The sequence below is a fragment of the Poecile atricapillus genome, chromosome 4 (genome assembly GCF_030490865.1).
Source record: "Poecile atricapillus isolate bPoeAtr1 chromosome 4, bPoeAtr1.hap1, whole genome shotgun sequence".
Classification (NCBI taxonomy): domain Eukaryota; kingdom Metazoa; phylum Chordata; class Aves; order Passeriformes; family Paridae; genus Poecile; species Poecile atricapillus.
Window position 1 is genome coordinate 28577606 of NC_081252.1, and position 284227 is coordinate 28861832.

The following is a 284227-nucleotide window of genomic DNA, read 5'->3' on the forward strand; positions in this document are numbered from 1 at the left end:
ACAAATCCATGTTCTCCAAAAAGGAGTGCACAAGCTCTCAGCTTGCCTGCACACTCACTATCCCCAGTCTCAGAAGCATCAGCTCAGCAAGGAGAAAACTCTAGAGAGTTCTACTGCTGCCTAATCCACATGGCAGATTGTAAATTCTCTGTGTAATTTCCTCAGCTTTTCATTCTCCACAGCTTCACAGCTGTACATCTCTTCTGCTGCCTTCTTGTCTCAAAAACAGCCAGAATGCCTCTGAAGGCAGACATATTTCACATGGGATGCCAAAGGTCCATCTTCTGCAGAAATCACTTGTGGCTGGATCATACTATGATGCTAAGTCCTTGTCAGCCCTCTCCATGAACATCTGAAATGGGCCCAACTAGAATTAACAACTTTGGAAGGGGAAAAGGGAGGGAGGAAAAATAAAGAAGAAAAATGGCACAGTATTTGCCAACAAACCATAAAAGTTCCGTTGAACTTCTCCTTTCTGCCTTCCTCAGATGGTTCTCTTTTTCAAATGGAAAGGGGAACTGTAAAAAGAAAGACTTTTCTGATCCTCTTTCCAAAGTGGCTTAATGATCATCCAGGGTTTGAAGCTGTTGTTAGGAGTTGGGTTTTGTTTTTTTTTTAAAGGCTGAATACTTATTCAAATTCTGCACTTCACGGTCACATCATCCCACCACTAGCTGTGACCCCACTAAGTAATGTCCTATTCCTTACTGTTTAAAACAAAGTATAGAGATTTTATTCCTGCATTGCAGTTTCAGTTCTGACATAATCTATGAACAGACCATTTCCTCTGGCTGCAACAGAGATGTCCATCACTAAGTGTTCATGCCATGCTTTGCTCAGTTACCAGTTCCTCAAATCTGCTGACTTTAGTCTGGTTATCCCTCTGACAGATATTTCTATCAAAATGCCCTTGCTTCAGTTATACGATCTAAGCTATAAAACTTTGAAAGCCTGATCTGAGAGGTGGAAAGCTCATGAGGCATTTGCTACAGTTAGATATTGTGCATCAGCAGCCTTTTGGGGACAGTCTACTCAACTGCCTCAATCTTATCCCTAAAATCTCTCTTCCAGAACTACTGCTTAATTTAACATAGCTAAATTGTGCATTATCAAAAGAAAGACATGTAACATTTTCTAGCCTCCTAACAAGGAGGAGGGAGGATGTAATGAAATTCTGGATATAGTCACCTTCCTATCCCTCCCTCTCAGGAGCTTCAGGTTCAAGCAGAATACCTCTTGGCATTCCCCCCTCTACACTGCTGCACAAGGAATTAAAGTAGTGATTAGAGAACAACGTCTAACAAGGATAGATCTGCCCCAGCCCATTAGAAAAATTAGAGAAGAAAAAAAGCAAGATGTGCTTAACTGATTGTCACAGCTGTTTTTTGATAGTAATATTGTAATTCAGTTAATAAAGTTGCAACTGAGTTTAACTTGGCTCCATGTTCTTTAATGTAAACAATCTGCTGCTGGCATTAAACATGTTAACATTTGAGCATATGGTGGAAACACCACAATTCTACTGAAATAAACATCATCAGCTTGAATAAAAAGCCAAATACACAGACTCCTGCACCAGAACATCTTACTAATGGAAAACTACTAACAAATATACTTACTTATTGGGACTGTATGCATAGTTCTGTTTGGATGGCTACAGTCTCATCATACAAGTATTTTCAGCCATTCTGCCAAAGGAATTGCCTCCACTTTAACATACAAGATTGGAAGTAAGAAGAAAGAAAGGACTACAGGAGGTCTGTACTGCATGTAGAAGTTGCTTCATGTATTAGAAGATTTTAACTTCCCACCCCTGCCACCATGTGTGATGTGAGAGTTCTCTGTCAGTGCTGTAGAAATATTTTACAGTAACACAGGTTAGGTAGGTCAGTAATCTCCACACCAACTCAAAGGGTTTGCAAAAACAATTTAAATTATGCTAGCTTAATCCCTGTAAAGCAGTGACTATTCACACATGAACTCTTCAGTCTGGTTGCATGTTAGAGAAATACATGTTGGCAGGTGTCTTTCCTGAAAGCTCCAGGATTCAGCTGACAAAAGGACACAAGAGATGGGGTTTAGCTCCGGAGAAAAGAACTTCCTAAAGGTGAGTCACAATTTTACCTCCTCTGTAAGCACAAGGCTCCTTTTCTGGACCTCTGCAACATGTGGTATGTAGGTCAGCAAGACATTAAGATACAACAGCATGCATTTAAGGTCCCAATATCCTACATTTTTACTATTTAGGGTAAGCTAAATTTATGCTGCTTGTGTGCTGTTTTGTGTTACAAGCAGGCAGTCTCCTCCACATAATACCTACCTGTCAAACAATAGCACCATGACATTGCAGTGTGGAAGCTGAGGGGTCAGAGTCTGTATAGAGCTCACCTCTTTCACACACCAGCCACTGCCCCTGGGTGACCAACGGGTGCTCACTGCTCCTCAAGTTCTCCATGGCACAACAGCAATAGCATTTAATTCTTCTACCTTATCTTACCTTTTTTTTATGCTTATGACTGTTAGCTCTTTGAGGTGCTACGCATATTTTGATGTACCTACTATAATGCCCTCTGATCATGATTACAAGTTCTAATAAATGCAGAAAGTTGTTATGGCTTCAAAATTAGGTTCCTCCATTATTCATATTCTGGAAAACAGTGTCTTTAAAATCAGAAAAAGCAGCTTCCTAGATGTTATACTGAATGAGAATTTAATTTTTATGGATACTCTGTATTATTTGTAGGGTCAGAATACTTCAGAGCAACATGAAAAATTAAAATCAGTAATTTAAAAATAGGCATTTTTAAATAGGAAAATTTATGATTTAAAAGTCCAGAAAGCAAAACCCAAAGAGAACTGGGAATGAGTCAGCTACATACCGTATTCACTATGCAACTAATCATCATAAAGAAACCATTTCTGCAAAACTTATTTTAATAAACTTATATTTAGAAACAGATTAGGCTTTTAAGTTAAAAGGAAAAAATCCTAAAGTTTTAGGAGTTGCTGTGCAGATATTCAGTAATTGCAACAGCTTGTTTGGTCCCTTCTTGGAAAAGGACATATACCCCATCCCACCCCTCATCCCTATTTCTCCCCCTTCTCTGAAAAAAATTCTTTTACATGAGATCACCAGATCATACATTTAGTGACAAATATCACGTGCTGTGCAACTTGCATACACCACACTTTCGGGCAGACCATAAGGATATTGGTATGATTCAGATTAGCTATACTATGCATGCAACAAAGAACCCGTACGTCACAGAAATATCATTATGATATTTTCAAGAACTGTGTCACTTCTTCCAAGAAGTGTAAATTGAATAGAGACATCTAAGACTAATTTACATTTCAGTTGGAGATATCTTGAACCATTCCAGCTCAAGATAAAGTGCTAAGTGAATCTGAGAGCAGACTTTACAAAGCAGATTAGTAATTGGGAAAGAACACCTTTACAGGGTTTGTAAAGAAGGGACAAAAATGTTCCAGTGACACTTAGGTCCACAGAAACACATCGCCAATCTCTTCTTTTATTGGGACAGGAGATGCCATTTCCTTTCCCACATCTGAGTCCCCTTGTTCTCTCCTCTCATTCTTCCAGTTGCATGACTAGCTACAACTTTCTTTTTATACGCACTTCACAATAGCACTTATCCTGACTATTTTCTCTTGAAGGATTTCCCTTCTGTGTACACACAGCAATAGAGACTTTGACAGGATCCCAAAACTCTGAACACTTAGAAGCTTTGAGTTGCCAATCTACAGGGTCAGAGAGACATCTGTTAGTAATCAGACTTCTTTGATCTTTAAGGTTTTTAAGCCATAATGCCCACAACACTACTGTAGCATAAACAGGTATTATTCCTATTTATAGACACAAAAAATGAGGGAGAGGTTTGTGTGGTTTGTCAGCCAAAAAGCTCTTGATTCCTTGTATGTTATGAGTTGGGAATCTAGTTAAAGCAATGCAATATGAGGCAAAAGTGAATTTCAGTGAACAGCTGTCAGGGGAATTTTGTCCTCACCTGACTGTACCTTGTTTCCTCCCAGCTCTCCAAGGAAAGCAGGTTTCCACTCAGTTAGACGTGATTTTTTTACTACACTGTATATTTTTAAGTACCAGGATATTTTTACTTTGACTCTTAAACCAGCTTTGTTCCCAGGTATCCTATGATTTAAAGTTAACATGCTCAAAACTCCCAGGTGGTCAGGAGTTATACTTTGAATTTGCCATTTCTGCACTCCAAAATAAACCATGATTAGGCGACTTAAAGGCCTGCTTAAAAATTAATTCTAGTCTTCTGAAGAACTCAGAAGGACAAGATGCTCATTTACACCTTGAACTTTCATCACCACTGATGCTCTTCTCACTCTTAAGATACTTATACCATCAGACAACCCTTGGACAGATCAGTCTCACTGGCAAAGCCTGCATCTTCAGTCAAATCCTGCAGAAAGCCTGTCAGTATAGCCCACTCCTCACTGTAAACAAAGCTGAAAGAATCCTACGTTTTTCGAGACACTGGAAGGAGTTCCCCTCTCAATGCTGGGGCAAGTCTCTATTAAAAATCAGACTGCTCATGAAAGAAATTTTTCTACCCATTTTACAGGTAGAATAAAGATGACTTGGCCTGCCCAAGCCCACAAGGTATGCCCATGCCCACTACGGAAAAGCAGAATTTAAAGTTAATTCTTTGTACTCCAACATAAAGCTTTTGACTACAGGTAGATGTTTATTCTTCAGCAAATTAAAAATGTGAAACACAAAATGCTTAAGAGAATCCCCAAACTTGTAGTTGGTGTAACAGCAGCAGGCAGATTACATAGCAAACCAATCAGTGGCATAACACTCCAATATCCTTATCCTCATACACACATCAATAAATGAGCACAAGACTAATAATAGCTACAAAATACAATAATTTCAGTGACTACACTTACTCTCTTCATCCCAAAAGAGAAGACTACAGGACCATCCAGTGTTCTATTAGAACTGGACACTGCACACAAAACAGTTTTTCAGGTCTGAAAAAGCCCCCCTTAGTTTCCAGTTAATATTACTACATACACAGAAGCAAACCACTAGGTGCTCAACTCAACACACAAATTTTCATATGTTCTGTAACATCTGAGTAATGAAAGTATTTTTCTTCTGAAGATAATGAATGAGAAAGTTAGTATTAAACTTGGTGACATCTGTAAAGAATCTACAAAGTTTATGCGGATGTTCTAAGGGAAAAAGCTAAAGGGCAGCAGTGCTCTGGCACATAAGAAATACTCTTCATGCACAGAATATCGAAATTATTTTTGGCTTCTGCATTTTCCCTTACAAAGAGAAATCCTTTTTTGACCCTTGCAAGTAGAGAAAATCATCAACAAAAATCTTACATACAGGCTTAGCCTTTTTAATCACTGTCAAGACTGACTCAGTTATAACTTAGCAGATCTGGAATGAAAATTTAATAAAAAACATACAGCACTACTTGAATTCTGCCTACAGCACCAGAACATTTTAAAACTTCTGCTACAAGTAGTGAAGAATTAATTAGCCAAAGCTGACAAATAATTGCAAAGTGATAATCTACTGCAGTGAACTTGGCTTTCTTTGGTCTACTCTCTAGACCCCATCCGTAGCTTCAGGAAGAAAACACAGCAATAGAAGGGAGCTGTGAGAAATCAAAGGCTGTTTGGGTGACTCAGTGAACACTTCTGAACACCCAGGTCATATCTGCGTAACCCAAGAGACTCCCAGGAAGTTAACAATATATACAGTTGCAGCTTTCCATTATCTTTCCCCACTGGGATGGCCAAAGATTAAAGCACTATTTCTGAGCACTCAGGGGATGCAACTACAACTTTTGTGTGGTAGGTGAATATTCTTCTTCCTTGGCAAGTACATCCTATTGACCTCTCCATTCACATGAAGTCAGCATTGTTATGTGTATCGCCCTTATTTTCAGGTGTGTTTTTAAGCATTTCAGTCACTCCTATTTAGAATTCTATTATTTTATGTGCTTGAACCTCTTAGATTCTTTCTGTTCTCTGCAAGCAAGCTTTTTCCCTATTTGTTCTCTACATCCCAGAACTCTTTTCCATTGGGAGTGGAACCCAGGTTGTCAAACCTGATAGGAAATCACCTTACACTTTACAGCAGGGGCAGAAAAAACCAACCCTTTGCACCCTACTGATGTAACACTGGGTCTGCCTTTTCACCAGAGAAACTGAACTACAAGGCATCAAAAAGATTCAGTCCCAGCAAAAGCAAAGGGAAGCACGGAATAGTTCAATCAGCTTAATACTGCTTTATGCTGTAGCTCACAAGTGTTAAACACAGAAAAGTTATGGCAAAGTGTAGTATCTTCTTGCATAACATCTATGAACAGTTCTCCCAAACATACCTCAGAATGATTTCCTATTCTTTCAGAGGTTTTCCAAGTATATCCATTATTACTAACAGCATGAAAATAAAATCCTAACAGGGACAATACCATCCTATTTTCATAGTCCTTTTATTTTCACACTTTAAAGAATAACGAACATTATTTCCACGTAAGTACAACTCAAACCCTACTTTCGACTGGGGGGATTGATGTGTGAACTCCATGCCAGTGAAAGGTACTACTCTGAGCAGCAGCTAATGATTTATGTAAGTAAAAAGAGCCCTCACTGTCATAAGAGCAAGGGGCATAAAAAGGTAACCTCTCCTTTCTCTCCAAGAAGAGGAAATCATGATGAAAGTTTATCTTGAAAGAAGTATATACACGTAAGTATTATATTTCCAACACAGAACAAAATACAGGTAAGATGGATTTATTTCCTGGAGAAAAAAAATGTGTTTCTTTTCATGTCCTCATTTCCAGGAGGTATTAGTATCAGATATAAAAAAGTTCCTTTCATAAAACAATTGAAAAGTGGACACTGCTACACTTACCTTCCTGCTAAAATGAAAATAATTTTAAATAGAATAATATACGCAAATAAATACAAACAGAAGACCTAGCCTGTGAAAAAAGCAAAAATAAAAAAATGCTTATTTCAGACTTCTTTTCCTGCAATCTGAAAAATATATTCTAGTTTCTCTGTCCCATCTCTCTACATCTCCTTCATTATGCTTAATTTCTGAAACACACATCAGTGGCATTCAGTGCATTCCCCCAGCAGGGCTATGTGTAACAGCACACCTTTATATCCCACCTGGGAAAAATCTTCAGAGAATCAGACAGTGACCATGAACACTTTCCTTCAAACTACTTTCACCATGACAATCATCTGTTTATATATTCAATGTGAAAGAAATACTTAAAGATTTTCAGATTTATGGTAGTATTAGGCATCTCTGATTATTTCAGTTTTCCCAAGTACTATTTGTTATTACCCTGCACAAAGCCTTAACTGATTTAGAAATTTATTTTTGCTTCTGAGATTCATAACCACATTCCATAAATACACTTAGAAATTAAAGAATACCGCCAAAATTTACTTGACATAAAAATGGAGTAACTTATGGTCTACCCTTGACAGTTCAGCACAGGTACATTTGTAATCAATATTTGGTCGTCACATGGGTACAACTTTTCACTCAATGTCTGAAAACAAAAGGTAAGAAAAAAGGACAGCAGTGACTATGTAGAAAGAAAATAATTTAATTTTACACAGTGCCCTTCATTGTTCAGCTGTCCTTAAGTACTTCACAAAACACTCCTAGGTGTACTACCATATGGACAAATACAGCAGCTGTTCTGTGAGCTACAAGAGCCCACGTCTAACCAGAGGAATCTCATCCTGAGAGGCTGCATGCAAACACAAGGCACTTGAGAAACATTTCCCCTGTTTAAGAAAACCTGGGGGTATAATGCTGCATGTACTTAGAATTCTAAAGTATAAAATAAAGCATGGGAAACCAGTGCTGTAAGTGTATGTTGGATGCAACATGTCTCTTGACTAGAAAAAATAAAAGTAGCCCCTAGTATCTGAAGTTTATGCTGCATTTCCCCAATCACACCTAAACCCTGTGTATGAAACAAAGCAAAACTCTAAGCAGATGGAAGAACCCCATCTCCTCCTAAGTGCTGAGGCCCAGCCTGAGATCTCCAAAGTGGCTGGTGCTTGTACACTAAACAATACACTAGAAGAGTCTAAAGAAGGGAAATTGTATCCTAAAATCAAGGAGACATTCCCAAGGTGAAATCTTTCTTAGCAAAAACTTAACTCTTTGTAAGGAAAAGGTAATCCTCTCTGGCAAGCCACAGCCCAACTTTTGCACTTCTTTGTCTTCCATTTCCACCCATACTAACCTTCTGTTTCCGTCCTTGGACCAAGCAGACAATGCTCACCTTTGGTCTCAGTAACAAGCTGGATAAAGCTGTCTGTCTATATTATAATTTCCTCTCTTTCTACTTAATAGCTGCCTTTTTTGTCTTTAATGAATGCTGTGGTACATATAGGCCAGACATAATCCTGCAGTAGGAAAAAATGGCAAATATTTGTATTATGAAAGCACAAAGCTTAGTTCTGTACATTTTATTAAACTTGGCTCATTGAACAAATAATTATCAAAAGCATACACAGTTCTAAAAATGGAAGCTTTCCATAAGGAAAATCCTTCCTGTGTAATGAAACACACAAGTTATCAAAACAGGATGTAGAACAGAGAGCACACGTGCATCCTTACTTCAATTGTTATGGCATTAGTCCTTGCTAGTTGAATTAATCTTTGGAGGAATGTTGTATTTTTTTTAAAGCAAGCATGCTCTGTTCCTAACTCTATGAACCCTGCAGAGACAACTGGGCACAAAAGTGAATGGAACTCGGGAAACAGTCACCTATATCAAAGAACATGGTAAACTCCTAAGCCTCTTACATAACGATTATTGTCGACTTCAAAAGGATTACAGTCAGGGTGGCCAGAAAAGCCCTGAGACAGAAATTGACACCCAATGGCTCAATTATTCCAAAATCTGGCAAACAGGGCTGAAGACAACTTATCTCTCATCTCATTTGGTACACTTCATGAGTGGATAAGAGCAGTTCTGCAGTTCTGAGATTCAGAAACAAACAAGCAAGCAAGCCCCTCATTTTCCCTCTGCTCCACCCTACACAGACATAGAAAGGAAACATTCATTTTATCATGGCAGTGTTTATTTACATTTTAGAGAAGGTTTACACAAGCTGAATAGTTGTTTCAACATGAATTCAGCAGTCAGTGCTTTTGCTCATCTTCAAAGAAAGGGATGATTTTTAAGATTTGATGATGCACCTTCAGAAGACCTTGATCACTTGGGAAAAAAGTACCAGGAATCAACTAAAACAAACAAAACAAAATACAAGAGTGACATTAGTTCTATACAACCAGTCATATACAAGCACTTGAAAAAACAACATGCTGCCCTTTCAGCTACCTTCCCTCCCATGACAATACTGCTGTGTTAGCTCTATTCCCCACCCTGTAGGAAGCATGGCCTCAAAATAATACCTGCTCATTTTAACAGTTTGGCTGTACCAATCCTGCAACAAGTTACAACACTGCTGTGATCATCCCTGGAAATCATCACAGATCAGATAGATTATGTATAGTTGTCTGTCAGAGGTCTGAGATCTAATACTTTGCTAAATAAATGCTATTTATTGGCATGCCACATAAAGGCAAATGGAATGCAACTTGCTTTCCCATGACATGGGCTACACAGATGTTGCTTCTCAAACTATCTGGCACTCGGCTCATGACTAAGTTTAACTTAGTATTTCTGTAACCCCCTCCACCTCAAAAAGCACATATGTCTTCTCTATAGTTCCTGCCAGTAGAAAAACTTTTCTTAAAGTAATTAAAACTGAAAATGTGGGACACATTCTTATTTTTTAAAGAAAAACACATGTTCTGTTAACATGAAAAATAGTCATAACAGTGAAAGGATAAAATTTTGTCTTTAAAACTTAGGAAAGTAGGTATGGTTTTATCAATTTTAGGAAAAGGAGTTGTTTATTTGGTTAGCTACTGTGAGGAATGACAGCAATGCAACCTATCTCTTTTAAAAGGATAAATGGTATGCATTTGCCTTGCATGATCAGTAAAGAGAAAAATTTTGTCTTCCTATCTTTTTATGTGGACTACACTTTCACTCAAAAGTAATCTTCTCCCACAAAGCATTCATGAATTTCTATTTAACATATTCTATTTAACAAGAGACAGGCAATACCATATGACAGGATATAACTATTATAATTTTCATATACACAAAACTGCCTTTTTGCAACAAAACAGTTTTCATGTCAATTTTTAAAGCCAGCAATTAAGAGAAGTCATATGATATCTGAGAAAAAAGGTACCTTCTGGGGAAACAGAATCTCCATTCATAAATGCAGGTGCCTAAAAAACAGAAAAAAAAAGATAGGGAAAAATATCCCAAACCAACATCTCAGTATTTACTCAAGGTTTCACAGATAGCACCCAAATTCAAAGGTATTTTAATGCTGAAGTCAAGAGGTATTAACAAAACCAGAACTTTCTGTTGCCCCCACAAGACAATATTCTACCTTACAGATTTCCCACCCCCATTGTACAAATTTATTTGTTGTTCATAAATGACAAAACAAACTCAAGAGCAATGTGTGATAGATTAACACCTTACCTAATGCAAAGGGGATTTTTGATGACTGTATCACCTTTGAAAATAACAGGATTTGTTGTTTACATCTAAAGAATAAAAATGCCTTTCTAGTTACTATACATGTTTCACTGTCAGGTATGCATGTGAATACATACACACACATACAATTTACATTAAATACATGCAAACAATTGAAAATAAATGTGTGATGATACTCTTTTACAATTCCATTTTGACATAACATTTCAGTTCTGTGGAAACTGACTATCTGTTTCCAAATTCAGGTCTGGCATTTCAAAGCTGGATATATCACTATTCAATCACAGGAGTGCACAGCCTGTCTCGTCCTTTAACTTAAAGGACAAAATTAAAGACACTTTTAACACATCTGGAATCACTGTGCCTCATGATGAGGACATAACAATTTTCCATTGACCTTCCTTAGCACAGCAGCACTGAGGCTGAGCTGCACTGGTGTGACACAGCCTTCCTGCACCTGAGCAGGCACAGGGCTCTAAACACTGAAGAGCAGAACAAAGCCCGTGAGGAGAGAAGGAAGAAGCAGGATTCTTCTTCCCACATTACCCAGGATAATTACCTGCATAGGGCTTATGTGACTGGTCTGAAAGGAGGTACCAGAATGACAAACATAACCCAGGTTATATCACCAGAATATCCCCTCTCTTTCCAGCAAAACCCAAGCTTTATCTCGTAAGGCAGGGAGAACCAGAGGTCACCATTTATAAGCAGGTGCCTGCCACTTCTGAGGTAACTGCTCAAAAAGCTTGAGATAAGGCCTCAATATTTTCCCACCACAACCAGATCAAAATCTCATCCCACTGAACCAGGAATCTCTTCACTACACAACACTTTCATCTGGAACACCATTTAAAAGCCATATAAATAAATTAATTAATAAAAACAAACCCCAGACTAACAACACCACCAACCTTTTGTTTTCCAGCTGGCCACTACACAGAAAATTCTACCTTTACTAAATCCCAAATGGAAATGTTCTCACAGAAAGCATGTGGGAGAAAGGCAGTCAACAAACTTTCCTGCTTAGATCTGAATTATTCAAAACACATCAATAAATATAGACTCAAATTTGGTTGGAGATTTTTTTAAATTATCAGGAAAATCAAAATATTTTTCCCTGTAAAGCACTGTTCTGCATTTTATCAAAAGAGACATAATCTAGCAAAGCTTTCCTAGTTCACTTTCCAGTATTATAAGGAAAGAATTATGTGATAAGTCTGAGAAACACTTCTCTACTACTATATATAGATGGTCTTGGAGATTTTCCAACTTGAAAAGTCCTCAGCAGCTTCTTCACAGAGCAAGCAATTCTTAGGATTAATATTAAACAAAGGCTCAGTGGTTCTGGTCAGTTTTACAGATGGCAACACTTAAAAGCCTGAAATAAACAGTGTATCTTAGCACTAACACATTCATCTACAAAGCTCTATTCCTCCTGGGTTTAGTGTGCAACATATACTGACACTGTAGCTGAGACACAGATGAAACAACTTACAGAGGCTAGAGAACACTAGAAATTTTCACTATGTACTGTTAAAATTCATCTAGATTTGTAGTTGCAAGGCTGGTTAAAACATTCAGTATGTGCTCTTATATGCACGGATTATCTTCCATCTCTTTGGAAATGACTGGTCATGGCAATTCACCTGCTATGGAAGCATTCTTAGCCTGCCCCCAGTACAGATGACAGTACACGTGCCAACCATCTAGAAACTCACTCAGTGGAGCGGAAATTCCCCAACCCAGACAAGCCACTCTATTTCCTCATCTGTAAACTAACAAAAGGTCAAATAATTCTGAAAACGACTGGACTACCTTGGGAACCACCCAAAAAAAATCTATAGGAAATTCTGATTAGTGCACACTTGGTAAGAACTTGAATGTTTTCCATTTGGTTCTGTTACAGTTCTCTTGCTCACCATGAAAACTGTTCCACAGCAATAGTGAGTGTTGTCTTTTGGTGTCTTCTTTGGGGTATTTTTGTTTTGTTCTGGAGTTTTTTTGAGAAATCAATAGATCTGATTTAAGGCAATAATCACTTGCTTAAAAATGCTGCAACCGAAATCTGATGATGGAAAAAGAACTGTAGGGAACCAGCTCTCACTGCAGAAAAAGCTCCAAGATTTTGCAGTAGCTGAAATATGTCTCTCACTGTACTTGCACACAAGATCTCTGCTTCAGCTTTCATTACTTTGTTTTTATCCAGGAGCTAATAGATGGATGAAAATTAGAAGAAAATGTATCTGTTTTTAGTTTAAATTAAAAAAAAAAATCAAAACCCTCTGCAAACACAGGCAGCTTTCATTTGAAATCACCACAGCCATTAAAATTCTGCAGCCAACTCTCACGTACTTTCACTTCAGCATGAGATGAATGTCTGACAACCAAAGCATGCAGTGTAGTGTACTAGACAAAAACATACCTGCTTAAAATGTGCAAAGTCAGCCTCCCTGCTTATATTTAGAGTTCAGCTATCCTCGATTCCTATTTCAAGGCCATTTTACTTTTTTTAGTTATTGCAGATTGGCAAGTGCATGGAGCATGAACAATATTTATAATAGACTATTGTATATTTTCCCAGTCTGGAAAGTATCAAGAGGCAGCACCCTACAAAGACACAATTTAAATACTTAGACTGAACTGAAACAGAATGATGGAAAAGAGTATGTGGAAACAACTTCACAAAAACACTATCACTTAAAAAGAATGTGAGGCACAAAAAAAACCACAGTAAGTGATACTATTTGATAAGAAGGGAAGCTTTCAAATAAAAAAAAAGGCATTAGTCTGATACGAGGTATCTATCTCATGAACTTATTTTACTAACTTCCTCCCCTCCCCAAAAACCAAGGGGAAAAAAAGATTTTGTTATTGAGAAACAAAGTAAGACATACTGCTGATTTAGTAATTACTTATCCTGAATGCCTCAAAGTACAAAGAGCAGAGAATGCAAAAGGAAATAATTCCTTTGCACATGTCACCATTCAAATACATTTGGACTTGAAGTTTTAGCTGCATTTAAAGACTCATAAAGTTATTGTAAAATTGAAAGTACAGAGAAGGTAAACACTTGCATAGAGCTGTGACTGACATGTCTAAAAACATATTTGAATTCCAAAATGAGTTTTTTCTTTCATTTGAAGTTTACAGTCCCATTAACACTCACAAATGTAACACTGAGATACTTTAAAAGAAGTGCTGAAAGCAATGTATCTGAAGAGGAAAAAGTTTGGTTTGACACATCTTTGTGACTTAAACCAACACTTCTTCGCAGTTGAGAGTCTTATTTGCTTGTGACAAAACAGCATCCAGGACAACACATTCTTACTAGAAATGCTGTTGGAATGTTAACTGCACTGACAGTGGACTGCGTGTCCTTTGACACCTGGAGCTGCATAATTGCTGTGACTGTTGAGGCAAAACACTGTGTGCCCTGGCAGCCATGCACAGATGCAAAATACCTCATGTGGCCATGAGCACAGGCTCAATCACAGCCTGTGTTAGAAAAGAAAAAGTAATACTTGGGGGCACATTTCTCCATGTAATTTCTGGTAACCTTGCTTAATTTCTGGCATCCAAACTAGAATATTTTAAAATGGAAAAAAATTCTCCTCCACTAACATTTGCACATGAAAGCATCAAACCTGCAGGACATTTTTCTTGCCTGAACAGGAAACCTGCATGTTTTAATTTTATGTTAATTTTCAGAATGTGACAGGTATTCTTTAAGAAACATTCAAATAAGCATCCCCTCTCTCAAAGCATTGCATTTAATTATGCAAGTAGACAAACAAAGGATCTGTTTAGTAATTAGGGAATACAGTCAGCTAGTCAATGAGTTCTAACACTGGGTGGTAACTCATGGCAACAGGGGAGACAGAGAAGACAGCAGGCTAGATACAAATAGCAGTCCATCTTGCTATTCAGGATCAGAAGAGACAGCACTGCAGAAGGAGAAAACACAAAACAGAAAAACTCCACCAGAACAGTAATGAACCTTCCAGAAAACACAACTGGACCACAGCAATGAAAGGTTTATATTACAATGCTTACATTTCCCCAACCTTTCTGTTCCTCTTTTTATTTAAATTTTTGCTTAATGAAGGACCACTTCAATTTAGCCGCTTTATTTCAGTTTTGGAGCTCTGAACAGTCTTTCCAATTGATCATTAAAAGAAAAAAAGGGGTGGAAAAAAAGTAAGTATCCTTACTGACTGCACAATCATTCGGGCATCCTCCTCACTGCAACAAAATGGGCTGCCACTCACCAGAACATTTGTGCTGAAAAATAAAATTAAAAACATGCTTTATCCATCAGTGGAAAAGAGCTACACACAATTAACTAATTACAGAAAAAAAAACACCAAAAAACTGTCACATATAGAGCTCAGAAATGTGTATTTGCAAGAAATAAGGAAGCCAAAACCACAAAATAATGTTGGAAGGAATAGATGTGTGGAATAGTGTTCTTTGTTTCTTTGAGCTTGAGGAGATGTCTAGGCTGTGTATGCTGTATTAATGCAAGCAATGCTCACACTCAGTGCTTCTGAGCTGCTGCTTGGGTAGTGTAGAGGACTACTGTCAAGAAGCTAAATCCTCCCAAGAAGTCAGTAGAATTAAACTGGCACTTCCTGGGGAAGCTGATGAATACCTAGGTGGCTAGCAGAGATGATGTTAGTATATCCCATCTCTTGTGCCTTGCAGGATGGCCAGATTCTGTGGCAGATCATGGAAATAACAGCAGGTTACTTCAGCAACCTACCTGCACCATGGAAAAAGAAAGAAAAACAGGCCAAAATTCTGCTCCTACATAAAGAAGCAGATACCTGTAGCACCCAGACAAACTCTGGGACCATATCCTTGGCAGAAGTGTTTCCCTAAGAATCTATATCCTTTTACACTGAAAGTTTGATCATGAGTTTTTAAGGTCCTACAGAATAAACTGCATAATTTCCAATTCTCCAAAGCAACAGAATGAAAAATTACAAGAGGACCAACATTCTCCCAAAACAATTCAGAACAAATACTCTGGGGCCATTTCTCAAAAGCTGAAGTAGTGAATGTCACATGTATGTAATCAATATATTTCTGGAACCACTTAGCAGTAAATCACCATCATCATTATACAAGGTGCAATTAGTCAATCATTCTTTATTATCAATTAATTATCAAATTCATGAATATTCCTGTAATCTCAAATTTAAAAAAATCTAAGCAGTTCATGGACAGCTGCAACTTGTTGAATAGCACAATATGAAGAGCAAGAGATGGGACTGGATACATACCACTTTATAGTACTTCCATTAACTTTTTTATGAAGCAAAGCTTTCCAGTGTTCATGGGTAGATTTAATAATTTCAACAGCAAAATCCTAGTTTACAACAAGGAAAGTTTTGTAAATTAAAATGTTACTAAACAGAAAAAAGCCACAGAACTAGTTTATTAAAACATACTATTTCATGTGTTATTTTAAGGCACCTCCTTGGAGGCCTCATTAAATTTCTGGAGAATGTAACACCCTTTTTACGTAAAGAAACAAACTTCACTACTTGTCAAATACACTGGCAACACATTCAGGACTTTCCCTCAGTCTTCAGCCACTAAAAAATGAATGCTACATGAAAGAAATGAAATCAGCTCTAGAAGCTAAAGAGATTCCTACTGCTGTAGAGAATTGTACCAGGCTGTAAATGGGATCAAGTGTGTGAGCTATGACTCCACCCTTACAAATGAAAGTCAGAGTTTGAGTTTCCCCTCCAGAGGCATAATTTGCATTTACTTCATTAATGCCCAATCATATACTTAAGCATTTGCAAGAACATAACATGTCAGCTGCTTAACGGTTTCTGCTTGTTTGAAACAAAAATAATATTGGGGGTGGGGCTGGAATGAAAAAGCTTCGAAGAATTAAAGTAAAATAAGCCCTCAGTGTCCAGATGATGACTGCTAGACTTGCAAAAAGCTGCCAACTGAACATTCACATTTGTTAACAAGGAGTGACTTGGAAAAGTGCCACTGGAACATTGTGAACTTCACCAGAGCTGCTGGAGCACAGCCACAGCTGCCTCACCACATCCTGGGTCTCCAGAAATGCTTGAGAATTATTCAAGTGCTCCAAACCAGCTATCTCAGGGCATTTAGCACCTCCAGGCCAAACTCCAATGGCCTGACCGGGATACACTGTTCTACTGTCACTCTACAGCACAGGAAAACCTCTAAGAGCAGTTCCTGGGAACACAGGAGAGAGATTGGGTTACCAAGCCTTACAACTCCACAACTGATTGATTTAGAAGTACAGAGTGGAGTCAGGGCATTTCTTTAACCAGACAAAGTATGTGAAGTTGCCTGTGCTGGTTAGAAGGTGCTGTGCTGGTTATGTAACTTTGATAGTACCCTGCAAGACTGAACTGGCTGACACATGGACATCATTCATGAGAAGCCTCTGATTCTTTGCCAAAATAATCTACACAGACCATGCAATATACAAGTTGCAAAGCAATTTTACTCAAAACATATCCAATTTTCCTGGAAAAATCCAGGTACTTCCTTCAACAAGGTCTATTCTGGTCTGATCTCCTTTCAAACACTGGCCATTTTTACTGTAAGTAGTTTAAAAAGCCATTAATTCTTTTCTAAAAAAAAAAAAACAAAAACAAAACAATTTTTCAGCCTTCAAGCCAAACACTTCAAATGTTTTTACAGAGATTTAACAGAAATAAGTATGCCTTAAGCAAATACCAAATATGAAAAAATCTGTAACCCATTGTCTTAAACTGCATACACTTAAAAAAAGTCAGAAAAATGTACCAACAGGACTAAAATAGTACTTGAAAAGGCAATTGATTCATTACTCTGACATGGAGAATGAAAGTGCTTTGAAAAACACCTACAAACACACACAGATGTATGTGTAAATCTCATCAGGATTACGACTAAATTTTTTTTTCAGACTTTTTTCAATGAACTATTCATTTTTCCCTGACCAAAATGGAAGACAGCAAACATTACTTAATCCTAGCCTAATAAATTGTGAAAGTCCCTCCCATCAAAACTCTTTTCATTCAAAGCCTGCTCCTTTACAAGTCAAAAAATTCTAGGATGTATTATTATAGAGTCCACATGACAGAATGATGCATTTTTAATTTTGCATTATCTTCACCTTGTTTTTAAACTCTCCATTAAAAGCAAAGTGATTTTCTGGTTTACCATCAGGGACTTTGTATAATTGGAACCAGTCAATCGTAGCCTCAAGATAACCTGGTTTGTGCTTCTTGACATCATCGATATCTGTAGGTTAAAAAGATTTAAAAAGAAATAAACAAATAAGGACTGATCACAGGTTTCAGAACATTAATTTTTAAAGTTTTCCTAAAGAATATGCAGCAATTTGATTTCACTGAGTACTTTCAGCATCATTGATAAACTTCACATTATTACATTAGCTGCCCATAATTGCTACTTTATGATTTCACAACTACACTAAGCAGGTAAACCAGTCATCTCCTGTCCTTCATTAATTAAGACCCAAAGGTACAATGAATAAAAGGACCATATTTGTGACAGGAAAAGAAAATTCCATATTTATCTCAGTAGGTAGCTCTTGCAATACTTAGATTATTCACTGAGGTAATTTTTTCCTCCAGCAACTGTAGGTGCTATGAGCATTTTTTGTTAGTGAAAAAACAGCTATAAAAACAACTTCAACACATGGATCTTTAAACCAGCACCTCTAAACAAAATACAGACTAGATTTGTCAACATTATATTAAAAGGCACTCTTTTGATCACATTAGTTCTAAATTCATCCCCTTTAAGATGCGATAGAGACGTGCTAGGAGCTCTGAACACTAACTCTACTGATAACCTTGTGGTATCTGCATATTCACAGTGATAAACAATTCTACCTCTACAATCCTGATGGACATGAGAGACACAAAGAGGAATGTACTTCATTTGAGGGACACCCTCATGAGGCAATGGTTAACACTGCCATGGTGGGTAAAGAGATGAAACATCACAGTAATTCTGCTTGAAGACTACACTGCCATATAAACATTGCAGTTCTTGATCTTACACCCCTTACCTGCTGTGCATATCAAATTTTAAGACTGTTCTTTGAGACTACCACCACTTCTGTCACTTGCACTGGCATAGTCCTATCAACCCCATAACAAATTAACTCCCTGGCAACATGTCTATATGGAAAAGCTTTCAACTAACTTCTAAACTGATTATTTTAATGTGATAAAGGATTTTGTCCATCCAGACGTGAAATACTTTGCAACTGGTATAATCTTTTATTTCCTTTCCACAGTCACTTCTGATGGAAATGAGAGCTAATTTTTTAGTGCTGTAGTCTACCAACTATTTCATAACCTCACTGTGCTCACACCACTTTCCACAGTGTTACTCTCCTCCAGTGTTTTGCAAGTCACTCACTCATGTCTCCCTTCCTTATTCCTTCTTGCTCTCTCTCAATACTGCCTGGTTATTTCATTATCTTCTCCCATAGATATGCCTCACTTGATGACATCTGGTTTGCAGTGATTTCTGCTAAGATACTCTTCTGTCTATCCAGTCCTATAAAATCAGAGTTGCTTAGTCCATGGAATCTATACCTAGTCATGTGCTTTCCATCTTTAAGTGCCTAAATGTCTTGTAAAATTTCACTGCAACCCTGAACAAAGACATTAAAATATTTCTAAAGAGAACAATAAGAGAAAAGGTCTTGTGCTACAGACCATTCAATTCTCAGTAGACCACCAAGAGAGATGACATGTAGACTGAACTGGGAGGCCAGACCTATGTGAGAAGACATTCTAAGTGTTAATAGACATGTCATAGATGCCACTCCCAAATTCCACTGCATTACCACTACCCAAAGAATAAAACATAAAACCTTGAAGAGCCCATGTAAATTTTTGCTTTGCACACACTTAACACAGCTACGTGTTTATGAGCTCGGAGTAAAATGTATTTTGAACTTGGCTGCTGGCCATCTGTCTGCAGGAGATGAGGGAATTTCACTGGCAGAATCCCAGAAAAAAGCAAGGGTACATAAGGCTGTACTAGAGGCAGGTCTTCTAGCTGAAATATGTGTTTAAGAGCACAAGAAGATTTCCACTAGGGTGGGTGGGCTAGACCAACCAAGTAGGAATGATTTAGAAAAGGGTGGGATCTTGGTTGGAGGCAGAATGCTTCATCAGGGCACTAATAAAACTGCAGCCCCAATTCAAATCAGTTTCAGGACTCCAATGTATCATCCTGTTCTCTCCAAGCAAGAGAACATCCCTCCTCCAACTTGAACTGTTGTCATCTCCTCCTCTTGTGAGGTTTGAATTCACAATATCTAACACTTGTTGGAGAGACAGTATCTCCTCAGGTCTGTAAAGCAAACCAGGCTGCTACAGCAATTTCCTTGGGTCCCAGCAGTGGACAAACTCCAGACCTCCATCTCCAGATACTACTTAAATTCAAGCATATTTTCTCACACTGCTGTTCCTTTTTTCTGATCCTGTTCCAGCACGTCTCTCCTAACTCTGCTTCTCCACTCCCCCTATTTGGTTATTTGCCTCCTACTCCCATAAAAACTGTTCATCAAAAGTGCTTTACAGTCTACTAACTGGCACTTGGCACTTTTCTTCACCTGTTCTTCCTTATTTATAGGTTTTACTTATACTTTTTTAAAGGACTCAAATATTAGGATAGGCTTTGAGACAGACTTTCATTATCTCCTTTTGTTAGACATTCTATCTTCATGGATTCATGAATTTCACACTCACTCCACTGGAAAATACCTTGCCTAAGTAAAATGACTAAACACAATCATACTACAGCATTATATGGATGCTGCATATTCTCATTTTGAAGACTTAAGAAAGGTGCCATTGGTTGCTTTTATTTCCTGGGTTCCTTGCAAGTTTTTCTGCTTCATCCCTATGCTTTACTTCATTGTTCTTTACTATAAAGGACTGCTACTGAACATCAAATGAAATTTGCAGGCTTGATTTTAAAAAGAAGACTCCAGAATATCTGTATTATAATGGAAGCTGGTGTCAAGCAGAAGAAAAAAGTGCAACAATGCAACAAAACAAACCCCAAGAAAGCATCAATGCTGTTGCTGTCAAGTCAGCATGTAATGCAAAATACAAGGAAAACAGCAGCTCTTGCATCACTCATTCAATAGCCACCTCTTCAGTTCATTAAAAGTCACCATGGAAAAAAACAACTAACAAAAGTCTTCCACTGAAATCTAAACCGCCTCTTTGGGATATCAGGGGGGGAAGGAGAAAAACCACACTCAGAAAACAGAAAAGTAAGCAAAGAAAGGTAAAAAAGAAGATTACAATAAGCAGTACTATAACTTACTACACTAATATCCACAGAAGATAGCTTCAAATTATCATGATTTTTGAAAAAGAAAACAACTTAGATGTATTTTCTGCAGTAAGCATTGTTAAGACACTCTTTTTTGACCATGACTGCTTATCCTCCCTTAGAGCTATGTACTCACACTGATGTTAAATGGGGCAGGTTTGGGAGCAGCAAGTGTGTACTTGGCCCAAAGCAGTTTCATCTCTGCCAGCAAGCCCTGCTCAAACTGGCAGAGCAGGTCAGGCTCCTGCAGGTACATTATCAGCACGTCCCCACGGGGCTCTAAGTGGGAATTTCACTGTAATGCCTGCATACAACCATAGGTCTCATTTTTCTGGGCACCAAAGTTAAGCACCAAGGGTTAAAAAGAGACAGAGGATGATATTAAGGGTTGCAGTTCAGTGTTCATACGGAAAATCTCTAGAGGCTGGCACCAAGAGCTGCTGCTTGCTAGCTCTCTGTCAAGGGAGTGAGCCAACGTGACTGCATATCCTAAATCTAGTTGGCTTTACAGAAGAGAGCAACAAAAGCATTTGTACAAAACTACTGTTTTTAGTACAACAGATGCTGCTTCTTGCAAGCAAAGCTAAAACAACATGTTTGCAGCAAGCTTTCTAAACAAGGTCTGTGGGAAGAGAGGACATATGTTTTCAATAACATCTTCTAAACATTTACAGGAAGCAGCAGCAACATTCCATATAAAGGCATTTGGTGTATTTTGTGCAGGGGGTAGGAGGGGAGCCTTGGTACAGCTAATTAATTTCTTTATATTGAGTGCTTACACAAATCCACAACATAAGTCTTCTGGGCCTCTGCTGCTTCTCTGTGAATAAATACACTCACATGCTAAGGTCTGCAACAATATAAGGTACAAAATATACAATATGCCTTAGTTTTGCCATTTAGGGCTTGATCACTAAACCCTGTCTTGAGATGCATATTGTAAAAGCAGCATGGCAACACAACACAGTTAACTACACCAGTGCCAGCAAATAGCACAAAAAAGCCAGCAGACACCACCAACTGCTGTTGAATAGATCCTGGCATCCTTCCAGTGAGCAATGGCAGCAAAAATGGCTGCTAAGATTCCAGGCCAGTAAATCACCTCCAAAATGCCACCCAGCATACATGATTAGTCCAATTTGCTGAAGGAGGGCAAGATGACCTTTTAAAAGTCAGACTTCATACGTTGCTTCAAACACAATTCCTGCATCCACTGCCAGTGATTTTTAAAACCTCTTGTCCAACATGAAGATGCCACATACATTTAGACCAAATCACAGCACAAAAGTATCACTCATCCTTTCTGATTCCAAACTAGTGAAGCACATCAGATATACGAGTGAATTCTAATATATTAAATTCAGTCCAAACTATGAGATAAGCAGACAAGCAACCTTTCTACTCCAATAATTTAGTTCTCCTAATGCTTATTTTACAAAAAAAAAGCCACAAAAAGCAACAACAAAATAAAGAAAGCAGCCAGACCAATTACACCACCAAGATTTAAGTGTTTCAGTCTGGAAGGAGCTTTTAGGTCCTTTCTCCAAGTTGCTTGGTCTAAAGTTGCTCCACTGGCCCACTAATGGCCATCTGCCTAGCAACTGTCTGAGCAGAAATGCCAACAGCCACAAAGACAGATTTTACTGTCTAGAAATATCTAGAAATAGATAAATCTGAAGATCTCTAGTTGCAGTATAAAATAAACTCACACAGATATCTACATCTGACACAAAGCTTGTATTTGGTGTTAGATTGTACCCATACTAACCAGAATTAAGTGCAATTATTTCAAACAGATTCCCTTACAAAGTCAGTCCAAAAAGACACTAAGACCCTGCTATTCCTACTGATGACACAGTCCCGGATTAAACAGGTGCTAAACATCGCCTATAATTCCTGGGTACTGTCACTGTAAACAAGAGTTTCTCCTTGGTCTGTGTGAAAGAGAGAGCTCTAGGCAGGGTGTCCAATTTAAACCGGTATTTATCTATAAATTCACTAAAAAGTGGAGTGCTATGAATAAACAATGAGAAGCACTCAGAAGTTGTGACTTCTCAGTTCTGACGTCTCTGAAGTCTCAGAAAAATCAATGGCACTTATGAGAACGATCACAATCCCAGAAGGAGAATATCCCAGGTACCTGGGGTGTGCTTGAAGAGGCAAGAGGAGTTTACATACGGTGTGAGCTCAGGATAGGGTTTGCAAGTAATCACCACTCTGGTGTCTTGGAATTATCTTTTCCAAATGTTCACTGGGGGCTCTGCACATACTGAGCTGAAAGCAAATGTGATGATTCTCAGTGCAGTTGGAAATGTTTAACAAATGATACAGAAGTGACTGGACAGGATTAGAAGGCAACACTTAGCCTCATCTTCCCCAGGAGGCCATCTCCGTAACACAGCAGCACATCAATTACAGAGGGAGAGACCAGTTTTATCCATAGCCGCCACCCCTTTATGCTGAAATAATTAACAACTTTGGGAAAGGGGAAAAACAAGTATAAAAGGACATATTGTACTGCCTGCTCTGACAGATTTGTTTGTTTTCAGACTGAAGAATGATTGCTGTTAAACACTGCAAGCCAGTCATTTTGTCTGAAAGCAGATGGGGGCTTTTTTCTCCCCCTTTTCTTTCTTTTGTTAATCTTGGGCTGCAACTCCAATCCCAAAGGGAAATCATATTAAACTGGATAAATATTTCTACACTTCTCTGAATCTCAGGACAGTTCTCTTCTTGAAATTTTGCACATATTCCCTGATAAGAAAGGATGCACACAGGAATCAACCACAGGCAATGGTTTGCTCATTCTTCCCACTTCTTTTTCTTCTTAAGACTAAAGCTCTTACTCCTCCCCTCACACATAAACTAAAGCTGTAATAGAGCTAATATAAATCAGTCATTACCTGGGGGAAAAAAACAAACTCAACCAAAAAAACAGAGAGAGCTTTCAAATACAGATGGCTAACCCCAATTAATAAATAATATTGGAATAAACTGCCACAGTTTTGCCCCTGCTTAGTGGACTCCTGAATTCTCTCATTCACTTTTCTGACCACATTCTCTCAGAAACTGCTAGGGAGAAAAGGTAAGTCTTTAAGCAGAACAGTGTCTAGAAATGAAGTGCTATTCACTTTTCTTTTAACTACTGACACTTATATTGCATTTTACTGCAAATTACAGAGTGGTTTAAATTGATACTGACATTAACAGCAAACTATTACTTACTCTTTCCTTAAGCTGAACTTCTTAATCTCTAACTGTCAAAGTAGTTAAAGAGTCATAAACACTATGCAGTAATTCATCTGCCCAATGACTTTAATCAGCATCAACCCAAGAGTTTCCTTTTCCTCATCTCCTCTTCTCCCCTTCTTTCCCCACAAGTCAAGTATTCTCCATGTGAAAGTAACCTGCAAGAAAACTGAGAATGAAGGGCTAGTCCAGTGACATACTTTATATTCAGAAACCATCAATGAACCTCAATGGCTGAGAAACATACTTCCTTAAAAAGCTACTGGATTGCTCTCTTCCTACAGAAAGGCCACTGTGCACCTCGGTGCTGTCTTACCAATGAAGAGCAGGCTTTCATTGTACATACCTGATGGCATATATGGCTTTTGGTCTCCTAACAATCACTTTTAGACAAACCTCCTCACTTAAGTCTCATGATTCCCAGTAATAGTCCATTTGAGGAAGCAGACCTTCATTTCTCCAGAGAAAAACTGCACTTTGCTTACACCTCATGTGCTATTCACGTGGACACACTTCAGTACTCAAGTTTCATTTGGATACCAGGATGATCACAGGGAGGACAAGTCTGAGCAGGATATGTACCCCTGCACAGCTAGTCATCATCAAGGGTGATTAGGGTGAGCTGCATTAGCAGTTTACTTCGCAAATTTTCAAGATAGAAGGCAAAACCTAATTTTTAGTACTAAGCAACAAAGTCTGGAAGCAATTCTCTTAAAAGTAGGAAGACATTGGAAATGTACTGCCTTTTCAGAATGCAATACAACACCTGCAAATATAGAAGGAACAAACAGCTTCAAAAAGGAAAACAGTAGTGTGCTACATAATTTAAGTGGGTAAATATGCACTATTACACAGGAAATAAGCCTGTAATTATTGGGAGGTCACTTTCTAAGGCAGTTGTGTTTCAGAAGTCATAAGACTTTCTGCATGATATGTTCTCTTGAAAATCCAAGCAAACCATTTTAGAAGCTTAGTGTGAAAGTGCATATGCCCTCCTTGAAGGAAGCACCTGACCTACAGAAAAACATTGCCTTTCCACTCTCTGCCTCTTCTTAGGTGGTCTAAACTCAGGTACCATTCTGCTGTGAAAGTTTCTGACATAACTGCATTAAGAAAGACAAAATTACTTGCCATGGATTTTCTGAGCTTCTGGGTCATCAGCACTGATGGCAATTATCTTCCAATCTGTCTCTCCTTCATCAACAAGAGCTAAAACACCCAAGACTTTCACCTGAACAATCTCACCAGAAGAACGAATCTGAAACAGAACATAATGCCACAAAGTTTGGAAAACAACACACAGAATTTCTTTTACTTAAAAAAAAAAAACCAGTTTTACTTTTTTGACCAGCAGGCTGCAACAGAATTTCAAGATAGATCTGCAAACCCAGTACACATATCTTCAGTATTTCTAGCCTTTTCCCCACCATTACTATTCTCCAATACTCAATTCTCCAGACAGCATTTATTTAAGTAAAAAAGTAGCTAATTTTTTTCCCTTCCCTTCTACCCTAGGTCCCCCACACTTTCTTGGTCTTCTCTCCAAACTGCAAGTCAGAAATGTCTCATACTAATTTTTTAACTTCTTCCCGTCTCTTGACCCTCTACTTTCTGAACTCAGGGTCCTAATTTCTGTCTTTCTATTCCTTCCTGTGAACTCCAATATACCCATATAAACCACATAGCAGTCCCCTAGAAATACCAACACAGCAATTTTTTGCATTTTCTTTGGAACCTTCTCCCTACCAGCTAATATTTCCTCTTTAACTCTTTCTGGATCCTTTGAAATAAATCTTTAGGTTTCTTACCCCAAATAAAGCCACTTTCACTGAGGTCACCAATTAAATTTCCCCTTACCTAAATGTCCTGAGATCCCTCTTTCAAACTCATCCATTTCATAACCCCATTTTTGATACACAGCATTGCTCCATTCTTTGCTGCCTCTAGATATGTAGAATTTGAGATACTTAGAATTTGATTTCAGTGAGCTAAACCTTTCCCTTATACCTACTAATGGCATTTGCTGCACCTCTTTTTCATCCATCCACTCCATGACTCAGAACTCTGCAAGACTGTAGCAGGTTCCTCCAGTCTTCTCTAAAAAAGGGGATCTACTTCTGTTTTGGACCCATGAGTAAACTCAAACCTACTTCCTTTGTGGGTCTGACTTTGTAATTCTAATGTGCATGATGCTGTCATATTTCCTCATCTTTCAGCAGCCTATTCCCAGCCCAATACTGCTAACAGGGAAAAAAGAAATAAATCCTCTCCCTCCCCAAAAATCTTAACCCTCACTTCCTTCACCCAAAACTTACTGTCCAGCTACATAACTTCAGGATGTTGTTCTTTTATTTTCCCTTCTAACTAGTACAAAGACTTTATCAAATCCTACTTTCCTCCCTCCTTTTCAAAAATCCATTTCCTTACCTGTTCTCTCCTTAAATCCTCTATTGATAATGTTAGGGACTGACAAAAGTAACATATTTTTTCCTGTTTTCTGTCTGACCTTGTCTTTCAAAAGTTGCTACCAGATTATTAAGTTAACCTTGATAAATTTAATTAATTGTGATAAATACAAACCTTTGAACCTATTTCACAAACGTCAATAGGATCATTATCCCCACAACATCCTGTAATGTTATCCGTATGGTTTGGATCTTCCCAGGTCTGCCAGGGGAAAGAGAACTATCAGTTACCAGCTGAACTGCAACTCATCCTACCACTAAATTACAAAGATTAGCAAAAGCAACAATAAAAACATCAGCTTTCTGAGAACAGGTTTGCACAATGGGAGGAGAAAAAATAAACACCCAGTGGACTGACACTGAGTAACTCATACTCAGGACAAGTGACATGAGGATTACTGAGGACATATTTTGCCTGTGTCAATGACTCAACAGATACACTTTACCCAATTGCAGTGATTAAGTCATCAGAAGACCCTGAATATGGATTTTTCTAGTTATTAGTGATAGTGGGATCAAGCTAGGACATCTCACAATTTTTATTACACTTGTTAAATACCATGATATTAACATAAGTTGTTTTGTAAAACATCTAAGCTTCAAGCTAACCACACTCCTACACATAAATTTGTCAGCAGCCAATAAGCTTTTTAAAGATTTTAGATTTAGGTATGAAGTACTTCTGAGTATTTTGAGACATGTACATTTTAAAGGAGAGTTAAGAGTTTAACACCAAAGAGGCAATTTTAAACCCCTGCTCTGAGCACTGCACAAGCAAGGAACCCTAGCCAAGTCCGTATAACTTAATTACTACACAAGTACTTGTTTTTACTTTTGCTGGTGATGAACGACTAACTCATTCTACAGTTGAGAAGCTTTTCTGTTAAGAATTTTGAGTCCAATTAAGTGTTGTTGAAAATATTATAGAATTTTTTTTTCCAAGTAGCTATACTGCTAGCTCAGGCCATCCATGATCATAATTCCACCTCAAACTTGTTCTTGAGAACTTGACTGATATGGGAAGGCAAAATCGCAAAAAGATTATGCTTAGGTGTTTAGGTAGAATCATTACCAAAAAACTGCTGAAGTGGAATCAAAAGGGAATTTAAACTCAAAGTCCAACCTATGACTGAAGACCACCTCATCAACTAAACCATGTCACTGAGTGCCACGTCCAGTCTTTTTTTAAACACCTCCAGGGACAGTAACTCCACCACCTCCCTGGGCAGCCCATTCCAATGTCCAATTAGTCTCTCTGCAAAAATTGTTTTAACGTCTAGCCTAAACTTCTCCTGGTATGGCTTAAGACTGTGTCTTCTCATCCTTCCAAAGTGCTTTTTATTTAGGGCTGGATTATACCAGTACTTCTCTTCTGCCCAGTCACACCTCTTCACCTCTAGGTTAGAAGGAAGGAATAGTATTGTTCTCCGAACAGCACAGCAACTTCTACTATGATAGCAAATAGGCTAATATAGTGAAAAATAAAAATGACAATTATGTTCAGCCCTCCCCAGCTCACCAGGTAACAAAAGATGCCAAACATCTCTCCTGAGGAAAGTATTCTAAGTCCAAAATAATGCACTTCATACAGGAAAATATTCACATTTTCAAGAAATTCTGCCTTTACACTAAGGAACATAGGAATTTCAAAACATTAAATGGAATTGCTGGTTTCCAACTATATCTACTTGAAAACTTTGTCTATTGACACTGCTGACTGGACAAGATCTTCACTGCGGTATTTGAGCACCTGCCTAGAATCTCCTCTCCAGGGATCAAACATGTAAGCAGATTTTTGGGACTCAACTTTCATTGCTTATAGAGTTAAGTGCAAGGAAAATAAATTACTCTTTTCAAGTTCCATCATGTTCTTCAGTACTAATTGAAGTCTAATGTGTTATCAACAGAAATGAAAAAAGTTCAAAACTTTTACTTATGCTCAAAATTTCAGCCATAAGTTGAGCTTTTTCAAGGCTCAACATTTTGAACGTGTCATGATCAGTAAAGTCTCACAGTTCAGAGAAAAGTTAAGGAAGGCCGTTGAAGTTTAATCTAAAAACGAACAGCCCTTGTGTTCCTCTTTGTTAAAGCTATTAAGAAATCCCAATTAAAATTTAAGCTGCAGTACATGAAAATCCTAAATGAGTTTTTAAATAAATGCCTTGTTTAAGCATAAAAGGTCTACTTGACAAAGTATTCTTGAACGGCAGACCATGACAATTCTGTCACTACAGTACAGAGATAAAGACTAAAGATTTGAGATTTCTTGATCATTCAACGCCTTCCTGAAAACATAGCTCATATTCACTCCCACACCCAAATTCTGATCAAAATTTATGGACACAATCAAGTTCAACATAAAAAAAACGTGATTTACAAATGTATCAAAGAGAATCACCCCTCTTGCAGCTGATTTGCATTCAGGAATTATCCAAGATTTACAAGGCAATTTACACAGAAGACAAAAACTTTCACCATTATAACAAAAATGTTACCTGTGGGAGGGCACCATAATTCCATATATAACCCTTGTGAGGAAAGATATTTGCCACATATCGAAGCTTGCCTTTCTTCGTATCATGTTTAATGGGATTCAACGGCTCCTCAGTGGCAATCTAAGCAGATAGTGAAAAAAGGGCGGGGGGGGAGGGGGCAGGGAGAGGGAGAATGTTAAAATGGAAAGCAATTCATTCCATACCCAACCAGTGAGAAAGATCTATCTGGAAGCACATGCTTGTGGTTTGAGGATTATTAGAAGTATGACAACCTCACTCTGAATCTCAAGGGTCATATTCAAAAACCAGCTTATTAAGGTATTAAATAATGCTGTAAAGTATGCAAGAAAAATATGAATCTAGAAGAGAAAGTAATAAATTTCTAAGGAGACTGTCATGGTCAAACATAGAAACTGAAAGGAACTTAAGTCAGAAGCTCTTGCACTTTATAGCACAAGTTCAACAGACACGCAAATGGTGGCACAACATATTCCAACAACAGGGGCTATGACACCCACAGAGGAAATGTTTCATGTCCTTGCCCTCTGCTCCTTGTTCTCCAATTGCAAACACCCCTTCCCTCCATCACCTCTCAGCATACAAATGCTCTTTCACAAGCACAAGTTCCTCATAGTCACCAAATGCAACTTAATGCAGATTTGGAACAAGCTAACATTTGAAGAGGACATTCTTATTCCTAAAGAAGCACTGACAGAAGAGCTGAACTACAGCTGAACAGTAACATCCTCCCCCAAAGCCCATACAGAAACCACACACATATCGCCACTGCCAGAGTTACCCACCACAGCTCATTCACACTGTAACCACCCTTTGACACTCCACACCACAGTCCAGCCCATGTTAGCTTGGCTCTTGCTTACAAACACTCCTCTGAGTGGCAAAACATTTGTTACAGGCTCAAGTGATTACACTCAAGTGGTGCATAGCTTCCCACATAAGCACATATAGCATAAGCACACAGCCCTCAGTCCATACTCATTTTATATCCCTGTCCTTTACCTGAAGCACTGTAACTGAAGCTATCCCAAAGGAATTCCACCGTTTTTGAACCACATCAACCTGTCAATAGTATGTACTCATTCCAAAAGTAAACCCTCCCCAAGAGTCAAGATGAAAGTTCACATATTTCTGGCTTCATACTGGATTCCACCTACTTCTGGTCATAACCTAACAGTAAAGGGCTCAAATATGCCAGCTGGGACACTGACAGAAGTGGAGCTCCGCAATGCTTTTTGTTCACAGAAACTGAGCCAGAGAAGTAAATGAGAGCAACAAGAGAAGAAGAACAGAAATATAACAAGGTGATGAGCAGAGTATCTGTTGCAGGAAAGGTAACAGTGGGTAATATTCATCCTAATGCAAGGCTTAATGTCCTACAGTCGCCATTGCATGTGAGGAGAGATTAGCAGACGAGATCTGGTAACAGCAGGTAATAGCAGCTTACCATGGTCTGAACTGAAGGACTGCCAGGACACAATGGCAAGGCAAGATGACTACCTTAATGACTGATGCAGTAAATTTTAAGGATATTAAAAGTTAAATATTAGGGAACTACATCTAGTCTCCTCCATCAAACCCAGAAAGTCTAAAATCAATGATTTCTAAACCTAACAAGACAACCTTTTATACCCTTGACATAATGTGCTGAAAGAAGCAGAAGGAGAACAATCTGAGCTTAAGGCAGAGTTCAAGTAGCATTGTCAAAGGAATCCTCTGCAAAAGAGAACTCAGCTGCTACAATAAATCATGAGCTTAAAATAAAGGGTAAATATCTGAGGTAACCCTGCTTGAAGAGTAACAGCTGTGATGGCAAACAGTTCTATCATCAGGGAAAAGAGAAAAAAAATCTCAAGTAACAGGCTAAGAAGGTTCTTTGGTATTATTTTCAATAACTAAAAGAGATAGCAGCTCAACCACAAACTTCCTTAAAAGCATCTGGGAAGCACCCCTAAAATTAATACAAAGGTTCAGGAACACAGGACATATCCTGGTGAGATCTGTTGTTTCACAAACACTACAGATGCTTTTACTACTTGTAAAATATCTCCCTGCAGGAGTTTATACTTTCAATCAGTGAAGTCCCCAAATGTTGGTTTTTTTTTGGTCATAAGGAAATGCTCTTTTAGTTGCAACTCCATTTATCAGGATTTGTTCTAGCACACCATACAGTGGAAATGATGAATTAAATCATCTGAGTGGAATGCTCCATAAGCAAGCAAGAGTTAGTCCAAATGCTGGAAAGCATCCTAAAAGCCAGTACTCCAGGACTCTGCTACAGATATGCTATGCTTTGCAGAAGACTATCAAGAAGCAGTGCCCATCTCTTTTTCCTGTTTCCACCAAGAAAACAATAAAAAGCTCAACAATTTTTATAACTGCAAGGAAAGTGCATGCACCACTACAAACCAATTTTTTAACAGAGAGCATTTTAATGTGCAAAGAGCAATCCAAACTGCGATTAAATTCTGCCTACTGGAAGCCACTGCATTGTTGTAACTCCTACAAATACCTATATAATCAAGGTATTTTCCTTAATTACCTCCATTTTTGCATTAGTCCAACGAGGCACTTCTACAACCATATTAAACAGGACCTAAAACAAAAAAATAGTGACAGAACTGAAAATAAATTCCATTTGGCAATTAGTATTTTACAGTAACACAAATTCTCTCCTGTGCATTCAGCAGAAACATACATCACATTCCTCTGTTACAGCTGCTTTTATTTGTACAGTTCCTTTAGTTCAACCTCCATGGTTCATCCTTTCCCCACCTCACCCCTTTAAGAATATGGACAACAACAAGCAATGGAAATACACCTGATGTTTTTTGTTCCCATGTCAATATTACCTTTCACAAAATGTTCAAATGTCCATGGAATGGTTTGCCATGAGGCAGTGGTTCAATCTACTAATCAAAGAGGATTAAATGTTTCTATAGGACAGAGTTAGCTTCCCTTAGGCAATTGAAAGGAGAATGTTTTCGGTTTTTTTCCCCAAGGATTTATTCTTTCAGGTCCTCCTCTTTTGCCTTAGTATTTTTTTAAAATCTCATGCAAATGACACTTCTGATTCTCAGTCAAGTCTGGTTCAAGTGAGCTGATAGTAATCCAAAAGTGATGGCAGAGGCAGGACATGGACACAGACACCTTACATTTGTGTTAGCCCTCTTCCTAACAGAAACAAAGTGAAAGTTTAAGAAAGCAGTGTGAGAGAGGGAAAAAAAAATCAACATGTAAACTTTCATGTTTTTAAAAGAAAAATAAGCAGTCTACACCTTCTTACCAAGGAGGTTTTTCCAAAGATAAAAATTCTGTGTAACTTCCATAAGATCTCTTCTCATGAAGCTGAGTTAAGCACTACCAAGGAGTAGACTGTTATTGAATTGGGTAACTAGAACAAACCATCAAGCAAGGTCTACAACCTGTTTTAAACTACTACAATAGGCCCAGAATATCACATTGCCTGGGACATCACAAGATGATGAAGGAAATCTCACATTGGTATTAGCAATCCCAACAGGTCAGGAAAGACAAAATATATTTTTGAAGAAATTTGTAAGAAAGAAATATAAAACTGAATCAAGTAAAGATTTGCACTGACTCTTTAACTACACTACAATTAAGGCTCCAGTGACCCCTTAAATATTTGTATTTTTGCTCATTGTACCCTGAAGGTGAACAAACAGCATTACCAGGGTCAATGTCACAGTCTGATTAAAGTAATTCAAATGGTTCTATGACCATCTCCTCCCAAACATGGAATGTGGAAAGGAAGAAAGGAAAGGGAAATCCCAACCACCATTCAGCATTTCTAGTATGAGATCACAAGGTAGGTACAATATTGACAGCCAATTCCCAATAAATGTAAACTATATTTGCTATGCGTAAGTACTGTGCCCATACTGCAATCAGTGGCATGTCACATGGACTCAATCACTTTCCCAGTCAAGTTGTAACCAAAAAAATAAAAAAATAAAAGTTTCACATAATTCTCAGTTTCATAAAAAACATCTTATGTATATAAGAACAGTTGAAACAAAAGTAAAGACGGCTCAAAAATGTCAACACTGAGCAAGCAGATAAAACAAAGCAACATACATGCACGAGCAGGTAAGAGAAGGGTTGGAAGAGAATCAAATAAAGTCTGCACATCCATCTGGGAAACACTTGGAAAAAGAAAAATGCACAGTATGAAAGCCAGTGCTGACAAGAAAGTCTTAGGGAACTGCCAAGCAGGTCAAATAATTGTTCTGACTGGTAGTTACAGGCAGAAAACTTACAAACTACTAGAATTATACAGGATGTCTTCCCCTCCACCACAGTCCTTTATTTTTGTTGTTTAGATGCTGCCATATGCTTTCCTGACCACATAGAATGCAGAGGTTTCAGCAGCCTCTGTGCTTGGTTTTGAGCTTTTAATTAGTCAGCAGTTAGCCCAGGTATTCACCAAATCAACTGTTGAGGCTGGACTACAATGGACTGAAGTTAATGCAATGCTGCTCTCAAGAACATAATAAAACCACATGGATTCAACTCAGCTTGAAGACCAGGCCCTCATAATTTGTGGTATCAGTCAAACGTGAACTGTCAAGAGTCTTAAATGTGACAGCCTGACAGATAAATTTGTATGCAAAAAAAATCCCCAAAAGTACTCTCTCTAATGCTGAGCTGCCACAAGCATTTACAAAAGATTAATGACTTCATTCAGTGTTTACATTTAAAAATAAAAAGTTTATTTATAGGGCAATCAAATTTTCACAGTGGTGAGACTAGATTCACTCGTGTGGAAAGGAGAGCGCATACTATGTATTTTGACAGACTGAAAGAGGACTAGACGACCTGGTTTTTTAGGATTTATTTTCCTCCTCTTTCCTATCTTGTTTTCCTTCTTCACTAAGTATTACACAGAAATGTTTCCATCACTCTTTTTCCTAGACCAAGCACCTATTCTTTCTAACCACTTGAAAGTTGTCCCCAATCCCTTGCTGAAAACTGTTCCTGCCTCAGCTGAAAACAGAAATGTAAGTGTCAGACACCACCTGTCTTCACAGATTACCATCTGCATGTGTCATTCAGTGGTTAGTTTTGGCTGGTGAATGCATCTGGTAATTGGCATTTTTATCTTAAATCAGCAAAATTAAAAATTTCACCTCACCAGCCCCCTATATAAGCACTTCTACTCCCTGAAGCAATGGCAAGACTGTTTCAACAGCCCATTTGACACATCATCAAATCACAGAAAAAAGATCTCTCATTGAACAAAAACTATTGTTTGCAAAGTTTACCATTTAACTGCCATAGTACAATAGCAGTCAACTGCCCTGCCTGTGAAATCACTGCAGTCCAGATTTAACCCAGCTCTGCAAGTGCCTCATGTAGAAGGGACTCCACTTTATGAGCACCAACTGTGCAGCAGGCCAGAAGGAGGAGTTCCTCCAGGCAGCCTCATGTCAGCTCTGCTGGCTGACAGTTTCCTCAGGACAATATTCCTGGAGCATGCAAGAAGAGGAGGAAACAGTGTCTGAGATTCAGAAAAAGGGACTGAAGAGCCCAGAGGGACACTCAACCCAGGGTATTGTAGCTTGTTTGACTTCAGGTCAATGTGAACAAAAGACAGATATTTGTACTTACACTCTATTATATCTTGAAGAGGTAATGGGGACTGGGGAGGTGTGAAATCTACTTACTCAACACATGGAAGTCTAAAGTACATTTCCTAATTCCTACAACTGCATAAGAAAATCAGCAGAAAATTACTTCAGTACGGAAACCAGTATGTCTAAATGATACCCTTCATTTCCTAAGAACTACACCCTCAGCAGATTACATGGGAACTCAGGTAGGTTGTCTTTGCTTTATTGGGATGTTGTCTTTAACACTTCTTGGCACCTCACTGCATTCCACTTCAGCCGACCATCATTTTTAATGTATCATGATATAGTTTTTGCTGAGACAAGAAAAAACGTCTCTTTCACACAAAAAACAGGAACAGTTTTTGGTTTTTGAGATTAAAAAAAACACAGAAAGATAAAAAAAATACAAAAATACTTCAGCATATTTGTGCAGCAAGTGTTGAGAAAAGCAAGGAAAATACAGACTGTTGTATCCAGATAAACTGTTAGTCATCATTCTCTCCTCTAAGACTAATTACCTAAAAAACCAACTAGCTCTGGCTTTACAGACTCTTACAGAAAGTAACTTGCTTTGATCTGGGGTTGATCTTGGAAACCTGAGTATCAGAAGGAAAAAAAAAATCCATGACCTTTCTGATGTCTATCTTTCTGGACTGCCCTATATCCCCCTCAAAACCATTTTTTTTCCTTACCTAACTTTCCCTTTCTTGTTCAACCAGTTTCTTTCCCAGTCATTCCAAGCTCCTCATTCCATACACTTTTTGAATAGGCATCATTTTGCTCAAGGGTTGCAACCCTTAATGCTCATCTTTGAAGATTCAGATAATTTGAAGCAGATATGGAGTAACCCAAATAGAGTGCAAATTTGCTATCACCATGCTATCACAAGAGATATGCTAAAGCTTACAGTTACTTTGGTAGTTTTTATAGTAGAATGCTTAAAAAAATCTAAAAGCACTAGAGGCAGCATTTGGGGGCTGCTGACTTTGTCACAAAAAAGTTCTGAGTCCAGAAATAGAGAAGAAAAAGCAGCTACCATTTCCTCTTTTTCTTCTGTCTGCTCATTTGCCATCTGGCAAAGATTCTCATCAGCCATGAACTGAACATGGCAGCATGCACCTGAGGACTAACAAGAATGAAAATCATAAGCAGTAGTCTAGCAGTAGTGTGAACAAAGGGTGATGTTTAGAAGGAAGCAAGAAAATAGAAGAAAAAAAGGGGGGGAAAAAGGAGAAACTAAATATGGACTGTCATGAAATATATCCAGAAATAAATGGAGTGGGACTTCCTTATAAAATGAGTAGCCATGTTATAAGCGTTCCCAATATAACACTTGCTATAAGGTATTTGCCAATTAAAACAACAAACCAGCTGCCAATAACATCTGGACACCAAAGAGAAAGTGGAACTTCTCCAATATAAATTAACGTGCCACATAGCAAAAGAGGAATGCAATGTCCAGCATAAATGCAGAGTGCTTGCAGTCTCCTCACAGTGTACTTCCCTCCTGTTATAATGGAAAGGGAATCACGAACGCTATGTAGGTACAGGTAGGTTTTACACACAGGAACCTCACTGGTGTCAGGCATGTTCTCTGATAAACCAGTTATGGGACACATTCACCTGCAAAACTTCACAATGTACAACCCTGACATGGAAAAATACAAAACACCAGCTTTCTCAAGTTTAAGGAACAATTTGTGTGAAGTTAAGCTGGATCAAATCATTGATGTAACTTTCTCAGTAAATCAGCAGTACTCTGGGTAGATTCCAGCTGGACTGATAAGTGAAGATTACTTCTGCTCCCAGCATTTGTTCATCTGTAGCAACACAAAGCAAGGCTGCACCTAATAGACACATCCATAGCAAAAGTCTGAGCAAGTTCAAGCATCAGGGTAAAAGATTCACTAATAACCTAAAATTTGGAACACAAGTCCCTGACCACATAATGGGCACACTGTAGCCCAAGTTACATATACTGAAAAATTGTCTAACATCACCAAGGACAGTTACAGACACCGTATTTAAAGAAGAATACAGAATCAGCACAAAGTGTGCACCTGTTTGGCATGGAAAACGATGACAGTTTCTCCTTTCTTATGAAGTATACAAACTTTACCAAATGACATCTCTGACACCAGTTTTGAACACTGCTGGAAGCACAAAGTCCTCTCTCAGATCACCTATGCAGGCTTCATGACCACTCTGATGACCCCTTAAATCTCACCCGACTAGTTAATTTATCAGAAGTTTTTGGCTCACAGAAGCATCTCAGCTGAAGTCCACAAAGGCATCCCAGCACTGTGCAATCCACAGGATGCAACAAAACAAAAGCTGTCTTGTTTTCTTTATATTTTTTTTTTTTCAAATGCTCTTGTGAATGTCTGCAAGTTAGAGGACTATAATCTCTACATGCTTGGACAGACTCCTTACCAGGGCCAAAATATGAAACACTGGATTTCAAGAACACCTGGGTCCTCTGAATGACACAATATGTGAATACTTCTCCAAAGATATACAATGACAAGTAGATTAAAAACCCTTTCACTACAGCAGGGAACAACATGTCACATTTGCCTTGAAAAGAAAATGATGACCTCTTCAAACCTTCTCCCTGCCAGACACAGAAGACCATATTCAACAGTCAGGCTCTGACAGTTTTGACTGTAACCCTAGTGGAAACATCCGCTTTTCCAGATAGAGACGTGAAACTTTTGAAACCTGTCACAGAGATTTACTTGGGCAGGAGTGGATTCCAAGTGCTTGCAATGCTTAAGGCAATGCAGGGGTTCAGACTGAAAGCTGCTAATAATTTCAACACTGGAGCTGAATATTACTTCTTTCAGCATAGTTTCTACCTCGAAGTAACTTCTTTCTTGTCCTCAAACAGCCAAAAACCATCTGCAAAAGCAAAAAGGTAAGTTGTCAGCAGTGTCTGCAGAGCTAAATTTAACTGAGGTTTGGGAAGGTCTAAAATGTTACAAGAAACGGTTGAACTAGTGAAAACAGTTAATATAGAAACACGACAGTGTTTCCCTTAGAAACTACAAACTGAGACTGCAAAACAGCTAATATAGACTTGTAGGGTGTGCATTCTCTATCCTACAAACATTGAAAGCTGAAACTCACCTACTTTGAGACCTTCTTTTCTGGCAACAGGAACATCGAGGACAATTTAAAGTAGATTAGACTGACTAGAGAGACTCTTGCAAAATGATCTTCATTTTCCATAGTTAGACTGCTAGCTGATAAACACCAGCTCAGCATAATTTAACTCTTAAGAGGGCTTGCTCTTGTCCAGAGTAACCAATAACTGTCACCCTAAAAGTGTAAGTTTCAAAGATGAGTTTCCTGGGCAAGAAGAACTATCACTTTTGAATTCCGGTCAGATTCAGTGCAAGGATCAACTGAGTAACAGGTATCAATAGCAGCCTTTGCATTCCTAGACAAGAGCAAGGAATCCAGGGCTTCAAAGGTTTTCTGAAATCAGTACATGACATTAAATTCCTCATTTTCCCTTTATTCCCTGATTAAGCTATGCTCTACCTGCATACAAGCACACAAGCAAGTGTCTCTAATCAGGCAAGGTGAGGAGAGCTGCTGAAGAGCCCAGCGAAAGAAGAAACTGCTTTACTGAACACAAAGATCCTGCTGTTTTCTCTGAAGCCTTGAGAATGCTGACCTAGAACAGAGGCTAGACAGAGTTAAGAATAAAGTAGGTATTTATCAAAAGGCCTTAAAGGATACACCTTGGGCAGTACAAGAGCCTGGCTAGGGCTACATCCAAGATGGACCCAAAATGGTCACAAAATGTACAATCAGTCACAAGGTCTCACCTTCTTATAAGTTTTGGTTCATCTGCATATTGGGGTTAATTGTCTAATTACAGCTTCAGGTTATGAAGTCACATCCTTCTTGTTTTCTCTCTTCAGTCCACCGTTGTTTATGCTTTTGGACCTGAAACTTGTAATGACTGTCTTTGGTATCAAGCTAAAAAAGGAATTGCTTTGTCTACCTACTCTGTGAAGAGAGTTCACTTAACAGCTAATAGGAAGCTAAAAACTACACACCAAGGCACCACAAAAACTGAAAAATATGAAAGCTAAAACTCAAGGCATCATTTCTCTCATCCCCAAATCCCAAAGATCATGATGAAAAAGGTGTTCTCTCACTTCACCATCTAAGACCAAGGATGTTTGGGAAGCTTACAGCCTGCACATCTGTTTGTCTAATGGTACCAAAAGCCTGCTAGGACTGAAAAGCACATTCGCCTTTGCTCATTTTCTGTAGTTCTATTAAACCACAGTCCAGAGCTGTCTCACAGCAGGAATTATGTGAAGAAGCTCTGGAGGCTACACTGGCCAAGGAAGCAAGAGCTGCTCAGCCTCACTGGCATTTTGCCCCCCATTCCACAGGTTACTAGAAACATGGTTTTCAACAAGCTACCACACTTCTCACAGCACAGACAAATGCACTTTTGAAGAGTTTCAGATGCTGCATGAAATGTCTTTGCACTGGTCAGTACTTATAAGCAGCTAAGACACATAACACTTGACTTGCCAGCAAGAGCTGTAAATAAGAATTGATGTTGCAAGACCATGATTTTTGATAAGTTTACTAGCACATACTCTTCCTCCTGAATAATTCCTCTTTCAGGCATGATTCTACATCTACTAAACAGTATCTAAATGACCATTAAGCTACAGGAAATCTAAAAAGCATTACTTAGGCATCATAGCTTAAATGAATCACAGAGCAAATGGAGAGGAAACACACAGTGCAGGATTGTGTGGGGACTGCTGTACAGCACAAGAACCAGTGTACCACACACTGGCTGCAAAACTATGAGAACCCAGACAGTTGGGACAGTTCTTTCACATTGAGTGGGTAGCTACAGTTTTGTAACATGACTGGCCAAACAGATAGGAGAAGATAAGGATTGGGACATATACCCGCCCACCCACATATCATGGCCTTAAAGCATAGTTTGGCTCATTTTTTTTCTATAACATTCTTTTACTAAGTTTTAGATGGGCCTATGCCAGGCAAAGCACAGCAAAAAATGTTGCATTTTGGAAAGGACACTTGCAACAAATGCTTTTTCACAGAAAAAGCCTGAGCAGGTCTTCCAAGCTTTCTAGGCTTCTATTAGCCTTAACTTCAGTGCTAGATAATACTTAATACTGAACCATTAGCAAATGTGTTTTTTCTCCCTTTGGGCTTCCCAGCTGAGTATAGAAAACAACATAACCTCAATTCTAAAAAGCCGATACTCAGTATAATTTATGCCCTAACATACTTAGGATTTCTGAAGTTCTGTATATAAACCAAAGATTATCCACAGTCAGAGCATAATGAATATTTCATTAAGGGAGGTTTTATTGCAAATGTTTCTGAACGCAATAGCAAAAAAGATAACACATCTACACTGCAAGAGTCATAACAAACCTTTGAAAGACTGGCATAAGTGTTTGCCTTTGAGAACATCTTGATGAATAAAGGAATTCTGACTCTTCTGGTCCATTCAAAGAAGAGAATATTAAATCCCTTTAAGTCTTCTCCTAAAAGACTTACATTTGAAAATGTGTCAACTATATTCAGTGAGAGCAAGTTCACTTTGCAGAAAAGTGATGTTGGGAGGAAATAGAAGAAATAGTTGGAAAAAAAAAAAACAAAACAAGAAAAAAAAACTTAGCAGTACCTCAGATCCAGTAGTCTTTGACCTCTTTGCAGGAATTTCTTTATCCTATAGGGAAAGAGTGAAGTAAAGAAGCATATAAAAAACACTAGAGAACAACACTGTATTCACATAAACACAGGCAACAGTACTTTGCAATGCAATTGAAGCATCCCTTTGTGAGCACAAAGGTCTAAATTATAACTTTTAAAAGTAAGTACAAATCCGTTTCATTGTGAAATTCTAACCTTTGAGACGTTAACAAAGGAAGATAAAAAAATGTACAAGAACACGTCCACTTTACCCCTGCTACTAAGAAATTTAAGCAGCAATTTAGATCTGTACTCAACTGATTAAAAACAGTCATCCTTCTGTACAGTTGAAGAAGACAAAAACCAATCCAAAATAAACAAAACCAGTACAAAAAATGTGGCTGGATTTATCCATCATAAAGTCCACAAATTTTACACACAGGCATGGAAAGACTCTAACATACAACTCCTTACATTATCCTCTTGCAAACAAGGCCTTAACCATGACTTCCCTTCTTGCTCACCCATCAGGCCCTGTATCGGGTGGAATGTCATTTCCACACTCACACATCAAAATCAAAGTCTCTTCACACTCATCAGACATTGCTGTACTCTAACTTTACCTACTCATAAAACCACAGGCTGTAACTTACTCCTCCAAACTTTTAACTCTAGATGCTGGGACAGCAAGGCCTCCAGGGAACATGTGATGAAAATGCCCATTGCTTTTCTAGCAATAACAGACTGAATGTGGCATCTTAGTAATGACACTCTGAATGACCTGCCTCTCCCACTAACTGGCACTTGGGTCTGCTGATGAAAAAAATTTCATTCAGAGTTTTAGTCTCTCAGGTTTAATAAATCAAGAGATTGGTTCATCAGTTCAGAAGTCTCCATCTGAACATGTTCAAATTACTGACCTTTCGCACCACTCATATCACCCATAGAGACTCAACAACAAAACGACTAGAACTCCCCCAGCCTGTTTGTGTCACAAGCACCCTGCGATAAGCAAACCTCAGCCTAAGCCAAAGACTGGCAGTTCTCCCATCAGTGGCAGACTAAACAGCCGTTTCATTATTGCTGTAATGAAACCCCAGGGAGGGTGGCTAACAAGACGTGACAGTGCTCAGCTGCACCTCGCACACTGTGAATCTCCAAAGGTGTGATTACCACTTCTCTCCTGGGCATTGCTGTTGGCTTCCAATTCTAATGCTCCTTTTGGGAATTAAAGACATACACCATAAGTTATGCAAGAGTGTGCTGTACATCCACGACAAAGAAATATACACTTCTAATGGCAGGTGAAGAAAACTGCTATTTCAAAAAGAGTAACAGTAGAAAATTCATTCAAGCACACATAAGCATAAACCTAAACACAGACAATTATCACAAGATACAGTAAAGGTTCTCCTGCCCTCAAACACTTAGAGACACCTAGGCTTGTATACACATCAATCACTATGTTTCACTGCAAGTTACTAAACTTAGCAGAGAACATTTGGTGTTGTCATTGTGCCTGTATTATATAAGGCATCAGTCTGGGTTAGAGTGGTTCTTCCTGGCACTATACATTTCTCTGTTGATTAGCAAAAAATAAGCTTTTACAACCTGCACTTTTATCTAAAGAACACTAACAAAACTATTAGCATTTTGAAATTAATTGCATTTCAAGGCATAAAAACATACCTCATTAGATCCAGCAAACAGGGGAATGTCATGGAATGGGGAAATATATTTACCATCTGCATTCTCTGAAAGACAAAATGAAGCAGCATTGCAAACTTTAAGAAATGGCATAAGATGTTGCTGTTGCTAAATCTCATACAGTGGTGCAGAAATGTATATATGCTATGATTATGCACCAGCTAAACTTTTTCTGAAGTTTAATTTCAAGTATGTACCTACATGGAGGACAAGAAATTTGATTGTTTTGATGAGGATTCACAAGGAGCAAAGTTATTGCTTTAGCATTCAACACTGTGCTTCTTTTCTACCTGTCAATACAAGCTATATAAGGATGAGAAGATTCTTTCATTCTTTTCTACTCTCTGGCCGTATACAACCATTAACAAAAATAAAAACACCAAACCCAAAGGAGCCTCATTTCCATCAGTGGCAAGTAAATTAATCTGGGTTTCTAGCAATGTTGCCCCTGTGACTGCATTGTATTTCTAATAAACTGAGTTTCATGACCACAAATCCCCCAATGTAATACGCCAAAATCTGATCAAGAGTAAGAGAGGGATGGGATGATTATTCCAGGGCCTCGATATGAAACACCACACCCTGAAACCAGCAGAAATTTGTGTTAACTTAATCTGCACCTCAGCCTTGCTCCCACTCTGGGAAGAAACTAATTTCACTGGAGTGTATGCTTAAGTTTTTCAAGTCCAAGTATCACAACAAAATAGTGCAAACACTAATTCAAATCCCATAGAATTTCTCCTCTGCTAGCACCCCTATTCGTAGTAAAGGAAAAAGCAGACAAGGTGCCTCACTTAGCTGTGGACTTTTGACCACCTCAGCAAGAGAGAATACATGGAGTTGATTTGCAATTCCTGGAAACCTCCCAGGTAGATGCTCCTCCCAAATAAAAGAAGGTTTAGTGGTAGGCTGTTTATTCCCACCAAATAAATTGATTTCTCTAGACGATCTCCTGCTCTGGCAGCCCCATGAATGCGCACAAGGGAGCTCTGGCAGTGCTGCAAGGCGGGCACACGCCGCCTCCGCTTGTCCCACACCGGCAGACGTCAGAGTTGACTGTAGGTCAACGGACCAGAAACGTACGAAGCCACTGCCATAGGACTGGCACACAAACAAGACAACACTGTTACGAAAATGCGTAATCCTGAACACGGCACACCCTCCGCTCTCGCTGGGTCTTGAGACGCCTCCTGGAGCACTGCCCGTGCCTTCGCACTGCCACTTTGCTGGCCCCGCTCGGGGCCGGAGCCCCGCGTTTTGGATGCCAGCCTCCCGCCCCGGTGACGTGTCTGCTGGGAGGAAGGGCTGTCCTGGTCACAAGGGACAGGCCTGGCAGTCACACCACAGAGCCTCCCACGGCTGTCCCTGGGGTGCCACGGGCCCCCGCGGCCAGGCCGCCACTACACGGCACCGTGGCGGTGCTTCGTCCCCGGCGTCCTCCGGGGCTAGGCAAGGGCACGGCTGGGCCGGGGCTAAGCAGGCCCAGCATCCCCTCCAAAAGCCGGGATGTCTACAGGATCCGCCCTCGCTGTCCCCCTGCAGCTGTGGGAAAGCTCGGGGGCGACACCTCAGCCAGCCCGAGGAGCCTCCGCGGGAGCGGGGAGCCACCGCCGCCACCGCCGCCACCTCTCCCCCTCCGTGCGCCCCGCGGGACGGGGAAGGAAGGGGTTTACGGGGCCCGGGGACAGCTACTTACTAAAGTAGAGGCGGTAATCGGGCGAGTTGGGCCGGCCCCGCTGTTCCGTGCTGTAGCGGGCCATGGCGCCCAGGCGCCGCCACCCCCGCGCCGCCAGCAGCAGCCGCGACAGCCCCGGCGGCGGCCGCATGATGGCGGCGGCCGCGCGCCGCCTTCCCTCCCCTTCCTGCGGCCGCCGCGCCGGCCCTGCCCCGCCTGCTGCGGCCCGGCCGCACCAGGGCACCGCCGCGGGGCAACCGAGAGGCTCCGGGACTGCCCTGCCTCAAGAGACGGCTCCACCGGGTGGAATTTGATAGTAGCGAAAGGCAACCCCTCTCTGAGTCTGCAGGTGACCCCAGAGGGAGACAGGCAAGCTTGGGCGGGTGGTTTCCCAGGGGTAGCCAGGCTGAGGTGCTCACAGGCCACCGGCACTGCCAGAGAGGAGAATGCCAGGAGGATGGAGCAAGGCTCTTCTCGGTGGTGCTAAGGACTAAGACTTGAGGGAGTGGGCAGAAACCGACACACGGGAAGTTCCACCTGAACATGAGGAAGAACTTTACTGAGCAGGTGGCCGAGCACTGGAACAGATTGCCCAGAGAGGTGTGGAGTCTCTGTAAAAGGAGATACTCGAGAGCCATCTGGACACAATCGTGTGCCATGTGCTCTAGGCTGAACCTGCTTGAGCGGGGTGGTTGGACCAGATGAGCTGCTGCATACCCTTCCAACCTGACCCATTCTGTGATTCTGTGAAAAGTGTGGATGCAAAATTAGGAGTGATGGTACCAAGGGTTGCCATCCTTACCTGAGGCCCATGGCAGAATGAAGATCCTGCCCTGCTACTCCCTAGGGAGGGAAATGTTAGTTTCTTGGTGCACATTTTTATGTCACCCAAGCCACTCTGTGTCTGCTCTACTTATAGCTGGGCTATTTGCCTGGGTTCCAAATCAGAGATAAATTTTTTATATTGAACCCTGCTGATACTTCAGTCAGGATCTGTATTCATCTTGTGTTGGTTTTAAAGCTTAATAGCTCTATGTATGATCTGATTCCTTTGAATTCTCTTTTCATTGATCCTCGCAGATGATTTCAAATGAATTTCCTCGTCGATAAGGATGGAAGTTGTTGAAGCAGTGCTTCTCATTTGTGGATCTTTCAAAAATTCCTGAAAAGGGGCAAATACCACTATTTGCATTTCAATGATGGAGAAACTGAGGCAGAATAACTTTTGTTGCATCATCACTCTTAAATCCCAAGCCAGTGATCTTGGGTATTCATCCTGAAAGGTGGTCAATATTAGCTTTGACTGTTAACTCTGATTTGAATTACCCTGAAAGATTTCTACAGGATAACTCCATGTTACCCTCATAATTTTATACATTATTTGGAATGTTATTGTGAATTATTTATTTGCAGCAGAAAGGTTAAGTCAGTATCTTCCTTCAGATTTTAACAGCTTATAACTACTTCTTATTATTTGTCCCCTCTACTGCTTTGGTAGATCAAGCTTCAAAATAGTCAGGATTGTCTGCTCAGTGTGTGCAGCAAGGACACAGAATTACTTCACACTAGAGCAGGAGATTTTCATGATGACCACAACTGTTCCCCCATGTACTCCTCTGAAATGTGTCAGTTGGTGCTCTGGATCTTTGAAGGAGCTGTATTCTAGTGTGTGGATTCTCCATTACAAGAAGACTCTGGGGGGAAAAAAACTATGGTCTCCTCTGATTTGTGCCACTGCTTGCTCTATTTGTGACAATAGACAGATCCAGGAAAACAGAGAGGCAATTTTGCAGGGCCATTGCCCACTTTTGCAGAAGCTACAAAATAGTACTTCATAGTACAAAATAGTTCTTCATATTTCACCAGAGGAGTTGGCATCTGAGTTCAACAAATGCAAGGTTTTTAGGAGTAATCCCCTGTATTGAATATATAGGGGTGAAATTCTTCATAGAATAATAAACCTGCAGGGAAGGGTCCTTAAAGATCTTGTAGTTACCCCCTGCCATGGACAGGAACACCTTTTACCAGACCAGGCTGCTCAGAACTCCATCCAGCCTGGCAATGAACACTTCCAAGGGATGGAGCATAAACAGCTTCTCTGGGCAACCTGTTCCAGTGTCTCACCACTCTCACAGTAAAGAATTTCTTTGTCATATCTAATCCTAGACATACTCTCAGTCTGAAGCCATTCCCCCTTGTCTCATCGCTATATACTCTTGTAAGAAGTGCCTCTCCATCTTTCTTCTAGGCTCCCCTCAGATACCAGCAGGTCTCTAGTTCTAAATTTTTTGAATTTGTCTAGAGGGCAAACAATCTGTTTTTCATGTGGAGTAATTAAAAAAAGAAAAACCTATATAACTTCTTTTTCTATTATTATGAAAGTATTATATTCTTTCTTTGAGTTGGCCTGCTGCTGAAACAGGCAAGGTTAAAAGGAAACACGTGCCATAGGCCTAGCATTCCGCCTCTGCTTAGTTCTGAGGTATCTGGATTTCATTTATGGAAGGTCAGGTCCTTTGAAAATCACTTACTGAGAATACACACAGGATTTTTACACTTGCAAAGCTGACAGATGGGTGTAAGGTTATTCTAGTAGGAGTCCAATTCATATTTATTTCCCTCTACAAGCTGGAAAGTGAAATACACTACAGTGGTCAGGAGTCCCAGTAAGATGCACAAAGTCTGAGCACAGAGTTCTCCATTGCCTTGTGTTGTGAGCATGGCCTTACCTAAAACTCTCTCATCTGTAATGGGAAATCAGCTGTGAAGCACTTAGAATTTCTGAAATATAAACAGTTTCTGTGCAGGCACTGTTTAGATGCATAATTAAATGCCATCACGTCACCTAGCACGGGTAGATGATACAGCAGAAAACTACATTGAAACCGTGCTAATGCTACCACAGCAGAGAACATGATGTTTCAGTACTCCAAGGTATCCAAAATTATCCTAGTACTGCAGAAATATTAATGTTTTAAATAAGCCTGATTGTATTTTTCAGTATTGTGCATTATATTACACAGAATATGGTTGAAGTATGCCCAGCACTCCTCAAGTCATATTTGGGTAAGACCAGCTCCCTGGTTAGAATAAATTCACCTACCGTCCTTGAATCTTTGAAACAAAGGAATGTTTTGGTTCCAGTATTTATCTTGAGGAAATTCTCCAGAATTACCAAGTATTTTACTGTCAAGGGATTTTTTCACATTCATTCCCAAGCATTTTGCATCTAGCTCCTTGTGTGTCATTCTAATTCGGCCAGCAAAAAGCACTTACATGACTGATCCCATTCGTCCACCTTGTAATAGCTCCCACTGAAAAACAATGAAAATATTGCTATTTATTTCAATGGAATTAGAGCCAGCTCCTTAAGACTTAAGTAGAACTTACATGGTGCTTAGGTTTTATGCTTGCCCTCTGCACAGGGGTGAATCTCATTCCAGCAAAATGCCACTGGAGTATAGCAAAAACTCAGCAGTAATATAACCATCTAAGCCTGAAGGACGTCCTTATTTTAAAAGTTTGTACTCTGCAGGGCACATTTACATTGATTTTAGGTAATTTTATATATACACACATAAATATTTAAAAATTAATGTTTTTCCCATTAAAATACTGTGCAAATTAAATGCACAAAATATTATCTATATTAAAATCTAAGGAAACCCATCCTCCTGAATGAAAATAATTCTCGTCTTTTTATCTAATAAAGCTTTGAAGAATTTCATTAGTACAACTATATGCTATTTCAGGGTGTTTGCTCTTGACTGGTGATCACATCATTATCATTAAATTTTGCTGTAATAGAAGTTCTATCTCCATGGCTTATAAAACAGTTAATCTAAAGGAATCAATTCCTGCCAGCCTTCTGTTTTGCTGCTACCTGTGTGCAAAAGTCACAGCCAGGCTTCCTCTCTGCCCAGCCACCTTGGTGGAACAGGTCCCTCCCTGGGCCTGCTGGCCAGTGCTCCCTCATTCAGCCAACACCATCTCTGCCACCTGCCAATGGATCAGCTGGAACCAGCGCTCCCTAGGGCCTGTCAAGCCAGGCAAGTGTAGCTGAGGCAGTTTAGGGACTTTGGGCTGAGTTATTCAGGCTGCTTTTCAGCCAAAGCAAGCTAATGAACATCTCCTGCAGATTTTTGCACTGGAAGTCCTCAGCAGGAGAAGGATGACGAATCATTGGAGTCAGTGACCTCTTTCATTGGCACAGCTGGATTTGGCAGAGGATGTCTAGAGAGGATGTCTACAAGCAGCCAACTCACATATGGATTTGTATATTGCTCACTAATGGATTCCTGATGGCAACAAAAGACTACATCCTCTAACTGAAAGGAATCATTGTATATTTCAGTAACTAGATTTAGGTTTATCAGGTTACATTACTATCCATCTCAGTGTGAATAAGAACAGAGACTCCTATCCCAAGGTCACTAAGTACCTTGAGTCAGACTGTGAACCCTCGTTTTGTAGCAGTGAACTCACTTCAGTAACCCAATTGCTTTGAGGAGACTGATCCTCTGTATTTATGCAAAAATTTGATTTAGTCATAATACTCATTACTGTTAGGAAGATTTCAAGTTTACACCTTGTTTTTCCCTGTATAAATTGTTTATCTGAGCTGTTTTGTCTAAAGTGTTTGTTTCTTTTTTAACCATGCTTTTTGTTAGGCTCCCCTGTAAAATATGTTAGGATTTGCTTGCCAGACTTAACTTCTCTGGACCTCTGCCTAGAAAGTGATTTGCCTATCAAGAGGTCAGGACACCATGACTGAGTCTAGTTTTGTCAGTTACGTCCATTTCTTCCCTCCTAGGCATCTGTACTGAGTAAATTTTAAGCTCTGTGAACCAAGGATTTTCAGCCTACCCTAACTCCCATTAAACTTGTTTGTGAGTATGAGCTGAAGCTTAATTTTTTTTTAAGACTCTTATCTTTGTTACTCCAAGGCAACTTCTCTGTCACAAAACAAAAATCACCAAATAGCATTCTCTCTGATTCATTCTTTCACTCATTTTTTCACAAATGTGCACAAACAGGAACACAGAGAAAAAGAAAAATTGCTTCAGTTCAGCTATAAAAACACTGACTGGAAATACGACATTTTAGTGTGAAGCTTCAAATCCATAATGATTCAAAATAGAGACCTGGAAGGAAAATCTTTCCAGTTGCTTGTGACAGTCCATTTTTAGGTTCCATTCCTCTCTTGATTTGTGAATTGCCAGACATCAGGTTCTCAAAGAAAATATTTCATCTTGGTAATTTCTATGACCTCTTACTTTACATTGAAACACACCAATAATGGAGAATCGTCTTCCTATTGTTTTAGTTATGCCTCTCTCTCTTGCTTATCTTTCCTCATTAGCTTTGATATCACAGTGCCATCTACTTGATCAGCAGTCAGGTTATTTTCCTTAGAAAATTACATGGCTGTAACACTGAAGAAATCAAAAGGCTGTTCGGTTTCCTGGCAAGTTCTCTCTCCTTCTCACCTCCCAGCCCTTTCAAAGCAGCACTGCCCTTAGATGTCCCCCTTTGGGAGCTGGCCCAGCTTCAAGCCTATCAGACCTACACAAAGCCCTGGCTGGATAGTGACAGATCTACAGCACTGCAAGGACAATTCAAGCCCTGCCGACCCTTTTCTCAGCATCCCTTCTCCTCTCTGGCAGGTGTTTCAATTTGAGAGATGGGTCCTCCTCTGTAGGCAGAAAACACATCAGCCTTTTGTGTGTGTAAACTGGAGCAGAGGCTTTGTTTGGAGTAAGAAAGCATCACAGCAGTCAGAGGAGATGGATTGCATAGCTTGAAAGGTTGAGCTATCCCTTCGTAGAAATATCCACAGCCTAGCCTGAGCCCCAGCAGGCACGTACTTTATGAATTTTTCCTACAAATATTTAGACAAGAAACACTGTAGATAGGGCTAAAAGAAATTATTCCTGTGCACTTACTTCTAAAGACCTGTTTCTCTACAGGAATCACCAGTCTGGCAAGATCAACAGTAGGAATGAAGGTGAGACTGCCACACTAAATAACTTTTCACCTACAAGACAAGCTTTTTTCTCTTTTTGTACTATTGAAAGGTGTTTGAAGTTTTTTTTCTATGTATATTTCAAAGTAATTTTGATTCATTCATTGTGAAAAATCAGCGTGTAGACTCTCAATTTACCTGTCCCTAAGCTGTATCTTTTTATTGCTTTTTTCCTCACCTGTCACGCTGTTCTTACCTTACCAGTACTGTTGCAAACAGGTAAAGTGTATGTACCAGCAACTTTCCTGTGCTCAAAGTCCTCGATGGGCCTTACACAAAACTGTTCTCGTCAAAGCCTCCACGTTTTGTCCCTCAGAAGATATCTTTGCTATGACTCATGCATACAGGCTGAGTGACAAGGTACAGGCTTGCTTTTATATGCACTTGAGGCTTCTCTGTATAGAGATGGGAAGCTACAGAGGCATCTGCGCTCCCTGCTGTCGTGCTCCACCTGTGGGAAAGGTAGGACTGCTTTCTGCAGCAGTACCATGGTACCTACCTTTCTGCTTTTCCACTGCCTGTCAAACATGATCTCTTTACATAGGTGAAACTGGCAAAGTCACTCTGCAGCTGCAGACTGAGACTTTCTTTTCCTTGGTGTCTGTGCTGGCCATTGTAGTGAGCAAACTTGGAAATGCCAATCCCATGTCATTGCCTCAGGACTCCAGCAGTGGTCTGTGCATCCACTCAAAGGGGGTAGTCAACCCACAGTGGTATGATGCCGAATTTTGCCCCAAAAGGCGATAAATAACTGTCTAAGAGACGCAGTTTAAGTCAGATAGACAGGAGGTATTTTATTAGCAACGTGCACGTTGGGGAAATCTCTAAAGGGAGTTTTCCAAAGTCTTACAACAAAAGCATGCCTTTTATACAGTTTAGGTTTGGAATTACATCATATCAATGCATATTCATATGGGGCGTGCCGTAGGCGGGGCGTGGGCGGAAACTTCTATTTTGAGGATCTTTTCGGGGGTCGTTCCGGTCGGCCTTCATCGTGGGCGAGGGTCTCCGAGGAGTCTTCCTCCTTAAACTTTTGAACTTCTTTCCAAATTTGGTCCTTTCCCGGTGTAGTTGGCCGAGTTCCCAACCTCCTAGGGCCAACTTATCATATTGACATTAGGCATGCTTTAGCTTCGGCTTAAATTACGCTTAGTCCGGTGATTTTTTTATCCTTCTCTTTCCCTCCTGTCGTTGTGTTTATTACTTCCAGATGTTCCCTTCATATTCTATGTTTTAACCCATTATTTCTCGAAGGCTATCTATTTTATGGCTTCATTCCCCCCTTTTCTTATGACTTACGAATTCTTTCGTCAAGGTCTGATCCTAAGAGTGCTGATGTCTAATCCTAAGAGCGCTGATGCGCTCGTACCATAGCCCAAACCATTTGGGTCCTTTTCATTATGATCCTTAGCTTCCACCACATAAAAATATTTGTAAAAGTTAAAACCAACAAGGCTCCAACTACCAATATCATTGGGGGCACCAGGTAATTGAAAACCTGTGTGGCTGTTGGGGAAAATCCTGTGAAGATATCCCACCAATGATGCTGGCCTACTTGTTCTACTTCGGTGAGGACATTCTTTATTCTTTCTGAATCATGTTCTACCTGCCATACCATCCGTGTAGTTGTTTGATTCACTCTTTGCACCAATTCCTTTACTTTAGGGTGTGCGAGCATTGCTTTGAGAATTTTGACATCCATCCCTATTTGCAATTCTGGTATTTCTCGATACAGGTTAAAATCTGTGTTAATTAGCTGTTGAGTAGTTATTGGGACAGTATAATGAAAATCGCAACCCACTATTTTGGTAAAGTTGCATACACAAAAGTTAGTATTGTTAGTTTCCTCTTGGCAATTATCTATAGTGACATTGTCACAGGCTGTCCGTACGCAAGCACACCCATTCCCTATATAGTAAACTTGTGACTGTGTTCGATTACGCAAAAGCACTTCAAAGGTGCACACTCTATTCTCAGCATCTAAGCATAAATCTTCTGCTTCTACTACAGCGTTTTCGCAAACATAACCTAGCTGTCCTCTAGGAATACATGCTTCTGTGCTAACCGATTGCCACTTATTTTTGATATAATCATAACTGGCCCAAACATTGTTTGCATTCCGCTGGTGGAGTGGTTTCTTGGGGCAAGTCTTTGGGGCTGTGATCCGGTTGGATCTTCCCGGAAATCACTCTACCGACATGAAATTGGGCCCTTTTGCTGCCTCCAAATAGTGGGCTTACCCATTTTTACCGGACTAAAGGTAATTAAGTTATGTTCGGATGCTGACTTTTCCAAGGATCGAATTGTCAATACTAGCTGCTTTGTTCTTCCTTCCACTGAGTCAAGCTCTCGACACCCAATTTGGATTTGGTCTCCCTTGTATGCTACCATGGAAGATTGATGCCATAATTTACTTGCGTATGGCTGATTGTTACGTAGGGCATATACCTCGAAATAGGGTCCCTTCGCTCCCCATTCCGGGTGGATACACTGGTGTGCGTGAGACCATGGATCTATTGGGGCAGAGTCTTGGGGAAGAACTATACTTATCGAGAGTCCAATGATCAGGGTTGAAAGGGCTTGAGGTGAAGTCAAGGTCATGATGTCTGTTCCTCTTGTTTACTCTCTGGAGCTTTCTTGACCCGCGAGTAATGAATCCACGTAGGTCGCTCCTTGATCCGGACCGCGGTGAAGGTGGTCAGCAGCACTTGGAAAGGTCCTTCCCACTTCTCTTGTAGGGGTTTTCCTAAAAGATTCTTAACATACACCCAATCACCGGGGTTAAACGGATGCAATTTACAATCAGGTTGTTTAGGTTGGTGCTCTATTACCACGGTAGCATTCTTATCCAATTGTTTCCCCACTGTAATTACATAATCATAAATGTACTGGTTACCGATTTGGCCTATGGCATCCCCGTTTACAACTTGCATAGCATAAGGTCTACCATACAGGATTTCGAATGGGCTTAGCTTCTCTTTTGACCTTGGTTTGACTCTCAGCCTCAGCAGAGCAATAGGCAAGGCTTGATACCATTGCAAATTAGTCTCTTGGCATATTTTGGCAATTTGCTGCTTAATAAGATGATTCATTTTTTCTACTTGTCCACTGGCCTGTGGATGATAAGGTGTATGTAATTGCCATTTGATTTGTAATGCTTTGCTTATTGCTCTCACCACTTTCGCACAGAAGTGTGTACCCCTATCCGAGGAAATACTCTTCGGTACCCCAAACCGCGGAATGATTTCACTCAACAGTATTTTGGTCACTTCTCTTTCCTTGTTTGTCCTGCAAGGGAATGCTTCAGGCCACCCAGAAAATGTATCAGTTAATACCAACAAATATCGGAGCCCCCCTTTTCTTGGGAGCTCAGAAAAATCAATTTGCCATACTTCACCTGGGAATTTACCTCGACTTATGGCTCCTTGGTGTATCTTGGTTCCCGTATTCGGGTTATTTCTCAGGCACCGTTCGCACTGGGATGTTACGTGCTTTATAGTAGTAAATAATTTCGGTCCTGCTATCCTGGTTTGCAAATATTGGTAAAGCGGATCCAAACCCCAATGGGCCTTCTCATGTTCTGCTTTTACAAACTGCCACATCACATTTCCTGGTACTACTAACTGTCCTGTTTCCAATTGACCCCAACCATTTTCTAATATTTTGCCCTTATTTCTTTGAATCCATTTATGGTCTGATTCCTGGTAATCTGGCTTGATACTGATATCCAGGTCTCCTGGTATTAGGGCCATTATTCCCACTTCCCTAGACTTTGTGGCAGCCAATTTGGCCTCTGTATCTGCCTTTCTATTTCCTATTTCTGGAATAGTATTGCCTTTCAGATGTCCCTTACAATGCATTATGGCCACTTGAGCTGGGAATTGGACCGCCTCTAGCAATCGCAGAACCTCTTCTGCATGTTTGACTGTTTTTCCTTGTGTAGTCAACAGTCCTCTTTCTTTCCAGATGGCCCCATGAGCATGTACAACAGAAAAGGCATATTTAGAGTCTGTCTATATATTGATTTGCATGTTCTTTGCTAATTCCAGAGCTCGAGTCAGAGCTATCAGTTCTGCCTTCTGGGCTGAAGTTCCTGTGGGCAAGGGGTTCGACTCAATTACCTTTTCTGTAGTAGTGACTGCATAACCAGCCATTCTTACTCCTTGCTTCACGAAGCTGCTGCCATCTGAGAACCAGTTGTCCGCATCTTCGAACGGCTCTTCTTTGAGGTCCGGGCGACTGGAATAGACAGCTTCAATTGTTTCCAGGCAGTCGTGTTCGATGGGTTCTGCCGGGGCTCTTCCTTCTAGAAATGAAGCTGGGTTCACAATGTTAGTTACCTGAATGGTTACGTCATCTGATTCAGCCAGAACGGCCTGGTATTTTAGGAATCTGGAAGGCGACAACCAATGGTTGCCTTTCTGTTCCAGCACAGCTGACACGGTGTGGGATACTAGTACAGTCACCTTTTGGCCCAGCGTGAGCTTCCTGGCCTCTTCTATGTTAATTATCACTGCGGCCACTGCCCTCAGACAGCCTGGCCATCCTTTGCTTACTTCATCCAATCGCTTAGAGAAGTAGGCCACAGCTCTCTTGTGCGGTCCCAGCTGCTGTGCTAGGACTCCTAAGGCCATCCCTTGTCGTTCGTGGGAGAACAGCCAGAATGGTTTTGATACGTCTGGGAGACCTAAGGCTGGTGCTCTCATTAGTTCCATCTTCAGCTTCTTGAAGGCTTCTTCTGCCTCGGGAGTCCAAACTAGGATGCTCTTAGCCTCCTTCAACAAATCATACAGTGGTTTAGCGAGTATCCCGTACTGGTAGATCCATAACCGACACCAACCTGTCATCCCCAAAAAGGCGCGCAGATCTCTCACCGTCTCTGGTTTGGGCATCTGGCAGATGGCCTCTTTCCTAGCTGCTCCCAGGGATCGCTGTCCTCTGGAGACTTCGTATCCCAGGTACACCACTTGTGTCTGTACCAGCTGTGCTTTCTGTCGAGAGACTCGATATCCACTTAAACCCAGGAAATTCAGCAAGGAAATGGTCCATTCAATGCATTCTTCCTCTGTCGCTGTTGCTATTAGGAGGTCGTCTACGTACTGCAGAAGGGTGCCATCTCCCAGCGGCCTTTCCCACTGTTCTAGTTCCTTGGCTAACTGATTCCCAAAAATCGTAGGGGAATTGCACCACCCTTGGGGCAACACTGTCCAGGTGAGTTGGGTCTTTCTTCCACTATCTACAGATTCCCACTCAAAGGCAAAAATCTTTTGACTCTCGAGAGCTAAGGGGAGGCAAAAGAACGCGTCTTTTAAATCTAATACGGTGAACTAGGCCAAATTCTCCTTCAGTCTGGTCAAAAGCGTGTATGGGTTAGCAACTACCGGATGCAATGCCTTAGTTATTTCATTTACTGCTCTCAGATCCTGGACTAACCTATAGGTTCCATTAGGTTTCTTGACTGGCAGGATTGGTGTATTAAAATCTGATTCGCATTCTACCAATAACCCCAGTTCCATAAACCTTCTGATTGTGGGCTCAATCCCTTTCCTATCTTCTATCCTCAGAGGGTATTGTTTCTTTCTCACCGGTTTTGTCCCAGCTTTAAGTTCAACGACAATCGGTGCTGCTTGTTTTGATTTTCCAGGTATATCAGTAGCCCACACCAATGGGTACATCTTGCTCAGGATTTGCTCGAAATTGTGGCTTTCAGGTTTAGGCTCCACACAACTGATCGTTAGGCTTAGAGCTGTAATCAGTTGTTCTTCATTTACTTGAAACTCCAATTGGTCTTTGTTAAACTTTATTACGGCCCCCAAGTTCTCCAATAAGTCTCTCCCTAGTAGGGGTTTTGGTGAATTTGGTAAATACAGGAACTGATGAATTCCCATTTGCTTCCCAATTTTGTATTTAATGGGTTTCAAAAGTAAGCCTTTTCTGGTTGGCCTGTTGCTCCCACAACTTGCACAAATTCATCACTTTTAGGTACAAATTCTTGATTTAAAACCGAAAAGGTTGCTCCCGTATCAATCAAAAAGTCTAATTCCTTTTTACCCTCCCCTAGCTCTATACTGCACTAGCCGTTGATAGTGTTCCGCGTTGCCCGGGTCCCACTCTGGTTTACTGCTGGGAAAATTATCTTCTAGTCTCCCCGATAATAGTTGGGCATGTCGCCTCCCCGTTTCCAATACGAGTTCCCTTTCCGTATCTGTCAACTCTGACAACATCACTTCTATATCCTCCCAATCAATATCTAAGTTCTTTGCCATTAGTTCAAACCTCTTTGCTACTCCCTCTGGATTCCTCCTGAAGTTCCTTGCCTCATCCCTCCAATTGTTCAAATCACTCGTCGAGAATGGCACCTTTACTCTAGTCTTTTCCCCTACTATTGGCATAACTTGTCGGAGAGGAGCTATCGTGCGATTCCCTTTCTCCCCTTGCTTTGCTTCCCCCCGTGCCACAGATCTGGTGTAATACGAGTGACTGGTCCCCTCCCCGGGATTTTCTTCCTGTGCCTCAATGCTTTCCCTATTCTTTCTCTTCTCTTTCTTCTTTCCCCCTTCTTACTCTTCATTTTCCTCTCCTATCTCTATCACACAATCCATCCGATTCTCATCCTGCGTCTGTCGCCTCTTTTGTATCTGCCAGCTCTTATCCTGTCCCGGGCTGCGGTTCCTCTCATCCTCTGCTCCCCCTCCACTTCTCTTATCCTCTATCTGAATTACTATGTTCAGTTTCTGTGAGTTACTCTCTGCCTCCCTTTCGCATGTCTCATTATCATTCTTCTCGCTGTATCTCAATTTAGGGACGTCACCTCCCGGTGAATTGCTTTTATCCCCAGTCCTTGGTGCACTGGTTTCCATTCTACAGACGCCTCCATTTCTGGAGGTGTTGCTATCTCCATATGGACTGAGCTCGGGTATGCTACGTGTCTCCCTTCGGCTCTCTGCTTCTGACCCACTGCCTTCCTCCCCCTCAACCTCCAGTGTGGGTGGGCTGTCAGCATTCATGTAGCTCCCTGACCCCTGTGGACTATCTAGTCCCTGAGGGCTGTTTTTTCTCCCGTCAATCTCTGATTTTAATGGGCTGCCCTCCTTCCAACCCCGGACTCCCTCCCAGGTCCTTCCAATGCTTTAGGATGCACCCTAAGGGGGTTTTCATATTTACGTCCTTACTCTGTTGACCTCCCATGACTATCCCCTGTATCTGCGTTTTCTGTTAACCGAAACAGTCCCTCTCTCGCAACCACGATATGCTGATATATTTTAACACTTCATGCACACAATCTCAATCGCTTCGTCCGTTTCCGACCTGGCTTCTCGCGAAGAACAGGAAATGCGGAGCAGGACTCCCTCTCGCTTCGCAGCTACGCTGCGTCTCACTCACCCTCACATACAACACACACTTATAAAATAAAATTGTTTTACCAGGTTTTGTCACAAAAAAGTCGCCCTCAAACTGTGAAGTACCGGCTTCCCAAATTCAAGGCACGTAGACAGCACAATGCGCGTTTCAATCTATTACATAAAGAGTGACAAGATGTCTCCTATAAAACTTTGCAACAAACACATAAAACGAACACACAAAACACATACAAACACCAATGGTACCAAAACCTATGACACAAAACACATACAAACACCAATGGTACCAAAACCTATGACACAAAACACATACAAACACCAATGGTACCAAAACCTATGACACAAAACACATACAAACACCAATGGTACCAAAACCTATGACACAAAACACATACAAACACCAATGGTACCAAAACCTATGATGTCCGAGATATCGAACACAAATGGTACCAATTAGGGACAAACACCAATAGTACCAAAACCTATGATGTCCGAGATATCGAACACAAATGGTACCAATTAGGGACAAACACCAATAGTACCAAAACCTATGATGTCCGAGATATCGAACACAAATGGTACCAATTAGGGACAAACACCAATAGTACCAAAACCTATGATGTCCGAGATATCGAACACAAATGGTACCAATTAGGGACAAACACCAATAGTACCAAAACCTATGATGTCCGAGATATCGAACACAAATGGTACCAATTAGGGATTTTTACCAGGGCGTCCCCTGGTTTACCCTTCGGTGGTCACGTCTGACCCCCGTGTCCCAATAAAGCGCTTTAAACCAAAACCAATAAACAATTAAAAATACCTCTTAATTGGAGCAGGAGATGCAGGGAATCCTTCCTCTGCCGAAGAGCGCTGGTCCGGGAGGGGAGTCTCTTCTGACAAAAATCCGTCAGGGGCCCCAGAGGGTCCCGGCCCCGGACCGGCTCTTCGGAGGGAACCCCTCAAAGTCTGAGTCTCCTGTTTCGTCCCACCTGGGTCGCCAGAACTGATGCCGAATTTTGCCCCAAAGGGCGATAAATAACTGTCTAAGAGACGCAGTTTAAGTCAGATAGACAGGAGGTATTTTATTAGCAACGTGCACGTTGGGGAAATCTCTAAAGGGAGTTTTCCAAAGTCTTACAACAAAAGCATGCCTTTTATACAGTTTAGGTTTGGAATTACATCATATCAATGCATATTCATATGGGGCGTGCCGTAGGCGGGGCGTGGGCGGAAACTTCTATTTTGAGGATCTTTTCGGGGGTCGTTCCGGTCGGCCTTCATCGTGGGCGAGGGTCTCCGAGGAGTCTTCCTCCTTAAACTTTTGAACTTCTTTCCAAATTTGGTCCTTTCCCGGTGTAGTTGGCCGAGTTCCCAACCTCCTAGGGCCAACTTATCATATTGACATTAGGCATGCTTTAGCTTCGGCTTAAATTACGCTTAGTCCGGTGATTTTTTTATCCTTCTCTTTCCCTCCTGTCGTTGTGTTTATTACTTCCAGATGTTCCCTTCATATTCTATGTTTTAACCCATTATTTCTCGAAGGCTATCTATTTTATGGCTTCAGGTATTTTTCCTATAATTTCTGGAATCCTAAGTTAAAAAGAAATCTTCTGTAACAGCTGTGAGGTATGACAAGAAAACAAATAACTGTTTGCTTACTTAATGGCCAACAGTCTTTATGGTGCTTCTGGTTCATTTATAGCTCAGGACTGAGATAAAGGTTGGCATTGACCATACAACAATCAGCTCTTGTATGTGGGCAGTACAGTTGCTGGGGAACACAATGCCAATATTTTTTATGTTGACACTAGCACCTGTTCTGTTTCTTAAGCAGGGTGGCTTCCGTGCAAATAACTCCTGTGAGTGTTTGCATCAACTGGATTCCAGTTTGCTCTGTAAAATTGAGCATAACAGAGCAGTAAAAGAGATTTCCACATTCATTGTAAAAACATAATTTTGTCCACCTAGATACCAAATCTGACTTTGGTACTGCTTTCCCATCAGTTGCTAATGGGGCCAGAAGAGAGCAAGTGTTGGAGAAGATGAAACAGGGAAACCTTATGAATATGATCTTTTAGCAAAAGATTCTGAAAGTATGAAACCTATAATCAAAATAGAAATCAAAACTAGCTTTGAGATATAGGATACTGAGTGTTTGTTACTATATAACCAAAGAACAATAGGCTAGCCAGCTGAAGGAGAATCCCTGTTGATTGAACAATTCCCTTCTGCTGACAGTGAATCCAAAGATCGAAGCAGTAAGAGAAGAATTTGGAGAGTAGCTTTTAGAGTTTAAAATGTAACACTGTATGGTAATGTAGTAGTTCTTGTAGGCTATATGTAAATTCTATAGAATGTGTGTTGTGTACTGGTTGGTTACTGGAAAATAGAATATTCACCATAGAAAAAGATATAATGTACTGTAACAAGAACTTTGCTCTCTTAATTTCCCCCCTTACCCCTCTCTCTCTACCCCCTTAATTGCCTACTGCTCTCATACTCTCAGCCCCCTCTTTCTACTCTCTCTCTCTCTCTCCCTCATTGAGCACATTTGCTCTGTGGCTGGCACCTTCTACTTAAATAATAAACTGCTTATCCCAAGAGCAGCCTGGTTTAGAGAAGTCTCCACTGAAAGCCCATTTTACTCCTACAAGCAGGAGTCATTTGAAATTGAGAGAGCGTTGCTCCTACTATTGTGAGTGGCAGTGGGTATTTTACATACATTTCTGACCTGCACTTTCTGTGGCATTTTTTAATAGTAGGTGAAGATGAACAAACACCAATAAGAGTTTATAGGGGTCTTGCTCAAATGCACATCTGATTGTTTTTATGTAATCCCCCTGCTGACTGCACAAGCATGGCCCAGTGTTGTAAATCCATGGGGGGATTTAATGTGATGATGGATAAACTTGGTTGTGTCTCAAATCTCCCTCCCTCCAAAGGGGATAGGGAAGCCACCAGTCCTGAACATGTCCCACTCATTTGGAGTATCACAGAAGATAAGGTATTTTCAGCCTTTCCTACATTGGGTGGCACAGAGGAGACATTTTAAGGTTGCAGTAAGTTCTCATCTACATTCTAAACTGTGATGCAGGCCTGCTTTGGGCTCCTGGCTGCCTCCAAAATTATGCTCCTGGTTAAAGCCAGGTAAACCATTCTAGGTACAACAGCAGCAGCAACTAGAGCTGTTTTTTCCCATAACAGTTTTGTTGCTGAATGAACACATACCTTTTTACCCCTGTGACTGAGTTAGAGGAAGAGGAAGACAATTCTTGCATGTGGGTTGATTGCTGTTATAACAAACACCTGAGCAAACTTTACAATATCCTGTCTTGGTTCTGCACATGTCAGAACTTCCAATGCCAAGAATTCTATGAAGTTTGTTCTTCTACCTTCACCCGGCCAAAATACATTCCCCAGTTCTCCTCCAAACCCTTTTAATTTAAATAAATATAATGAAATCTCATCTAAAATGATGGGACCTCTGTTTTCTGAGAAGCATAATACTAAAATCCTGGTGGGGAAGAGATAGCTTCTGTGGGTAATTCTGGCATAAGAACCCATCAGCCCTACCCACAACTGCTCATATGTGCCCTGCGTCATCCCCTGCTTCATCCCCTACTTCATGCTGCCACAACTGCTTCCGTAGCTGGTTGAGGAACAAATCACGAGCACAGATCCAGATGGAAAATAGCCTAGAGAGAAGGGCTGAGGGAAGGAGTTTTCTGCCAGATCAGTTCCTCCATCTCATCTCAAATTCATGCGTTTGCATCCTGGAGCAATAATGGGAACAAATTCATCTGGGGAAGGGGGGCAGTCAGGGTGGTGACTGTTTAAACCAGTTTTACCACCCTTTTGAAGTAATACCAAGATATTACTTCAAAAAAAAAAAAACTCCTCCCAAAGTCCTCAGTGTAAGGAAATGGTTTGATTGATTTCCCCCAACTCCCACTTTAGTCTGTATACTACTTGTTGTTGGAGCTTTGATGCTTGTCACAAGTGTGTCATCAGTCTGTCCCTGCCTACGCCTCTCCCTGCTGTCACCACTGTTCCGCCTTTCAAGGAACTTTTGTGGTCTGACTTGCAGAATAAAGACTTTCTTGGGAAATACAAAGAGGAGGCAGGACGTAACACATGAATTGCCTATGCAATATGTGACTTCTCTGTGTGAGCACAAAGTCTTCCCAGTATTCCCCTCACCGCTTTATTCCTCTGCCAGACTGTGTTTGGGCTGGACACTTTGTGCAGCACTGGCATGGTGCTGCAATTTGACGTAGTTTATTGCTTAACAGTTTCATAACCTCTTCTTTTCACTACTGTGTAGAAATGAAGGGCTTTGATGAGGAGATTGCATTACAGGACCAGTTTGTAAAGAAAAACAAAACTTGGAAACGAGGTTACACTACTACGTCTCAGCCCAGCTTGTTTTTTACTATACAGTCCTTCAGGGACACAGCATGGCAGTGCTAAAGCCAAACTCTCTGCCAGCGTCTGTCAGAGGGACATTAGCTGTGTCCCCTGGCAGATGCTGTGGCAATGATTGTGCGTGAGACTGACACCGATTAGGCTGCACCACGGGGCTCCCACCAGGCATTTCCTACAGCAGCGAGGCCCAAAGGGTTGGGTATCACAGCAGTGGCAGTGATTGCTACTGATGGCTGTTGGGGTTCTTCCCAGGATAAGTCCAGTCCAAGCTTAGATGCCAGCAGCTCCTGCTGTTTTGACATGAGCTTGATTAGAGTGGCGCTGCAGAGGATCACTAGACAGTACATGTGTGCCAGAGGCCATTGCTAACAGACAGGATAATAAGATCTCTTCCAGGAGCTAATCCAGAGGTATTATGAGCAGGTGTTTTGGTGTCCGCTCCCCGGGCTATCCCAGCATGGTGGTTGGCTCTGGTATCCTCCACAGGTCCTTGGCAGGCTTTCACCTTGGCTTTAGCCTCTCTGTGCGTAGTGTAAAGCGAAACAGAGCCTGGCTTGAGACAAGCAGCTCCACACTGCTTCCTACCTCCTGGAAGGGCTTTCACATCCTTCTCAGCCCTTTTCTTTATTGTCCTGGGGGGTTGGTCACCTTTCAAACCTGTAGATCCGGAGTTTCCAGCCCAAAAGCTACACCTCCCAATGGGGTCAGGAGGCTGGCAGATGCAACTTGATATGCAAGGAGCTGGGGTCCTGCCCAGGCTGCCGGAGTGAGGGTCGAATGGGTGGCTGGCCTCCCCTTCCCATTTGCCTTGCCCTCTGCTTCCAGCTGCCCGGCAGTGCAAAGAGGGAAGGGGTCTGCCATGCCACACTCGGGCATCTCCCTGCCGGAGCCGGGAGGAGGCAGCTCCCGCTGCTCTGTGCCGGCACCCGGGGCAGAGCTGGGAGCGTGCCCTGCAGCCGGAGAGGGCCCGGCCGTGGCTGCGGTTTGGGGCTGGCTCGGAAAGCGGCCCCGCCAGGCGCGCTTGCACACAGGGCAGGTGAATGCAAACGCTGCCCGGGGCGGCAGCTTCCCGGGGGTGGAGCTGCTCCTGCACAGGTGGCAGGGCTGAGCCCAGGGCCCTGCGGAGAAACCCAAGACTAAAGCGACCGGCGTTCATCTGGGCAGGGAGGTCACCGCCCTGAAAATCAAGCTATTGCCCACCGGCACCACCACCACCACCACCACCAAGCAAGGCTGTCCGTGGCGAGCATGGACTGTCCGGGGAAGGAAGGCACCGAGGGAAGGAAGAGGAATTTGACCCTGTTAAGGAACAAGCTGTACATGGGGCAGAGGAGGAGGACGGAGCCCGTGGTGGAGAGCACCAACACCGCCGGGGACCACGGCAACTTGAGGAGGAGTCAGTCCGACAGGACAGAGTACAGCCAGAAATTGCAAGGTACTGGGAAAGCTGGTTTGGTGCTCTGCTGCCAGGGATGCTCTGAGCTGGGGTGGTGTCTTCATGCCCTCCATGCTGCAGCCTTCAGATAAAGAAGGGAATGGCAGGCTCTGCCCGCCCCCCCAGCTGGAATGAGCAATGGCCCCTCTGAGATCTTTCCCCTAATTTTTCTAAATAGTGTTTTGTAGGCGGGATACAAAATATAACTGAAGGTTTTGTTGAGTTCCTGCAAAACTCGTATGCAACCAAAATCTTTCTCATTCACTAGACAAACAGAAATGTGAAAATAGGATGGCTCCATCCTATCTGTCTTTGGCTGTCATATTAAGTGGGGTATGTGCTAAGTGATTAGAAGCATCAAAGACTTTTTTTCTTTTTCTCAGTTAAAAATATTGTGGTCTAGAAACTGTTGCATAGATTGTACAATCCTGAGGTAAAGTATGTCTAAATACATGTTCAGATGGTTATGCTGATGCAAATTATACCATTCTGTGATTATGGAGAGAGTTACTTTTCAAATAATCAAATTGCATATGGACCACAAATTTTAGTAAAGTATGTTGCTGCTGGGCTTGTCAACCAAAAACTGAATGTGATGCCACAAATTGAGAAAAAGCATGAAGAATGTGAATGGCACTTTCTGGGAGTGTTTTGGAACATCAGCTGATGAATTTCTGTGTATTTCCAGGGTCTTGAACAACAGGGTTTGAGTATTGTTATACTACAAGTGTATTAGTAATAGTGCTATAACTGCTTAGTGACAGTCATTCGTGCAACCATAATCCTTTATGAGGAAATAAAATAGAAAAATACTTTGGATTGGTGTATTGTGGTTTTGATGCACTTAATTAGGAAGTAGCATTGCTTCAGAGAGACAATAAAAGTAGAAAATAAAATAATAAGCCTGAAAATAATAGGTTTTCTATGGGGACGGCATATGCTGAGAACAGAGAGGTTCATCAGTTGTTCTATACCCTCCTCATGATAGCTAATCAATGAGAAGGTGAAAAATACTCAGTTAAGTCAGGCCCCACGATTCAGGAACCTGGCAGGGGTGTTTCAGAGCACAAGCATGGATCACTGTGGCAAGCTGCTGGCACATGTCCCATCAAAACAGCCGATTTTAACTCGTGAATGGGGTTGGCCGGGTGAGCTCAAGGTTGTCAGAGAGGTGTCCAACAAAAAGGTGTGAAATCTTTCTGTCCTGTGTCAGCTGTATTCCAACCATGAATGTCTCCTGTTTAAAATCTGAAGCAGAGGTGGTGGGGAAGCCCAGGAAGTCATGGCAGAGTGTGAGGTTATGTTTATGGCAGCAGTCCAAGGAGACAGTAAATCCAGCTTTACAGCTCCTGCCACCTGCTGAGGCTGCCGGGGCCACGTATTGCAAAGCACAGCCTGGTATCAGCTCGCTCTGGTTGCTTGTGTTTGTTTGAGAACAACAGTGATGGGTTAGCAAGGTAACTGCAGGCTTTGCATTGGATTAGAAGTTGCCTGCTCTCAGAGTGAAAATACAAAGGCGGTAGAAATTCCTATAAAGTATGTTCGCAGTCGCCATGGAAATGCAGTTTTGTGCCAAGGCCTGACCTGGACCAAAGTTTTCTAAGGTAGATGTACCTGAATCTGATAATAATCACGGATCCCGGACCTAATGTTGGCTGCCTGCCAACACTGACGATGTGCTGCGGTTGCACACCTTTATGTTCTGCATTTTTCTCGTAGCACTTGGACGCAAAGCAGATTTTTGCAAGGTGAGGGGAGTGGTTTCGTTGGCACAAAGCTTTTGAGCTTTCCATTCTTGTTAAGAAAACCCAGCAGCTCTGTTTGCGACAGCTAGTCTGTTGTGTGTCCTGGTCAGGACTTTCTGATCGCCCTAGGGTGGTAAATGCTTTGTAAAAAATTACAAATGGTAACTTGCACTTGCTTCCAATGGGAATTTTGAGAAAAGTTCTGTGTTTAGTTGAGTCTTTCTTCTATAGTGTCCTGTTAGTATGTTCTCTAACATATAATCTGCAGACTTGGGGTAGGTATTAGCACAGACAAGGATGTATAAGATAGAGAGGCCACAGCAGCAAGCCCTGCAGGAGGAAATCTGTGTGTGGGGCGGTTTCCACAGGTAAATGTCAGGACCTGCGGGACCCTGATGTGTGCTAGTGGCAGGCAGCCTGGGCAGAGCACAGGGACCGAGGTGTCTTTACCCACCCCAGCGCCTACATCAGCATTGCAGTACATTTGTGCGAGGTGAAGCATGGGCGAGGCACCTCTCAATGGCCCTGCCAGCCCCCTGCACACGCTGAGGGTTTCCCTGAGGAGGAACCGGGCTGTTGCCCTCCACAGCCTTTTCCAGCAGCTCTGAAGTAAATGCTCAAAATGCAGCTCAGTTTGGTGGAAATAGAGGCCCCCAAATAAAAGTCTGTGAATGGGGAAAAAAAAAAAAAAAAAAAAAGCCCAGGAGGCCAAGCAGTCAGGCATAAAAACTCCTAAGAATTCAATTTCTGCTCTTGGATTTCTTTTAAGTTTTGTTTTATACAGCAAACCAACGTTTTCTATGAAGAGTGAGAAAGAGCCTTCTCACTCTAGATCTCCAGGGTAATCCAGGTGGTTTGTTCTGACAGTCTACAAAACAGCAGTGCACAATAGCATTGCCAAAGGTGAAAATTACTGCAAGTGTTTTTCACTTTAAAATTAAGGATTCCTGAAGACACAAGAAAGCGTTTTCATGGTTAATGACTATAGTAGATGCGTCTATTCAATAGCTTATCTGGTGTGAATGGCCATGCTACACTTCCTGACTTTACTCTTTTTAAAAAGGAAATAAGATGCAAAGTAACTATTATATTCTCAAGGAGCTTGGCAAGCATTCGTGCCTGTACTTCAACTCATCCTGTGAGATAACCAAATGCCTGCTGGCCTCATTTTAGATAGGGGAAAGTAAGGTGATTGCCATCAAATGCCAGGTTCATGATAAAACCCTGCGGTCATTTAGAACTCAGATTGTACTTGCATACTTGGAAGAGTCTCGGAATACCTTGATCAGGCCATATATATTTCTTCCATCAACTGGACATCACTTTTCTGAAGAGGGGAGAGTGGGGTTGAGGAAGATATATTCACTAGCATCTGTGGTGGAGATGCAGAAATAATACCGAGGATCATTAAAAGGCTTCTTGTAAGAGCTAAGGCAGAACTCCTGTGACATTTCTATGCGTTGCTCTGCTCTACATTCACTAGAAAATTCTGCAAGTATGTTCTTTCAAGAGGAATGAGGAGGTTGCAAAACAAAAAGTGATATTTAACATCTCTATTTTCAAATGTATTGTGTTTAGCTGGTAGGAGTTATCTTTTCTACAGTGAAAATCCATCAGTAGTGGCTTTAAAAGTAACTATATTAATATTTATGTATTGTATGAAAGTTGTGATCAGTCTTTGAATTAACCCAAAGCTTCCAATCTGTGAGCACCTGTGTATTTCAATATAAGGGGTTGGCTTGATGCAGTTATTGGCACATAAATGTTTGCAAGATCAGGGCAGATTAACATACAGCATGTCATGGGGATAGATGCTATTATCTAAAAAGGCATTTAAAGCATAGTTCACTGTCTGTTAGGTTTTGGGCAGGTTGCTGGTTTTTGTTAATAATTGTATGCCAGACTTGTGCTTGCTGTGAAAAATGAGCTCTAGAAAGTGGTGGGTTTCCTGAAGGAATCAGAGATCACATTTGCAGTGCTCAGCGAGACAATTCATGCCTCAAAAAAGCACTTTGTCTTACAAATCATTACATATTAACTCCCTTACAACTTTGGCTGTGAATGGGTCAACTGCCCTGGTAAATGATTTGCACACACTTCGGTTTAAAATGCATCAGGGACGTACCTGTATTAGATAGTGATTCAAATCACACAGCTACCGCAATACACTGCCTCAGAGCTCATGTCTGAACGCTGAATGCTGTGTGCTTTCTCTGTCTAATGTAGTTATGAGAAATAGGTAACACCAGAAATGATGCAGAAACCAGTAAAATTATACAAATTCTTGGAAAACTACTATTCCGTGGTGTACAAAAGCCCAGTCAGAGGCAACTCATCCACCTTTGCTACATCTCAAGCAGGGCACCTTTCTCCATCCCGTCCTCGTCCCTGCTTGCAGAGCACACCACTTCTTCCTGCATGGGCTGCCCATGCTCTGAGCTTCTTGCACCTCCCACCTCTGTGCCACTCCCCAGTTCCTTATTTGCTTTATGGTGTTCTGATTAACTTTCTATGGACTACAATGCAGATAATATCTAATTTCACTGCAGAATGAATTGATCCGTGGAATGGCTGGTTTGCTAAAGTGCAGTAAGGAGTAAAATTTCAGATTATTTCCTTAAGTGCAGGAGATGGCTCAATGAAAATCCTCCCCCCTGTGCCCTGTGATGAGAAGCCACGGTCTAACAAATACTTCTATTTTCTCCCATGCAAATTTAGGCTCAAGGGATCTAATTCTCTTAACTTGCCCTGCAATAAAGCTGAAGTTATTCCTTGAACTTATTGTAGTGTCTGTCAGGCTGGGAAGCGAGCTCATCTTTTCAGGGTAGAATCCATTTTGTGCTGCAGTGTTTGCACAGCACTTAGCACAACCAAGCCCTGCTGTGGGGCTGAGGACTCTTAGGAGCTGCAGCACAGCAGAACTGGGACCTGCAGCCGAAGGGAAGACTGGGACACAAGGAGGGTTATGGATCCTCCTCTGAGCATATTAGCAAACATTTTATTAACTGGGATACTTTGGATTGTGGGCCACACAGCCCACAGTTCATACAGCTAATCTGTGCAAAATCTTGAGGTGCTTGTGTCCTGGAGGAAGCCATTCAGGTACAGCCCTTCCTCAGTTCCTGCTTTATTAATTTATTGATATTAGCTCAGTGCCACAGGGGTGGTGTATTTATACTGGTATGTGACACCCTGGAAAGGTTTATTTGTAAGTATTGGTGCTAACAATAAGGGCATTCTTCTGTCACCTGATGATAAGCTTTCTTCTCTTCCACAGCGGTCACATGGGAGCTCTCTGTAGTCCTGTCAGCACACACATAATTAGAGCGGTCTGCTGTCAAGGAATTGAAGAAAGAACCTGCATGCTGAATGTAAATATTCTCTCTACCTTACAGAACAGAAAAATGATCAAAGATCGAATGACCTAATTGCACGGAAGTCTCTGTTGCAGATTTTATAAGCAAACCTGTTGCCCAGGAATACGGGCGCAAGGTCATTCTGGTCCTGCAGTGTTTTCCTCCCGGGTTCAGAAAAGGGGCTTTCCGCATGTGTTGCTCACAGCCTGTGCACAGCAAACCCACTCCTGAACAATGCTGCTGTTATGAGCATTCCAGTGGAAAAAAAAAAGGTTTTCTTCAAGCCCCTCCCAATACTTTTCTATTTCAATGCCCAAGTTGGTCTTCGGCGGTCTTTTTCCCACCATGTTTGCACCATATTGTTGCACTGTAGAAACCCTGGTGGGGACTGTAAGGACACCCCATGTGGTCCCTCACAAAAGGAGGGGCACCTGGAGTAAAAGTCTTGTGTGTTATCTAACGTGATGCACTTCATCTATGCATAGAGTCTCACTCCATCCTTCCCTGCTGCTTGTCCTGTTTCAGGCTCCCTCACTTCCACCGATCCGGGCATCTCAGTGCCCTGCAGCCTTCCCAGCACCTGCAGTGGATGCAGGCATGTAGAGAACAGAGCCAGAGTGACAGCGTGAGGAGGGAGAGGAAAGCTGCCACGGCAGCAGTCTCTGGACTTGGCTGCCTGCATTTCATTCCCAAATCCAGCTGATAAAAGCCGGTGTACATTTGCATGTGCAATAGCTAGGTTATCTGAGGGTACAGGCTATCTAAGGACTCGCTTTCACAGAGGAATAATTTATCCAGGGTGATACGAGACTCATGTTTCACACGTGAAAACACAGTAATTCTGTAATTTGTTTGTTATGCCTTGATAACTTATGTCTTCACCAGTCCCTTGTGCCATGCAAAATCCTCGTATCTGCACAGTGCAAGCACAGAACTCTTGTTCCTTTGGAATCTTGCAAAGGCTGTGCAGGTAACGAAAAGGTCTGTAACTCACTCTACGCACCAGCATCACTGTACTTGTTCCTGTATTCTGTGCCGGTACCTTTGGTTCCACGTGGGAAGCACTGGACGGGGAGAGATCTGGGTCCCCACACGAGCAAATATAATATCCAATCAGAGCATCTTACCTGGGAGGAAGGATGGCTAGAACAGATCTTTTGGAGCTGCTAGTTCTCGCAGAATGAAAACCAGGGAGATTTATGCACAGAGATGTTGCAGGCCTTCTATGGCTTCTCCTCTGGTCACTTGCTGTGGGTCCCTGTAGTGAATGAGTAAAATGCAAGGAATGTTTCTCCATTTCCTCTTTGAATATTAAGGTTTGAAAATTTAAAGTATTAAGTTATCTTTAACAAAAACTTTAGGAGGTTTTTATTTTAGAAAATGAAGCATCCTGTTGAAAGTTATTAATCGAGCTTGTAGTTGATACATTAAGCAAGCAGCAGACTTTTGATACACCCGAGGACTGAGCAGCAAACTTTTGATACATTAAGTGAGCAAGCAGCAAACTTTTTGATACACCAGGGAGCCAGCCAATGAACTTTGTGTAGTGGGTATGACGATTGCCACCCTCAAAACCCTCTAAAAGCAAGTGTCTAAGCTATCACAGGGGGGCTGTGCTGCAAAAATCTACACAGTGCTGGAATCTTTGCCGTCTGTGCTGTCCTTTGCTGTCCTGGCTGCTCCAATGAGGCTGCCTGTGCTCCCTGTCCCGCTCTGGTCCTGCTGCTGTGGCCCTACTCCCTCGCTGGGTCACTGGGCTGCTCTCGGAGAGACTTCACCGGAGAAGGACCCATTGCACCCGCACGGATCTCCCCCATCGCACTCCATACGCCAGCGCTGGAACTATGGTGGTGGTAACCCCTTTCCTGTGCTTCTTGTAATTATTCTGGCATTTTCCTACTTTTCTGATTTTCTCTCTTTCCTCTTTTATGAAAAATAAAGTTGCATTATCGCTTTGGATCCCAACATTTAACCTTGATTGTCTTTTAATCTCGCTTTCAAGTGTGTTTAGAACCTGGTTCCTTTCTGCAGTTGTGGATCGAGGCAAACCTGCCTCTCCTCCCTTTAAGCAGATTGGAGCAGTTCCCCAGTACCTCCCCATGACCTAGACCAGAGCTGTTGCATTTGCACATTGCAAGCTCTGTTCCTCCATGCTCTCACCACATTGTGGGATGTCTCCATCTGGGGGACATCTTTAGACTTCACACTTGCAAGAAACCTTTTGTAAGACATGTGGCTTCTTTGTCCTTGTCTCCACATAATGAACCTCTTGTTTTGTGCAACTACAGCCATGTATTTAAATACACAATTGAAAAACCCAAGTCATCTCCAAAGGAATGTCTTCCTGAAAGGCAACTCCTGCAGATAGCTGACATGACAAAAGCATTAATTACAAACATTGCTTTCTGCTCTTTGCTCTTACATTTAGTAGAAATACTAGTTAGTTTTTTGTAAACTGAGCTTAAGATGCAATAGTTTAATAGACTATTTAACATATTACTTTTTCATTTTTCTCTGCATGGTATCACTGAGGACGAATGAGTCAAATTCTTACTGTAGCAGTTAATCCTCAGTGATGTCTTTTCCTGCTAATCCTCTCTTCAACTGTTCCAGGGCTGGTACACATTACCAGGTAGAAATGAGTCTGATTATATTCCAGATATGCACTCACTGTTTGTGCATTCATTAAACTTGCACTTATTCCACAAGGATTTCAGCAAACTGCTAATGTTCTCAAACTGGTCAAAAGCAGTCAGTTGAACATGAAATCATATGTTTTGGCTATAATCATCACTTAAAGATCTTGCTGTTGCGTTCTATAGAGACAGATATGCCTGAAATGAAAAAGTGAACATATTGAGTGGAAATGGAAAATTATGTTACACTTAACAAAAGGAAACATTTATTAAAAAACATACTTTCTATGAGGAAACAGCATCTAACTGATATTTCTCTTGATTATTTCTTCCTGTTGAGAATAATTTTTCTTTCCTGGCATTATTTTCTATCATGCAATAATGATAATAGATGAACCCTGACATAATTCAAGAATCAGATTTGATCAGAGCTATCTAATGACACAAACTGAAAGAACAGCCTCTCAAGGGATTGTGACTTCCAGCCTGAAGTGAAATACAGTGGCTTTGTTTCACTTATTTTATTATTCATATTTTTATTCACTTATTTTTAATATTATTTTAATTATTTTATTTTTATTTATTTTATTATTATTTTCACAATATTTTTATTAACTTATTATCCCTATAACGGCCTCCCCTGCCACCAGTATAAAAAATTAGAAAATTATTTTGTACAGTATCTTGTGTTTGTCTTAAAATTCCGTCTGATATCGTAACATCTGTGTCTGAGACAAAACTACACTTCTGAGATCTTCCTCTCTGTACATTCTCAGGAGCTGCCCTGAGCCCTTCACACACAGTTACATGCATGCAAACATTTTCACACCCAGTCTCAAGAAAAATCCTGATGTTTGTACAAAACTGGAATAGAAATGGATTGTTCATGTGGTTCCTTGTGAATTTATAAATGTGGTTACATACTGTAAGTTTTTAGAAGAAAAAGTACCTGCTGGTTTAGCATGTTAGCAGTGGGCAAGGTGGTCCCATTCTGCAACCCTAGCAGGAAATTTCTCTGAGGGAGCTGTGAAGTGATACTGGTACCAGTTTTGTTCTCCTCCTCGCTAAAGGGCAGAGTCTGTAATATCCAGCACACAGCACCTTTGGTGGATAACATCTGCAGCAGTGCAAGCTCTTGTGCAGTTCATGCACTCCAGCACAAACTCACCAGGGCAAGGTTAAGCCTAAAATTCTTTAGATAGCCACAGCCTTGCAGAGGGGAGACATCCTCTTCATGTTTCCCTTTTGTTGTCTCTGTACAAACTTGAGGACAAAATGTTCATGCCTGTGTTATACACAGACTTTAAGGCTAAAATGTATCTAACTTGAATCTGAAAAGTGTATCTAAATACAAGAAAGTTTGAGAAGACAGCTCCCCTACTCCTCTGCCTTCCATCCCCTCACTCAGGTCTGTTTATGTTCTTTGTCCTCACTGTTTAAAGCTAGTGGTGTAGGGACAGAGGTGCAGTCCCAAAAGCAGCTATTTAAAACTATCTGTGGCCACATCAGTCTCACTTGTAAACCTGGTTGGAGAGCCATTAATAATAAACCTGTCCTTTCTGAATATCAGTGGTGAGCATAACTGTAGAAGAGGTGTGCGAAGATGATACATTGGATTTATTGTATTTTACACTTGTTGAAAGATGGCTCAAAGCCCTCTCTCCTGAATGCTGCTTGGCTCCCACAAGTCCAGCTGTGGGTTATTCACTACAGCCTTGGCTGGTATTGTACGGGTGAGTTTCGCTGTTCGATGCTCACTGGAGTGCTTGTCACTTTACCCTTAACAATCTGTTCAAATAACTGCAATATTATTTGTGAGAAAAGCACCTGATACTGCCTGTTATTACCTCCTTCAGTACAGTCCCTACAAGAAGCTGACATGAAGGTGCAGCAGTCTGATCGTCAGCAGAGGTTCCCATCCTTTGCTGCTGAGCAATAAAAGCCGTTGCTGTCAAAGCTCAGCCTGAGTGATGGGGACTTGAGCATGCTAATGATATGTCCATCTTTGTTGGTACTCTGCACCATCTTGTGGCTAGCAGAAAAACACCAGAATAGTCTCTGAAATCTTTGACTGTTTTTTGGGGTTTTTTGTTAGGTTTGTTTGTTTATTTATTTTTTGGTTTTTGTTTTTGGGTTTTGTGTGTGTGTTTCTTAACGAAAAATACAAATTGTCAGTGTACATAGATAAAATTCAGTGCCCTTTTTACAGCTGACATGGGTCTCTGCAGGCTGGCATGCAGACCATTTAAGTAAGTGGAAAGACCATCATTACAGATCAGTAGGTTGTGTGCAGGTCCTGTGATGTACATAAATTATCCATCTGTAGAAGAGTCACTTGCATTTTCATGTATTTGAAACAAATCAGATATCCTAGGTGTTAAGTACTGAAAAACAGTGAAGAATATCCTAATCCAAATGATCTCTGTTGTTCCAAGAAACAGTTATTGATCGTTAAAGGTTTTCCCATATTGTCCTTGAATTCCTTTGTCTCTTTCAAAAAAATTATTTTTAAACAGAGGATTCATCATCATTGTTAGTAACATTGTCTTCACTTGAAAGTTTGTCATGCAGTACTTGCAGTCCTCTATTTCCCATGAATAACTCAACGTTCCATTGTACAGAACAAAGGTTATTATTGTGAAGCTTTTTTTATGGTAAACAGCCTTCTTCTTTCACAGGAGCATATTTTTTTCCATCCTCCAAATAATAATAGATGTCAGACCACGACTGTGTTTTCAAAGGAGTGGAAGGGCATCAGCTATCCTTGAATTTCAGTGTGTCAAGAATCAGACTCTCCCGTGCTCCATAGAAAATTTCTGCCTGATGCATAACATCTAAGCCAGGGGAGCCAGTGATGGGTTATCCCCTTAATGCCAAATGGATGAGTTGTTTTGGCATACCCATATCCACTTTTAGAAGAAGGAGATGGGATGACACTCAGTCTGATTCGGGTTTGCCATTTCTTATGCTTCTTTTCATTCTTGCCGTGGCCATTTGTCCACCACACACGGTCATGCAGGGCAAGCTGTGTGAGTATGTGGAATTACGATGCTCCTCACCAATCTCTCCTTCTTTTAAACAGAAAAAATGGCTCCACAGGTGGTGTCCTCAACCCCTGCCACCCCGCTGCAGGAGGATGAAGAAGTCAGCAGACGCATGATGTCCAGGAGGGTGAAAATCATTGCAGAACTGTTGCAGACAGAGAAAGACTATATCAGCGATCTAGATCTCTGCATCAAGGAAGTGATTCAGCCCCTGAGAAACATGCAGGTGAGTGCCAGGGATGGAGGATGTGATGGTGATGCCAAGATCTCAGCTCAGCCATGTTCTGCTTGTGGACAATCTCCATGCAAGCACAAATGTCGGCATGAGAATAAATGTGGTGCTGGGAGCAGGTCTGGTGCCAGCGCTCTGGGAGGAGATGTGTCAGAGCTCTGGTGAGGAGAGGGGAAGGTCAGATATGCTCCTGACCACTTGTGCTGCACTTCGTAAAGCCTGCATCAAGTACTTGTCCAGAGGTCAGCTTGGATATTACATCCCTGCCTCTGGGCTGCTGTAGAAGCTTCCAGTTCCCTTCTGCTCTGTAGTTATAACCCTTGTTATCTGCCATGGCAGATATTTACCGGTACCTCCAAAACGAGTTTTTTTCCCACAGTAGAGACTGGAATGGCATGAACCTCTGCATCAAGGTTAAATTCAATTGTTAAGATAACTTTATCCATCCTTCCAGACAGCTGTGGTGGGTAAATACCATTCTTGACAGGCCAGTGAGGACTTGGGAAATTTGTATTCCACACGAAAGAGGTACATTTAAGAAAGAAGGCTCATAAACTACCTTTCATGGGAAAGATCTTGTTAGGCCAATGATACCTATTTTCTTTTTCAGCTGAGACTTCAAAGAGCACCTTTTCCTCAACAGTATTTCAATTTGTAGAAAAATGGTGCTGGGAATAGAGGAGATTGTCCAAAGATTTGTGTTTCTGGGGCCTGAAACATAGCATTCACAGAGGCTGCACGAATGACATCTGCTGCAAAAAATAGAATAAAAATAATCTTAAACAGACCTTAACCCACATATTCCTTATGTAGGGTTTTTTATTAAACTGTTGCCAAAACATAGATGCAGAGGCCAAAGTGTCTTTAGGAGACATTGACAGTGCCTCTTAACTCCTGCTGTTAAAACTCCCACACCTTTTTGCTTTCCTAAAACTCTGTCAGAGTTAGTTACAACCCATTTTCAGAAGAGCTGGCATCTGCTGACATAAACTTTAAGGAGTTCTTGACTTCTTCTTCCTCCCCCATTTGTTCATCCACTCAGAAGTAGTCTCCACTTGACTTTCTCCCCAGACTGGCCAGCACCGAGCAAGAGTATTCCCTGGTTGAACTCGCTGAGATTTTTTGACAAATGTGCCATATTCTGTCACTCTTTTTCACCCAACTGAAAACATTCTTTTTGATTCTGTCCTTTGTCACTGTGTTAATGAGTGCAAGTGTCCATGCACAACGTAGTTCCAAATACTATGTAGACATGCCGAGGAGGAGGTCAGAAGTCCTGCGCTAGATGTATTCAGGAAAAGTAATTTAGAGATGATAACCGTCTTAATTTAATAACCTCTGCATTTTTGAAAGGCTTGCAGGAGTGCTATATGTTTTTAATGCCAGCTCTCCAATAAACTACCATATTGAAAGTTTGTAATGTGTTTAGAAAATTGGCCTAGCAATGAATCTGTTTCATATTTCCAAATGGATAAAACATGTTTTAGCCCCTATAATGGTTATAAAGAAATTAACTGCATCAGTATTGAAAGCATATTTCTGATTTTGTTACACTAGCATGCAATATGATCCTCCTGGCATCTGGTAAGCTGCTATGTAAATCAGTAATTCTCTTCCAAATGGAGAGGTAGGTTCAGAGAGCATCAATATGGGGGACGAAATTGGTCTTATCTTTGTTCTCAGTATGAGAACTGGTTATGTCCAGTGGTCCCCAAATAGTAACTATTGCCCTGCTGTGCAATGAAAAGTATGTATCCTGCAAATCTTTTACTTCCTCTAAAATGAGTAGGCACACAGAACCAAATTTTCTGTTGGTAGAGATCGATACAATTCACTGAAATCCATGTTGTGTGCCAAGGCTCTGTAAGAAATTCTTTAGGTTGTATTAATATCCAGAACTGTAAACATGTTTGTTTTAGTGGAAGTTATATGATCTTGATTTGGGATTTATAGGACAACTAACTTAAAATGGCACCAACTATCTAGAAGTCTTTGTACCTGGTAGCTGACACCACAGTGCTGAGCTCTCAGTTTATGTAGTGGCCTCTGATATTGAGTGGTAATCAGGGAATCAAACCCACTGTCAGCTATTGTTTTCTCCACTGAGAAGGTAAACAAATGTTTTAAAGCCAGCTAAGGATCTTTTCTTTATTCAGATGATAATATTTATTTCCTTCCTAAGTAAACAGTTTCAGATTAGGGATAGTTCAAAATAAGGTTAAAAACACTTGATAACATACTCTTTGTTAACTGCATTGGCCATATTATACTAATGTGAAAATGGTGTATGTGTCCTTGAAGTCACAAGGAGGATGTTTATATGAGGTTTTGCAGAAGTGGTGCTTCCTGGAGTGTTGAACACTCAGGGCACAGCAAGAGAAGCTGTGTAATACACAACGTCCTTCTTTATCTTTTGTCAGTAGCTGCTTAATATTTGTATTCCATTAGATTGCTCGCTTTGACGTGGATGGCTTGTTTAGCAACATTGAATTGGTCCATCAACTATCAGCCAAACTGCTGTCATTGTTGGAAGAAGCCACAACAGATGTGGAACCACCCATGCAAATAATCGGTATGTTTACTGTCCTCTTGAGTTCTACAAAGCTACGTGAAAGAATAAACATAACACTCTCCTGTCCTCTACTCTCATCAGAATTAACTAGTACCCCTTTCAGGGGCTGGCATGCTAGAAGCTGTCCAAAATGAGACAGGAAAAATGACATGTGAAACCTGTCCAGTTGCTGTACTGTACTTGTATGATTATGATACTTATTTTTCCTCATCCATCTGGATGGTGAGGGGGAAGAAGGAAGGAGAAAATGGGTTTAGAATGAGTAAAACCTGTTGCACTGAGTTATGCAACTTACTGCTAAAATCTGTTTCCTCTAGTTTGATATCGCCTACCTAAATCCACTTATGCTGACTCTAGCTCTTATTTTGCATACTCAGAGCTGTGCCATTCAGGAAAAGCATTAAAAATGCTTGGAATAACAAGCATGTCAAACCCCAACCCACCCCAAACACTCTAAACGTATATCTACTGGTGATACAGTTCATGTAAGAGGTGGTTAAATGTGCTTGACAGGGACATGGACAGTAGAGAAAGATGTAATGAATCTGACATTTGTGACATTTGTCTGTCTGTAGGGATCACAGGTATTCTCAGCAAACACGTTGGCCCTGGGTATGTCACAACAGTCACAACTTCTGCAGGTCAGGTCATGAACATTAAGGCTGTGACTCCCATGACATTCTGGCACAGCTGGAGAGATTTAAGAAGTTACCAGCACACATCAGCTCTCCCATGACTGCTTTGTCAGTGCAGAGGCATCTTAGGGTTAGCCACCTTAAGGGATCAGGTGAGAATTCTGAATTTGCTTCAGTGCAAAGTCAGACAGTTTAGTTTAAAAAACTTCCAGCTATGATTCAGAGGTCAAGAGATGTTCTTTCTTTCCTAGCCTGACCACATACCACAGACTTATAAAAAGTCTCCCTCTTCTCTCAAATAATTGGGTAAAAAATATCAGTTGCCACTTTACTAAGAAACAGGATATTAAAGCATAAGAGGCTTGGGAAAAGTATTAATCCTAGCACGTCTCAATCTGGTTTGCCAAGGCAACAGCTTAACGTAGTTTGATACGTCTGTGTTGTTTGGCGGTATTTCAGTAAAAGTGCATCATGATGAGTCATACTCTTAATAAGCAATGTTCTATTCTAGCAGGAAGTGCCTTTCTCACAGCCAAGAGAATAATTCTATTAGTTCCCTGCCACATTCAGAAGTAAAGACAAACAATTTCATCCACCTATTAGGGTGTATTTCCTCAGAATTAGACAAAGAACCATGAAAATGCATAGGATCATTGATCACAGAGTTGGCTAACTTATGACAGGAAAAAGGTTGTCAATAATGTGTCAGACATTCTTCCAAAAGCTGAGACAAAAAAAGGGAGAATAATTGCATCACTATAAGCAGTAAGTTAGTAGGTTTATTGTGCTCTGAAAGTACATCAAAGTAAAAATTTTGTTTTCAGGATCTTCAGTATAAAAGTTGTTGAAGCCAGTCTATAGAAAAAGCATGCCCATCATATTCTGTCATGTTTAATGTATTTAAAAATCTTGCATTGAAGTATCTTATTTTGGAAGGCAGCCCAGTTGTGGTGAGGTTCAAAAGAACTGACAATTCACTGCTTTGAAACCAAAACAATGTGGTTGCTCATATTCATGTCTTATTTTAATCTATGTTCTCCACACTCTGTGCTATGTCCACATTGACAAGTGGTAATGTCCAATAGGAGCAGACTTGCAGAGTGAGAGTTTCTGCCAAGGAAATGGTATCCACTGTACACACTTATAGACGTCTTAGTTCAGCCTGGTTGTAGCCTGTGCCTGTGGATTGAGATGCCCCTTATGGTTGGACCGCATTAGATGTGCTCTTGGAGTGTGTCTTCTGGTAATTACCATCCTCAACAGGATCCAGTTTGTGTCACTTTGAGTGCTCCACCACACAGCCAAGGCATGGGAGATGAGGATTAATGAGTGATTGGTTTCAAAACCTATTTCAAAATTTGAACTAAAATAGTTTAAATAACTTTTGTAGTTGTTTCCTGATTTTTTTTCTCCTCTCTGTTCTGGATACATATTCTTCACATTCCTCTGTATATGGAGGAATATGAAGACTTAGCTTTAGCTATTAGACTCCTTCCTCCCTCTCCTACTGCTGTCCGCACTGGAAGCAACACTGAGAGCAACAGGGAGAAACTGTTTTATTACTCAAGCCTTCCTCCTAGGAAGGCTTTCTCTTTGAGACTGATGACCACCATACTCCATATGATTTGAATCTCAGAGTATTTTTAAAGCTGTGCCAAATACAATGTGGTTTTGGTCCATAGAGCAAAATCCCACGGTGATATGCCCAAAACTCATCTAATTTGGTCCATACAGCTCAGAACCAAGAAGGGCTTCAGGTTTTAGAAATCCATCTGCTGTTAAAAGGCCCTGTTCATGAAATCAGCACATAATTTTTCTCATCATTGAGCATCAATGGAAGTATCTGTCACAGTGGCACAATACTTCAGTGAACAGAACTTGCTCAACTCTTTCCTCCTGGAAAAGATAATTTTCAGCCTGTAGTAAATGCTGAAACAAGCTGTAAGGCTACATTGCATTTTTCCTACTGAAAATGTGATCTCACTTGAGGGCTTAGCATAATACAGATCATGCTAAGCACTTGGAGCTCTGCTTAATGTTAGTGAAAATTGTGAGAGGTCATGATCTCTGGAATCAGGCGCCAAGCATGCAGGATCAAGGTTCAGGCTTGTTAAGGTTTCCCCTTATGTTGCTGGCTAATGAAGACTTGTATTGAGTTCATGAGAAAGCCAGGATGTAATGTGCATTGTTAGCAAGCAGCATTAGCAGTAAGCACAAGGCAGAGAAGGCAGCTAGAGAGCATTTAACCATAGGATGCTGGTGCTTTTCTCACTGCACCCTTACAGTAACTAAAATGTACTGTGGTGGTCCTTGTTCCTCATTGTTTTTTCCCTTATTTGCACCCTGAAACCAACACGCATTAGACAGCCCAGTTAACCTTCACTGCTAGGGGAGAAAACCCAGGGCTGTGTTACTGTGGTAACTGAATCATTTTTCACTTTAAGATGGAGCAGTTCAATGCAATGTATTATGGAACAGCACACTCCGGTCAGGATGAAACATGCAGGATGCCTGACAGCTCAGCGCTTGCTCTGTGAATGAATAGAGAGCTCCCAATTAATGCAGTGTTCAGCTTTTAACTTTAATAATCATTGCTATAACTCTACAGGAATGTTTATAAACATCTCTTTGGACTGGTTGCCACATAGGTATAATTTTCAGTAAATGCCCGACAGGAGTTTTCAGCATTTCTGTTGTTTATTATATGCATTTCCAAAGATGCTGATCAGGGGGCTGCTGCATAAGGGTGTAAGAACTGAACTAATATCTCAGCAGAAGAGATGAAGCGTGCCTTCCCTGCTCAGATTTCTCACATGCACAGAAACAGACAAAAGAGTTTTAGGCTGAGAGAATTATGCTCCATAAGTAAATGGGAAATGAGTGTAGGACTACTTTAGTGCCTCTAAAATTCCCAACTGTTCTTTATGGGAAAATGGTGGTGTGGAGGACTGGAAATGGAAGTGTTCTCCCTCTTCAGTTGTATATAAACCTAGATATTATATAGAAATGTCTGTAATCCATGGTGGTTTTATTTAATTAGGGGAGGGGTGGAGATTTTTCTTCTGTCGTGTGGAGAAAATTCTCTATTCTAGGTCATAACAATTGCCATTTCAGGGTTTTGCAAAACATAAAATTGAAATGGCTAATGGAAGATAGAGTCATTATTCTTGTTATTACCCATTTAAGTTCATATTCATGAAAAGAAGTCAAAAGGAAAACTAACAGGCTTACATTCATCCCTCCTGCCAGCCCATGACACAAAAATGGTCTCCCTTTATTAGTAAAGCTCTCCTGTGTGTTTTCCAGTGAAGGGGCATTAAGCTGGGGCAGTGAATTAGAAGGTTGTGTTTGAAGGGGTGTGAGGTATAGAGATTTCATGCTTTTCCCCTGAGGGAATTTTTGTGCATTAACACTGATATAATGGTGCCTGGCTATGACAAAGATGAGCAGCTGAGAAATACATGTAATAAATAATGCACATAAACACGCAAGATCATTTCTAAGGGAAGTAAAGTGGAAGCCAGCCTTTTTAGCTCACGGCTAATGTGGTGGAATAATAAAACTCCTTCTGAGATGCTGTTGTCTGACTTGACACGCTTTGTTTTTCTCCTTAACAGGGGAAGTGTTCTTGCAGATTAAAGGCCCACTAGAAGACACATATAAAATCTATTGCTATCACCATGATGATGCACACACCATGCTGGAATACTATGAAAAGGATGAAGAACTGAAGAAGCATTTAAGAGACTGTGTACAGTCCTTAAAGTAAGATCTTTTCAAATGATGATTTCCGTCCATAGTCAGTTGCCTGGCAGGGAACATTTTAAATGGATGTAGATGAAAGGTCCCCTGTAAATCCAGAGTTTTATAAGGCTTGCTGGGAGCTCTGGCTTATGCTGCTTTCATGAAAAGATGACAAACCAGGGGCCATGATTAGATTTCTTTCTCTCTAAGATGGCCAAAAATAGCACAAGAAAAGTTGCTCTTTCCTTAGTTTCAGTGTCCCATACTGGCAAAAAAAAAAAAAAAAAAAAAAAAGCTGCATCATATCATGGGCTATTGGGAACACCTTTTCCAGCTCCCAGGAAACTTGCTGCCTCCTGTCTTCAGCAAATCTACTCCTTGAATTGGAGTAGTCTGCTATGGAACTACTCGAGTGCATGGGCAGTTCCGGGCTGCTGCTACAAGGCCCCAGGATCTGGAGCTGCTGTGTAGTTCCCAACTCCTCATGATGGGGGAATTTGAGAGGAAACAGTGGTGGAGCAAGCTGCCAGTTCCCACCAGAGGGAGGTGCTTTGTGCCATTGGTTCCAATGCCAGCCCCTCGGGAAAATGTGTAGAGAACTGGGGATGTTGCCAAATAACTGATCCATCTGTCTTCCAACACAGTTTCCTCCTGCAGCTAGTGGCAGGGACCAGCTGATCCACTCCATGGAGAGTGCTTCTCTTCCCACCCATAAATCCCCTTGCCTCTCATTTTCCCAAAAGCATCACACAGAGCTGTCAGGAGGGAATATGCCACAGATTCAGACCAGAGGTGTGACTCTAGCTCCAGGAAAGGCCCATGATCTCCACATTTGTAGGAGAGATGTCAAATTATCACAAATAAAGGAGTGTACATCAGCAACAGCTATTTCAGCCACACCCTAATTTGTGATTGATCTGCAGAGATCTGTTAAGACTGTTAAGGGAAGTATGTCCAAGTGAAATCTGGAAAGAGTGGTGGAAAAAAATATTAATAGCATTAAAAGAGAAATGTTTGCTTTGAAGACAGGTTATGTTGAGAATGAAGCTTATCTTGTGCAACATGTCTGGCTATGAAATACATAACAAAGTATATATGCAGGGTTCTCAGGTTTTAGCTACCCTGGAAGCTGGAAGAAAGAAATTTTCATATAAACTCAGGTCTTCAGGCTAATGGATGGCCAGGTATTTCCTCTAAGTGGGTTTTTAGTGCTGATGCCTACAATAATCTTTCCTGACTAATCAAGAGAAGCCACTACTGTCGTTCATATATCCGTGCTGGTGAGGCAAGGGGACGTGGAAGGAAATAAAGATAAAAAATTAAGTCCATGTATATTCTAGGGTGGATGTTGCCACTTGAATTCCAGAGGCAGCAAGAGGTGCCCCTGTTCCAAAATCACAGCTGGGCTTTGTGAAGAGAAAGGATATTTTGTGCTGAGCCACTGTAGCCTTTGCTAGCAGGAAGTGACAAGGATTTCCTTACAATGAAGCCTTGTTTTGTCTTATTCTTTCCTGATTAGCTTTTAAACAGGAACCAATGATAAAAGCACTGGTGTGTGTATATTATGTTGTGATTTTTCCCAGTGCCTAAAGATTGCAGTGAATTCAACTATTAAGACCTGAAAGTGCATGCTGAGATTCAGAACTGTGGTCACCTAAAACTGTTGCTGCCCATTGGAGAATATTTGCCTTAGGAAGAAAACTACGCAGGATTGTTACCAAATAAGTTATAGGCTGTTTTCCATTGTGAGACATAACAAATGTGGGGGCTGGTGCTGACTATCATTGAAAAATGTTTACTTGTTAAATATTTTTCTCTTCCCTTGGAAAGAATATTGTTCCATTTTAAAAAATCTTAAATGAGCTGACATAAGTAGGGGCTTCTGTTCCTCCGCTGAGTAATATCTGACATGTGAAAAACAAGTTCTATATCAGGAGCAATTTGAGAGTGGCACTCTGCACATCTGTACAGACAAATCAGATTTAATTAGCTATGTTGAGATTCCTATTCCTTTTGACTGAAGAGGAAAATATCCATCCCAAAATGTAGGTATCTGCATTGGAGACATGTGCAAATCCAATTTCTGTAGAGTCCCGCGTTTCAGCAGTGATTATGCAAACTGGGGATGTTGTTTGCTAGCCTAGCCAAAGAAATGCAGCTGGTAAAAATGAAAGGATGCTGGCAACTACCTGCTCAGCTTTCAGCCTGAAGTAGCTTGGTCAACTATTACAGGGGCAGAGGGACGTCCTAAGCACACAAAATGCTGACAGTGCAGAAGCAATGAAAGCAGCAGCTTCCAGATGCTCAGCTAGGCACTGGTGGGCCAGGAGATAAGAGTGCAGGCAGTCAAAAAAGTGTGGCTGAGGATGTGATGTCAGGAAAGCCTGATGCAGAGATTGAGATGTTTGGTTCTCTTGCATTTGAATGAATTCATGCCATAAGGAAAGTATTTACTCCAGAGAGGTTTCAGTTGTGTAATCTACAAAAAACTTAACAGCTTTATTTGCTCTACACTCTAAAAGGCTGAAATGTATTCTTTTTCTTTTAAAAATACATTTCTATTTAAAGAGAGTAGACAGAAATGTATGTAAAGTTTAAGAATGATGTTTGATTTTACTTTTTGTATCAGTTGCTTGACATTACTTAGAATTGTTAGCAGAGTGATCCAAATTTCCTTCTCTAACAGTGTGAGGACAAGGCTGGGTCTCACAGCCAGAGACAGGTTTCTGACAATCCTTTCTCATTTGGGGCTGTCCATTCAAAAAGTTATAGGGTCAGACTCACCAGTACCCTCAGGCTGTTTTGTGCAGTTCTGCTGATACATAGCAGCCATAAACCTAAATTAACTGGCCAGTTACGGCTACTCTGTGTCATTGGAGTATTTCTGAGGATCTTGTGATCTGTATAAATCCTTTCAGGAGAAATCTAATGCATGTTTTGTTTTCTTCTCTTTTGCAGAAAGATATATGAAGACGAGTAAGTACAATGCCTTTTTTTACATGTAAAATGATCTTTAAAATATTTTTAATTTATCTTTAGTATGTTTAAAACTGTACAGGTAGAAATTTTAAGAACACAAGCCTTTTGTGTCAGGATAACCTGGAGGATTTTCTAGGCCATATGCAGAATGCTCTGAGGTTTGCAAGAGTGTTTGTCAACATCATAGTATCAGTCTTTGAAATCAAATTTCCTGCTACAATTAGGCAGGCTTTCAGGTAAAGCTATTTCTATTTTTATAAGCTCACAACCCCTTCAGTAGCCCTACATGAGAAGCCCACCTTAGGATCTTCCCCAGAGAGCGGCTGGAAGAACATCAGAAAAGAGCAAGCTCATTGCAACTTAGCCAGAAAACTCCCCCAGCCACTGATGAGTTGTATTTAAGGGACTTCAGTGCCAAATGTGACATCTTTGAAAAGCTGTAAAGGAGAATTTACCACAGCTGCAGCTTCTGGACATCCAGCAGATTGGGTTCATTGAAATGTAGTACTGCCTGTAGTTACCTGCAGTGAGAGGTCAGAGGAGGGGTTGTCTGAACTCAAGAGAAAGATTACAACCCCAGACAAAATGTTAGAAGAAAGGAGGAGGAGGAAGTGTGGTCTATACCAGCAGGAGAGGAACAGACCTGTAAAGTCAGAGAATTTGTTAATCAGTCAGCCAATTGCATGTTATAACTATATACTCTGAAATACTTGCATGTTGAAACTCTACTTTTGGGGTTTCAAGCTTTTATCTGTGACAGGAAATAGTTTTTCTCTGTTTTATTTTGATAAGGGACATCCTTGTGTACTCCTGTCCCATAAGGAGTGGGACTCGAAGAGATACAAAATATCCAGAGGGTCACAATATGATCATGTGAGACGGCAGCAGAGGGTCACAATATGATCATGTGAGACGGCAGCACGTATAGGAATCACGCAAGTCTGGCTGTTCTGCCCTGTGTAACCCTAATAGATATGAATGTCTGGTTTTCTCCTTCAAAGAGTTTCCAGTGGAGTGTAGGAGACAACTCACTTTCTGAGTTTAAAAGCACTCTTACAAAGCTGTGCAGAGTGCAATGAGCAGGTTTAGCTGTGGGACCCTCCCTGAGCTTGGCTACCTCACTGGCAGGGCACTCAAGAAGTTCTATCACTTGCAAATCAGAGGTTGCAGCAAATCAAAGGCAACAGCCCCTGGGCAGGACTTCACCCAAAAATCTGATTACTGGCATAAATATATATACAGCATAACTCTCCCCAAATGGCCTGTGATGTTGCTGCTCCCAGACTGCTCTTCATTCAAGCACGATCAAGAAAACAATTACATAAATACCAGACAGTGTTGCCCTTTGCTAGCCCCTCAATAGGTTAAATTCTGCTTGGCTTAACAACTGTGCAGCCTCAGTGAATTCCCTGGGTTTGCTTGAGAGACTTATGGCACAGTGAATGAATTATTTTCCCTACAGGTCTTTTACTAAAATAAAGCCATGCACAGTAGACTATGAAGCCCGAGATTCTGAGTCCTGCACACCATTTCAGAACTGGTAGCTGAGTATCACACCAGCCTCAGCTTGGCTGTAGCATACTGGCTGTCCTGTTTGCCACTGGACCAAGCTGCCTTGTAGCAGGAGCAAATGAAACTAAATCCTGCCTCACCTGCCTCTGTGTAGCTCACCACCACGGGATTTTAAAACAAGTGGGAATGTGTCTGTATCAGTGACTTTATTTTGTCAGGAGGCTGCGCCGTGAAGCTCACTGCAGTTTGCCAGCTGCATTTACTGCAGAGCTACGGTAATAATTTGCTGTGAGATTAGTACAGTTACATGTGACTTAGAATACTTGCTAAATTCAAAATAGCATAGGGGGAAGGCTGAAGCAGCATCAAAAATTAATTATCAGCTTAATTTTCTGCACAATAGATGTCGCATAGCGTTACTCTCTTGCTTGAGCCGTGTGGCAAGGCCGTGTCCTGCCCAGCGACCGGTGGGTCCTAACAGAGTGTATTGCAAACGGGACCCATCCCGGGAGAGTGGCTATCTCAGCTAATCTTGCTGGGGAGAATTAGATGAGTCGAACTTTGTGGCATTTAGTGCCCCAGGGAGTCATTATCTTATAACAAACCTGCTATCTCTCACACCATATTGCAAGACTGTGTCATGCAGATACGAACAGAGGGCTGTTTATCACTTGGGCAGCTGTCCAAAGTGCAAGTATATAAAGAGAATACACTTGAAGATTTTTCCATTCATGAGACAGCTTTTATAGATTTGCATTCATAGGGCTTTTCAGAGAAAACAATAACAATTTAAGTTGGTTTTTTTTTTTTTTTTTATTGCTGCCAGAAGCTGAAAGAAGGAAAAACAACTCTCTATTTAATGTAAGATACAGGGGAAATGAGGGGGATTGAAATGATGAGAAGGTTTCAGGACATGAAGAAGCCTTAAAAGGCATCTACTGTTAATTTTTTTTCATGCAGAACTTTTTTGCAGATAATGCCTGTTTGAGAGAGATGGTTTAAATATGCAGATGTCTCTTCTCAAAGGCATTCAAATTGTTAGTTAATTAGTCAGCAAGTAAGGATTGGCTCTTGTACTTTTTACACATCTAAAAGTAGGAATGAAGGGGTTTTTTTTCTTTTATGCTTTCTGTTGCACAAAACAATAGATGTCAGCCTGCAAAACCATGTGGCTGTTCCCTATTTTTTGTATTTTCCTTCTACATTGTGTTATTTCATCTTTCCATATGCAGAAATCCTTCTTTGTCTACCCTTAACTCTTGCATAGTTAATGTTGTAAAACCTTTCCTGCTCCAAAAGAGCCTTTTTGGGCATGCAAATGGAAAGCTTCCTCTGCTTTATTGCCTTCCACACTCTTATCAGCAGCTCATGTTAAGTTTCAGTGGGGAGGTGCCAGGTAGCTGTTGCTGGAGCTGTGCCTGGTTTGCTGAGGAGTGTGCTGTCATGAGGGGAGGTCGTGAACATGTCTGTTCTGCTGCTGGAACGTCAGCAGTTGCTGGCCCTGGTCTTGGCCACCTGGTGTTACCCGTCCTGGGGAGACCTCATGTTTCTACCAGCCACATGGAAGGTAATGAAAGCACACATGTGGTTCACTCCTTTCCCGTTCCCTTCGAGGCTGTTGTGACAGCCCACAAACTGCACAGCCTCTCCCATTCCAGCCTGGAGAGTGTAAGTGAAGGCTTTTGTCGGGAGCAGGGCTGGAGCGTGAGTTCAGCTGGCTGGGGCCCAAGAGCTCAGGGGGATCTTCATGGCCTGAGCCACTTGAATGCCTGGGATGCTGCTCTGCTGCCCCTGCCCAGCCAGCAGGGATTGAGCCTAGAGCCACAGAGCATCCCTGTGCCCATGCTGGAAGCTGGGACTGTCCTTCTCTCATCCTTCTGCCACCCTGGCCAGTCACCTGCTTTCCCTTTACGTAAAGGAGTCTTCCAGCAGGTTGGATCAAGCCTGTGTGAATATCCTGTGTGTTCAGCATTTCCCCAGGACAGATTTGGTACCCTTTGGAAGCTGAGGCATCATTAGAAATAACTGACTGGTAGCCAGCAGAGAAAAGCCACCGGTGAAAGGCCATAAAGCCTAAGGGTCACTGTGCCAAGTCAGGGGTGTTGTGAGAAGGGATGCACTGCGAACAGGCATCCCAGTTACTCACAGCGTGGAGATGTTGCAATTTTAAGCCCGAGGGCCCAGAGCAGGATGTAACAGCCCTGCTCACATGCATTTCTCAAACTTCCTGTTATTTGTTCTTCCACCTACATGTCCCTTCCTGGGTTCTGTGATGTGTGAGTTATGCCACACGCACCTTTAGACTGAGGGGGACAGTTTCAGAGGTAATGTCTAACCAATAGTCTACAAAGTTCTGAAAACAGAAAATTCAGGGAGCTGGGGTGTATTTCTCATTGAGGGGGTGACAGGAAGGTTTCGTTTACAACACCCCTGTTCCCTCACAGATGTATCTTCTTTTTTGACTGGAGTGGTAATTGCAATTCAAGGAATTTCTCATTTTGTGACAATTATTTTGGTGTAAATTACAGAGGAAAGCCAAATCTAATGGATCTGGGATCCCTATTGATCAAACCAGTGCAACGGCTGATGAAATATCCTTTGTTACTCCATGAGCTCTTGAATTCAACTCCTGCTTCTCACCCTGACCATGAGGCCCTACAAGAGGCCCTTTTAACTATGAAAAACATTAATGTGAACATCAATGAACTTAAAAGGAGGAAAGATTTAGGTAAGAAAAGAGCCCAGAAAGTTATTTCTTTGTAGGTTTGAGCTGGCCATTACAAGACATGTTTCAGCTCCAGATACTTCACTACATCAGTTTTGGCTGGTGCCACCCAAGTTGCGTAATACATTGAGTTTCAAGAGGGTAACAATGTCTTAATGTCCCTTGTCCTCAGCCAACTATTTTACCTGACTGGTAACTCCAGTATGAAAAAAGGGAAAGAATTAATGTTATAGTGTCTGTAATGCAGTTGCAAACACTGCTAATAATTAAGATATATTAATAGAAATTTTGTTTTTAGATTTGCCAGGTTGAAGTCCTAACTTAATTCTTCCCAAAGTTAGTGTTGATAATGGGGTTTTCATCCTCTTGAGCATTTTCACACAAGATTACTCCAAATGACATCGAAGTGTCTGCTCTCAAATTGTTTCATATTTGTGTGCCTGTCCCTGTGAAAAGTCCTGCGAATACAGACTACTAATGTAATGAAAGTCTCTGTCTGCAGTGCTGAAGTATAGGAAGAATGATGATGATGAAACCCTTAAAGAAAAGTTTTCCCGACTGAATATTCACTCCATTAGCAAGAAATCCAAGAGGGTCACCAGCCATCTGAAAATACTGACAAGGGGAGAACCTCAGGTACTTACTCATCCAACTGCAGATTTGCACTGATAACTTCAGTTCTGCTTTTGCACATTTGCATTTTTCAAAATGTGATGGAAATGGAGTTTGTGGTGTTGCTTTTTTTCCTGCCTAATTTATAAAGTCATTTTCTGACTGTCACAGAAGACAGGAAAGAGCTTTGTGATTGAAATAGAAAATAATGTAATGTGTTCTCCACCTTTTCCTTTTTTACACAAGAGTTTCTCAAACTTCTTTAGCAGAGAGGAAGTCAGCAGTAGTTTTGTGAAACTCAGCCTGAGGTCAGCATTTTGCAGATACCCTGGCAACAATTATTGTCGGGGCTGAGAATGTGTTCAGTCCATCTTGGTCATGTTATAGCATAAAGGTTTGGAATCCACCAAGGAAGATGAGCAATACCTCTAATTAGGAAAGACCACAGGGTTTGCCTCTACTTGTGCAAAGACCTGGAACCATCAGCTATGAAGACAAAGAACTCTATGATGAGTCTGATGGGTGTTGGGTGGCCAAAAGTAAAATGCTCCTTCATAATTTCAAAGTTGTAATTCAAAACCTAGCAGAATAAACATTTTCAGGAAAGCTTAAATCGACATCTCAAAGAAAATCAATTACAAATGACCTTGAAAGTGATATCCAGTGTACCTCACTGCATGAGATGGCTGATTATACAAGGTCACTTGCCTTTCTAGATGTGACTTTACAAGATACATGCCATTTTTTCCTGGTTTGTTTTTTATCAGTGTTTCCCCTCTTTCTCTGATCCAAACCACCCACATATAATTTTTTTTTCTGTTCATTTATTTATACAGTAGAAATTTTTGTATTCAGAATGTGACAGACAACAGAAAGGCTATAAAGTCAGAGAAAAAGAGAACTAAATTTGATTAAGAGGATATGTGATTTTTCTTTTTCTTTTTCTTTTTTTTTTTTTTTATTTATAAACTTCTGGTTTGCGGTGTTTCTTTTTTGTTTTGTTTCTAATTAAGCTTAAGACATTTGAGGATCATTTTAGCATCAGAGTGCATCTGTTAGAGATTCAGCCGTCTCTCCTGCCTAATTAGACTGAGAAAGTTCCCAACTCACGTCTTGAAACGCCCTGAGATCCTCACGGCAAAACCACTAAGTCGTGACTTGAGATTTCTGAAGGCCCTGCAGGAAAAGACGGGCAGAAATGACCTCGTTTTCAGGGTGTTCCCGGCTGGCATCAAGAAGTTTCCCGAGGCCATTCCCGGCTGCCGGCGTTTCCAGAGGAAAGGCTCTGGGATAAGAGCTCCATCTACAGCCGGCCTGCAGGAGAGCGCCCCGGCACCGCGGCTGCGGCCACGACTCCGAAATAAATTTTTTTACTTTTTCCTTTTCGTCCGAAATATTTTTTTTTTCTTTTTCTTTTCTTCTGAAATACTTTTTTTTTTTTTCTTCCTTTTTCTTTTCCTCCATCCTTTCCTCAGGCGGGGCTAAAGCACACAGGAAAAAGAAGCGTTTTGTCGGCACACACCGGTGGGCTTGAAGTAAAGCAACTCCCTGCTTCCACAAGGATTAAAAATGAAATTCTCTGCCGTCTTGCCCAGTGGTTTTGACTTTTCTTGAATTACAGATGGAGCCTGGGAGAATTAGGGGTTGATCTATTTTCAAAGGGAGGAGTTCAGGGATTTTTCTAGCAGTGCTCTGGATGTTTCTTTCATTAGCCAGGCTCTTTTGGGCTGCCAAAATAACAGAGCAAATGTCTATTTTAGGTGAAAGATGGAACTTTTAATAAGGAAGAAAAGTTGTTTCAAAGTCTAGAGAAGACTGTGAAATTGTGTGTGAAGAACATTTCGCTGTGTTCGCAACATCTCCAGGTGGGTATGGGCCTTTTTTGCAGTCTGTGGTCACAAACTCTGTCCCCAACCAGTTTGACACACTTTTCTGCCACTGGCTGGGCAACACCAAATTATTTATAAGCAGGGCTGTCTACATCAGAATATTAAATAAATAAGCTGTGCTGCCACTGCATTGCTGAGCCCATGGCAAAGAAGTTTTGAAGCCCACTCTTTCACATTTTTCCCCCGACAGAAGCAGGTTCTGTGGAGACCCACAGGTGCAGTGCAGAGAAGAAGATGCTGTCTGGTGGCACGGTCAGGACTTTCAATCTTTGTTGAAGCCATCACCCCATCTGCTGCAGTGGAGCACCAGCTGCTTCTCATTAAAGATTGAAGAACTGAGCTGCAGCCACATGAATTAAAATGTCCTGAACAACATATTCTGGATGGAAGGACTCCTTCCTTTTTCCCGTGTTTAGGTTGTGTTGAGGGCTAGCATTAGATGTACAGAGTGCTCGAGTTCTCTAAAACGTCTCTGCTTCAGCCCTCCTCTCCAAAGATGAGGGCTGGCTCGTGACTCGTCAGCCTGCCCCCTCCCACAGACTACTTGCCATCTTTGTAGATGGCATGAGGCCTGTCAAAGTGTAAGTGTGCCCTAGCCAGGCAGGAGGTTGTTTGAGAGACAGGCAAGATCAATAACCAGCTGGCAGGGGCTTATCACAAACGCACCTTGTTTGGTTCTGCAAACAGGAAAGGCCAGGGAGCTCAGCCAACCAGGGTTGGTGCCTGGAATGGCACTGACAGCTCCTTATGCAAACAGATCCACACATCATTCAGATTTAAATTCTGAGTAACTGAAATACACCACTGTAGTCCTACTTAGTCCCCCAGAAGACAATTTTGAAGATGCATGGTAAGCTGGCTTCTCACTGAGGAGTAGCTGACTTCCAGTGGGATATTCATTAGTTTAGGGCATAGTTCTTTCAGTTGAACATCAACAACTTGATTCTTAAGTAGTTTGCATTGAAAATAGATAAAGCACAGGAAAATATTATCACAGTAAACAACCTCACAATGACTGGAAACTGCACAGCAGCTGCACAGGTGCCAGAGATGGAAAATACTTCTGATTCCATCAGTATTATTGCAGTAGCTGCATGAATGAATGCAGCATATTAAAATGGATCGTAATAGTTTCATCTTCCTACCATCTTTTCATTTAGGATTCTATACATCTGGCTGCCCAGAATATAACTGAGCTTCAGGAAATCCTGCAAGATAAAGATGACAAAGTCAATGACTGTTCAGAAAACCAAACCAACACTGCAAATTTGTGTGAAGACTTTGTAAGTTAATGCAATGTCCAGTGTTATACAGCTATCTGTATGTCTGAGGAAACAGTTGTATGTGAGGAAGACTAGGATAGAAAAGAGAAAAAAAAAAAAACAGTTTAGGAATCTCCTGGGAAAGATAAGTGGGGGTTTTGTTTGAATTTCTGTAAGAACTAAGATAAAATACAATATAAATGCATTGTGTTTTCCTTAGAAGAACTAAAGAAAACTTGTCAAGCTCAATTCCTGAGCTTATACTAAAACCTTTGAATTTGTATGTGTTAAATTTGCATCACCTGAACAATCCTGTATTTGTTTCACCTGACCTTCAGAAAAGAGCAGCAGATTGTTGGCTTGCTACTTTTGTTACCAGCAATTGCAGTTTGAGTGACTTTTGTGATTGATATCGTGCTTGTGTACTGTTAGCTCCTGGCATCACAGATCTGTAAAATCTCAGATTTATTAACTGGATAAAGGCCTCTCAGATCATCAAGTCCAGATATTAACATAGTGCTGTCAAATCCTTCATATAGAGAAACCATGAAAAATCCAAATATAGCCCATAGTAATTAATAACACAATTTAAAAAATAGTAATAGTCTTTCAACTAGTCTTCTGTTTTCAGAATTAAAATGAACACTAATGCCTGGCTCTCAGAAGATACTTAAATGTCTCTTCAAAATGGGACAGGCTGCTTCTTCAAACAGCTGCTCAAGCTGGAAAAATTCAGAAGTGGAAGGTTTCTTATACTTTCCTAGTTTAGTGCTGACTCAAATACAGCCATTCAGTCCTTTCCAAAACACTGAAAACAGAGTCTGCCAGGAAACAGAAGGCTCTTTGACAGACTACAACCTCCAGGATAATGAAAGGGAAGTAAGGTGATGTATTTCCTTTCCTTTGAAATTCCCACATGTGAAAAGTATCTGAAAAATTAATCTCAGTAATCAGAACGATATTTTCGATGTCTTTACAGTGAATGATTGCTTAAAGTGTGAAATAACACCTCTCTATCATTGCTGTGGTGAGTGTGTCCAATATGGAAGCTGCCCTCATATTCAGAAACATAAAAGAAAAGTAGAAGTAATTCCACAATAGATGAAACAGAAAACTTCTTTTTAGAAAAGAAATTTTAACATCTATTGTTTCATGATCTAGCTACGCTGAAGGTCTATGTAATTAAAAAAAAAACAAAAAACAACAAAACCCTAACAACTTAATTTTATTTATTTTAACTGTGGACATTTTTATTAACAATTGCTAATTTATACTTAATATCTGTTTATTTCTGTGACTTGGATGTACAAGATGACAAGGATTCCCCTTCGTCTGCACATGGGTTTTTTAAAACACCCTTGGTTTGACATTACATAATGAGTAGATGTTCTTACTGAACAACCCACAGTGTTCCTCAAATGTTTTCCTGAAAGGTTATTATCAAGGGAAATCTCAGCAATGGGCTCAGGTTAATTGTTTGGTATTTTTTACCTTTGTGCATTTGTCATTAATGTATACCTTCCTCTCTCATTAGAGTTTTTGGAAAATTTTCAGGGCAGAAATTCCCAGTAGCCTCTTTTTCAGAGGTCAGGTCCAGCAGTTTGGAAGAATTGTTTTCTTTAATGCATCAAAAATTGGTTCACTAAACACAGCCCAGTTTTTCAGGTGGAAATAAAATAGGAGCTATTTAGCCAGTGTACATCATCTTGGCCTTGGAGAGCAAGTCTGGGGCTAAAATGGATCTGTCCTCAACTGTGGTATGTTTTTGAGAATGCAGAGGCAGCTGCTTTTTTATTCTCACATCCAACCCAACAACTTAATTCACACAGAATGTCCAAGAGCTTTTAATATGATGATGAATTTCACTCACTACAAGCCTGTGCTGTATTTGAACAAATGACTTACAAAAAATTAATTTTATTTCATGCAATATTAATCCCTTGAGACAATTAGAGACTAATGGAAAAGTCTGAGGAAGATTTTTTTTACCAGGTGTCTAATTTTGTTGATTACTAGATATAAAACCAACAAGCATAACCTAATTTAATCAAATCAAGTGATTGTTTGTGTTTGCTTAAACAGGAATTGAGTTACAGCTGTTTCCAGGAGAGAAAAAAAAAAAAAATAAAAAAGAAAAAAAAGAAAAAAGGAAAGCAGTTTTGAGAGAATTCAAGGCTGCCACTTAATAAGACCTCATTAGCTTTAGACTGTATATTGGTGTGGGCCTTCCAGCTAAGGAAATCCCAGTTTTATTTGAGCACTTGACCAATCCTTGCTGTTTTCCCCCAGTGTCAGCTCCCCAGGGGCAGTACCTGAGGCTGCATGCTCCAAGGGACCACTGCCATTAGCAGACAATGTAAGCTGAAAAACTTCTAAGAATCTAAGGATGCTGGACCCTGCTTGAAAGTGCCTCTGGCAGCAATGCTTTGAAGAGTGATTAACAGATTGCTTGATGGGCTGCCATCAGGCTCAACCCCTTCTGACATCTGAAGGACTGTATGAATAAGGCAATGAGTAGGTTTGGTTTATATTTTCCAGATGGCTCAGCTGAACAAGCTTGTCTTGACTCCTCTCTCAGCACTGCAAGCCCTGTTTCCAGGCCCTCAGAAGCTCATCCAGAAGCGCTATGACAAGTTGTTGGACTACAACAGCTACCTTCAGAGGTCAGCTGGAGAAGAGCTGGACCTGGCAAAGAAAGACTATGAGGCTCTAAATGCACAGCTAGTGGAAGAACTTCAGGTATTCAACAGAACAGCCAACAAGATTGTGTTGAACTGTCTGCATTGCTTCATCACCCTCCTCAGGAATATTATGTTTGCAGCACTTCAATCAAACTCTGCTGTTGTGGTGCCTGTTCCCGTAAGTACATTAGAAACAGGTGTAGTAGCTTAATTTGTCTTTTTTTTCTTTCTGTATGCTTTGGCTAAAGTTATGTAGGACACATCTACAAAGCTATACTGATTTACTGATTTTGTGATTTTGCTTGAACTGCTGAGCACAGTCAGATTTGGTTTTTTTTCCCCTTGCAAGCTCAGTAAAGACTAAGTTCATAGAACTAAAACAGTTTGGTTGGAAGGGACCTTAAAGGCCATCTAGTTCCAATTCCCCTGCCACTAACAGGGATACTTTCCACTAGACCAGGTTGCTTAAAGCCCCATCCAACCCAACCTTTAAAGCTTCCAGGGATAAGGAACTCACAGCTTCCTTGCAGAAGCCATTTCAGAGCCTCACCAGGCTCACAGTAAAGTAATGTAAATCTGCCCTCTTTCAGTTTAAAGCCATTCCCCCTTGTCCTGTCACTACCAGTCCTTGTAAAATGTCCCTCTGCAGCTTTCCTGTAGGCCCCCTTTATGTACTGAAGGCCACAGCAAGGTCACTCTGGAGTGAGTTTTGAGAAACTTAAGTTCTGAACTTCTGTCAGACCTGGGCTTTTCATCGAGAATGATCCTAATGGAGCTGTTCCCACTGCTGCAGTGATGGTAATGGCAAGAATATTACAGGAAGGCAAAAAGAAGACACCTGCTAGCATTTCTTAGCATGTACCCCTACTAGCCCAGAAAACACAGGAAATTATAAGAAAGTACATAAACACCTCCTTTGCTGCTAGATCTGCAGATTCACAGATGACTGCAAAAGAGAAACAAGTTAGGAGATCTCATGAAATAATTTTTACAAAGATCAAGTTGCTTTAAAACCCAAATATGATGCAGAGACTCCTGCAGATATCTCTCGGCAGTAAGGAATAGCCTTGCTTGGAGGACTTGAACCCCCTGGGAAACACGGCTGCAGCAATACCTTCCACACATACAAATCCACTCACCTGAACTGAAGCAAGGCTGCTTGGAAAACACACTCTAGTAAGGCAATTCTCGAGTATTCCTTTCCATCAAAGCTGGAACAGAGCACATCATAGTAAAGAGCAGCTGAAAAATTAAGCACACAAGGTCAGGATCAAAACATAGAGCTGTAGTATTTAATGGGAAAATGAAGGCTTTTTCTGTATGAAGAAATTTCATCCCTGTAATTTGATGTTTTCATGTCTTGAAAGCTGTTGTATTGGGCATTGTTTTCTGTGAGGGTCTGGCTACAAAAATTACCTTATTTTTCTTTTTTTTTTCCTGTATACATCAGCAAATGCATTTGGTATTAGGCATAGCTGAAAAGCACTTATTCAGTGCCACAGACAGAGACTCAGTTACCCAACAATTTTTAACCTGTTGGCAGCTCTCAGTTACACAAACACACAGCTGTGGGGTAAACTACTCCAAGCCTTGCAGCACATTGGCCACTCTGATAGCTGCTGAGATACCCATTTGCATCTGAAAGCAGGTGGCTCAGTAGCATAAATGCAAGGCTCTTCATTTTCATCACCATTTAGAATATTTTTAATAATTTAATTTCAATTGCTATGTCTTTTAAGTGTAATAGCATCTATTAGAAACTTTCTTTAAGCAAAGACCTTTCTTCTCTTTACATCTCATGCGTAGAGAGTGCACTGCTTATGGGCTCTGCAGAAAATAGGCATAACTTGTCAGATTTCCTGACTCCTAGCATTCAGCCAATTAAATTAAATCTGCTCTCTCCAATCTCCCTACCATTTTGTACATGAGATCTAACCCACATTTGTGTTTGCAGCTGTCCTCCTCAAGCATCTGTGAAGTGCAGAATCAATTGATAGAGGAGGTTCACAAGCTGAATTTTGTAAAAGAAAACAGCAGTGCAACCTTTATTGAGAGAAAATTGAGCTTGGAAAGAAAGAAACCTGTTCCTTCTCCGGTGAGTACCATACATCCAAATTGTGTATGAAGCATCCTCTTTTGATCACTTTTGAAACAAATCCATTTTTATGCTACCTAAATTGGGCTTTGTCTCATCACTGTGATTCTGAATCAAGTTGTTGGAGTGAAGTTTTCATTGAACAGTAACTTCTGAAGATTTTTCGCTTTTTTGCATGTTAATATCTTGAAAATCCACTTGAAATTACCTCTGATTGCCCTTAGGCCTTTAAGCACATGGTAAGGCTAAGGTATATGTAAACTTTGGTAACTTCTTCTGTTAAATACTCTTATAGTGCATCTTAGTCTTCTAATTCAGAAGATTTTTTTTTCTTGTGCTCAGCTGTGGTTATGCATACTGGTGTTTACACATATGTGCACAAACATACACACCCACAGCAGAAGATTCAGAAAATCCACTAGGAAATATGTGTTCCCAATCTTATCAGATGCTTCTGGAGGTTTTAGGAGTAGGAGTTTACAGTGAATTAAGGACTTGGGTGCAGGTTTACAGGAGAAGCTGGGGCAGTTGTGGAATTCCTTTTAGCATCAGTGAAGGTACAGTGAAGCTCTTGCTTCTGTGGTATGTTAAGATCCCATTGATGTGCAGCACCCCCCTCCCTGCCCTCTAACCAAACCCTGAAATGAATATGCTTCCAGCAGTTAATGGCATCTTGCCCTCATTTAGAGAGGCAATTTAACACAAAAAATAGATAGTTTGGCTACCACTGATTTTTTTTTTTTTTAAATTTTTTTTTTTGCCTAATGCCTTGTCATGTAACTTGTTATGTGGTCTTAGCACACCTCAGCCCATTTCTGGATTATGCTTTTTTTGTGATATTACATAGGAACACAAAGGTCATGGCTACGGAAAAGCAATTAAGCAGGAGACATTTCACATACAGAACACCACCTCTCTGAGAGCAGAGGACAGACTAAGAGGTCTTTAATTAGTGAAATTCCTATGTTTCTTTAAAATCTTCCCTTTATTGCTCACCTGTTAATATAGCAGTGGGACAGGTTCTTCCTGCATACGCAGAGGAGATTTGGTGCCCGTGTAAGTAACTCCTTGGTCTGTGTGTAAAAATGCTGGGTCAGTTGCCACATGCTGCATACAGAGATTTTTATCTGGAAATGGCCCCAGCAGTACTGAGGATGAATTTTATTTATTTGTTTTCAGCCGGAGTTCCCACGCCAAACAGAGGACCACAGGTCCAAGCTGCTGTCCACATACAGCACCGAGTTGCTGTACCAGGCTAAGCGCAAGTGCAATGCTGCACAGGAATTCGATATTGACTTGCATGAAGGAGAGCTGGTGGGTGTTGTTGAGCAAAAGGACCCCTTTGGAAGCACAAGCAGATGGCTTGTTGACACAGGAAGTAAGTTCTCTGTACAAATATCCCAATAACAGCTTCCCTTTGGGATATTGATTTCTTTTCATTCTGGCCCCATCTGTTTGCCTCTGTCATACTGGCAGCTGCATAAAACGGCTGGTTTTGAAATTATTTTAGCAGTGTTCTGCTGTTTATTTATTTTCTGTCTCTTTATTCTGGTTTCTAGTCCTCACAGGGTACGTGTATTCCTCCTTCCTGAGGCCTTACAATCCAGCCAAAGCGCAGAAGGATGTTGCAGAAAATGGCTTTGGTGATGATGATTTTGATGACATCAGCCTCTTTGTTTCTTCACGGCCCCCTACTGACAGCAGCACAAGAAGTCCAGGATACAAGAAGAGTGACAGCAGCTCACCTTTTTACTTCTGTGAAAATCCCACAATTAATGGCACAGGGACTGGTGCTCTTCAGGGTGTGGATGATCAGCATGTAAGTATGATACACACTGTGCCTGTCTTCTTGTTGTTCCTATTTAAAATCTAAAATTATACTGTTACTAATTTAAATGGTTTCCTTTCACATCAGAAAAGAGTGAGACAAATCTGTCAGTGTGACATAGGAATTCATTAGTTCTTAAATAGCTGTGAGGTAGGAAAGACAATCAGTTAACTGTGAATTTTAGTCCTGTGTCACAGAAGACACACTTGCATTATGCCATCCCACATAGGCCTCAAGGTTATCATATGGAGCAGGAACTTATAAAATAGCTCAGTCTGGGGGATTTTTCAACTTACTGTTGACAAGAAAGCTGTGACAAGAATGCTGATCAGCAAGGCACAGAAGTGACCCATGTGCCACATTGGAGTACAGGAGCTTTAGGAAAGGTGATTCTCCATGAGGAAACCTTGCTGAAAAATTCTTCATCCAATCCATGGACACTTGGTGTGAGCTGAAAACCAAGTGTCCATGTAAGGTGATGAGGTCTTGGAGCTTGGTTTGTATGTCATGTGGAACTCCCCAGACACTTCCATTTTACTTTTTATTTTGTCCCTGTCTATAAATTGCAGGCCATGTAGTTGAAGGCTGGTTGGTACATGTTACAACATGTTTACTGTATACAGAACTCCTGCTGATTCACAGCTGCACAGTAACATGTGGCTACACCTTTCAGTTCTGATTTTTGTTTATGTGGCTTTCCTTTTTCAGGTCTTCTATGCTGTTTATGCATTTCAAGCTAGAAGTGATGAAGAACTCAGCCTTCAGGAGTACCAGAGGGTGAGGATACTTCGCTTTTCTGACCTGAGTGGCAATAACGAATGGTGGCTAGCTGAAGCAAAAGGTCAGAAGGGATATGTACCATCTAATTATCTAGGGAAGATGACATATGCTTAGGAGGGGAAGGGCCTGTTGAACCAGACTCTGAAGCAGACAGAATAATCATCTGTTAGGTTTGCTGCAAGCAAAGCAAGCTCACAAGCGATTGACAGAAGCCACGGTATCCAGCACACAGATGATACTGAGAACCTCCATTCCCCAAAAGCCATCACCTTGTCAAGACCTGCGGGAGGAAACATTTAACAGGAAGACTGATTCTGATTAACATGTTGAAGAGCCTGCTTTTCTATTACCCCATAATTTTCTCTTTTGTCAAAGCGTCACACATCAAGACTCAGCCTACAAGTACAAATCACAGATGAAATTACATTTTTCTTCCATGATATTTAGCAAATAATATTCAACATGAAGCGAATTAGCCTTGAAAAAGGAAAAATTCAGTCATCAGGGATACTGTAGGCTGGGTTGTTCCTGAACTGTTATCTCAGTGAACACAGACACCTCTTAAAACTTGAGCTTTTTTGATTGTCTGTTTTTATCCACAGCCTCTTTTGTGAAGAACCTTTTTTCTCATTGGAGATTATTGGATTGGGAAAAGAAAAAGGGCTTAATTTTTAAGGAAACATTTCAACTTAAAACATACCACGTGTAGTGGTACCAGTGACTGGTCCCAGGGAAGAAGGTATGTTTAGATAAATATGGAAATGCAGGAAGGAAAAGAGGAGACACTAGAAACAGGTACTGTGACATAAAGAAGTTATAATTTTCAAATGAATTACACAACTGCTTCATATGGTAGAAACAGTTTGTAGCAATATGGAAGTGCCCCAGGTTTGAAATCCACATATGTCTCCACACTAACTGCTTTAGTGCAGTGAAATGAAACCTGTGTTGTTAGCCTTGGGAAATTTACTGGTTAAAAAAAAAAAAAAAAAGAAAAAAAAAGAAGAAATGTCAAGTGGTGCCTTTCAATGAATATTTAGTGCCTCTCTGATTCCTTAAGTCAGATGCAGAGATCATTCATAGTATCCAGTGAATAAGTTTCTTTAGGTTCATTGAATCATTGCAGTGATTCCTAGGTCAGGCTGGTGCCCGACACTTAAGATAGACTGAATGGTGACAGCGAACAGAAAACACCTCCTTGTGACTCTCATTGATATCTGAGTGCTCCTCACCAGGTACTTCACTACAGCAATGCTGAGGTCCTCTAGTGATTAGTAAAGACCTGGTGCAAAGCACTGCAGGAAGGAAACAAAAAGGCGATTACGCCTGCTGCAAACAGTGTAATTGACAGTAAACTCCTGTCAGGTGTTTTCTGTATTGCGTAATTGCTTGTACTGATGACTAAAATGACAACACTGTTAAAATCAAGGGCTGCAGGCAGGCAGTATACAGAAATTGTTCTAAAGCTTTTGCCCACTTCCCATAGTTTGAAGAATGGGGTTTGAAGATGAAATTATTCAAAATGCTTAGTGACATGTAATAGAAAATAACCTGTCAGCAAAGAAAGGATGAGAAAAGTTTGGGCAGTTGCTACACACAGTAGTTTCTGCTATGTTAATGAACCCGTTTTCATTTTCTTTAATGTCCTCAATTTTCAGATTCTTTTCATAAAAGGGTAGAAAAAGTTGTATGTCTTGCTCAGAGACTGAATGCAAGGGATCACAGAGATTAAACCTGAAATTTGTGCTGGATTAAATCATATGATAGAGAAACTTTTAGAGTTCTCAGATAGATACCCAGACTCTGGTGTGGGAATCTCTGTGAACTCCTGCTATCCAGTGAGCATTATTTTGTCTTACTGTACATCACCTCAGGCACTTAAATCTTGCTGTCCCCATAGCAAGCAAAAAGGGTTCTCAATAATTTTATGAATGGATTTAGCAGCTTTTACAGAAAGCTTCACATTTAGTTAAATGAAGAAAATAAAGTGCAGAGGGGAGTATCAGCTTGGGAGAACAGACTGAAAGACTCACCCTTACCCTTTTATGGGTACCCTTTTTTGGCTTTTATATTTTGAGATTATGAGGAAGATACACACAAGGTTTTCAGCTCTGTTTTATAGTTTAGAATATTTTATTTGGAGATTATACTTTGCAATAGTTGAAACAATTTTAGAAATGACTGAATTGTACTTAATAGGCTTAATGCAGTCATGTAAGCACAATGATGAAGTTTTGTATTTCAGACAGTGAAATTAATCAAGGGAAAGAGGCAGGAAAAAAAAGATTTCTTAAGTCTTAGCACTGAGAACTCAGCTTGAGTCACAGGGAGGGCTCTGATTTTAAGTGTTAGGTACATTCCCCATTAAAAATCAGACTCTGTGAAGGTGTCTCAAAGCGTACTCAAATGCTGCTCTCCAAAATATTCGCTAGGTATCCTGATCCTGACATAACAAGGAATGAAGGATGAATATACTGGAGCTGCCCACCTAAATTACATTGAATTTCTGGGGGACCTGGGAACTCCTAGTAGGCCAAATGAAATCCTAGTGTAGGATTAGGACCCATAATAATTTTTATATTGTGGGATAATTATATGACTCTATTAACTTGGATATATGACTCTCATAACTTGGGATCCAGTAGAAGTACGTAATTAGGTACCCCAGTGGGTTGGCTTACTCCATTTCAGAAATTCAAACTGTTAGCCTTTATCATTTGGTATTAGGAATATATTGCAAACTTTTATTTTTGTTTCAAACAGATGAATGCAAACAGCAATTGCAGAAAATTAAGAGATGATCCTTGAATCTAAAGCCTTCCAAATTAAGGAGATTTACAACAATTAATATTAGACTTGCTTAGTCACATATTTGTAAAGACGGTGCTTTAAATACTAGAAACTGAAGTGTGTTAGGGCTCAAGAAATTTGTAAGAATATGCAATGGTTTTGCCACTGGATTTTTTTTTTAATGTAAGGAAGGTTACAGTATTCCAAGAGCTTTCTTATTCTCATTAATGACAAAACTAATTTATTTTGATTGAAGCAGGGACAGGCTGCAGTTTGCTGGATTGATCTTGCATTTGTTCAAATGTGCATCATACTTGAGCTGTTGTGACAATAAATATGTACAAGTACTTCCAAGTCTGGGTCCACTCAAACTGAAGTGCTTCTCCATTCAGGGAATATTTTTATGTGTTGCCACTGATAACCTGGAACTCAGAAAATGTCCAAGCCAGTACACAGCAGAGTCCTCCTAGGTTCTGACCTCTGGCACCTCTATGCTTCACCATCTTCCCTTTGGCTGGATGGTGCTTGTGATCTTTGAGCAGGGGTTCAGCTTTTCCATGCAAACACAGATTGAAGAATTATTCCTCCTCGCTTTTCGTCTTTGAAAGCTTCACTGAGTAATTACCTCCTTCAAACACTAAAGTATACTTTTCCTGTCATTTTAAGATAGCTTTTAAAAATGAAAATAGATGAAGTGGACCTACAACGTGTACTAGGAAACACAGCCATGATAATCCTCCTTCCCATAGATCTGTTACTGATAATTCCTATTACAATATTGTTTGATGAGAAATAGTAAAAAAAATTAAAAAAAAAATAAATCTTTTAAATTATTGTAATAATAAAAATCTATTTTTGTAAAGATGTTTGTTCTTATTTATTTTTCAAACATGATGTTTTCCAGAAGCACAGGCCTTTATATGATATCCAAGATCTGCCTGCAAAGTTAGCAGAGGAAATAGTTGCCTCAGATAAAATGTTGCATTTCTAGGATGCATCCCAGCTTATTGATCACTACATTAGAACTTTTCAAGCACTATCAAAAATAGTAAGTTTAAAAATATGTCAAGGTTCCAGATGCCAGCACGGCTCTGTTCTTTTCTAGCTGCTCCTGAGATTGTGACTACTATAAGCTGTAGTAGGATAAGAGTCTGTAAATCACAGAGCCTTGTGTTAGACCTTACTTTTTAGATGCAGATATCACCAGCATCCCGTAGCCCAGCCAGAAGGAGCACACATGGAACCAGAGTAACCTAGCATTTCACATTACTGAGGGTATCAGAAGTTTGGCATCTATGAAAAAAACATCAACTGCCATTAAGTGGAAGTAAAATACTACTACACCAATTTCTAAAACATTTAAGTCAGGTACCTATTTTTATAGTAAATCACAGAGCAATTTGGTCTGGGGACAGAAAAATCACAAGACTCTTCTCCAGTTATTTTACTAAATAAGAGGCATGTTTCTCAAAATTCAGACGGGCATTCCTTCTTCCTGCCCTACACTACATTCTTCAACCTGACACACGACTTCAGTCAAACAAGCCTGTAGAACAGACTTTCCTGAAAATACAGTTGTTAATTCCATCCTAACTATAACATCAAAGCAGAAAGCAACTGTTCCCTTCAATCTTCTCTATTTTTCAGCAATGCCTATCTAACATACTCAAGCTAAACACTTAATTAAAAAGTCCTGGTCTGTGCTATAAATCCTTTCTGATATAATACTTCAAAGAGTCACAATCCTAACTGACATTTTTATACCAATGGAAGAAGACTTTGTATTTCATTTAGGAAGCTGGGAAAGTTGCAGTGGAAGAAAGTCTTTTGGTGATGCAAACTGTACCTGTATTGCAGATTTTGTTAATGCAGTGCTATCAACAAGTGCAGCCAGACTTGGCCTTATCAGAGGGAAAAGTGTGGCGCGCACAAAAAGCACACAGCATCACTTATTTCATTCTGAATGGAGGGACTCTACAGTCAATCCATGCCAGAGTTATAGATGCAAAGACACATCAGGGCACACTTGAATCAGGTCTCAGGAGTATTCTAAATGGCATCGGCTACCACAGTTTAAAAACAAGGATCATTCTTTTTCTGCCCATGTTCACCCCATTGGTGGTACCTAAAGTAATCGGCACAGTTGAGATGTAAGCTCCTGCACTCTCACAAGCAAAGCTTTATGGATGTTCAGAGGTAAGACAGAGGCAGCTAGCACCTTGAACACTCCTCTGGGAGCAGGTTTTACTACTGGAATGAACACTTCACATAGGAGCACTTGGCCATTTAGAGAGTCTGTCTTCACACTATTTCTTCGTGTAGGCAACAGTCTTCTGAAAAACACTTAGGAAGAAATTATGCCTTCTGTTTGCTAATGGAAACTGCGTCACTGTCTTTTCCTACTGTGCTACCATTAAAACCCTCTGTGCTGGAAAGGAAGAAGGATGGGCTGATCAAAAAGCAGTAAAAGTTCTGAATTCCTCCTCCTCATGCTGTTATTTTTACACAGCCCTGGAAGCTGCAGGCACTACAAAGATAAAACCTGTCTTTTTTTTCCCTCCACAGGAAATAATAGCTGAAAAAATATGCAAATTCTCCAGGCAGCTGAGGAAATCCTGAGTAAATGAAACAATTCCTTTGGCTGTTTAAGGAACTTTAGCCTAAATCTTAATTGTGGAGAAAGGAAATGAGGTATGGGAAATGGCTGCCATGTATCAAGCTTTACACACACTTAAAATGCAGGATGGCAAAGAAAAACAGCAGCTTTCACCTACCTATGCCAGTCTGTGTGGCGGGTTGACCATGGACAGATGTCAGGTGCCCACCCCAGCTGCTCTGTCATGCACTCCCCTCCTCAGCTGGGTAGGTGGTACAGAAAATAAAAGATGGAAGAGCCAAAGGTCAAGATAAGTGGAGTGAGAAATCACACCAATTACCATCATGGGCAAGACTCAGCTTTGGGAAGATTAATGTGACTTATTACCCATCAAATCAGAGTATGATAAGAGAAAATAATACTGGCCATGCCAACCCAATAAAGTCCAAGATGTTTTCATGTTTAGAGATGCTTCTCTCATCACAGAAGGAATTGAGGGAAATTGCCACATTCTGGTCACAGAGAGAAAGACTCAAGGTCATTTTCCAGTGCCCACCTTGAGCTAATTCTGGGGTGAAGAGAGGGAGCACAAATTGAGAAGAACAGCTCAGGGGTAAGAATGGAGAGCTGGAGTACCTGATGCTTCTCAAATACACGATGGTTGTCTACATTTTAAGAAAACTTGAAGACAGTTTTGACTCTTCTGTTCTTTTTAGTTGAAGTGTCTCACTCTATTAAACCAAAATAGGCCAATTTAGCAAACTGCCAAACCAAAAATCTCAATTTAAATGCACTGTTGTTGAACAGTGAAATTTTGAAATTAAAAGAAAGTATTTTTTCCCCTAACAAGCTTTATAATTTGAGGTAATAAACTCTGCCCAATATAGACAGCTTTGAATATCTAAAGCATTTTAAATATTGGGATATGGATCAAAAGAAAAGTGGCAATGACTTCCCCGATTAATAATCCTTTTATTATTAACATTTAAGAACTATGGTTTCAGCAAGTTCAATTTATTAAGTATCTACACAAATGTGGGGGTTTTAATATTAAAAAATACCCAATTTTTACAATTTCAAGTTTCAGTGCTTTGAGCTACAAAACCAGGAGCACGTAATAATGAATTCCTCTAATGTGTTCAATTCACAGACTTGCAAAGGCAGAAGGAATATTACAATTATTAAAGTCTGACCTTCTGTATAGCATAGTGTTTGGGCTTCCCTGATTTAACCTCTTTCACTCCAGCACCTGGGGGATTTTAAGAAAAACACTGACGGCACTGTCTCACAGAACGCAACTGACAAACATCAGCAAGCAGCCAGACTACTTCTTGAGCTTCTTCTGAGCAGCTTTCTTCTTGACCATTTGTAGCCTTTTCATGGCGTTGAGCTGGGATTCCTGTGAGGTCGGGCCCTTCAGGGATGCCGGCTGGTTGCCGGTGTCAGCCGCGGCTTTTCCGGTGCCACCCGCGCTGTTCCCCGCGGAGCCGCCGCTGCCATTGCCGCCGCTGGCCTGGCTGCTGGTGCCGGGGGCGGCGCTGCCGGGGCTGGGCAGCCCGGCCTTGCTCACGTTGTCGCTGCTCACCGAGCGGCTCAGCGTCGTCTTCCCCAGGGTCAGCGGCGGGGGAGGCTTCAGCTGAACGGGGTTTGTGCTGTTGTTGGCAGAAGCTATTTTGGCCCCCAGTCCTGTTTTTGAAGTTGCCAGCCCTGACAAACCCACGGGTTTCTGGTTATTTGAAGAAGCTGCAGGTTTCCCGCTGGCACTCTGTGCTGTCGATCCCAGTTTGGCAGTTGATGGGTTGGCAGAGGAGGTTTTGGCTGCAAAAGCAGCCCATCCTGTAAGGCCACTCGTTGCTGAAGAGGAAACGCTTGTACTGGCAGAGTTCCCCGAAACTGCCGCTGAGGTCTAAAATAAATAAGCATTCTTATTATAGCAGCATCTATTTGTGTAACACATCACAGCAGGAGCACACTGAGCCTCTGTTTCAGTTCTTTTCCCAGGAACACCCAGTGGACAATATTTCATCACTGGTCATCATGGTTGAAAAGTACTAACAAGAACAGGAAACGATGCCAGGTGCAGCCAACTTCTGATCTCCCAGGCACATAGAACATAGTATCTTTTCTCCCCTTTCTTCTGTACACTTAGCAGACTACCACACAGCCCTGTGATCCCTCCATAAACAATAGAAGCCCAAATTTGTGAATTATATTTAAGGTGGTGGCTTGCCTTCTATTTTATTTGTTTACTGTTGTTACCAGGTGTCACTTTTTAACAAGCTGACAGATGCTCAGACAAAAATCAGACACTGAGCAATTAAGTATTACATTTATTGCATTCTTACTGTCAAAGTAGCAGTATCTAAACTGTTTCATTTCTTCCTGGTTCTTAGCAGCTTATACCACAGATAGAAGAAAAAAAAAAGTACTACCCCATAGTCTCTTCCCATTAAGGTACTGTGAAAGACAAACTTTCTCCAAACATGGGCTGCTTTGCCTGCAAAGCACTGTGCTGCTATCCACACTGACTGAGTTCCCACACCTTAAATCCTAAAATCCCCAGGCTTCAGGTGAGGATGATATGTTGATTTAAATCAAGAGTTAGACCAAATGGCAGAGTCAAAACAAAAAGTATACCTCTCTATTCAAGTAATACCCCTTTTATAGCATTCCCAGACAGCTTCTAAACAGTAAAGTTGATGGAAGAAATCAGGCCCCAGGTCTTACAACCTGTTTAGTCACATAAATAACTCTGCTGAGGCGAAGAAAGTCATTCACAAGCATAAATGCTAGAGCAATACCCATCCTAGTGTTCATGATGGCTTGCATCCAGGCAGAGCAATGGCAAACATAACTTTGAGCAAATGAATAATTCCTTTGATTTTGAGTTAAAGCTGTGTTTTCCTAAGAAAGGGTCATGCTTTATTAGACTACTCTGTTATCTATCACACTGCTTCTGGTTTACCACCTTTGACCAACTTTTGACAATACTTTAACTTGGAAAAACAGAAACATGGGGCAACGCAGAATCATAGAAGAAAATCACAGAATGGTTTGGGCAGGAAGGGACCTTAAAGATCATCTCGTTCCAACCCTCCTACCACAGGCAGGGATGCCACCCACTTGATCAGATTATATTTAAGAAGCTCCTAAATTAAATCTCAGAGTCAGCAACACTTTCCCTACAATGGAATCACAGAACCATCTAGGCTAGAAAAGACCTTCAAGATCATCAAATCCAAGTGTAAACTCAGCACTGTCAAGGCCACTGTTGCCATGAGAAAAAGCCTTTCAAATGCCAAAATAAACAGAAGTTACTTGACTTAAGAGAGCAAATAATGCATTTTATACAGTTCATAGACTCATAGAATGGTTCAAGTTGTGGAAAGGACTGTAAAGATCACCTAATTCCAACCCCCCTGGCACAGGCAGGGACACCTTCCATGAGACCAGGTCGCTCAGAGCCTCACCCAGCCTGGTCTTGAACACTTCCAGGGATGGAGCATCCACGTGTGAAGTGAGATTTTTTTTCCCCATTCTTTCAGCATTCATGCAAACCCACTATGCTGTGGTACTACTTAGTCCACATGGTGTAGGAAACGATTTTTAATTATAGTTCTTATGTGAAAAGATTGGTCTAATTGTAAAAAACCCTATTATCTGTACAGTGAAACAAACTCTTCCTCTGGTAAATTTAAACTACATTACCTTGACTTCTGTTCTTTTGAATGCCAGAAAAGCTGGTGGGGTCTCAGGTTTTAACTTGATTTCTGGTTTCTTGACCAATGGATCCTTCAAAGCTGGTGCAACTGAAACCACTGCAGGAGCTGGTTTTTGAGGTGGTTTTTGTGTCTTCTGAGCCTGTGTAAGTGGTAGGAAAAAGCACCCTGAATTAGTTACAGGCTACAAAACATGGACTGTTTTAACTGTTAACAAAAAGCATGAACATTTTAAGATTGCAATCTAGCCTTTGCAGTTTCAGCTTTAACGGTCCCTGAGAAATGAGGCAATAGGGCACGTGGAGATGTCCTGGGTATGGTACTGGGGACAGAGTCCAGCCAAAAAGCATCCTGAACAGAACTTGCTATTTCAGCATGGAAAGAGTGGCAGTGTTGACACTTGGAGAGCAGGAAAGCACTGGGCCTTTAGAGAAATAAGGCAAAGACAGGTGAACTTGCAAAAGACAAGGACATAGTCCAGCAATACTGGGATGTAGGCTGCAAAAGCCTGCTAAGAAGTGGCAGACAAAATGGCAGAATTCATGCCAAAACAAAAAAAGGAAAGGTCATATTGAAGGCAACTGCTCAATGGCTAAATTGGCTACTCTGTGCACTGTGCAGGAACTGACCTCAAGCAAACACTCCTCTGAGTTCAAGGCTTGATGATCATCAGAATAATCCTGTATTTCAGTCAATGTCATCCTAGGCCAGGATCTTACTTTGCCTTCTTTCCTTGTTTCTTAGTGGAGCCATTTCAACAGATAACACTTGCTACGTTATTGCAGAATAGCTTCAAAACACATTTTCTGCTGTATTTTTCTTTATTCTGCGTGTGATTTTAAAACATCAGAACTGAAGTCACTAATGTTGTATGCACCCAAAGGTCCTGTCTTATGCTTATTTCTCATAACGAGATGAGTAGGATTCTGGTAGGATACTGTTCAGTCATGCATATAAATCAAAATAAATGCAGGGGTTTTTTTTAACTGGAATGTGCTATCCTGAGTTTATCTGTGACCCTGAGAACATTCAACATGTCAGACTGAAATTTGCAGTCTTGTCCTACAAGAAAAGAACCATTCATATCCAAAGCTGAGAAGAAAACTTAAAATGCAGGGCTATTACTAAAAGCTGAGTATCAGCTGTTTTCTCCTTGCCAAGTAGGAAACAATCCTATTTCACTCTTCTTCACTCACCTTCTGATTTTTAAAAAGCTTTGTTTAAGAAGTGCATTACGGAATACTCTTTGAGATGCCACATTAAAAACCACAGCTGCAGCAAGGGAAGCACTGCTGAGAAAAATGATTCTCCAGTGTGCTTCCTAAGACTTGTCTAACCCAGGAAATATTTTCACACAGTAGAAATAGCCTGCTGTATTCAAATAGTGCTCACACGAGACAAAAAACTGACTCCTACCATTCTCTTCATCTGCCTGGTACAGCGGGCACAATACCAGACAAGTCGAGGATCATTCACTTCCTTGTCTGTCACCTGAGGTTTATGGCAATCCTGGTGGTAGAGATTATGGCACTCCTGACACTCCACTAGCTGATTCACAAAAGTAACTGTCATTTGCCTGCAGAGCAAATAGTTAAGAACAGATTATGGGAGAAAGCACTTAGAGGATTATCCAATTGTTGAAAATTTTGCAAGGCTTAAGATAAAAAATAAAAATATTTTTCCTTTCACATATATCTTCTACCTGTGGCAAATAGAATGTATTCCTTTTCTCCCTGCATCAGTTCTTCCTAACTAATATTTTAGAAAATAGGTATTTTTTAAAGGTAATTTCTTTCAAGAAATTTGAAGACTTCCATTCCATTAAACATGTTTATATGACAGTCTTGATTTCCTCGTTCAATTTTTAGGTTAGAAATGTAAGTCTTGCTTGCTTTGGTTCACCTGGGCATTTTATGGATACATCACAGTATGCCAATTACGACTTCCTCATTATAATAGCATATCAGGGCCTAGTCTCCATTTGGGTAACTTTGCTGACGGCTGCAGAGCAATACAGTTCAAGAACAAATAATTTCTCAATGACAAGAATGTAGGAGTGCTTTCTGCTGCAGGATTTAAAAGCATCATCATCCAAGCTCTATGCTACTTTGAAGATGTTTTATTAGCCATGCCTCTGGTCCCGACCACATAAACAGACACGTGGAATTTGAGATAATACCAGAATCACGGAGAGATGGAATAGAAAGGATTAATTGTGCAGTCCTGCCTTGAAGCAAACATGCAAGCTGGTGATGAGGGCTTCATTTTGCGTGGGTCTTGCTGAAAGTAATCATGCTGTATAAATGACACATTAGTGATATATACATGGCTGGGAGTCTGCCTGTGAATTACCCAAATACCATTTTCCTAATGATTCCTTCTTTCAGATGACAAATCAAGCTATTTAATTGCTAAGCTGCTTTTGCTCATATCCCTGAGGAGCAGGTACCCAGGTAACCATGGAAACTCTATTTGTAGATACATGGGGAAAGGTAATCCCTTATTTTTTTATATAACAGAAAAACAAAGTCTGAAGGTATTGTCCATATAAGTACTGGAACATTTTCTAAGAAAGATTTCTGTTTTAAACAGGCTGCCTAAAAAGAGAAGGGGAAACCTTTCTGAAGTTCTAGGGTCCATTACTTTACATTCAGGATTGCTCAAAAGATGTTTTGCTTTTTTTTTATTCCTAAACACACTGGATCAGAACAAATAGTCTCAAGGAAGGAGATTCACCCTATTTTAAAATTACAGAAACCAATGCTCGATTGATTAAAAACCCATGAACTCTTCATACTTGGAAACAAGTTAAACCACTTATTTAAAATTATAAGATACCTATGAAACAAACCTAATGATTTTTTACCTTCAAAAACCAACCAAACAAGTATTAATAGAAAACTAGGTTGTCATTTCCAAACCAGTCTTTTAAAAATATTTTTTTGGGGAGGAAAGCTTCGCTATCATCTACAAACTGCATGTATTATTTCCTCTTTGTACAACTGAGAAGCTAGTGAGGAGTCTCCATAACTGGTGAGTTGTCCTGTTTTTCCAAGGCCTACAGGTACTAGAGAGGATGAAGTTATTTTTAAGCATACTCCTTATGCCTAACCTAGTGAAAAAGAACAACTAACTTGATATAAAAGAACAAGAAGGAAAACACCAAGGTATCAACATTAATTACTCCTAATCACTGAAAATATATTTGACACTTTGAAAATCTTGGAGAAACATTTCATGCCTCTGTTTTAGTTTTTACACGTGTAAAAAGGATTAGTTAATATCCAAAAGCACTTTTTTGCTTTTGTGAACCTAGAGCTGGGTTCTTGCTAGCTTGTCTTCTTAAACAATGTAAGTATAAACTCTTGTGCTATGAACTCCACCTACTCTACAATTTGACATGTAGAGTCATTCACAACTGTTTGAATAATTGAATCATTAAAAGATGTAATTTTAAAAATGTACAGGATGTTATTATTTTGGCTCACCCAAAGAGGGTGCACATTTTGAAAGCAAGCAATAAATAGAAGAATACTGTCTGACCATGAGCTGGATTCAGAACTTTAAAGCACAAATCCTCTGAAAAACATCCAGTCCAGTGTTAGCTGGAGACAGACAACTACGTGACATCAGTTTCAGCAGATTCCATACAAAATGGAAACAATCCAGAGTGCTGGGGTCACTGTTGCCATTCCCTCTCTAATGAGTTGCTCCTTCCTGGCAGTGCTTCTCCCTCTGTCTGGCATCAGAGATATTTTAGTTAACCAGGGTAGATACATCTTTTGCAAGAACAGTGGAGTTGGTGACCATAAACTGGTAGAAGCAAAGCCTTCAGCCCCCAGGTTAAACAGGGATTGTGGAACAGCTAATGGAAACGTGTATCTGGCCGGTGCTTTTCAAAGTCTTGGCTACAGTGGGCAGAGGAGCTGAATTTTCTGTCTTCAGCTTCTTTACTTTGCAGGCACTTCTCATTATGCCTGCAAGTGTTTCTCTTTGCCAGGGAAGACACAGAATTAATCATCCACAACAGGTCAAGACTGTCAAAACAAAACTTCATTACCCCCTCCTGCCAAATAAAGTAATACCTTACTATTTTTAGTAGCATTTTAACATAGCACTGAATGGGCTATGATAGGGGCTACAAAAGGGGCTTTGCCTCTTTTAAGAGACAACAAAAATGGAATTTGCAGTAAAAAAAGGTAACATTCATGTATTTATATACTTCTTCCTTTGTCAATGTCTATGATAAGAAAGTAAGTATTTGAGCTAACACTGAATATGAAATCTCATCAGTCCCCAACTGGTCACCAGCATAATCAGCTGTAAGTACAGAAATTTATCCTCCGTGCACTGACAACACTTGTGTATCTTCACAAGAGGAATGACCACAGAAATGATGAAAGAATTATAAGGCAGCATTTCCCAACTGACTCAAGCTGAGCTACATTACATACTGCTGCCAAAAGGCCTGTCCCTCTTCTCTGTCCTGCCTCTACACTCCTGCATCCACACATGTGTCAGCATAAGCATTTACTCTTACTGAGCTGACTGAAATCCAAACCTACTGAAGAACCCATGTGGAGAGCTGATCCAGGGGCTGATTCAGTTGATCACAAACTGTACTGGCAACATATCCCCCTAAACAGTCCAGGGAAGGAGGCACAACTGGAAGAGCCAAACTGTTCCTTTTGGCAGCAGTGGAAGCCTAACAAGGATATAAATGATCTGTGAAACAAAATCCTGATGTGAGTGATTTGATCCTAGGGTGGTTATTCAAAAGTATTTTATACATCTGTTAACACTAAATGTAATGCTAGTACCATGTTAATGAAGTCCAGTTTTAGAGCCCTTACTGGAACGTAAAAACAACCTGTCTTCATTGCAAGATATATATGCTGATAAAACATGGCTATGTATAAACTAATGTCAAATGATTAGGCAAAGAAGAGCAACACATACAGATCTCATATTAATACCACCTAAAAGTGCTTTCAGATGAGAAATTATTTTAAAAAAATGCTTATCACTAGCCATCAGTATTTTGTTTTCCAACAATTGAAAACTGTGTTTGTCATGATGGGTTTTGCATCATATCTAGTTTTATTTTTCACTTATGCTTTCCTGCAGAAGAAAAGCTGGTTCACTCTCTAAAGGTTCCATTTTCAAGAAACCATTCTTATTCATGAAGGATCCTTAAATGTATTATCAATTTTGGATACTAAGTGATTAAATGATTTCTGGAATAAAAACTATGAGAAGCATTAACTCAACGGTACACAATTTAAAAAAAGGTAACTACACCTAGCTGGAATGAAGCAACATTGACTTACCTGCAAACAACACAGGCTAATCCCATTTCCATGGCAAAGTCATCAGCACTTGTTTCCTCAAAGCTAGATAAATCAGGCATGGATAAATCTTTGCTCGTCTGAACTGTAATAGGAGAGGAACGAGCCTCTTGTTTCTCTACTCTGGGCTTCTTTGGTGCATCAACTCCTTCAGCAGGATCCCCTTTTGTCTATTAAACACAACACACAAAGAATATGAAAATGCAACAAGCTAGCAGATGATTAAAATGAATTAAAATGGAACAGTTAGATTAGATGGTATAAGAAGGTGTATTTTACACAGCATACGCACTAATGTATTTTCTTTAATTACATATTTTCTTTAAAATATTTATGAACTAGCAGCTCAAGTCTCCTTTTCATACTTCACCTCAAAATCCTTGAGAAAGCTTTGGGAATATCACATTTCAACTTGCTACATTTAAGTAATCTCTTATGAGATCATCTCTTAGGTTTTAAAACACAGAATGGTTTGGAAGGCACCCCTTAAGTCCAACCTCCCCAGGTTGGGAGGGAATGGGCAGGGAAAACAATCACAGCATAATTTCAAGAAGACATTTATTAGACTGCCTAAATGGCAACATGACTGGCTAATGCAGCTCACAGGCTGCACCATGAGTTGAAAAGGGGAGCTTTTGTCTAAAACATCTTAAAGTTTATTAACCAAGTTATTTCATTAGAGAACAAAAACAACTTACTTTATCTGCAGATCTCTTTTCTGTTTCTTTTTTCACCTTTTCTGATGCAGTGGGCTTGCCATTGTTGTTGCCAGAAGGCAAACTGGATGAAGCTTTAGGCTCTTGCTTAATGGGTTTGGTGACAGATACTTTTGGTTGCTCTACTTCCTGGAAACAGAAAAAAAATTGAAGCTAAATTCTGCAACTGAGTTCCTACCTAATTTGCAATTAGTAAGATAACAGGACAGGCAAACAATATACCATACAACACTGATCATCTACATATACACTTTTTAAAAAAATGTTTCTTGAAATATCATCATATCACATCAACAAATTAGTGCTTAAATCGCAGAGATTTAATAAAATCTTCCTCTACCACTCACCTTTCTGAAGAGAAGGTGCTCCTTTTCCAAACACAGATCCTCTTTGGAACATTAATTAAAAAGGAGACATTTCTGCTCTTAAAATTCAAAGAGGTAATGAACACAAATTTTTAGATAGTTCTGAGGACAAAATTCAGTATAAGCTAAAAACATAAGCTGACAACCGATGTAACCAGACATCAGTACTTCACTCCTTCATGGAGAGAAATACTGACCTCCTCTTAATCTCAGTCCACATTCGTCTATCAGATTAATACATTTATATCCCAACAGAAATCAATGGTTCTCATTAATGACACTTTAGTGTCAGCAAATGGAAAACCAGGAGAGCCTGCAAATGATAGGCACGAGTAAGATACCCTCTCCCAGATGGTAAGATGGGAGCAATTCTGTACTGTATACTTGGACAGGTCCTAAGGCCTGAGCTTCAGCCCTCCAAAGTTCATTGACTTGACTGTGGTAATCCTGTGCTCCCTCACTCTCTTCTTGGATTTCATGATCAACCACAAATTAGCCCTGCAGCCTGCAAATGCAAGAAAAGGAATTCTTGTACTTTTTTTCATTTCTGACCATTGCAGTCCTGCTGATATTTGAGACAGACTGAAAAGAAGAGAACAAAAAATTTCTTCCTCTGGCCTGAGCCTCAGTTTCACCTGAGGGCAGGTGTCTGCCAGCCAAGTTGTTATTAGAATTGGCTTCCCAAACCTCTTTGCACTGTTATTCTGCTCCCTGCTTACTCTTTAAACCACACATTGCTTCTTTGAGCTCTGACACCAAGGGCATCTGAGAGCTTTGAGACCTGTGTTAGGTTTCAGGGAGTTAACAAGATGAATAGAAAGGATTTAGACCACACAGTAAAGCATGATGTATGCTGAGCAGTACTAGCACCTTTTAGTTATTTGGAACCATGTAGAAATGAAATATTGCAAATGTATCAGCATACAGACCATCATTAGAACACAGCAGCCTGACTTGCAGGCATCCTAGGGGAGAACAAGACCTCATTATCCATATGGCAATACACAGCAGCATGAGGATGTCCCCTTTTGGCTATTTCCATACGCTCATCTCAGAGTCAAATATTCTCTCTAGCAGGTGTTCAGTGATTTTCAGTAGATGAAAAGTAATGTTTGTCATTGGACAGCAATGGTTTCAGCCTGCAAATCATTTCTGCTTTGAACCATTTGGTGTTTTTTTCATATGACTTCATCAACAGAATTTCATGGAAAGAGATACAGCTTTATTGGTAAATAGCTTATTTTGCTTCTTATTTATCTGTGGCAAAGCTAATCTATATTTTAAAGACCTTTTAGCTCTGAAATGTAACTGCAGAAATACATAAGTTTGGGTGCACCTTCCACAGCATGTCTGATAAAATGCTGAATACCTCTTTTAAGTCTTGGTACATCAACATGGTAAAGAGATTTTTTTTCCCATTAACTTCTATTAATTTAATGGATTATGCCGTAAGGAAAGGGGAATGATGAATATGAACATCCCAAAATTACTTTGTCTTTTTCGTCAACTTCTGATTCTCTTTTAACTTTTCAGCTGTAAAAGAGGAACTAGGAATAGCAGGAGCTTTATTAAGGCACACAAAAAGGAGCCATGCTCCCTGACAGCAGTACCTTCTGAGAGGGACGGTAACTCGAGTCAGTTCCTCTGGCCAACGACTCGTCAAGAAGTGCTTTCAGCTTTTCAGCAGAGTCCTTACTCTTTGAGTGCAAAAAGCCCAGGGCTTTCAGAAAAATGGGATCCAGCTCCAAGTTCACTGTAGCAGCCATAGTTGTATCTTCAACAGGAGTTAAAAGAAAAGAAAAACAATGACAACTTTATTTACATGCAGCATAATTCAAACAGCATGTGACAAATAGAAGATTTCTTTTCTTTTTAAAATGAAATTATATTAAACCACAGCAAGGATTATATGTGAATTAATTATCATTAGAAGATGACTGTGAACTTCAGTGCTGCAGAACTTAGAATACACCTGGACATCTGAAATGCCAAATTCACTCTTTGGCATATATGATATTCAGAAATTAAACTCATCATACTTGTGTAAATGAAAAAAAAAAAATCATATTCTTGGTATTTAATATATAAAAATATTGAAAAGTATGCAAAATAAATATTAACTTCAAGAAAAGAAATTACCACTCTTCTCCTTAACATGTTTTGCACATACAGTGATTTCGAACTCACTGATCATTTAAGAGCAACCAGGAAAAATCTTACTTGTAGAAAAATTAACTTTTGAAACTTCTGAAAAGAACAGCCCAAGATATACAGATAGTATATTATTTTATATATATAAAATAGCTGAAAAATACATTTTTAAATTTAGCTGAAGCCGTGAAAAAATTTATAATTCAGATTGTGTGTTATCCACATACTCATGTGACAGTCTAAGTGTAATGTCAGATAATGACTATCCAGAGCTGCCAGATGCCACAGTGTCCACAGAAATGGGATAAACTGAGAAAGATGTTACAAAGACTTTAAAAAATTGTTTCCCTCACAGCAATACATTCCTGCACTCTGGAGCATTCTGTGTTAATTTCCTTAAAAAACTCTAAGGAATAGCATTTACACCAGAAATTGTTCCTACAAAGATAGAGACCTAACTTAAATCAGTAAATGACAATTAATAATTTAAGAAATAACATGGGAACTTTCCTGAACTTTTCTAAAAATGTATGAGAAGTGTTATTTTTAATAATCCCTTTAAATCTCATTTTAAACACATCAGGATGTTTGTGGCTTTGGGTTTTTACCCAATAATCTAGAAGACATTCTTGAAAAGCCTTTCATCAGTTCTTTCCTCAAAAGCACTGTATGGACAGCTATTTCAGCTAAAGCTTCCAAGGTTTTGTCTGATGAATTCCTTTTGATATTCATGGCAGTGAACTTTTACGTCTCTGGCCAAAACACCAGCACTGGCAGGCTGCTCCCTCAACGCTTGCCTACAAGCCCCCAGGAACCTTTATCTCATGCTGAGCTTTCACGAGACACCAGAGAATCGCTTGACTGAGATCATCAAGGAGTTCAACCTACAGAACTTCATAGGGATTTCATCAATGGACCCAGCAGAGAGTTAAGAAACCTCTTCAATAGCCTCTTCTCTCTTCCTTAATCTTTGCTACTTGACAAATCATTTTCTGGTGGCCACAGAACTTCTGCCAGGAAGTGCTACACACCATCTACTCAGCTGTATCAATGATCAAGCACAGACTGCAGAGCAAGCCCTGTCCCAGCAATTCAGTTTCTCTCTGATGACTACAGAAAGTGAATTCACAGAGCACAGAAAGCACATGCCCTCTTTTCTTTATGTATCTACCTCTGATAAATGTTCAGGCCGCTCTTGAGATCTGTGGATAGATTATGTTCCACATTCCTTTGTTCTGTGAACATGCCTTCCAAGTGTCAGTACCCCATACTCTTAAACCAGGACTCTGCTAAAACCTCTGTTTAAAAATTGTAGAATCTAAACACTAATTTTAGAAATTTTGTAGAACTCCCTATTAAAAAAAACTCCTTTAAGTTCTTCTGAGGGAGAGAGGAATTCTACTAGGAATATATACCTAGGTATGTGAAGAACAGGCAGCCCCAACAGTCATTCACAGCCATTCTCTAATATTTAGAGAACAAATGTAAAGATAATTCAATTTTCATCTCTCTGAAGGTAACTTCCCAGATTTGTTTCTAGCTCTAGCTTTTTATAGACATATATTGAAAGGAACTATTAAACCCAAAATTTCTAAAGGGTTCTCCATATTTATTATTTTATTTGCTATGTAATTGCAGCAATTCTTTCTCTGTTCTTGAGAACAATTATAATGTCCTAGGCTACTACAGTTATGACTAACTTACCACAAGAAATTTCTCACGCAAAGAGAGGAAACTGGTCTTAGTAAGCAGCTCAAGTATGCTCAGTTTAGGCACGTATTTTCAAATAAAAAGAATATCTATTAGTGAGTTAGAGGAGGGAAGTATATTCAGTGGAATGATGAACACATCAATAACTGTCCTAAAAATAGCCTCATCTGAAAAAAGCCAATTGATAATTATGCTCTCCTTATGGGACCATAATAACACTGCTGCCAACCAGGCTACTAACAACATCTGTTCTGGTCCAAAAGCCAAATTATTGCTTTTGGTAGTGGACCTTTCCAGATGTTTGCAGAGCAAACCACTTTTAAGCATCAAAGAGTGGTTTGACACATACAAACCTAAGATCCAATTTCATTCATTCATGTATTAATTCACAAACTCCTCCTCTGGCAGTCAAGTCAGCATACAGCAACACGACAGTCTTGAGACAAGGACAGCAGATTGTTTCAATGATGATGCCATAGGCTATTCTACAAGACAGACCTCCTTGACTCCATTGAAGTGGAGTCTTTGTACAGGAACTAATTCAAATGCTGTTTGGAAAAGAGCAAGCGTGACACTGCCTTTTCTGTATTAGATTGATAATGCAGCTGTGAGATCAGAGGGCTGTGTTGAAACCCTTGAACACTGAGCAGAACAGGTTTTGCACCAAGCAAGCACACCCTCTTGCAACCCAGCATTCACCCATCTGCCTAACCCTGAAAGCACCTTTCTCAACTTGGTACATCAAGTGTTACCTCCTAAGGTGGACTGTTCTAAGTGGTTTAAGTCCACGGGGAAACATAGACGTCAATCAGTGAGCTGTTATTCTTAAAACATCCAAGAAGTTTTGGATTCTTTCATTTCTTGAATATAGTATTGTCTTCTGCCAAATACAATCAACTGTTCACTCTACAGAGTATGTGGTCTTCCAATTTAAGATTTGTAAGATTTATAGTGTGTAGGAGTCCTTTTTTCATTTATTTGCCACCTACTATTTTGCATTCCTGCCTATGTATTATCTTATTCATCACACCTTGCAGCTAAATGAATCTACTTCCGTTACATTTCAAGATATGGTCATCTTTTCAACCATCTGTTTCTGAGCTCCTATTCCTATTATTTTCTGAGGCAGGTGTACTACTAAAGATGTTTTTTCCAAAAAAGTACACATCTTCTATTTATACTGCAATGCTATTATACACTTCTGCTATTATGCCATCCTCTTATAGACTCATCAGTATTTTCATTTTTTACTGCCCCTGATAATTAAAAGGCCTTTCATTCACATATCCTTTCCAGTTATCTTCACAATCTGTAGCAGCTACCTTAAAATACAGACATATGAATCAACAGCTTATAATTCCTTCCAACACACTCACTGCATGGTTTTTCACTTGCCACCATAAAATCAATTCACTTGTTCCTGTCCCTTTGGATCCTTTTGTTCCTCAGAATTTACCCTTTTCCTGACTATATCTACTAACAATAACAGAGGCAGATTTTTTCTTATTTACCAATAATGCCTCTTCCAGGTCACTTTCAGATCTGATGAGTCTTAAGAAAGTAGATCAAGGAAAATCTTAACAGCAGGAAAAAATGAACTTGTATTTTCAGTTTTTGCTACAGTATCTTAATCAGCATTTGATTTATGACAGCATAATTTCTCAGTTACTTTCCACAAGGGACATTTCAAAACTCATGCACTTCAATAGTCTGGATAAGTGTATTAATGAGAACAATTGTATTAATCAGTTCTAATTTCCTTGTCATCTTCTTCAAAGAATCTTTTAAGACACGTATAAAATCCCCTGCTATGGAGTTACTAGTACTGGCATCCTTAATTTTACGTTCTATTCTACAACATATTTTATAATGTACTTTTAAATTAGTATTCCAATCAATATCACTGTTACCAGTTTATCCAATATTTTAAAAATTACACCAATGCCCTATATTTGCTGTTTTCTCCACAGAAAGAGTGAATTATTTAAGAATAACAGAATCATTCTCTGTGGAAGGGACCTCACATGGTCACCCTATACAACCTCCTGTTCAATGCAAAGTCAACACTGAATTCAGACCAGCTTGCTCAAGACTTTTCCAGTTGCATCCTAAAAATCTCCAAAAACAGGAATGCAAAAATCTTTCTGGGCAAGCTGTCCCAATGCCTCAGTCCTCATTTCCTTGCTTTGAATTGGAGGTTTTAACTTGTGCTGTCTCTTTCTCCCATTGTGCATGTGAGTAAAAAGACTGGCTCTATCTTTCCAATAATGTCCTCAGGTGAATTAAAGCTTCCATTATATCCCCCTAAGCCCACAGCAGACGGTATCCAACACTCCCTCCATCTTCAGATCTAGCTGTTTAATCACAGAAGGCAAGCCAAATGATCAGACATGATTTATCCTTGGTAGATCTGGCTCTTCCCAGTTTCTACCTTCTTATGCCACAAATGGCTTCCTCCATGATCCTTACACAGGAGGAAGGAATGAGGCTGACCAGTCTGTAGCTCTCTTGCTTGTACTTCTTGCTCTTCATGAAGATAAGCATAAGGGTTGCCTTTCTCCAGTCTTTGGTATCTCCCCCGATCTCATGGCCTTTTAAAGATGACAGAAAGCAGCTTTGTGAAGATCCTGTCAGTTGTTGGCACCCTTTAATGTAGTATACCTGGGCCCATGGACTTATCAGGGAAACAATCCTGCTTCAATACTCCTTCACAACTTGTAGTTCCTTCTCTCCTTATGCTCTGCCTTGTTGCAAATGGTCTTGTGAGACCTTACAGGTCAAATCTGTGGCAAAGAAGACATCAACTATTTGGCCTTTATCTGCATCTGCTGTCACTAACATGTTTGTTCCACGCAGCAGTGGTGACGTATTATTCCTTGTGAATCCTTTACCTGATAAGTGGCACAATGATCCTTGTGAGTCCCTTTCAACTCAGGACATTTTGTGATAATTGTACCTGCACAACTGAGATTTGCTAAGCCCTGGTACCACTGAGCTTCAATATTCTGCAGAAAATGGACCTGAAGATGTTTCAACACGTCACTGCTCATTGGCTTATGCCACTGGTAAATGGAGTACACCTCCACTACTGCTTTCACCTTTGCCTTATTCAATGTCTGCACTGAAACTTAGTAAGTGTACAAATTCCTGGGTATCATCCTCCTGGTAATTTCCCAAAGACAGAAGTAATCTTTTAGTTAAAAACTAATTTCAAACAGTTACGCCAAAGCCACGATGTGACCCTCTGCAATCTACTTGCCGCAAACTTCTCCCTGGGACTTCTTTTTAGGAACGAAGAGAAGGCCTCCCAACTAAAAGTAACACTTTAGAAAGCTCAAGAGAGTAAAACACCACCCTCCTACAGCCATTACTGCCCCGCACAGACTTCCTCAGGGCCGCGGCTGCGGTCGTGCCCGTGTGTCCAGGCGGGGCTGTTCCTTGGCACCACCGCATCCCACAGGGACAGCGCGGCCACCGCTCCCTCCGGGCCCCGCCGGACACCCAAAGCTCACCCGGGTCCGAGGGAAAGAGCGGCCAAGTGTGCCTGAGGGCTCCCGTCCTCCTCCCTCCTGCCAAGCACCTTGTTTCTCCCACCCAAACTTACCCTTACTGTCCTCTCCCAACCTCTTTTTTCTCGCCCCAAATCCGCTCTTCCTCCCCCGTCTCAAATTATTTTTGTCTTCCCCAGACCCCTCTGCCCTCTCCCAATTTCCCTTTTCCTCTCCCCTCACAAACCCCCTTTGCCTCCTCCCAAACCCCTCTTCCCCTCCCAACCCCGAAAGTCCCTCTTCCTGTTCCAAACCCCCTCTCCCCTCCCTCAGCTCCCTCTTCCTTCATCCTCCCAATCGCTCTGCTTCTTCCCAATCTCCCTCTTCCTTCCCCCTTCCTACCCCAAATTTCCTCTTCCCGATCCTCTCTTCCTCCTCCCAAGCCCCCCCTTCCAGGCCCCGCAGAACCACCCGCTGGTGTCTCACCGGAGCCGAGGAGGAGGAGGAGGAGGCGGAGGAGGAGGCGGAGGCGGAGGCGGAGGAAGAAGGCGCCCGGCGGGTCCGCCGCCACCGCAGTTCCCCCGCGCAGCGCGGGCCGCGGGCGGCAGTTCCGGGCGGCGCGCACGGGCCGGGGCGGTGCAGGAAGGGGCGGAGCCGGGGCGGAAGCGGCCGGGCCGGGGTAAGGAAAAGGAGCCGGAGAAAGGGCGGGATAAAGGGAAGGCGGCGGTGGTGGCACAGTCCTGGGGTTCGTTTGGCAGCGCTGCCTGGGCGCCGGGAGCAGCTGGGAGCAGAGGCTTTAGGGAGCGGGTCTGCGAGGGAGTTGTGGTTCGGTGGTGCCGCTCTCTGCAGTAGCCGGGTTCAGGCGTGTGCTGCGTCCTGAGTCTGGCCCGGCTCTGTCCCTCACGGCCCGCCCGCGTCTGGCTCCAGAACTGTCCACACCTTTGACTTTATTCGTAGACCCACCTGAAGCTCGGCTCCGAAGCTCTTCTGTGCTTCCCTCAGGGCTCCCTGAGCGTGCAGGGCTGGCCCTGAACGCATCCTGTAAATGGATCGTCTTGGATAAAAATATAACTCCAGGCTCTCGAGTTATGTGCCTTAAAGCACAAATAATACTTTGCACTATGTTAAGTATTTGCCACGTTTTTGAATGACATTATATTAGACATTTGTCAAATGCTAACGCGCCTGCTTAACAAAAGTGACGTTTTAGTAATCAACAAATGAATGGGATCTTTTTCAGGGGCTAGTTTATGTACTTATTTATTTGTCTTTAGTTTTTATGGGAAACAATTGTTTTTAAAGCAGCGATTTTCTTTACTACATTGCTAACAGGGCCGCTGAGTTAAACTAATTTAAGTGTTGTTTAGTGCATGTGGCAAGGGAAGAGAAAATGTGCCAGTACAGTTGGTGAAAGCTACACTAACATAATAGTTATGTTGTCTTTTAAGTTATGGTGCAAATCCTGTATTGATCATCGCTTTTCATTTTCACTCTTTCAAGCAGTGGCTACTGTAAATATGGCCAATAGAATAAAAATTCATCTCTTCCCACAGAATTTATGGTCTTATTAGAGAAAAAATGTGCTGGGAAAAAATACTGTGAGCAAATAGTGCAATGTCTTATTAGGTTTGGTTAATTCTGTGTTGCACATTTTCATTTTACTGTGGATGTCTGTGTCTGCTTTTGTCTCAGTAAGCTGCCAAGGGATTAATAAACACATTTAATGGATAGGTAGTAGTTATGTGAAAATACTTAAGTGAGAATGGGAAACCCAGTAGCCTGTTATGTCTTTGAATTGAAAATCTTTGCATAAATCTGCAAGGAATATAGACTCTACAGAGCCAAAACAGTGTGGAAAAGCACTTGTATTGGAAACAAAAAATATAGGAAGTGGCTTTATGATGTCGATGCTTAGAGGCAAAATGTTGGGAGGAATTCTTGGAAGTAAAATATGGGAGAGGGGTAGGGTGTAGCAGTGTAATTGTGTACAGCTCAGTTGACGTGATGATTTAAGAAGGCCCTTCTTCTCACAGGAAGCAATGAGGGAACAGAGGTAAAGTCACTTATAGACAGAACTCCTGGACAGATCATTTTGGTTTCTCTACTGTGAGATTTGAGAGTAAGTTTAACCTGACTGTAGTTTTTGTTGTCACAGACTGACCTTAAAAAACCCCAAAATCTCACAACCAACCAAACAACAAAGCCCTTAAGGAAAAATGTCCAAATTTCTGGCGTGCCGTAGGACAGACTTCCAGTGTGACATTGAACTAAAAGTTCTCTTTGTGCTTTTGATTTTTCACATGTGTAACAGCAACACAGGAAACTTCCACCTTGCAAGGCTCTTTGAGAGGGAAGTCTGTGAGATGTTACTGGTGTGGTGCGGGGACATAGAGATTTTTGCAATAATTAACAATTCAAATAAATCCAGACTGAATGCTTTGATATTCTAGTGACCCATGTAACAAGTTGCAGTCATTAGGGAAGCACATTTTATTAAAATTACTTGTAAGAAGTTTTTAAAAGTAAATTGTAGGAACGGGTGATTAACAGATGGAAACTATAGAATGATATACTTTGGAAATAGAAACCTTGTCAGAGTTAACCAGAATATTTAGCAGTTTTGCACAGTGTGAAAGTGACCAAAATAGCTGAGTTCAGAAATGTCAACTAGAAGAAAAAATTGAGTGATGAGATGAATGTGTATGTCTGAGTGGTTTGCATGCCCAGCGAAAGATGGACTGTGAGCTCTTTTAGTACCCATGAAAAACAAAAATAATAACCTAAATGCGTTGAAGAGTACTTTTTAATATTGGAAGAGGTACTGTAGTTGAGAATTGGAGATTAAAGGCTGGAAGCTATGGATGTGACTATGGTAGCAGTAACTCTTTTTGATTTACCTCTCTGATAGTGCCTTCACTGTATGATTTCTACCACAGAGCTGTACTTAGGATGTAGAGCCTGTCTCGACTTCCATGCTGTCAAGATTTACCCAAATAAAATATCTTGTGGCAAAGTAGGTGTTGCATTGTGTACTGTCCTGTTCTTTGTGTGGCAGTGTATTCATTAAAGAAAAGCAATAGTGCTCATAGTAGAGCCACTGTTCTTGTTATTTAATGGTTTAAAAATGTTTCACTGTAACAGACATTAGTATGTTCTTAATCTCAGGTGGACTTGATTTTATTCTTCCACCCCCTCTTTTTGGGCAGTTAATTTGGCCCTGTGGTAGGTAATATAAAGTAGCAAGGGTGATGTACATGTTTACATGGAAAAAAATAAATTGAATAATCAAGATGTATCAAATGAAACCTTTTTTTTTTAAGGAATACATCATATTTGTGTAATTGTGCAAAGGCTATTAATCTAGACAGAAAGAGTGATGCTGTTCCAGTGAAACTTGTGCTTTATATACATGTATATGAAACCCTATTCTGGCCTTTTTTAGCAACATTTAAATTTCTTTAGCTCACTGTGCCCGAGCTGTGGTGTGTGACTCTCGTTGTAGGAGGGCCATCTAGTGTCTAAGGCTTTCCAATGCCACCGTCGTCTGTAAGGTAATGGGCAATGCTGCTGAGTGATGGAGCAGAAAAATCACTGCATCAGTGCCTTATGTTAAACTCCTGTGGAATATTTTAGTAGGAAAAATGTAGCTTTCAACCCACTGTAAGGAAAATTATTTTGAGCTTTTAATATACTGAGAAGATATTACAGCTCTGCTACTGTAGAATTCGACTGCTTTAAAGTAGTTATGTGTTTGAGGTGTTCACGTAGTATCATGAGGTGAATGTTTATTTGCTTATTTTATTCTCTCACCCAACTCTAGATTAATTTTTAATACAGAAACCAATATTACTTCCCACGGCTTAAATACCTGCTATAAATTTAATTATTAATTTATTAATTTATAAATATAATTGATATAAATTTTATAACTTGATTTATTAATTTATAAATACCTGCCTTTTAGCAGTTACAGAAAGACAGATGGTTGTGTTTGGGAGCTGATTTTTGTAGATATGTGCTCAGGTATTGTTTTTTTTTATAATAATGCATGGTTAATATTCTGGAAGATTTTAATGTAAAAAAAACCAAAAAAACCTTGCTCTAAAATGCTTATGCACTTAAAAATTGAAAATGAAACATTTTCCTTAGGTTTTGTTTGATGTCAGAAATATACTAAAATGTTAAAAAAAATTTAGAGAGATCATTTTCCTATCCATGATCTTGTATGGAAAGAGACAGTCTAGATGTGAAACCATTCTTTTCTCTCAAAAAAGGGCCTGCCAATTATTCAGGCAGGTCTTCAGTAGTATCTTATGTTCAAATCAGTTGGAGCAGATAGTGGAAGAACCAGTGATTTAATTTTTTTTATTTTTTTTTTTTTAAATTCTGTATTCTTTTATGGATGTCATACTCTGATTTCTATTTCAGGAACTTCATCTCAGGAAGAAGATGAAAGATAATGTTGCTGAAGAACATTTATATTTGGCTTTTTCTCATCAGTACAGAGATAGTATCTTTCCTCTTCATACATCTATCTCACTGTTTTTGCTATCCTACTGTGACTGCAAATTATTTAAAGTTTTTTTAGTGCCGACTGGCGAAGATGTGGGTGATCAGTGTGTGACAAAAAACCTCGCTGGTGATCTTGAGGTCCATTTAATCTCCAGATGTCAGCTGCCAGTGGTTGTGCAGAGCTGCAGTTTACCTGCTGTTGTCGTGAAAGATGACAAATTCTGCCGAGCTGGGCTTTCTGTGGTCTTAAGACATATAATACAGAAAACATTCGAGGCAGATCCATCTAAAAAGGATCTTTTGGAACTCCTGGGCTTTAAGAAGACCTGCTTAAAAGCCTGTGCTGAAGTGAGTGTGTCTCTCTCTCTCTCTTGGATACGCTGATTGGTTTTTTAATAAGTATTAAATACTCTGAAGTAGGCTGTTAATATTGATGTCAAGTAAGTTCTTTTAGTAAAAAACTTAATTTGCTTAGAAAATGCTATTTTCTCTATAGAGGAATACCTGTATTTTGGCACAAAGATGAAAAATAATTATTTTTGAAGATACTACTTTTTAGCAGCACAAAAAGGACCTTAATGTTAAAAAGTAGGTCAGATCTTTGTTTCATGTCTAGAAGTATAAATGCATTATAAAGTTTGAAGTAAACTAAGTAATACCTAATTTCTTGCTAATTTTGATTTGAAAAGCACTATATATTTTTAGCCTTCACTGTCAAGGTGGCTTTTGTTTAGCTTATTCTCACCAGGTTGTCCAGTGTCTTTTTAGCAGAATGGATACCTGGCCAGGTGGTCAGTCCCTAACCTGTACCATTCTGGCTGATAATTCCCTCCTAGGTGTGGATTATTCTGAGTTTCACATCAGTTCTCTCAGTTCATTCTCTAGTCTGTGCAGGCTCGTGTGAATAACAACTCTACCTTGGAGTTTGTTGGGAATTTGTTGTCTGCTCTTCTCAATTCCCTGTCATCCTTGGTGGGAGTGTATTCCATCTCCCCCCTCCAGGTAAAGATGATGAAATGGAATAGGTCTCAGCATATACCCTTAAAGATTTCCACTCCTAACTGGCCTTCAGGTAGAGTGAACTATTAACCAACACTACCCTTTGAGTTGAGATGTCAGCCCATTTGTCAGGTAGCAGTGTACTCATCTGGCAGCTCATCCATCTAGACTTGCCTTCCTCAAGCCTCTCAGGAGGCTGAACTCCACCCAGGCATGATTGCTATTTCCATGCTTGCCATTGATTGCTGTGCCTTCAACTCAGATCACAGCTTTGTTTCTTAGGAGTTACATAGCCACCCTAATTTTATGTCAATAGTAAGGAAATAAAAACATGCTGTACTGGATAACTGTTCTGTTATATATAAAATTTAGCTTCCTAGCTCTGCTTTGTAAAAGCAATACAGAAATATTTGAGTTTCTAAGGTTAACAAAGAGTGTATTTAAAGCTGGAATTCCTTTGCTTGAAGTGACTGAGTAACCAAAAGTAACCAAAAGTTATTCTGGATTTTGTTTTTATTTCTGTAGAGACACTAATTACGTAAATTTATTGTGCAGGTTAGCCAGTGGACCAGACTCTGTGAGATCAGCATACCTCTGGCTGTTGAAAGATTTTTGACGGCCTCTCCTGAGAACTGCCAGGCTATTCCTCCTGACATTTTGCTGTTGGAAAGGAAGCTTGGAGAGCCTGTCCGAGTACATAACGATGACAAAATTCGAAGGCAGAAACTTCAACAGCAGAGGGCAGGTACCAAGGCTGCAGTGCCTGTGCTTGGTGAAGAAGCAGCAGAGGAATTAAAACCAGGGGAAGTCCATGAACATCCACCCCCAAGTTTGGAACTGAGCGTTGCTTTCTCTAAACTACTTGCCCAGGAAGCACCGGATGCAATCAGCAGGGAGGCCCCTCACATCAGGAGAACAAAAACCTCTGACCTTCCACTCTTGGACCATGTTTTTGCAGAAGGACTTTATTTTACTGTGGCAGACCTAGTGCTTTTGCCATGCATCCATCAGTTCTTGGTAAGCTGACAGATTCTGCAAATATTAACTGGTGTTACGTGTATGTTTTTTCAGAGCCTAAAAGTTGCTAATTATGTTTATCTTAAACAAATTTATGTTAAATATGTTAATTTGAAACATATTGTGGTGTTTACAATGTGACCTTAACCCAAAATCAGAGATTTGTCTTGTTTTTGTACAAACACAAAAACCAGGGATTGGTGAGGTCACTAAAATTACTTGTAGATACAGAGCATATCAATGGTTAGTAAACACTGTTAACTGTTAAAATATTATACTGAAATATTTTGGCACCAATTTGCCCACAAAATAATAATTTAAAAATACTGGTACAAATGACTTGAGCTCAACTTAAAGACTAATTCTACAGTGGGAAAAACTTCTGTGGCAAGACCATGCAAGAGTCTTGCTCAGCACAATCTGTGTACTTGGTTTTATGAGGATAGATACACAGGGGAGATTTAAGGAAATGACAGCTATGTCTTTATTTCCCATCACAGTAAAATGATACAAAATAATATGATATAAATATATACATATACATGTATACAGGTATAAATGATACAAAATGTAACAAAAATGATACAATGATACAATGATACAATTGCTTCCTTCCAGTATTCCTGCAGTTATTCCATGAGATTTATGGCTTAGCTGGTGTCTGTTCCAGGAGCATTTGCATTTTGATTTTGCAAGTTGGTTTGCCAAATTTCCCTTACGGTGTTTGAAAACAAATGGAATTCCTGGTGAAGATGCTGTTAGTAACATTGAGGATAACAATCTCGAAAATCAAGATAATGACTATCAAATATTCATAATGTGACAAATGTCCACATTATAACTTCTTTAAGCAGTATCATCATCCTCAATGGATTTCTGTATGATGATAGCAATATGCTGCCTTTGAATTGAGATGAGTCATTTTACAGAAATGCTTCTTAATTCACATCTGCTTTGTTTGTTTTGCAAATCACATAATTGGAGGTGAACAGCAACTTCTGTATGGATGATACTAAAGTATTAAGACAAAATGCTTTCTTACTATTTAAAAAACTTTAACGTATTTCAGCTTTTATTTTTCCAAGACCTTTTTAATATAAGAGCACTGCTTTTTTGAGTAATATTTACTGGTGCTAGGCATGAGATTTTTGCATCAGATGCTTAATTGATTTCAGCAATGTAGTTGGAATCACTCTGTGGATGTACTGTGAGCAGCTGAGAATTTTTGTATTTGTTGACTTTTTGTATGTTACCCTAGAGCCCTGGTGTTCTGCAGCTCATGAACTAGGTATTTTACAGTACACTTGTGTTAGCTCACATCAAGGATGGCCCTGAAAACCTGGCTTTCAGTTGCATTATTACCTAATTTACAAGAGCTCTGGGATGTTTGTTTATTTCAGTTCTCTGGTGAATGATCATTTTCTAAGCAATTATACCTTGATGCCTACAGTCCTCATCAAAATTGAAAAAGTTGCATCTGAAAGCTTCTTGCAGGTAGTGAGTTGAAACTGCTCTTGTTGATGGAAGTCCCAGAGTTTAATTCTGTATTAATGTGTTATTTGTCACTTGTATAACTGTACTCCCTGGATTGTGTTTAAAAAATAATCACTGCAGTTGCAATTCCAGTTCTACTTTGAATTAAGGATGTGAATAATAATGAAGTCTTAAGTGAGTATGTGTCTGGAAAATATCATCCTATAAATATGAGGAGACCTGACTAGTTGATTGTAATTATAATTACCAAAAGTAAGATAATGAAGCTGAAGGGTTGTTTTTCATTACCTCATTTCACTGCTGTTATCATTCTGAAGTTACCTTTGTTGTGCTTTCTATTAGTTGTAACTGTTGAAAATTAATAGAAGTATAACAAAAGCTCAGTTCCTCATCTGGGAAAAAAACACTATTCACTTTTTTAAATACAATTTAGAACACTTGATAACAAATGTAACAGTGCTTCTTAGAATTGCTTTCCAAAAGACTTCTTCCTTAACTGAATTAATGTGTTTCTGCCTGTGTTACTGTTAGGATATTAAATTGGATAGTAAAGTTACACAGTTCATCCTTCTTTTGCTCCTTTAGCTATTGTTAATTACTTGTGATTACCCAAAGCATATTATAAACACAGCATGCAGGAGAGCTGGTGGAAATTTTGTGTCGAAAGTGTTCTTTACCAATTTCTAGTTCCACACTGCGGACAGATCCGGGGAAGAATGTTGGTTTTGCATGGCTTTTTCTGCCTATTCCTGTCATCATGATTTTTAATCTTCTATTTAAAGCAGGCACAGCATTCACAGGATATTTACAACTGCTCACAGAATAGTTGAAGTTGGAATAATTGAGGTTGGAAGTCACATCTGGAGCTCATCTTGTCTAACCACCCTGCTCAGGGCAGGGTCAGCTAGTGCCAGTTGCCCAGGACTGTGTCCAGTCATATTTTGAGTGTCTCTAAGGATATTTCACAGCCTCTCCTGCAAGAGGACTATCTCCATTGTCTTAGAACATTTGGAAATCTAAACAAAAGTTATTTAATTTAATCAAATGCATCCTTTTAAAAAGTAGCTAGGCTTCATCTTAAAAAGTGATTTGGGTATATTTTTTTTAATATGTGCAGCATATTCTTACTCAATAAATGTTTTCATTTTATTTTTTACACTTAAAATACTAGTTTCTATTGGAGGCCACCTTGATTCATAATCACATACACTTAGTTCAGAGAAGAAATATACTAGTTACCGTTATTGTATAAAAATATGAACTTAAGATTCTAAAAAGTAATACACAATTAAAAAAAAATATTCAGTACTAATTAAAAAAAAAAAGCCACAGATGTAATGCAAAGACTAGAGTAAAGACCAGGGGTAATGTATGCCTTTTACTACATATTCTAAGGTATTTCAGGCTTGTAGTTCCCAGGAAAACAGCTGTTGGTGGATGAGCTTTTAAGGGGTACTTGTGGGGAAGACCATTCAGGTACCATAATGTCATGCTTAGAGTTCAGTATTCATTGCAAATTTCTGCATTGGGTTTATTTTTTTTGTCTAACAACCAACCAAAACTAACCATTCCTGTGTTAGGAAATAGCAAATATTTGTTAAGAAATCAGAAATATTTAAGAGTATTAGTTATATGGAGTTTTCCTGTTACTGACTGAAATTATGATTAAAATGGCTCATGTAAACCTTTTCATCCTATTTAGCAAATGGGAATTACAGATAAAGTCTAAACAGCCAACTGGCAATTCCACCTGGAGCTCTGAACCAGCTGATTTTTGTATTGCCATCATGCTGTGAGTGCATGTGCTCAGCATAGAGCTGAGCTCACTCCTGTAGTTAATGTCTTTTGGTGGCTTGTAGCAAGAAATTTACAGTAGCCTCTAACCTTCTTATTTTATTATTACAGGTTTCCAGCAAGAAACAAGGCAAAAATCTGGTAAACTTGCCGCTGATATCCAATTGGTATCGAAGAGTTCAAGAGGTACCTGGAGTAAAGAAAGCTGCTGGCAAATGCAACATGGAGCTTCTCCAGCTTCCAGAGCTGATGTCTGCTCCTGGGGAACAGCTACAGGACTCTGCTTCAGTTCCTGATGAGTTGGAAGAGGATAATGAAGAAAGCCATTTTATAGGTGGTCCAAGGCCAACCATGACTAAATTAATGGTGATTAATGGGTTATTTTTATGAATGTATTTGCTTGATTTTGAGTAGGTAGAATTTATTAGAATTGTACGACCTAATTCCGACAGCCTTGAACAGTTTCATACCTTTTTTTTGTCTTAAATCTGATATGCATTGACTTAGAAGTTATTCTGTTTTTTTCTTCTCTTCTGATATTTGATTGATTCAGGAATTGCGCAAAGGTAGGACTGCTGGAGCCCTATCAATAATTCTGAATAATCAAAGTAACTTTTTGTTTGAATTGCAATATTGTATTTCTCTTTAAAAGATATTTATATAAAGAATGACAAAAAACTGTTGCTTTTATGTTTGGCTTCGTTATCCAACCTTTTCAATCGGTTTTGTTGTTTTTTTTTTTTTTTTGCTATTTGATTAAAGCTTTGAATATCTGGGACCCCTAATGAGTTTTGTTAAAGAAAACTGTCCATCATGTACCATAATCCAATATTTTTTGCATAGAAGCGGACAGCATTTCCTAAAAAAATTAGCAGGGCTTTTTTGTGAGAATGAGAGAAATACATAATTTGAATGTTGTATAGTGTAGTCATCTGCCTGTTCAGTTTTGCTTGGACTGACAGTGTTGCAGTTTGATCTGATGCCATTAAATTTAGTGAGAATTTTGATACCATCTTAGGTGGGTAATGGGTCTTAATTTATTTTTTTCCTCCTTTCATGTAGGAAAATGGAATTGAAGCAAAGTTTTCTCCTCATCCATGCCCCAACTGGACTCTAGACTGGACCAGTCTTCCATCTGCAGTCAGTCCTGGGGAAGGTGAGGACTTGTATGTCTGTGTGTATTTAACAGGATCTTCTTCTGGTGAAGCTACTTAACTATTTCATAAGAAAATATGCCAGTTTGCAGTTATGCTTCAGAGCTGAGACAGGTAAGCAATTTAAAATCTGTAGTAAAATCCAGTCTGTGACACATAGTGATGTAACTTCCCTCAGGTCATCAGCAGCTGATGGGCAAATTGGGGGCAAAAGATTGGCCTTAATTTCAGTCAGCAGTTGACATAATCCAAAAATCCTAACCAAGCTCAGGCTTTGTTGAGTTTTCCATAGAAGTAAAGGCATCCATAGATACCTTGCATAGGAATAAAGTTACTGTGGTTGTTAGTGTGTACAGATAGTAAAAAGAGGATGGCAGGTCAGAACATGAAAGTGTAGGTGGTCACAATGTGAGACAGAAGAAAAATGAGATATATCATGTGATTATTTCCCTGTACTGATGTATGTCATCATAGGAAATGTTTTAATTTTTTTCCTAGCAAGGCAGAGGCTGAAAATGTTGAAAAGAGGAGCTTGTTGAAATAAGACTGTTGAATGGAAGTACTGTGCTGCTGCTGATTATATGTGAGGTTTGGAAAAGAGGAGATTATATTTCATTTGTGACCAGCAAAGAAATGCAACATCTTCTCTGGTTTTATTAGGCGGCATTAGAAAAGGGATTTTATTCCTTTTTGGAACTTCAGTCAATCATGGAGTCTTTGGTTGTGTTCCTGGTCCTGTGTGTGAATGGATTCATAGTCTTCAGGTTCATTTCCTACTTGCTGCAAAGGCTTTGTGGATATTAAGACCAGCTTGGCTGGATTTGATTAGAGGTGCTTCCTTTAGGCTCATCCAAAGCACATTAAAGGGTGGGGGAAAGTGTGTGAATGTGGGGTTGGACAGTGATAACCCTTGTTGCTGTTTTATTACTCTGAGGATATATGGAGATAGAAGGCTTTGGTGCTGTCACATTCTTTCATCAAACATTGTGTTCACTGTGAAACAAACAGAAAAAGAGATTTTTTAAAACAAGGATTGTTTTTTCCTTTAAAACAGCTTTTTAACTTATTAACTTTTTAAATTCAACTGTGAAATTCAAGAATGAGAGGTAACTGACCTACAGTCTTACAAATGCTTACTACTTTTCTTGCGAGTTGAAATTCTTGTTAAACAGGAAGTAAAAGAACTTAAAAGAAGTGCTTTATTTGTGGTGTTTCATCTGAAATGAAACATCATTTCAGTGTGATGTCAGTATGCATGAGACAGTTTTTACTTACAGAGTAAAGCAATGCTTGCATTCGTAATTTAGAAATGTCTTTGAAACTTAAGTACCTTTGAATAACATGTGCTAGAACAATAATATAGAGCATAGTTTTCCAGTTCTGTGGAATTAACTGATGTTTTGATTAAAGTCTTGGTGGCTACCAAACAACAATCCTGAAAGATCAGTGTTAGCTTCAGCTTCCAGAACTGTTATTAAATAAAAGATGCTTTAATGTAGTCTGGCCTCTCAACAGAGAAAGAAGAAAATTTTGAAAATTCTAACCCTCATCATAAACAAAATTAGTTTTAATAAAAGAAACAGCACTTAATAATGCAATTATCTTCTAACCAATATAGAAGTTTGTGACTTTGTGTCCATGTTAAAGTTGTTTGTAATTGCTCATCGAACTGAATAATATTTTAATTGTGGAATAAATGGTGTATTAGATGCAGAGTTATTTGATTTGAAATTGTCAGACTTTAGTCAATATATCCAGGTTGTTTCTGGAGTTTTTTTGTGAGGCTAGGTCACTCTTATTTTGTTCTGCTTTTTATATTGGTATTACCTTTTGAATATTTTGACTTGAAAAATGCTTTTTGAATTAAGAATACATTATGCTTAAAAATCAAAGATGGTTTAGGGAATCTGACATTTGATGAAAACTTTTGCTAATCAAAAGATGCAAAATTGTGTATTTTACTTTAAAAGTTAAAAGCAACTGTATTTTTAAAATTAAATCCAGACAGTCATTTATTCTGTAAAACAAAAAGAGTTGAAAGAAACACTTTTAAGTTCTCTATTTCCCTTTCAAGCCTGTCAGAACTTTTTGAAGGACTTTGAAGATTCTTTTTAATAGTGTTTTAGCCTATTTCAGTGTCTCAGGCATCTTGAAGCAGGAACTCATCCTTCTTCCTCAGCTGATTTTTCCATATCAGAGAGCTCTTTGCCTGCAAGCCACATGGGTGTAACAATCCAAGGGAAACTCAACTGAAGCTGCTTCTCATTAACTTCTCCTTAAAGTTACAATTTTGCTGTACTCATTTAAATAAGTTTAAACCACATTTATGTGTGCATTATATTTTGCAGTTCAATATCTGGAAAACCTGTGATGGCAATACAACCAGGTTGCCTCCTATTCTTGATACATGCTTGGGAAGTAAATAATTTTCAGTAACAAAGAGCAAAAATGCTCATTTTTGTAATATAGGCAACATTGGTATGTATTCTTTTACTGGCTTACCTTAAAAAGGGCATTCTTCCAAAACTTTGTATTTCATATGTGACTTCTTAGGGTCTTTTGACTGTTCAGGGATATAACATTGCATAGTTGGCCTGAGGACAATTTTCAGGGAAGTTTGAAAGCAATTACTAATTTTTAGACAAAGAAAATTCTTCAAGTTTAACTGGAAGTAACAACTTAGGCATGTCACCGAACCAGGTAACTCATGGATGACAATGTACGCTGTTCCCACTGTTACTGTGCTCTCCCTTCCTTCCTTCCTTTCTTTTTATTTTGTGTTTGTCTTGGGTTACCAAGCAAAACCAGGGAAGGGAATTAATTATTTTATGTTTCTTTAATGCCTATTTGGAGACAGAAGGCAAAGCTATTATATGTTAAAGTTAAATCAGTGTGTAGTAATGATTTTTAGGCACAATGATTTGCTAAAATGAATACTCTTTGTAAACATAGCTGATTTCCATGCCTCATGAAATCAATGCATATGCATTACAAGGAATACAAGTTCAGTATATTTATGTTTGCTTGAAGTCTGTCGCATTTTCTTAAGTGATGTTTTGATCTAAATGACATGCCTACAGCCTCTGAAATATTCAAAATCTGCAAAGAAAAAACAAGAGTTGCTAGTGTATCTTATTAAAAATCATACTAGAGAAAATGGTATGAAGTTCTGACAGCTGCATTTTGATTCAGTGAGGACACATTCTCCTTGGTGTTTGGCCTGCTCTCTAAAATCCTGTTGTGATGGGTGTGATTGATGGACTTTCATATGGCTGATAGTGATACTGGGAAGTGTCACCTTTGTTTCAGTGCCTTGCTTTGTGGAGTAAGTGTAAGCCCTCAGAGAATTACTGATGCCTTAATGCTCCATATTGAATATCCCCTACAACAAAATTTTGATGAGGTCTAATTCCTGGAGGTATGATTTTTACAGTTCACATGTCCTTGTTAATGGAGAGTTTATTAGGGTTTAGAGAGATTTGTTTTGTAGAGTACTGTACATAAAGTTCAGTGCATGCTTTTTTTAGTCCTGTTGTGGTTTGTGTTTGTTTACTGAGTATGCTAAAGAATTAAAATTAAATACCACAGTATGCCAGTTGAAATGTTTTACAAATTTATGGCTTGAGCACTGAAGACAATTCATAATGATTTGTTTTTGTAAATTCACAGTCGTCTTGGTTCTGATGGTTGAAGCATGTTCTTGATTAATCCACAATGAACTTTGACAAAATGTCTGCACTTGACAGTCAGTGGCCTAAACTGACTTTACTTGTGTAGAATTTGAGTGTGATTTGCCCTAGATAGAAAAAGTAGTTCTATTCATTAGACTGTGAGTTGTTTTTTCTCTTTTTTCTCTGAAGTGCTTAGACATGTGAAAGGGCATAAACGCCAAAAACATTAAGTCATAGGTGCCTAGCAGCTATTCTTTAACAAGGTTGTTAAGCAAATTTTTCATCGCTTAATCAGAAATCTTTAATAAATGTTAAGTAACCTTCTATGTAACTCTGCCCTTTGTTTAATTTAAACTATTTAGTCTTTTACTCTTCATATCGTAGTAGAGTTTGCTAGTTTCCTTTTCCCTTTTATATTTCTATGTTCCTTATTCATGGGATAGAGAGCCCCAAAGTTACATATTCATCTCTTAAACCAGAGGTTTAGAGGTTACGTTTGTACTAAGTACTCCACAGCATGGAGGTGCAGGTCATTTTTTGTGGAAGATTACTATTGGGGGGGAATTAATTCTAGCAGTTATGGTTTGGAACAATGTCCAGCAAATATGCAGATGATTAATATGATTCAAAAAGACATTTTGTTTTGAATATGGCTCAAAATCATTATCAGAGGTATATTTGGAGAATAGAAATATAGAAATTAATATCCTTTAATGATCAATAAGGTGTATTTAGGAGTCATGCTGTGCTACAATGTGTCACTTCATAGAGAAGGCAGTGATGATATAATTATCATATTTGTATTAATTAGAAAGATTTAGGAGGAAGAGGAGGAGTTAACACTTTTCTGTCTCCAAATAGTCTAGATATACTGTTGGATAAAATGTTAAATTGTTGTTAACATTTCTCTTCATAAACTTTTTTCACGATATACTAATGTCTTAGTATTTCCAGTTACTGTAAAATTTAAATTTATTTTCTGTAGCACCAGTCTTGACTTTAAAAGGGATATTTCATCTGCTTCAGTATTCTGATACTTCTTGCTGTAAAATGTCTTCACTGCTTATTTGAAGATTGTTCTGTAAGTTTTGTTATTAGACTTATATCCCAGATACAGCAATGGTAGGGTGTACAGCTTGTGTCCTTTAGCTCTTTTGTGTCACTCATTTGCCATATCCTGGAGTGTGGGGATTCATAATTCACTTACCTGTGTAAGGTAATAATCAACAGAAGGATTTAAACTTATGGGTTTTCACCTGTCTTTGCAGTATTTTTGCAAACTGTGGCATGTTGCAGTTTTCTACACATTGTGACTGAGGGACAGCTGAGTTTTAGCATGGCTGTCCTGTGTTTCCTTTACAAAACCTGAGCAGTCCTTTCAGGCAGAGGCATCAGGAGACCTTTGATACCCCTGCAACAGCACTTCAGCTTTTTTACTTTCTTTGAAGTATAGTGTTGAGCTATACAATCTGTCTTTGAAGAGCAGAATCAGAGTTTTTCTCTGCTCAGTGTGTGACTTCTGGGGCTTAAAATCTTCACGGACCACAGGAGGGCAGCACAATCTCTTTGGATATGGAGCTGTACCTGGATGGATGGAGCTGTGCCCTGGACTAAGGTGTTATCCTAGAGAAAGATGCTTTTTATGGTGCAGTTTTCAACTCAGTAATCTCTAGTCTCAAAATTTGGGACCACCTGTTGTAAAAAGTGATTTAAAACATTTTTTTCCCCCTCTTTGAATTAGAGTTGATAATTTAAGAGTTGACATATTCATTGTGTCGGAGTACACCTGAAAGCAATAATTGCTGAGGCTGTAAAAACATAAAGCAGATTCACTAAGTATGAGAAGGAAAGTGTAGTCTCTGTGCTTATGCACAGAGAGGACTACAGCCTAGAAAGCAAATGAAACTGAGCCCAAGTGAGTCTTCTTCTCTTTCTTAGTAACAAAATAGTGCAAACACATCAAAATAATTTTAATGATGTTCTCACTCAAGTTTATTGAGACTCATATTTTGTTCTGGGGCTAAGTCCTTTAAAAACATTATTTGTTGTTTCTTTGGGGGGAAAGTAGGGCTTGCTGGAAGTTGAAATACTTCATAGATGATTTAATTTTTATTTTTTTTTTTGTCATGATCTTTGGAGAACCCATTAGATTATCTGTAGATTATTTGTGAATAAATAACTCAACCTGTGTTCTTAATTTGCAGTTTTGATTTTACCTGATTACTGAAACCCTATTAATCTCTCCTACTTAGTATTTAATATCCTTAAGTTGTTATTTCTAAGGCTACTGGTATCTTCCAGAGTCTGTGACAGCCCAGATTTTATGTGCATTCATAGATTATCATAATAAATAAAATGGAGGTTTATTTTGTGGTTATTAAACTAAACAGTTTCCAAAACGTAGGCAAACATGTTTTGAACAACTTATTTTCCAGTGTCAGGATTTTATACATTGCAAGTGTAGAGCCGCCTCATTGTAACATCAGAATCATTACCAAGGTATTGTCAAGTTTTGTGCAGCATAAGTGAATTTCTGGGAGCTCCTCATTGACATTTTGTAAGGAGTTGATGAATCACAGGATATTTCTTCCCAGCAGTACAATGGGCTCGTGCACAGAAGATGTACCTTGAACATAATGTTTGTGCTCAAAGGTGAGCAGTGTGCGAGGGGCTGCGGATACCTTCTTCTCTCTCCTCGTCTTGCTATGTTGCAGAGTTGAGGTACAAAATTTGTACCTCATAACCGTAAACCATAAATCAGCTGTGACAATGTGTGAGTTAAAGAGGAATTTTTCTGTCTCTTGGAGTTTCTTATGGCTTTCATCTGCACTTTCATTGGTTTTGGATATTTGTGTAAAGAACCATGAATGCATTACTTGATTTGGATACAGTTTTACATTGATTTTGGCTTTTCCTGAAGGTGAGTTTTTATGCACAGTTGTTCATTTAAAGTTCTAATCAGCAATTTCAAGGAATCAGTACTGCTGTGTTTAAGTAAAAAAACCCCAAACCTAATAGTGTTTAAAAAAAAAGGTAAAATTATTTTGAATTATTCATGATCTGTTCTGAGTAGTTTGAGGCTTTCAAAACTTTTAATTACACAAAGGAAAGGCCAGGCTACTGCATGTTTAGTGTTTTATTGAAGGTGGTATTAATTATTTTGCTTCTTCTCCAGATGGTTTGGAAATGCTTCTGAAAAGTTAATTTTTGGCTCATGTCTCATGTCAAATTTCTGGCATCTTACCATTGCAGTATCAAAAGGAGTTCATATCCTTTAGAAGCTTTTAAAGTATCAAAGAGCAAAGGCAAATAGGAAGTTCATCTGTTTGTAAAATAATTTTCTAAGTGTAGAAGAACTGGAGAATAATCTCAATATTAAAGTGAGTCAAACCTAATCTGAAGCAATAAAATTTGTCCCCTCCTAGTGTGGAATATTGATCTAAGCATCCAGAGATAATGGAGAGAGATATGGTGCTTGTATTTCAGCTTGTGCTTTAAAAGTTATGCAGGTCTGTCATGGAGTTGTTGGTCTTAGTGTTGGTGTTTAAATGGCTCATGTAAGTAGTGTGAGTAGACCAATTGAGGTATCATTCATGCAGTGATTCCATCAGCACACTTTCCCTGGAATTTTCTGGTGTATTTGATTGGTGAAGGGCTCTTAAATCTGCTTAAATGCTCTTGAATGTCCTGCTTGCAGATCTTCCATGTGTTCTTGTGTTTTTAGTGACAAGAAATAAGAAACAAAAGAACATCCTCCCCACCTCAAAGTCTAAGATACTTTTTAGCAGTATAAACTGTTCCGAGTGCTTTCATGAGGCTCAACTGGACAAAGTTTTTACCTTGGCTCTTGGTTGCATTGCATATTTTCTGCAAAATTTTGTTTGTTAGGAACCAGAGTATGCTGGACAAAAGTAGAAATGGACTCTTAAACTTTGTTGTTTTATACAAACACTCCTTGCTGTCCTAAACTTTGTACCTGATATCTTTAAGGCTGCACTGAATGTCAGCTGAGGTTGTAAATGGTTTTAGGCTGGATACATAATGTTCAAGGCTGCATATGGAAACTAGTTTTCTTTCCCTGTCCTTCATCACTTGAGACAGGGAGAAATATTGGTGCATTTCACTGCATAAGCATAAGGACTGCTATAAGCTAGAATTTGATGTTGCATCCTGGATGGGGTCATGCATTTTGGTACAAGTTCAGGGAGATTTAATTAACCAGTGTCTTTCGCAAACCACACAGTGCTTTTACTTGCACAATATTTGCTAGTTTTGTGCAAGAAATAAGTCAATTTATAAATATAATGTCTTGAATCATGCCTCATATTTCTATTGTGTCTTATGATAGTAATGGCTATATTTTGCTTGAGATTTGATGTATCTATCTATCTAAATCTTATGTTTCTTTATTGTCAACAGAAGGTAGGTTTATATATGTTGCCTGATCTCAAAATGCATGTTTCAACAATGTAACTAGGGGTTTGATGTTTGTAGCTCATTTTTCCTCTCATATAGGGAAAAGGATGTAGTTTAATCTTTGTTTAGAAGTAGTAACTAATTTTGAAAAAATTAGGTAGGTTATCAGACTTTCTGCACAAGGTAAATTTTGTGGACTTTAACGACAAATTCAACATTAATGTGGATACATTTCTAGTATTTGTAGTATTTTAATTTGATGATTTGGGCTTTTTTGACTTATTTAGTTTTTATTTATTTACTTATATTCTTTAAACCTTTTCAACAGTAACAGGCAGAATTACTGTCATATGACTGCTGAAAAATTTAAGTTCAAGCTTTCTTATTGTAATAGTTATCTATTGGTCTGGAGAGTTCAAAGACCAGGGACTTTCCTGTTGTTTGTATTCCTGTAGCACCTCAGATTCACAAGCAATGGTCTCATTGTCAGATTTCTTCGCAATAGAAGTCTGATCTGGATTAGACATTGGCATGCTGCTGTAACTGTGACAAATTAGTACACAGTTTGGAACTTGTACCTGGCTAATGCTGTGCTAGTCCTGAAAGGACACCTGAAACCTGGCTTGGCTTAACAACAATGCAGTAAGAGACCATGGTGGCTAAATAAAAGCTGTCTCAGAGCAAGTTAAATGTTTCTTAAAAAAAGTTGGGCCTAGGGAGGTGGAATTAGAAGTGTTATTTGAGTTCCCAGAGTGATGTTGAATCAATGCTTTGTCATGGGAGGAACCTTCATTTTTGTTTCAGTAGTAGTAGGACACAAGTATATTATAAAATTTTATTGTAGGATATTTATGACATCCTTTAAAATATTTAGGTTTATGGATGTGCTTCACTTTCCTTGTAATGGAAATACAAAACTGTAAGCAAGTAATGTGAAAAGTCTTGTAACCAGGAGGGCTTTTTTTTTTTTTCTATGTAACTTTTAAAATCAAGGGTTAAGAAAGGATGTTACTCTTGAGCAGTTTTTGAATTTATTCTTGTAGCTAATTTGGTTTTTTACCCATAAAGTATAGCTTTTCTATGTGTGCTAATGCTGGATGTTGAGGAATATGATTATGAAAGCCAACATAAAAGGATATGTAGCCATCTTTCAAAATCATTAGTGTCCCTGTGTTCTATAATATATATTTTTTTGAGCACAGTCTGCTACTGTACACTTTTTCTGAAGCATTATTTCTTCAGTATCCTCTCATCATTTTTGAAAGACTGGAAATGATTTCTTCATTAAAATAATCTGCTTTTCTGAAAACAAAACAAACCCCCAAAAAACCCAACCTGAACTGAGACAGAACACTTTTTAATCCTCTGTTCTATGCTGCTCAAAAACGTCTGCCAAATGGATTATTTTCCATCTTATCTGCAGCACGTATTTGCCATTCCTCTGCCTGTGCGTGTTACCGGATGCTTTGGCCCACTTGTGATCTCCCTTGACGTATATTGGCATTATAAGCTGTCTGTAACTTATTTGGATGATGTTAGGTAAAACGTAGTGCAGAGAATAAATCATACCTTCAGTCAAGCTTTCTTGACATTTTGGATCTTAGTTGTTTTGTGAACAAAGGTTAGCTTGTTCCTTCTGTGTTTGTGTCCCCCAATTCCCCAGCTTTTAATTTTTTTTGTGGTTAGTACATGCATTTTGTACCTCTGTATGTTTTTAACTGTGGCATGAAGATCATAGTCACAGCTGATTTTCACTTGTAGGGAGCAAGTAGAACAAATGGAAGAGATTATCAATGTTGAACTCCTTTTTGAGTCCCAAGGTCAGAAATTTTATATAAAGATAAGGTTGATAAGGTTGTTGCAATGACAAACAGTGGGACTGGAAATGACAGGAGTAACTTTCTGGAAAACATTGCAGTTGCTTGTATATTGTACTTTGCCTGTGTTTGTGTCACATTCAAAGCCTGTAGGTTTAGGTGGACATGCTTGTTCATGATTGTGGTGTGGGAAATGTGAGCAGATTTTGTGGTATATTTTTTCCTGAAAGTCCTGCAAGGATAAATTAATCTTGAATAATTAGGTAGTATCTCATAATCTAGTTCAAGACTCTTTATGAATGTAGAGCTTTTTTTGAATAAGCTGTTGATAATTTTAATAAATATGGAAATAGTTGCTTAGAAACTGACTGTTTCTTAAGCTAGGTAAACAGATATCAGGAAACTTCCTTTTGACTTTGTTTTTATTTACTGAATTTAATTTTTGCAGTGGCTCATAGAGCTTACTCTTCCTCACCGCGACCATATGTGTACTTTGTTTCAGAGTTGAATTAGCCCTGCTGAGGTCATGCAAAAACTGAGCAATAAGAGCTTCAGTAGAATCACAGCTTTTTAATTTTATGTTGTTCATTAAGGTTACTCAGATTTGCTACTGTGCAGTATACACAGTGCTGAAGAAATAAGCATTAAGAATAGTTATTTCTTTCAGTTTTGTATCACAAATATGGTACATAGGTGAGTGCTCTCTGCTGCATGAATTTTATATTTCACTTAATTTTGTTGTGTGTCAGAGAGGGACAGAGCACAGTGCTCAACTAATTTTTTCTGAAGTATTTTCAGTAATAATTAATTAATTAAAAGAAAAACCATAGCAATGTAATATTTTAGTTATTAACTCAGAACAGCTTTATGGAGAAATCCAATCTGATAGAATGTGGTCTGTTGTCCATTTGTAAAACATCCAGTGGCTGCTGCATGAGTAAAATTAGAAGCATATTTTGTTATTATATTTTTGTATAAAGCTGCAGTACAAGAGAAGAAATGGGCTTTACAGACTTTGATTTATCAAAGGGTCTTGAATTCCTTTGTACTTAAGGGGGGAATTGGATGGAAAACCATTGATTCTCTTCCATCCTCAAATTTCAGTGCCTGTAGACTATCTTGCATTTTTCTGCCAATATTTCCCATCATGCAGGTACACAATGGAGGTTGTGATTACTATTTAGCAGCTCAGGTTTTCATGGTTTTTTGAATGAAAAATACCTTTTAAAATTACTGAGTACTCAGTTAAGGATACTTCTGTAGTCCCATATAGTCTTTTTTTCTCCCATTGTAGTAAACACTTTTCCATGTCATTGCAATATAATTTTTAGTATAGATATGCTTGTTATGGCTTTGGGTCTTCTCAGCTTGGTTTACACCAGAAGCGGTTTAATCTCAGTAAAATAATCTCAGCAAATTGCCTCAAAATAATCCCACTCTTAAAGCAGTAACACACATTTTAAGGATTTTATTTGTATAACGCTGGTTTGACTGATGACCCTGTTCACTGTGGGTTAGGCTTTGTGCTGTGTGTTATTTACTGTCAGAATGGTTTTGTGCCTTTGGCTTGAGGAGAATTTGCATGCAACATCCATACTCCATTACCTTACTCTTCTCCAAATGCTTCCTTTGCTCTCTGGGTACATAAGAGCTCGAGCATCTGCATAACATCTGTCTCAGAGCTCCAAACAGGAGTGTGGATGTGCCCTGCTCTCAAAGGGAGGTGGAGGATCCCTGTGTTTCTCAGTTCCTTTCACCTACTTAGGGGAGCTTTGATTTCCTTGAGACCAGTGTTACTGGGATCTTTCCTTCTCAATTCTGTGCGCAGTTCTAAGTCCAGAGAAGGAATGTTGGCTGTCAGCGAGTACACTGTATGTAGAATGGGGTGAAGTAGGAATCTTGTAGATTCTTCCATGTAGAGTTTGTTAATAGGAAGACTTAGGACAGTAGGGTAACAGAATATGCAAGCTATTAGCCCTGCTCTGAAGAAGGCGACTCTGTTGCTGTCTGAGCTTTGTATGCATTTGCTTAAGCCCAGTTTGTGTGTGTACATGTGACAGGCCAAATTTGTTCAAATATACCAGACAATCCTTGCAGTACAGAGGTTTTATTTTCCTCCTTACATAGTAATTTTAGCATGTCCACATTTATAAATGATGAGAAGCGTTCCTATAGCCATTTATCAGAAATGTATGCTTATATATTTTAGAACAGATTTTATAAGAGCTGCTTGCTGAGGCACTGCCTAGCAGATGCACTACTGAGGCATTTCTTTGACAGGTACTGCTGTAAAGTCTACAAACTATTCATTTGTTTCAGTGCTAGACATCCCCCCTTACAATTTATTAGGTGATGGCAGGGTCTGTAGCAGCAGATACTCAGTGACCTATTAGATCAATTTCTGCATCAGCATTAAAAGATGATGACAGAGTAAATGTGTCTGTATGACCTCCAGTACCACAACTCTATCCACATTTGATGATGGTGAAGGAAAGAGTTCTGAGATTTGCACTAGAAGGGCAGTAGGGCCTCCAGAGGTCTTATCCAAAAAAACATAGCTGTAATGACTTTTTGTGCTGGGTTTTTTTTTTTTGTTTGTTTTCCAGCTTTTGGCTCCTTTGACGTTATATTAGCACATAAACTTTGTGTCAAAGCCCATTTGCTGCACAACATGCTACAAATCATTGTTTGAATATCTTAGGTTTATAAGTCCATGTTTAATTGTGTATTTTTTCATTAAGGCAGATGTTTCATGAACATGCCTTCTGGCAGTTAGTGGGAGATATATTTTCCGTTTTAAGTTTCTGAAGACGGATATTTCTTTAGTCTGAGTCTTTGTTTAGTTGACAGAGCTGATTAATTTCTCTTGGAAAAGAGTTCATAATTTTTCATTTCTGTTGGCTTCAATTTACAGAAAGCTGTGTGAATTGACTTTGTTTCATGCTGCACAGTTTTCTGTCTCTCTCCATCCCCTCAAAACTGTCTAATTTTGTTCACATATCATAAAGTAACAAAATGAGGACATGAAGAGGAAGAGAATACTATTGTACATTTTCTTGTCTAAGCTGATTAGTATAGAATTTTTGTGCGGGAGATAAGTTTATGGATGACCTTTCTGTTTAGTTAGGTGCCCTTAAGTATGCTGGTAGTTTGTAGAGTAAGCAGAAGTGATGTGTAATGCAGAAAGTGCTGCTCCTTGTCTGCAGCTGGCTGCTCTGAGTCGCTCGCTGTGGAAAGGCCAAATGAAGTCATGACTTTGTGTCCTAATGCTCCGACTTGCAAAGCCTGGGGAACTGGAGTGCAGTACTGGGCTGGTGCCCACAGTTTCATTAACTTTTTTTTCCTATTTAAATCCAGGTCTCTGTTTCAAAGATGGTTGAAGGGATTTATGGGTTTTCTTGATTATTTGCTTTCATAAACTATGTAAGAATAATACAAAAGGCCACCTGGCACAAAGCTGCTTAAGACACAAGAAAAAGGAGCCTTTTATTATTAGAACAATTGATTGGTCAACAAGTGCCAATTTCATGTATTTGTTGTCTTGGAAACTCACTTTTGCCTCTGCTTTGGATTTCAGGAAAATGTGTTAACCTGTGACAGTATTTTCAAGCTTGGGTACTTTTATTCCTTATAGTAACAGAACACCCTCTTCTGTTCTTTTGTCAAGCATGTACGTGAGCAGTGGAGAATTGTGTACACAACTAGCTTTTTATCAGTGTTTCTGAGGTTACCTTACATTGGATTAGCCAGAATTAAAAAAAAATAAAATAAATTCCATCATAGGCAGCTTTTGAATTTATATAATCAACTTGTCTCTTAACTTGTATTTTATAATACATGCTCTGAAAACCTTATGGGAATGTATTTGTGATGTGTTATGTAGCATGAGCTGATAGTTCTGTGTTATTTGAAAGTAATTTGCCCTTTTTTTTTAGTGTGTAGTACTTCAGAAATGCATTAAAACACTTTGAAATTTTATTTCATTTTCATCTTCTAAACTTGATATAAAATGTTACTGTGTTCATGTTGCATGTTTTTGACTTGTTGTGAAGTATTCCTGTTCATGGCAGGATTCTTTAATTTCACAATCTTTTGTGATGTAAAGTGTGCAGTAAAGTAGCATTAGTTGGTAATGGGTGATTATTGCATGTAATATGATCCAGATGACCACACCCATATTTTTATATATTAAAAGGAAAGGAGTGGATATTTATTCTGTTTACTTAATTGGTTTATGTAATTTGTTTGTGCTGATTATAGTAAATTTGTGCTTTACCTAACTTGGCAGGATTTGAATGGGTGGTTTGGATTACTGACAGCAATGAAAAGGAGCACTTGAAACAGAAGTGTTCTGCAAAATGCCCTGATTCTGTTAGTGTGGATAAATATCTGTTACAACTGTAAAGGTGGTGGGAGTACCAATGGACTGGTTGTCTTTAGGATAACATTTGTTACAAAGCCTGGGGTTTTTTCTGTAATAGTGAAAAAATGCCAGTCTTGATTAGCGAGTGGTCTGGTTCTTTCTAGGTAGTTACAGAGCTTCTCCAAGCAAGAATGCTGAGATACATGTTGGTTTCAACCCAGACTGATTATTAAGAGCACCACAGACATGTTAAAGACAATCTAGTAACTGTAGTTGGCTGCGGTGTGCTACCTGCACGGCTGCACAGCCGGGATTCTGTAGCAGGCTCTTAAATATGGCTGAGGGACTGCCATCTCAGCAACTCTCATTGTGCCTTCATAGCCCAAGAAAGCACTGGAGGGAAAAGACTGTGGGAAGAGAAGTGCTGATTGAAATGTTTTGTTAGTGGTGGTTGTTTGTTTGCTTTGCTAAAATCTGTCATATGAACTACTAATGGCAAAAGTTTATTTATTCCAATGCAACTATGGAGGTTAAACAAACTTTAATGTTGATCATCAGCATTTACAGTGATAAACTGGTAACCTGGCACAAGCAGATACTGATGTTCAACATCAGAGATTAAAAGAGCACTTATCCAAAGCTGGTGACTCACTTAAATTGTATAGAAAACATCCTACTTAGCTATGTATTCAAAGAAAATAATTGTTTGCTATCTAAACTGCAGTTCATTTTGATTCCCCTCTGCCCCAGCTTTGCTTCAAAAGTTAATTAGAGAAAAAAGAAATGAAAGGAAAAAGTTGAGTGGTCAAGCAGTTACTATTACTGAATTAAAACCTTATGATGGAGTTCTGTAAGTCCTATATTTCCTCTGAACTCTTGAATGTTTTTTCAGCCCTTTTAGCTAACATAAACCACATGAATACCAAAGACACTCATTTCATACAGCAAATTTGATTGAATTTCTTAAAATTTTCATAAACTCCAGATTTATACAGGATCAAGCTATAAGTGCTATAATAATTGCAGTGTGTAGAGCAGATGGAATTTAGAGCATGGATAAATGTGGATAACCTTGGTCTTTCTATGTGCAACTTAGATGCCTTTGGAAGTTAGATACAGCCATTGTGAAATGATGTTATTTGCATATTGAAATGTCAGTCATCAAATCTTTGCAGCGTGGGATTTAATTTTGATAATGACTGAAATTCAAGGTGAAATTTCAAGGATGAAATTCCTTTTCTTCAGAATGTTCTGGAGGAATTCTTTCAGCCATTCATCTTTGTAAAGTGAACAGGCATAATGTGTAAAGTTAACCTGAAAGTCCTGCTGTTTGTCCTGCAGCCAGTTGTCCAATTGCTTGACACATAAGGGCCAAATGAAGCATTTCTTCCAAGCAGCTTTTTTTGGTTTTGGTTTATTATTTCAGGCTCTCTCACTCTTATTGATAAGCAAATCAAAGACAGGAACCATCCAAATTATTAATATAGCTAATATGTAATTTTTTTTTGTAATTAGGAGTGGTGATGGGAATCAATGAGTTGGTGTGTATATAATATATCAGAAGGGGTCTTTCAGACTTTCCTTTAATTCTGTGCAATTCACGACTTCCTGTACAGAGGTAATTCAGTCCTTCCTTTTTCCTTAACAATCAGTTATAAACAATTCAGCAAAAGGAGCTCAGAAAGGGAAATCTCTGTTCCTACTGCTTCTTAACTGCTGAGAGCTGGTCCCCTGCAGGCGAGCTGCTGCTTGCCAGCTGTGAGTGTGAATGGCAGGGGCTTCTGGCCCTCGCTCTGACCTCAGCAGCAGCTGTCTCTGGTTCCTGCTGGGGACGGAGCTCTCCTGTTTTTACAAGGACAAGCACTCTTAGACCCCGGTGAGAACTGACTTCAATCCCCCTTTCTCAGCAAGGCAGTAGCTGTTAATCAGTACATTAGGCTTGTGAGAAGTAAACAAAACATTTGATTCTGGTTTCCTTGGCAGGCAGTGACATCTTCATTTGAAGATATTTTGCGGACAGTGAGCAACCCCTGCCTCCCAAACCCGGATGTTGCTGACATTCGGTGTAATATTGTGCGTAGGTAGAGCAGCACTCCTTTTGGGGTTAGAGCCTTTTTCCCACATCTGGTACAGCAGAGGCTGCTTTTCCCTTTCCTTTATTCTTCTCCAAATGTTTTATCATCTTTCACTCTTTAAATTTTGCATTGCTGTGCTTTCTTCCTCACATCTTAAACACTTTGCCGTAAGTGATAGGTGGGTTTGGGCACCTAAGGAGCATAAGATACAGGCAAAATAGCTGACTTGGTGGAGTCTTGACCCTAAAAGGAGTGAAGGTAATGCAGAAAGGTGAAGAAAGAAGAGTGGAAGTGAGGCAGTATATGAATACATGTGCAAATAAGTGAAACAAGGATGATTTCAGGGTCTTTTTTTTCTGCCCATAATTCTGTCATGACATTTTAAAACAAGACAATTTCCTAATCTTTGGGATTCTAGAAAAATAGCTCAAAAGTATGAATCTTAAAGGCTTCAGAATGAGAAGAAGGGTAAACAGACATTGTTAATTAGCTCAAATGTGTAGGAGCTGAGAACTTTGGAACTAATCTAATGTTTTGGGAAAGGTGCTGACACATGATTTTTCTGAAGATTGCTGTTGGCAATATTATAATGTGAAAAACTTGGAAGAGCATGGCTAGCAAATACATAATACTGTGGATAGCACTCATTAATCTAAGTACATATAGAGGCTTCATAATCTAGTACAAAATAGTTTAAAAATAGCATACATAGTAGATTAATGTGTTAACATTGTGTTAGGTATTTGTTTTCTAGTTTGTTTTTTGCTGAATATTTAGAAGAAATGTTTCGAAGATAAGCAATTGGGAAAAACCAAACAACAAATCTTTTTGAAGTAAAACATAGTTACATTCTGGAGGACCTCAACATTAATTTTGATTTCTTTTTACTAGTATCTGTATGTCTTTATGGTTTTTAAAGGTGCCTTACTCTTTTCTTGCTTAAAATACTTTCATGCAAAAGAAAAAAACCAAAAAAACAAAGAAAGCAGGCCAAGCTCCTGCTTAGGTTGTCAAGGGTCAGTTTTCATAGCTGTCTGACCTTTTTAGACTACACCAAGATAGTGTATGTGAGATGCAGGAGGGTTTTATGCCTGAAGTGATAAAACTATTTTGCACAGCTTGCCTTAATAAAGAGCAGATTGGCTAGTTACATCAGGAGGGACTCCTATTTAAAAAATCCCTATAAAATGCTCTTGTGGAGTGCAGTTGTCTTTTCTGTCCTTTTGATTATTGCCCAATATATTTCAAATCATGCATTGTAGCATTCTCTTCTCCTACTCCCTTGACTGTAGCTAAAACATCATCACATTTCATCATAAAAAACTTTATATAATATGGCCTCTGGGATTTTCTTTTCTGTCCTTACCTTTTGATTCAAAGTGTATGCTGTACATTCTCCACAGCAGTAGTTTATAGGCTTAATTTGTAATGTCTAGGAGGTTTTGTTTGTTTGTTTGTTTTCTCCCAACCCAGTGAATGCTAAGGCCATTTTTACACTATGTGCAAATGAGTAACTTTAGGAACGCTGCTTATTCTCTGAGGCTTCTCAGGAAAATGCAAGTGTTTGAAGTCTGGTCTTTGCAGATGGAGACTGATGCCTTCTGAGATGCCAAGTGCAGAGTAGCCATGTGTTCTCAGCTGTAAGGAGGCTCCAGGCAAAAAATGTTGGCCTTTATTAAGCCGTTTGTTAGTACCAAGCTTCTCAGAGGTTATTTTAAAAACAAAACTTTCCTGAAAATCTAATTGTTGGGATGAACTAAATTAATGCAGTGCTCTGATAGGAGATAGTAAATAGACATTCCAACTATGTCCAGATAACTTTATAGCAATTTTCTTCATTTAATAGAGATTGCTGATTTTGGAAATGTGTGAAGCTGCAGAGTTGGCATATGTGCCTGTTACCTCTTAAAAAAGTAAACATTACATGCCCTTTTACCAACTAGTAATGGCATGTGGGGTGTTTCCAAACCTCATAGTTCCAGAATATGTTTTGATAAACATCCAGTCAGGGTAGAAAAAAGAACAACAAAAAAACCCCCAACCACCTACATATGAACTGTGTGGATAAATGTGACTGCTGATTGCTTTTATTCATAAAAATACACTCTGGCCTTCAGGATATGTTTGCTTCTGCTTCAAACAGGCATATTATAAAACAAGCTATTCCATAAAAAGTAAGTATTAAAAAGAAAGGAAAATTAGGTTTTCTGCATTGCAACCTCATCTATAAAACAATGTTTTCACTCAATCTCTAGCTCATATTTTAATTCTCCAAGAGTGAATGGAGAGAGAATGTAAAAATGGGAGGAGGTGAGGTCTGGAGGACAGTAATAAAAGCACAGCCCTTTGGTTAGTGTTGCTGGGTGTTTTTGCAGTGTGTGTGATACAGTGGTATATTTCGTGATAGGACTAATGGATTAAAACTCTGATGCAAAAGTAAGGAAATACTTACACAATTTGAACTAGATGGTTTGGGTATTTTAAAATTTGCCCCAACTCCATTATTTCTAAAATTAAATCAGAAAAATGTTTTAAGAGGAAATTGGTATTTTCATATCCACTGTGTTATAAGAGAGATCAGAACAGCAATTTTCAAATGTAAAGAAAGAGCAAATGAGTCAATAATAACCCTAAGCTATCTGATCTTGTATCTGATTGAATAAATGTTTTAGCCTTTGTAAACAAACGCATCAGTTCAGTTGTGTTATAATAGACTTCTATTTCATTGAGAACTTAAATAAAGATAGGTTGTTGTGAGTCATCTGTGTTAATGGAGTCAGGAAGCAAGCAATTACCATAGGTGCTATTCTGCTTTACACTAGGTTTTCTCTTGAGATTGTTTGGTGAGCAAGCTTCCTGTAGTACCTTGTGATTCTTTTAATATTATAATATAAATTTGGGGAAAGATAAAAGGTTGGTAAATGTTGTCTCTTGGTGACACATATAATAAAGCATATCTTTTAGTCTTTGCAAAGGAATTTGTACCGGTTAGAGAGAAGAAGCGAGTTGCACTCTGAGGGCTCCACTCATGACCGTGTACATTAAAAAACCTACAAGAATTATTATGATCTCTCTTTATAAGTACAAAATAATTCTGTTTGGTGCTAAAAGCACTGTTTGGCTTTTTTGTTTCCATCACAGAACCTGGAGAAGGCCTGTGAGGAAGCTGAACTGTACGTATGCTGTGTACATGTGGAGTGCAGCACTGGGACAAACAGTGAAAAACCCCCACCCACACCAGCCACAAGTTGTTGTGGATGTGCCTTTTTAAAAGGTGTGAGCATTTAGTTTTCCTGGAGGTATTCACAGGTCTCTGGTCCCTCTGTTTTTGTAGCACATTGTAACTCTGTGAGATTCTCTGCAGAGCCAGAAAGCATATACTTTTCCTCCTACAAGTTCCTTTTGGCTATACCCAGGGACTGAAGTCTTGGTAAAGCAACAAGATCAAGAGAATGAAAAATAAAAAAAAAAAAAAAAAAGGTTTTCTGTAGTTTTCTCTATATAAATAAAAAGTCCAGCATAGAACTGTCGCTACTAGGATAGTTGATACTTTGTGATGCTTCAAAGTGGTTTTTTTTTTTTCTTTCTGATGATTCTTTTTCCTGGCCTTTCAAAATGTGAATTAGACTTTTACATTGCTGAAGGTAGGGACACAGAAATATCTCAACAAAATGAAAAATCTGATTAAATACCTACTTTAAAATTTAATGAAGCTGTTAAGAGTTAAATGTTTCCATTTACTGTTCAATGAGAGTGAAATTTCAAAAGTTCACCTATTGTCTAAGTTAGTTGCATTTGATTTTAAAGAGTTCTGATGGAGCAGAAAATGTAAAAGCAGTGAAACTTTTTTGATAATTTGATGGTGTTTTCTTTGTGAATTCCAGCAGATTCAGTATCCCACATTATAAGAAATACTTTAATGATCAAATTCAACAGGTTCTTTAAAATTGCTCTGTTACAGGCCAGCCTTTGAATTCTGTGTTCAGGTCAGAGCTCAAAGTCTGACCTTTACTCTTAACACACATAGTAAAGAAGTATATTCCTTGTAACTAAGAGGCAGACTTCCAGTGACAGATACTTTTTAGCCCAGTATCACTCAAATGGCCAGACTGAGTTATTTCACAACTATAAGGGAGTTGAACATAAGGAAAACAATTTATACTGAGCCTGACAAATAGAGAACCAAGGTCAGTGTCATTCTATAATCTACATTCCGTTGAGGAATTTATTAGAGACATTCTGTGGTGGTAATTGTTTTATAGCTACTCTGGAGTGAAAGTCTGCTTTATTCCCAAAGCTGAAACCATAGGGATGTAACTTTTTGCTTTTAAATGGACGGATTTATATAAATGAGGAGGTATTCAGGTCCCAATACAGGGTGTGGTCTGACTTCTCTCTCAACAACCTCACTTGCTGGGTCCCCTACTTTGAGTTATGCCCAAATGAACAAGCCATAGACACGCTATTTGCTGTATTGAATTCAAGTAGTGCTCAAAAAATAGAATCATCCTTTTTGCCCACTCAAAGTTGCCTCCCTCCACTATTATAAAAGACAGAGGAGAAAATGAGACGCATTTGCCTCTTGCAAATGCCTCTTTGCTTTTTGATGTGATGTGTATTTCAAACTGTGATTCCACTGTATCTTTGCCAGGGCATACTTGGAGATGACTGGCTGGCCCATCTCTTGATACATCCACTCTCTCCTCTGGTGTGATCATGCAACAAGTAGGAAACAGATATTGCTGAAAGCAAACAGGTTGCTGCTTGGGAGGGAGGGGAAAGGAGAAAGGGCAGTGCAGTGAAAGGGGACAGCTGGAAGGTGGTCCCAGGCTGGAGAAACAGAGGGCAGGTCTTCACCTTTCAGCACTGGCCCACACAGATTTAATAAAAGCAGCTGAAGTTGGAGAGGAGCATTGTTCAAGTACCAACGTGACCAATGGACCTCAGCAAAGTTACTGTCTTTCCAAACTGTATTTATTGCAAGATTTGGCAGAGTTAGTTGGAAGAATGTGGTATTATTTTTGGCTGTTGAGAATATTTCTTCATTAAGTATGTGTCAGCTGACCTAGATTCCTTACATCTTTTTGAATTCTGCTTTTCCTAGTACTTGCACAGGAACCACTGTACTGTTGGATTAATGTAACTAATACGCTCTATAAATGTAAAAAAACCAGTCCATAACACAAAAGTACAACAACTCATGCAACAAAGAAGCAAATATCACCCTCTACCTGCCAACAGGTGTCAAAAAGAATATAGCAGAAGATATTATGGGTGTTAGAAAATAATTAAAATGTCCTGAATTATCATAAGGTACTACCATTAAAAAAACCTGTTGGTTAGTATGAAACAGTAAAACTGTATCTGTTGTTTTGTAGTTACTGAGCCTTTTTTGCTGTACTTAATATAGCAATGAATACACTTCCCCTGAATTTCCATGGAAAGTAGAATCATGTTACAATTTGAATTAGTTAACTGTGGCTTATGGAAAGTAGAAAAGATACTTGTGCTAAAACAATAGAAGCATGCAATTCTGCTGTATGTAACAGGAGAATGCACGTACTGTGTGTTAGATGTACGTGTTGGTGGCTGCGTGTTCAGATGTACTGATAGGACTTGAAAGTTGAATAGAGTTAAATTCTTTGAGGTGATACATGGGGTTTTGGTTTTTAAAGTGTGCTTTAGTGACTTTTCAAGTTTAACTTGAGAAATATGGAAGGATTATTTGGGGACTAAAGGATTATATGAACTTGAATGCTGACCAAGGTAATACAAAAATAAAAGGGGCTTTGCCTCTGAAAAGTTAATATTTATTTGTGCCAAAGTGCAAGACCTCTGAATGCCACAGAAACTTTAAAGTTCTGCTTGATATGGGCTGCATTGACAGTAATATTGGATGTGTGAAGCCAAATAAAATATTTTTGTTGTTTCAATTTGTTGAAAATTAATTTTTCTGGGACTGTATGGCAATCTGTTAGTTGGGTTCTCATGAAGAGAGGAAATCATTTTATGAGGGTCTTTCAGTGTATTGTATAAAAATGTCAAGTTCTTCAAGGTTTTGCCTTGCAGGGCTAAATTTCAACCTACTTTTTTTCTTACTGTTCTTGAAGGCAGCAATTAACATTGTTTTCTATCACAGAGCTTGTGAGCTGTAGTATTTTTAGATGCAGAAGTTTTAGTTTAATTTATTGCCTGTTTACTGTAATGAAGGACTAGTTAGCCATGCTAACTAACATTCTCTGTAGGCCACATCATAGCTTGCTGTGTTTCTCTAATTCTGGCTACCAAGCTCAAAATACAGAGGTAGAGCAGGCAAAAGACCTATTGATTCAACTTTGATTTTATCCATCTTTCAAGGTAGTATTTGCTACATATTGCCTGCACAGTAATGGAGGATGAACCTTGTTGGCTGGTGACCATGAACAGTTAATTGCTAGAGTTTTTGAAGACTGCAGACAAATTCTTAAAAAATTATTTTTCTTATTGATTTAATGCTCATGAGGTTGACTAACTGAGTACTAAGTAGCGGATCTGTTTTTGCTGATGAAACTTGTTACTATTTTACTTTTTGATTTTTAAGGATACTAAAATCTATTCACTAATTTTGTGCAAATTGATGGTGTTTTCAGGAGTTGTACTTAATACTAAAGAGTTGTTTCAGTACTTTTTTCTTACTGTGAAGATGAGCTGCCAATATCTATGTAAAACTCTGCTTTCTGAACAAGCAAAAGGAGTCTTTAATAGGTCTGTCAGCACTTAGCCCCACTGAGACAAAACACAACCTTACAAATATGTAAGTGCTGACTCAACAAATTCATGATATCTGAAGCTACTCCGTGTTGGACTTTACCAAGCGCATTTGAAAGAAATTAACAGTTTTTCCAGTTCTGGTTGTTACATATATGATAGAAAGCCAGTCTTTGCTATGTAGAAATAGTCACTTTGAGAAGTACCTCCTTGCACTAGCAGTCATTTAAATAAATAGGGCGGATTAGTATGAAAACTAAAAATTTACAGTAGAAAGAGTACAAGGTTTAAAACAAAAATGCTTAAGGATAGTGTATATAGATACAGTAAATGAGGATTTATTTTGGCAACCTTACTGTGAATGTGTTTGGACTCTCTCTGGGCATGAATGACAGGATTGGAGGGGAATTAGGCCAGAGTTTACATGAGTTTGACTGCTTTACATTAAGTTTATATGAGTTTGTTCCTAAGGATACATTAACAGCAACAACTAGAAAGTTATTTTTGGAGAAGGTTCTACCAAATATTTAATATGTTAAATATGAATTTAGCTTGAAGTGGATTAAGATGCCCAAGTGTTTCAGTAATTTCTAATCTCAGCTATAAATTTCATTTGCAGTGCTTTGCAGTTACCCATATAAAATTGTCAGGGTTGATAACTGCTGATCACTACTTAGGCATTTTCTCTGTCATCCCCAGGAAAGATGTCTAGAGACCGGGCTCTCAGGAAGCAGCAGCAGCTGAATAATTTGGTAGCAGCAGTGACAAAGCTCGCGAAACCTGGAGATTGGATTGTGGATTTTTGCAGTGGAGGGGTAATGTATATTTTTGTTTGTGGTTCAATTTCTTTCAGCTTTCATCTTCACAGTTCTAGGTGGTTGCTGCCACAAAGCAAAACGGAAGTGCAAATGCTGAAATTTCAGCTGCTTCCAAAGGTTCTTTCATTGATATGGGGATGCCCATCAACATTATGAGTGAAAAACAGGGAACACTGAAAAGTGACTGAAATTTTGCTTTTTGTTTTCACAGGGCCATGTTGGAATTGTTCTTGCTTATATGATGCCATCATGTCAGGTAAATTCTCAATAAAAAGATGTCTGGTAATCGTCTTAAAAAGATGTGTATGTAGGGAAGACACACAGAAGTCACAGTTGTCTCAGCAGAGGATTTAGGTTAAAAACATGCAAATTTTTTAGCATAATCCCCAAATGTGTGTGGTGCTTTCCAGAAAAGACAAAAGTTGTATGAAAATATAAAATATTTTCAAGCTGATTAATACTGGCAGGTATTAAATGCCTTCGATTGTTCCTGGGTATCCTGCTAACCATCTTGTAGATCTCAGACTCTGCCACTAGTGATTCAGAGGTTTTCTCAACAAACTACAAAGTTTTCTGCTTGGTAATGATGTACTTTGATTTCTCAGTATTATTTTGCCTTACTTTGTCTTATGTGTGAAATCTAGGTGGTACTTATAGAAAATAAGGAGTTGTCTCTGATCCGTGCTAAAGACAGAAGTGATGAACTAGGTTTAAACAACATTTGGTTCATTCAATCAAATTTGGACTATTTTAATGGGACTTTTAACATTGGGGTAAGTGATTATAACTTTTCCACTTCATAACTTCAGTGTCTGATTAGTTATTCTTAAAGCAACTGATAGATGTAAGAGGATAAAATCCTGTATGTCTTTACAGAGTCTGAAAGTAAATGAGATTAATGTCCTGTCTAGAATTTTTCAGCCCTAGTGAAGAATAGGTCATAAATAGTATTTTGTAGCTCTGTAAATATTCCTGTCATCTAGTTTTTTATGCTGTTAATAGAATATGAACCTCTGTGGCAAGGTACAAGCTTTCTATGCAAGATTGACTCTTCTTTAAATCATCTATCTAGAAGCCTGTTTTGACTGTAGCTGAGAGTGGGTCATGCTGAAGTTTTTTGGTACATGAATGGTACTGTTTAACTGTTTGGTTGGTTTATTTAAGAAAGGAAAAGAAATTTAGTGCAGGAGAAAGGGGAGAGAATAAATGTTTTTAGCCCAGTCCTTCCAAATGTAAATTTCCAGTTCTCAAGCTTTATTTTCAGTGTTACATTGTCATATAAATCTCAGTGGGTGAACTAGAGAGCTATTTCAAAATATCAGGATCTCATGAATAATACTCTGAATTGTGTGTGTGAAATGTTTAATAGTTGTTTTATGAAAAGAGTCTCCAATTTTGAGGTCATTAGAATTCCTGTCTTAATTTCTGGGGCCTATTTTAAGGATTAATACAATGTTAACCCTGTGGAGCTTTTATTTAATAAAAAAGTATTCTCTTTTCAAGTTCTGTTACAAGGGAGATCTCAAAGTATATGTCAGAAGAGTTCACTTGGAAATTCTTCTTTTCCAGACATTCATTTCCAAATATCTGAATTAGTCTTCACATTTTATTTTGTTTCAGACAGTGAATTCAATATATAGGGTATCCTCAGGAAGCTTTGTTTGTAATTTTATTTGGGATTTTTTCCTTAACTAAATGGGTTCTCAGAAAGCCAAAGAAGAAATCAGCTGGTGTAACAGGTCGTACAGGCTCAGCAAAGTTATTGGTTTGTCTGCTGCTGTTTTAAGGCCTCTTTTTCTGCAAGCAAAGCAGAGAGCTGTTTTCTACTTGGATAGATGAGGAAGTAACTATCATTACATTCCATGATAATCTGATAGCTGTGATATTAAGAATCTATTTCTGATGTTAAACTAATTTCATTTTTTAATTTTAATTTTTGTTCTAAAATTCATATGAGCAGAATAATTCGTTGTGAAATTATTTTCTTGTTAATTTTTTTAATGTTGTGCCTGAGACTAGAATATTTGTTTCCATCTGCATGCAATTACAGTTCAGTTGATGATTAATGGTCTCCTTGACTGAGCTTACAGCAAGCAGACTGGAAACAAAAAAGACTTTGTTTTAATCTGTATCTGAGAGCAAAGTTTTTATCTTCCAGTTGCTCTACCTTGAAAAACAGCTTTGAACCCTGAAATCTGAGCTGCGCTGTCTTAAGCCCCTTCTCTAAATGTATGGTGAACAAAAAGCAAAGCAAACAATGTAGTTTTATAAAACCACATGGCTGCACAAAATCAAAAATGTGCCTCAAAAATGTCCTTGTTTGAGTATGCACCAGGCCTACTCTTTGAGGCACTCTTTGAGGTACTGGGAGGAGGCAGAATACCCCATTTCAGTGGTGCATTTGGCATCCCAGGTATAGACAGGAGAGAACTGCCTGCATTCCCTTGCAATATATTGAGTACTGCAGTAACTTGCTTTTCTATAGGAGAGCAGGAAGAATTTGGGTGCAACCTGTGTGTTGCCCAAACACATCAGTGTTCACAGGTAGTTGTGATCAAATGTTAGTTTAGTTTTAGTTGAAGAGCCCCTCACTAAGAAAAAAATATACAAGAATAAGGAGAGGAAAAAAAAATTAAAGGAGTGCAAGTTGCATTAGATGCCTTCCCCAGCTCCAGTGTTTGTTTCCTATAGGTTTTGCTAAATACTTGAAAATCAAATTACCTAAATGTATGCATAATTTTTTCCTTTAAATGTGACCCTCAGGTAAATCTGTTTCTTCTCCTACTGCTTAGTTAAAATCCAGTTTTGACATAGTTCTTTGTATTTCTAAGTCCTTTTTGCTTGACAAAAACTTTTGACAAATCACTGCAGTTTTTCTGTTACTATGTATTCCAGCACTATTTTTCTGGAGATTTGTTTTAAATTTATTTGATGTCACAATTAAGTGCACCTACCTTTTGACTGTTTTTGGTGAGTGAACCTTCTTCAGTGTTGATTCTTTGTTAAATGAATAAACCCTAAATTTTCCTTAACATGGATATGAAGGAGAGGAATGAAAAACCGTAGAATTAAGGACCAGGCCTTTGGTATAACAGTGTTAGTTGCAAAATCTTCCTCATGCATTAATTAGCTCAGTAAACCAAAGAAATCCTGGATTGTATTTAGAATGTTTCAATGATGAATTTTCATGTTTCCTTGGTTGTTTTTCCTGCTGTAGGTGGCCCTGCACGCCTGCGGGGTGGCCACAGACATGGTGATTGAGCACTGCCTCAGGGCACGGGCAGCCTTTGTCATCTCCCCCTGCTGCTACGGCTTCATTCAAAATACAGTCAAATTCAAATATCCACGAAGGTAAACTAAAGCTTGCAAGATAAACCCTAAAATATCAATTTAAGTGAGGGAATAAAATCCTGAAAGAGTATAGAATTAATCGTTTGAGGGTCACTGTGAGTGACTAGGCTAAACTGATTCACACTGACAATGAAACTGTTTCCTCCTGTTTGTCAGCCTATCCTCACAGGCAGATTGGTAATTCCTGGATTATTTTTTTCTGGATTTATCTTTACATGGTTCAGAAGACTTTATACAATCAACATAGTAGATACAGTATCTAATATGCAGACATTCTACCTTAAAATCACAAAGTTAATAGCAAATTTGTGAAAATTACTCTGTGAAGGGGAATTGACATTTTACTGTTGGAGGAAGATGTAAGCAGTCAGTGTAAAGAAATGGGTCTGCTTTATACCGCAGTTAACTGCTTGTAGAACTCCTTTGATTTATTCCCAAGCAGATAAGCTCTCCTGTATTTCAGTTCATATTTTTAATACTTTTTCAGTGGATTGTGTACATATTTTGTCTTCAGATCTGCCTTGTGGGAGATACTAATATATCTTATGCTTAAGAATTTTAATGCCTTTGATATAAATAAAATGTAAAAGATATGTGTAAAGTGGCAGAAGATAAGAGGTTAAACCTCCTTCTGGGTTAGAACTAGGTGGAGGAAAAGGGTTGTGTTTTGGTTGGCTTTTTGTTTTTATTCATAAAACTGAGCTTTGCATTTTGGATGTCCAAGATGAATTAGATTTAATTCTGTTAGGAATTGCATCAATAACTTAAGTATATATTTGATAAAATAAGAAACTGAAACATGCAGTCTTAAAAGGAATCAACAAATCTATAAAGATATTATGCATTCATATGAAATATTTTTCATACTTTTCTATAATATCAAATATCTGGCACCGAAGTGCATAGTAAGTAATTATTTATAATTTGTCAGTTTGATAACCTTTGCATTTAATTATTCTTTCTTACTCAATTTGATATTTCCATCTGTTCATGTGTGTCCTTTTTGTTTTCTCTTGTGACACATTAAAACAAGTCTTATGAAGAGACAATAAAATTCCAAGCCTTCTAAAATTAACAGGCATGTAATTTTTCTCAATAGATTTGCTTTAAACTTGGCTGTTTAATATTTGAGTTTTGGCCAGCTACATTTTTAGACCACAAAGACTGGAAATGATCACTTAGAAAACTTTTGTTGCTGTAGATGCTGCAAGAATGTTTGTGTTTGCTAAAATTTTGAATCTCATAAGTCTGCAAAAAAGCTGTCAACCTGAACTTGAGCTACATTTTAGGGTTTGCTTTTTCTTTTTTTTCTTACGTTATATGATTATAAAACATGATAGCCTGGCCATATCCCCATAGTGGCTGTGTTTTATACTCAGCTTCATTGAGACTCTTTAGCTTTGTGATACAAACAAAATATATGTGTGTATTATTAAATATATATAAAGTGTTTGTGTGAAGGTGAGAAAACCAGTAAGTATGTCTTAGCATTTCTAATGATTGAAAGAGAGAATTTTTATTAATACTAGGAAAAAACCCACCACTAAATACACTTTTCTAGTGAACTGGAACTGTAATGGGTTTTGGTATTTTTTAATGCCTCTCTGTAAGATGCAGATATTGCTGTTTTCTTTAAAATGTGTTCAAGTATGTAATGATTCCTTCTATTTTCCACCTTTGCTGTTTTTAGATGTTAATTGAATTATCTATTTTTTGTTTCAGTCATCAGTTCAAAGAAATTTTGTCCTACAAGGTATGTAAAAGGGGAGATGAACAGAGGGAAGGTGTTTATGTGCAGTTTCCTGCATTTCACTGGGTCTTCTTATCACATGAAATATAGGTGGTTATCTTCTAATTGTGAGAGGGGCATGTTTTATGTGAAATGTTCATTATTGGTGCAGGTGTCATTGTGTTTTCTCTCCACTATCAATTTTAAGGGCCTTTTTCTTCAATAAAATTAAATTGTTTCTCTGCAAAAAAAGCCAGCATTTTTTGTCATAATGTCATAAGTGAGCCATTCCTCAGGTACCTCAACATGAATCAGTTAAAAATTACAGGATACCAATGTTTAGCTGTTAAATACAACTGTTGTAATAAACATTAGATTCCTCCTTCTAATTTATGTCTAAAACATTGGACATAATAAGTAGGAAGAGCTTAAACAGATCAGCAAGATTTTGATACAGTATTTATATTTTATACAATTTTAAAAATGTTGTTCAAAATTATTTTTAAAATATTAGAGTGTGTTTTGACCATGAGCAGCTGGGGTCTGTAGAGATAATCTGAGAGTAATGTGGGAGAAATTATTATTGAAACATACAGATCTGACAGTGAAGTGTAACAGGAGTGTGGGAAAGGACAAGAGCAGAAAGGTGGACAGCAGAAAACTGGTACTGATCTGTTAAGTTTTGTCTTGTGAGTTTAAATTAGTGGTGAGCAACCCAAAATTTGAAGGTCAGAGGCACTTAATGTGGCATGGAAAGAACATGTTTCCTTTTGAGAGAAGCAGGGTTATACAGAAACTTTACTAAATTTACAGCTCAAATCCTGGACAGAACTCTTGGCTTTTACAACATAGAAGTGATTTTGGGAGGTGCAGAAAAATTCTTTGTAACAAAAGTATGGAAATGAAGGAGAGTATTTCTAATATCCAAATGCTTTTGGGGACAGTGGGCAGTGCAAAGATAATGTATGTGGCAGGAAAATAGAGATTATCCTTTTTAATGCCTAAATTAGAGGGAGTTTTAAAAATTCAGAAAATCTCCAGCCATCTTATAAGGGAAGTTCAGTTATCAGGTAATAAATGCCCAATGATTGAGATGTCAAAAGCCACATGATTGATTTGGAGCTGCTATTATTTTTTCTCACTATTAATGTTCCTTTCAGTGTCTCTAAGACATAACCTCAAAGAACTCAGGTTTCAGTTCAGGAAGAAATTATTTACTAGCATTATTAAACCTGCTGACAGTACAGAGAGATGGTGTCAATTATAAAGTCAAGGATGCCTAGTTTAGGATAGTGTATAATCTCATTGCAGCTCAGTGAATTTTTTCTTACTCTGTTAATCCATGGAGATTCAAATCACAGGGTTTGTCAATACTATAGAAGCTCCAGAATTTTATCATTTGAGTTGCAGAAGGGCACAGGAGTCAAAGACAGGGCTAAAAAATACTTCTCTCTAAGAAACATAAGAGTCTATACAATTGGTCTAGGCTGGTTGGTGCCTGAGATAATCCTAGTTATAAATAACTTTTGTTATGCAGCTAGCTATATATGTTTTTATATTTCATATTAATAAATTCTTACAGGTTATTGGCCAGCAGCCAAAGTTGCCATGTGTTAGCCAGACATTGTCTGTGTCACCCACTCCAGTTCCCATTTTAAATTAATTTCTCTTATCTTTCATTTTAGTGAGATCTAAAAAGACATCCAGAAGTCTGGCATTTCCAAAACTTTTTTGATGAGAACATTATGCTGTAATTCAGTAGTTTATAGTTGCAAGGAATAAGGTTATGATAGATGTAGATTTCTACTATGATACATTTTGAGACTCTGTCAAGACACAAGAATTGGAAAGTAGAACTGTATAAATTTGCAAATACAGCTTTGGAAATTTAATAGGAATTGAGCATGTGGGTGTTCTAGTAAACAAGTTAACTGTTTATGCACCCTTTGGGAAGTTTATAATCATTATTTTAGAAATGCTTTTCTTATTTCAGCCAACAGGGAATATGACAGTTTAATCACTGTGTCAAGGGGAAACAATGTAGTCATAACAGGCTCTAGTTTATATTTTTGGATCACTCTGTAAGAAGCTAAGGACTGGAGTCAGTCCAGATTTTCAGGTTAACTTTGGCTCTGGTCTGGTCCAAAGAGCTGGGAATTTGCTGTTGCAAAGAGCCAAGTTCTATTGGGTGCCTGAAGGCTAATGAAGAGTTGTGTGCTAACCTGAATCTTCTCCCTCTCCACTAAATCCCTCTTTTTCTTCTCAAGCTGCCTGTCACTGCTGCTTCTCTCCTAACAGTGGCCACATTGCCCATGGCACCTCTTCTCCCTCTTCAGTAGTCACGTCTGGGTTTAATACTTTTAACTCTACATTCTTTTAATTCTACATCTTATTCTACAAGAATAGCCACATTTGAACTGAACTGACTGGGTGTAACATGTTTAAGGCCTAAATGTGTTATGACAAGTTCTTTACTTCTGTATTTTTTATGAAGCTGTGAGCTGGAAACCTTCATATAGATGAGCTGTACTAGGGAACAAATATCATTGCATCAAGATATTGCAAATATATTTAAATGAATAATATTTGTGTATCAAGCAGTGATAATATTTTATTTTATAATACATGGGAAAATTTTTGCAGTCAGGTGTCTATTTATGAATTGGATGGCGTGTACTAGGGGAATTACCATCTTGATTTAATATGAATTTTTTTGTGGAGTGAAGACTTGGATGTTTATGGCCCTCCAAAAAAAGCTGGAGTAAGTATCCTTACTTCAGAATACTGAAAGAACCTGAAGTATCCTTTGGTGAAGTTGTTCTCTCCACCTGTTACAAGAATCAAATCTTTAAAATCATAATTTTATATCAGGCAAGAATAATAAAAAAAATCTTTTTGATGCAAGGCACATGTCCTTGTTTCAGAACTATAGCTCTGGAAGCTTTGCTTAGGAGAGCACTTTGTGTTGTTCCCCCTTTCTGTTTTCTCCCCATGACACTGTGGGAGACTTGGAATGTTATGTGATTCTAAGATGGTTCTGATTTACTCTGCCCTGTACTGAGTATTGCAGCTGTCCCACAAAGCAGCTGTCATCAGAGCAGTAATTCTGCTGCCACACCTGCAAAGCTCCTGCTCTCACCACCTGGCTAACCTGCTTTCCTTGGCTTGGCTGGTCTTTGAGGAGCCATTGTGCTGGCAAGGGTGGTGGGCATTGAAGGCAAGTGAGGATGCAGCTCTGCTGCTGCTCTAAACAGCACCCTCCTCTCCACCAAATCCCTGGGCAGGGAAAAATTCTTCTGTAGAAGTCTCTGCAGAAAATTTTAATGGAAAAGGGGTAGTTTGAAAGTAAATTGTGCTCCTTTTGACGGAGGAAACTTTCCTGTTCACAACCAGGTAGTTTTTGCCTTCCAAATGGATCTAAATGGATTTGGTAGGGCAGAGGAAGTTGCACCCACAAGCCTATCCTGGGATTCAAAATTGCTGCTTGGGAGAAATGTTCAAATCAGCTGTTGAAAGAATTTTGTCTTGGCTGCTTATTGATGCAGGGAAGCTGCCCTATTACGACTGTGCTAAAAGATGGCTGTGTTGCTCATCAGTTATTGAAGAAGAAATTAGTCTGCAGAATGTCTTTGAAGAATGCTGTCTTGTATACATTGCATCCCATTCAACTGCTGCAAAGAATTAGGAAATCCAGCAAGAAACAAATACACATGAGGAGAAATGAGGCAGTGATTACAAGCACTTGATTTACCACATGTATTTGCAGTGTAAAGCTGGGCTTTCCACACAGGTGGATTTTTTTAGAAATACTGTCTTCAATGTGATAGCATTTCTAATACTTTTAAGCATTTAATCAGATTTTTCTTGATTAATTTTTTTGGTCTTTTTTATAGGAGCACATGATTCTTTGCAGATTTGCAGATCAGACAGCTGTTCAGCTTCCACCTGAACGCAGGCTAATTGGTACGAATTTCTGCAGCTCTTGTGTAAACCATCCCTGTAATGGTTTTACCTTGATCCATGAAGAAAGAAGTAGGACATTTATGAATGGGCCATTAAGTAGATGTCTTCAGATAACAGTTGAAAAATTTAAGTTTTGTCACATTTCACTTCTTGCTGTTCTCTTCTTGCTGTAGAAATGTTTTTATTCTTCCAAAATCATCAATATTAAAGAGAGAGTTTGCATTTTACTGTCTGGTATTACTGTTCTGATGGAAGCTGTAAACTAGCTTCCAGGTCAGAAAAGACAGAATGGGCTAGGAGTTCTAAGGACATAACTCTGCTTTTCTGGCTTAGAAGAAACATTTATGAAGTATATTAAAGCAGTACTAGCTAATAAGCATGATGTTTTTAAAAAGCTTAATTTGAAGAATTGAAAGTGTTTCTTATACTTGCTGCACAAAAAGAAAATAATAGAGATCCTGTATAAAGGCTGACAATAAATTTGTCAGTTTCTTTTGTCATCATCACAATATTTGAAAAAAAAATATTTAAAAGGTCAGTATTCACTCACTAGTGTTGGACCCAATGCTGTGGACTGAAAATTGAAATAGGACCCAAAATTTTTTTTTGTTCTCATTGTCTGAAACTGCAGGGATTTATTTCCAAAAATGTAACTTTTAAGTGTTTTGCCCTGAGAGTGTGTACACCTGTAATAATAATATTGGAGAGAGTGGCCATTTTGTTCAACCAGCCACAGAAGGTGATTTTCTGTGAAACCACAAATATGGGAGGATAGGGCTACAAAAGGTAATTTGCAGAGTTCTGTCCTAGTTGGTTATATAAACTGATAATTTCTCCCTGCAACATAGAAATCCATACAGGACTGAGTTGGAAAGATCTTTTCAGGTCCTCCCTTATTATCGTATCTTTAAATTGTCTCCAACCCAATTACTACCCATCTCAAATCTCAAGCCACCAACAGAACTGAGTCCAAATGTCATAATGTTGGTGAATTCAAAGTAGTGAAATTCTCTTTTTACTATGGAATCCAGTTGAGAAGGAGGAAATCGTTCTGGCTATGGGCTCACTGTGGTCGGACAGAGTAGATTGGACTGAACCTTGCATTAAATTGTGATGTGCATCAGCTGCTCTGAAATACAAGGATGCTGCAGGGTGTGTTGGTGCCACCTGCCCAAAACTTCTACAGGCACCTGACCAGGTGTCATGAATTATACAGGCACAAAAGCTCTTTATATGTTCAGGGAAGAGAGGTAAGCTGTTCCAGAGAGTAGTTTGGAATACCAGACTCCAGTTCCAAAGGTAAACAGGATGTGGTCCTGTCTCTTCATCTCGCACCCCAAACACATTTAACTATACAATTCTGTCAAGGAGCAAAGGAAGAGGTAGGATCATTGTGTTTGAGCATTGTGCCCTGTTGACTTGAGACTGTAACTATTAGTGACAAGACATTTCAAAGTAGCATTAGATTTTTGTTGCAACAGAGTTTCCAGCTGCCAAAAATACAATCTGACAAGTCAATTTGGTATTTCAGAGCATAATAATCAATTATAATGAGTAAATACGTAAAGACAAATGGTCCCATCATCTTGTCATGGCTGTGTCATCATAAAAAACTTCTAAGCAGAAAAAAACCTTCTATCCTTCCTGGTTTTTTTTCAGCAGGCAAATCTGAAATAAGCTTATTTTGCATTATCAATTTAGTATGTTTGTTTATAAATAGTTAAAATATGTCTCAAATCAGTTGCGCTTTATCACTTTTTTGGTATTTTAGTCTATTATTTATGTTCAATAATCAGAGATTTTCAGATTTTAGGTGAAAGTACCGGAGGAAAACAGTTATGATTATAAAGGGAGTGAGATTTCAGAGAGCTAAGAGGCATATTTCTTCTTCCCATTTACATTAAAGCATGTTTTTTTCTGGAAGTTTTGAGAATACTTTTAAATAGTTGTGCCTTTCTCCATATACAAAGAGTTAATAACCTCCTCAAGGTCTTTGCTAAATGAGGGTTACAAGTCACAGATGTGATTTGGAACATAACCAGATTAGAATGTTTTTTAAAATAAGTTTGGAACTTATTTTTCAGATGGCTTACTGATGTGTTTTCTTAACATTGAATATTTGCATGCACGTTTCTGATAAAGTTTCTACATTTTGAGTTTCTGTGCTCTCCCTTGCTCTAATTTTAGGAAAGCAGTGTATGGGACTTGTGGATCTGGATCGGGCATGGGCTGCAGAAGAGCATAACTACTCTGTCCAAGTTATATCTATGGAGCCAGAGAGTTGTTCTCCAAAGAACAATATGTTTGTTGGCATCCCTGCTTAGAGTGTGAAACTTGCATTTGATTTGAAGCTGAACATCAATCTTCAGTGCATAATGACATCCAGCAGATAGAGGCAGCGCTGGAACCAGATATCCTGCATCTTGAATGCATTGCCTTTAGAAGGGGAAGCAGCCCCCAAAGTCCTAAAAAGCAAACTGCATGCAGAGCATCACAAATCAACTTGTAATATGTCGTTAAGCAACTTTTGGTTCTCATACTGAGAAGTTTCTGGATCTAATGACTGTGCATGGAATTATATCCATCTGTAAAAGTTCAGAAAAAGCTGGCTTTGTTCAAGGAAAGGTGATTTCCTTTTCAGTAAAGCTGTGTCTTGGCTGCTTGGAAATTGCATTCGTGGTCAAAACAGAATTTGTGTTCATAAGCAGAGCAGTTATCAGCCAGCAGTGCTGATCAGCAGAAGAACAGAGAAGATCAAATTCACTGTGTTACTGAAGATGGCTGTGCAACAGGAGTTAGCCTGACTTTGCCAAAGAATTGCATACTACTGTAGGAAGATTATTTTTAATAAAAGTTTATCAGAATACTTTGGGCCTCAATCTGCTTATTAAAAATGTATTCTAACCTGCTGATCATTTTTTTTTAAAAGACTTTAGAATTACCTTTAAATATTATGCAAGGATTCTGTAACCAGGCATTTGACATTGGGTTTAAAGAAACCCAACTGCTCATTATGCGTTGACCAGAAAGTGTGAGGTAGACATGATGTTAGTGAATGGATACTTCACTGTTGCATTGATAAGAGAAGTGTGTTGATTGCCATTCATAAGAAACTTGCTGTCAGAAGAAATATTTAAGAACAGTTCATGTGTCTACATACATCATCTTCATTGATTTTCTATTCAGTTTAAAATTTCACCAAAGTTGCAGTGTGGAACCATTTGAAAATATAATCGTGGTTATGCCACTTTAAAATGAAAATAAGCATTCTCCTGTGCTCCATTTCCCCTCTAATTTTAAACCACCTGTTCACACAAACACAATGGAAGATAGCTCCTAATGAGATATTTACTGCATCTTTAGGGGTTACACACATCTGTGAATTCTGCCATGTTTCTGTTTAAATAATCTGAAGTTTGAAAACTTGTGAACATAGCTTCAGGACATGGCAAACTGGATTGCAAGCAATAGGTATTGGAGCAAAAAAAGGATCCAAAAATATTTTATTATTCATGAAACTTAGATATCTAAAATATCTAAATACTTGAGGCTTTTTTAATGTGAACAAATGGAACACTACCCACTTACTTAATATGCACAAAAGTGAGCAAGTAAGAGTGAATTCTTACCTTTAGCCTGAGTTTTCCCACAGATAATGATGGAATACTTTTTCTGCAACTATTTGTGTTTACAGGAGTAATTGGAGTTTTGAAGAATGTGTGGCAACTACAAAGGACATGGTGATGCCAGTTGTCTCCAGAGTTTTCTACAGTAGTTGCCCAATGGGAATTCAGTTTCTAAATTAGTGGTAGGTCAATCTGAACATTAATCATGTTAAATTACTTTTCTGGAGTGAGAAAATGTCTCTTTATGACTTTTTTGTGCTGAAGGAAGAACTCATCAAGGTGAGGTACCTGTTGGAAACTGTGATGCTGTTTACAGTAAGCATTTTCACAGTGCTCTGCTCCAGGCAGTGGATAATAATATGAATGTTTTAATTGTGGTGGTGGTGAACATTTGGCATGGTCTGATACTATGCAATAATACAAAGCTTTCAGTAGAGCAAAATTCTGTGCTTTTACATGCTTCTCATTTCCTACAATATCTGTATCAATAGTTTGTAATAGTTTTTGGATCTACCTGAAAAGAAGGAATATGTTTGGGATGTGCAACAGAGAACATATGTGCTACAGAATAAAAAATAAAAATGGATTTTTAATGGGCAAAACCAGGATTTCTTAAGAAGAGAGTGGAAAAGGAACCTTATTTGGACAAATGTCCAAGAGTTTATTAGGTGTTTCAGACGGTCAAGAAAAACAGGTGTAGTCACACAAGAATCCAAGTATCAATCTCTGTTTCATTTACTGGATTTTTTTTTTTCAATTTTATTAAAGTACGTATTTTCATGACAGTTAATGAATACTGTTAATGACAGTTTCCCACAGGTGTTGCTTACTTGTGACTTAAGTAAATTATTTTGTATCTGCAGCCCCACAAAAAATAGGCTTCACAGGAAGAAAAGGTTTATAGAAGCAAGGGAGAAAACCTGCAAAAGTAGTGCTGTGTTTATATGCATGATGACATTCCATTTTTTCTTGGATGAGCCACACTATACAAAGTAGTTTATAGCAAATTTTTTCCTTCCCAAAATCAGGGATATTTTAATGGCATCTCACAACATACATCATCTTGATGGCTTACAGGATTAGTGAGACTGCATTCCATTTGTGATACTGGTGTGAGCTTGTTGCTATTGGCATCAATGGGCTCTGGTTTCTTCTCAGGAGAACAGAATCTTTCTCATGTCCAAGGATGGAGTTATGTTACTATGAATAGTAAAGCCTGAACTGTCCTTCAGATGAACAGATGCTTGTTGAAAACTGAAGAGAAGCACATGAAAAATAGCATAAAAATCAAGATTTTCAGCAAGAGATAATACCTAATTCACCACAGATTAAATTGCTAAACTGGCATGTACTTTTCGCTAGAAATAGGAGCTCAATTTATTAATTTTTAAAGGTATGCTACTTTGCCCTGTGTTTCTGTATACATAAATGGTATGGAGTTAGTAGAGCCTAAAATTGCCTAAACAAGGTGATTAGACAGCGTGGTCCTGATGAGTGAACAACTATTGTTCTAGCAGCTAGTTATGCAAGGAGCTATCTTGATGTCCGAGGTGCGTATCAAAATACTATTTGTGTTTTTCATTTGTCTGGCCCATTGGGATCAGCTATAGGGTGAATAAAATGCTGTCCTAGCATAGTCATGATTTTCCATTATCTTGACAGTCTTCTTTTATGTTTTCCTTGTAGCCTGGAATGCTGGAAAAAGTAACCTTATAAGAGGAAACAGATGACCAAGCTGAAGGTCCTTTGTGTGTTAAACATTAGTCATCTGTGTGGACATGTATCCTTATTTTTGGTTTTTCATTTTTGTCTTTATTGTGTTAATTATCTGCTTTTTCAGACATATCTCAAGAGGTCTTGGTATTGCTGTATTTAGGCAGGGGTAGTAATAAAGGACATTCCTAGTAGGTTCATTGTGCCCCTTAATTTTTATGTGGCTTGATCTTAACAAAAGAAGGTAAAGTGTTGCTATTATTCTGATAAAGCCATCTTTTGATTTTTGCTATTAATGAAAGCTATGTGAGTGGTCAAAATTACTCAAAGATAATCTTTAAATAAACACACATAAAATTATTTACTTAGAGAGTGGCCATAAATTTTAGACCAATGTTTTCTGTTTCTCATTATTGCTAGACTTTTAACTTCTGGGTGGATGCAATGACAGTAACAGAAATGTCTTTTTAAATATCTGAGTTCCTAGGTGACATGCAGTGCCAGGTATTCTCATGGAAAAGAGCATTTAAAGAAACCATTTTTGGTCAAATAAATTTGATTTTAAGTAACCTGCAATGAAATGGCACTCAGCTGATTTTATAATAGGTTTAAACCAAAGTTAGTGTGGCTCAACAGCATCAGATGAGGCAATTTTCTTTTAAAATTTTGGTTTAGGGTTAGTAATTAAGCCTTTCAATGTGTGTGTGTGTGTGTATGTATAGATAAAATTTTTAGAAAGTATTGATCTAGAAAAGCATTGATTAGCAAAAAGTAACTGAAGAGTTGAAGCATTGGTTTTGGTCTTGGTGCATAGTTATAACCAGAAGGAAAAGCACATTTTCTTTAAGCATAATCAAGTACTACTTTCAGTGTTTTTGCCTCAGACCATGTGTCTGTCATAACAAATTCCTCATGTACAATCTCAGTCTAAGTTCCTGTTGTTTTATTACCAATTTTTAAGGAAAATTTTAGCCTAGGTATCATGCATACCTGTCTATATATCTAGTGTTACTTACATGCCTCTAATAAAATAAAGAAAACCTCTGGACTTTCCATGCTCAGAACTGCACTTGAACTACCTGGCTATCAAGATTTCCGTTCAGTAGCTTGTGCTTAGCAAGTTTCAGCTTACTACAACTATCATTAAAAGAACTTAAATTTTCTAAGTCAGTAATGTATTAAGATTCTATACAAAGAATAAAACTGGAAGCAATTTTCTTTGCTTGTAGCTTTTATTTAATCAGAAATTACATGAGTAAAGAAGTACCCTTCTCTGCAGTCTTCTCAAAATGAATTTAAGAAAATACTTTAATTTTCAAAGTAGATAAGGGTGCTGAGGATAGTTTCATAATGAATCTCTTAGGTCAATTAAACCATAAAAGAAGTTAACATTATCCCAGTATTAGTCTCTAAAATGATGATCAGCTGTTACAATTTCCCCCGATTTCTGTCTCACTTGCTGGACTTCAGGCCTGAAATGTGTTTTCCTGGACATTAAACCTGCAGAACAAAACAGGAGTTGGATGGCTGCTGTCCCTGTCCCCACCACAGGCATGTGCCATGCCTTGGCAATGTGAAGCACTTTTGCTCTTGTTTTTGCCCTTGGTAACATGGGAATAATGTCACTCATTTTCTCTTAGAAAACACAGACTCTAAGTATTCATGTGCTCTGTTGGAAAGAGTTCTCTGAAAGCTGTGAGATTATTTGATCCATATTAGTTAGGGTTTCTTCTTCCCTGAACATGATCTCGAGTACCTGAAATTCTTTCTCCAGTACTTCTGGTCATTAACTTTTCCTTATTTTGCTCTACTAGGTATGTTGCTTATACTCTACACTAATTCCTGCTGCTTCCAACACACAGGAGCAAAATAATTAATTTTTTATGTCAGACACAGCTATGGAAAATAGAAATATGTGCTTAATGGCTGCGGCTCAGCTACAGTTAGTGCATTGTCTTTGCACTGCAGCTGAATCTTAATGAAAGTGTTCCAAAACTGGCACAGTAGACCAGTGTGTTAGGTGTCCTTATTTAATGGGTGAGGAAAGAGTCTGGAATATTTTTAATCCAATGTTTCTGGATCTAGATGTCATCTTATTTCTACAATCCACAGCATGACTTGGAAAGGTGCAGTTTTTCAGACAAGTTTGTATCCAAGTGCATAACAAAGATCTTTCTCTCTTCTTCTGACTCACACCTCTGCCAGATGCAATATTATCAGATCACCTGGTGCAGTTCAGGAAAATAGAACAATGACATGCTATAATTTTCTTCTCCCAGAGGATGCACAGGTACGTAAATTCACACCTGCTTGCCCCAGGGACGCGGGAGCCCCACTGACATTTTCAGTGTCAGGATTCCTCCTCATACTTTGGATTTAATTTAAGACCTGTATGGAGGTAGAAAACTGAGTGTGTGCAACACCATAGCTGACCCAGCCAGGCTGTGTTGAAAAGGGCAATTTTAACAAAGTCATGTGGAGAGAGGCAAGGATGTATTTTCCAGACTACAGATAGCACAGGTGCAAATTCCTTCAAGGAGTACATGGTACACACCCTGCTAAGGGGACAATCTCCAAACAGCTCATTCCATCATTGATCTGTAGGCTTAGAAGAATTGGGGTTTTATGAGCTTCAGAAGCCCAGAACAGAGAGACAGCATATTTGCACTGTCCATTTCTCCTATTCAGTGCTTTGGGACCCATACAAGGAGCTTAATTTTTCATCTATTAAATGTATATTTGGAATTGCTTTAGCATATTAGCATTTTGATATAAAGCATTGAATCTCCTTTCAGATTTTTTCAAAAGATGGAAGAGTCATCCCCATCCATTCTTCAACACTTGATACCTAATTACCCAAAAGGATGAGTTGTAGTAAGCGAGAAATTTTTGTAAGAAATGAGGCTCCTCAAGTAGAGCACGAGCTGAACAAATCCTTGTGCCCTCCACAGCACTGGATCAGTTGCCACCGTTCTCCCCACACCAGAGGGCACCAAGCAAAGGGACCAGGGGCTGAGGAGCATTCCTGCATCTGGCAGGGCTGAGATGGGTTCCCTGTTGCTCTCAGGAGCCCCAGCCCATCCCTCTGAACACAGGTCCCGTGGCAGAGTGGTTAGAAGGCAAACTGATTATTAATTATGCTTTTTTTGCTCTGGCACCTCGGAGAGCAGAGCGGGGCCTCAGGAGAAAGGTGCTGTCCTTGGGAGCAGAGCAAAACTCCTCAGCCCTGTTGGGAAATTCTAGTAGAGGAGTAGTTAAACACCTGACAATGTCAAGATTTCAGAGACTTGAAATAAAGATCTGAATGGTTAGATAGTTTCAACAGTTTGAAAAAAAAGCAACAAACTTCAACAAAGTTGGATTCTGTTTTAATTGCTATTTACTCGGGTTCAAGTTAGAGCAGTCCCATAAGAGTTAAACCAGCAAGAGACCAATAAAGCTGGAGGAGGAGGGTTAAGGAAGGGTTTAAATTTCTCTTTGCTTTGGGCAGCTGTGTTTTGGTGTGGGTTCTTTGGGCACAGGAAGGCTCCAGTGGTGCTCAGGTGCCTGAGGCTGAAGGCGGCGGGAGGCGCAGCAGTGCCCGTGAGGCCGCGCGTGCGGAGCTGTGTCCAGCTGGGCCCAGCAGGAGCGGGATGTGCCTGTGGAGCAGGGCTGGAGGCGGCCCTGGGCATGTCTGGAGGCCTGGGGCAGCTGTGCTGTGCAGCCAGGCTGGGAGAGCCAGGGCTGTGCAGCCAGGAGAGGAGCAGGGGCCAGGGAGGCCTGACTGTGGCCTTCCAGTGGCCAGAGGGGGCAGAGAGCCATGGGGGAAGGGGAAGAGTTTTAGACGTGGAAGGGGAAGGTTGGGATCAGATGTTTGCAAGAGCTAGGAGGGTGGTGAGCCAGTGGAACAGGCTGTGCAGAGAAGCTGTGGATGCCCTGTCCCTGGAAGGTTCCAGGCCAGGCAGGACAGGGCCCTGAGCACTCCAATGGAGCAGGTGGCAGCAGAACCAGGCAATGGCTGCGGTGCCTCCATGGCGTTCTGGAAGTGCATGGGCGAGCAAAGCGGAGCCCCGTTAGCTGGGCATGGAATGTTGGCACCGGTTGCCAGGGGCACTCCTGCTCCCAAGGTTCTGTTGACACGGAGTCTGTTGAGCCAGTTGACGGATTCTCTGCTGCGCAGCAGACGCAGAGCATCCGTCTTCTCCATCCCGAGTGGGAAGAGACAGCAATTTGCTGACATTTGCGAGCCAAACTCTGGAGTGACTGTACAGGTGAGTGCAGACAACTCTTGAAAATTCTGATTGTCATGCTGAGGGGCTGGTCTGGGCTGCAGCATGGGCTGCAGGTGGGCTCAAGTGCCAGAGTCACAGACTTCCCCTCTAGCTCTGAACAGGACCTGAAGACCTGGGAATGGGAGTCTTGGGGCATGGGGGTATTCAAGAAAATTGGCATTCCAAATAGATCATCTCCCCTGTACTTTTCTGATAGGTTTGGAAGAGCGGTTTTTTGTCACTCCAAAAAATCTGCAGTGGGCTACCCAAAGGAAGCTTAGGGATTGATCCAATCCCTGACATTCCTTTCTTGGTGTTTGTCCCACTTACTTTGCCGGCGCTTTTAGATCACAAACCACCATGAGCACAGTAAGTACATTGCTACTCAGTGCTGATCTGAATCTTGAAAGATTTTACGGGGTACTTCTAGGAAGTATTTCAAGAGTTTGTAGCAAGAGCACAGGAGTGCAAACCTTTGCAAACTTCATGTAACTTGATGTTCAGGAACACTGGAAGTTTTGGATTTCTGGGGGTGTTCACAGCAGTAATTCAGAAATGCTTAGAGTGTGAGCAGGAGCCTGCTAGAATTGGGAACTGGTCTCCTCATTTTCAAGCCATTGGGACAGGCTCTTTTTAGTGAGGCAGCTGGTCAGAGATCGGGGTGATGTCTTTTTTCTGAGGGGATGCACTTAGGTGGGAATGGCTCATAGCACCATTGGATGCATCTTGCAGCCTTTGCAGGAGTGTTTTTGTATCCTTGCGTGCTGTCATTGGTGTGGCAAAAAGCAAGTGGCATGTTAATATGAGTGCGACAGAAAATGCTAAGGCTTTGTTCTCTCTCAGCATCGGCAAAAGCGCCCTGGAGAGCCTCTTGATTCCAGTCCACCTGGGAAACGGAGAAGGCTGCTGCCCTCCAAAGCAGGTGAAAGTTGGCAGGCAGAGGCAAGAGGCCCAGAGGAAAGTGGTTCACCTGCTTTGGAGCCTGGTAAGAACAGAACCTGCTTCTGGAGGCTTGGAGTTGAATTGAACGTGTGCTGTTGCCAGTTCCTAGGCCCTTTCCTGGGGAGGAAGGGCACCTTGGGGTTGAGGAAGCGCCTGGTATGGCATCCCTAAACAACCAGCCCACTGGCAGCTGTTTTGGTTTGTTACTGAGCTCTATACCTTGGCCTCTAGTGGGAGATGAGCTGTGTAGCAAAGGCCCCAGGTGCTGCTCCAACACCTGAATGTGTGCTCTGACGAGCTGGCAGTGACTGGAGCTGCCACAGTGGAGGTGGCAGGCTGAGTTTGGGATCTGTCAAGCTGGAGAAAGATGAAGAAAAGTTAGTCATTAGCTGTGGCCCATTCTTCAGGGGAGCATGGACAGCATGGTACTGTAAAATTAGCATCCCCTCTAGTTTTGGTTGTTTTTTTCTCCTGTGTGCTAAGCATTCCCCTATGTGGGAGAAATAATCTGTTGGGGTAAAATTGCCGTAAGCTATTGTCATCCAACAGAACTTGTGAGCAGCTCAGGTGCTCTTCCTCTCATTTTGCCTCTTTAGAGGACAGGGTTGGCAATGCTCCCTGTGGATATTGAGGGCAAATCTTGAGTGAAATACTGGGCACATTCCAGAAACGTAGGGCACATCGAAATCAAACACAGTTTATTCAACAGAGGCAGCTCATTTCATTCCTCTGCAATCTCCGACATTCTTTCTAATGTTCTCTTCTTTTCACTTTATGGACAATTCATAGCTGTGTCAGGCAAGTCTTCGGAGGCTGCTGTTGTCACTGGCGGTGATGGTGACTCTGCTATGGTAAGTGGTGACTGGCGCACTCTTCTCCATATTGCATGCAGATTAATTTTCTTGCCCTCGGGAATCTTACTAAGTCCCCTGGCCTCTAAGGTTGAAAGATGCCTTGGATGTACCACATTAGACACAGTTCCCAGTCAACCCCAAACACACAAACACATCAGCATGAATGTGAATCTTGAAACATTTTACAAGGTACTTCTAGAAAGGATTTCAAGGGTTTGTTGTCGCACTGTTTTAGGAACGGCGAGGCAGTACAACACAGACTCTCTCAGGGGTTGTCCAAGAGAGTGACTTTTATTATTCCAGTTCTTCTTTTCTAGACAGGTCTGAGAGGTAAAACTCTAATTGGCCATTAAAGCAACACATCACGGTCATTGGACAATTGGTACACCACTGCTTGATTTTTCTTGCAAGTAAACAACAAGGATCCTAAACAGCACCTGCAGAAGGTGGTTGTCCTTCTCCAAGCACTGTTTGGATTCCTCCTTATGCTTTCTCAGGCCAGAGTGAGAACCGTGTGTGACTTAGTTTCACACAGACACTGTGCTCCCTGCTTGCTTCTTGCATTTAGAACCTACACTTTGAAACAAACGCACAGGAGTGGAAACCTTTGCAAACTTCCTGTAACTTGATGTTCTGGAATACCGAAGGCTTTGGATCTCTGTGGGTGATCACAGCAATAGTTTAGAAATGCTTAGAGTGTGAGCAGGAGCCTGCTAGAATTGGGAACTGGTCTCCTCATTTTCAAGCCATTGGGACAGGCTCCTTCTTGGTGAGGCAGCTTGTTGGTGATCAGGGCGATGTCTTTTTACTGAAGAGATGCACTTAGGTGGGAATGGCCCATAGCACCATTGGATGCATCTTGCAGCCTTTGCAGGAGTGTTTTTATATCCTTGTGTGCTGTCATTGGTGTGGCAAAACGCAAGTGGCATGTTAATATGAGTGCGACAGAAAATGCTAAGGCTTTGTTCTCTCTCAGCGTCGGCGAAAGCGCCCTGGAGAGCCTCTTGATTCCAGTCCACCTGGGAAACGGAGAAGGCTGCTGCCCTCCAGAGCAGGTGGAAGTTGGCAGGCAGAGGCAAGAGGCCCTGAGGAAAGTGGTTCACCTGCTTTGGAGCCTGGTAAGAACAGAACCTGCTTCTGGAGGCTTGGAGTTGAATTGAACGTGTGCTGTTGCCAGTTCCTAGTCCCTTTCCTGGGGAGGAAGGGCACCTTGGAGTTGAGGAAGCACCTGGTATGGCATCCCTAAACAACCAGCCCACTGGCAGCTGTTTTGGTTTGTTACTGAGCTCTATACCTTGGCCTCTAGTGGGAGATGAGCTGTGTAGCAAAGGCCCCAGGTGTTGCTCCAACACCTGAATGTGTGCTCTGACGAGCTGGCAGTGACTGGAGCTGCCACAGTGGAGGTGGCAGGCTGAGTTTGGGATCTGCCAAGCTGGAGAAAGATGAAGAAAAGTTAGTCATTAGCTGTGGCCCATTCTTCAGGGGAACATGGACAGCATGGTACTGTAAAATTAGCATCCCCTCTAGTTTTGGTTGTTTTTTTCTCCTGTGTGCTAAACATTCCCCTATGTGGGAGGAATGATCTGTTGGGGTGAACCTGCCGTAAGCTGTTGTCATCCAACAGAACTTGTGAGCAGCTCAGGTGCTCTTCCTCTCATTTTGCCCCTTTAGAGGAAAGGGCTGGCAATGCTCCCTGTGGATATTGAGGGCAAAGCTTGAGTGAAATATTGGGCACATTCCAGAAACGTAGGGCACATCGAAATCAAACACAGTTTATTCAACAGAGGCAGCCCATTTCATTCCTCTGCAATCTCCGACATTCTTTCTAATGTTCTCTTCTTTTCACTTTATGGACAATTCATAGCTGTGTCACGCAAGTCTTCGGAGGCTGCTGTTGTCACTGGCGGTGATGGTGACTCTGCTATGGTAAGTGGTGACTGGCACACTCTTCTCCATATTGCAGATTAATTTTCTTGCCCTCCGGAAGTTAACTAAGTCCCCTGGCCTCTAAGGTTGAAAGATGCCTCGGATGTACCACATTAGACACAGTTCCCAGTCAACCCCAAACACACTCACAAACACATCAGCATGAATGTGAATCTTGAAACATTTTACAAGGTACTTCTAGAAAGGATTTCAAGGGTTTGTTGTCGCACTGTTTTAGGAACGGCGAGGCAGTACAACACAGACTCTCTCAGGGGTTGTCCAAGAGAGTGACTTTTATTATTCCAGTTCTTCTTTTCTAGACAGGTCCGAGAGGTAAAACTCTAATTGGCCATTAAAGCAACACATCACGGTCATTGGACAATTGGTACACCACTGCTTGATTTTTCTTGCAAGTAAACAACAAGGATCCTAAACAGCACCTGCAGAAGGTGGTTGTCCTTCTCCAAGCACTGTTTGGATTCCTCCTTGTGCTTTCTCAGGCCAGAGTGAGAACCGTGTGTGACTTAGTTTCACACAGACACTGTGCTCCCTGCTTGCTTCTTGCATTTAGCATCCACACTTTGAAACAAATGCACAGGAGTGGAAACCTTTGCAAACTTCCTGTAACTTGATGTTCTGGAATACCGAAGGCTTTGGATCTCTGTGGGTGATCACAGCAATAGTTTAGAAATGCTTAGAGTGTGAGCAGGAGCCTGCTAGAATTGGGAACTGGTCTCCTCATTTTCAAGCCTTTGGGACAGGCTCCTTCTTGGTGAGGCAGCTTGTCAGAGATCAGGGGGATGTCTTTTTTCTGAGGAGATGCACTTAGGTGGGAATGGCCCATAGCACCATTGGATGCATCTTGCAGCCTTTGCAGGAGTGTTTTTATATCCTTGTGTGCTGTCATTGGTGTGGCAAAAAGCAAGTGGCATGTTAATATGAGTGCGACAGAAAATGCTAAGGCTTTGTTCTCTCTCAGCGTCGGCGAAAGCGCCCTGGAGAGCCTCTTGATTCCGGTCCACCTGGGAAACGGAGAAGGCTGCTGCCCTCCAGAGCAGGTGGAAGTTGGCAGGCAGAGGCAAGAGGCCCTGAGGAAAGTGGTTCACCTGCTTTGGAGCCTGGTAAGAACAGAACCTGCTTCTGGAGGCTTGGAGTTGAATTGAACGTGTGCTTTTGCCAGTTCCTAGTCCCTTTCCTGGGGAGGAAGGGCACCTTGGGGTTGAGGAAGCACCTGGTATGGCATCCCTAAACAACCAGCCCACTGGCAGCTGTTTTGGTTTGTTACTGAGCTCTATACCTTGGCCTCTAGTGGGAGATGAGCTGTGTAGCAAAGGCCCCAGGTGCTGCTCCAACACCTGAATGTGTGCTCTGACGAGCTGGCAGTGACTGGAGCTGCCACAGTGGAGGTGGCAGGCTGAGTTTGGGATCTGTCAAGCTGGAGAAAGATGAAGAAAAGTTAGTCATTAGCTGTGGCCCATTCTTCAGGGGAACATGGACAGCATGGTACTGTAAAATTAGCATCCCCTCTAGTTTTGGTTGTTTTTTTCTCCTGTGTGCTAAGCGTTCCCCTATGTGGGAGGAATGATCTGTTGGGGTGAACCTGCCGTAAGCTGTTGTCATCCAACAGAACTTGTGAGCAGCTCAGGTGCTCTTCCTCTTCCTTTGCCCTTTCAGAGGACAGGGCTGGCAATGCTCCCTGTGGATATTGAGGGCAAAGCTTGAGTGAAATATTGGGCACATTCCAGAAACGTAGGGCACATCGAAATCAAACACAGTTTATTCAACAGAGGCAGCCCATTTCATTCCTCTGCAATCTCTGACATTCTTTCTAATGTTCTCTTCTTTTCACTTTATGGACAATTCATAGCTGTGTCAGGCAAGTCTTCGGAGGCTGCTGTTGTCACTGGCGGTGATGGTGACTCTGCTATGGTAAGTGGTGACTGGCGCACTCTTCTCCATATTGCATGCAGATTAATTTTCTTGCCCTCGGGAATCTTACTAAGTCCCCTGGCCTCTAAGGTTGAAAGATGCCTTGGATGTACCACATTAGACACAGTTCCCAGTCAACCCCAAACACACTCACAAACACATCAGCATGAATGTGAATCTTGAAACATTTTACAAGGTACTTCTAGAAAGGATTTCAAGGGTTTGTTGTCGCACTGTTTTAGGAACGGCGAGGCAGTACAACACAGACTCTCTCAGGGGTTGTCCAAGAGAGCGACTTTTATTATTCCAGTTCTTCTTTTCTAGACAGGTCCGAGAGGTAAAACTCTAATTGGCCATTAAAGCAACACATCACGGTCATTGGACAATTGGTACACCACTGCTTGATTTTTCTTGCAAGTATACAACAAGGATCCTAAACAGCACCTGCAGAAGGTGGTTGTCCTTCTCCAAGCACTGTTTGGATTCCTCCTTATGCTTTCTCAGGCCAGAGTGAGAACCGTGTGTGACTTAGTTTCACACAGACACTGTGCTCCCTGCTTGCTTCTTGCATTTAGAACCTACACTTTGAAACAAATGCACAGGAGTGGAAACCTTTGCAAACTTCCTGTAACTTGATGTTCTGGAATACCGAAGGCTTTGGATCTCTGTGGGTGATCACAGCAATAGTTTAGAAATGCTTAGAGTGTGAGCAGGAGCCTGCTAGAATTGGGAACTGGTCTCCTCATTTTCAAGCCTTTGGGACAGGCTCCTTCTTGGTGAGGCAGCTTGTTGGAGATCAGGGGTGATGTCTTTTTACTGAAGAGATGCACTTAGGTGGGAATGGCTCATAGCACCACTGGATGCATCTTGCAGCCTTTGCAGGAGTGTTTTTGTATCCTTGCGTGCTGTCATTGGTGTGGCAAAAAGCAAGTGGCATGTTAATATGAGTGCGACAGAAAATGCTAAGGCTTTGTTCTCTCTCAGCATCGGCAAAAGCGCCCTGGAGAGCCTCTTGATTCCAGTCCACCTGGGAAACGGAGAAGGCTGCTGCCCTCCAAAGCAGGTGAAAGTTGGCAGGCAGAGGCAAGAGGCCCAGAGGAAAGTGGTTCACCTGCTTTGGAGCCTGGTAAGAACAGAACCTGCTTCTGGAGGCTTGGAGTTGAATTGAACGTGTGCTGTTGCCAGTTCCTAGGCCCTTTCCTGGGGAGGAAGGGCACCTTGGGGTTGAGGAAGCGCCTGGTATGGCATCCCTAAACAACCAGCCCACTGGCAGCTGTTTTGGTTTGTTACTGAGCTCTATACCTTGGCCTCTAGTGGGAGATGAGCTGTGTAGCAAAGGCCCCAGGTGCTGCTCCAACACCTGAATGTGTGCTCTGACGAGCTGGCAGTGACTGGAGCTGCCACAGTGGAGGTGGCAGGCTGAGTTTGGGATCTGTCAAGCTGGAGAAAGATGAAGAAAAGTTAGTCATTAGCTGTGGCCCATTCTTCAGGGGAGCATGGACAGCATGGTACTGTAAAATTAGCATCCCCTCTAGTTTTGGTTGTTTTTTTCTCCTGTGTGCTAAGCATTCCCCTATGTGGGAGAAATAATCTGTTGGGGTAAAATTGCCGTAAGCTATTGTCATCCAACAGAACTTGTGAGCAGCTCAGGTGCTCTTCCTCTCATTTTGCCTCTTTAGAGGACAGGGTTGGCAATGCTCCCTGTGGATATTGAGGGCAAATCTTGAGTGAAATACTGGGCACATTCCAGAAACGTAGGGCACATCGAAATCAAACACAGTTTATTCAACAGAGGCAGCTCATTTCATTCCTCTGCAATCTCCGACATTCTTTCTAATGTTCTCTTCTTTTCACTTTATGGACAATTCATAGCTGTGTCACGCAAGTCTTCGGAGGCTGCTGTTGTCACTGGCGGTGATGGTGACTCTGCTATGGTAAGTGGTGACTGGCGCACTCTTCTCCATATTGCATGCAGATTAATTTTCTTGCCCTCGGGAATCTTACTAAGTCCCCTGGCCTCTAAGGTTGAAAGATGCCTTGGATGTACCACATTAGACACAGTTCCCAGTCAACCCCAAACACACAAACACATCAGCATGAATGTGAATCTTGAAACATTTTACAAGGTACTTCTAGAAAGGATTTCAAGGGTTTGTTGTCGCACTGTTTTAGGAACGGCGAGGCAGTACAACACAGACTCTCTCAGGGGTTGTCCAAGAGAGTGACTTTTATTATTCCAGTTCTTCTTTTCTAGACAGGTCTGAGAGGTAAAACTCTAATTGGCCATTAAAGCAACACATCACGGTCATTGGACAATTGGTACACCACTGCTTGATTTTTCTTGCAAGTAAACAACAAGGATCCTAAACAGCACCTGCAGAAGGTGGTTGTCCTTCTCCAAGCACTGTTTGGATTCCTCCTTATGCTTTCTCAGGCCAGAGTGAGAACCGTGTGTGACTTAGTTTCACACAGACACTGTGCTCCCTGCTTGCTTCTTGCATTTAGAACCTACACTTTGAAACAAACGCACAGGAGTGGAAACCTTTGCAAACTTCCTGTAACTTGATGTTCTGGAATACCGAAGGCTTTGGATCTCTGTGGGTGATCACAGCAATAGTTTAGAAATGCTTAGAGTGTGAGCAGGAGCCTGCTAGAATTGGGAACTGGTCTCCTCATTTTCAAGCCATTGGGACAGGCTCCTTCTTGGTGAGGCAGCTTGTTGGTGATCAGGGCGATGTCTTTTTACTGAAGAGATGCACTTAGGTGGGAATGGCCCATAGCACCATTGGATGCATCTTGCAGCCTTTGCAGGAGTGTTTTTATATCCTTGTGTGCTGTCATTGGTGTGGCAAAACGCAAGTGGCATGTTAATATGAGTGCGACAGAAAATGCTAAGGCTTTGTTCTCTCTCAGCGTCGGCGAAAGCGCCCTGGAGAGCCTCTTGATTCCAGTCCACCTGGGAAACGGAGAAGGCTGCTGCCCTCCAGAGCAGGTGGAAGTTGGCAGGCAGAGGCAAGAGGCCCTGAGGAAAGTGGTTCACCTGCTTTGGAGCCTGGTAAGAACAGAACCTGCTTCTGGAGGCTTGGAGTTGAATTGAACGTGTGCTGTTGCCAGTTCCTAGTCCCTTTCCTGGGGAGGAAGGGCACCTTGGAGTTGAGGAAGCACCTGGTATGGCATCCCTAAACAACCAGCCCACTGGCAGCTGTTTTGGTTTGTTACTGAGCTCTATACCTTGGCCTCTAGTGGGAGATGAGCTGTGTAGCAAAGGCCCCAGGTGTTGCTCCAACACCTGAATGTGTGCTCTGACGAGCTGGCAGTGACTGGAGCTGCCACAGTGGAGGTGGCAGGCTGAGTTTGGGATCTGCCAAGCTGGAGAAAGATGAAGAAAAGTTAGTCATTAGCTGTGGCCCATTCTTCAGGGGAACATGGACAGCATGGTACTGTAAAATTAGCATCCCCTCTAGTTTTGGTTGTTTTTTTCTCCTGTGTGCTAAACATTCCCCTATGTGGGAGGAATGATCTGTTGGGGTGAACCTGCCGTAAGCTGTTGTCATCCAACAGAACTTGTGAGCAGCTCAGGTGCTCTTCCTCTCATTTTGCCCCTTTAGAGGAAAGGGCTGGCAATGCTCCCTGTGGATATTGAGGGCAAAGCTTGAGTGAAATATTGGGCACATTCCAGAAACGTAGGGCACATCGAAATCAAACACAGTTTATTCAACAGAGGCAGCCCATTTCATTCCTCTGCAATCTCCGACATTCTTTCTAATGTTCTCTTCTTTTCACTTTATGGACAATTCATAGCTGTGTCACGCAAGTCTTCGGAGGCTGCTGTTGTCACTGGCGGTGATGGTGACTCTGCTATGGTAAGTGGTGACTGGCACACTCTTCTCCATATTGCAGATTAATTTTCTTGCCCTCCGGAAGTTAACTAAGTCCCCTGGCCTCTAAGGTTGAAAGATGCCTCGGATGTACCACATTAGACACAGTTCCCAGTCAACCCCAAACACACTCACAAACACATCAGCATGAATGTGAATCTTGAAACATTTTACAAGGTACTTCTAGAAAGGATTTCAAGGGTTTGTTGTCGCACTGTTTTAGGAACGGCGAGGCAGTACAACACAGACTCTCTCAGGGGTTGTCCAAGAGAGTGACTTTTATTATTCCAGTTCTTCTTTTCTAGACAGGTCCGAGAGGTAAAACTCTAATTGGCCATTAAAGCAACACATCACGGTCATTGGACAATTGGTACACCACTGCTTGATTTTTCTTGCAAGTAAACAACAAGGATCCTAAACAGCACCTGCAGAAGGTGGTTGTCCTTCTCCAAGCACTGTTTGGATTCCTCCTTGTGCTTTCTCAGGCCAGAGTGAGAACCGTGTGTGACTTAGTTTCACACAGACACTGTGCTCCCTGCTTGCTTCTTGCATTTAGCATCCACACTTTGAAACAAATGCACAGGAGTGGAAACCTTTGCAAACTTCCTGTAACTTGATGTTCTGGAATACCGAAGGCTTTGGATCTCTGTGGGTGATCACAGCAATAGTTTAGAAATGCTTAGAGTGTGAGCAGGAGCCTGCTAGAATTGGGAACTGGTCTCCTCATTTTCAAGCCTTTGGGACAGGCTCCTTCTTGGTGAGGCAGCTTGTCAGAGATCAGGGGGATGTCTTTTTTCTGAGGAGATGCACTTAGGTGGGAATGGCCCATAGCACCATTGGATGCATCTTGCAGCCTTTGCAGGAGTGTTTTTATATCCTTGTGTGCTGTCATTGGTGTGGCAAAAAGCAAGTGGCATGTTAATATGAGTGCGACAGAAAATGCTAAGGCTTTGTTCTCTCTCAGCGTCGGCGAAAGCGCCCTGGAGAGCCTCTTGATTCCGGTCCACCTGGGAAACGGAGAAGGCTGCTGCCCTCCAGAGCAGGTGGAAGTTGGCAGGCAGAGGCAAGAGGCCCTGAGGAAAGTGGTTCACCTGCTTTGGAGCCTGGTAAGAACAGAACCTGCTTCTGGAGGCTTGGAGTTGAATTGAACGTGTGCTTTTGCCAGTTCCTAGTCCCTTTCCTGGGGAGGAAGGGCACCTTGGGGTTGAGGAAGCACCTGGTATGGCATCCCTAAACAACCAGCCCACTGGCAGCTGTTTTGGTTTGTTACTGAGCTCTATACCTTGGCCTCTAGTGGGAGATGAGCTGTGTAGCAAAGGCCCCAGGTGCTGCTCCAACACCTGAATGTGTGCTCTGACGAGCTGGCAGTGACTGGAGCTGCCACAGTGGAGGTGGCAGGCTGAGTTTGGGATCTGTCAAGCTGGAGAAAGATGAAGAAAAGTTAGTCATTAGCTGTGGCCCATTCTTCAGGGGAACATGGACAGCATGGTACTGTAAAATTAGCATCCCCTCTAGTTTTGGTTGTTTTTTTCTCCTGTGTGCTAAGCGTTCCCCTATGTGGGAGGAATGATCTGTTGGGGTGAACCTGCCGTAAGCTGTTGTCATCCAACAGAACTTGTGAGCAGCTCAGGTGCTCTTCCTCTTCCTTTGCCCTTTCAGAGGACAGGGCTGGCAATGCTCCCTGTGGATATTGAGGGCAAAGCTTGAGTGAAATATTGGGCACATTCCAGAAACGTAGGGCACATCGAAATCAAACACAGTTTATTCAACAGAGGCAGCCCATTTCATTCCTCTGCAATCTCTGACATTCTTTCTAATGTTCTCTTCTTTTCACTTTATGGACAATTCATAGCTGTGTCAGGCAAGTCTTCGGAGGCTGCTGTTGTCACTGGCGGTGATGGTGACTCTGCTATGGTAAGTGGTGACTGGCGCACTCTTCTCCATATTGCATGCAGATTAATTTTCTTGCCCTCGGGAATCTTACTAAGTCCCCTGGCCTCTAAGGTTGAAAGATGCCTTGGATGTACCACATTAGACACAGTTCCCAGTCAACCCCAAACACACTCACAAACACATCAGCATGAATGTGAATCTTGAAACATTTTACAAGGTACTTCTAGAAAGGATTTCAAGGGTTTGTTGTCGCACTGTTTTAGGAACGGCGAGGCAGTACAACACAGACTCTCTCAGGGGTTGTCCAAGAGAGCGACTTTTATTATTCCAGTTCTTCTTTTCTAGACAGGTCCGAGAGGTAAAACTCTAATTGGCCATTAAAGCAACACATCACGGTCATTGGACAATTGGTACACCACTGCTTGATTTTTCTTGCAAGTATACAACAAGGATCCTAAACAGCACCTGCAGAAGGTGGTTGTCCTTCTCCAAGCACTGTTTGGATTCCTCCTTATGCTTTCTCAGGCCAGAGTGAGAACCGTGTGTGACTTAGTTTCACACAGACACTGTGCTCCCTGCTTGCTTCTTGCATTTAGAACCTACACTTTGAAACAAATGCACAGGAGTGGAAACCTTTGCAAACTTCCTGTAACTTGATGTTCTGGAATACCGAAGGCTTTGGATCTCTGTGGGTGATCACAGCAATAGTTTAGAAATGCTTAGAGTGTGAGCAGGAGCCTGCTAGAATTGGGAACTGGTCTCCTCATTTTCAAGCCTTTGGGACAGGCTCCTTCTTGGTGAGGCAGCTTGTTGGAGATCAGGGGTGATGTCTTTTTACTGAAGAGATGCACTTAGGTGGGAATGGCTCATAGCACCATTGGATGCATCTTGCAGCCTTTGCAGGAGTGTTTTTGTATCCTTGTGTGCTGTCATTGGTGTGGCAAAAAGCAAGTGGCATGTTAATATGAGTGCGACAGAAAATGCTAAGGCTTTGTTCTCTCTCAGCGTCGGCGAAAGCGCCCTGGAGAGCCTCTTGATTCCGGTCCACCTGGGAAACGGAGAAGGCTGCTGCCCTCCAAAGCAGGTGGAAGTTGACAGACAGAGGCAAGAGGCCCAGAGGAAAGTGGTTCACCTGCTTTGGAGCCTGGTAAGAACAGAACCTGCTTCTGGAGGCTTGGAGTTGAATTGAACATGTGCTGTTGCCAGTTCCTAGGCCCTTTCCTGGGGAGGAAGGGCACCTTGGGGTTGAGGAAGCACCTGGTATGGCATCCCTAAACAACCAGCCCACTGGCAGCTGTTTTGGTTTGTTACTGAGCTCTATACCTTGGCCTCTAGTGGGAGATGAGCTGTGTAGCAAAGGCCCCAGGTGCTGCTCCAACACCTGAATGTGTGCTCTGACGAGCTGGCAGTGACTGGAGCTGCCACAGTGGAGGTGGCAGGCTGAGTTTGGGATCTGTCAAGCTGGAGAAAGATGAAGAAAAGTTAGTCATTAGCTGTGGCCCATTCTTCAGGGGAACATGGACAGCATGGTACTGTAAAATTAGCATCCCCTCTAGTTTTGGTTGTTTTTTTCTCCTGTGTGCTAAGCATTCCCCTATGTGGGAGGAATGATCTGTTGGGGTGAACCTGCCGTAAGCTGTTGTCATCTAAGAGAACTTGTGAGCAGCTCAGGTGCTCTTCCTCTTCCTTTGCCCTTTCAGAGGACAGGGTTGGCAATGCTCCCTGTGGATGTTGAGGGCAAATCTTGAGTGAAATATTGGGCACATTCCAGAAACGTAGGGCACATCGAAATCAAACACAGTTTATTCAACAGAGGCAGCCCATTTCATTCCTCTGCAATCTCCGACCTTCTTTCTAATGTTCTCTTCTTTTCACTTTATGCAGAATTCATAGATATCTCAGGCAAATCTTCTGAGACTGATGTTGTCACCGTCGGTGATGATGATGAATCTCCTGTGGTAAGTAGTGACTGGCGCACTCTTCTCCATATTGCATGCAGATTAATTTTCTTGCCTTCTGGAATCTTACTAAGTCCCCTGGCCTCCAAGGTTGAAAGATGCCTCGGATGTACCACATTAGACACAGTTCCCAGTCAACCCCAAACACACTCACAGACACTTGCCTGAGAATCAGGCATGAGAACTCTCAGCATGCCTGAGAATCAGTTGCAGAGAGTGGATGAACAACCTAAAAGAGGTTGTTGCTTCAGTGACTCAAAAGAGAGCCCATGATGATGAAATGATAGCATTTACATTTGGAGAGAAATAGGCAGCCCAAGGCTGATGTACAGCTTTGCACAGAACGTTGGAGACAAGTGTGGGGCTATGTCAGAGAACGGGGATTACTTGCTTCAAATCCCAGAGATGGCTGACTGACTACACCTTTTTTCAACCAGGACACTTCAGGGCAGGGAAACCCCAAATCCTCACTAAATGCAGAAAACAGACAGTTAAAGACAGCAGGCTTCTTCAAAGGAAATGTGCCAGGGCTAGTCAGTGCAGCTGCATGATTATGTGAGATTTTATGTATCAATTAGCATTGAAGTGTGGTGATATTAACAGCTGCACATTCTTTCTGCTTCTGTTCCCTCTAGTGCAGAGCCCGGAATTGTTATTAAGTGTCCAATCTGCGTGGAATTTTACTCAGAGGTAAGGATCCACCTCTTGTCATCCTTTGTGCTTTGTGGGAGGACGAAGAAGCCAAAAGGGGAGTTGCACAAGTCAGTTGGCTGATGTGGGCAGCTGGCTGGAAGCACAGCCCTTGCTGGGAAGCTCCACAAGTCACTTCTTGGTGGTGAATGTAGAGGGAGAAACCCTTGCCAGGACGGCACTGGCAAATGTGTGGGTCCCTCATTGTTCTAACTGATTGCAGATGCTCTCAAGTCTCATTTGCCTGGTGCCAATAGAGCAGCAAACTCAAATTCTTTCCTCCCAATACATGTTGTTGTTTTCTTTCTTCCAGATTGGGCAAAGTGGACGAGAGCTTGTGACAACCGTGTGTGGCCTCGTGTTCTGCAGCGCGTGCCTCCCTAGAGCCCTGGACACTACCAGCACGTGCCCAACCTGCAGAGCAGAATGCAATCCAGAAATGTATTTTCCAGTTTATTTAGGAGTGCTTCTGCTTCTCAGGAGTCAGATGGATCCTGGGGATAGGCAATGTAGAGGCTTGTTTCTTTATGTATATAGTTCTTCCTGTACATAGTTTCATTTTTGCTGAGTTTGGTTAGGAATAAAGTTTTGATTGATTTAAATCTAGTCTGTCTGCTCTTCTGTGTTGGACTGTGCTGATAGACAGAGATGTTGTTTAAAAGGTGGAAATAAGGCTCTTGGTTTGAGCAGTCAGAAGCTCGTTCTTTTCCATCACGCTGTAGTCACTGATTTGGGGGAAATGTGCTAAAGCCATGGGCTTTGTAGTTCTTGTGGCCAAGAAATAATAATTTAATAATACTTGAATAATAATTGTGGCCAGTAAAGAGTGTGTTGTACAGGGAAAAGAACCAGGTGCTGCTTGGGATGCAAGGCCTTGTACTTCTCAGGCCACAGTCTGGTGGATGTTTAGGTGCAAATGTCATGATTTGAGTGCTCAGGGGATGGAGAGAGGAGCAGGTTGTGCACACACCCAGAAGATGGAGGGAGGGGCAGGCTGTGCACACACCCAAAGAAAGCAATTTTCTTGGAGAAGAACTGGTATGTTAACAAACTGCTGCATTTCGTGTTGCAAGGTTTCATTAGAGTCTGGAGGCTTTAGAAGGAATGTGTGTTTGAATGGATGAAGTTGGTTCCTGACCTGGAGCTGTTAGCAGTACACTGCGTTGTTGCTCCACTTCCTTCAATTACAGCAGTTTAATCCTAAGTTACCTTGAAGAGAAATGTAATTGTCCAGAGATATAATAATTGGACACAAGAGAGGAAAGAAAATGACTTCTGTTATGTAAAAGTAAAAAAGAGGCAAAGGCAGATCTCAGGTCAACAACGCAACAGTAAATTTGTTGTGCCATGAAACAGAAAACTCAGATGACCGAATTGAACTAAGTCCTCTATGTGTTAAAATTTGGTTATCTGTGTGGACATGGACCCTTAATTGGGTTTTTTTGTCTTTATTTTGTTATTTACCTGCGTCCTCATTCATATTTCAAGATGTCTTAGTATTGCCATATTTAGGCAAAGGTAGTAATAAACAAGGTTCATTGTATCCCCTAATTTTTATTTCGTTTGATCTTAATAGAATTAAAACATTAGTATTAGCCTGATAAAGTGATCTTTTGATTTTTCCTACTAATGAGAAGTACTTGAGTTGTCAAAATTACTCAAAGGTAATACTTCCACAGACACATATAAAATGATTTACATATAGGGTGGCCATAAATTTTAGACCAATGTTTTCTGTTTCTCGTTGCTAGACTTTTAACTTCTTGGTGGATGCAATGGCAGTAAGCAGAAATGTCTTTTTAAATAGCTATATTTGTTGGTGACATGTTATGCTAGGTATTTTCATTGAAAAGAGAGCATTTAAAGAGAGTGTTTATAGTCAAGTCAATTTGATCTTAATTGACCTGCAATGAAATGGCACTCAGCTGGTTTTATAATAATTTGAAACCAATGTTTGTTTGGCTCAACAGCATCAGCTGAGGCAACTTTCTTTTAAAATTTTGGTGGTTTAAAATTTGTTTTTGATCTTGGTGCATTGTTGTCAGCAGAAGGAAAAGCACATTTTCAGCTGATTCCATCATTGATCTGTAGGCTTAGAAGAATTGGGGTTTTTTGAGCTTCAGAAGCCCGGAACAGAGAGACAGCATATTTGCACTGTCCATTTCTCCTATTCAGTGCTTTGGGACCCATACAAGGAGCTTTATTATTCATCTATTAAATATATATTTGGAATTGCTTTAGCATATTAGCAATTTTATATAAAGCATTGAATCTCCTTTAGGGTTTTTTCAAAAGATGGAAGAGTCATCCCCATCCATTCTTCAACACTTGATACCTAATTACCCAAAAGGATGAGTTGTAGTAAGCGAGAAATTTTTGTAAGAAATGAGGCTCCTCAAGTAGAGCACGAGCTGAACAAATCCTTGTGCCCTCCACAGCACTGGATCAGTTGCCACCGTTCTCCCCACACCAGAGGGCACCAAGCAAAGGGACCAGGGGCTGAGGAGCATTCCTGCATCTGGCAGGGCTGAGATGGGTTCCCTGTTGCTCTCAGGAGCCCCAGCCCATCCCTCTGAACACAGGTCCCGTGGCAGAGTGGTTAGAAGGCAAACTGATTATTAATTATGCTTTTTTTGCTCTGGCACCTCGGAGAGCAGAGCAGGGCCTCAGGAGGAAGGTGCTGTCCTTGGGAGCAGAGCAAAACTCCTCAGCCCTGTTGGGAAATTCTAGTAGAGGAGTAGTTAAACACCTGACAATGTCAAGATTTCAGAGACTTGAAATAAAGATCTGAATGGTTAGAATGTTTCAACAGTTTGAAAAAAAGCAACAAACTCCAACAAAGTTGGATTCTGTTTTAATTGCTATTTACTCAGGTTCAAGTTAGAGCAGTCCCATAAGAGTTAAACCAGCAAGAGACCAATAAAGCTGGAGGAGGAGGGTTAAGGAAGGGTTTAAATTTCTCTTTGCTTTGGGCAGCTGTGTTTTGGTGTGGGTTCTTTGGGCACAGGAAGGCTCCAGTGGTGCTCAGGTGCCTGAGGCTGAAGGCGGCGGGAGGCGCAGCAGTGCCCGTGAGGCCGCGCGTGCGGAGCTGTGTCCAGCTGGGCCCAGCAGGAGCGGGATGTGCCTGTGGAGCAGGGCTGGAGGCGGCCCTGGGCATGTCTGGAGGCCTGGGGCAGCTGTGCTGTGCAGCCAGGCTGGGAGAGCCAGGGCTGTGCAGCCAGGAGAGGAGCAGGGGCCGGGGAGGCCTGACTGTGGCCTTCCAGTGGCCAGAGGGGGCAGAGAGCCATGGGGGAAGGGGAAGAGTTTTAGACGTGGAAGGGGAAGGTTGGGATCAGATGTTTGCAAGAGCTAGGAGGGTGGTGAGCCAGTGGAACAGGCTGTGCAGAGAAGCTGTGGATGCCCTGTCCCTGGAAGGTTCCAGGCCAGGCAGGACAGGGCCCTGAGCACTCCAATGGAGCAGGTGGCAGCAGAACCAGGCAATGGCTGCGGTGCCTCCATGGCGTTCTGGAAGTGCATGGGCGAGCAAAGCGGAGCCCCGTTAGCTGGGCATGGAATGTTGGCACCGGTTGCCAGGGGCACTCCTGCTCCCAAGGTTCTGTTGACACGGAGTCTGTTGAGCCAGTTGACGGATTCTCTGCTGCGCAGCAGACGCAGAGCATCCGTCTTCTCCATCGCGGCTGGGAATAGAGAGACGTCTGCTGACATTTGCGAGCCAAACTCTGGAGTGACTGTACAGGTGAGTGCAGACAACTCTTGAAAATTCTGATTGTCATGCTGAGGGGCTGGTCTGGGCTGCAGCATGGGCTGCAGGTGGGCTCAAGTGCCAGAGTCACAGACTTCCCCTCTAGCTCTGAACAGGACCTGAAGACCTGGGAATGGGAGTCTTGGGGCATGGGGGTATTCAAGAAAATTGGCATTCCAAATAGATCATCTCCCCTGTACTTTTCTGATAGGTTTGGAAGAGCGGTTTTTTGTCACTCCAAAAAATCTGCAGTGGGCTACCCAAAGGAAGCTTGGGGATTGATCCAATCCCTGACATTCCTTTCTTGGTGTTTGTCCCACTTACTTTGCCGGCGCTTTTAGATCACAAACCACCATGAGCACAGTAAGTACATTGCTACTCAGTGCTGATCTGAATCTTGAAAGATTTTACGGGGTACTTCTAGGAAGTATTTCAAGAGTTTGTAGCAAGAGCACAGGAGTGCAAACCTTTGCAAACTTCATGTAACTTGATGTTCAGGAACACTGGAAGTTTTGGATTTCTGGGGGTGTTCACAGCAGTAATTCAGAAATGCTTAGAGTGTGAGCAGGAGCCTGCTAGAATTGGGAACTGGTCTCCTCATTTTCAAGCCATTGGGACAGGCTCTTTTTAGTGAGGCAGCTGGTCAGAGATCGGGGTGATGTCTTTTTTCTGAGGAGAGGCACTTAGGTGGGAATGGCTCATAGCACCATTGGATGTATCTTGCAGCCTTTGCAGGTGTGTTTTTATATCCTTGTGTGCTGTCATTGGTGTGGCAAAAAGCAAGTGGCATGTTAATATGAGTGCGACAGAAAATGCTAAGGCTTTCTTCTCTCTCAGCATCGGCGAAAGCGCCCTGGAGAGCCTCTTGATTCCGATCCACCTCGGAAACGGAGAAGGCTGCTGCCCTCCAGAGCAGGTGGAAGTTGGCAGGCAGAGGCAAGAGGCCCAGAGGAAAGTGGTTCACCTGCTTTGGAGCCTGGTAAGAACAGAACCTGCTTCTGGAGGCTTGGAGTTGAATTGAACGTGTGCTTTTGCCAGTTCCTAGTCCCTTTCCTGGGGAGGAAGGGCACCTTGGGGTTGAGGAAGCACCTGGTATGGCATCCCTAAACAACCAGCCCACTGACAGCTGTTTTGGTTTGTTACTGAGCTCTATACCTTGGCCTCTAGTGGGAGATGAGCTGTGTAGCAAAGGCCCCAGGTGCTGCTCCAACACCTGAATGTGTGCTCTGACGAGCTGGCAGTGACTGGAGCTGCCACAGTGGAGGTGGCAGGCTGAGTTTGGGATCTGCCAAGCTGGAGAAAGATGAAGAAAAGTTAGTCATTAGCTGTGGCCCATTCTTCAGGGGAGCATGGACAGCATGGTACTGTAAAATTAGCATCCCCTCTAGTTTTGGTTGTTTTTTTCTCCTGTGTGCTAAGCATTCCCCTATGTGGGAGAAATAATCTGTTGGGGTGAAATTGCCGTAAGCTGTTGTCATCCAACAGAACTTGTGAGCAGCTCAGGTGCTCTTCCTCTCGTTTTGCCCCTTTAGAGGACAGGGCTGGCAATGCTCCCTGTGGATATTAAGGGCAAATCTTGAGTGAAATACTGGGCACATTCCAGAAACGTAGGGCACATCGAAATCAAACACAGTTTATTCAACAGAGGCAGCCCATTTCATTCCTCTGCAATCTCCAACATTCTTTCTAATGTTCTCTTCTTTTCACTTTATGGACAATTCATAGCTGTGTCAGGCAAGTCTTCGGAGGCTGCTGTTGTCATTGGCGGTGATGGTGACTCTGCTATGGTAAGTGGTGACTGGCACACTCTTCTCCACATTGCATGCAGATTAATTTTCTTGCCCTCCGGAAGTTAACTAAGTCCCCTGGCCTCTAAGGTTGAAAGATGCCTTGGATGTACCACATTAGACACAGTTCCCAGTCAACCCCAAACACACTCACAAACACATCAGCATGAATGTGAATCTTGAAACATTTTACAAGGTACTTCTAGAAAGGATTTCAAGGGTTTGTTGTCGCACTGTTTTAGGAACGGCGAGGCAGTACAACACAGACTCTCTCAGGGGTTGTCCAAGAGAGCGACTTTTATTATTAAAGTTCTTCTTTTCTAGACAGGTCCGAGAGGTAAAACTCTAATTGGCCATTAAAGCAACACATCACGGTCATTGGACAATTGGTACACCACTGCTTGATTTTTCTTGCAAGTAAACAACAAGGATCCTAAACAGCACCTGCAGAAGGTGGTTGTCCTTCTCCAAGCACTGTTTGGATTCCTCCTTGTGCTTTCTCAGGCCAGAGTGAGAACCGTGTGTGACTTAGTTTCACACAGACACTGTGCTCCCTGCTTGCTTCTTGCATTTCGCATCCACACCTTGAAACAAATGCACAGGAGTGGAAACCTTTGCAAATTTCATGTAACTTGATGTTCTGAATACTGAAAATTTTGGATCTCTGTGGGTGTTCAGAGCAATAGTTCAGGAATGCTTAGAGTGTGAGCAGGAGCCTGCTAGAATTGGGAACTGGTCTCCTCATTTTCAAGCCATTGGGACAGGCTCCTTTTTGGTGAGGCAGCTTGTCAGAGATCAGGGGGATGTCTTTTTTCTGAAGAGATGCACTTAGGTGGGAATGGCTCATAGCACCATTGGATGCATCTTGCAGCCTTTGCAGGAGTGTTTTTGTATCCTTGTGTGCTGTCATTGGTGTGGCAAAAAGCAAGTGGCATGTTAATATGAGTGCGACAGAAAATGCTAAGGCTTTGTTCTCTCTCAGCGTCGGCGAAAGCGCCCTGGAGAGCCTCTTGATTCCGGTCCACCTGGGAAACGGAGAAGGCTGCTGCCCTCCAAAGCAGGTGGAAGTTGGCAGGCAGAGGCAAGAGGCCCTGAGGAAAGTGGTTCACCTGCTTTGGAGCCTGGTAAGAACAGAACCTGCTTCTGGAGGCTTGGAGTTGATCTGAACTTGTGCTTTTGCCAGTTCCTAGTCCCTTTCCTGGGGAGGAAGGGCACCTTGGGGTTGAGGAAGCACCTGGTATGGCATCCCTAAACAACCAGCCCACTGACAGCTGTTTTGGTTTGTTACTGAGCTCTATACCTTGGCCTCTAGTGGGAGATGAGCTGTGTAGCAAAGGCCCCAGGTGCTGCTCCAACACCTGAATGTGTGCTCTGACGAGCTGGCAGTGACTGGAGCTGCCACAGTGGAGGTGGCAGGCTGAGTTTGGGATCTGCCAAGCTGGAGAAAGATGAAGAAAAGTTAGTCATTAGCTGTGGCCCATTCTTCAGGGGAGCATGGACAGCATGGTACTGTAAAATTAGCATCCCCTCTAGTTTTGGTTGTTTTTTTCTCCTGTGTGCTAAGCATTCCCCTATGTGGGAGAAATAATCTGTTGGGGTGAAATTGCCGTAAGCTGTTGTCATCCAACAGAACTTGTGAGCAGCTCAGGTGCTCTTCCTCTCGTTTTGCCTCTTTAGAGGACAGGGCTGGCAATGCTCCCTGTGGATATTGAGGGCAAATCTTGAGTGAAATATTGGGCACATTCCAGAAACGTAGGGCACATCGAAATCAAACACAGTTTATTCAACAGAGGCAGCTCATTTCATTCCTCTGCAATCTCCGACATTCTTTCTAATGTTCTCTTCTTTTCACTTTATGGACAATTCATAGCTGTGTCACGCAAGTCTTCGGAGGCTGCTGTTGTCATTGGCGGTGATGGTGACTCTGCTATGGTAAGTGGTGACTGGCACACTCTTCTCCATATTGCAGATTAATTTTCTTGCCCTCCGGAAGTTAACTAAGTCCCCTGGCCTCTAAGGTTGAAAGATGCCTCGGATATACCACATTAGACACAGTTCCCAGTCAACCCCAAACACACTCACAAACACATCAGCATGAATGTGAATCTTGAAACATTTTACAAGGTACTTCTAGAAAGGATTTCAAGGGTTTGTTGTCGCACTGTTTTAGGAACGGCGAGGCAGTACAACACAGACTCTCTCAGGGGTTGTCCAAGAGAGCGACTTTTATTATTCCAGTTCTTCTTTTCTAGACAGGTCCGAGAGGTAAAACTCTAATTGGCCATTAAAGCAACACATCACGGTCATTGGACAATTGGTACACCACTGCTTGATTTTTCTTGCAAGTAAACAACAAGGATCCTAAGCAGAACCTGCAGAAGGTTGTTGTCCTTCTCCAAGCACTGTTTGGATTCCTCCTTGTGCTTTCTCAGGCCAGAGTGAGAACCGTGTGTGACTTAGTTTCACACAGACACTGTGCTCCCTGCTTGCTTCTTGCATTTAGCATCCACACCTTGAAACAAATGCACAGCAGTGGAAACCTTTGCAAACTTCATGTAACTTCATGTTCTGGATACTGAAAATTTTGGATCTCTGTGGGTGTTCAGAGCAATAGTTCAGGAATGCTTAGAGTGTGAGCAGGAGCCTGCTAGAATTGGGAACTGGTCTCCTCATTTTCAAGCCATTGGGACAGGCTCCTTTTTGGTGGGGCAGCTTGTCGGAGATCAGGGGTGATGTCTTTTTTCTGAGGAGATGCACTTAGGTGGGAATGGCTCATAGCACCATTGGATGCATCTTGCAGCCTTTGCAGGAGTGTTTTTATATCCTTGTGTGCTGTCATTGGTGTGGCAAAAAGCAAGTGGCATGTTAATATGAGTGCGACAGAAAATGCTAAGGCTTTGTTCTCTCTCAGCGTCGGCGAAAGCGCCCTGGAGAGCCTCTTGATTCCAGTCCACCTGGGAAACGGAGAAGGCTGCTGCCCTCCAGAGCAGGTGGAAGTTGGCAGGCAGAGGCAAGAGGCCCAGAGGAAAGTGGTTCACCTGCTTTGGAGCCTGGTAAGAACAGAACCTGCTTCTGGAGGCTTGGAGTTGAATTGAACGTGTGCTTTTGCCAGTTCCTAGGCCCTTTCCTGGGGAGGAAGGACACCTTGGGGTTGAGGAAGCACCTGGTATGGCATCCCTAAACAACCAGCCCACTGACAGCTGTTTTGGTTTGTTACTGAGCTCTATACCTTGGCCTCTAGTGGGAGATGAGCTGTGTAGCAAAGGCCCCAGGTGCTGCTCCAACATCTGAATGTGTGCTCTGACGAGCTGGCAGTGACTGGAGCTGCCACAGTGGAGGTGGCAGGCTGAGTTTGGGATCTGCCAAGCTGGAGAAAGATGAAAAAAAGTTAGTCATTAGCTGTGGCCCATTCTTCAGGGGAACATGGACAGCATGGTACTGTAAAATTAGCATCCCCTCTAGTTTTGGTTGTTTTTTTCTCCTGAGTACTAAACATTCCCCTATGTGGGAAGAATGATCTGTTGGTGTGAACCTGCTGTAAGCTGTTGTCATCCAACAGAACTTGTGAGGAGCTCAGGTGCTCTTCCTCTTGTTTTGCCTCTTCAGAGGAAAGGGCTGGCAATGCTCCCTGTGGATATTGAGGGCAAATCTTGAGTGAAATATTGGGCACATTCCAGAAACGTAGGGCACATTGCAATCAAGCACAGCCAATTCAACAGACGCAGCCCATTTCATTCCTCTGCAATCTCTGACCTTCATTCTAATGTTCTCTTCCTTTTAGTTTATGGAAAATTCATAGATATTTCAGGCAGATCTTCAGAGGCTGCTGTTGTCACTGGCGGTGATGGTGACTCTGCTATGGTAAGTGGTGACTGGCGCACTCTTCTCCATATTGCAGATTAATTTTCTTGCCCTCCGGAAGTTAACTAAGTCCCCTGGCCTCTAAGGTCGAAAGATGCCTCGGATGTACTACATTAGACACAGTTCCCAGTCAACCCCAAACACACTCACAAACACATCAGCATGAATGTGAATCTTGAAACATTTTACAAGGTACTTCTAGAAAGGATTTCAAGGGTTTGTTGTCGCACTGTTTTAGGAACGGCGAGGCAGTACAACACAGACTCTCTCAGGGGTTGTCCAAGAGAGTGACTTTTATTATTAAAGTTCTTCTTTTCTAGACAGGTCCGAGAGGTAAAACTCTTAATTTGCCATTAAAGCAACACATCACGGTCATTGGACAATTGGTACACCACTGCTCGATTTTTCTTGCAAGTAAACAACAAGGATCCTAAACAGCACCTGCAGAAGGTGGTTGTCCTTCTCCAAGCACTGTTTGGATTCCTCCTTATGCTTTCTCAGGCCAGAGTGAGAACCGTGTGTGACTTAGTTTCACACAGACATTGTGCTCCCTGCTTGCTTCTTGCATTTCGCATCCACACCTTGAAACAAATGCACAGGAGTGGAAACCTTTGCAAACTTCATGTAACTTGATGTTCTGGAATACCGAAGGCTTTGGATCTCTGTGGATGTTCACAGCAGTAATTCAGAAATGCTTAGAGTGTGAGCAGGAGCCTGCTAGAATTGGGAACTGGTCTCCTCATTTTCAAGCCATTGGGACAGGCTCTTTTTAGTGAGGCAGCTTGTCAGAGATCAGGGGTGATGTCTTTTTTCTGAGGGGATGCACTTAGGTGGGAATGGCTCATAGCACCATTGGATGCATCTTGCAGCCTTTGCAGGAGTGTTTTTGTATCCTTGTGTGCTGTCATTGGTGTGGCAAAAAGCAAGTGGCATGTTAATATGAGTGCGACAGAAAATGCTAAGGCTTTGTTCTCTCTCAGCGTCGGCGAAAGCGCCCTGGAGAGCCTCTTGATTCCGGTCCACCTGGGAAACGGAGAAGGCTGCTGCCCTCCAGAGCAGGTGAAAGTTGGCAGGCAGAGGCAAGAGGCCCAGAGGAAAGTGGTTCACCTGCTTTGGAGCCTGGTAAGAACAGAACCTGCTTCTGGAGGCTTGGAGTTGAATTGAACGTGTGCTTTTGCCAGTTCCTAGTCCCTTTCCTGGGGAGGAAGGACACCTTGGGGTTGAGGAAGCACCTGGTATGGCATCCCTAAACAACCAGCGCACTGGCAGCTGTTTTGGTTTGTTACTGAGCTCTATACCTTGGCCTCTAGTGGGAGATGAGCTGTGTAGCAAAGGCCCCAGGTGCTGCTCCAACACCTGAATGTGTGCTCTGACGAGCTGGCAGTGACTGGAGCTGCCACAGTGGAGGTGGCAGGCTGAGTTTGGGATCTGTCAAGCTGGAGAAAGATGAAGAAAAGTTAGTCATTAGCTGTGGCCCATTCTTCAGGGGAACATGGACAGCATGGTACTGTAAAATTAGCATCCCCTCTAGTTTTGGTTGTTTTTTTCTCCTGTGTGCTAAACATTCCCCTATGTGAGAGGAGTAATCTGTTGGGGTGAAATTGCTGTAAGGTGTTGTCATCCAACAGAACTTGTGTGGAACTAAGGTACTCTTCCTCTTGTTTTGCCCCTTTAGAGGAAAAGGCTGGCAATGTTCCCTGTGGATATTGAGTGGAAAGCTTGAGTGAAATATTGGGCACATTCCAGAAACGTAGGGCACATCGAAATCAAATACAGTTTATTCAACAGAGGCAGCCCATTTCATTCCTCTGCAATCTCCGACATTCTTTCTAATGTTCTCTTCTTTTCACTTTATGGACAATTCATAGCTGTGTCAGGCAAGTCTTCGGAGGCTGCTGTTGTCACTGGCGGTGATGGTGACTCTGCTATGGTAAGTGGTGACTGGCGCACTCTTCTCCACATTGCAGATTAATTTTCTTGCCCTCCGGAAGTTAACTAAGTCCCCTGGCCTCTAAGGTTGAAAGATGCCTTGGATGTACCACATTAGACACAGTTCCCAGTCAACCCCAAACACACTCACAGACACATCAGCATGCCTGAGAATCAGTTGCAGAGAGTGGATGAACAACCTAAAAGAGGTTGTTGCTTCAGTGATTCAAAAGAGAGCCCATGATGATGAAATGATAGCATTTACATTTGGAGAGAAATAGGCAGCACAAGGCTGATGTACAGCTTTGCACAGAACGTTGGAGACAAGTGTGGGGCTATGTCAGAGAACGGGGATTACTTGCTTCAAATCCCAGAGATGGCTGACTGACTACACCTTTTTTCAACCAGGACACTTCAGGGCAGGGAAACCCCAAATCCTCACTAAATGCAGAAAACAGAGAGTTAAAGACAGCAGGCTTCTTCAAAGGAAATATGCCAGGGCTAGTCAGTGCAGTTGCATGATTATGTGAGATTTTATGTATGAAGAACCATTGAAGTGTGGTGATATTAACAGCTGCATGTTCTTTCTGCTTCTGTTCCCTCTAGTGCAGAGCCCGGAATTGTTATTAAGTGTCCAATCTGCGTGGAATTTTACTCAGAGGTAAGGATCCACCTCTTGTCATCCTTTGTGCTTTGTGGGAGGAGGAAGAAGCCAAAAGGGGAGTTGCACAAGTCAGTTGGCTGATGTGGGCAGCTGGCTGGAAGCACAGCCCTTGCTGGGAAGCTCCACAAGTCACTTCTTGGTGGTGAATGTAGAGGGAGAAACCCTTGCCTGGACGGCACTGGCAAATGTGTGGGTCCCTCATTGTTCTAACTGATTGCAGATGCTCTCAAGTCTCATTTGCCTGGTGCCAATAGAGCAGCAAACTCAAATTCTTTCCTCCCAATACATGTTGTTGTTTTCTTTCTTCCAGATTGGGCAAAGTGGACGAGAGCTTGTGACAACCGTGTGTGGCCTCGTGTTCTGCAGCGCGTGCCTCCCTAGAGCCCTGGACACTACCAGCACGTGCCCAACCTGCAGAGCAGAATGCAATCCAGAAATGTATTTTCCAGTTTATTTAGGAGTGCTTCTGCTTCTCAGGAGTCAGATGGATCCTGGGGATAGGCAATGTAGAGGCTTGTTTCTTTATGTATATAGTTCTTCCTGTACATAGTTTCATTTTTGCTGAGTTTGGTTAGGAATAAAGTTTTGATTGATTTAAATCTAGTCTGTCTGCTCTTCTGTGTTGGACTGTGCTGATAGACAGAGATGTTGTTTAAAAGGTGGAAATAAGGCTCTTGGTTGAGCAGTCAGAAGCTCGTTCTTTTCCATCACGCTGTAGTCACTGATTTGGGGGAAATGTGCTAAAGCCATGGGCTTTGTAGTTCTTGTGGCCAAGAAATAATAATTTAATAATACTTGAATAATAATTGTGGCCAGTAAAGAGTGTGTTGTACAGGGAAAAGAACCAGGTGCTGCTTGGGATGCAAGGCCTTGTACTTCTCAGGCCACAGTCTGGTGGATGTTTAGGTGCAAATGTCATGATTTGAGTGCTCAGGGGATGGAGAGAGGAGCAGGTTGTGCACACACCCAGAAGATGGAGGGAGGGGCAGGCTGTGCACACACCCAAAGAAAGCAATTTTCTTGGAGAAGAACTGGTATGTTAACAAACTGCTGCATTTCGTGTTGCAAGGTTTCATTAGAGTCTGGAGGCTTTAGAAGGAATGTGTGTTTGAATGGATGAAGTTGGTTCCTGACTTGGAGCTGTTAGCAGTACACTGTCTTGTAGCTCCGTTTCCTTCAATTACAGCAGTTTAATCCTAAGTTACCTTGAAGAGAAATGTAATTGTCCAGAGATATAATAATTGGACACAAGAGAGGAAAGAAAATGACTTCTGTTATGTAAAAGTAAAAAAGAGGCAAAGGCAGATCTCAGGTCAACAAAGCAACAGTAAATTTGTTGTGCCATAAAATAGAAAACTGAAAACTAACGTTTCCTTACTTACAAAATTGTTCTGAAGCCCACTTTTTTATGTCTTTCTCAGTTTTAGCATTTTTTTCCTTTGGATTTCTTTAATTTTTTTCACTTTTATACCGTAGCATATCAAAGTCATTGGCAGGATTCTCATTACAGATCAATTATTTTGTAATGATTAGGGAATGAGAGATCAAGTGGTTTTAAATGGTGTTGCAGATAAGCAGGAGGATGGAAAAGCTTCACAGTTTTAGATTTTATGTAGGGATGTGATACCCCTCAAGGAAGCTACCGAGTTAGATGGAAATCATTGATGTATTGCATTAGGGGGCCTCCAAAACACCTTCCTCTTATTTTCCCAGGGGTGGAAATTAGAGTTCCCTCCATGTAGGTCCTTGAGTTGTCCTTCTGGCTGATAGATTTACCTCTCTGAAATTATTGGGAAATCTGCCCCGGCTCAATAACCTTTCAAAGAAGATAAGGAGCAGCCTCATGATGATTACAGCCAGCTCTCCCAGGACTCTTTGATGGGTCCTGTTTACTTCTGTGGACTTGTATGAGTTAGAGAACTGTGCCCAAGTAGGGGAAATGAAGTTGTGGCTGTGGTAAGATGGGACATAGGAAACATGGACTAAACATGGAAGGTACATTTTCTGATCTCTGAAATAAACATGGGTATGCCTAAAATGTAATTTTAAACTTACTTGGGTAAAAATAAAAGATAAAAACCCCACGTAGTAGCTACCCTACTGATCAGATGTTTTAGCCTGATATTCTCCAGATAGTAGGGTACTTCTGGTGCAGGCATGTGAAGAGGAACAGTGAGGTATAAACGTGCAGACAGAAGGGTTTGCTGAATGGAGTGTGTTATTTGACATACTCCAGCTGTGGTACTCTCTCCCTCTAGCAATTTTGTTTCCTTTCCCTGCCGTATGTTTGTAGGAAGGTTTTTGATCTGGTATGTTCTGGACTGTGGACCATTTCTGGATTATCTGTGGCTATTTGAATTGATAGAGGTAAGAGCTGCTTATGTGGTGTTTGGGTTTTTTTTCCTTTTTGTGACCAGCTTATCTCAATTTTGGTTGCATTCAGTCTGTATAAAAAAATACACATTAAAACACAATCATAAGCTGAAGAAAATCATGTAGGTGATTTTAATAGCTTTTATGCAAAGAATCCTACTATTTTGCAAAGAAAATACAGAAATGGTGGTCTGGGATATCATAACCAAGTTCTTGTAGAGCTCTTAGAGTGCCAATAAGCTTGCAAACTCCAAGTGATTACATTTTATAACATGAATATTTCTTTGTGGTATTTGTATTTAGCCAGTGGAATTTCTTACAACAACTACCATTGAGCTGGGTTTTAAATTAGGGTTTTAAATAGAAGGTGTTTTAAATAAGGACAACAAAGTTATGCATGGTTCAAGCAGATGGTAGGGAAGGATCATGAGGGACAGTAGCCTCATGGTTTAGAACTTAGACTGAGAATTTTGAGCCAACTGATATTTGTTGCAAACTTTGTTACTCCTTTTTCAAAGGTATCCAGTCCAGATCACTTTTGGCAACCAGAAGAACCAAGGTTCTGATTCACTACTGCAAATCCCAGGCACCGTCCTTCAACTGAGGTCTGCAGTGGGTGACTTCCTAAAATTAACTTTCATTCAATTTTATTCTGCAGCTATGAAAATGTTGTAGAATTGCTGAGCTTCTGGTTATTTTGGGATCCAGCTAACATTACTTTTCAGCTTAAATTGTAGATTCTTTCATGGATACCCATTTTTATACCCATTTTCAGTGTTACAGTTCCTGAGCTGTAAGGTATATATTTTGCTATGGCTCAATATGAGCTTGGACGATGACATGTTGGGCTGATAATAACTCCTGCTGTATTTTATTGGCATTGCTCTCTTAAAAAAAATCACATCAGATAGAGAGTATTGAGCTGCCTGAGAGGTCAGCAGTTATAGTAGGTGTGTGTAATTTTGCACACATTTAGCTAATTTTGTAGAAAGAGCTAATGTTTGGCCCCCGTGAAGGTTGTTTTTATTCTTCTGGCATGCTTCCATTCAAATACCCATTTAATGTGGTCACCAACTACAGAAATAGTTAAACAGTACTGTAAATGGACATGTTTTCTTTGTCGGGATGATCGCTGACACACTGAATTCTTTTCATTAAGTAATTTGACCACAAGCATCTCTTTACTTTGGAAAAAGGATGAAAAAAGCTCTAGAAAATACACTTCCTTTTCATATTTGTAGTGTTTATATAGGGGGATATAATTAGAATTTCAGGATAAATTGCACAAGGCATTGGAAGAAAATCAAGACTAAAATAAACATTCAATTCCTCTTTTTTTTGGATTTGACCATTGCACACAAACATTTGTTATAAATAGATACCTCATTCGTGTTGGAGTACCATTTTACATTCAAAGTAGGATTCTGGAAAAGAAAATCCTTTTCAAAGTGATCTGAAGCAAACATGCAATTTGAAACCTTTGGTTAGTTTATGAATCTTTACTACAATTGGATTACATTTATATGCTCTGTAGTAAATACCAAAAAGCCCTCTGAAGTAAAACATGTTCCAGCTGAATAATCCTTACTGAGAGAACTTGCAACTGCAGTTGTTTTTAGCTCAAGTTTATTCTTTTACAAGAATAAACACCACTGGTGCATACACTGCCAACCTGGCAGACATAAATCAGCTAATTAATTTGATAGTTGCACTTACCTTACTTGAAAGAAGTGGGAGCACTCAAGTTCTGAGGAGAACACAGTAGTGTTCTGTGTCTACCACCCCTATACAGAATTTGCTACTCTGTGTGGAGATTGCTGGAAAATATAGTTTTATGTTTTACCTTGTGAATCTAATCTTGAAGAATGTTAGTGCCTCTCTGAAGGTCTTTTAACCATGGAAATGTAGGCACACACATGCACAAAAATGCTAGGAATTAATACTTATCTTCATTTACAGAGAAGAGTCTTTGCCTTTGAGAGCTGGCAGTTTGTCACTTTAAAGGTGCAGCTTTTACACTATTCAGATTATTGAAAAATATTTTACAGAAGCTCAGGCTATGGTTCTTGAAAGAAAGGAGACCTTTCTATCGAAACTTTCCTGTCTACCTTTTCAACTCTAATAGTTCCCCTGCTTGACCAAGCATACTTCTCAGTCATGGCTGGTTTATGAGCATATAGCAACTGGCGTCAGCTACCTGGGCTTGTGCAAAGCATTTGTCCCACATAAAATCCTTGTCTCTGAACTGGAGAGATGTGGACTTGATAGATGGACCACTGAATGGATAAGGAAATGGCTGCATGGTTGCACTCAAAGAGTTGTGGCCAATGGCTTCATGTCCAAGTGGAGAGCAGTGACAAGAGATGTTCCTCAGGAGTTGGTGTTGGGACTGGCACTTTCTAATGTCTTTGTCTGTGACATGGACAGTGGAATTTTAGTGCACTCTCAGAGAGTTTGCTGACAATAGCAAGCTGAGTGGTGTGGTTGACATGCTGGAGGGAAGGGATATCACCCAGAGGGATATTGGCAGGCTCAGGAGGAGGGTACATGCAAACCTCATGATATTCAGCAAGACCAAGTGCCAGGTCTTGCACCTGGGTCAGGGGAACCCCAAACACAAATACAAGCTGGGTGAAGAATAGATTGAGAACAGCCCTTGTCGCACTATATTAGGAACAGCCATGGAAGTACGACACGGACTCTCTTCAGGGTTTCACAAGAGAGCAAGTTTTATTATTCCAGATCTTCTTTTATAGACAGGTCTGAGAAGCTGTGAGAGGTAAAACTCTCATTGGTCATTAAACCAACATATCACCATTATTAGACAGTTGGGTACACCGTCCCTTGACCTTTTCTTGCAAGAAAACAACAAGAATACAAATAACGCCTGCAAACATTGTTGTCCTCCAAGGACAGTATGGATTCCTCCTTATGATTTCTCAGGCCACACTTTCTCAGGCCAGTCTGAGAAAGTTATATGACCTGGTTTCACACAGGCTCTGTGCTCCCTGCCTGCTTTCAGCATCCATAATTCCCCTTTTTTGTTTTAGGGTGGAAAGGCAACATTTGTAATCTCCTGCTGGGCCCTTGCAGGAAAGAGAACAAACACAGCATCAGAGGTTGTTACCGCTGAAGATGAATAGATCACACGGACACAGGTCGAGGTGTGGTGAAAGAAAGAGCCAGGTTTATTTTTCCCTCCAGGATTTATAGGCTCCTGACCACAGCCGGGGATTGGGTGGTCAGGATAACACTTTCTCACAGCACTGGCCATGAGAGATGTCCATCACAAAACGTGTAACAGAAAGAATGCACACATATCCATGTTTACAGTTACTGTCCTGGGAAAGTCTTTAGAAAACTATGTTAGCAAGCTCAGAAGCTGAGTTTTCAGGGCTACAAGAGGTTCCTTTAGTAACTTGTTGATCACTAGAGAAGACCTTGATTGGACACTGAGTTAGAATGGTCAGGGGGGTTCTCTGGCACATGCTATCAAATCTTTCATGCATTACCATCAAGTCCTTTTGTTCATTCCTGCAAGGAGTCAATTAAACTTGGTACATTGAAGTGACTCTGAATGTGCAGGAAAAATTTTCAATCATGAAACAAGGTTGTACCACTGACCTCTTTTGAAAGTGAATAATCCAAACATTTGGTTATGTCTGCTATATAAGCTGATTCAATGACAAAATTCAGGGGTACTTAACTGGGCCAAACTTGGTTTGTGACCTTTTAGCACTTGCTAGTCAGATTCATCCTTCCAGATATTAATAGCTTTTCCTGTTTCTCACAATTTTCAAATTGTTTCAAATGCAATTAATTCAGACAGCATGGGTGATTTTTTTTGTTTGTTTGTTTCTTTGTTTTTTCTTTTGTTTTGTTTTTTCTTAATCCTATCAGGGAAATTTTAGACAAAAACATTCCAGGGAAAAACAGTGTTTCTTGGAGCAGTTTGTGGGGATGAGGGAATGTTTGGGAGTGCTAGAGCAAGCTGGAGGTATGCAGCACGAGTTGCAGAGGGTGTCCCTGCTTCCCACCGTCTCTGGCCTTACCACGGGGCTGTTTTGCAGAAGTGCCCCAAAAGTGGCTGCAGGAGACTTGTCACCACACAGCAACTTTGAATCTGTTGTTGCTGCATCCCTGTCCTGCATGGGGAACCAGCTTGGTGAATGCCCCTCCTGTGGCAAACATCAGGAACACAAGAGGATGGAAACCATCCAAGCCCCACATGGACATTCACACTTGGGGGGACCAAGAGGCTGGTGAACCTCCCAGAAGAGGTTGCTGGTTGATGGCTGTGCTTACTCCAGAGGGGGACACAAGGCTGTGATGAGCTGCAGGGGGACAGCCTGGCTGAGGACCAGTCCAACTCATCTCATTTTTCCTCTGGGAGTGAGCTGGGGCGGGGTACTGCACTGGGACTATCCTTCCCCTGTGCTGGCAGAGGCATCCAAACACAGCAGCATCCTGAACATGGGATAACTCAGAGATGACCATGAATACCAGCAGCCTAGATCCTATTTGGGGGCATCCTGGATGTGGCTGAGGACTGCCATGTGGGCAGGCAGCATCCTTCTTGCTGCAGTTTCAGGCAGGGCATGAGCCTGTCATCAATCACTCCCCTGTGCCAGGTGCCACCAGCCACACACATCCCTTGCTGACCCTGCCTGCTTTCAGCATCCATAAGCGCTGAGAAGGACTTGAGGATGCTGGTGGATGAGAAGCTCAACACAGCTCATCGATGTGTGCCCTCTGTCTGTCCATAGAACTGGTCATTAATTTTGTCACTAAGTCTGTTACTTGTGGATTCTGTGGAGCTCTGCGGGACTATTTTTAATTTATCTTGGAACATTTTGATACAGTCTGAAAACCAGTTTTAAAAATTGTCAATATATTTGTTGCATTCTTTTTTAGATTTTCCCTCTCTTTTAATGATATTCATTACAACTCTTTCTGAAGTTCTCTCATTCTGTCTTCTCAAGAGTTTCCTCATTACTGATGGAGAAATCTTCTAGTCTTGTGCTCCCAGTCTAAGTCAGGACAGTTTTGTTTCTCTGCCTTAAGAAAATTGCAATTCAGGAGAACTGTGGTTTGTTTCAACAGTTCAGGCAAGTGTTGGATTGCATTTTAAAGGAAACGCAATACTTATTGTCTCCTTTTGAAAGATAACCCTGAAAACACATAGAAGTCTTCGAAAGTGTTATTTACCAATTTGGAATATACAGCTTCAAAATGAACATAGTATGAAACACTGTGCATTGTTTTAGCAGACTATAAAATAATCAGTAAATGTCCACCAAACCCTGTAGATAACCCTGAAACTGCTTAATTTCCTACTTGCCAATAATGTCCAGTGACAGGACAAGAGGCTATGGACAGGAGATTCCACCTGAATGTGAGGAAATGCTTTTTCACTGTGAGGGTGACTGGATATTGGCATGGGTTGCCCAGAGAGTTTGAGGGGTCTTCATCCTTGGAACTATTCAAAAGCTACCTGGACAAAGTCCTGGGCAACCAATTGTGGGTGACCCTGCTTGAGGAGGGAGGTTGAACCAGGTGACCAACAGAGGTCCCTTTCACTCTCAGCTATTCTTTCAGAGTTTGCAGTTTAAAGTTGAACAGAGAAGCTGGGTCAACAATATCAAAACTAAATGAAAACTCTTCCTCAGAGCATCTGCAGTGGGTTTTCCTGCCTGCAACTTCCCCTTGGTATCTCAAAATATACTATAAATTTTCTGTATGTCAAAACAAGATTTTTGAAATTGAATAAAGAATTCCATTAGACACAGCCATTTTCCCCTTGAGAATAGCAATTTAAATTCATTTATACAAGCAGTTCTAGGTCAATTTATCAGCAACCAGTACCAGAGGATGCATGTCATTACACAGCTGTAGCTGAGTTAGGCTAGCAAAGATACAGCATCTGAAACCAAATGAAATTGAGGGAAAACCAGGACCAAGAGTGATTTATTTATTTTCAGCTAATTCACTCCATCTTTGCTAGAATTTATATAAAGATTCAGGTTCATTATGAAAAAAATAAAACCGCCTAAAGGACCAGGTTAAAGTAGTGCTTGATCATTTCTCTCTGGAAAGGCATTGTCATAATTTATAATTTATATAGGAAGTCTGGGCAGCACACCCATACTTGCCCCCTCCTTCTCCCCCCAGTTTTGGCAATGAGCCCAAGGCACAGGGAGAAACAGTTATGAAAACTGTTTGATAGCCTAAGCTGCTACCTTAGGCTGTTGTGAATAATTTTCTTCGTTCTGTATCTCCCAGTGTATTTCTTGCTGTAAGGACCATAATTCGTGAGCTGGAACAATTGAATCCACACTGCATCAGGTTATTTGCTTCTTTTGTGAAAAGGACAATTCTGGTAACTTTTCAGGCTGATTTATGGCTCTTCCTTATATATTAAAATCTTATGTAACCCAAGAAGTCGTAGCTTGCAGTTTTGGCTCATGAGAGAAGACTTAGCTGAAGTCCATAATTTTTTCAGGTAATATACAAAACTGCTGGCCTGCTTAATTCAATACAGTTCCTATTAGAATTATGATCAAGAACATGTCTTCATGTAAATCTGTTAATGAACCTTTTTCCTTTCCTGGTGATTACATTTTTGTTTTTTGGTTTTTCTTCTATTTTTAAGAATCTGTCATCTACCTCTAATGCTGAACAGAAGGTTTTTATGCATCTCTTGCCCATGAAAAAGACAGTGCATTGTTGATCCTAAGTGTGTATTTTTTTGCCATATAAGTAATATTTCCTTGGTAAACTCCACTAAGGCTGAATGTCTTGCTTGCACCTCAGTGTTGGTCTCTTCCCTCTGACTGCTAAATGCATGTGCATGCAGGCCATGGAGATGTTCATGATTTAAGTGACAAAGTACTAATGATGATGTATAGTACAGTGCCTCTGTGTCCAAGCATTTGCCTTCCTAAGGAAAGGAGGCAGCATCAGGCATTGGCTGCACTGTGTAGAACTGGACATGAAGAGCTGTAGCATGATCTGAAAAGTACATGCTGTAAAGCTGTAGGAGTTTTATTGGACTCAGTGTATTACTGGAAGAGTAGAACCTTACAAAAATTACATGGAAGAAAGGGAGGCAAAGTTGACTGTCCCCCTAATGAACAGGTTAGTATTAAATTTGAGGGATTATCATTCTGATCCTCTTTGAAAAATATGCTTGGTATCAAAGTTGGTAATGTGGAGAGCTAGAAATATTTTTAAATTATATAGGATTTATCTGTACAGAAGGAAATTGGATACTACAGTGTCTGACAGGTTGGATGACTTTCTCACCCTTTCAAGAAAATTTACTGAGGGAGAGCTAGAGTACAAGAGTGATTTAACAGATTGAACTTCTTGATACCTTATAGTTTTCTTATTACCATGGGACTCATAGAAATTCTTACCTGCCATGTGACAGAGATGATATTTACTCAATAAATTTTACTTTTAAATATACCACAGAATTGCATAGCCCCAGAGGAAAAGTAGAGACATTGAAAGTCTCATAGAAAATTTGGACTTGGATTCTTTCCTTCTGTTCCATTTTGTAAGAGGTGTACATGTTACATTAGCAGCAAAATGCAGACCGTGACCCTGCTTGCCATTAACTGCAAATCAAGCGGTTTTTACACAAGTTGTTGTGTGATTTAGTGACTTGGGATTATGTGGGACTTGTGGTCAACTTTCTCAGCCTCAAAGAGGATGAAATACCTAGAAAAGAGGGAGGAGGTATTTGTGGTTTAAGTATGAAATTAGAACACAGGAGATCTGTTTCTTGTTTGATGACAGATTACTTGATTTGTGGAAAAGTAATTTTCTGTTCCTTAATTTCTGCTTATGTAAATGGGAGTGTTATTGACTGATTCTGCTGAACAGAGGACTTGATTTATTAGCATTCATAATGTGCTTTAAGACAAGGAGGAAGTCAGTATTAGGAAAGTGGACTAGAAAGGACTTATTTAATACCTTCCTCAAAGAAAGGTTACTTGGCAGTGGAATACTTTGAAAGCAATAACTTCTGTCAGTGTGTTTATGCCCAATTCATAGGTACGTAAAGCAATGAAGATAGATTTTAAAGTTCTTTCTGTGTGATTTCTGTCATATCTACTATATTATATCATCTACCATATTTACCAATATCTGTCACCCTAAAGTCAGCCTAAAATATCTGCCACTCATATCTTTATAACTCTTTTTTTTTTTAATTTTAATTTTTTGTTTTAATATTGCCTGTCCAGATGATGCCAGGGAATATTCCAGAAACTGTTTCTGTTCTGTTAGTTTTCCCCCTCGGGAATGGTTATAGCAACAAAGAGCATACAAAAACCTGGGGCTCATCCTGCAGCAGAAGTTTGGAACACTGAGACTGCTGGGCACAGCCTACCCCAGGTGAAGTGAAAGTAGGTAGTGCTGTTACAGCGAAGCAGGTCCCATGCACACAAGGAAGGTTCATTTCACTAAACAAAACTGTAAATAAGCTTGTCTTCCTTAGAACTGGAACAACTTCCTGTTGTTTATACGTTCTGTGTATTACCAGTTACATGTACGACACATGACAGTGATTCTTGATTCTTTAATGGAGTACACACTGCAAACATACTCTGCACTGTACTGTTGTGGATTTTTGAAACATCACTACTGTCAGAGCAGTGCACTGAACACATTCCTGCATGTGTAGTTAACCTGTAGTGTGCCAGATGTCACTCTGTCACACTCGCCATCCCAGAAGCAGCAGTTGCCCTCACCAGCTTTACCCTCCCTGCAGCAGAATTAGCAAGCCTCTCTCTCAAAGCATTTCCTCACTCTCTGCTGCCTTATCACCAGAATTCAGTTTTGTGTGCAGTCAGATGTGCCTTCATCACTTATGGTGCAGAATACAGGAATAGGATATATACCTGGCACTTCATTCCCTGGGAAGTTATAGATAATTCAGAAACTAATGGGCTTGCTAATGGCATGGTCAGCTGCAGGTATTTTCAGCTGCAAGTATTTTCAACTCTTCCTCTGCTCTCACCACAGTGTATATTACCAAGTTTAGGGTCTTAATTTGCATAGAAGGGTCTCAATCTGAGCTCAATATACCCGTGAGACTAGAAGTCTGAGACGAAGATAATGACTGATAGTGTGTCTTTTTTGGCATGAGAAACATAAAGGTAATTATGGAGGAATGGAGAAGAGTAAAAAAAAACCAGGAAGGATCACTATGATTGCATAAAATGAACACCTTTTCAGGCAAAATTCCCCTTCCTATGAGTTTTGCCTTTTTTATACACAAGGACAGCAACATTGCTGTACAAAATACTATTTTCCTCCATGTTTCTGCTTCATTGTTGCTGATTTGCAGCTAAAAACCTGACTATCGTGTTATGCTTAACCAAGTGTCTTACCTGTATCTCTGAAGAAACTTTTTTGGACACTTGTTCGAGTCAGTCATCTGAGTGCTTGATGTGCAGCTGCTGGACTTCTGTTGTTGGCTTAGCTTTGCTGGACATCAGGTCAGCCCACCCGCTGGCATCTGCATTTTGCCAGATTTTCATACTGCTTTGCTAAACATAAGGCATGAAAGGGCTTTTTATTGTCATACTGCCAACAGCTTCTCCATCTCCATCTTCTATACAGTATCTTGATGAATACCCACACAACTTAGTACACCTTTAATTCTTCAAGAGGCCTGGTTCTTTGACAGCTCACTCAGTAATCCTTCTACTGTCATGGATATGAGAAACTGCCATGTTAAGAAAACTCCACTAGTGATGATAAACCATTGCCAAAACAAATGAATTTGTAAGTGAGTGGATGTTCAGTCCCACTGATGGGTATGGAAGTGTAATATGTGATCTTTCAGCAACTGGTTAACTGTTTTTTTGGGCTGATGTTCCAAAACAAATTGTAAAGGCAGCAGAAGTTAACCAAGAGCAGACAATCTTAATTTGAGTAGGCACCATGTCTGACCAGCTCACTAGTATTAACATACAAGAGAGCCAAACAGGCTGCTGAGGAAGTCTCAGTGCAGCCTGGAGAGATTAAATGATTTTACTGCCATTCGTGAGTGAACATGCTTTAAAGGAATAGTGGGTGCTTTAAAGTTGCTGTGAACATTAAGTACCATTATGTAGCATTGCATTAAAGGAATTGATTTTATGACATGTCCCTTTGGACATGAGAGGGAAAGTGTCAGGTTGCCGTAGACCTTAATTCAGAGTGATGTTCAAATGTTGTTTTTGGCACTTGTCCTGGACTCAGCTGCTGTGTAGTTTGGGAACGCTTTTTTTACTGCAAGCTGGAAAGATGCATGCGGATGCTGTTAGCAGAAAAAAAAACCCTTGTGGTTATCACAAATAGGTTATTCCCCCTTTTGCCCATTAAATCTTGACAGTGATTTCACTATGCGTGGTCTGTTATACCACATCACACATCCAAGTGAAAAATAACACTTATCAATCAGTCAAGAGCTGGCAATCAGCTCTGTATTTCAGCAAGGATCTAATACAAGCCAGATGCTCTTCTGTCTTTCCCAAGCAGCACCACTGCATTCTCTGCTTGACTATCAGCTTCTCATGTGAGTGGAGGGAACCAGGTTTGGTCCTCAGTGCATTTTTTTTTATTTGAGTACTCTAAGGGGGCTTGCATATTATCTGAGCACAGGTAGAAGCACTTTGCTGAATCATCCCCTTGTAGCTCCTACAGTTGTTTTTTCTCTGTGTCTGAAAATTTCTGGACTGATGTTGTGGGCTGATGCTGTGGACAGAAAGCTTATCATGGGGATTGTGTGGTCATGAAAAGATGAAAAAAAGAGGAGAAGGAGCATTGGAGGGGGTCTTCTGCTCAAATGTGAGCAGAAAGTGGTAAAACCATTCTGAGGAAAGGTGTAAGTTTTGAAGGCTTACTGCCACGATTTGTATCATGTGCAAAATATGTCCACCTTTGTGCAGTATTACTTGAATTATCGGTGAAGTGTTTTGAGGGTGGAAAATGCTCTGCTCAGAACAACCAACTGAAATCTGAAGCTTTAAGCTGTGGTTGATATCCAACTATTTCCTGAAGGGTTTGGCTTTGTGTTACAGCACAAACCAGAGAAAATACTTGTTTGCTGCTTCTAAGCTACAGCCAGACCCTTGTAGGAACAGCTGATGAGCTTTAGCCTTGATGTGGGCACAAATCAAACGAATGCTGTAACTTAGTCCAAGTGGTTGACCCCATCTATCTGTATTCAGAGAGATCTCAGATCAGCTCTGACCCTAAACTGGTGACAGGCTGCTATTAGAAGTGTCCTTTGGCAAGTCCCAAAGCCGTAGTTCATAGAAACCAAACAAAAATAAGGGCTGTATTTTAACATGTTAGTAGCACAGATACATGTTAGTAGTACAGATACAGTCATTGCTGTTGGTAGTGGTGCAAGCATATTACACGATGTGTGGTTAGTGTTTAATCTTGTCACTTTTTCTTCTGGACGAGGGCTGGGACACCTGATGTCACACATGCCAGCACCTGAGAGCTATTAATAGGAGTGTCTGAGAAAGGAAAAAAAACATATACACCTTGTAAGTCTTTAAAAAAGCTTTGTTGTTGGGGAGGTTTGGTTAGAAAAAGAAGGCCAAATCGTAACGCTCTTGCCTTTAGACGGGAGCTTTGCAGAGAGGAGGGCGTAACCATCTTCCTTCAGGAAGTTCAAGATACAAAAGCTCATGACGAAGAAGCCCACCCTCCTCGGTGCCCCCAGACTGCGGTTTGTGCCTCGCTGTCCGCAGCAGCTGGGGCTCGCTGCCGCTCTCTCCCGCCCCAGGTGTCCCACGCCCGCCAGGTGCCCGTGGCGGGGGAGGCGGCCCCGGGCGGGCCTCGGGCGCCTCTGCCGGGGGCGGGCGGCGCTGCCGCTCCCCGCGCCGCGCCTCCTGCGCCTGGCAGCCAGGCGGGCGGGCAGGGACCTGGAGAGGGAGAGGGAAAGGGAGGGCGCTGAGCTCGCCGCCGGCCCGGAGCTGTGGCAGTGCGGCCGGCCCGGGCGGCAGCCGGACCCCCGCCCGCCCGGCAGCGGGAGCGCCCCCGCCGCCACCGCCCGTCCGCCCGCCCGGGGCCGCCTCGGCGGCCGGCGGAGCCCCCGCCGGCCATGGAGCTCTCCCTGCGGCTGCTCCTGGCGTCCTGCCTCTCGCTGGGGGCGGCCGGGGAATTTGACAGAAGGTAGGCGCGGGGAGAGCGGGGGCGGCGGCCGGGACCGGCCGGGCAGGGCGAAGTCGGGGTTCCCTCGTGGGGAGAGCGGAGGGAACCCGGGCTCTCCCCTTTTTGACGCGGGGCGCCGTGGTGGCCCCCGGGCTCCTGCCTGGCACCGGTCCCCGGCGAGGCGGGGCGGCCGGAGCCCCCGATCCCCGGTGCGGGCGGCGCCGCAGGTGGAGGCGCGGGGCCGCCGGTGCCGCTCCCGGCACGGAGCCCGCCGGCCCCAGAGCCTCCCGCCCCGCCGAGCGCCGCGCCTCGCCCGGCAGCCGAAACACGGGCTTAGCTGCAAGAGAAGTTCATTGCTCCGGCGGGGCTGCGTCCCGCAGGAATTAAAAACAAAGCGCATCGCGTGCTGTAGAAATAAAATTAGCTTATTGACGCCCGGAGGCGCTCGAAACAGACGGCGGCGGAGATCGCGAGTCAAGTTTTGACACGAAGCTCGGGGCGCGTGTGCCCGCGCCCGTGTCGCGTCCTGTCGTGTCAGGTGTCGCGACCGGCGGCGCTGGCAGCGGGCACTGAGCCGTGCGGGGCAAGCGGCCAGCCCGACCCCCGCCCTTCCCCAGGGCTTCTCCTTTTTTTACAGGGTTTGTTCAAATGCAGCGCTCACGGGATTCCAGTCAAAAGACATTTCCGATTCGTGTCAATAGTTTATAACTGTGTGAGGCCGTGGTATCTTTTCCTTGGAACAAGGGAAGACTACAGCTCTCCTTGTATGTTTAATTTCTGTTTAGCAGTCCAAGAATCTTTTGTTTTCATTCATTTTTTTAATTTTATGTTTCAGTGAGAACGTTTGGCCGTATCAGTGAGAAAATTTTGCCATATATTGTGAACTGAAACAATGCCTAAACTTTATGATGGCGTTTATTCCATACTATAAATTCTGTTTCAGACTTCTGAACTTCGGTTCAGTGCCAGCCTGGGAGTGGCAGCAGTGAGCATACTGCAAAGCATTTCAGCTTTTTCAGGCTTTGCTCAGTTATCCCAATTACCTTTTCCCCTCCTCACCTATTGTCATTTACATTTTTTGAACTAAACCAAGTATTAATGATAGAAATATCCTAGGCTCAGCTGAGAGCAGTTACTCCCTTCAAAAAAGGTAAAAAAACCCCAAAATGCATCTCTCTGCAGGAGAGGTTTTTGCTGTTCTTTGTCTTTTGGGTTTTTTTGCTTGGTTGGTAAGTTTTTTTTTGTTTTTTACTCTAGTATGATTGTAGCTACTTTCAAACTGTTTCACCAGGCTTTGTTGAACTGTCTTGTACAGGTGGCCCAGACAAATAGTGTCGTCTGCAGGACTGTGTCGGTTTGGGAGCAGAATCGACTGCTGCTGGGGCTGGGCCCGCGTGTCCTGGGGACAGTGCCAACGTGAGTATCACTGCTGCTGGGGCTTCTAGTCACTTGTAGATAAGGCTTGGACACACCTAGTCACGTCTTCACATGTTCACACACATCCTTACAATGCAGGGCTAGGCTTTTGCACGTGTGCGCCTGACTGACTTAGAAGGATGCTGTCATGTTTAAATTCTGTCTGTTTTTAACGGTGCTAAAAAGTAAGGTAACATGGAGCTAGGGCAATGAGAATTTGTAAATTTCTTTTTGATTTCTGCTTCATTTTGTGCTCTGATCTGATAGCCTGCTGTAACTACAGTGTTATAGGCACTGTAGGGGGATATTTGCATCCAAAAGGAAAACAAAATTACTGATGTTTCACTTAGAAAATTGATGGAAATGTTCCAATTAAGTATTAAGCTCAAGCATTCTTTCAGTAACCCCAAACTAAAGAAATAAATCTGCCTGACAGCATCCTTTTACTGGGTCACACGTGAAGAGAAACATCTTTGAGATTCTCACATATATCTAGACTCTTTGATATGACTGCAGGATAAACTAGTAGATAAGTCTTCGTCATTAATTACACCTTCAATAGGAATTCTGTGGATGCAGTTAGTGTAGAAGTTAAAATTGTTAGAAGTGATGTAGAGACCTCAGTTTGGTAAAATTACAACCTTTGATACTGTGGATGCTTTCTGATGTGTTTAACACTCATACATGAGGGGCATCCTGAGGTTTTTGCAGGAGCAAGCCTATAAACACTGGTCCTTAGCTTTATTTATTTATTTAGTGGTTTCTTTAAATTTAGACACAAAGGTATGTGGACAAGATGATTTTCTGCTAAGCCATTTTCAAAGAAAAACAGGTGTTAAATGCTGTAAGTTTCATAGTCTGCAGGGCAAATATTTGGCAAAAGATAGGAAAAGCCTTGGAAATGCAACTCTCAGCAAAGGTTTTGTTCAAATCTGTAAACAGCAAGACTGGTTTCTCTCTTTCAAAGTATCTTAGAAGCCCTGAGGGTTTAATAGATACATAAGATGACTAGTAAAAGATGATGGAAAGTACTTCTGGAATACAGCATCCCTGATACTGTTTCTTTGATGCAGAGTTCTCAGGTTGATACCTCTCAGGCCATACCATGAATAATTCTGGGTTTTAGGGCTCTCAGTGGTAACAAGTAGTCTGCTCCTTGGTATGAATATTAAAGAAGAAGAATGCATAGTAGGTTGATTGAGGCTATTCCAGAGGCAATGGGATCTATGGCCACCTTTCATGATGCAGTTTTATTTGAAAATCATGGTGTGTTTAAATGTTTGAGGCTATGAAGGCTTAACTGGCAAATACCAATATTTTGCATTGTTTAAAAAAAACAAACAAAACAAAACCAAAAGAGTCCAGACTACTGTGTCACTGTGACTCTTTCTTAGACAAGTTGTCTCCTATGTTGTGACCATAAATCACATCTCATGTTTAGGTGGAAGTCAGTTTCTCATTATTACCAAATCTGATTTGTGTTTGCATTTTTATGACCTTGGGAGAGAGGAATAGCATAAAGTGATACTATCAAAAGATTCATAATTAAAAATTGGAAATGAGACAAAATTAATAATACACAGAAAGTATAATTTATTTTTTGTTCTTTGAATTTTGTCAGTACAGTAATTTTTAGTACTAGCTTTTCCAGATTATATAAATGTTTATTTTTTTTCTTCCCTTAAAGCTAAAGGTAGGTGATTTCTCACCTCCTTCCATTGCATTTTAGTCCATTATTCACAAATTTGTCTCCATGCACATTTAGAAGACATGTAATAGGTACTTTCTGGGATCTTCTCCAGTAATTTGGACCAGACTTTCAAAGGAATCCAATTATCATTTAGGTGTCAAAAAGCATTTTCCCCCCTCTTTTTTCTTTACATGCTGATAATTTTTGAATTGCTCGGTCAGAAGAGTCTCAGGTATTTAGGTGAAAATTTTACTAAAACAATCCTTTTCTGTTTTAAATGGGAGACAAACTATTGGCAAAATAAAACATAAAAATCTGCCCCAGTTGTGGGTGTTGAAAATTCCAGACATATCACAAAGCAGGAGATTACACTAAATGGAAGTGAATCTCTCTAGTGCTTGCAGCCAAATAGAAAATCTGTAGTCAACTCTCCACCTTGGGAATGTGGTACCCAGTACGAAGGATTAACCTGGCACAGAAGTCAACATTCCTGGCCTCAGAGGAAAACCTGGATATTTCACTGTACAAAGAAATATCACTGAAAATTTTCCAAAAAGCCAAGTGCATGATTATTTCTTCTGCTTTCTCCCTGGTAAAAGGTAAAGCTCTTAGCTCTGTCCCCAAAATGAGTGGCATAAATAGATGTCAGGCTTTCTCTACTAGACGTACATTTTCTTTGGTGTTTTAGTATAAGTTCTGTTTGCACAAGGAAAACAATTATAGAGTCAGGCTTAAAAATTAGTGGTGAGACACAATTTATAAATGTCTCCAAAAAAGAAGCTTCAACTACTTAGGCAATAATGCTGAGCTCTTTATTAGTGAGTTGGAATTGCTGTTTTTCGAAGCAGCTTGAGCCATCCTTGTATGCCTGCAACTGCTACAGCACCTTTGGACTCTCTCACCTGCTTACTCATGCATAATTGACCATGCAGACACTAATTATCTCTGAATTTATCCTTCTGACAACAAATGTAAGGTGAGAGCCATGCTGGAGCCAGAGTGGAGCAGGCACACAGATACATGACAGGGTGGTCCCAGCCTGCAGAGACCTCTGAACTGTGATGAGTCAAGGGCAAGTGGTCACAAATATACCTGGATATGTTTTCTGCTGTCCAGCTGAGCTGCCCCACCAAGCACGTGTGGGCATGCCCTCTGCCCACAGCTCTTCAGAAAAAAATGTTTGTTTCAACCAGCTGCATGATTTGAGGTAATGGTTTAATTGCTTAAGCCTGGATGTCAGCTCTAACAGAGCAGGAGTGTGGTGCAGCTGATGAGTGCCATGAGGGCCTTAAGCCTTGGTGACTCCGTGCTCCTGATCTTCCATCCATAATCCATCCAAAGAGTTGCAAATGGAAACTGAACTCTGTTAGCTAAACTTGGTTTTGTGAAGTGTGAAGTTATTCCTTTTATGTCCCTTTGACTGGCAAAGGAGTGCACATGGAGCATAATCATGCTCAGTGCTGCTTAGCAACGCCACTCAGCATAACTCAGCTGTCTTCTGCTCTTATAAACATGTAGGAAGAAGCTGAAATAGGGCCTTCCTTTAATTTGCACTTCTTTCTTTACAACGTCCCCTCTGTCCTCTTTACACCAATCAAGACTCGTGCACGTAGGTCTGATCTGTCTGTAAACTTGCTTCCAGAGCCTGCCAGTGTCAGCTGTAACATCTCAGCCAGTAGAAATATTTGCTCTGCAGTGACATGAAATTCCCTTCCCAAATGCCCTTTCAAATTCCAGTAAATGTGCTTAGAAGGTGTCCTTCAAACTGAAATAATCAAGACCCTTGAAACAGGTTGGATTTTTTTTTGTCTTTTCCTTTCTTGCAGGTTTTGAACACCCAAGTGGGATCCATGTTTAGGCACTAGATGGATTTTGAGATTGATAAAAGTATAGACATGTTTTCAAAGGGTCTGAACAAATGTTAACTCAAATTCACTGGCATTTCTTAGTCCTTGTAAATTGAAAATCCATCCACACTTGTTTAGTGGCTTAGATTTAGAACTGTGCATATCTTCCATCATTAACATAACTAAGTAGCTTTTCTTAGATTTTGATCTGGTATGTAAACCAGATTAGTTAAACCTAGTGTGTAGAAAGGCTAATTTGGAAACAACAGAAGTTATGTTTGAACATCAACTATTTGCTCCCAGGAGGTGCCCTCATCATTGATAGAGTTGATCCTTTACACTGAGGGACTCACAGCATCAGTGCTCTAAAGTTAGATATTAAATATCCCACTTGAAATTAGTCCAAAAATCCCATGTTGTTGCCCAGCCTTTGGGATTTACTTGCACTTTAATTAGTAGGAGTGGGAGTAATTGCTGTAAGAGGGAGTAATCACACAAAACCTCTGTGAAAGATGGTGTGTTGATAAAGCACCTTATGAAATATGTGTAAAAATAGGGTTGTTGTTGCCTTGCTTTGTGTCTTACTGTTGTGCATGCAGCTGAGCTATAACCCAGAGCAAAAGTGAGGGTAGAAGGAGTTTCTTCTGGATTTCTTTTCTCAGAGCAGGGGAGGTGACTTTCTGTGACAGAGTATTTTTGGTGAAAGCAGGTGTCAATAGTGCATTTTTAATTCCTAAATTCTTTTGCTTTGTAAGGCAACTGCATCTGTGGTACTGAATGTGTTGTCCTGACCCAGAGCCCATTCAAGGGGTTTTAAAGGACAAAGGGAAGACCAAGTCAGGACATGTATCCTTGCAGAAATGCAAAAAATAATTCTTTGTGGGTGTTTTTGCCACTCATCTATCCAGGTTCCCTGAAAACTATGCTTAAAACTAATGGTCTGTCTGCCTCTTTTTTAGCTGGCTTACAAATATCTCGGTAGTTCTTTCAAAAGGTATAAAAATGGTTTCCACCTGTGAATGTCTTTCATAAACAAAGTACTCCTGCTTTGAACCTGGCTGTGTCTGTTTGTAATTGATTTGTACACCATTTATATATGTTCAAAGTACACTACAGATGTAAAGATTATTTCAAAATTTTAGCTGCAGTTTAACAGCAAAAAGCTGTAGAAAGAGATAATCCTTTAACATAGTTTTAAAAGGTTAAGCAGGATTTTTAAAAGGAAGGCAATATGAGGTAGCTTGAATTCTCATTCTGGATTACAGTTTGGACAACTCCTTTGCTAGAGGTGATGGCAAAAATGGTTCCTTTTGCTGTGTTAACATAGGTACAGAAGAGGAGACTAGATCTGCAGCTTCTATAAACAAATACAGCTCTACTGTCAGATCCTCTGCTGACAGAGCCTGTGTGACTGTCGGAGTCAGCAGATCATGTCTGATTGATAGAAAGTTTGACCAACAGAAGATGCTTAACAGGACTAAAATTTAACTGAACCATGGGTTTGATAAGCAGTGGTATCTGATGACTTCACCCATTTCTATGTGTAATTCTCCTTAAACAGTAAAAAAAAAATCATGCAACCTCTCTCAAGAAGGGGTGATGAAGATCAGTGTGCTCTTTCAGAGAGCCCATCAGTTATAACTCCACCTGGTTATCTCCCTGTGCTGAGGTTTGAGTGTTTTACCTAAGAAGCAAATCCAGAATAGGTCAACAAAGTTGTTTTCCACCACAACTGGCTTAAAGACCTAGGGACAGAACAGTCAAGAATGTATAAAGTCAAGCCATCAGTTTACACCTCCCCTTAACTTTGCATCATCAAAAAAGTGTTAATTGAAAGATGTCAGGCTGGCATTTAGATTTAGCCAAACCTAGTAGAAAGCATATGATTTCAGGAAGTTATAAAGAGGACTTGCAAGAGAGAGGAGCTTGTACAAGTTGATGTATAGCAGATGCAGGCATAACTGAGTGCTTTGCTGGGAACTGTGCATGCTGCTGCCTTCTCACAACCCTTGGAAAGGCTCTTGCAGTGTCTGTGCTGCTGCTCCTTTCCTAATGAGCTCAAAGGCTGTGTACCTGTTCTGTGCAATCTCTTTACAGGGGTGGGAAGGGGAGGAAGCAGTGGCTGTGCTCTCATTGATGCATAGAAGGAGATTTTGTATAGCTAACAATGAAGCTGCTGGGAGTTTACCCATATAAATCATCCTACACATCAATGGGAGAAGAGGCCATGGGCTGCTTAGGACTTCTGTTTCCTGCACATTACTTTGCTTTCAGTGGAAATGGCAATTCTGTATAGCCCACGATGCACAAAAATAAAACCATGATTGTGTCAATAACGAGCTGTGAAAGTACTGGTTTCCAGGAGGCTGATCCACTAGCAGAAACATCCTTAAAGTCAGTAAGAGTTCTGCTACTGAATTTGTGGTTGCAAGATCACAGTCTGAATTAATGCATTCTGTTGGCAGTGTTTAATAAATACTGATATGAAGCATGTCTGCTTCTTATAAAATGATTGATATTTTTGTGCATCCCTGATACTTTTCAAAGAAAAGGCATTTTATACAGAATTGCAATACTGCTTTACACTGCTATTCAAGAATAAAAATGAGGTTTTGCTATTTTTATTCAGTTTTTTTTCCCCAGTTTAGAACCTTTTTGCCTATAAAGCATGAATTTACTGTGTTAAAGATACAGTATCCTTTTCCATTTCCCTACTGCATTCTTCATGCACTTCATATGCAGATTAGTAGTTTTGCAGCCCACTTTTTTCTGAGGAAATGTCATCAGTAACATGATTTGACCTATCACAACTGTAGTATATTTGTAATTGCATCTTCTCTGAAAGCTCTGCAACAACCTGAGGAGCTTCCTTCCACTGTAACCAAAGGGACTTCCTAGTTAAAACTAATTTAAACTAGTATAAGTTGCAATCATAGAAAACCCTTAAGTGTTGGTCACACACTGCTTCAAATACAAAGAGCTGCTGTTGTTGTTGTCCCAGCCTGCTATCACAAGGCTGTGTAGTCTAACAAGCCATGCTGCTAGCATTAAATTTATTGGCAAATAAATTGATTTCAAATAGCCTGAAACATATATCTGTGTTTTCATCTTATTTCAGTTCTGTAGCATATCTTGTTTCATGTGGTAGCAAGAACTGAAAATGTTTCTCAGTGCTACTTTTAATTTAGAATGACACTACATTTTCAACCATTATAAAAATGACCAGTAAATTTGTATGCCAACACGTTTATTGGTTGCAGATGTTCAGATACATACAAGTGGGTGTGATTTTAATTGCTCTCAAATTAGCATCCAGATGCTAAGCCTTTGTGTTTGAGCTGTGGAGACACAGCATTAAATTAGAAATATATACCCATACTTAAAAGAAAGGATACTGTGTCTTTAAGAAAAGCATTTGTGTTCTGTTGATGGACGTGTTGAACCTGAACTGTGAAACATGAGAATTTTTATAACTACTTACTGTATGAAATTTGACAAAGGGGAGTTCATTAGTTGATTGAATAAGAATAGCATCACATCATTATATTTAATTACTCTTATGTATGAGAATGTGTTTGTTAAATCTAATAATGAAATACTGATGTATTTCTATTTTTAAATGTGTACCAGAATTTTTTTTTATTTCAGAGAAGCTCTGAATGTTGAATGTATGTAATTCTCCAGGAATGTAACAAGTTGATAAAACCCACAGCCAAGTCCATCCTCCTTACAGAGAAAAAAAAAAGCAAAAAAAAAAAAAAAGCTGGAATTTCTCTTTTGGATATTTGTTTTGCAGCGTTCTACGTCTTAAGGCAGAGAATAGCCAGCCTAAGGTGCCAGCCCAAAGGTTAGCTAAACATATTTCTTGAAATAATTTTGACAAGGTTATGACTTGGAGTTATGGCCTTGAAGTCATAAGTTTACGTGGAAATTATAATATGTGACAAGAAGATAATTTTTTGTTGTTTTTCATTTTTTTAAGCATTTGATTTGGGGAAAATGAGGGGGGAAAGAAATTACCAGGGCTATTTTATCCCAGATGACTATCCAATGATACACTTATTTTCTAAAATAAGATGCTTTTCCCTTTTCAGTCCTTTTCTTTATTTTACCCTCAAGCCCTGTGCAATATTTTTCCCTTTCTGAAAATTGTTTGTACTCCCAGCAATGCATTTACAAGCTGTCAGACCTAGGAGGCCTAATTTGCTTTCATGGCATTGAATCATGTGCAGTGGGAGGTGATTTTGGGATGGCTGAGGCACTTGTTGCCCCCCACTGCCTGCTTTGCACTTCCACTACAGGTTGTTCTTCCCAGAACAGGGAAACTTTACAGCCCTTGGTCTCCAGCAGTGAAGGACCTGGCATGTTAGAGTAAAATGAAATCAACAGAGTTCACTTTGCTACCCAAGGCTGTAGTCCGCTGCTGCTTAGGAATTGATGTGGGTTGCTTGTTCCTGGCTCACTGGGGAGGTTCCAGATGACTGGAAGCTGGCCAATGTGACGCCCATTCACAAAAAGGGTGGGAAGGAGGATCCTGGTAATTATAGGCCAGCCAGCCTGACCTCAGTACCCCCAAGGTAATGGAGCAGTTTATACTGAGTGTCATCACACAGCACTTAGAGCATGGCCAGGGTATCAGACCCAGCCAGCGTGGGTTTCGGAGGGACAGGTCGTGTTTGACCAACCTGATCTCCTTTTATGACCAGGTGACCTGCCAGATGGATGAGGGAAAGGCTGTGGATGTGTCTATTTGGACTTCAGCAAGGCTTTGACACTGTCTCCTACAGCACACTCCTGGAAAAGCTGCAGCCCACAGCTTGGACAGGAGCACTCTGGGCTGGGTTAGGAACTGGCTGGATGGCCCAGAGAGTGGTGGTGAATGGTGCTGCATCCAGCTGGGGGCCAGACACCAGTGGTGTCCCTCAGGGGTCTGTGCTGGGGCCAGCTCTGTTCAGTATTTTTATTGATGACATGGGTGAGGGTATTGAGTCTTTCATTAGTAAATTTGAGGATGACACTAAGCTGGGAGCGTGTGTCGATCTGTTGGAAGGTAGAAGGGCTCTGCAGAGAGACCTGGAACAGTTGGATGGATGGGCAGAGTCCAATAAGATGATGTTTAATTAGTCCAAGTGCTGAGTCCTGCATTTTGGCCACAATAACTCCCTGCAATGTTACGGGCTGGGGATGCTGTGGCTGGACAGTGCCCAGGCAGAAAGGGACCTGGGGGTGCTGGTGACAGCAGCTGAACATGAGCCAGCAGTGTGTCCTGGGGGCCAAGAAGGCCAGTGGCTGCTGGCCTGTATCAGGAATAGTGTGGCCAGCAGGAGCAGGGAGGTCATTCTTCCCCTGTACTTGGCACTGGTGAGGCCACACCTGAGTTCTGTGTCCAGTTCTGGGCCCTCAGTTTGGGAAGGACATTGAGACCCTTGAGTGTGTCCAGAGGAGGCAACGAGGCCGGTGAGGGGCTGGGAACACAAACCCTGTGAGGAATGGCTGAGGGAGCTGTTTAACAGCTGAGTGGTTGTTTAACATGGAGAAAAGGAGACTCAGGGGTGACCTTATCACTCTCTACAACTCCCTGAAAGGTGTTTGTGGTCAGGTGGGGGTCGGTCTCTTTCTCCAGGCAGCAACTGACAGAACAAGACGAAATAGTCTTAAGCTGCACCAAGGGAAATATAGGTTGGATATTAGGAAAAGGTTTTTTTGCAGAAAGAGTGATAAAGTACTGGAATTGTCTGCCTGGGGAGGTGGTGGAGTCACCGTCCCTGGATGTGTTTGAAAAAAGACTGGATGTGGCACTTGGTGCCATGGTCTAGTTGAGGTGTTAGGGCAGGGTTGGACTGGATGATCTTGAAGGTCTCTTCCAACCTAGTAATTCTGTGATTCTTTTTGCATATCCCTGTGGCAGAGGCATGGGTCTGAGACAGGGAGGAGCAAAGCACCATTCATCTGTTTGTGAAATCGGCTTTATTACTGTGATACAGAAGCTACTCTGCTGAAGCCAGTAGATGTTTTATATTTAAATAAACAAAATATCAGTAGGACCCAGTTTGTCTTCTGCCACCGCACAGAGACACTCATGCTATCCTGTTTCTACCTGTTGGAATTCCATAGACATGTAGAAAAATTCAGGTTACAAACAGGCATTCGAGATGAAAAGCACCATTCTTTATGGAGTTTTAGTGAACCACTTGAAATGCAAACACAGATCTTGACATGGCATGAAATATTTCTTGTTTTTCTAATTTTGTGTGTGTTAGATCAGATTTTTGCTGATTTTTAAAAAAGAGTTTTTAAGTGTATAAGCATTAGATGAACTTCTACTGACTTCATTAAATCCTATTGATTTCAGTGTTACCCATGCTTAAGCCATGCATGCTGTGTAGTGCTGCTCTGAACAGCAAGGCATTCATAAACCAAGGTCTGGATTTGTCTGTGTGGTTTAGAAACACATTTGGCAGCAGTCGTAGCCAAGCCAAGAATTCTCTGCAGTGAGTGGCCCACACTGGTTGCAGTTTGTCATGTTAATTGTGCTGTTACCAGAATCATATGTGCAAGCTGAGTAACTGATTTACTCGGGCAAGTGTTGGAGCTGTGCATGAAAAATAAGGAGCTGCTTACTTAAAGGAATGCATGTTTCAGCTAAAAACTTAATCTGAAAAATAAAAAACACGTGTTTTGACAGCATGAATGTCACAAATAAGGGCAAGTAATTTCTGAAAAAATATTCAGACATTAGATACTACCATTTTGTCTGATGTTTTTGTCAGTTTCTAGTTACAGAAGTTGGTCAAGGACATTTATTATCTTTAAAAAAAAAATAGAGTAAGAAGAGTTGTGCAGATGAAATTATCTGAAAATTAATACCCAGTTGCCCTAGTCAGGCTTACTAATCTCTTCAGAGATATATTCAGTGACTACTAATACACTAATTTGGGAAGCAAAGTCACTTTTTCAGAGATAATTCTCTAATGTGAGTTATGGGTATGATGTATTTTTACCCCCTTCTAGTAACTTTGAGGTGGGAGAGGCTTTATGCACTCTCTTGCAGTTGTGAGTAATTGAAGTATTTTGTTGAGCAAAGAAGAAATATGCAACTCTGAAAGATCTACAATGATTTATTTTAAAAACTAACTTTGAGGTCCTAGATCAAAATTACTGTGAATAAGGCAGTTTCATTTTCCTGAGCATGTTTGTGTGAGTGCATAATTTACAAAGAATTGCAAAAAGTAAATGGAAAGAGAGATGTGAGCTGCAGCTGACTCTGAGGGAGAGAAGTACTGTGGAACTTGGTGTTGTGGTCTGTTAGCACCACAGGCAGCCAGGTTCAGGTGAAGGAGGCAGGGTAGAGGAAAGCTTCTTTCACCACATGCAAGTCTTGTTAGAAAGCTGGCACTGGGGGGAATGTAAGAAATGATCTGAAGATGGGAAATGTGTTCTGCAATCAGCAGTGTAAGAGGATCCAATAAAGGTTTGTGGAGCAGAATACATTATGTAATCATTTCTGGGCTGCTGCACCCATTACTTGCTGTGCCTGAGCAAATTGAATTTTAAGGAGATCTGGAGTCAGAATAAATAGGGGGCTGTATGTTACTTGGAAGAGAGGGCAGAAACAAGGCCATTCAGGCAGATGGTTAGCATAGTTTGTTTCAGATGCAGGTATTTCTGTGCATAATTTTAGACTTCAGAGAGATGAAAAAAATTTCAGAAATTGGGAGGCAAAGCAGAGAAAAAGAATGTAAGAGTTATACTTCATGTTGTTTTAATGAAAAACATAGCTAGGAGTGTTGGAAAACCAAAGAGAATTGCTAGAGATAGTCCGTTAAGAAAACTCAGGGATTTCCATCGTTGGCCACAAATGAAGAGGAATTATTCAGGTAGGAACCAGGCAGTGCAATCTTCTGGTTAGGACTCCACCAAACAGTGTTTGGTAGTCAATACATAGATCATTAATGTTAAAATTCTAGAAGAGAAGGAATAGAGGGGACAGCGTGTGGTAGTTACCCATGTCCTCAAAAGTGGGCAGCTTAGTGCAGAGACTGGGTCCTGCCAAAGCAGTTCTGAGGGAGCTGTGTGTAGTGAGAAAATAGAGATAAAATGAAAAACAACCCCCAGCATTACAGACCCATAATGAATTCATTGGATGTGCTTTTCATTTGCTGTATTTATGCAACAATTAAAAAATAATAATTCAGAGTGATTGAGTCATGCTTGGATACCACCAACAGCAAGCAGTGGCTTGGAAGATTGGCTTCTGGCTTTTGCACAAGCATAAGGCATGCTAACAGCATGTGCATTTCACCAGAAGTTCTTTCTTCCACTCTCCCACACTTGAAAAAAAGAAAAAACAAACAACCAATTATAAACCCAAACCACCCATTCACATTTCAATTCCTTGTGTTATTTTCACAGGAAGTTTAATTTGTCCTGAAGTTTGAGACTTAAAATGTGGTGTTTTGTCACCTTATTTTGGAGGAAAAAGGTAGTTCTTGCCAACTTTGAAAATAGGTACTCAGATGTATTGCCAAATAAAAGGCTCTAGGATACCTCCTTGAAGTTAATGGGAACTGAGAGCAAATTGTCACATCTGACCAAAACAAAAAGCATTTCAAATGATCCAACTGAAACCAATAATCATAAGACCAGAGGTTTTTTTTTTTGTTTTTTTTTTTTTTTTGCTGATTATCTGTTGAATGAATTGATCAATAAAGTGAAAAGGAAAGTTTAGTTGTAGTTTATTCTGTGGCACAGATGAAAAAGCAAGACTTGACTGAAGTCTTGAAGTGAAGATGAAAATTGCTGTGCTTAGGATTTTCTTTCTATGTCAGTCCACATTCCTACCCAGTGGGAGTGAAGCTTAACAGCTTTCAGAAAGTAATCCTTAGAGATGTGGTAGGTCTGTTTTGGTACTGATTCAACAGTAAATTAGCAGTCTCATTTTGAGTGGCACTTGTCTATGAAGGTATAATTTTAGCTTATTATTATATAGGTAAAATATATTTATTATATAGGTATTTATTATATATTTATTATATAGGTATGTATATTTATTATATAGGTATATATCTATATAGGTATAAATTTAGCTTAATTTTAACTTTACAACAGTTGCTATTATAAAGAGTAGAAAGTTTTTCCTGATTTTTGGCCGCCCTTTCCAGACTCTTCTGGATTTCACTGCCCTATGTTTGTAAGAGTGTGACTTTCTCATCCTGGTGTAACTCTCCTGTCTACATTTCCTTCTTCCCTAGCAGGGGAGCAAGTGTTACATAACAGGCTGAAATCCAGGGGCATGAGTTATTTCAGTCATTGTAAATGTGGGTCACTTGGAAGGAAATGATGATTTATTGGTTGTGGAGGAAATTCTAAATTTTCAAGAGGTGAAAAGTAGTAATTGGGAGACTTTTTCTTCTCCATTACTTGTGAGTCTACTTGTTTTCAAAAAATGCAGAAACTCCACTTGTCTGTGTGTGGATGGAGTGACTGAAGTATTCTGTTCTGTTGAATGTGGGGCTTTGCAAGAAAACAAGTAGAGTGGAGAATTAAAACACCCAGCCACATCAGCACATGCAGTGTATGCTCAGACTCATGCCAAACAGCTGAAATAGTTGTCTGCTATTAAAAGAAATGCTGGAAGTCTGGCTTTAACTTATTTTTGTACCTGAGTCTGGTTGTTGCCAGTGTTCAAATAGAGCTTGTTGGGAGTCAGTGAGTGTATCTGCTGCCTTGTATGGGCAGCTTCTCCTTTGAATAAGGATTTTCATGCTGGAGATGGCAGAGCTGGAGCTGACCCACCCTTCTGGGCCTGATCACTCTGGTAGGGGTCAGTGGGGACCCCAGCCAGGCATGCAGACTTGGCTGAACCATCTGATTCTTTAGTCCTGAGCACCCTGCAAAGCCCTGATAAAGTTGATAGGAAGATACACAAGTTTTTTCCTGTGGGTGGCTTGATTCCTCACAGGAAATGCCATCAGATTTATCTGTGGTGTTGGCCGAGCTACAGATGCTGTTAAGCCTACTGCAAAGCTTTTTTCTCCTGTATATAGAAATCCTTCACTTGTAATATTGTATTGAATTTCAGCTGTGTCTAAGTAAGATTCATAATGCTGAAGTAGTCCAAGTTCATAGAATGTACTCTAATAAACAGGTTTTCTTCAAGAACAGTGTTTGGCAGCAAACAAAGGTTTCCAAATACCCATTTAATGTGCAAAAATCCTAGCATTCTATGATGACTTTGACTTTATGGATAGTGGTTTGCTAGTCATTAGGAAACTTTCCTTGGAGTAAAAGTGATTTTTGTCTTCAAGTATGAGATATTTTTTTTCTCTATCTGAGCTGCTGCTAATGTGCAATCTGTGCAATTGAAGGAGGGACCAAGGCTTTAAAAAACTCAGCTAAACTAAAGCTGCCACAGGTTCAGCTACTGAACTGTTATATTTTATGCCAAAGTGATCCCATGATACTTCTTGTTTCTTAAAAAGAGCTGATTTAGATAAGAGTATCCCACTTCCCAATATGGATCATCTCTAAAGCGCAGTTGAAAATTCAAGCAAGTTTTCAAAAATGTATAGCAATTTCTTTTTTTCTGCTGTAGTTTTGATCACCACTTTTGTTTTCCCCTGGTTGCTTTGAAGTCTTTAAGTTGGTCTTCATAGTTCTCAGTTTGCCACCATCACCTCTGATTAGACCTGGGTCTGTGATGCCAGGAAGATAAGAATCTCAGCATCTAAATGAACTCTTAACAAAGGAGATCCATTTGTCCTGTTTATGCCCACAGTGACTAAAAAACCAATAAGTGTTTCCAAGTACAATGTTCTGGAAGTGTCTCATGATGGATCAGTTGCTCTTCAGTCAGTCCTGTCCATTACCCAAAGACATCCTGAAACATACCCTTTTGGTAGTCTGAGAAGCTTCTTTCCCTTACATTTCCATTGAAAGGTGTCTCTTAACAGGAATCTCACTTCTTTGTTTCCAGACAGTGTTTACTGGGGAAAAAAAATATAAAATCTTGCATTTCTGTTGCCTTTTAAGATTCCTTAACAATTGTTTGGAAAGAGACTTCACCATCATACTAGGAAGACCAATCAGGAGCAGAGCTGTAGGTTTAAATCAAGGTTTTATGGTCTCAGGATATATCACTGATTACACATACATGCTAAGCCTAAACAAAAAACATGCCTGATAATAAAGGGAGTCCTAAAACTGGAGCAAACTCCTATGCTAACAGTTACTTCTCTGCATATCTTTGTGGGAATTGTCAGTTCTGGATGCTTTGAAACTTATGGAGAAGTCTTTCAGAACATCAAAAATGTATTTGGATAGTTCTTCCACAAGCAAAACTATTATCTTGTTTCTTTTTAAGTTTTTTTAATTCAACCCTGTTGAACAGCTTGGCTAGAAGACAAATTACATTTTTGAGTGTGTTCTGGCAGATTTCTGTTTAATTATCTACTTGATATATCCAGTTTTATGATACAGCCCCTTGTTGTCAGATTAATATTGCAGCTGGATCTTGTTAGTTACTTGCAAATTCTAAATGATACTGTTACTTTATGAAATGACCTTTAAGTGGGGGTAAATAGATCCTGGTTATAGGCTATTCAAGTTATGCTGGTATTTTGTGTCTATCTTGCTTTAGCAGAGAGCTCAGCAGGATTGCATATCTGCATTTTGTCATATAATGATAAACAACATCTTAGACCATAGTAAATACTGCATTTTTCCAGTGGGTTTAAAATGTAGGTTTAATAATAGAAAAGCATTTCTAATGCAAAAGACACAGAAATGCTGTTTGAAATTTTTATCTGTCAAATGTTTTTCAGTTATGCAGGAAAATATTCCTGTTGGCTAATCCTACATCAGCAAAAATATATTTGTGCATGAATTCTTATATTTCTTCAAAAGCCATGCTTTTATTATTTGTTATTGAAGCTTTGGAAGTTTGTTTTATGAATTTTGTTAGTGTCATATTGAGAGAGGTACCAAAAAATGGCTTTCTATTATTTCTTGGAGTTCTGCATTTATTTTCTGTATATAACATAGACAGTGCTACTATTTGTTAGGTAGTTGCTGCTTATTTCAAAGTAAAGCACTGTCAGCTGTGACTGGAGTGGAAAGATAATGAGTATTCCTCTATTTGCAGCTATATGCCAGCCAGGGTGCAAACACGGTGAATGCATTGGGCCAAACAAGTGTAAATGCCACCCAGGATACACTGGAAAAACTTGCAACCAAGGTAAGAAAGAATTTATTTTTGAAATCATGGAATTGTTGAGCTCTCTACCCACCCCCACTGATGCTGTGCGTGTCCTCTGCATTTACAGAGTAATGAACTCTTGTACCAGGTCTGTTGCTGCTGCAGCAAGTTTGACATTTGGACTGACATTTGTAGAGAGATTGATGTCTGCAGTGGGATGATACAAGGGAAAAGTTGCTTTCATTCAGAAACAATCAATGAGATTAATACATGGGTGTAGTTACCTGCTCTCCATGATTGGAAACAAATTGTTTAAACCTTATAGTCAGGATTGTTGTTTTTCATGAAGTCACAATTTTCAGATTTGAACAGTGAAATAATTGTTTAATTAAAAACCTCATAATTCAAACATTCTCATTTTAGTGTTTCTAATCCTGAACCTAACTAGATTGCTTTAAACTACTAAAGGGTTGGTGTAAAGATGAAGCTTTTCTTACGGGACTATAAAGTTTCTTTGGTTTTTTTTTTCTCAAAAGTTATATCCAAAGCATGTATTGGTATAAAGATCGTAGAGTACAAACAATTAGAGAATTGTAATATGTGATTTTTAGATTTTGATGGCTAAGACATGTCCACATGCAAAGATATTTCAATTATATCTCTTATGCAGGTGTCTTAGCCTACAGGAAAAATTGTGCATTTTCTGAGTGCTGAGGAAGTATGGTAGAAAAGTGTGATATTTGGAATGATTTTCTTCTTCAAGGATGTACCCTGATGTTGCTGAATTTCTTATGATGTGTTAGACTGAGTTATTTTCTTTAAAGATACATACAAATTTATTTTCAGATATACTAATCCTTCCCAAACTGATGTGGAAATGTATGTTGTGTTTTTCAGTTTTCTCAAAGGTTTCAGGGATCTCTTGCATTATCTTGTCTTGTTTTGTTTTTTTTCCCCCCTTACTTTGGGCTGACATTTTAAAGGATGTGTTATGATTTTATTCTACACATGTTTTAACCAGTCCAAAACTTTTTTAGAGCACAGTGCAGTGAACTAACAGTTATATGTATGTGTAACAGGTTTTATGTGTAGTAAATAGTTTAGCAATATCGAAAGAATGCTTTGTAAACTGCTGGAGGCTTCAGTCTTGACTTAAACTATTTACTTGCCACTGAGTGCTAAGGAAGGAAAAAATGTGATGAGTTATCAAAGGAAGCATTTGGGCAGTATGGATGAAATATCCTTGCATGGTGTTGGTGACTAAGCTGCCCTGGCAGATGTAGAAGATGTTTCTGAGATGCCACCTGACTGTGGTGCCCCAAATGTGCACCAGTTCAGGTGGCTACTGCTGCTCTACTACATGGTGAGACCCTTGAACTTCTCCTGGGGTCATGATTTGTGTTTTTGACGTGTGCTGATTCAGTGTTTGGATGAGACTTGGAAGTGCACAGTGAATGCAGAGTCTGCTTTTGCTGGGAGGAGATTCAAATGGCACAGGATAAATGTGAGTTCTGTTATTGTACCTGCCCTGTTCTGTCTGTGGCCCATTTTCTCAGTCCTGTTCTAGAATAGTAACAGAAGTAATAATGTTGGCAGAGGAAATGTTGGAGTTCCCTGCAGTGGTGGAAGTCTTTCTAGGATGCAGGAATGGTTCTGGGCTGTGAAGTATGCTCATGTTTTTGGTGGAAGGCATTCTTTGTGTACAAGCTCTGATAAACAGGCTTTACATCTCATCTGTTCATGTGCCCCATGGATCAGGCTGTGCTCCTGGGACTGATCCGAGAGATCAATGCAGCCTCACAGCAGAGCTGTTCAGTGATGGTGCCTGTCCTTTTCCAGTGCCACTGCAGCTGCTGTGACCATCCATACCTCACTTTAGATCACTCAGAAGTTAAGACTACCTGATACTTTTAAAATTATGTTGCTACCATCAGCAATCAAATTGCAGTGACTGCACAAGAGCTAACCATGTGTTCTCCCTACAGCTTTCATATCTCCTGAATGAGTTTAGTATTTCCCTTCTGGCTTTTTGATCCCAGCTTTAAAGCTGTAAGCAGTGGAGAAACAGAGAAACTTGAGAGAAAATACCCTCTGTCACTTCTCTTAATTTATAGTGATAATAACAGAACTCATACTGTCAAAATGTGTTTATCAGAAAATTGGTAGCTGCTCTTGAAGAAAATACAAATACTATTCAGTAAGACAAATAAAAGCAGTTGTAATTTTTGCTAGCAATCTAAAGCACATACAAGTTAACTTTCTTTAGGTGGGAATGGTTTGTCTTTACCCAAAAAAGTTCTAAGGCTGGTTTTCTGTAACTTTCTATTATCTTACCCTGTTTGTTCTAGGAAAATGCTCCAAAGTTCACTGCTTGAAATTCTTGTCAGCACTTGATACTTATGTATATTTATTAATTTAAAAATAAAGAAATACATATTGCCATATTTTTATTATGCATTCTCCCTACCTTGTGAAGATGTGCAGCTGTACACAAGTCCACTTGGTCAGAGCAATGAAGCTCTTGTATTCCACTCCCTGAATCATCATTTAAGAAATGTAGCAGCAAGGGGTGAGGTGGTCCTGTGTTTCAGGTGTTTTACTCCTCCCTTCTGCATGTCTTCAAACAGGAGTGAAATTTATTGCAAAGTGGGGGTGGAGGCTGATAGACCCATCAGTGGCTGGGATATGAAAGCTGAACCTGCAGTACCCTTAGCATGCAGAGTAAATAGCTGGTTGTATTTCCTTGGTGCTGCTGTGTGTATTCTGAAAAGTTTTGACTCTCTACCATAGTCTTGGTTGTCACTTGCATTTGTTTCTTTCCTCTGCTCTCCTTTCAGAGCCTGCCTTTTTTTCTTTTGAGTTCCTCTGTAAAGTGATAGGGATGGAAATTATTTATTAGGTTAAATAAAGACAAAACTGTGATTTAGATAAAGTTGGAAGTTGTACAAAATGAGGGTTAAAAAAAATTCTGAATTTGGCAGCTGTTGATTAATCAGACTAAGTGAACATAACTCTTCAGGTGATAAAAATCTCTTATGAGGTTGACATGGTAGTGTGATTGCAATTGCTGGAAATGAAAGCTGATCTACTGTTTATAGTATGGTGATAACAGTTTAATTTTTCTACTTGATTTCTAGTCCTTGGCTTTCTATTATCAGAGTTGGGTAAATGTATTATTGAGTATTTCACTTCAGTGTTGCCTGATCCAAGTTAGGTGAAGGGCAAAAAAGGCAGAAAAAGTCCTGAGTGCTGAAGTCTGCAGAAGCTAATTAAAAGAAAATAGCAGAGTGCATTGAATCTGCCTGGAAATAAGTGACCCATTATTGGGTGTGCACTGAAGTCGGTCCAAGACCACGTGTGGTGCAGTGCAGCAAAGGAGTCACATCCAGGTTTGCCAGCATAACACTCTTGTACTTTCCTTGCACTCACATTTAATTTCATTTTTTTAGATAGAAGATGCTTGTCCTCAGCAGCTTGTATTTGTTATAAATCTGCTTTCCATAGTGGCCAAAACAGTCAGGCTGCTTTTACATACCCTACTGCCTCGTGTTACTTTGAAATCAAGAATGCTGGTTTTGCACTGGCTGTGCAAGTGTAGGGAATGTGGGAAATTAGAAGACTGAACAATGAAATTCTCAAAGGCAGGGCAATGAGTGGCCATTCCCGCAAAGAAATTAAAAGGATTTGTTAAACTTTCTGGTAGTGCTGCACTTTATACTGTTCTCATAGTATGTTACTAATGGCTGCTTATTTGTCAGTACCAGAGTTTTTATTTCTGTAATAAGAATACTTTGTATCAAATGGTGGTGTAGAATTCAGAGTCCTATAGAAGGATCCAGTATTTTAAGGCTCACAGTGTAATCTATACTCTATGCAGGGTGATATACTGAGAACAGTCATAAATTCTTATTTTCAGCTTTGAGTCTGTGGTCATAACTCTGGAAGTAAGTGCATGACTGTTCTTAAGTCATCAGGTGTATCTAAACTTAGGAGCTGAAGTGCAGTGGAATTTAAACACTAGAACTTAACACAAGGCACTGTTAAAATCCTGCCCTGTCAACTTAATTTCAGTGCTAGTTTTCTTTATTCTGTCCCTACTTCTAGTTAGGTATTTTATACTTAGCTCTGTTATGCCTTTATTTTGTAAAGCGATGCATTTTGTAGAAAAGAGGAAGAATACAGGTATTTTAGACTAAGAGAACTTTTTTTCCCCTCGTACTTCAAAATGATGGTTGTCAGTGAACCTCAGTATATTCAATACTATGGGTTCCTCGGGGATACGTTTATGAATTGAAATCAAATGCTAACAGAGTTTTTGAATGTAACAATGAGATTTTTAACCGGCACATTGCATGTGTAATAAATATGTTAATACAGCTATAATGTCTGTCAGGACCTGCCTACTTGTGGTATGTTTCACAGAAAAAGAAAAACAGCTTCTATTTTTTGTTCTGCCAAGAGAAGTTTGCCTTTCAAAATGTGAGCTTTCATCTGCTTATTATTGGAGATTCTTATGTAAAGCTTTTTTCACACAAAGGTTTCCACAATGAAAACTTGTCCTTGCCCTCTAGTATAATCATCTGCTGCATTTCCATTTGGCCTAGGCATACACCTATAGTCACAACTCCTAGCAGAAGATCCTGCTTTCAAAGGACAAACTGTACTTTCTCTCAAACCCAGAAGGTACTTTCTTGTGAGTGTGGTACTGGTGCTTGCTGTGAGAAGTATATTCTCCTTGCAACTGCTGAAATCTTGTCCAGCTCCCAAAGACTGAGAGCTGAAAAGGGGCGCTGTCCCTGCAAGAAGGAGGACTGCAGAGGTGGTCATCACTCCTTCTTTATCATGCACAGGTCCAACCCTTATTTTGGCAATCTTCCCCCACTGAAGTCCTGCTTAGGCTCACCTGATCTTCCTCACCACTTGAGGAGAAAATATTCCCCTTCAGGTTTCCTGGAAACCTTCTGTGCAGCCTACCACAGGAAGATATGGAAAATTACATCCCTTACCACCACCCTCTTGCAGAAGAGGGGAGCAGGAAGTATTCTTATCTTTAAACATGCTGTTCTTCCTGAGATCTTGGAAAATGAAGTAAGGGGAAGGGTTCTGGGGAGGGCCGTGTCTGCATGGTGCTCACTATTCCTTGACCCCATGAAGATGGAAACAAAGTAGATCAGAAGACAGCAAGTTTTATGATACTGTTAGGAGCTCTCAGGAACAGCAGTGACATAACAAGCAACATCCTCACAGCCGAGTTTGGATTACATCAGTGACTTGTAGTGTGATGCATGTATTTTTCTCTGGATGGCTCTGTGTTTTACCAGTCAAAATGAAAGGGAATATATTTCTCAGTTTTAGAATGTCATTTAAAAATATTTTTCCTGAAAAGAGTAAGGTAAGGAATGTTGCTCTCAAAAAGTAAGGGATTACAGAGTTTCAAGACAAATTTAAAACCCAAACATTAGGAACTTGTAAAATTCCAGGTGTAGTTGTCTAGAATCAGTGTTTTCTCTAACTTCACCTCTACAGTGAATGTAGCTTTTCTCACTCCATTTAAGTCTTCTGCTTTACTCTTCGAAAACAGTCAATGAATTACTGACTTAATTGTAACCAGAGGCATATTTATCTTTCTGGTTCAGCATCTTAACCCTGAGTCTTAGCCTCCAGTCCACAGGAGGCATCTGTCACCTCCTCAGCTGGCATTGTATGAAGTGGCTACTGTGTGTGTTTATCTACAACGTGGTGGGAGCCTCAAGGCTTACTCTCCTGCTACATGGATTGAATGACACTTGATAAGATAGTGCTTAGTACTGGGAGATGACTCTTTGAAAACTTCTGGAAAAAATGGCAAATCTCTGTCTGCGAAGGACCTCCAGACAGTATAGTGCAATATTAGAGATGATGGTTGATAACTCATTTTTTTCAAGTTCTTGCTGGCTGGATTTGTGAATAGATTTACTATTTTCATCTTTGTTGTCATCTTTGTTCATTGCAATACAAATAACTAACAACAATAATAACTAACAAATTATTCTGGTTTGCTCAGACAAAATCAACACATATTCTTGGAAGATAATTCTGAAGGAAATAATCTTTACTTCTTCTTTGAAGTTCTGTCTACTAGTATGGAAATTGTAGGCTGAATATTTTCAGTTAAAGCCATGAAGTCTCTATTAAATTGTAAATCTGAAATGCTACCCCTCATGGATAGTCCTTGACAAATATAGCTGATGTCAGATACCTTCTTTTAGTATTTTCTAGATGATAAAGAATAAATTTTCTCTGTGAAATTATTTAAAGTAAGTTGGCATCAGCTTTCCTGCCTTCCTCTGCCACTAATTTTGAAGCATGATGGTGAATCCCTGAATTACTATCAGAATCACTGGTAGTGATTGCAGAGTGATGTTTGCTTTCTCTCTCCTCCTCTTTCTTCTGAGTGCTGCCTGGTCCTGGACATGGCATCAACATGAACAGTGGCAAGATGTGAGGAGCCTGAGCATGTGTGTTGCCTAATGAAACAGTTGGCACTTCATCTAATGCTAATATTGTCATTTTGGAAAAGATATCTGTGAAAACAAGCCAAATAAGCTGCTTGGCTGGAGGGATGAACGGCGCTTCGTGCAGGATGTTTTGGACACTTGCTATCAGCTGAACTGCGTATAAAAAGCTAATTGCTGTATTTTTCCTTCCTTCTCCGGCAGCTTGAACTGGTAGTTTTGCCATGCATGCCTCGTGTGTTTTCTTTTCCCACCCTCTTCCCTTGTGCCCTTCATTTCAGATCTGAATGAGTGCGGACTAAAGCCGCGGCCATGCAAACACCGGTGTATGAATACCTACGGCAGCTACAAGTGCTACTGTCTGAACGGCTACATGCTAATGCCAGATGGAACGTGCTCAAGTACGGCCAGCCTTGCTGCTTGCTCTTTCCCAGCTTCTCAAAATCCCTGCTCGAGTTTCCCCAGAAAACTTCCATGAAATGAAGATGAGTCCCCAAGTAAAAGATTAATCTTGCTGGAAATTAGGCAGCAAGATGAGCTCCTTTTTGTTCTAGTTAAATTAGGCTGAAAAAAACAAGAGCAATTGTTTGATTTTATTAGTTTTATTGAAAGTTTCCCCCAAAGCATTCTTCAGTGCTGTAAATCACTGTTAATTGGCCTTTGAGGACAAGTTTTCATTGCAGCAAGACACCTGTGTTTCTGCTGCCTTATGACCTTATGAATATAAAATCTTTAATGCTGCAGATGTTGGTTGTTTGACTGTTGTAAAAATTGTACTATCATCTCTCTGGAGATCAGTTTCCTACTTGCTCTCATAAAAACAGTTACTTTGATTATCTGGAAAGAGGGAAAGGGAGAGAAATTACCTCCAGTTAGAGATATCCTATTTTAAAAATGGCAGTACTGTCTAGGAGAGTCTCTAGAACATATCAGGCTTTATATTCTGGGGACTGCATTCAATAACAAAACATACTACAGTTGTGGTGGTTTTCTCTTGTTTTTATTTTCTTAGAGATGTAGTTTGTGGACAGAAAAGTTTAACTAGCAGATGTATTTCCTCTTTGAAGGATACCTATGAAACTCAACAAGCATTTTTCCCACTTTTATCATAAATATGTGATGTCTTATTTTGCCAAAGTTTTCAGTCATTTTCTGCTGCTGATCATAGTCTTTGTCTAAATATATTCAATTATTTTTCTCCAGATGCCCTTTCTTGCCTGATGGCAAACTGTCAGTATGGCTGTGACGTACTGAAAGGGGAGGTGCGCTGCCGCTGTCCTTCTCCAGGGCTGCAGCTCGGGCCTGATGGCAGGACTTGTGTAGGTAGGTGATCAAATGTAGATTTAATTTTATTTCACTTCAGAATGCTTTTATCCTTACACAGAATGCATTTCAATAGAGTTTATCAGATATGTGCTTAGAATGCACAAACAGGCAGTTTAAAGTTGTTAATAATGAGAATAGTAATAGGGCTGTTGCTCAGGCACCCTCGTGTCAGAGATCACCAGTGTTTTCCTCCAGTCCTGCAGGTTTCATTGCCTGCCTAAAGCCAATACAGACTCCTTGGTATCCAAGCCCTTGGCCCTTGCCACTCCTGCTACTGGGTCATTTTAAACTATTGCTAACTCCAAAATACCTGCCTGCATTAAAAAAGGGATGGGAAGATCACCTTTCCCTCATATCCAACAAGGTGGTGCCTAGCTCAGTGCGTGGAGGCATAATTTGTAAAAATTGTTTATATTATAGTGGGGCAAGGTGAAGGTCTGTGCATATTCCCACTATTAGTGGGATTGAGTGTGATGTCTTCCATACCGTGAAAACTCCAGGTTAAAATAAACACAGGAACTTAGAGTGTATAAAAGTGAAATGTTTTGTTCCCACATTTGTGAACATGGAAAAGGTGCTTATGGTTAATCAGACTCTACTATGGTCTGAAGAACAGTGTGACATGTGATTTCATCAGTCATTAACTATACATCCTGAGTGGGATATGATGCTCCAGTGATTTTATTATTTATGTCCTATGAAGTGCTACAATTCCATAACCAGTAACACCAAAAGAATGTAAGAGAATGGGGATATCCTAATCATCCCTTTGGGAGTCTTGGCTGTCTACAAGGTAGATGGTTCTCCAAGTGCCTGACCCATGCTGACCAAGAATTTGTTGGCAGAGAAAGGGACAGACTCTAGATCTTCTGATAAGAAGAGCGGGCTCCACAGCAAGTCAGAGGCTTTCTGAAGTGCATGATTGGCACATCTGTGTATGGGGAAAAAAAAGGAAAGAACAGGAGAAAAATCCCACCATTGTTACATGCTGAAGGTATTAAGTTGTGATAAATCCTATGGTGGATATTTTGGCAGAGAGATCCTTGGAAGATACTTGTACCATGCCATAGTGAGCTGACTGATTTTAAGTATAAATTCAAGAAATGTACACCAAATAGAGAAATTTGCTAGAAAAAATGCTTGCAATGTTCTCCTAGTGTACATTTTTCTATTCAGGAAAACTTCATACTTTGAAATAAACAAAGTGTACTTTGATGCCAAAGACTAACACTCAAACCAGTCCTATGAAGCTCTGAGTTCTTCAGGGCAGTTTTCAAAAAAACACTTTTTTTCCCCAGAAGGGCAAAGAACTGTGTACCCACATTTTAGCTGGGTGTGCATCTTTCCAAATGACTTCGTTACCTATGTCTAAAATTTCCACAAGAATTTCAGAACAGCCTTGTATAATACAGAGAAAATAGTTACAGTAAGAGATGTCTGCTCTTCCCTCATCGTAATATAATGTTCTCCCCTTCTTTGGTAAGAAGTGATTGTGACAGGCACCCTTTCTATGTTATTTCTCTATCAAGTTTGAGTTGCAGTAAAGAACTGAAGCTACTCAGGACTAAGGCTGTGCTTTCTCTTCATGTTTGTACAAGCTTGCCACTGTTGGGGAAGTTGTCGTCTCCAGCAAGGGTCTGGATAATGCTGCAGTACAAATAGAAGTGTATGTGGTGGTAAGAAAATGGAAGTGCTCATTGGCTCATGAAATCCTTGTTTGAGGAGAGTTTGAAAGACAGCTGGGAATGCATTGCCTATTTTTAGCACAGGTGGAAATTCCTTTGGGCATTATTCTATTCTTAGTTTAACACTTGCTGATCATTCTCTTGTTCAAAATGTTCCCTTCAGACAATCAGTAAAGAGCCACCAATTTGACTGTAAAGGAAAATAGTATAAACTAAATGACAAAAAAGTGAAAAAATAATTCAGCAAAGTATTTAATGAACATGTGGATTTAACAGCTAATGAATTGATTAATGACTCTTGAATCAATAAACCAATCAATCTTGCCAGGTTTTTGGATTGGGATTTTCATTTAATGAAATGAGCTGTATACACATTTCAGATTCAAATGTTCTGAAGTTATGTGAGGGCTGAAAATATTTTTTTTTCACTATAAAATTAATTATTTCATTTTTGTGCATGTGTGTTTATAAAATTGAAAATACAGCCTTGTAAACTTAAAAATCATGCTATTTTAAATTATTCTCATAGTCATTTTGTGCTTCAATTGGTAATATGATCATACTAGCAGCAAGAGAGAGAAGCAATTCTCCTTCTCTGGTGGACACTGTCTATCACGCTCATTAGGTGCTGACCATGTGCCTCTCGTGCCTTTGGAGCAGCTCCCTGGTGCTGAGGTGAGACTCCAGACCACCCCACCACGCCCTGGCTTTTCATAGGAAGCAGCTATGAAATACAGCATGTTGCAGCAGGCAAAGAGAAACAGCTCTACACCTTCTGGTCCAGGTGTGGATTGACTTGAAAGAAAGCACAGTCACTGTGCTGGGAGCTGCAGGAAGCTAATCACAAGCACTTGCACATCATCTTGTGCCTACTGATCAAAAAGTGGATTTCCCCTCAGCAATGAGTATCCATGCACCTCTCATTGTGTGCAAGTGGGAGGCTGTTACACTCTTCCATATTTTTGCATCAGTTTTGAGCAGTGTATTGATCAACAGTTCTGTCCTGTATCTCTAGGACATATAACTGCCTGCCACTTCACTGCTGCCATCATTTAACATAATTTTTGCCTTATGTGAATTTGCAAAGATGTGAATTAATATGAATATGTACAGAGGAAAAAGCAGGACATGCTACATTAGGTTTTTGAAGATCATAATCCATGCCATGATGAAGTATATTCAGTGGCTAATCTTGTTCTTACTGAACTACTTTTTGAAGCTGTAGTTTAAAGATTAAAAACCCAACCAAAACCAACAAAGAACAAAACTGACTTCTAATAATCGAGAGTCTTAAACTTTCAGCCTTGAAATATTTCAACAAAGGGTAGAAAATTGTGACTTGTTGATTAAATTATAAGAAACGTGGTGGAGTAAAACTTAGTAGCATATTCAAAGCCTAATATGTTAACAATAAATTCAAACCAAGAGACAGATTTATAGGAAGATTCAGGCATGTGGAGAGGTGCCCAGTATTGGCCTTGTTTTCTTTCTCATTGAGGCCTTTACTTCACCATTCCAGCAATGCTGCTGATGGAGAGAGAGCAGTCAGGCGGGCCAGGAGTGTGGGAGCTCAGGGGTTGAACCCCTGCTGTCGTCAGTAATTCTTCATGCAGAGTGGGACAGCGCCAGCAGGAGCTACTGGGACAGCCCATCTGGCTTTAAGCCACTTCTTTTGGATGTGGGAACACAGCCTGGAGAGAAGCTGAAGCTCCATCCCCCCCCCACCTCAGGTAGCTGCCCTAACCAGCCAGCAGCTTTGTGATAACTTTTCTTTCTGAGCAGTGGAAGAGACTCTGCCTTGTGCAGGCCTCTTTCACAAGAGCAGCAGGGCATCAATCACTCGGCTTTGTTTTGCACTCTTGACATCGGCAGCTGAAGTGCTCCTTTTGGGAAAAGAACTGCGTGGAGAGCAAAATCTTGCTTTCCCATAGATCAAGAGGCTGATAGAGCTGCAGAGCAAAGGCTTGAACTGTACCCTGCAGATAAGCAGCAACCACGAGGAGCTGCGTGCGTCAGAAGCAGCTGTGCATGGCAGGTCTCTAGCTCAGTGGAGAATTAGTGTTTAAGCACTCAGCAGCCTCGGCTCGGTGTCCAAGCGCTACAGAGTGAGTGGTAGCGCAAGCGGCTTTTGTGTGTCAGCCTGACCTCTCTGAGAGCTCCCCAGACAGGGAGAGCAGCAGTGGGTGAGCATCAGCTGCTCCTGGGCATCTGCCTGTGACCCAGAGCTGAACCAGAGGGCACAGCCAGAAATGCTCACATATTACTGCTGGCTGACCAAGGGCCCTTATGAAAAATACTTTATATATACATACTAATTATAATTAATTATTATATTAATATACCAGACAGCTATTCTTTAGCTTTCCATTATGGGGAACCATTTAGACAGCATACATTGCATTTTAACTGTTATTAAAAATAATAGGGTTCTTTTGTTTCCACAGATATTGATGAATGTGCTGCTGGGAGGGTTCTCTGCCCACGATTTAGGCACTGTGTCAATACTTTCGGAAGCTACATTTGCAGGTGTCATAAAGGCTTTGATCTGATGTACATCGGAGGCAAATACCAATGCCATGGTAATAAGCTGTTTCTCATATGCATGTAATAGAGCTGCTTATTTGAAAATTAAATTAATGGCTCAGAAAGGAATGTTTTTTTATTATGGCTGAAATGTTGAAGAAGTTGTTTTATACTGTGTCAATATTTTAAGAAAGGGCGGATTATAGAAGTAGACTGTGGAAGAGAAGGCATATATTTGGTCCACATTCTTGTAACTGGTTCTTGTGTGGAAGCTAGTGGGGAAACAAAGTTGATGACCCCAGGAGTTCCTTTCCAAAGCTGTTTTTTCCTCAGGGTCCACTGTCACTGGCAGTTGTGGGCTTGGAGCAGTGTATGAGCTTAGACTAAGTATGAGCTGTAACATTGGTGTGCTCCATAGCATGTCCCAAGATCCAAGATAAGAAAATGTGCACACCCTAGCTCCTCCCAGCCCAGACTGCCCGACTTCCCTTCCTCTGAAGACAGGTGGGGAAGAGGCAGGAGTTGGAAAATAACCTGGTTTTGTCTGGACATGAGACTAGAATGCAGCTGGTGTTTGCCCTTCAACAAAGATATTCCCAGGTTTCTCTGCCTTAAGTTTCAGAGTGTCTCAACTGGTTATGATTCTTTCACTGAAAAAAGATCATGTGGAGATGAGGCATTGCTTGATGTTTGCTTAAGTTTTTTTTTTTTCAGAAAAATTTGTATTCAGAGTGCTGGAATTTGGAGATTTTTGCTTGCATCACTGAAAATAAATGTGGATGTGCCTTATGAAGTGTTTCCAGCAGCTTCTACTTGATGTAGAAACTTCTATACAGGTGTATAATATAGGAAGAATTTTATGAAGCAAAACCAGGTTAATATCTGTGTGATTAAGAACAGGCATATTCCTACACTCAGTTTGTTTTTTTCTCATTCTGTCACCTGTAAGAAGTGGTTGTTAAAACTGTGATCTTAATGGTTTCAGCTGCAGTCTACCTATGGCATGTCTGAAGCTGCTGCTAAGGTAAAAGCTGAACAATACCAAAGTTTTCAATAGTCTCTATTTTCCCTAATGTTTGTATCACCACGTTGATTTCTGACTGTTTATTTTCCTTTTCCCACTGGCAAAAGTTTTATTAGTATTTTTTTTCAAGTAATCAAAATTGTAATAATGTTTGGTGGTTTTTTGCAGGGATAAGCAGAAAGTCAGGTTTCTTGGAAGTGAATGGTTTTTTAATGTAAATTTTCTGTTGCAGATATAGATGAATGTTCCCTTGGCCACCATCAGTGTGGTAGTTTTTCACACTGCTACAACACTCCAGGATCCTACAAATGCAAATGTAAAGAAGGGTACAGAGACAATGGAACAAACTGCACACGTATGTAATACTGTTTTTAAAACAGAGATTCTGAAAGCTTATGTGAACTGAAAGCCATTTTGTAAACTTTAAGGTGCAACACTATCAGGCTCGGTTTCTCTAAACTATTTTTAATACTAAATAAGGGGCAAGGGAATGTAGTTGGAGTTTTCTAGGTCTTAGCATGCCTTGGTAAAAATATCTTTCCCTGAGACATTTTCATAATTAGAAAGAAATTCACCTCTCCCTATTCACAGCTTGATTCTAGAGATTGCTTCAGGATGAGAACAACTGAATAAGCAGGGTAGGTCTGATCAAACACTATTACTCATACCCTGTTGTTATGTACACTCCACAACTGGCCCGTTTCAGCAGCTCACCCCATCCACTCCCTGCTGCTTCCCAGATGTGAGAAGGACCAGGAAGGAGGATTTCTCTGGAAGGATTTGCTGTTGGAAAATTCCCTTGGCCACCTTTCTCTTGGAGAAGCAGCTGCCCCCTTGGTACAGAATAAGGTGTTGGAGCTCTCCCATATTTGACATCCTACAGGACTGTGCAGCTCTGTGACTCTGCTGGATCTTTGTGATCCGACATTCTTTTGTGGAATCTGGTCTTTGGTGACTCACTGATCTCTTTAAAGAGCAGCACCATTTTTTCCCTTCGGCTGTAGCTGTCATGGTTAAAGGTGTTCTAGCACATCCTGAGTGCTTACAAGCGTATGTGCGCACGTTTCATGTGTGTTACTGGGACATGATGCTAAGGGGTGTTTTATCTTTTAATATGCCATAAATGTCAAACCTGCAGGGTATTCAAAGGGATAGTAATAAAAAAGTGCCCAGAGGGAAAACCTTTTTACCTGCTATCATCAAACAATTCACTGATTACCCATCAGTAGTTCTTCTTTTTAAATGTGTTTTATACTTGAAATGCTTGTAAACAAAATATGTGACTGGAGTTCTTACTGAGACATTTAAGATCTCCAGTGAGATATAAAAGGCTTATTAACCAATAGAAAACAACAAAGTATATTTTTGTGTTTCATGTCTTCAGAAACTCTCCTTGTGAAACTAAATTGAAATTTGTTGTCCTTTATGAAACATTGGAGGAGATGGTGCTGTGGGCACTGTCACTGGGGTGAAAGTGGTGCTTGCTCAGTCCAGCACATCATTTTTATGAAGGCTGAAAAATGTCATTTACTTAGTTTCCTGATGTTTAGCAAAGGGAAGGATCTAAATGATGGCTGGCTTGGTTCAGTCTCTGAAATGATTACTGCTTATTGACAAGGAGAAATATTTAGCAGGAAAGGTCTGCAAGAACTTTCTTAAGCCAAAGGTATCTGACCATCTGTGGTCAAAATGGTTGTTACATCAGGGCCTTACTAAACTTGCTTCCACTCCTGATTACAAACTTGTCCAGTTTAGAGGGCTGCTTAATCCATGGCTTTCTGCCCACGCTATTTTAACCAGCAGTGCTTTTGTGTAAGTTTTACCAGCTCTGAAACAGACTTGATGCTTGAGAGGAGGTGGGATGGAAATGTCTTGACCTTCAGTCATTCTAAATTATCTCTAAACTGCTGCAGTGCCAAGTACGACTTAGAGGAATGTGATAATTTAGCAGTGCTGATGCTAAAGTATGTTTCTAACTAAGGGGAACCTTCAGAAGAAAAAAAAATATTTCATCCAAGTTTCTCTGTGTCATAATAATTGTTTAGTTTCTGGAGTGAGTGGCGGAGATGTCCAGTTTGGTCCCATTTTGATTCTCATTACAATTATTCCTATTGTTATGATTCAGCCACCTGCTCCATATCATATATTCAAGGCCAATTGCACTCTCCCTGAGGGAGGACAAGCAGGATTGTTGATGCTGAAGGCACAACTCCTCAGTCCACTGCACGTACCTGCTTTTGTTACAGAAAGGCCAGTGACCAGGCCGACGGCTCGGCCAACATCTGGACCAACAACTCGTCCTGCACCCATGCCAACAACTCGTCCTGCACCCGTGCCAACAACTCGTCCTGCACCCGTGCCAACTCAGCCTGCACCCAGGACAACCACTCGACTGACACCCAAGCCAACCACGAGGTACGTGCCAGTGACAACAAGGCCGGTCACGACATCCGTGACGAAGCCTCCACCTCCAACAACGCCTCAGCCTACAACGGTAAGACCCACACAGCCACCACAAAGAACTCCTCTGGTAACAACTGAAGAGCCTTCATATATTCCCATTGAAACTACGTCTTCCCAAGGAGTTATAGATGACAACAGGATCCAGCCAGATCCTCAGAAACCCCGAGGAGATGTGTTCAGTAAGTAATTTTCCATATGCCTTTGTTTATCAAATCTGTAGGTGAAAGCATGCACTATACTGTTTGGGTTTTTTGGAACACTATACCATTGAGAACAGAGAAATGAAACTGACAATGGTTACATGGTAAAGCTGCACAAGTAGTTGATTTTATTACCTAATAAAAGTTTGGGACAGAAGTTCTGAATCAATTAATCAAACAAGTGGTCATTTTTTCCTCCTGAACTTATCGAGTATATTGTCCTGTAAAAGTACTTAATTATGCTTTCAGAAGAAGGTTATAAGGAAATTAAAGGGGTCTTATTGAAAAGTATTTAAGTGCAACATAACTCATAAAACAGACAATGGATTTAAATTCAGAAAGCTGGGAGTTCCTCCTAAACAAAGTATTACCATAGCTTTAAGAATAGTAAAGAAATGGGATCATGCCTGATTACCTAAAGACTTCTACATGACCTATTTTGTATGGGTTCAAATTTTCTCAGATGGTCATGACTAAACAATGGGAAAAATGCATAAAAATAGCATAGAGGGTAATTTTATGGACTGTGTCTGTGGATAGGGACACATGAAAAGCTGGAAATAGTAAAGATTCTCATAGCATGAACACATGTAACTTTTAAGAGCTCCTCTGAAATCTACAGCACCATTGTGCCAGCTTTAGTGCATACCACAGGAGACATTATTGGCACTTACAGAGCTGTGCATATCTGCCAAGAAATACTCAACACCCGATTTCATCTTTAGTTCTGCGGCTAATTTTGGAGATGGGGAGGGTGTGTTGGATCAGCTCTTCAGCTTGCTCTACGATAAAGCTGCTGAAACAATGCAGTAGGAGGAAAAGTTTGCTGTCTCAGAGCAGGTGCACAAGCAATGTGGGAGTTTTTTTCTGGTTGCTTTGGCATCTGTGTGGTAATTTCTTTATTGGTTTTGTTGTTCTAGGTCATTACTCGGTGAAATATTTTGTTCCTTGTAAAAAAGTTTTCCCTGTGACATTTTATCTGTTGGAGAGAGTTAGAAAATGGAGAGTGAAGCTGACAAAAGTTAGAAGACAAATCCTGGTACTGCTTAGTAGAGTGTATTTTTGGCGTCATATTTGGTTAAAAATACAGAGCTATGTTTAAGTGAAATTCTAAAAGGAAATATAATAAAGATATATGAAGCTTAATCTAATGGGAACCAACAGTTAAAAACATAGTTTTCTGGAAATTATTGTAGACTCCAGCGTTGTGTTTCCCAGGTGTCTGTCTCATGTTGCAAGTGTTCTTTGGAATACTAGAGCAGAGGGATAGTTTTCAGCTATTTTCATGACAATCCTCTGTGTAAAACTTATTATTTACAATTAATCTTTCTGTATTGTCCCTAGAGCTAATGCTTTCAATACATGTGCTTCAGATACAGGAGTTTGGAAAATAGGAACGTAAAAGCCTTTTAAGTTTGGCTTGGTCTGATTGCAGCTTACATTATGGTATATATAACAAACACAGGACTTTTGCAAAGTGTTTATGAGCTATTGGTTTAGGTCAGCTGCCACACTCTGAGGTTTGTGATATACACACACACATAGCTTCAAAGGCTTCAGTGCACAGCATGACAGAAAAGTTGTCAAGCACCAGCTGTTTCTGGCCTCAGCAGGTAATACAGGGACAAATAGTCCTCAGATCAAGTCAGCAGATGTCTGTCTTCAGTCCCATATTATTTTTTATTTTTTATTTTTTTTTATTTCCTGCAAGAGACATACTGGATATACACGTGTGTGATGAAACTGTGTGACTGAAAGCACACTCCATTTGTGCTCCAGATGATGCTAGTAGTCTGGCCTTTAATGTAGTTCCTCTCTCTTTTTCTCTCCTTTCCACTCTGCTTTCTGCTCTATTTTTCTGTCTTTCCTCTTCTGGATACTTCGAAAGTATCATCTAGGTAGTGGTCACTGGAGTCCTCTCCTATTTTGTCTAGAAGCATTTGTGTTGGGAATGCGCAAAAACACTTGTTAAGGATTTGAAACCTACAGATGAGTGCAAAACAGTTCAATTTCAGAAGAATGTGCTACATTCTCAAAGAAAACATTACTTGTAAAGTATTTCTTCACCTGTTGAATCCAGTTACTGCAGGAGTTCGTGGGGAAGAGCAGAAGTTACATTTCCTCATGTGGGACATTTAGAAAAGCAGGTAGGAAAGTTCCAGCTCACCTATGTGACTACAGTGGGACGCACAGAGCGTGGGTCTGCCTCTCCTCAGTACTGCACTTGCGAGGATAACCCAGAGATACTTGAACATCCTCAGATGCCATCCCAGCAGGGGTTCAGCAGCATGGCAGCATTATGGCAGGTGCTGTATTCCTGGGCATTAGCTGGGCTAACGCTCTTGGCCCATGGCAAATGTGAGGTGAGGTGTGTTAGCGGAAATGCCTCTCACATTGGCTTACAAATGGTGTATGCAAGCTGGCTTGAGCTTCAGGCTCCTGCTGGCCAGTCCTGCCCCTGCTCTGGGCAGTGGGAGAGCAGTGCCTGGCTCTGTCTGGCTGCAGCTGCTCGGTGTGAGGCACTGTGAGCTCAGGACAGCAGCGCTCCCGCACAGTGTCAGCCAGTGCCTCTCCAAAATCATTCCTCACAGCCAGACACAGTGTTAGCAACCCTGGTGTTAAGACAATACAGGATTTCAAACTGGAATAACTAGCTAATAACGTTTAGCTAACCTTCGACTTGCTTCTTAGCAGCTGTGTGGATGTGCCAAACCCTCCCCACCTCCAAAAACATTTGTGGATTTTTCACCTGACTCTGTATTTCCTCAGGGAAGGGGAGTTTTGAACTATTTTCTTCAGCTTCTTTAAAGCTGTTTCTGTTTTGGTCTCACCTACATCAGACATCTTTGCAGTATTCCTGGGTTGTGGATATGAGCTAATTTTGTTTTGCTTACACTGAGCTTCTTTAGGTTCATTCCCCAGCATCAACTGCTGCTCCAGTTGAGGTGGCAAAGAAGCCAGCTCTCAAAAATTAATTTGCACTGTGGTCCCCATAAGCCTGCCTGGAAAGAGAAGAAAAAGCCTTGCTCTTGCTGCCTTTCTTTGTTTCCCACTAGATAATGTAAGCAGTAATTAGTGGTCCTGTAACTCTTATTTTCTTGGGAAACAGAGGAAAAAATCGATGTTAGATCTACTCAGGTCATGAAGTAGGATTTAGTTTCAGTTTCACAAATCTTCATAAGAATTATTTTCATCTTAGGTGGCTGCTTCCTCCTGTGTCTCCAAGGATTTTTTTATTACAGAAAGCTCCAAAAGGTAGTGTTTTATCACACGGGCATGGGCAAAACACAGCATAGGGACCCACTGTAGCCAGCAATCGCTGGCAGTTCTGTGCTCCCAGCCTTTAGCACCTGCTAAAGACCTCAAAGCTGTGTTTTCAGCTAGGTTATCTTGTGATGCAAGGACATTTCCCTTCCTTTTTTTCCCATGGGGCTCTGCAGCCTCAGCCAGACCTGCAGGAAGCAGCACTGCTTTGCTCTGCCATCGGACAGGTGGTACTTCTGTCAGGCAATCCATGGCAAAGGGGCCATTGGCTGCTGCACAGATGTCCTAGACCAAATCCTGCAAATCCTGGTGCTCTAGGATTGGTCCACACCAGGAGAGGAAACATGTTGGGGAAATGTACAATTTTTCAGCAAGCATCTTTCAAATTCTAGGTTTTGTTAGTTAACCTTTTCCAGGGGTACCCTTGGTGACTCCTTGCTCCCTATATTCTCCCTTTGTTATTTGACCTGCTGTTCTGCACACCAAGTAAACTTGACCTAGGATTTCACTTTAGAGCTCTCTTAAATGTTCTGCTCAACTTGAAATGAGCTGAGGATCAGAGAAATTGCTCTGTTCAGCAGTGACAAAGAGCATAAATGATAAAAATGCTGATAATGTTGTTTAAATGCCTTTGTAATTTTTGAAAGGTATTGGGTTGTTGCTTTAGTTTAGGTGCTTTACCCCTTTTCTAAAAAAGCCTGCAGTGACTTTGGGGAGCTGCCTTTTTAGAGAACAAAAAAATTTGTATTTTTTAACATGGAATTCCTACACTTGGCCTTTGAACCACTTAGTCAGATGCAGACAGTGGAATCTGGCACCAAGGATAATCTTCTCCTGATATGGATATGGGGGGAATGGCAATGAGAGAGGAATGCACTGATAGCTTAATATTTAACTGTTTCAGGACTGATACAAACTACAGTGAAGTACAGAGGAATCTTGTCTAGTTATAAGTCTCCAACGAATAGAACTAACTTGTCATTAAGACTGAATTTCTGCTACCATTTGGATCTGGATGATAAGCATTAAAACCATAAACTTAAAGCATAATACTAGATATCAGCATAGCAACAAAAAACCCTTATCTGTATTAAAAGACAGTTCAGCAGTTTTCCTTCTTAGCCCTTAGTGGAGCCGAAAAGATTTGAGTTAGGAAATGTTTCTCATAACAGCTATTAAATATGTAAAGATTGGATTAAAACTGGATTCTTTCTTTTCTTCCTTTCAAAGTCCATAGTGCCCTAAGTGCAGTTTTGTGATCCTTGAAGCTGTTTTAAAAAGGGAAATAATAAAAGCAAAGAACAGGGGGTTTGCTATTCCTTGATATCATTAGAATAGCATTATTTTACAACAGCATTTCATTTGTCTTCACTGTTCTGGCACCTTTTAAAATGTATTTGTCTTTATATTCAAGCATTTATGATAGGTGCTTTGTTCCTGTTGGTACTCTGGAGTTCAATCATGAAATCTAGGAGTCTTACAAGTCTCGCCCTCAATCAATCTTCCAGCACGTTTTGTCCCCAAATCTGATATGCAAGCTTCTGTACACTCTTTGTTTCAGCTGTGCTTCCCTGAAACTCATTTGGCACTCTGCACCTCCTGAATGGATTTTCATACAAAAGCAGGCAGGTCACTTTGCAGAAAACCTTCTGCAAAGATAAATACCAAGATAGATGCTTGAATTCGGTAAAACTTAATGAGCCTTGTAACTGCCTGAGAAATGCAGGATTGGACTTCAGAGTGGTGGCGTGCTGACACTGTTGTGCCTCCCCTCATATGTAAATAGTGCTGGAGAGGGTGGCACAATCCATGAAAGCACTTCCTGAAATAATTCTTACTGCAGAATTTGAATCTGTAGTGTTTTAAGAGACATATCCTGAATGCTGTGGGTGTCTGAACAAAAGGGTGAAATGTACCTCTCTATTGCCTCTTCTTTTTAGCCCAGCATATATCAAAATCTTCCCTGGAGGAAAACAGGACTTATTCTTATTTTCTCAGTCTGACTGACCTCTTAACTACCTTTACTTTTAGCTGTTTTCTACTAGTTGTGTGTAAGATCTCATCACTTGCGGGAATTTTTTGCAAGTGGGATTTAACAGCTTTCAGTCATAACCATTCAGTTAAAAATTCTTTGTCTTTTTTTGTTGTTGCTTTTAGCAAATGGGAAGCTTAGTCATGATTACTGTGTGGAGCAGAATTGTACTTGCAGTGCAAAACCAGTTTTTTTCTTTAAGCCAGAGAACTGCATTATTAATAGTAATAACAATTACTAATAACATGAAGTTGCATTCCATGTTTTGGTTTTGTAACATCAAAACAGCAATTATTCAGTTTATTGCAAACAAGCTGATACATATACATGTACTTTCTCATACTCCCAATCTCAGCAATTAGCAAGTAAATAAAAAAAAGCTCTATTGTTTTCCTAAAGGTTAAAAAATCTGAAAAGAAATTGCTCTTATTTAGTATTTAATAATCACAGTTATTTAATATTTCCCCCAGATTTGTGCATCTATGAAGAAGTTAGCTCGTGAACTTTGAGAATATGGTAGTGTTGATGTATTGGCTCACTCAGAGCTTACAAAATTCTCCAAGTAAAAGGAGCCAAGTTTCTATTTAACAAGCTTTATCAAACCATTGAAGTTAAGTGAAAAGCACACTGATACACTATATAAGGTACACAAAAAGCTTGCAGAAAATAATTGTACCAAATACTTTCTCCCACGACTGCCACTCAACATGTTGGTTGTCGTGGCAAAAAGAAGTGTACATGTGGGTCATATTTAGAGTTCTGCATCTCTTATGGTAACCCTTGTTTCAAATGGAGTGCACATTCCTGTAATTAGGTCCAAGCACTGAAGTGACTGTATTAAAGCTCTACAAAAATATTTGAAAAAAAAATTCCCTGAGAGTCCTTTCCAAACACTTTTTTAAATGAACTTTTAGAATAATGTGTTACACTGCTTATAGGCAGATATATCAGCTTGAATTTGGAGTATTCTTGTCTGTGTGTACAGATGTAACTTAGGTTTGTAGAAAACATCAGCGCATTACAAATGGTACTTGAAGAAGTAAACTGAAGTATTTTACAAGAGAAGTTCCTAATATTTTTTGCAGTATTTTCCATAAACAAGGACTATGACAGACTGGGAAGAGGGTGCACAGGGACATGTACCTTAAAACTGTGATCCCTGAGTGTCCTACAAACCTTAGAGCGTGGCAGAGAGTTTCCTTCACGCTCTTTGCCACAGAGCTCATTTAGAACCTTACCATTACCTGCCTGTGAACCTGTGGTCTGAGCCTTTGGTGCCTGCTGTGCTCAGCAGTTCTGCAGCCAATTGCTGACTTGTTCTCCATTGCACAGAAAACAAACAGTGTCTTCTTCCTTTGGCACAGCCTGAGGTGAGGAAAGGCAAGGTGGTGCTCCCTGGGTGTGCAGCATAGATGTGCTCATTCAGCTGCCCCACATACATCATTCAGGGTGAACAAAGGATTTATATGAATATAACATTTTTGTGTAGATGTACTGCAGGGCAATTATTGGCCTAGGTCGTGTGGACTGTGCACATTTGTAGGGTTTCTTTCTTGTTAAATCTCAATGTTTTTAATCACGTAAGCAAAACAGCCCAGGTGAAATGAAGCAGCAAAAATACTATTTACAATCAAGGTATCTTTAAAAATTAACACTGCTGTAATACCCAAGTCAGCCTTAAGTCTGAAGCTGTTTTGAGCATTAATATCCTAGACTGCAAATAGACATAATCTGAAATCTGCAAAGGATTAAAAATAAAATAAAAAAGGGGAGACCTAACGATTCAAATGATGACTATGATATTTAGGAGTTCATCAATTTCCTATAGATTTTGAGCTTATTAACTGTTTGTTTTTGCTGTATAAAATTTTTATTCAAGACCTGTAGCCTAGAATAGTACTTCAAAAATCCATTAGAGTTTGCTTATTTTGTCCTAATTTCAACATTCTTTTTCTTTTCTGTCTTCTGGTTTTAAAGGAGCTCTTTCAGCAGTGCCATTTTCATGTTGACCTAGTGCAAAAAGAAGTTCCCTCTTAACCTTTGATTTGATTTTCTGAAAACAGTCCTTTCAGTTATCTTCATTCTTCTTGTTCTCACTTGTTCTATAGGGACATTAATATTTATTTTAGCACTGCAAATGGAAAACATGTCAAGTTTTTAATAGATAAGAGCCTTACAAATACCTTAGGTGTCAGAGGTGCCTATAAAATCTGAGGACATGTCTGAAACACATTACTACTGTTATGAATTATGCATTAGACCTACCTCTAAAAGAGAAATTTTCCAAGACAGCTCTATTCAGTGCAATCTGTTTATCTCTAGCTGACAGCTGTCCATCAAGCAAGAAATCTGTGTGAAACTTACACAAACTGGCACAGCATCTTCAGAGATATGTGGGAGTCTTTGTATCCCCCTGACTTTGGCAGCCATCACTCCCACAAAGACCTCATAAATTTCAGGTTGTCCTGGATGTCCAATAACCTCTGGGCCTCTTAATCACCAAAAGCTGTTCTTTCTCCTTGCAGCTGGGAACAGCAGCTGAAGGACAGGCTGTGCTGGAAAGCAAAAAGTATAATTATAGTTGAATTCCAGCTTCCACTAGAGCTTCTCAACTCCCAGCACAACCCTGATAAATGTTTTGGGAGCTCTAATCCTTTGCAGATAGATGGATGTACCTTCAGCTGTATTTCAAAGGTCAAGTGCACGTGGGGCTCTTCCAAGTACTGCTGCCTCCTGCTGAGGCTCTCCTGTGAGTGTCTGTGGAAGGCTTGAGTGAGGACTTTCATGTGGCTTTATTTTACTGAGAAACCACTATCTCTGAAAATGCATTTGGAGAGGAATAGTGTGCTTCAAGGTTAAAGCTTTCCCCCCTAGTTAAAAAGGAGCTTTCATTCAAAGGGCCTTTAGGAGATTTGGAATTACCTTTTACAGTGCTTAGGTAAATGTTACAACACAAATCATAAATCACATAGACATAAAGTTTATGAGACTTTATGTCGAATATAATTAAATATATTGAAATCTCCAGGAAAAGCACAATGCCCAGAGCTGCTCTGCTAGTTAGTGACCTACTTCCTTATCTCATTCATTTTTTCTCACAGTCCCACGCCAGCCTGGAGTGAGCAATAATCTGCTTGAAATACTTGAAATTGAAAGAGGGATTACAGCTGATGAATTTGAAGCAAATGATGACCCAGGTAACAACCACGTCTGCTATTCAGTATGCTAGAGTTTATGATTTTTTGAAATTTCCTGGGGGTTTATACATTTTTCAGGACTCCTACATCTTATGCCCCTCCTTTAAACTATGCTATGTAAAACCAGCCCTTTGCCTATGTGAACCTTACACCTTATTTTCTAAAAAAACAGCACAAAAATATAATGAATTGTTAAAAATACATGGGTCCTTTTTAGTGTTTTAGTATTTTTGCAAATTCTTCTCCTAGGGCTCCTTCTTCTACATTTAATTTTCATACTTGCTAGTGTCAGCCATGTGGGAAATTGAAAACAAAAACAGTCTGAATCACTTCTGGGTTTTTTTGTTCTGCCAGGTGTGCTGGTGCACAGCTGTGATTTTGACAGTGGACTGTGTGGCTGGATCAAGGACAAGGATGATGACTTGCACTGGGAGCCAGTGAGAGATGCATCAGGTAAGTGATCTGTGTACAGTCACATCCTGCAGCTGAAGAACCACCCAGGCTGGAGGCTGATGACAGTTCCTGCATGAGGACAAATTACACAGCTTCTGTTCCCTTTAGTTCTGGGATATATTTCACACCAATGCCTCTTCTGTGTATAAAAAGAAAAACTGAGGATTCCCAATGGGAAAGAGCAATTGAAAATTTACACGGTTACCATAGCTGGCATCTTTAAAATGGGAATGTCTCTGAAGGAGTAGTAAATGTAGTCAGCAAAAGTTTGTATTGAAGGAAAGTGAAAAAAAAATGTGGACTAGAGAACAACTTTTATTTATGGTGAAACAAAGCTTATTTTTCAAACTATCATATAAACATGATTATGTCCCTATCACTAGTAAAATTATAGAAAGTACTGGAAACAGTTTTTGTTTTGCTGCCAGATGTAATGTTCTAGTTTAACGTCTCAGATTGCTGTAGCTTGGAGTAGAATTTGACAAAATTAATCTGTATATAGGAAAAATGTTAAGTAACTGGAAGGCAGACAAGTTAAACGCTGAAACACAGAGGCTTCTGAAAATAGGATTATTTGGGATGATATTACACCAAACATTAGAGGGGAGTGTGTAGTGGCTGCTTGCTGGACAGGAGGCTGGTGTCAGCACTGGTGGTCAGCCACAGGAACAGCCCTTCCTTCCCTGTCTCCCACCTCTGCTGTCCCAGGAAGCGGGATGTATTTTGTCCCCTATTGATTCTGGCGTGGCATTGAGAGGTTGCTGCCCTTGCCTGTCCCATGGTGCAGGGGATTAGACACACATCCCTGGCTCCCTGTAATGACGGGATTACTTCATCCCCAAGGAGCAGCCTCTGAAGCGCACAAAGCTCGCATTATGTGAGCCGGGGCAGAAGGAGCCGCGCTCTCGGGCAGGACAGTGGTGCAGGTTAGGATGAGGGAGGGTGAGGGCACTGAGAGCCCTTTTCCTCATGCACCACCCTGCCAGAGCTGTCTGGCCTTATGCTGCCACTGATGGGACAGTCATTTGCCACCTCAGCAGGTGACCTGGCACCTTTTCCAGGCTGTTTGCCCGCCTCAGTGGAAGCGCTGTCTTTACCCCTGGGCAGGGGTCCCCCAAAACAGGCTGCTCCAGTACTTCAGGAGCTCCCTGTGACACTTGAAAAGCCTTGGCAAGGACTGGGAGACCAGAGCTCCTTCCTCCTGCAGATGAGAAAAAAGGCAGCTGTCTCCTGCCTGCAGAGTGGCACTTAAAAATAAAAATACACATAATTCATACCCGTTTTGAAACAATGGATGTAAAAATCTGTTTTTTCTAGGTCAGTCACTCAAAGCATATTCATTATCTCTACTCAAAAATTGTTGTTAATACATACTAAATTACAGAGCTATGATTTTTAAGAACAATTATTTTTAACTGGCTTTTTTTTGTCAGACCTTTTCCCTGCATTGCTTCCCAGTAGTCAGGGACAAGCTCAGCTTTTTATTTCCTGTGTATGTTCTGCTGCTGTTGACATAACCTGTTGAAACTAGTCCCTTGAAGTCACCCACCCACCCCCTCCAGTCTGGAATACCTTGTTGGAAGGATTTATTTTCACAGCTTGTTCCTGACTGCTTGCTTTCACCTTGCAAAGTTTGCTATGTATTGGTTTATCAGAATCTGCATTTTGAAAGGTGCTGTGCTGAAGCATTATAAGCTTATCTTGCATGCAGAAAATGCTGATTTGAAGGGACCTTTTCCTGCAGGGGCTTGCCTACAGATATATTTGCTTTGTGCTTACCTAAATCTGTTTCCTATTGATTGGATTCAGCCACAGTAACTATCTGAAAACGATGCACTTAATAAGTCATTGCTTTCATAGTGGTATAATTGTATCTGCAGCAAACAGGTACAGTTATCTAAACTCTATTACACTTATTTTAGCAATTAGTGACCTTGCTGCAAAAGCAATGCATTAAAAAAAAAAGAAAAAAAAAAAAAGAAAAAAACCCCACAACTCCCTAAGAAAATACCCACAAAAAGGCTTTAACAGAACCTTGGACAAATGGATCCCACTTCACGGCTAAATGCTGATCTAGGGGCCCAGGCAGCAGCATAATACTTTGCTTTGTTAAATCTCATTCAGACCAAAGAATTAAAAAACTTATGTAAAAGTAGTGAATTGAAGAAAAAGTTGACTTTCCTTTTAAGTGTGTGACAAGCCCTGGTACATTGTAATTAAATCTTACAGTTTTTGAAGGAAATCATTGTGGCTTTCAAAGAGAAACTTTCAAAAAAAAATGCTCTGTTTGAGTAGTAGCAGGGAGACAAAAATTATTTTTCTATCCTGTTTAACTGTGTATGTCAGCAATATTATAAACCCCCAATATTTATAAATCTTTCTAAACTAAGGAGCCTAAAAATGCCACTTTCTTAATGAACTTAAGGTAGAGGCAGCATTTTGTAATTAAAAAAAATACGTAAAATCTGATTCAGTGTAAGATAAGGTTTGTTTATATTTTGGGATTTTTTTAACCTTTATCCCTTTGGTAATTTCAGATTTACAGGTTTCACCCACCTTGCAAAAGTCTTAATGAAAAATATGAACAACTCATAGAGGGTCTGGGTTTTCTCCAAGACTTGAAATCTCATTTAGTGTTGTTCTGAGTGTTGGTGTGAAAGGTGCCTTTTTCCTTTTTTAGGCTTACTGGATGTTGCCATACATGAGATCCTTATCTTCTCATGTTCTGAGTGTTTTCTGGAAGGCACCTTTACTTCATACATGATAAGAGATAATAATAGGGTTTTGAATTGAGTATGTATGTTCACTGACTGCTTCCTACTGTTAGAGTTTGGGGCTAACAGCCATGTGGAAATCATTACTGCTTCTTGCTTCATCTAATCCAGATTAAGAGTTTAAATTACAGTTAAATAAAAGAGGCTATCGGGGTTGCAAATGGATAGGCTTTGAGACTTACCCTGTTAACACAGTTCCCAAACAAAAGGAAAGGGACAGAGCCATAGCTCAGTTCCACCATAGCATTTACTCTGGTCTCTGTTATCTATCCAACAGCAAAACACTGCAGCTTGAAAGGTGCATAAATTTGAACAGTAGCTTTAACATCACTGTGGGTTTAAAATCATGCAGTGACCAAGGGGTTGTCAGAAATGACAGAATACATGAGGTTTTAGTTTTTTGAGAGGGGTATTGTTTGTCAAAAAGAAATTAGATGGGCAACACCCACCCTGGTACTACTGCACAGAGAAAAGCAGCACTGTACATCTTACCCTGTAGAAGGCAGATGCACTAGTTCTGGTTCTATATGCCTTAATTTTTGTTCTTTGGACCTTGTGGACCCCCTTATCTATTTTTAATAACTCTTGTGCACTTGGTCCTGCAACCTAGTAGTGTTAAAAAAACCAAACCAACCCCCCAACTACCTGCTTTCTTCACTGCAGGGGGACAGTACCTTGCCATCTCGGATCCCAAGGGCAAAGAAGGAAGAGTAGCCCATCTTATCCTGCCGTTGGGGCACATGGCCCAGGCTGGAGATTTGTGCCTGTCCTTTAGGCACAAGGTGCCTGGGCTGCATTCCGGTGCCCTCCAAGTCTTTGTAAGGAAAAATGGTGCTCACGGCCCAGCTGTCTGGGGGAGAAATGGTGGCCACGGCTGGAGACAAACACACATAACTTTACAAGGACAAGGCATCAAGAGTGTAAGTACTGATGGTTGTGTTGCTTTTTGGGTTTTTGCATGAAAAACTGAAGACAAATGATGCAGCACTGCAGTGTTCATCTTCTGGGTTCAGTTTTACTACTTTGTCAATGGAGTCACTATACAGATGAGAGTTATTGTGAATTCTTTAAAACTAATTTTATGCACAGAAGAAGAAAAATAAGAAATCCCAGCTACAGAAATAGACTCATAGAACAAGCTACTCTGTCATTTCCTGAGCTACTTGGTACAGCCCATTTTAAGGGAATCACCACCTAGGAAAGAACAGCCTCATGGACAGAGGCATACTCTCTAGAGATGGAAAAAAAAAAAAAAAAGCCTGTATCAAGATTCCTCATTAGTAATGCTTTGAATCACACAGTGCCATGAGATAGGAAGAATCATCCCCTGTGGTTAGTGGATACTGAAAATAAGTAATTTTTGGTAATGCAGGGAGATTACACATGCAATCACGTGTTTTTATGCCCTTTAGCATCCTTGCAGCTGATCGGGCCAAGGAGGTGAATGATGACCTAACAATGCCCATAACACAAAATGGTTTAGTGCAATCAAAGGAAGCTGCCTGAAGTGCCACGGAGAATCTTTTAATACCTGGAAATTTTAGAAACATTGTGTGATTAACTAGTATCAAAAGCTCAATGTTATTCTTCAACCTCTGAAGGTAGTTTTTATTTCAGATCTGAAGAAGTGGCTTGGGTATTTCAGGGCCTGTTTTACTCTGTCTTAAATATCAGGGGCTCTGTAAAGCTCACACATAATGTTCATGATGGGAGCAGGCTACAAGACATACATACACAGTGTCTAGCTCTAAAATGAATACTAAGTCTGTAATTACTGCAGATACTTTTCAAGAAAATTTACCTCAGCAACAGTAGCAAAGACACCTGACTTTGTTAGCGGTAAATGAGTGTCGGACTGAGAATGAGGACATCTGTAACAGGTGAACAGTATATCTGCTATAGTCTTACCTTTTTTCCCCCTAAATTTATCACTTCTGGCAGTCCCCCTTTGCACTGACCCCTGTCCCTCCTGACCCCCTGGCAGTAGCTGTCAGCATGGGCTGCCATTCATTGCACCACAGACAGGAGCTGCCTCATGCCAAGCTGGAGTTTGGGATCTTTTCCAGCCAGCATGGGCAGCCAAGCTGACCTGAACCACTGGGACACCTATCTAAAGACCAGGGAGTGAGGGAAAACACTTAATTAAGCAGGGAAGGTCTCTGCCAAAGGGAAATCAGGAAGAAATGTGGAAGTTTTATTTTCTAGCTAATTAAAACCTAAACCCAACTAAATGGCAGGGATTTTGGAGGGGCCTGCTGGAAACCTGAGGAGAATTTGAATGAAGACCAGAATCCTTCATCATACTTTTAAAATTATCATCTCTGTAATTATTTTTTTTTTTATCCCCTACTCAAATTTTTCTATTTCTCTTTCTAGGTGATTTTCAGAGGCGAGAAAGGGAAAGGAAGAACTGGGGATATTGGACTAGATGATGTGGTCTTGAGGAGAGGACGCTGCTCTGAAGAGCATTAGCTAAGACCGTAGACCAGCAGTCATCTCCTCTTGCCCTTCTGCAATTCCTACCAAACTTTGAAACAGAACTGCATAGAAAAGAAGAAAAAGTGGGAAAGCAACAACTTCTTAGTAGTCTGCAAAGTGCAATCTCATGGAAATTTCCCTTAAATACATGGAGAGCACATCCCAGGATTGAGGAAATCCAGTCTTGGGCTGGTTCTTTTTATTAATCCTTACCCCTAAATCATATTTTATATGTAATAACTTTGTCCCCTGTTAAGTCTGGTGAATGCTCACAGAAAGAGGACTTGTGAAAAAGGGAGAATTAATTACAAATGGTAGCAAAAGAAAGCTTCACCTCAAAGTTCCAGTGTTAACTGATAACCATTATCATCCCATAGTGCTATCTTTCATGGATTAATTTGTGAGTCACATTGGATTAGTGAAAGCCTGGACCTGAACTTTGGCTTACTGACACCGACCTTTGAAGAAAGGTTTTTCATATATGAAATAGCATTTATTTTGCTGTTGCTTCTGTATTAACCAAAAGCAGTTATAGAGAGTAGGCATTGCATCCTGTAATATTGCTACGGCTATGTTTTGTGTATATGTGTATGGTTAACATATTTATGTTTTTAGTATTTACAGGCTTTAGTTGCAGGGCAATTGGCAGCTGTACTTTCTTTTTGTACAAGACAGGAGTTCAGCATCTTCTTCAATACTGCTGGTCATGCCAAATTATCAAAGTCAATTAATGGTGCTCATTAAAAAATGCTGGTGCAGTTTTTCATGTTGCAACATCCTGAAGGCAAAAGACCAACTGCTCACCTGATGGAAACTGGCATCTGAAAACGCTCTACAATTTGCATCAAGCTCACAAGCAAGCTCTAAAGGGCTCCCAGTCCTGCAAGAAGCTCCTGGTTCAGCTGGAGCCTGAGCAGCCAGGAGAAGATGAACTTGGATCTTGCAAGGTTGAGCCTGTTGACGCTGCCAGGAATGATCCCTTCCCACAGGCAGCACAAGCCTGCGCAGGAGGGAAAAGGGCAGCTGCATTAACACTGCGCAAACAATTCAGAACGTGAAATGCCTCAAGTGGCCTTTGTCAAATGTCCATACTCTGCCCAACCTTCTGTATATAATAAGCATTTTATTCTCTAGAACTAGAACAACTATTAGCTCTGGTGGGAACTAAGTATTTATCAAAACTTTGGACTAATTTTATAGTTATGTATCATGCATGTGCTGATACACAGTTTCCCAGGGAATTATTCTGTTTGGTTTGGTATGTTTCAAGTGGGCATCATCCTCACTGCTAGCAATTCTAAAATTGACAAAGTGATTGCAACATCTAAGCAAATGACAAGAGATTGGCAAAATGTTAGTGGTACAGCCTTAAAGCTTAAAAAAAAATAAAAAAGAAATAGATCTCTTTTGAATACTTAAATACAGTGTAAAATAAATGGCAGCTGCATAGCATGTTCAGTCTCGTACAAAGTTCACAGATGCAAATTTGCAAGATCATTAGACATCATATTTCAAATCACTGTTTCTGACAAAGTACCAGTCTGAATTTTTTTTTTTCCCATTCATCCCCTAGGACAAAACATGGTGTGTATAGCAGAAATGTATGTGACCAAACAGAGAGCCTCCTGCAAAACTGTATCAGCAAACATTTTGAAAAGGAAAAAAGCAATGTGTTTGTAAACATTAAATTTTAAACTGTTTTGCTTCAAATATGATTGTGATCTTTTTCTCTTATATCACTTTGTGATATGTCAGAAATATCTGTGAATAGTTGAAATACCTTGTCCTTATTTTAAATAACCAGTAAAAGAGACTGTTACTTGCTACGAATTGGGAATCTTGTTTTCATTTCTAGATTGAAAGTCTCAATTTTCACTGCAGTGAAATGAAACAAAAGATGACAATACCAGAGTGAAACAGCTCTTATTACCAGTTTTAAAAATCAAAATACATTTCACTATAATAGGAAGAGGCCACTATATTTATTGTTCAGAAGGAAGAATGACAATTTTCAACCTAACTTTAAGAGAAGTCTCACAGGTAATTTAAGAGCTTCTGCAATATTAGATACCCATTTTACAAGAAGGAGCAGCTACCAACATTCCTCACTCTGATTCAAGTAGCACACTGCTGGTAGAGGCCAGGAATATCAGATTAACACATTTTAGTCTGGTTCATCATGTTACTACAGCTTTCTGGGATTAAGATTCCCTGGTTAAAATGAAACCCCCTATTGCTGCAAGACTGTCAGAGTTTTTTGCCATTTTTACATTTTTACAATGGTTCCTATGGTCTCAGAACCCAGAATCTGAATTAATTCAGATTAATTCAGGAAGACAGTGATAACTCAGGTGACAGGGGGGTGATTCAGGCCTCTGTTTCATCAGTGCATTTCATTGCTACAATAAAACATGGCCTTGTAAAGCCTTGTGACAGCTGCAGGATGAGACAGGAGTTCAGCAGTGTGTTTGAGCTCTGGGGGAGCTCCTGTGGCTGTAGGTCATTCACCTCTAAAGCTGGTTGTGCTGTGACTCTGGGTGTTGTTTTCTCTCCACCTTTTGAACAGACAAGGTGAGGTGACCCAGAGGTTCTGTTGTGAGGATCCTTCTCCAGTTCTTGCTCCCCAGGTGCTTTTCAGGCAGCTCCCTCCAGCCACACACCTCAGCCAGGATGCCCTTTCCATATGAGCCTCAAGAAAGGGATGGAAATATGGCCTGAGGTTCTCCTATGAAGTAGATTATAGTTTTGGATTTAGTAAACAGGTAATAGAAATTCCTGCTTAGATACTTAAGCAGAAGAAATTCCACTAAATTAACATGAAAATATTTATCAAATGTTTAACCTCTTGCCAGTTTATAATTGAATGTTCTTAAAAGACATGTTCAACTCTTTTCCCCAAAGAGACTGAAAATAAGATTCTTTATAAATGACAGGTACTGGGACCAGTGGCAGTGTCATTTTTGAATTTGCTGACATCAAAGTCAGCAGAATGGAAGGGACCAAGACAAGATTTTTGGTTCTAGATTCCATTCTATACAGTGCCTTCATCTCTCATCTGAATCATGACACTAAATCACTAGTGAGTGCTTTTAGTGAAGCCAAATAATTCTGAAGAAAAGCTTCTCTAGGTTTCCTTCAATATATCACCCAAGATTTGGAGGTCAACATTGGTTTTACCATAGTTGGACATTACAGTAACTGCCCTCATAAGACTCAGATAGTCATAAGAAGACAACCCTAAACAGAAGAACATTTATGACAGCAGCCTCCATCATCCTGCTCTGTTCTGCTGCAGAAAAGCTGCCACAGTAGCAGCTGCCTCCAACCCATGTGCCAGGGGTCTCCATATAAACCTCACTAGAAGTTATTTCTCTTTACAAAAGAAGCATAGTATTTATCAGAAAAATAGCTTGATCCATAGTCTCTTGATTTTAGCAATTCATTGTGACACTCACCTTGAAAGCTGTTCAACCTGCCTTTAAAAATTTGCAACAAGAAGCTATAGCTGTCTTTAAGATTTTAATTGCGAATGTTACACATACAAGAGTTATTAATTAATTAGCAAGTGAGGTCCAGTTAAATACGATGCAAATTTTTGTTTATGTAGATCTACCTTTCAAACACCAAATTATTGAAGTTTTCCTAGTGTTTAAAACACTTTCTTACCTGCTGTTTTATCCTGACATCCTGTAGTCACACAGTGTTTTATGACTTCAGATTTCCCACACCAATTAAAAACAAAAAAAGAAGTTGAACAACTCATTGGTGTAAACCTGCAACTTTAGAAAGAAATGAAAAACATTTTAGTGGTAAGTTTCAGTAATTATTTGAAAGATCATTACTTCATTAACTTTCAAAGTTTGAGGAGATTCCTTTCTCAGACCTCACCTACAGCAGGCCTAGTGATACATGAGGAAATGCATTTGGAATGTCTGTAATGCTCCATTCGTTTAAAATGCCAACAGAACAAAGACCATTGGGGAGCATAAAGTCTTCAGTAGACCAACAGACTGAACCACCTCCAGATTTCAGAAATCAGCCCCACCTAAGCTTTCAGGGTTGTAAGTCCTAAATGAATCAAATCACATTCTAGTGGCTCTGCTCTTAACAATTCTCCTTGTGCACTTGTATGACACCTCTTCCAAACCTTTATTGAGTGTTTGAGCAAGGAAGCCAAGATCCATCTGGCACAAAGGATAAGGATGCTTCTCTCTGTGGCACAGCCAAATCCTGCTTTCCTCTGACCACAAGTTACTACAGCACTGTCCCAGTAATTTTTTTTAACTTAATACTTTGAATTTTTACCTTCTATTCAGGCCAGGAATAGTCCTCTATCACACTTTTCTCCTAGGTTTTAACTTGCCATGTATTTCCCATGTTCTCATTTCAGACTCATCCTGAATACTCTTGATGTATTCATTTTGAGTTTGGCAAACACCTGGAAAGACACAGCTCCTTGTTTGGGAGCTCATGTAATGTGTGCCACCTCGGCTGGTGATGACACCACCAGAATCCTTAGCAAAGACCATCCTGGCATCCAGCACAATATGAGTAGAGATCTAAATGCAAATCAGTTGTGACCAGTGCCTGTTATGTTTTAAATTAGGAAAATAACTGCAAGAAATTGATTAAGAGGATACAGAGGGGTGTCCAAGAGAGACATTGTGACTTTCATCTCTCTGAATTTCTGAGCTGGCTCAAAGAATGTTGCCATCTTACCTCAATTTCTTGGATCAGTTGGAGGAGCAAAGTTGTTGGAGCTCTTCAGTTTCCATGTCCCAGAGTTGAGTGTTCTCTCTCAAACATGCATGATTACTGCTAATAGTTTAGGGGATTCCTTTAGCTGTTTGTGAATACACAGGGTTTGAAGACACTGGAACTGCTCACTGGTAATAAGGTCCACAACTCTAAGGTGCACATTAATTTACACAGGAACCAGGAACCTCCACTGCATAGTTAGAGGGGTCATTAAGCTGTGAGCAATTAATTCACTCTCCTGTCATATGCCATTGGTTCCATCCTGATTTTAAAGACAATATAGTTGGGTGAACTGTACTACTGAAGGTTGCCTCTTAGAACTGAGCGATGTTTAATTACTCACAAGGTACATCAGGCAGTTTTGTGCAGGGCTAGGAGACCTCAGCATTCTGGCAGCTCATCTGTGTATTAGCAAACATCCCTGGCACACTCACTATAAATTTCACTGTGAACTGCTCTGCCAGGTTTTTTTGGAGTAATTTGCTTGTCAAATAAAGACATGTGACAGGCTTGGAAAAGTATTATATTAATACAAAAAACAGGCAGAGAAAGTACATGGTACATCAAGGAATGCCTTCATCAGCATATGGCCTTTGATCAGATTACACTGTCACTTAGAGAGTAAGATGGGAATTTTAAGGATTCAACTACAGTTTGCCAACAGAGCTAGAGTCCACAGCTTCTCACACAAGTTCTTCATAATTCTTCAACTTCATCTTTCATTCAGCCATCCCCTCCCAGGGTACCACTTCATCCAAAGAGTGTGCTTGGCATTGCAGCAAACACAAATGATGACTACCTCTCCCTGTGGCTGGCTGTGAGCAGGTGGTCCCTAATGCGTGGAACTCTCTTCATTTTTCTCTCAGGCTTTGCCAGAGGTATCATCTCTGGACAAGTTCAAACTTCCATGTGCTCTAATGAAGGTAAGGAGCTTTTCATTCCCTGATATGGGAATCTGATTTCTCCCTAAAGAGAGACCCTCACCAGAGGACACCCATTCTGTCTCTAGGGACCATGGTCTGCACTTGCTGCTCCAGCTGAAATCCTGCATGCTGCAACTGCATCTGAGTCTGCAGGTAACAAATCACACAAATCCCCCCAAAGAAGGCAATACCCTGAACATGCAGCAGACAGATTGGAACTGTGACACTGCAAGAAGCAGCTACACATGAAACTACAGGAGGTGCAGGTGAGGAATGCAAGAAATCCTGCAATTTGCACTCAGCAGTACACAACTGCAAAACAACTGGACTCCATTTCTGGCCCTGAACTGACAAAGACTTGTGAGTTTTCCAACAGCCAGTCTGCCTGGAACAGCCTGGGAACACAGCATCTCCAAACTATATCAGGCTGCCAACAGCAACGACAAGGTAATCCTGCAGCATGCAAAATATTATGTGAGGGGGATTTTCAAACCTTGCTATTAAAAATATCCTTGGAATGATGGCTCTGTCCTGACACTCAATACAAACAACCCCTGCTTCATGTTTCAGTGACAACTCCCCTTTGGGGAAGAGAAACATCCTGCACTCATAAGGGAACCGCACAGAGCTGCAGCAGAACAGGCACAGGCTGCTCCAGTGGTTTCAAGCCTTGTCCACCAGCCCCTGAGGGTGCCAGGCTCCTTGTGAGCACCGTGAACACATTCAAAGGATGAGTAGAAATGTTCTTTGTGCACCTCTCCACACCCTTTTCATACTGCTGTAAGAAAGGTGAGTAAACTCACCCACAGGACAGATTCGAGAAGGGAGAAAATGCTCATATTGTGCACCCAGAGTACGCAAGTGCCATTCACTTGAACTCACAAATTCTCCTGCCACGTGCTGTCCTCTTGACACTGAGCCACAGAGACTCAGGTCAACCAGCCTAACCTGCAACAGCAGTGAGTTCAGAGCAGTAACACAATTAAAAGCTTCTGTTGTCCAGCATTATTGAAGGGGAGAAACTTTATTAACAGGTCTTCGACTAGCAGAAGCCTGGACCTTTTTCACTCATCCCTTTTTCATCACCAGAGTCAGGTGAGACATTAAAATGCTGCTCAAAGAAATACATCTGACATTCTCTCCTGCTGGACAGGTCATGTCAAAGCTAAGAAACCCAAACATGTTACAGAGGAACTTGGGCAGCTGTGAGACAAGCAAGTATGCCAGACACTGATGAATTCATCACGCTCCCTGGGCTATTTGTATGTGATTTACCTTGGCTTCTAGTTATTTTTTAATGGGCCCCTGCCCTTGCCAAGCAGTTGGGAAACTCACTGCATGTTCTCCAGAAACAAACATCCAAGCACCAGTTCAAAGAGGATGCTGTAAATGGAGTTTTTAATTAAAGTAAGAAATATTGTTTAAAATCCTATTTCTCTTGTATCTGAAAATGGACAATTTCTTTTGCCCACATCAAAGAATTGAAATGCAACATCCCTCCCTTCTCTGTCACATTCTACCCTGCACCACAGCTGTTTTTCTTCCCACCTAGGTACAACATGTCATTCCTATCTCATATGCAGACCACTGTAAGGGCTTCAGAGAAGATTCTTCAATTAAAGAACCCTGCCAACATTCAAAGACTTTAAAATGCTGCATTTGCACCAACACAAACCAGGGCAGCATGAGGACAAGGCAAAGGGAGAGCTCTTGCAGCCTCACATTTCAGGACACTACTACTTTGCTGCAGAGCTTCCAGTCTAGCCCACAGTGACATCAACCTATCAAAAGCTCTTCAACAGAGCTGCCAGCATTTGTATAAACATTACCCTTGAAATACTCTCACCTGTAAAATGCCTCCTCTAGTTCCAGTCACTCGAACCCTTTGGGCTGGTGGAGAGGTTGAGCTGCTCACTACCAGCCCCAGCTGAGGCTCTGACTCTTGGCAGGACCCAATCCCCAATCCTGCCACTACTGCCCCAGCTCCAGTGAGGGCTGGAGCCTCCAGGTGTGAACAGACTCAAACCAAGGCTCTGCAAATCAAACTGGAAGAGTTCCCATTTGCCTCTGAGCCTTCCCAGCTGGGCAGTCCATGAAGCAGAGCCACCTGAATTTGCACAGCCCATCAGGCCTGCCCTGCCCACAGCACAGTGCCAGGGCAGCCCCAGGAGCTGGGGATGCTGAGGGTACACTGGACTGACAGCAGGAGAGCGGGCACTGATGCTGCTTCTAAGCATGACCAAGGCTTTGATTAAGCAGCAAGCAGCCAGGGCTGTGAACTCAGAGCTGGAATGTTTCTTACCTTGTCCACGGGAAGTGTGTGTGGGCTTTGGAGCTGCATGTTTTCATCACAGCACAGCATGTGGGGGTATAGCCTCCCACCTTCTGTATCTCTCACCACCCCACACTCACTTTTCCTCTTCCTCCTCCTCACAAAGCTTCCAGAGTTTCTCCAGAAGCACTTTATCCTCCAGTTTGTTCCAAGACCTCAATTTTTTCTCTTCATCTTCCAGCTCTCTGCTGCTGCTGTGGTCTTGAGCTTTTGATGAAAAACAGGCTATCAAAGCCTTTCTCCTCAGCTGCATACTTTTAAGTTTAGGTTTCCCCATCTACAAGGAACATTGAAGTTAGGTATCAAGAACTGCACCTGGCAGCATTTTCCAGATCCTGCCCAAACAATAATAAAGTTTCTTTGCCTCAGGACTTGCTGAACCCAAACACTGTTTTCTCTGGCACGAGAGGCCAATTTACTTATCGAGATAAATATTAAGCAAACAGGAATTTTTTGACTTTAGGAACAAAGAAGCTAGAACATTTTCCTGCTGCCCCAGTCACACCCCTTGTGCCTGTAATGCTGAGCTATTTTTAAAAATTAATTCCTGTGGTATTTTCCTAATAGCCATAAAGCAGCAGGGCATTCTCTGAAACACACTTTGCTATTATTACTCCTTCTATGTCTTCTGACTATGACCTTCCAAATTCAGATAGATTAGCCAGCTGTCAAAAGAAAAAAAAATTATTCTCTTTGTAGCCTTTCCTCTATTGCTTGTTTTCCCCAGGCAACAGCTCAGATCTGGCAGGAAACCAACTTAGTTCCTGCCCTAAGACTCCATCACATTTTTGAAAAGTCCATATCCTGAATGTTGCAGTTTGGGCCTTCTGCATACTAAAAAAGGGAAATAAAACCTTGTATCTTTTGCCAGTGTTTCAGCAAACAAAAACAGTGAACAAAACCCAAGTGAAGAACTGTTGCCCATCCATGTAATAACACTCTTAATACCCTAAAAAAAGTAACATTACTATTTTAAATTGGCCAAGGTGCACCAACATCAGCCATTTAACAATCATTTCAACAATCATACCATTTCCTTCATCCAGGAGATGACAGGTAAAAGGAGTTTGTGACCTAGCTAGTAATTTTTATAAAAGCACAGAATCCTTAGCAAACGATGATAAAAATCCATATCAGTGTGAGGACCTCTTGTTAAAATAGCAGGCAAAGACACAGGGCACTTAGCTGTTCTCTCTCCTGTATATTTGTTCTCTGGTATAAAATGCAGAAGACTTTTTCTAAGTCTATGTAAATATAAACAAAGATTAAAATTAGGAAAAATATCTCTTTTTCCTGATTTCATCGTCTGAACCCTCAATTAAACTCCTCAGTAAGCATTATTTTCTATTCATACCCACAATTTATTTCTGCTTGCCCATGGTCCATGCTGGGGGAGAGCACTCCAAGCAATCAACCTTTTGCTCCCAGCTCCTGACCTAATTTCTTTTTTTCCATCCTTTTACATGTTCCAGGCCACCTCCTAATGCTGCAATCAGCTTTTTGCTGCCTGAGGCAAGAGAAAGGATAGCACAACATACCCTTATGAAGAAGGGATTGCCTCTTGCCATGTTCTCTACCTGCCAGAGCAAGTCTGCAGACATGTGTCACCCTTGCTGCTTCCCTCAGCAATGTTTGTGAGGCCACAAGATATGGCAAGCTCTGAGGCAACCCCTCATGGCCCTGGTTTGCATCTTGTCACACTCCTCCTGCTACTGTCAACACACCCTTAGAAAAAAGCCTCTTTCAAGTCAAAACCCAACTTACTGACACACAATGAGTCCCACAGCTGGTAATGGCAGATTTCGAAATTCAAAATTTTTACCCTGCCTGTTAATGCTCTTTTCTCTCTTCTCAGTGTGCCCACCTGTGTCCTAGGGAGGTGATGAACACTGGATACTGTGAGACACCTGCAGGTCAGAGCTTCACCCATCAGTACAGCCCACCCATGTCACCTCCCTCCTGGAGCTCACACTGCAGAGACAGCGCAGCACAGCTGAGTGTTACTGCCACACTAGGAAAGTACAGTCGCAGCAAATCGGTAATAAAGGTTTTAGTTCAGACTGTGCTCTTTTGTCATCAGCTGATATTCTGGCCCATGAATTCCACCATCATTCATTTAGTCAGAAATTATATTCAATTCTCATGTATGTCAGAATCACAAATTTTACTTTGTTTCTTCCATGTCAAAGTTAAGGAAAAAAACTGTGGTGGGTTGCAGAGCTCCCTAAAGCCAAATTCTAATAATTACTGGATGAGAAAACAACAAACAAAAGCTTATCAAGAACTTCTACCTAGAAAAAAAACAAACAAAAAATTATCAACAACTTCTACCTAGTTTCAGAAAGCAAACAGGAAAAAGACTTCAACAAAAAGAAGCTGAATTCCATGAAAAAAAAAGTAATTTTTTCCTTCCAGTCAATATTTCTTGCAATAATACCAGAGATTTATCTGCATTTCTAGCCTCTTTATTTGTTCTCAAAGACACTGAAAATTAAAAAACAAAATAAAAGCAACTTTCAACATCCTCTGACAAAACTACAATGAAGTGAAACAGATAAGAAGTTGAGCATGCCTCTAGCAGGCAGTCAATTCCCATACTACACAGTTATTTATATAGTAGGAACAAGATACATATTTTATATATGCATATATGAAAAAACATATACCTATTTATGCATCCAGGTAACACATGTAAGAAGGGTCACTTGAGAAGTATTGCCAAGGCTGGTCAGTGCTGGAAAGCAGGACCTCCCAAATCCATCCCTAGAGGTTTCTGAGGCAGCAGGCACTACCTAAGAAGGAGCGACCTCCCCTAGTGCCAGGTTCTCCCCATTTCACAGGTGCAAATCCTCAACAGTTTGTCAGGCTCTGCTTCTTTTAACAACAGCCTTCAGTCTCCTGACATTTAAAAAGGGTTCAAAGAAACATAACATGAGCTAGTTAAAAAATACCATGTGGAGTGCGTACACACACCCACCCTGCTCTAAGCCAAAAATCACAGAAAGCAAAGTATGTACAGCCTAATAGCACATCCTACTTGTCCCCCCTCTCCTGCAGAACTCCTCCAAAACAGTATCTGCCTTATTGCCTTGCCTGGTGTGCTTTGAAAGCCCCAGTGAATCCCTCTTCTGTGCCTGGCACAACAGGGCAGAGCCTGGCACCTCCAGGGGTACCTGATGTTAACAGAGGATGGAGGGATCATGCTGCAGTACTTTTCCTGACCTCCAGCCAGAAGGTTTGTTTTACCTAATTTGAAGCTCCTCCTCTTGAAGACCACCAAAATATCTTTGTACAGTTCAGGTTGTATCTTAATCACCTGGCCAAATTTGAGGCCTGCAGCTCTTTTGATCTCTTGTGGTTAATTAAACTTCTCACTCACTTTGCTGCTGTTGATGCTGCTCTCAGATGCAGGGACTGCTACAAAGAGAAGAAAAAATGATCAATAAATAAATGATAAGTAATACATAATGGTATACCACCACCACCAGTATTCTGTCTCTTTGCTGGGAAAATTCTACATGTCCCAGATTTCCACTACACAGTGTCATTTTATTAAAAAAAAATAAAAATAAAAATAAGTTAACTGTATCACCAACCCTACTGTATAAAATAACAGAAGGTTACAGACTGTGCAATGAGTAGCCAGGCAACCAGGCTTCCTGCATGACAGTTCTGGGATATTTTGATACAGTCCCAGAGCCTGACAGCAGCCCTAGATTGCTGCCTCCTAGCAGTGCCTCCAGGCTGCTCTTCCTGCCATGCAATTCATCACTGTTCTGCTGTTAACATCAGCCTGCTCCGAATGCCAAGAGTCCAGCTATGGGTCAGGGTGTATTTCACACCACCTTTGTGCTGATGCTAAAGTGATGACACAACATGTCAGGAGAGGAGGCATTGGGCTCTCAGACTACAAAACATCTAAAGATTTGATGGAGAAAATCCTGTGCCACTCCAAGAGAAAGATTGCTTTTGGAAAGTCCGTAATGCCCAAATAGGTGATGCTACAATAATTAATTTTTTTATACTGTGCCACTGTGATCCATGAGAGATCTTCCACTAGATGCTGTATGAACAAGGAGGTTTTTTCCAGGGGAATACCACCTGTCATGCCATTTTCTTTACCAGACAAAAATCCCAAAAACAGTCTTCTCATCTCTTCTTTAAGATTTATTTTTAATGTACAAAGATTATTAAAAAAAAGAAAGACAAAAAAGACTTGACTCTTGCAGTACCCTCCTGACTGGTAAAGTGCCATCATCCAAAGGAAACCTCACTCAGATGAATTCAGCATAGCCTGATAACAGCACTTGAAGCTTTTTTTCGCTCAGGATTATAAAACTGTTTGTCTCCTGAGTGTCTCTTCAGAGAAGAGTTTCACTTCAGGCCCTGCCAAGGTCAATATGCAAGATAAATACTCTCCCCACTCATGGCCTAGTGGGAGGTCTCTTAAGCACCTCAGGTTTGCCATGCAATATGCGGGGAAAAATGACATCCAACATTTCACATGCTAAATTATGTCGGATTTCACAACACAAGCAAGACTTTTCTTCAGCTACTCTGTTCTTACTCTCTCTGATACAGAAAAGAAGGAATCCTCTCTAAATCAGAGATACTTTGACTCACAGCAGTAGAAAAAAAAAATCAGTATTTCGTATAAGGAATTTCTGCGAGCAAAGGTTTAGCTGAAGAGGAGTCAACCTCCTCCATGAAAAGTTAAGTGCCTGGAACTCAAGAGAAGGGGGATTGGGGAAGGTGAGAGAAACACCATCACTCACTCACCCCCAAAACAGAAAGAGATCCATTTTAAGAATTCTCTCCCCCAGAATATCTTCCTTAAAAAACACTCTTTCCCCTTTAAAAACCAATATATCTTTAATAGCAATATTACCAAAATTTATTTTTGTTATTGTTTTGCCAGTGAAGGTCTGTACCACTCTGAACAATCTTTTCTCCAAAGGAACCCATAAGTTTTCACAGTTTTCATAGATTTTGGCCTGGAATAAATATGTGGTCTGATAAAGTTCAATGGCATTCTGTGTAATGTAACTGCTGTACATTTCACTTGGCAAAAAGATGTTTATAATTCAGAGGTCTACATATTCCTCAAAACATCTTGGTTATTCAATTAAGTTAATAATGAAAGAAGAGTCATTCTTAGGAACAATCTGGTAACCCAAAGAAGGAACTTTACACCTGAGGGCACACCAACACATGCATGAAAAGATGATGTGAGTTTATCTTGGTTGGACTCTATCTGTACAGTTTGTGTCAATCCACAGCGTTTCACTATTGGTACAGCTACTGCTGTCTGCACTACCAAGCTAGAAAAGACTAATTAAATCTAGTTAACTCTGAGTCCTGACCCAAATGTGTCCAACAAACCTCCCCTTTTTAATTTTCGGCAAGTGTGAGGTATTGAGACTTGTCAGAGATACTGACATCTAAATATGCTTCACAAACTTCTGAGTTTTGACTGCTTCACTGTATTTCCTGAATGCCTACAATTTTCCTCCTCTGAATAACACAACTCATCTGTGTCAAAATATATTTATCATCTGCTAATTTCCATTCTTCTGCTCAGACAGTTATTTCACACCTCCAGCAGACAAGGGCAGTGCAATGGCAGGGCGTCACGCTGCTTACCTAACATCACAGAGGAGGTTACAGCAGTTCCCCCCTCTTCAGCATGTGCACTTGGCAGTCTTCTGAATAGATTTCCAGCAAAGGATAAACCAGATACATTTTTTCAGTTTTAAGACAGCTCTCCCTGAGTTCATAGAGTCCGCTTTGACTCTTTCAGTTTAAGGAAAGATGCAGTTTTTCTTGTTCTGCAGTAATTGATGAAGGCTATTTCCTAAAAAAAACATTTCATGGGGAAGTTAAACCCTACAGAAAACATTTCATATATGATAAAAAGTTGTCACTTTTGACAACTCCAAGAGAAAACAACAATCCAGAAAACAACAAACCTGGAAACAAGCATGTTTTAAAGGAGGAAGAGGCAATTCTTAAATGAAACTGAATCCATGTATCTGACACAGCAGTGATACACCTGGATAGAATTCCACTTCTTAACTATCCATGTCAAAGATTAAAAAATAAAACAAGTCAATTCTAGTGCAGAATAACTCAATCTCTCATAGCAAAGCTCTCCATTTGATTAAACCACTACATCCTGTCTTTCAGTCAAATTTAACTCAGTTTTGCTTTCACATAATTCTACTCTATGCTGCCTCCTTGCTACCAGCAGAGTGGGTGTATTTTTCCATAAGAAAGTGCTGGCAGAAGTGCAAAGGAAATGTACTTTCATAATCATCATGCTCCCACCCTAATGCCCAACTGAAACAAAAGCTGAGTAAATCAATTGTTTTCTTTTTTTTGGTAAATCAGGTGGCCAGCACCAGCTCTCTCCTACCCACACCTCGTTTGACACAGATGCCACTCGACAGCAGCAGCATGCATGCCCCCTGAATGCTGCCCTGTCAGCACAGCACTGCAGTCTCTCATCAGGACAACGTTAATTTAATTAAGAATATCTTAACACAGACAAAAGGAGATTAAAAAGCCTGTCAGTCATTGTATACAGTTTCCCAATTTCTGTTCTTTGAATATATGAGCTCATCACAAACTGCCACTGATACACCTATCAGTGCCCTTTACAGCACAGTGTCTGTAGCACGCGATGAACACCCTCTTTACCTCACACATTTACTCAGCTCAGTGGCAGAGTCTCATCCCCTAAACTACTTTTAAAAAGTGGTTGCTTTTTGAAATTGCCTTACAATGTTCTCAGATTCCAAAAAAGAACCCTGTCCAAAAGATGTCAGATATGGTTCTTTTTAAAAAATACACCTGAGAGGATTCCTTCTGCAGCATGGAAAGGGAAGAGAGTTAACACCTTGGACAGCTGATGAACACAAAATCTTCCTGCCATAAATTCAGGTTAACAGCAGTTAGCATTGCTACTTGAAGAGCTAAGCTTTGTCTACAGCTTTCATCCCTGAGCCTTGAGGGAAGGTGCTCCAAGGGGACCCCTGGTCTGGCGAATACCTGTTTGCAGCATTGCACATGGACATCTGAGGGCTGAAAGAGCCCTCGAGTCAGGCAGGCTAAACACCACACTAAAGCTGGCAACCTGCAACAACAACATTGCTCCTTAATGCCCAGTCTGGTAAAATTTCACACCCAGATAGCTCTACCAAAATCCTGCTATCAAATGCCAGATTATCACATCATCCCACTGATTTGCACTGGGATACACTCCCTGAAACACATCCAAGAAATGCCACAAAAGCATGCAGCTAGAAATGGCAAAAATTAAAACCCCAGAAAACAAAAAAGGGAGGTAACAATAGGAGAATTCATTGCAGGAACAGCAGCATATCAGACCGATGACAGAAAATCAAGCCCTAACAGCACAGACATGCAGAACAAATGTGACATCTATCACTGCATTAAGGATTTGTAAAGACAAACAAATCAAACACTGGAGCACACAGTCAAGGTTCCCCCTACAGTTCAGTATGGAAGTTTCTGGCCAAAACCACGTTGTTTACTATAAGCTTCGGTATTGCCTCAGTATTCATTCAGGGGCAGATCAGACTCAAAGTTTTCTTCCTAAAAGTGACTGTTTCTTACTCACCATGAATCCTAATAAAAGACACAGGGTATGAGACAGATCGAGAAAATACCCAGCCTGGATTGCTTCATTTTATGTATTTTTTTCTGTGTCAAAATCAACATTGTTGCTCTTGACTGATGCTTTTAACAAGAAGAGTGCCCAGCTTGGTCCCCAGCTAAAAATGCATTATGATCTTTGCTGAGTAGGACTATTGGATTTACTCCACTGTTTGAGCAGCTAAGCTACTACTCTAAGCATGATATTCAGCTTGCTGCATTAATGTCAGATTTCCTGTGTGCAACTTTAACTGTAAAGAAATTGGTCTGACCACAGGCTGAGTGAGAACATTTATACCCTTGCAGGTGGTATAAAGAGAAGAGAGATAGATCTGGCTGGCATGAAACAGAATCTCTGTCACAGGGGAAAAATGGATACTTGTATCCTTCATGATTGTGGTTAACACCCAGACTTTCATCTCCAAGCTGAATGAATGATTGCCACTGGACGACACTAAAGTCTTGCTCCATAGTTGTATACAAATCCTAAAGACATTAAGGGAAACAGTAGGATATAAAAGTTGGCTAAAACCAAAAACCCTGGGCATGAAAAACCAACACAATCAACATCAGTGCTACTTCTGGTGAATAACAATTGCCATAATTAAGAGTTGAAAAAGGGGGGAAAAAGAAATCTAAAGAGAGAGTCTTCTACATTCTATAAAATAAACTGCTCATGTCTCAGCATACCCATATGTCATGAATGTGCCACAGGACACTTGACCTGTTAAACAGCTGCCCATGAGACATAAATGTCTATCTGAAAATCTTCTCTTTGGCATGAAATGTTCTGCACATGGTGCTTTGAACGCCTTCTGTGAACCTGAACTGTTGACTCACTAATGAGATGTGTCCCTCATTTATGCCTGACTGGGCCTTAGACTTCCCAAAGAGGCCAGACCTACCTGAGGGGCTCTGCAAAGCAAACACCAGCTTCAGGAAAGGCAGTAAACACAAGAATACCTCTTAAACAAATAATTACACAAGCGCAATACGGGGAGAACTGATGCATTCCAGACTCACACTAGTTGAGAGTTTTTGGATAACAAATTAGTTCAGCAACACCTGACATTAATCTCTTTGCTCTCTGTACATACTAAGTTGCTCCCATGTTGTCTGTAGCTAACAGATAGAGTATGGGGAGCTGTCTGTTACCTGAAAGGACTCTAAATTCTGAAAAAAGTAGAGAAAGTAAATACTGGAGTAGAGTTTCTACTCTGTTTTAATGGTAAAAACCCTTCCATGTTGACAGTACATTCTAAATGCCTACACAAACATTTTATTTGACTTTGCAGGTCTCCTAGTTTTCCCCAGCCCTTCTGCTCCTCTGAATGGGTCTGAAGTTCAAATTCTTCCAGTAATACCTGACTGCAAGACCCACTTATACTGCCAATATTCTCCAGCCCTACTGATATCTAAAGAGGCCCACTTGGAGACTGAAGAGTCTGGATTTTTTGATTAAGCTACAGTAAAATATTCCTTTTAATTAAGCATAATTTTGTATAATTAATCTCCACAGAAAGCATTAATCTACCTTGATATCTCAGATTTCCCCAGAGAAAACCTTTACAGTTCAAATGATCCCTCCATGTATCATCATAAATCATTGTATCTTGGTAATGCAGCCTGCAAGTACAAAGAGCTTCCCACACAAAACAGAATATATATGCCACATACAGCACACACATGAATTCCAGCCTCCAGCAAAACAAATCCTGCCACAAGATGCTCCAATGTGAGCCAATCTGTCAGCATCAGCAAGGCTCTCTCCCTTGACAGCTCTGGTGCTTCACATATGTCAGCAACCCAGGAATCATCAGTATGAGCCAACTCAACAACAACCTGGTCACCAGGAAGTCTAGTTTACCAGACTTCTTTGGGAAACTGTTCCCTAAATTCCTGTTCTTACCTACTAAAATCAAGGCTGTGTTCCATTACCTGGAAAATGAGGCAGGGGAAGTAGGCAGGTAATGACAGCCTATTTCACATACAAATTAAAACTGGGAGCATGCAGGACAGGACTAAAAAAGAACCAGGGCTAGCATTTGCTGAATGAGTTTGATTGAGAAATGGATAAATTTAAGTAGAACATCTATTCTACTCAGCACCTCTGTCTTCTGCACACTCCTTTGTTTTCACTGACATAAGCTTCCCAGAATTTAATCACTTTGATGACAACAATATAATTTCAACTTCCTTAGTATGTCACTTTTAAAAGCTATAATAAATAATGGCTTTTGGTCCAAATGCTGTTTTTCTTCTAAATATTCCAAAAATATGCTTGGATAATTGCTATTTCTTGACTACAAAGAAGAACAACCTTATAGTGGATGGACTTATGTATGAGAAATCCCATGGTTTCCCAAGCTGCATGATGAATATTAAAAAAACACCCAGAAGAATGCCCCAAAGTCCGGGCACTGAAATAGCTGGTAAAAAAAATAGAAGAGGGAGGAAAAAAACCCACTTCTAAAATGTATTAAGTACATGAGCATTCATACACAAAACCTACTTACAGCATGATTCTTCTGGAATTTAATTTATAGTTTTGGAGAGTTTGATATGACCAAAGGTTATGAGCCTTTCTTTCAGCCAGGCTTGCCTGCCTCTTCTGTGAAGCTCCCACTGAACTAGACTATAGGTGGGGGAGGATGATTACTTACTGTTTTGCACTCTGGGCAGGCTTTCAACATCAGCCAAAAAGTAATCAGCAGTTACAAATTGCAATTTGTGACACAGACCATGCTGAGCACTGGTTGAGCATTCTGGCTGCACACTGTCTCCTCGACAAGAGTTAATGAGATAATTTTTTTCCTTGGAAGCTATGCCACTTCCAAATCCAAGTAAAGGCAGCCTTTACACAAGGAGTACCTCCCCTAGAGCAGGTCCCTGAAACAAAACATGACCTAATTGTAGACTGCAGCTCTATCACTACATGCAAGAAAGGCTCCTCCAACTTCTGACAGTAACTGCTCACAAATGGGATGTGCTACTTGACCAGGAGAAGTTCCAGGACTGGTGTGTGTACTCTCAGGGCTGTTTACATCCCTCCAACACGTCTTTGCTCGGTGGCCTTTCTCTATTTTGGTTTTGAATGTTTCTAGCCCCTCCTCTTTCCCTTGAAGCGCCATTATTATTATTATTATTATTATTATTATTATTATTATTATTATTATTATTATTATTATTATTATTATTATTATTATTATTATTATTCTAACAACTATTCCTTTGTGTGATTAAGGCTCTCTGGCTATAGGAAGTATTTTAACTTTTGGCTTAATAAAAAAAAACAACAATGTAGCAGGAATCCTTCAGGTCTTTGAGTGGATTCAGGCAAAGCTTAAGTTTCAATCACCCCTGCTAATTGTTTCTAGTCAGATCAGAACAAAGCATTTAAGGAACTTAAGCCTATATCTAACTTAAAGCAAGGAGTCATGACATCTTCAATCCAAAGGTGCCTCAGATCATCTTTGCATTGTGCTGAATCTCTAAAACAGTGAAGAACGCAATCTTCATGCCTGCTAATATTTGAACTTCTTAAGGTTTCTTATTAAAAAGCACTTCCCTGAAAATGAAATCTGAAACAGGATCAGTAGAGACTTTAGGAGGATTTTGTAGTCTTTTGTAGTTTTGTAGTCTAAGATTTCATAAGGAAAATGGGTGCAGGAGATTTTTTTTCATTTAATCAACTAAATGAGATCAGTAAAGACAAATGCCATCAATGAATGCCTCACTTAGGTTTGTTCTACGGCACAGCCAGAATGAGTGGTCTGCAAAACGGCTTAACACCACCAAAGGGATGGCTGTGCTAGCATTTCCCACTGAAGCCATTTACAGGCAGTTATGTAAATCCTGACCCTTTTGAGGACAAATTTTCCAAGCTCAAGTTCAAGTTTTGAAATGTTTGGCACTGAGTATGGAGGCCTGATTTTCAGGAACTTGGGTCCCATCTAGACATTTAACAAAGGGTTTAGATTTTTGCAATACCTCTGTGTAAGTAACTGAAGACTTCTGAAAAATGACCAGAAGTTACAAGCAGCTGTTTCTATGGGATGGAATAACTTTACTTAGCCTGGTTCACCCCTTGTAGCACAGACACAAGTCTGATGTTTCTGCACAGAACTGCCAAAGTCCAATGCTGTAGTAATCTATCAAGGTGTTGTAAATTGTGAACAGGTGAGGCTCTGCAACACAGCATTGCAGCAAGTGAACAGGTGCACAAGGGAGATCCCTAGTATCTGTATGTTTAGATTACTGCTACCATGACCACCTATAACACAACTTTTATGTAAAGCACATATAGTTGAGCTGCTTGAATTTTCCAGTGCCTGTCTTTTCCCACTAATTAAAAAAAAAGGAAGAAAAGAAAAAAAAAGAAGGCAGGCACCTTGTCTTTGCCAGAAGAGGAGACAGTTCATGGCAGAGTCTCAGGATGTGCTCACCCAAGAGCAGCCTCAGTCCATGAGGGATTGGTGCTCCTGTAACGAGCAGTGAGCAACAGGCTGTAGTTTGAAGCGCGAGCTCTACATGTCAATTATTCTACCTTGCCAGGAAAGAGTAATTAGAGAATAATACCCTGATGCCTTCAACTCTCTCCTGCTACCCCCACTGGTTCGCATCCATCACCATGAAGACTTCTCTCAGTGATTCATCATAGTAAGAATGCCTTTCCAAGGGAGGCACTGAGAGGAATTTTCCACTTCTCCCTGCCTTCCGTCCACTGTGCACAGCAGCTATCTCATTTCATTACAAGCCCAGGATTCCAATGTCAGTGGCTTCAGGCATTTGCTAATAAGGAACAAGGAACTTCCAGGAACAGAAAACACAATGAGTCCATTAAAAAACTCTTCTGAGAAAGAAAACTCATCCCATGTTTCCAAAAAGTAAGGTGAGCTAAAGGTAAGGCCCTATGAAAAGCTGAATGAAGTCCTGG

The 284227-nt window shown here is 40.6% G+C and overlaps 5 protein-coding genes and 2 long non-coding RNA genes across 20 annotated transcripts; 3 read left to right on the plus strand and 4 right to left on the minus strand.

Moving 5' to 3' along the window:
• Window positions 1-9119: 9119 nt before the first annotated feature.
• PPA2 (inorganic pyrophosphatase 2) lies at window positions 9120-44175 on the minus strand. The gene is made up of 12 exons (XM_058837890.1): window positions 43999-44175; window positions 42285-42349; window positions 40588-40632; window positions 31793-31846; window positions 29233-29352; window positions 26853-26939; window positions 25404-25530; window positions 17806-17933; window positions 15932-16017; window positions 14858-14927; window positions 10327-10366; window positions 9120-9304 (listed from the first exon to the last, which is right to left on the minus strand). The coding sequence occupies exons 1-12, from the start codon at window positions 44126-44128 to the stop codon at window positions 9276-9278; spliced, it is 981 nt and encodes a 326-aa protein (XP_058693873.1). The 5' UTR covers window positions 44129-44175; the 3' UTR covers window positions 9120-9275.
• An 8528-nt stretch (window positions 44176-52703) lies between these two features.
• LOC131578806 (uncharacterized) lies at window positions 52704-58235 on the minus strand. The gene is made up of 3 exons (XR_009277569.1): window positions 58190-58235; window positions 57427-57516; window positions 52704-52758 (listed from the first exon to the last, which is right to left on the minus strand). It is a non-coding gene; the product is annotated as an uncharacterized LOC131578806 (long non-coding RNA).
• A 4701-nt stretch (window positions 58236-62936) lies between these two features.
• Window positions 62937-105814, plus strand: ARHGEF38 (Rho guanine nucleotide exchange factor 38). Its single transcript, XM_058838263.1, has 14 exons — window positions 62937-63229; window positions 74049-74236; window positions 76691-76814; window positions 81067-81214; window positions 84152-84169; window positions 88213-88412; window positions 88912-89045; window positions 90782-90886; window positions 92071-92193; window positions 94711-95031; window positions 96808-96948; window positions 98128-98326; window positions 98508-98767; window positions 99485-105814. The coding sequence occupies exons 1-14, from the start codon at window positions 63043-63045 to the stop codon at window positions 99668-99670; spliced, it is 2334 nt and encodes a 777-aa protein (XP_058694246.1). The 5' UTR covers window positions 62937-63042; the 3' UTR covers window positions 99671-105814.
• An 80-nt stretch (window positions 105815-105894) lies between these two features.
• INTS12 (integrator complex subunit 12) lies at window positions 105895-122944 on the minus strand. 4 transcript variants are annotated; one of them, XM_058838261.1, is made up of 7 exons: window positions 122926-122944; window positions 116701-116864; window positions 114708-114854; window positions 113992-114179; window positions 110078-110237; window positions 108651-108803; window positions 105895-106848 (listed from the first exon to the last, which is right to left on the minus strand). In XM_058838261.1, exons 2-7 carry the CDS (start codon window positions 116854-116856, stop codon window positions 106267-106269), a joined length of 1386 nt encoding a protein of 461 aa, XP_058694244.1. In that variant the 5' UTR covers window positions 116857-116864; window positions 122926-122944; the 3' UTR covers window positions 105895-106266. The 4 variants fall into 4 exon arrangements, with proteins under 4 accessions (XP_058694244.1, XP_058694243.1, XP_058694242.1 ...); XM_058838260.1 differs by having other exon boundaries at window positions 122911-122930; XM_058838259.1 differs by lacking the exon at window positions 122926-122944 and adding an exon at window positions 122207-122524.
• Window positions 122945-123033: 89 nt separating this feature from the next.
• GSTCD (glutathione S-transferase C-terminal domain containing) lies at window positions 123034-169225 on the plus strand. 4 transcript variants are annotated; one of them, XM_058838620.1, is made up of 12 exons: window positions 123034-123118; window positions 126868-127299; window positions 128506-128967; window positions 132367-132621; window positions 133318-133411; window positions 157198-157313; window positions 157528-157572; window positions 157961-158089; window positions 160534-160667; window positions 162390-162420; window positions 166290-166359; window positions 168547-169225. In XM_058838620.1, the coding sequence occupies exons 2-12, from the start codon at window positions 126889-126891 to the stop codon at window positions 168681-168683; spliced, it is 1884 nt and encodes a 627-aa protein (XP_058694603.1). In that variant the 5' UTR covers window positions 123034-123118; window positions 126868-126888; the 3' UTR covers window positions 168684-169225. The 4 variants fall into 4 exon arrangements, with proteins under 4 accessions (XP_058694603.1, XP_058694601.1, XP_058694602.1 ...); XM_058838618.1 differs by lacking the exon at window positions 123034-123118 and adding an exon at window positions 123125-125452; XM_058838621.1 differs by lacking the exon at window positions 123034-123118 and adding an exon at window positions 125831-125990.
• Window positions 169226-216309: 47084 nt separating this feature from the next.
• Window positions 216310-265431, plus strand: NPNT (nephronectin). Of its 4 annotated transcripts, XM_058838738.1 has the most exons (13): window positions 216310-216560; window positions 217855-217955; window positions 225289-225339; window positions 233635-233727; window positions 240464-240583; window positions 241386-241505; window positions 245638-245772; window positions 246973-247095; window positions 248987-249382; window positions 257801-257896; window positions 258251-258349; window positions 261787-262043; window positions 263500-265431. In XM_058838738.1, the coding sequence occupies exons 1-13, from the start codon at window positions 216490-216492 to the stop codon at window positions 263593-263595; spliced, it is 1758 nt and encodes a 585-aa protein (XP_058694721.1). In that variant the 5' UTR covers window positions 216310-216489; the 3' UTR covers window positions 263596-265431. The 4 variants fall into 4 exon arrangements, with proteins under 4 accessions (XP_058694721.1, XP_058694723.1, XP_058694724.1 ...); XM_058838740.1 differs by lacking the exon at window positions 240464-240583; XM_058838739.1 differs by lacking the exon at window positions 225289-225339 and having other exon boundaries at window positions 216312-216560.
• Window positions 264473-274471, minus strand: LOC131579168 (uncharacterized). 5 transcript variants are annotated; one of them, XR_009277644.1, is made up of 4 exons: window positions 274281-274471; window positions 267268-267380; window positions 266110-266326; window positions 264473-264601 (listed from the first exon to the last, which is right to left on the minus strand). It is a non-coding gene; the product is annotated as an uncharacterized LOC131579168 (long non-coding RNA). The 5 variants fall into 5 exon arrangements; XR_009277641.1 differs by lacking the exon at window positions 274281-274471 and adding an exon at window positions 271585-271983; XR_009277643.1 differs by lacking the exon at window positions 274281-274471 and adding an exon at window positions 271129-271345.
• Between the last annotated feature and the right edge of the window lie 9756 nt (window positions 274472-284227).

What these genes read in the sequence shown, in the direction of transcription:
- NPNT (XM_058838738.1), top strand. Translation starts at nt 216,490, where the DNA reads ATGGAGCTCTCCCTGCGGCTGCTCCTGGCGTCCTGCCTCTCGCTGGGG. An exon ending in GCCGGGGAATTTGACAGAAG is followed by an intron (nt 216,561 to 217,854) that starts GTAGGCGCGGGG and finishes TGTCTTGTACAG; the next exon opens with GTGGCCCAGACAAATAGTGT. An exon ending in GTCCTGGGGACAGTGCCAAC is followed by an intron (nt 217,956 to 225,288) that starts GTGAGTATCACT and finishes TTTGTTTTGCAG; the next exon opens with CGTTCTACGTCTTAAGGCAG.
- PPA2 (XM_058837890.1), bottom strand. Translation starts at nt 44,128, where the DNA reads ATGCGGCCGCCGCCGGGGCTGTCGCGGCTGCTGCTGGCGGCGCGGGGG. An exon ending in CGATTACCGCCTCTACTTTA is followed by an intron (nt 42,350 to 43,998) that starts GTAAGTAGCTGT and finishes TTTGTCTTTCAG; the next exon opens with AGAATGCAGATGGTAAATAT. An exon ending in CCCGAATGATTGTGCAGTCA is followed by an intron (nt 10,367 to 14,857) that starts GTAAGGATACTT and finishes TCTGTTTTTTAG; the next exon opens with GCACCTGCATTTATGAATGG.
- ARHGEF38 (XM_058838263.1), top strand. Translation starts at nt 63,043, where the DNA reads ATGGACTGTCCGGGGAAGGAAGGCACCGAGGGAAGGAAGAGGAATTTG. An exon ending in ACCACCCATGCAAATAATCG is followed by an intron (nt 76,815 to 81,066) that starts GTATGTTTACTG and finishes TCTCCTTAACAG; the next exon opens with GGGAAGTGTTCTTGCAGATT. An exon ending in TAAAAGGAGGAAAGATTTAG is followed by an intron (nt 88,413 to 88,911) that starts GTAAGAAAAGAG and finishes CTCTGTCTGCAG; the next exon opens with TGCTGAAGTATAGGAAGAAT.
- INTS12 (XM_058838261.1), bottom strand. Translation starts at nt 116,856, where the DNA reads ATGGCTGCTACAGTGAACTTGGAGCTGGATCCCATTTTTCTGAAAGCC. An exon ending in AAAAGAGATCTGCAGATAAA is followed by an intron (nt 114,180 to 114,707) that starts GTAAGTTGTTTT and finishes TGTGTTTAATAG; the next exon opens with ACAAAAGGGGATCCTGCTGA. An exon ending in TCAAAAGAACAGAAGTCAAG is followed by an intron (nt 106,849 to 108,650) that starts GTAATGTAGTTT and finishes TATTTATTTTAG; the next exon opens with ACCTCAGCGGCAGTTTCGGG.
- GSTCD (XM_058838618.1), top strand. Translation starts at nt 125,360, where the DNA reads ATGATTTCTACCACAGAGCTGTACTTAGGATGTAGAGCCTGTCTCGAC. An exon ending in ATAAAATATCTTGTGGCAAA is followed by an intron (nt 125,453 to 126,867) that starts GTAGGTGTTGCA and finishes TTTCTATTTCAG; the next exon opens with GAACTTCATCTCAGGAAGAA. An exon ending in AAATTCAAATATCCACGAAG is followed by an intron (nt 160,668 to 162,389) that starts GTAAACTAAAGC and finishes TTTTTGTTTCAG; the next exon opens with TCATCAGTTCAAAGAAATTT.